This window comes from Nerophis lumbriciformis, linkage group LG07 (genome assembly GCF_033978685.3).
Source record: "Nerophis lumbriciformis linkage group LG07, RoL_Nlum_v2.1, whole genome shotgun sequence".
NCBI lineage: Eukaryota > Metazoa > Chordata > Actinopteri > Syngnathiformes > Syngnathidae > Nerophis > Nerophis lumbriciformis.
Genome location: NC_084554.2, coordinates 35,929,713 through 36,218,070, shown reverse-complemented (window position 1 = coordinate 36,218,070; position 288,358 = coordinate 35,929,713). Strand labels below are relative to the sequence as shown.

At 40.5% G+C, this 288,358-nt stretch overlaps 10 protein-coding genes across 29 annotated transcripts in view; 1 reads left to right on the top strand and 9 right to left on the bottom strand.

Annotated features, from left to right (window-relative positions):
* Positions 1-1,719, bottom strand: part of gli3 (GLI family zinc finger 3) — a 164,203-nt gene extending 162,484 nt beyond the window's left edge. Inside the window, exon 1 of the mRNA XM_061965256.1 lies at positions 1,395-1,719. The gene's annotated coding sequence lies outside the window, so the exon portion shown is untranslated. The remainder of the gene's footprint in view (positions 1-1,394) is intronic.
* A 20,870-nt stretch (positions 1,720-22,589) lies between these two features.
* On the bottom strand, positions 22,590-28,148 carry LOC133609579 (C-C chemokine receptor type 9-like). Of its 2 annotated transcripts, XM_061965301.2 has the most exons (3): positions 26,885-28,148; positions 26,706-26,767; positions 22,590-25,340 (listed from the first exon to the last, which is right to left on the bottom strand). In XM_061965301.2, the coding sequence occupies exons 2-3, from the start codon at positions 26,760-26,762 to the stop codon at positions 24,288-24,290; spliced, it is 1,110 nt and encodes a 369-aa protein (XP_061821285.1). In that variant the 5' UTR covers positions 26,763-26,767; positions 26,885-28,148; the 3' UTR covers positions 22,590-24,287. The 2 variants fall into 2 exon arrangements, with proteins under 2 accessions (XP_061821285.1, XP_061821284.1); XM_061965300.2 differs by having other exon boundaries at positions 26,706-28,145.
* An 8,549-nt stretch (positions 28,149-36,697) lies between these two features.
* lztfl1 (leucine zipper transcription factor-like 1) lies at positions 36,698-53,488 on the bottom strand. Of its 4 annotated transcripts, XM_061965303.1 has the most exons (11): positions 53,406-53,488; positions 53,191-53,270; positions 52,056-52,180; positions 51,362-51,556; positions 44,667-44,724; positions 42,590-42,661; positions 42,442-42,507; positions 41,344-41,421; positions 41,085-41,261; positions 40,904-41,007; positions 36,698-36,853 (listed from the first exon to the last, which is right to left on the bottom strand). In XM_061965303.1, exons 2-11 carry the CDS (start codon positions 53,224-53,226, stop codon positions 36,835-36,837), a joined length of 930 nt encoding a protein of 309 aa, XP_061821287.1. In that variant the 5' UTR covers positions 53,227-53,270; positions 53,406-53,488; the 3' UTR covers positions 36,698-36,834. The 4 variants fall into 4 exon arrangements, with proteins under 4 accessions (XP_061821287.1, XP_061821286.1, XP_061821288.1 ...); XM_061965302.2 differs by having other exon boundaries at positions 53,191-53,456; XM_061965304.1 differs by lacking the exons at positions 53,191-53,270; positions 53,406-53,488 and adding an exon at positions 52,326-52,485.
* A 1,229-nt stretch (positions 53,489-54,717) lies between these two features.
* tmem108 (transmembrane protein 108) lies at positions 54,718-81,423 on the bottom strand. The gene is made up of 6 exons (XM_061965257.2): positions 81,263-81,423; positions 80,708-81,185; positions 63,365-63,448; positions 58,459-59,424; positions 58,150-58,301; positions 54,718-56,088 (listed from the first exon to the last, which is right to left on the bottom strand). Exons 3-6 carry the CDS (start codon positions 63,402-63,404, stop codon positions 55,972-55,974), a joined length of 1,275 nt encoding a protein of 424 aa, XP_061821241.1. The 5' UTR covers positions 63,405-63,448; positions 80,708-81,185; positions 81,263-81,423; the 3' UTR covers positions 54,718-55,971.
* Positions 81,424-81,667: 244 nt separating this feature from the next.
* On the bottom strand, positions 81,668-96,297 carry topbp1 (DNA topoisomerase II binding protein 1). The gene is made up of 28 exons (XM_061965258.1): positions 95,972-96,297; positions 95,767-95,861; positions 95,562-95,696; positions 95,325-95,468; positions 93,795-93,976; positions 93,519-93,712; positions 93,263-93,442; positions 92,888-93,054; positions 92,643-92,806; positions 92,323-92,567; positions 88,202-88,536; positions 87,951-88,123; positions 87,667-87,878; positions 87,291-87,598; positions 87,034-87,219; positions 86,844-86,959; positions 86,643-86,766; positions 86,372-86,530; positions 85,814-85,868; positions 85,526-85,730; positions 85,222-85,451; positions 85,001-85,128; positions 84,833-84,929; positions 82,691-82,854; positions 82,488-82,616; positions 82,305-82,394; positions 82,062-82,223; positions 81,668-81,916 (listed from the first exon to the last, which is right to left on the bottom strand). Exons 2-28 carry the CDS (start codon positions 95,851-95,853, stop codon positions 81,788-81,790), a joined length of 4,500 nt encoding a protein of 1,499 aa, XP_061821242.1. The 5' UTR covers positions 95,854-95,861; positions 95,972-96,297; the 3' UTR covers positions 81,668-81,787.
* A 664-nt stretch (positions 96,298-96,961) lies between these two features.
* Positions 96,962-130,910, bottom strand: LOC133609565 (dnaJ homolog subfamily C member 13-like). 3 transcript variants are annotated; one of them, XM_061965261.1, is made up of 58 exons: positions 130,771-130,910; positions 128,924-129,004; positions 122,297-122,372; positions 122,057-122,206; positions 120,329-120,370; positions 118,994-119,194; positions 118,709-118,915; positions 118,538-118,633; positions 118,339-118,430; positions 116,652-116,818; positions 116,378-116,457; positions 116,133-116,302; positions 116,016-116,048; positions 115,416-115,515; positions 115,229-115,336; positions 114,986-115,141; positions 113,888-113,944; positions 113,693-113,814; positions 113,518-113,593; positions 113,334-113,429; positions 113,112-113,252; positions 112,138-112,155; positions 111,506-111,588; positions 111,037-111,190; positions 110,847-110,950; positions 110,612-110,771; positions 110,461-110,523; positions 110,277-110,378; positions 110,081-110,185; positions 108,267-108,469; positions 108,103-108,187; positions 107,878-108,032; positions 107,759-107,804; positions 107,524-107,678; positions 107,245-107,446; positions 107,059-107,174; positions 106,897-106,975; positions 106,684-106,819; positions 105,460-105,644; positions 105,279-105,353; positions 105,082-105,201; positions 104,621-105,016; positions 104,419-104,532; positions 104,237-104,353; positions 103,971-104,148; positions 102,397-102,488; positions 102,215-102,314; positions 102,059-102,133; positions 101,858-101,970; positions 99,864-100,033; positions 99,741-99,783; positions 99,493-99,666; positions 99,245-99,424; positions 99,025-99,165; positions 98,800-98,943; positions 98,423-98,522; positions 98,088-98,192; positions 96,962-97,904 (listed from the first exon to the last, which is right to left on the bottom strand). In XM_061965261.1, the coding sequence occupies exons 2-57, from the start codon at positions 128,989-128,991 to the stop codon at positions 98,137-98,139; spliced, it is 6,777 nt and encodes a 2,258-aa protein (XP_061821245.1). In that variant the 5' UTR covers positions 128,992-129,004; positions 130,771-130,910; the 3' UTR covers positions 96,962-97,904; positions 98,088-98,136. The 3 variants fall into 3 exon arrangements, with proteins under 3 accessions (XP_061821245.1, XP_061821243.1, XP_061821244.1); XM_061965259.1 differs by lacking the exon at positions 98,088-98,192; XM_061965260.1 differs by lacking the exons at positions 98,088-98,192; positions 116,016-116,048.
* Positions 130,911-142,976: 12,066 nt separating this feature from the next.
* cdv3 (carnitine deficiency-associated gene expressed in ventricle 3) lies at positions 142,977-151,227 on the top strand. Of its 2 annotated transcripts, none has more exons than XM_061965264.2 (5): positions 142,977-143,425; positions 143,754-143,827; positions 143,905-144,038; positions 149,788-149,950; positions 150,030-151,227. In XM_061965264.2, the coding sequence occupies exons 1-5, from the start codon at positions 143,243-143,245 to the stop codon at positions 150,157-150,159; spliced, it is 684 nt and encodes a 227-aa protein (XP_061821248.1). In that variant the 5' UTR covers positions 142,977-143,242; the 3' UTR covers positions 150,160-151,227. The 2 variants fall into 2 exon arrangements, with proteins under 2 accessions (XP_061821248.1, XP_061821247.1); XM_061965263.2 differs by having other exon boundaries at positions 143,751-143,827; positions 150,030-151,223.
* A 3,000-nt stretch (positions 151,228-154,227) lies between these two features.
* On the bottom strand, positions 154,228-233,096 carry scrib (scribble planar cell polarity protein). 5 transcript variants are annotated; one of them, XM_061965269.1, is made up of 45 exons: positions 232,127-233,096; positions 196,912-197,029; positions 192,492-192,570; positions 191,946-192,035; positions 191,544-191,600; positions 190,050-190,113; positions 189,438-189,512; positions 189,204-189,348; positions 188,830-188,948; positions 188,552-188,751; positions 188,274-188,440; positions 188,034-188,161; positions 187,830-187,955; positions 187,564-187,752; positions 187,112-187,477; positions 185,675-185,737; positions 184,515-184,604; positions 184,353-184,430; positions 182,659-182,979; positions 181,839-181,919; positions 180,642-180,878; positions 180,016-180,126; positions 179,773-179,949; positions 179,579-179,695; positions 179,320-179,508; positions 179,118-179,237; positions 178,660-178,716; positions 178,239-178,295; positions 176,437-176,517; positions 173,443-173,835; positions 172,738-172,809; positions 171,062-171,115; positions 170,861-170,983; positions 170,236-170,346; positions 169,832-169,882; positions 169,533-169,700; positions 169,168-169,327; positions 167,220-167,418; positions 167,062-167,151; positions 166,788-166,970; positions 165,850-165,989; positions 165,734-165,771; positions 163,503-163,577; positions 158,531-158,585; positions 154,228-155,291 (listed from the first exon to the last, which is right to left on the bottom strand). In XM_061965269.1, exons 1-45 carry the CDS (start codon positions 232,283-232,285, stop codon positions 155,155-155,157), a joined length of 5,910 nt encoding a protein of 1,969 aa, XP_061821253.1. In that variant the 5' UTR covers positions 232,286-233,096; the 3' UTR covers positions 154,228-155,154. The 5 variants fall into 5 exon arrangements, with proteins under 5 accessions (XP_061821253.1, XP_061821250.1, XP_061821249.1 ...); XM_061965266.1 differs by lacking the exons at positions 169,533-169,700; positions 173,443-173,835; XM_061965265.1 differs by lacking the exons at positions 170,236-170,346; positions 173,443-173,835.
* Positions 233,097-240,967: 7,871 nt separating this feature from the next.
* LOC133609568 (poly(U)-binding-splicing factor PUF60) lies at positions 240,968-257,584 on the bottom strand. 8 transcript variants are annotated; one of them, XM_061965270.2, is made up of 12 exons: positions 257,498-257,567; positions 256,897-256,990; positions 252,056-252,151; positions 250,029-250,118; positions 249,471-249,521; positions 248,532-248,693; positions 248,369-248,461; positions 245,627-245,840; positions 245,311-245,543; positions 244,749-244,863; positions 241,614-241,861; positions 240,968-241,546 (listed from the first exon to the last, which is right to left on the bottom strand). In XM_061965270.2, the coding sequence occupies exons 3-12, from the start codon at positions 252,137-252,139 to the stop codon at positions 241,247-241,249; spliced, it is 1,590 nt and encodes a 529-aa protein (XP_061821254.1). In that variant the 5' UTR covers positions 252,140-252,151; positions 256,897-256,990; positions 257,498-257,567; the 3' UTR covers positions 240,968-241,246. The 8 variants fall into 8 exon arrangements, with proteins under 8 accessions (XP_061821254.1, XP_061821259.1, XP_061821257.1 ...); XM_061965275.2 differs by having other exon boundaries at positions 245,353-245,543; XM_061965273.2 differs by having other exon boundaries at positions 256,901-256,990; positions 257,498-257,556.
* Positions 257,585-258,895: 1,311 nt separating this feature from the next.
* Positions 258,896-288,358, bottom strand: part of LOC133609571 (nuclear receptor-binding protein 2) — a 45,618-nt gene continuing 16,155 nt past the window's right edge. The window contains exons 2-18 of one of the 2 annotated variants that reach the window (XM_072913511.1): positions 271,630-271,752; positions 271,405-271,506; positions 271,226-271,315; positions 270,953-270,993; positions 270,790-270,884; positions 270,675-270,698; positions 270,498-270,584; positions 268,422-268,477; positions 268,260-268,355; positions 268,040-268,172; positions 267,861-267,963; positions 267,716-267,766; positions 267,510-267,645; positions 261,351-261,425; positions 261,169-261,232; positions 261,041-261,096; positions 258,896-260,961 (exon numbers count right to left, since the gene is read on the bottom strand). In XM_072913511.1, the coding sequence (XP_072769612.1) occupies positions 260,875-260,961; positions 261,041-261,096; positions 261,169-261,232; positions 261,351-261,425; positions 267,510-267,645; positions 267,716-267,766; positions 267,861-267,963; positions 268,040-268,172; positions 268,260-268,355; positions 268,422-268,477; positions 270,498-270,584; positions 270,675-270,698; positions 270,790-270,884; positions 270,953-270,993; positions 271,226-271,315; positions 271,405-271,506; positions 271,630-271,752 (1,419 nt within the window). In that variant the 3' untranslated portion in view covers positions 258,896-260,874. The remainder of the gene's footprint in view (positions 260,962-261,040; positions 261,097-261,168; positions 261,233-261,350; positions 261,426-267,509; positions 267,646-267,715; positions 267,767-267,860; positions 267,964-268,039; positions 268,173-268,259; positions 268,356-268,421; positions 268,478-270,497; positions 270,585-270,674; positions 270,699-270,789; positions 270,885-270,952; positions 270,994-271,225; positions 271,316-271,404; positions 271,507-271,629; positions 271,753-288,358) is intronic. The other variant, XM_061965279.1, reaches the window with a different exon arrangement.

The window sequence follows — 288,358 nt, the reverse complement described above, 5'->3', positions numbered from 1 at the left end:
TAAAAGAAAAGGGGTAGGATTAAATAAGCTCTGCTTCTTCCTACTCCTTTTCGAACATGTTGAAAAGAGAAACTGGACATTGTGATGTATCATGTTGTATGCATGCATGTTCGAAATAAACTCAAACTCAACTCAAATAAGTGGGCTAAATTAATGCAATACTTAATAATTAATTTAATTAAGTAAATTAAACTTACTCCAGGGGGAAATATTATTTTATGAATATATATATATATATATATATATATATATATATATATATATATATATATATATATATATATATATTATAATATAATAATTGTGTACATTACACTTTCATTTATTAAACATTTATTATTGGGGTTTATTTTTATGTATATGAGGCCTTACTATAATTACATAATATTCTCATGTTGTCACTGGTTTAAAAACAGAAGATTTTCACAGCACAAAATTGTATACATTTAATAATAACTAACTCTATAGCCAGGATAATTACGACTAAAACACCATCAAAAATATAGATTTTTTTAAATATTTTTTTGTGGCGGCTTCACCTCAGCCGTGCCTAATTTTGTGAGCGTGAAAAAGAGAAGGACTGGAACCCTGGCATGATGAAACCCGAGAGCGGCCGAGCAGATCAAATGTGGAACAGCTGGCGAGCACTTTCAAACAAATATCTCCACATGTGGAAGTCGCTTTTTTTTTTTTTTTCATGTGGCCCGACCAGCAAAAATCAACACAAACTTCCACCCCCCCATCAAGAATGAAAACATGACGTCTAAATGTTGGCATCCTTAAATAATTGTACTTCTCCTTTTGTGTTTGTTGTCCAATAAAGTCATATAAAAAGTTATCATTTTTTAAATAATTACCTCTGATCATTGACGCGGCACATGAACTTAAAAAATAAAGGCAGTGATGCAAGTAATAATTACACCTGAATGCTTGAGGTCAAAGGTCAAGCCACGTGCTTAAGAGTGCACAGACAATTTTGAGAGTGTGTGTGTGTGTGTGTGTGTGTGTGTGTGTGTGTGTGTGTGTGTGTGTGTGTGTGTGTGTATGTGTGTGTATATTCTTGTTAACGGTTTCAACAAGTCAGAAACAACACACACACACACTCACACAAAAACACACACACAGAGTGAAATATGATCACACGTGTGCCCCCCACAACTTTACACACACACACACCACGATTCCCACTCAGTGTGCGTCCAAAAAGTTGTATTCTATCCTACGCTTATTACACGACTACGTGTTCTAAAACATGGTTACACAACATTAATTACGCGTGTTTTTTTCACTCCAACTCAACTTTTCCATGAAATTGCTTGACCGAGGACTTCGCACTGTTCCAAAACTTACTCCCAAAAAAGTGTGTAAATGCACAAGGAATAGGCGTGACTCACTTTTGGGGGGGTCTTTCTTCCAGTTGCGCCTCTGGAGATGTCCTGGAAGACTTTTCCTTCTTCTTTCTCCACGCTGCAACTCCCAAACGGCGCGGTCAGAGTTTGTCCTCCTCTCCTTCTTTTTCTTCTTCTTCTTCTTCTTCTTTCTCGCACTTTGCTGCCTTCAAGGGCCGTCGGACAAGCAAGTATCAAGTCCGCCACACAAGTGACGACGACCGCGCGATACTAAAAAAAAAAAAAAAGAAAAAGAAAGAAAGAGTGCACGTCACACCGTTGTGGCGTTTTTTTGTATTTTTTTTTTAGTGCGCGTTTTTCCCCCCGCAAGGAGAAGAGAGGGTGAAGTGTGGGACTCCAGCTGCTCCTTCCCCCGCTTGACTCCTCCCTCCTTAACTCCATGCAACCCTCCTTCTTTAAAAAAAAAAATGTACCCCTCTTTTTCCTTTTCTTCTTCCAATCACTTGAAAAAACTTTTTTTTGTCACATGACTGTGCATGGACAACTTAACACTGCACACCTAATAGAATATTCCTATAATAAATTACATAAATAAATGCATTTATATTTTACTGGTATTAATACATTAATATGCATGTGTTCTAATCACAACAAATTAAAAATATGGTTTGACAAAAACAGACTATCTTTGAATCTCAGTAAGACTAAAATAATGCTATTGTGTAACAGTAGAAGAGAAAGTCAAACACAAATACAGATAGACGGAGTAAATATTGAAAGGGTAAAATAAAACACATTTTTGGGTGTAATAATAGATGATAAAATGAATTGGAAATCTCATGTAAAAAAATATACAACATAAAGTAGCAAGAAACACATCAATAATGAATAAAGCAAAACATGTTCTAGAGCAAAAATCCCTTCATATTGTTACCACATCTGAGTTATTGTGCAGAAATATGGGGAAACAACTACAAATTCACTAACGGTGTTACAAAAAAGATCAATTAGAATAACACATAATGTTGGATATAGAGAACCCTTTATTCATTAAATCACAATTATTGAAAATCAACGATTTGGTGCATTTGCAAAGAGCTAAAATTATGTATCAAGCAAACTATAACCTGCTGGCCAAGAATGTACGACAATTCTTCTCAACAAAGGAGGAGAAATATAACCTTAGAGGAAAATCAAATTTAAAACATTTGTATGCTGGTTCAACACTTAAACCTTTAGTATATCAGTATGTGGAATTAAATTATGGAACGGATTAACCAAAGAAATCAAACAAAGCACCAATATGATTCAGTTTAAGAGACGGTTCAAACTACAAGTGTTCACAAAGTACACAGAACAAGAATTATGATGAACATCTTGAACTCTTTTTTTTCCCTTTTTTTTAATTGAAACAAAGATTATTTATGTATCTGTATATCTGTTTGCTTACTATGGTATATTATTTATTTCTTATTTATTGGTTCACTCTTATGTTACAGAGACAAAGGAAATTGGATACAATTGCTATGGTATGAAAAGGGGTAGGATTAAATAAGCTCTGCTTCTTCCTACTCCTTTTTGGACGTGCTGTAATGAAACAACTGGAATTGTGTGATGCATTGCATTGTATCGTATGCACGTTCAAAATGAACTGAAACCGAACAACGATTTATGAAAAGTGTTAGTACAAAAACTAAAAAAAACTACAACCACAATAAATAAACATCATTTTATAACACACTTACTGTAAATACTGTATATTGTAATATATTTTTCAGGCGTAATTTTCTTATGTTAATTGTATTGCTTGTTATGTTTACTTGTACTGGTCCGTTGGTGTGTACCTTATCAATGTAGTAGGAGTACAATAGTACTGTACGGCCCAAAGTGCTTCGCATAGCAGGAACCTCTAAAAATAAGTGCCAGGATGTTGAACCTATAATTGAAAATATATTTTTTTTAAAACACACAACAATAAGTAAAATATTGAATAAAATCGACATAAAACAAGATCGTGTTAAAAATGATGAATAAAAGTTAATATAATAGAGATGATGACAAAAAGCAAGGAAAACAAATGAATAATGTCTCTAAAAGCTTTAACTACAATTATACTAGTATGCCCTATGTAAAATATTACTAATAATAGGTAGTGTATATGAGCTAAACACATTTTTAATACTTTACCATGCTTTATATCTCCTTGTACCCTTATTGGTAGTATACAATGTACAACTTAAAACCAACATTGTACTTTTGAGAGAACATTCTTTTTTTTTTTAAATGTATCTATAGGTCAGTGCTTCTCAAATATTTTCTGTTACGCCCCACCGAAAACGAAGAAAAATGTTTTCCCCACCCCTACTCTCCGCCGCGTATTTGTCTGTAAGTACACCTCTGCATAACATCCTTAGTAACATTAAAGAAAAGAAAATATCAAAAGATATAGATCAACTTTAAAAAAATAATAACTTTATTAACAGTGTTCTTAGTCTGTAACATTTAAAGTGCATTAAATTGCCTGAAATTGAAAAAAAAAATCCTTATTTAAACTACAAAACATTTGTTGATCAATCGTTTGATACTGAAAATTTTAATTTAATACACTGAATAAATATTAATGAATTCAAATTGATCTGCAACATCAACTCAGGAGCACAACATGTAAAACATTTTAACCTCCAAACAATTTGTGCTGATTCCTTTTTTTTTTTTTAAAGTCAGGATTATTGGCTGCAATGAGTATGTGTTGTAGTGCACAGTTTATCAAAGCAGGTTTGGAAGCATGATACTGATAAAGCAATTTGTGCAAAATTGATGGGAAAAGATTTCAGAGGGATGTCGTAACACACACACTTACTGGACACACTTACTGGACTTAAAATACACCTGCAGTGGACAGTTGTGCTTGTCATACCGAAGGTATTTCTTTCTGAAATGTGTAACTTCAACAAATTAAGCAGCTATAAAGCAAAATGTCCACTGTAGAGGACGCAGGCTCTGCATGAGGAGGTTTGATATAGGCCCTAATCAATATACATAATCAATGTACAGGGAAATGAAGTGGTAAGAGAGCTCTTTAGGGGGCCGCCCTGATCAATGACGAGTGAAAAACGGCCACTTAATCGTTTAAGTGGGATTTGAACGTGTGCGTGTGGCCGCCAAGTCCCCCCGCCCCAAAAAACAGACTTCCTGACACTTGCAGATATGTGACGGGAATATTGAGTTGTGCGTGCTGATTGCTGCCATAATCAATCACAAGCTGCTGTCACAACTGTCATCAATAAATGTGCTCATCACTGTCAGCACGCTTGACAACGTAATGATTTGTGGAATTAATCGCTTAATTGCTTAATTAAGGTTTCATATATGTGTGTTTGTGTGTGTGTCTATGGGTCGCCATGACGACAGGAAGCTGGGCCCAGACAGTGGAAAGGTGCCGCGTCAGCGTAATTCTGCTGTCAGCGTGTCAGGCGGTGCTCATCTGGGCCGGACTCGGATCACATGGAGTCCTTGTTAGGACGAGTCTCAAAGAGATATCGGCGAGCGCGGATGGATGGAGGTGGTGGGGCCCGGGGGATGTGTGTGTGTGTGTGTGCGTGTTGGGGGTGGCAAGAGCAGGGTTAGCGGCTCCCGAAAGTATTCCATCAAAGAGGGCCAGGATCCCTGGGATTGAGATTGTGCCTGGAGGCAAGTAACTGCCGCTCTCCCAAGAACATATTCCAAAGTCGGACTCGCCAAGCCAAAGCACACATCAAAAGCAACTCTGGAGCCAAAGTGATTCTGGGGGAGAAAGAAAGGGGTTTTTCGGGAGTCCCGTCACCGACCCCCCTTTGAGCTCCACATCACACCCCAATTAAGAAGCAACTTGAACTGTTGGGTCCAAACCTTATGCCCCCCCCACACACACACACACACATAGCCTACATACACATATACATATATATATATATATATATATATATATATATATATATACATATATATATATATATATACATATATATATATATATATATATATATATGTATATATATATATAGTATATACATACATACATACATACATACATACATATATATATATATATATATATATATATATATATATATATATATATATATATGTATGTACATATTTACATATAAGGGCAGCACGGTGGTAGAGGGGTTAGTGCATCTGCCTCACAATACGAAGGTCCTGAGTAGTCTTGGGTTCAATCCCGGGCTCGGGATCTTTCTGTGTGGAGTTTGCATGTTCTCCCCGTGACTGCGTGGGTTCCCTCCGGGTACTCCGGCCTCCTCCCACCTCCAAAGACATGCACCTGGGGATAAGTTGATTGGCAACACTAAATTGGCCCTAGTGTGTGAATGTGAGTGTGAATGTTGTCTGTCTATTTGTGTTGGCCCTGCGATGAGGTGGCGACTTGTCCAGGGTATAACCCGCCTTCCACCCGATTGTAGCTGAGATAGACTCCAGCGTCCCCCGCGACCCCAAAGGGAATAAGCGGTAGAAAATGGATGGATGGATGGATATTTACATATATGCATATGCATATACATATATATACATATATACATATATATATACACATATATACATATACATATATACATTTACATATATATATACATATATATATATACATATATACACATATATACATACATATATATATACATATATACACATATATACATATACATATACATATATATATATATATACACATACACACACATACACACTTATACATATACATATACACATATACATATACAAACATACATATACACATATATATATACATATATATGTATATATATACATATATACACTATATATGCAGTATATATACAGTATATATATACATATACATATACACATACATATATACATATACACATGCATATATATGTATATATATACATATACACATGCATATATGTATATATATACATATATACACTATATATATGCAGTATATATATACATATACAGTATTCATATACATATACAGTATATATACACACACATACAGTATATATACACACACACATATATATATATATATATATATATATATATATATATATATATATATATATATATATATATATATATATATATATATATATATACATACACATACATACAGTCCATACACACACACACACACACACACACACACACTCACCCTCAGTGCGGCTCTACAGCAATGCCAGTGCAGCCTCTGGATGACCACACGGCCTAAAAAAAACCATAAGGCTTATTTTGCAGTCAATACTTGCATTTCAGTCTTTGACACAATGGGTGAAATAAAAACAATTCAAGGAAACGCTACATGGAAATTAGCATTCCCTATTGTGGATATAGTTGGAGTTAAACAGCATTAGCAGCTAACATGCATTGTTATTATTATGCAGTCAAAAGTATTGGGAAATGTGGCATTGACAGGAAATGGATATTACTCTTCTGGAAGGACTTTCGATAAAATTGGCTGGGAAATAACTGGCCGTTTGAGAGACAGAGGACCAGCTTGTTCTTCCACACCAAACTCTTCCAATAATGATGCACATGTTGAAACAGTGGAACAGGTCCTGTGGTTGTTGAACGTCTTAGATAACCTTGCATTTAGCACGCTCCAAATGCTGAGCGTGTGGCGATGGGCCCTAAACACTCCCAGCCATCGTGCGATTCACAATTAAAAAGGAGATCGCTGAGGGAACTCTTGTTCATTTATTGTGGGAATGTCAGAGAATAAAACTGTTACGGTTGAAAACAACAAAATAAACAATCACGTTCCTGAATATAAACATCCCAATGACACCGCAAACTTGTATTCTTGGTGATCTGCATCGATTTAGTAACGTGTCATCAAAGAGTAAAAATGCATTTCTTTCAATATGCATCATAACAAAAAGGGTAATACGAAAAAAATTGTTAGATGTTGATAGTCCAACTCAAACTGACTGGTATACACAAGCTATGGAGATGATATCAGTAGAAAAACTGCATTTAGTTTAGATAATAATGAGTCATATATTGGAATATGGGATCAATTATTTAAATTTGTTTTAAACACTAAATGAACCTAAAATATGACTACTTTTATCTTTGTGGAAGATATTGGACACAATGTGTTGTCAAGCTTATGAGACGCGATGCAAGTGTAAACCACTGTCACACTATTGTCCATTTTTTAAATGTTTTTATTTTGTATAAATGGCTGTGATGATAATGTCAATGAGGGATTTGTAATCACTGCTATGTTGGAATTCTTATCAATTCTGTTGTTGATATTATTATTTTTTGTTTGACTAGCGTACTTTTGGATTGTTTTGTGTCATGTTTGTGTGTCCTCTCAATTGCTCTGTTGATTGCTATTCTGAATGTTGCTGGGCCGGTGTGGTATTGGAATTGTATTATTATGGTATTATTTTGTTGGATTGATTAAAAAAAAAAAAAAAAGAGGAGATAGATATAGTCGTTTCTCAGCAAGTGCGCCATGACTGTAACGGATTAGGGACAGCACTGCACTGTCAAAACTTGTGTCCTCGGGAGCTAAGCACACAGTGTGCATAGTATACTTATAGTGCAGAAGTACTACATTTAAGACTTAAGATAATCAAAAAGACGATAAAAACATTAACGTGACTAAAGACAGGCAAGTACAAACAAAAATGTAGAAGAGCAAAAAAGTAATGCACTATAAGGTAATAAAGATTAGCAAGGAACTAGTCCAGGGGTGTCCATAGTGCAGCATTGGGGACTATTTTCATCCCACAGCTAGTTTTTTATTGACTCTCCACATGTTGTAAAAATAAATCAATTCATTAGGGCAGTCAAACTATTAAAATATTTAATTGCAATTAATCACAGTGTTCATAGTTAACTCAAAACTTATCGCAAATAATTGCAGATAGATATATATTTTCATCGTTAATAAGTGTACCCTTGACAGATCATTTTCAAGTTTTATTACCATGACGAGACAATTAGTTTGCTTTAATGAAATATTCTTTAAACATTATGCTTTTTTTAAACAGCTCAACCCAAATAGGACAAAAACATTCTTGTAGGCCCCATTTACACTGCACACCACATCGGATTTTTTTAGCCCTCAAGTAACACAGATCAGATTTTTGTTTGACCAGTCTAGACGCTCCAAAGTGCTTCAAATCTGATCTTTTCGTATCAGATTCAGGCCACATCAGAAGGTAGTCCACGTCCGATTGGAATCTGATATTTTCGGCAGTTTAAATGAAATGCGACATGAATACGACCTGTATGTGACATTTTTTGCCAGGTTTAGGCGAGCCACGTCATTTGTGTGCGCAGGGAAAGATGCAGCCTGCCAGCAGAAGTGGATACTTCGTCACAACATCCAGTTTCGGTGAGCAAAGTTTATTTTCGACAGCCAAATTTTCAGTGCATCGCTAGTTAATAGTGCGCAAATAATATACTATATGTATATACAGTACAGGCCAAAAGTTTGGACACACCTTCTCATTCAATGTGTTTTCTTTATTTCCATGACTATTTACATTGTAGATTGTCACTGAAGGCATCAAAACTATGAATGAACACATGTGGAGTTATGTACTTAACAAAAAAAGGTGAAATAACTGAAAACATGTTTTATATTCTAGTTTCTTCAAAATAGCCACCCTTTGCTCTGATTACTGTTTTGCACACTCTTGGCATTCTCTCGATGAGCTTCAAGAGGTAGTCACCTGAAAGGGTTTTCACTTCACAGGTGTCATAGTTTTGATGCTTTCAGTGACAATCTACAATGTAAATAGTCATGAAAATAAAGAAAACGCATTGAAATGAGAAGGTGTGTCCAAACTTTTGGCCTGTACTATATGTACTTCACAGCCATAAAAAGATTAGGACCCTCCCAAATATTGTACACTATATATATATATATATATATATATATATATATATATATATATATATATATATATATATATATATATATATGTATATATATATATATATATATATATATATATATATATATATATATATATATATATATATATATATATATATATATATATATATATATCCATACATACTAGGGTTGTACGGTGGCTTTACATCTAACATCCACTGTAATGATACCAAGTACAGGAGCGTATCTAGTCAATACTACTATGATTACGTCGATATTTTTTGGCATCACAACATCTCCTTTTGTTTTTTTTAAATGTATAATATGTTTATAAACTCAGGAAATATGTCCCTGGACTCATGAGGACTTTGAATATGACCAATGTATGATCCTGTAACGACTTGGTATTGGATTGATACCCAAACTTGTGGTATCATACAAAACTAATGTAAAGGATCAAACAACCGAAGAATAAGTGATTATTACATTTTAACTGAAGTGTAGATAGAACATGTTAAAAGAGAAAGTAAGGCGATATTAACAGTAAATGAACAAGTAGATTAATAATTCATTTTCTACCGCTTGTCCTTAATAATTTTGACAAAATAATAGAATGGAACATGACACAATATGTTACTGCATATGTCAGCAGCTAAATTAGGAGCCTTTGTTTGCTTACTTACTACTAAAAGACAAATTGTCTTGTATGTTCACTATTTTATTTAAGGACAAAATTCCAATAAGAAACATATATTTAATGTACCCTGAGATTTTTTGTTAAAATAAAGCCAATAATGCAATTTTTTGTGGTCCCCTTTATTTAGAAAAGTACCGAAATAATTTTGGTACCAGTACCAAAATATTGGTATCGGGACAACACTAATTCATACATTGTATTACTTTAATTCATTTTCTCGTAAAAAAACCCCACTTATTTTTAAGGTGTGGCGACCATATCTATGGCGGCGACTTTTATTTTGTAGTAGTAGTAGCAACTTCCTTGTTCATTTACGGAATCCGGTCAACTTTCTTTGTTTTCACTTTATCGAACTGCGCATGCAAATGACGTCGAGACCACAGAGTCTGGTAAAGATCACATTTGACTTGGAGCGGTATGGCTCGGTTGGTAGAGCGGCCGTGCCAGCCACTTGAGGGTTCCAGGTTCGATCCCCGCTTCTGCCATCCTAATTACTGCCGTTGTGTCCTTGGGCAAGATACTTTACCCACTTGCTCCCAGTGCCACCCACACTGGTTTAAATGTAACTTAGATATTGGGTTTTACTATGTAAAAGTGCTTTGAGTCACTAGAGAAAAGCGCTATATAAATATAATTCACACTAATTCACAGTCACAATAAACTGTCACCCGGAAAAATGTGTTCTTTCAAATGGATTTTTGAAAATTCCAATTTAGAATCGGGTACATTTGGAGAGCTTTTGGATAGCCCTGACTTAAGACCAGTGCAGGCACTAAAATAAACATATGGTTAAATGAGCAGAAAACGTGAAGTGGATATCATTAGCGTGTTTTCTTTCATGCCCTGCTGGAGGTAGTTTGAGTGAACCATGATAGCATAAACGACTGATAAGGATGTTTGTCGCTTATTTTCAATCCCTCAGAAATAATAAAGGCAAAAAAACTGTAACCACTTGAGCAATTTAAGCAATTTCCCGTATGATAATGTCCCGTGGGGGTTTCATGTGGACTCCAAATGACGACATAATAACCCCCGCCCCTTATCAGGGTGGATTAAAAGGGAATAATCAAACAAGGGTTTGGAGCCTTGTGTGGTATGAATATGATTATCTAATGGCTGCCAATGGAAAGGCATGTTAATTCCAGCGTAACGCCAGACCTTTCCCAGACTATCTGCTGCCCCCGGCTCCTCTGAAGAGAGTAGTACTCCCTCGCTCGCCTTCAACTTGTGCTTTCACACCACAGAAGTCATTACAGCCGCCGTCTATCGCCGCTGCAAAGCACGGGAGAACGATAAATCCTCCCTCGGCTTCTCCGATTGGAGCGTGTTGCTCTGCTAAATTCCACACAAAAGCACTCAAGGCAGTTATCAATATTATGATTTTTTTTTTTTTGTCTCGCTGTGACCTACAAAATGTGGGTCACTTTCATGCAAACTCAAATGAAACTTTGTCAAATCATATTACATGGTGATGGAAAACTGGGACACAAAACTTTACAATAGCTTTAAACACTGTTTTTGCATTAATATTTCAACCACTACCAAGAAAACAAGACAGTAGGACCTTTGACACCATCCGATATTCAGGATCAATATCATGCAAATCAACAGAATTATCAGTCTGACACTGGCAAATATTACATAAAACCTAAAGTATAGATTGTAAACACTGCATACTGAAATAAATGTGGAAAAAAATAAAATAAATAGAAATAAAAATGACCAAAAAAACAAACAATAATAAATTAAATTAAATTAAATGTGAATAAAATAAAATAAATCTAAACTAAAATGATATATTTAATTTAGTTAAAATAAATTGTAATTTCATTTTAAAACAATAATACAATTAAATTCATAATTAAAAAACGACTGTCTACTGATGTGACCTTTGACCTCAGCTATGTCAACCATCTTGGGTGAGATATCATTAAAAATCAAGTGTCAAATGTCAGACTTAAAAATATGCCATCAAGTTGCAAAATCTGCACAAAATTGTCACTGGAGTAGAGACAAAAAGGATTAAGTGGAAATTGGTGTTTTGCATAGTAGGACTATGTGGAATGGACCAATGTGTGAATGGGGAGTGAATGAATGATGGGTTCTCACTTCTCTGTGAGCACTTGGAGTGTCTATAAGTGCTATATAAAGCTAAACCATTGTTATTATTTTATTTATTTATTTATTTTCAAAAATGTGTAACGCTCACAAAGGAAATCGGCCAAAGACAAATGTCCAATGCAGAGGACATATGACCAATCTTGCCATATCATTGAAAATAACATGAGTCTGAATCTGAAACCTAAAGATGTGCCTAAAAAGTTGCAAAATTGGTACGACAATGTAACCACGGTACTAAGTCTATGTCCTCTGCAGTGGACATTTGTGTTTTGTAATAATAGTGCTATTTTTATTCAGAAATGTGTCAGTCTAACAAAGGAAATAAACCAAATGCAGAGGACAAATTACCATCCTCGTCATGTCATCGAAAGCAAAAGGAATCTAAATCTGAAACTTTAAAAATATGCCTTAAAAGTTCCAAAATTGATACAAAATTGTGACCCCTGACGAAAAATCTGACAAAAGAAAGCGAGCAAAAACAAACAGAGGACGCTCTTTACAGTACTTTCTAAATCAACAGGAATCTTAAATCAAACACGAAAATAAATACAAGTTCTCAAATTGGTACAAAATTGACAAAAAAGGGCTTTGCTGCAGATATCGTTCAAAATCATCTTGAGAAATATGCTTGTGCAAGTTCCAAATTTGCAACCAGAAACATTCTTAAAATCTATGTAATTCTTGTTTTTACTTGGAAGAAAACTCACTATATAATAAAACTATGATTGAAAAACAATGATAAGCAGGGCAGGGAAAAGAAATAGGTGAACTAATGTGATCATCTTGATTCTGATAACATCCAAAAGTAAAAAGTTTCCTGCTCTGACAGAAAAAAATGATCCCGAAAAGTTGCGATACCAAAGTCTGCGATGTCAAAACACCAAAATGTGACCAAGCCTCCTGCCTGCGATGTGTTTGAGCGTAACAACATTGTTTGACTCCATCAACACATAAATATCAAAGCCTCAGCTGTCAAGACAGTCTTGATTAGCGGCGCTTGATTAAACACCTCAGGTCCACACAGGTGGACGTCAGCGCGCCCATTAGGCCCAATAACACTCCCTCAAACAAACAGTCACGTCCATCCTCATCCAACTCAGCATCCATACATCCTGAGAGCACGCGGGTCTCCCACAGGACTCCGTTAACCAAGAAAAAAGACAAAAGAAAGAAAGTAATCATCAATATTTTATCAAACTACGTTCTGGTCCACATCAAAGCCGGCACAGTCCTCCAGGTAAGAGATGGCTCTTTTGTTTTGGAGGGCTCAGGTAGAGCGTTCATTCGTCTCACGTCTCGTCTCTTCAGAACTTAGAAACGCTCCTGAGTCGTTCACGCTTTTCCTGCCGGGCCCGCACCGTATCCTCACTTATACTGAACTAAGCGTGATCGCTTTATTATTGACTATTAATTATTCATCTCTCTCTTCTTGGCTGCTTCTTTTATCAGCAACCTGCCTCGGTCGTTTATGCAATTAATGTCATGATGGACGGTGCTACTGTAACGTCTGTTTCAAGCCGTTACAAAAGGTACTTAATTACATTTTAGTTATATAAATACAATTGGAAAAACACACTTACATCAACTTGTCAACTTGTTCATCCATCCATCCATATTCTACCGCTTGTCCCTCTTGGGATGGAGCCGATCTCAGCTGCATTCGGGCGGAAGCATCGCAGAGCACCTTGTTCATACAAAGCAATAATAATAAGGTGATCATTTTTAAATATATAATTAGGATTATATTATGCATTCAATAAAATTAAGTCAAGTGAAATACGAATGGGTGCATCTCAGTAAATTATAATATTTCAGATTTCAGGAGTTCAATTCCGACAATTCTTATTTGCTTTTTATGAGCTATATTATCAAAATGGTTAATGAATCAAGAAACGCATTCATATTAACTTAAAAACACACCTGTTCAGCATTGTTTTTACCTCATGACTTTTTAAAACATTCACATTTAATAATACATCACATTGTAATATTTTAATCTTGCTTTCTGTATTTTTAATCTGCATTTGTTCTGTTTCCACACTTGTTCTTTTTAAAAGCATCATTGAGTTTCTGAAAAGCGCTCCATAAATAAAAATGTAATATTATAATATATAAGAATTTTAATTGAACTACTGTTGTCCCTTGCCACATGTGTACGGCTTTACTTTATCGCCATTTTTTTTAAGTATGTTTGGGCTAAATTAACAACTAATTTGAAGCATGAAAATGTCTGAATAAACTAAAAAATAATATTAGTACAGTAGTACTGGCCACTAGATGAGACCAAACCAATCAGAGCACACTGTTCAGTATCGTGGCCACTGATTGGCTCAGCCTCAGGAAGCATTAGAATTGGATTAAACAAGTGTAAAGGTACTATATGGGTGTTATTTCATGAATGGAGGCCTCTCATAATGTAAAAAAAATTTACCGTATTTGGAATGTCCCAAACAGGCTTTTTATGCTGTAGCTATAAAGAAAAAAATTACATTTAGGATGAATAATTTGTCACGAGCGTGTATGCAGCTTTACCGGCGTGACCCCAAGATGCAGCAGGCAGGAGGTAGATAGTGAGTAAAATTAATGTTTTTAATATAGACAAGAGAAAACACATATAAGAGTGGAGAGAAACAAAGGAAGGGGAGTGCAAACATAGTTGCACAAGTGACGGGAATTATTTTGTTAAGGGAACAACACGTGCAAGTCTGATTGGCAACAGATTGGCAACCGGGTGCAGGTGTGTCCCGGTTGCCAATCAGGCAGCAGGTGTGGACGCTTGTGCACTGCACGAGGAAGTGAATATACAAAATAAGGGCACAGGACAGGAACTAAAATACCACACACAGAGAAAAAGCAAACATAAGTCCAACAATTTCAATAATTCCGGTTAGGCCCGGAACCAATTAACAGTGATAAATGAGGGATTATTCAACTGAAATAAATGTATTGAGTTACGTATAATTCTTTACATAATATGAAATCTTATATTATTCTATAATAGTTGTATAGCACCAAGTTAAGACCCATGTAATGACTAAAGGTTTAAAATTGTCTATAACCTTTTTGTGCAGCGTTTCTCTCCTATCATATATGTCAGGGGTCCCCAAGCCTTTTTGCACTGGGAACCGGTTTAATGTAGGCATTATTTTCACGGACCGGCCTTCCACGTGTGGCAGAAAGATATAGCAAATAAGTGCATGAAAAATGAATACATGAAAAAACTCACCGTAACATTAAATTAGTTGGAGCCCCTGGCCTTTTCCCTTTGCAAAAAAGCTCTCCATAGACTTTTGTTTTTTGCTCATTTTTGCTAGTAGTGGGCTTTGTTTTGGCTATAGTATCTGATGGGTTATAGGTGACACATCACATTCAAGGACTAGAGCATCGATATATAAGAAAGCTAGAAATACTTTACATTAGTCCCAATAGATTTCTGTGGGTTACTATTTCCATTCTAAAAGTTATGTATTCATATTTTGTGCAATATTTCATACATAGATACACTAATTTTAGATTTCTGATCCAATTTTCCATGCGTAAATACATCCGTTATTGCTAGCTACTTATGTAATAGGACGATGTGCAATAATACCAGCATTTTAACTTATTAGGCCAAAGGAGATGTGTATTTTTTTCCTTCAGCACAATTATTATATGCAACAATTTAGGACTTCTCCATCTGCCTTATGCTAGGCTGACCATATTCTGAAATCCCAAAAAGAGGACACATATATGCGTGCCAAGGCGGGAAGCACGCCAAGGCCGGGACTAGGTGAAAATTTGCCAATGATACTCGAACTTGCTTTATAAATAATATATTTATTTAAATAAAGCATTTTTTCTCCTCTGTTGACAGCAGTGTTGGCGCTAGGAATTTTCCAAATGGGGTCCCACAGTAAATTTTTGGGGTCCGACTTTTTTGTAAGTGTTTTGAAAACAAATGATAAACGTATGCATTGTCCTGTTATATCTCACATTCTATACTGTGTTTTGGAAAAAGGATGTCATAAACGTTACTTAATTCATTACAAGAAATAATAAAAAAAGAAGACAAATGTGTATGCATGTGTAAATGTATTCAGTTATAAACATTCTTTCACTTTCTTCTTTCCTTCATGGATCTAAACTTTACTGCTGCTGGTAGTTTTTTCTATGTTTTTATTTAATAAGTTGTAGGTGTATTTATTTCAGTATAAAAGTGTAAAGGGAGGTAGCGGGGGGTGTATATTGTAGCGTCCCGGAAGAGTTAGTGCTGCACAGGGTTCTGGGTATTTGTTCTGTTTTGTTTATGTTGTGTTACGGTGCGGATGTTCTCCCGAAATGTGTTTGTCATTCTTGTTTGGTGTGGGTTCACAGTGTGGCGCATATTTGTAACAGTGTTAAAGTTGTTTATACGGCCACGCTCACTGTGACCTGTATGGCTGTTGATCAAGTATGCCTTGCATTCACTTGTGTGTGTGAAAGGCCGTAGATATTATGTGACTGGGACGGCACGCATAGGCAGTGCTTTTAAGGCATGCTCCCAATATTGTTGTATGGGTGGAAATCGGGAGAATGGGTGCCCCGGTAGATTTTCGGGAGGGGAACTGAAATTCGGGAGTCTCCCGAGAAAATCGGGAGGGTTGGCAAGTATGTCAATCAATCCGCTCTCTCTCTGTCTCTCTCTGTCTCTGCCCCTCCCTCACGAATGATGCTGCGTGCGCACACCTTCACAATTTGTTTTGTTTTTAACCCCTTCTTAACCCTGGACGTACTTTGAAAATACACGCAACCCTGACTCAAAATGCCAGACATTTGAGGCATTTAAAGAAACCCCGCCCGGACAGCCCCGCAAAAGAGGACATGTCCGGGGAAAAGAGGACGTATGGTCAGTCTACCTTATGCACATTAACTCCTATGGTCACTTTGTACCTGATCTACCCTGATCTTCGGTCATCAACCTAGCTAGATGGAACCTAGCTTTTGGCTACGATTTGGCACCTTTACATTTGATATGTTTATTAATGTGCATTGTCCCATGTGACAAAGATGTAACAAATATAGCAAATGGCGACTTCCTATTAGGAGATTTATAATACATATATGAACAAGCTTGTTAGTGTGTCTGGTGGGACTGGCCAAAGCATACTTGCCAACCTTGAGACCTCCGATTTCGGGAGGTGGGGGTGGGGGCGTGGTGGGGCGTGGTTGGGGGCGTGGTTAAGAGGGGAGGAGTATATTGACAGCTAGAATTCACCAAGTCAAGTATTTCATACATATTTTATATATATATATATATATATATATATATATATATATATATATATATATGTATATATATATATATATATATATATATATATATATATATATATATATATATACCGGTATATCTACATCCTGACAATATGCAAACAAAACTGTGTTTAGATAATTGATACTTCAAACTTGCATAAATAAATATTAAGGAATATAACATAACTTGGCTTCTGAGAGTTTCAAAATGTAATGAATAAAATGCTAAAGTTGTTGATAAACAAGCAATTATTTTAATAATTAAATATGGTCATTTTAAATGAATTATTATGATAATTTGAAATCAATTATTTCAAATATGTTTATTTTAATGTATAATTCTATGGCTGGATGTAATAAGGAGTCACGAAAAAATAAAAATAAAAATACGATTCATTTTGATGTTTTTAGCAAAATATAGTAAAAATGTATTACTTTTTTTTTTTTTTATTAATAAATATATTTATTTTTAGGTAAAATAAACATAATAATACAATTTAACTCTAGTCTGGATGATTTAGTTCTTGTCCCCCTGTTGTCCTCCCGTCAAGAAAAAAGGCGTCCTCAATCAGGTCCGCATGGAGCTGGAGGGGGCGTGGCTTCCAGCTCCGGCTGAAAATCGGGAGATTTTCAGGAGAATTTTTGTCCCGGGAGGTTTTCGGGAGAGGCGCTGAATTTCGGGAGTCTCCCGGAAAATTCGGGAGGGTTGGCGAGTATGGGCCAAAGTTAAAGTAGGAGGAAATGCGGTTGGTTATTAATTATTTAATGTCTCTGTGCAGCCCGGTAGCAAATGCGTCACGGACCGGTGGTTGGGGACCACTGGTATCCATCCATCCATCCATTTTCTACCGCTTATTCCCTTCGGGGTCGCGGGGGGCGCTGGAGCCTATCTCAGGTACAATCGGGCGGAAGGCGTAGAACACCCTGGACAAGTCGCCACCTCATCGCAGGGCCGACACAGATAGACAGACAACATTCACACACTAGGGCCAATTTAGTGTTGCCAATCAACCTATCCCCAGGTGCATGTTTTCGGAGGTGGGAGGAAGCCGGAGTACCCGGAGGGAACCCACGCAGTCACGGGGAGGACATGCAAACTCCACACAGAAAGATCCCGAGGCCGGGATTGAACTCACGACTACTCAGGACCTTCGTATTGTGAGGCAGACGCACTAACCCCTCTTCCACCGTGCTGCCCGACCACTGGTATATGTCACATAAAACAGGAAACAAGATGGCTTATTTTTCCCTACAACGAATAGCGCTCTGGCTCCATTAGGTTGTATTCGACTTATTTTTGTACTAGATTTGTGGCCCGTACATTTTGGACGTTCGACGACACCAATCGCCACGGCCCCTCATAGATCTGCTGCTGTCACCGGCAGACGTGGACAGTGACTAACGACACACACACACGCTCCGTCACACACTTATCTGCCAACGGCTGACATCAAATGGAAACGTCTCTCATCCTCTGTGCCTGGGAGCCCAGTTGAAATACTAGCATGGTGGGGGGAGAAAGATGGTGGCTGATAGGACTGCAGCCATGTTTGGGAAAATCATTTCTGCAAATTGCAAATGTATTTCATTGTATGCTTGCATGATACTAGTCTATATTGTTGGTAAAGGTTGTTTTGTGGCAGTGGGCCCGTTCCAAGTCCAAGAGGTCACAAGAGCCTCCCTATTAGTCATGTAGGCTCCACTACGCTCACATGCAGTACACAATTCCCTCTACCGTCGTGGAAAGATGGATGGCATGTTCCTAAACTACAGGTGCTGCTCTACTTGGGAGTATTTCCCATTTCTGCCCACACTCCTCTCCCTGGTGGTGATTAAACAAAGAGTAGGTACAGCTGTGTATTAGTGCATTCCTTTAAAGGCGTGCAATCCATCAGACTAATTGAGGACTTTCGAGGAGGTGAAGCTCGCCATGCAGTTCCCACAGTAATCGCTAGAGGGCGCACCTCTCGCTCTTTCTATCCGGACGGTAATGTGTGCTTTTATGCGCAAGCTACGCCACCTTGCGGTAATGGCGCAGTACACCACCAGCTAAGTTGATCAATTAAGAATGTGCACGTGAGGCGGTTACGTTAACCCAGGGGTCAGCAACCCAAAATGTTGAAAGAGCCATATTGGACCAAAAATAAAAAATAAAAATCTGTCTGGAGCCGCAAAAAATGTAAAGTCTTATATAAGTATTATAATGAAGAAAACACATGATGTAAGTGTCCATATTAGTTATATTAGCCTACTATCAAAACGACTTTAATAATGTTATATAAGTGTTATAATGAAGACAACACATGATGTAAGTGTCTATATTAGCTATAATAGCCTACTATCAAAATCACTTTAAAAGTCTTATATAAGTGTTATAATGAAGACAACACATGATGTGCCTATATTAGCTATATTAGCCTACTATCAAAATTACTTTAAGTCTTATTATACAAGTGTTATAATGAAGACAACACATGATGTAAGTGTCTATATTAGCTATAATAGCCGACTATCAAAATGTTTTAAAAGTCTTATATAAGTGTTATAATGAAGACAACACATGATGTAAGTGTTTATATTAGCTATATTAGCCTCCTATCAAAATGACTTTAAAAGTCTTATATACGGTAAGTGTTATAATGAAGACAACACATGATGTAAGTGTCTATATTAGCTATATTAGCCTACTATCAAAATGACTTTAAAAGTCTTATATAAGTGTTATAATGAAGACAACACATGATGTGTATATATTAGCTATATTAGCCTACTATCAAAATGACTTTAAAAATATTATATAAGTGTTATAATGAAGACAACACATGATGTAAGTGTCTATACTAGCTATAATAGTCTACTATCAAAATGACTATGTGTTGCAGGCGGACGCAAATCTTCGTTGACAGAAATGTTGAAATGCAATATTTATTATACATATTGGAAAACATTACTAAAATGGAGGCTTTTCAGATGGTGAGATAACTCCTGGAAATTACTGGCTTAGAATGGCCAAAGGTATAGGTGTGTGTGTCCAAGTTGAAGGAAACGGAAACTGCAAATAAAATGACCTCAACTATAACTAAGATACGAGGCATAATGATGCATTGTGTCCATACAGCTAGCCTAAATAGCACGTTAGCATCGATTAGCTTGCAGTCATGCACTGACCAAATATGTCTGATTAGCACTCCACACAAGTCAATAACATAAGCTCACCTTTGTGCACTCACACACAGTATAAAACATTTGGTGGACAAAATGAGACAAAGGCGGAGTGGCATAAAACACGTGTTTCTGTGGCAGCATCAAGGAAAGTTGCACATGTAAACAAAACTACAGTGCGTTTAGAGACTTCCGAAATTAGTAGGACAAAATGGCGCTCGCCAAATCTTCCCATCAGTGAAGCATGTTTAACGCAAACACTGATTTCTAACAATTAAGAAGGTTTGTATCATGTTTGTCCTCCTACAGAAACCATATTAAAACAAAAAACTTTTTTTTTCCCTCATCGGCGTGGCGCAGTGGAAGAATGGCCGTGCGCGACCTGAGGGTCCCTGGTTCAATCCCCACCTAGTACCAACCTCGTCATGTCCGTTGTGTCCTGAACAAGACACTTCACCCTTGCTCCTGATGGGTGCTGGTTAGCGCCTTGCATGGCAGCTCCCTCCATCAGTGTGTGAATGGGTAAATGTGGAAGTAGTGTCAAAGCGCTTTGAGTACCTTGAAGGTAGAAAAGCGCTATACAAGTACAACCCATTTATCATTTATTTATCTTTTTCCATTTTCATACATTCTTGAAAAAGCTCCAGGGAGCCACTAGGGCTGCGATAAATGGGCCGCTTGTAGCTCGAGAGCCGCGCGTTGCAGACCCCCGCCTTAACCATTTTGAAAAGTGCAAAAAAACTCAAATGGGGATGCAGTGCAATTTTACAACAAGCACAATATTCAACACCATTTAAAGAGCACAAATCACATTGTTTGGCCAGCATATATTTGATCACGTTATGCGATTTATATTTAATCAACAATTTTTACCACAAGACGCCATCTTATTTTTGCACAGATTTGTGTTTATCTTTTTGCAACAGGCCTAATAAAAAAGGTTGTATCAAAAATTCTGCCTTTCATATTTAAGTGAATAATGATAAATTATGTCAGTATTTAAATCATGTTCCGACCTCTTATATTGAATTAGTTAAATAACAAATCTAACAACATAATAAAATAAAACATCACATTATTTAGTTGGGTTTGAGAATAAGATAAATAGTAAAGATAATAAGGCTCACTTTTAAATGAGGCTTAGCATGTATAAGGGGGTCCAAACCTTTCCCTGTGAAAAATCTAAGAATGCAGGGAGCCATATAATAATAAAATACACATTTAGTGTTATGATTATCTTTTTCTCTTTGTATTGTGTCAGTTTTCCCAATTTTGCAGATATTTTTTGACATGTATTTTGTTTCTAAAATCATTAAGTTCAGTCTTTTTTTTTTACTTGGGGCCAGTTTTCTCAATGTTTCCAATGTGGTCCAATTCCAATGTGCCACAGACTAATAAAAAACACGTCACACAAATGGCCGTACTTTGGACACCACTGTACTGTAAGTCTATTATTGTGGATGTGGTATTGGTCATGTAACAGTGTATGTCAAACATTTTAGTCATGAGACAAAAATCTAAACATTTTGCAACAGGATATGACCATTTTCTTTTTACTGTTTCTCCTTTTTTGAAGAGAGACGTGACAGGCAGTTCCTAGTTCACGAGGGATACGACTCATAGTGGCAGTATGTTACTCTTGCATGACTATAATTACATCAGTGCCAGAAAAGAGCATAAAGTGCTGGACACTTACAAATGAGACTGTCAGGGTCTTCGGGGGTTGTTTTGTCAACTTCCTGTCGTGAGAAGTAACGGCAGCACACAGTGTAAGTTCTCACGGTCTCTCACCTGTATGCCACAGGTAGCTGCACCAGTCTGCGGCCTACCACAGGAGCACATGAGGTTCTTTCAAGGTCTCGTGCTGCAAACTTTTCTTCATCATGGTACACACTTGCACGCTTTTCTTGCACCGCACACACGACACTGGCAAACAAACCCACCAGGCCCATGTGACACTGATTTTTGGGAGGGTTGACAGGTATGCACCAGAGTCCCACCACCAGCCAAACGCCACCAACACTCTTACCTGGTAATTACGCACCTTATGCGAGACTCTGCCTTGATGAGAGACAGCAGAAAGTTGGTTAAAATATTTCTTTTAATGCTGTTGGTGTCTAAAAATATCAAATTAAAGTATTTTACTGTGGTTGGAAAATGACGTCAAAAAGGCATGATACAGTATTTACACTCATTTACATTATATACAAGCTTTGCAACTTCAGGTTGTCATTTGCAGTTCCCCTGAAAGTGCATGCATCTTAACGGCAAAGTACTGGTATCAGCTCTTGAGAACCAACATCCTCTGCAGTGGACATTTGTTTTTGAATATGGTTACACATATCTGGAAAAAAACATTTTATAAAAGGTGAAACTCAAAAAATAGAATAGAATATTGTGCAGAAGTCCATTCATGTCAGCAATTCGACTTCAAATGTGAAACTCATATGTGATATAAACTTTTTACATGTAGAGTAAGATATGTCAAGGCTTTATTTCTTATAATTTTGATGATCATAGCTTAGTTTTTGAAAACACCACATTTTCTAAGATTTTCAATTTGAGGTTTTCATAAGATATAAGCCATAATCATCAAAATGATATCAAAAGAAGGCTTAAAGTATCTTAAGTTGCATGTTATGAGCCTATGTCATATATTAGTTTCACCTTGCCTATCTAAATCAGGGGTTCTTAACCTGGATTCGATCGAACCCTAGGGGTTCGGTGAGTCGGGCTCAGGGGTTCGGCGGAGGTCAAGACACACCCGACTCATCGTGTAAATAAAAACTTCTCCCTATCTGCGTATTACGGATACGGCAATTTGTTACTTAGAATATGTTCCCCTAGTGTCCAAAAAACTCTAAAGTAAGTCTTTGTTACTTAGAATATGTTCCCCATAATAAAGTGTTACCAAAAACATATAACTTTGTCTTGAATTTGAAAAAAAACTACATTTTATTTTTCACTAAAGAAGGGTTCGGTGAATGCGCATATGAAACTGGTGGGGTTCGGTACCTCCAACAAGGTTAAGAACCACTGATCTAAATGCTAGCATAAACTAACCTTTGCACGGTATTACATTTTTTTTAGTTTGACCTGTGTAACACAAATCTCCAATGAAGATGTCTCTGGGGAGGTGTGGATCGTTCACTCTAGTCTACATCAGGGGTGTCAAACGTACGGCCCGCGGGATGAGTTTGCTAAGTATAAAAATGAGCCGGAATTTTTGAATGAAAGAAACTGCTGTTCTAAATGTGTCCACTAGATGTTGCAATAGCAATTATTTGTATCTTTGTAGATTATGCTACACATGTAAAAAAAAAAAAAAAAAAAAAAAAAAAAAAAAAGCACATGATGTTGGTGCATCAGCTGAGGAAAATGAGCAAACTACATAAATAACATCCTGTAATTTGATTTTGATATTATTTTTTTATCTTGATAGATTAAAAATTAACACCAATGAGTTGACTGATGAACATTATCATATAATTTATTCAGAAAGTATAAATAACGACAAATAAAGATAGAATACTATTAACCGCAACATGTAAGAATAAAAAAAACTTCAACAACATTATGATTTGTACATATTCAGAATGTGCTTGTTCTATTTTTAAACAAAGAAAAAAATCTGAAGTTGTCTTTATTTTTAAGTTATCGTGCCGTAATTTTACCAGTCCGACCCAATTGGGAGTAGATTTTTCTCCATGTGGCCCCGATCTAAAATTAGTTTGACACCCCTGCTCTTTATGATCGATACCAACCTTTTGACAACAGGGACCTATAAGGAAAGCGCAGGTGTGGTATCAGTGTCAGTCATGACCGACGGGCGTTTAGGAACCGCTTGGACTTTGCCGAGTCCCCGTTTCCTCAGTCCACCAGCGCACATCTTGACCATCCTCATGAGATCCTGCCTGAAGCGCACACCGACAAAGACGTACAAGAAAGGGTTCAAGCAGGCGTGGGTGTACGCCAGGCTCTTTGCGATCTGACCGGCCACGTCGAAGCGCTTCACGACGCTGCACTCCGTGATGGTGGTGTTGGCGGCCTGCGAGGCCTCCATCATCAGCAGGCTGTTGTGCGGCAGTTGGGAGACGACAAACACAAAGACCACGATGAAGATGACGCGCAGGGCTTTGTGCTTTTCAAAGTTCCTGGCCTGCAGGAGCGTGCGAATGATGACGGAGTAGCAGAAGATCATGACAAGGAGAGGGACGAAGAAGCCCATGCAGATCTGCAGGGACAGCACTAAGATCTTTGTGCGGTTGTTTATGTTGTTCCAGTAAAGCAGAACACAGAAGGACGACCCGCTTAAGTCCGTCTTTACCTGGGCGAAGAGAAACTCAGGCAAGGCAAAGAGAGTGGAGACCAACCACACGACCACGCAGGCCAGTTTACTGTAGAAGAGACGCTTTTTCTTCCAGTTCTGAGCCTTTGTGACCTGCACGATGGCGATGTAGCGGTCCACGCTGATGCACATGAGCAGGAACATGCTGCTGAAGAAGTTGATCCTGTAGACGGCGGACACCACTTTGCAGAGACTGACGCCAAAGTCCCATCCTTTGGTGGCATCCGTCGCCCAGAAGGGCAGCGTGCACAGGAAGAGGAGGTCAGCCACGGCGAGGTTGAGCAGATAGACGTCGGTCATGGTTTTGAGGCGGTTGCGCACCGTGGTGTAGATCCAGACCACCATGAGGTTTCCCAGGGCACCCAGCACAAAGATAGTCCAGAAAAGGGGGGGTTCATACCACCCGCGAAACTGTCGGACCCAACTTCTGTCACACATGCCGGTGATCTCAGTAGGGTCTGTGTCATAGTAGTCAGGGTAATAATCCTGCAAAACAAACAAAAGAGGCATTTAGACGGGCAATGAGTTGTCACTCGCCAGAGCCGAGGTTCCCAGTGGTTGGGAAACAATGCACTATAGGGTTGTGCTTTTGGAACAGTTTGCACCTCCTTTGGACACAGAAAGGTAGTTATCAAATCATCAAAACTGGAGGACGCCCGGTGGGATACGTTGTGGTTGTCTCCAACTCTCTGTTACCTTTCTGTATATAGGACCTGTATGTCTATTTCTCACATATTTTCATTTCCTGTCTGGCATGTTCTTATTGTTTTTCCGTCCTTGCAAGCCATCTGCTGCTACAGTTTGAAAAGACACAGGCTCCTTGCAGAGCTACGGTTAACGCGACATCAAACACTCACGCACACACACGTTAACCATAGCGACTTGAGTGACTGCGTCTTGTCAGGCAGGTGTTGTGTTTATCTGGAGAAACCACACGGCTGCATGCACAACTTCCTGCTGCTATCCAAGGTGTGGGCGGACGGGCGCTAAACGATCCACAGGGTGGGTGGGGATGGTCGTGGTCTCTGGTTAGGGGCCCGTACGTTTAGATGGGGCCAGAGATAGAGAGTATAGTAGAAAGAAACTGTTTGTTGTTTACTATTGCCACAGCCTGAGTAAACCAAACACGTAAGGAAAAAAAGGTACCTTGTTCTAACTTTCGGGTACAATTAAGGAGTGTCACCTTTCAGTTACTTCAGAGACCAGTAACTATAACCTTGTCGGGTACAAATTGGGTATTTTGCTGTATATGTCTATTCATAGAACTGTAAATAGTAATATGTTTTGTGTTTTTTACATTGCAGTTCAACCAATCAGATCAATGATTCCGCCCGCCGGCTCTTTGTGAGTGTGACAGATTAATTTAGCTTTTGCAGAAATACCATAAAATTAAATAAAAAACATATTACTGTGTATATGACAAGGTTATTTATATCAGTTTTGAAATAAAAATCAGGGATTAAATAATTACATTTAATAGTTTTATTTATATCATATTTTATAATATTACAATAATAAATTAATGGACAAGTGTATACACATTGTTTAATATAGTTTCCTGAAATATCTATTTGATTTTATATTTACAGAATTTATGATTTCACATCATTTTGGCACATAAACAATCATATAAAGTTGTAATGACCTTCTTTCACAGTAAACAGTTGTAATGACATTAAATAGGGCCACCATCAGCTGTGTGAAGTCCCATTTAAGTACATTTGTGAATCTATTAAGATTGATCTTTTTCTATTATCTTTGTTGTATTAAGAATATAGTAGCTGTTTTTCTGTTTTTGCATGATTTCCTCCAACAAATGTGAACTTATATTCTTAAAAAAATAATACTCACAGTGACAAAGTCATCAGTTGTTTCAGTCATGGTTGTTGAATGAATGAGATGCTCCATGTTGCCTACAAGGAGAGAAAAAAGTTGCTGTTACAAGAAAATAAACCTTAATGCATGATTTTTTTTTAAATAAATAATGTGCCATTGTCGTATTGTTGTGCTAAGAGAGATAAGAGACTTACCCTGTGGGGGGAGGTACAAGCTCTGATGTGATGCACTGCTCTTCTTCCTTTGTGCGAATGAGCGCGACTCATCCTCTCAGCTCTTTTGGTTCCTCGCCCAACCACGAAATCACGTGCTGATCATTCCAACTCTGTGTCAACCGACAGCGAGATCAAGACACGACCCCTCATGCTGCATCTTGCCCAAATTCTCAACAAAACATGATCCGTGGACCCTGTCATGCCACTGAATCACATGGCTATCAAGACTGGTCCCAAAACAATCCCCCAAACAGATGCTTAAGTTTCATTTAAAAAAAAAAGAAACCTTTGTGTACACAGGTGGAGCACTCATCGACTGACACGTGAAACCCAAAACCTTCAGGTGTGATTAAAGCTACTTCTTAACAGCTGTTTAAAATGTCTTTGAATGTGACATGGATGTGTAATTTAACGCCTCCTTCACTGTCAGTCGTATGATCAATGATGGACGGCTGGGATACACCTGCGCTGGCGCTTTCATTGTCATCAAACTGTATTTCACGGGTTAAGCTCTTAGGCCATGTCCACACGAACACAGATACTTAATAAACGCATACTTATCTCTGCGTTTAGGCCTCTTGTCCACACGCAGACGCATACTTTTTGTCTTTAAAAACGCAGACTTTTATTTTACAGTGTGGTGGACGGTATATCAGGCAGTTACTTCGAGCGGTCGATGTGTTTAATGGGTAACATACACTGACCGAACCCAATACACACACCTGCTCAGTATGATGGGATCCAATTCGTCATAATAACACACTTTTGACTGGAATTGTTAGAGAGACATTGATTTAAGAATATTGTGTGGTTTTATTAGCTGCTGCTTATGTTCTCATCCTTACGTCCAAATAGGTTAAGCAGTATGGTGCAGTGCCGTTTCTAACCAGAATTTGTCAACTTCAGACACATAGACATGCATAGTATATATATCAGGGGTTCTTAACGTTTTTGACTTGGGGGCTCAACTTTTCCACCCACTCAAATATCACCAATTAGTAATGTTACTGTTGATTTTAATCACATTCAAAAAGTATGCCTAACCTACTTATACTGTAGTTTAACAGGATAAATCTTGTTAAATGACATAAAACCATGTGTTAATCACAAAGGTTATAATCAAAGCTTAGGTCAGGCTGATTTAAAAACTACTAAATACTAATTAAATATACTTCAAAAGTAGGGACTCATAAAAACTGATGACATTTTTTTTTTTTTTTTTTTTACATACAATTACCATTACAGTGCTAAAATAAATATATTCAAACCAAATTAATAATAATTATATGTATGATTATTAAATAAACTGTCAATAAAATCAAAGTGCAAATGAAAATACAGTTTCACCACTTCAGTCATAATTTTTGCACTTAAACATATTTATGATCTTAGTTACAGACTTCTTTGAAATGGTTTGAAATTGTCATTACTGCCACAAGTGATGGAATAGTGTATTGCACTTGTGTACCACTACAGTCCATACCTCGTTGACAAACACATGTTTGTCAACGAATGTGTTGTGCCAGCTGAACGGCAAGAGAACTTTCGAATGTCTAGGTCAGCTGTGATTCTACTTAGTGAAAAACTTTGTCCATTTGTCGAAGGGGAGACGACGACTATGCGGGCTCCCGTGGACGAGGGAAGACTACGAAAAACAGCGAATACATTTGGTCTGACAAAGCAGACTACCGGTATTACTAGTTATTGTCCGCGATGTATGTCGAGCGATTACTCAACGTCTAGTTTTGTACTCCATAACTATTGTGAAGGGGGGGTCTTAAACGATGGCATTGTGTGTGTGTGTGTGTGTGTGTGTGTGTGTGTGTGTGTGTGTGTGTGTGTGTGTGTGTGTGTGTGTGGACAAGGATACGGTTGGGTGGGATTTACCCTGGATAACCTTAGTGTAGTATAGAAGGGGCCTAAGAAAGACTCGTAAAGATCACAGGTGTCAAACTCAAGGCCCAAGGGCCAGATCTGGCCCGCCACATAAACCTGCAAAAGTTTGTAAATAATGTGCGTCAACAAAGTATTTCATCCTTCCTGCTAAATGTATTTGTTCTTTTGATTTTGACAGAAAATGTGTGTGTACGAAAGGCATATATTTCAAACTGGAATATTATCTGATCCTGCAACAAACATTATATAAACCTATATTTTTAAAAATGTTTTTTGTTAAAATAAAAATTCCATCCTTAAATATCTGCTTGTCACCCTGACTTATGATTCTAAAGTAAGTTTCTACATAATTTTTTTTATAAATATCAAACACGTCGGCAATTGTGTAATACTATTGAGGCGTGAGGCGGTTATACAATAATATTACGACTGTTAAAGTTGACGCACCAACTCATGCAATTAATCACAAAACATTATCGCATTAATCGCAAGACCTCCAGCGACTGTCCTGGAATAGATATGGAAACAATAAAACAAGTTATTGAAGACATTTCAGAACCTCTAATATATATCAGCAATCTATCATGGCAAATTCCCAGATAAAATGAAAAAAGCAAAAGTCTGTATAAGACTGGAGACAAACACCAATTTACAAATTACAGACCTGTTTTTTTACTGCTACAATTATCTAAAATCATTGAAAAATGATTCAACAACAGACCAATTCATGAATAGAAATTAAACACTCACAGAGAATGAATATGGATTCAAAGCTAACATTTCAACATCGATGGCATTAATGAAGATAACGGAAGAAATTAACAATACAAAAGATGATAAACAGTGTGCAGCAGAAATATTTATGGATTTAACAAAAGCATTTAACCCAATTCATCATAATATTTTAATCCACAAACTAGAAAACTATGGCATCAGAGGATTGGTCTTGAACTGGATAAAGAGCTACTTAACCAACAGAAAGCAATTTGTAAACTTAGATGAACATGCATCAACAGAGCTAAATATATCTTGTGACGTTCCCCAGGGATCAATACTGGGACCAAAAATGTTTAATCTGTATATAAACGATATTTGTAAAGTGAAAAGACTGAAAGTTAGTAATATTTGCAGACGACACATCTGCGTTCTGTTCAGGAGAAAACACACGGAAGCTAATACAAAAAATAACAGAAGAAATGAACAAATTAAAAAGATAGTTTGACAAAAAGAGACTATCTTTGATGCTCAGCAAAACAAAAATATTGTTATTCAGGAACAGCAGAAGAGAAAATCAAACACAAATACAAATAGACAGAGAAAACATTAAATAAATCAAATTTTTGAGAGTAATAAAATATGATAAAAATTAACTGTAAATCTCATCTAAAAAAATATACAACATAAGGTAGAAAGTACAAAGCTGGACAATATATTGGACAAAAAAATTACTCCATATTTTTTACTGCTCGCTAGTAATGCCATATTTGAGTTATTACGCAGAAATATGGGGAAATAATTACAAAAGTACACTTAATTCACTAACGGTGTTACAAAAAAGGTCAGTTAGAATAATACATAACGTTGGATACAGAGATCATACAAAATATATTGAATAATAAAATAAAATATTGAAATTCTAGGACTTGCTTGGTGTATTTGCAAACAGCTAAAATTATGCACAAAGCAAACTATGACCTGCTACCCAAGAATGTACAACAATTATTCTCAACAAAAGAGGAGACATATAACCTTAGAGGAAAATCTAACTTAAAACACCTGTATGCACGTACAACACTTAAAACCTTTAGTATATCAGTATGTGGAATTAAATTCTGAAATGGATTAAGCAAAAAGGTCACATAGTGTACTGATATAATCCAGTTTAATAAGATATTCAAACTACAAGTGTTTACAAAGTACAAGGAAAAATACATTTGATGGACATATTGGTCTTTATTTAAATTAGTTATTAATCTCATTCTTATGTGAATTGTGGTATCTAGAATGCATTGATTTGAACAGTTACAATTTGAAAATAAGGAATGAATACAGAAATTGTTATGAAGTTGAAAGGGGTAGGATTAAATAAGCTTTGCTTCTCCTTACTCCTTTTCCGACATGTTGTAATGAGAAATGGAAATGTGTAATATGTAATGTAACATACGGACATTCTATACATCCATCCATTCTCTACCGCTTAAACAGAAACAGAATCATGTAAAAATGCAGACTAATCCTGCAATTTATTTTTGAACACTTGCTCCTTTATCTTAACTCTTACTGTGTTTTTTTACACTACATTACTGTAAACTGTTTTTTTTACTGTAAAATCCCCCAGGGCCTTGAGTTTGAAACTTGTGGTGCAGAAGCTGGACTTCTTCCATCCTATTTATTTTATTGTGTGAACAATGTCAATGTAAGGCGCTGTAATATTCTAAAACTCTTTTAACTCTAAACTAAACACAAACAAGCTCAGTCGACGGCAAGTCAAATATCTTCTATATTTTTGTGGAAGTCAACAAAACTCCATCCATTGTCTCCATGTAAAAGATCTGTTAGCTGAATTCAGATCTTTGGTTAAAGTGGCCAAAGCCTCTTATTTTGCAAATTTTATTACCGCCAAAAAAATAAATCCAAGGGTCATTTTTGACACCATAAACTACATTGCAGGTGCACAACATGTGTCTTCGCACAAGGACTGCAGTGATTTGTTTGTTTTTTGTCAACATACCATTATACCATTGTCCATCTTTTCCCAACTCACTCCACCGCTAGGATAAGTTCTAACCTCTTTCCTTAAAAGACTTAGCAGATATTGTGTATTTAATAAAGATCTCTTCGACTCCATTAGACATCCTGTCCACAACTTTGTTCAAAAAATGCTACAGAACTAATGGACCATCCCTGCTTTTCATATTCAATCGTTCACTGGTTTGTGGTTGTGTTCCATCCCATTTCAAGCAGACAGCTGTCCAACTTTTTCTTAAAAAGCCAAACCTTGACCCGTCTGTTCTTAGTAACTATTGGCCCATCTCCAATCGTTCCTTCCCGTCCAAAATTGCTCTACTCAGGGTTTCCAATGACATCATGATGGCCTCTGATGCTGTTAAAAGTACAATTCTGGTTCTGCTTGACCTCAGAGCAGCCTTTGACACTGTCGACCATCAAATCCTTGTAGACCAGCTGAGGCACTGGGTGGACTTTTCAGAAACAGCGCTTAATGGTTTAAATCATATTTGGCAGACAGATCTTTCTCTGTGGCTGTTGGCCCTTATAAGTCAGAGTCCGTTCCTCTCTTGTACAGGGTGCCCTAGGGTTCAGTTTTGGGGCCTATCCTCTTTACCCTATATATGCTTTCACTCAGGGAAGTCATCAGCAATTTTGAAGGTATCTCATACCATTTGTACGCTGATGACCTTCAGTTATATTTCTCATTTAACCCTAATAGGACACAATAATTTGATTTGCTAAATAATTGTCTGGCTGAGGTTAAATACTGGATGGCTAGTAATACTTTTTAGCTGAACTCTGCCAAAACAGAAGTGTTAATTATTGCCTCTGACACTGTAATTTCTAAAGTAGCCAACTTGGATCCCTTAGTATTAATGTGCGTCGCAGTCTGAGAAATTTTGGGGTCACATTTAACCACACCGTGCTTTTGAGGAGCACATCAAAAGTATTACCAGCTATAGCTTTTTTCACCTCAGAAAAATCTCTAAACTCCGATCCATATTATCTCATTCTGAACTAGAAATTATCAATCCGTTGTGGTGAAGAAGGAGCTGAGCCGGAAGGCAAAGCTCTCAATTTACCGGTCGATCTACGTTCCCATCCTCACCTATGGTCATGAGCTTTGGGTTATCACCGAAAGGACAAGATCACGGGTACAAGTGGCCGAAATGAGTTTCCTCCGGCGGGTGGCGGGGCTCTCCCTTAGAGATAGGGTGAGAAGCTCTGTCATCCGGGGGGAGCTCAAAGTAAAGCCACTGCTCCTCCACATCAAGAGGAGCCAGATGAGGTGGTTCGGGCATCTGGTCAGGATGCCACCTGAACGCCTCCCTAGGGAGGTGTTTAGGGCACGTCAAACCGGTAGGAGGCCACGGGGAAGACCTAGGACACGTTGGGAAGACTATGTCTCCCGGCTGGCCTGGGAACGCCTCGGGATCCCCGGGAAGAGCTGGACGATGTGGCTGGGGAGAGGAAAGTCTGGGCTTCCCTGCTTAGGCTGCTGCCCCCGCGACCCAACCTCGGATAAGCGGAAGAAGATGGATGGATGGATGGGCTTTTGTTTCCTCACATCTTGACTATTGCAACTCACTCTTCACCTGTATCAACAAAATATCCACAGCTTGCCTGCAAATTTGTACAGAACGCTGCCGTTAGGCTCTTGTCAAGATGTCATTAATTCAGTCATATTACCCCTGTCTTAGCATCCTTGCACTGTTCATTTCAGGATTCAGTACAAAATCATATCCATTACCTCTAGGGTACTCAAGTGTCAAGCACCAGCTTACATGATAGTTCTGTTGTCTCTTCACTGTCCTGCTAGGTCACTGAGGTCTGCTGACCACCTTCTGCTTTTTGTACCTCACACAAAATTAAAAAGTAAAGGCGATTGAGCCTTTGAGTCAGTTGCCCCTAAATGGTGGAATGCACTCCCATATGAGCTAAGAACTGTACCTTTTAAAAACTAGCTAAAAACACATTTGTTCAAGTGTGCATTGCTGTAATATTTAATTTCCCTTTTTATATTATTGTTATATCATATTTATTATTTAATTTTGCAATGTTTCTGTTGTATGTCTGTTGTGATTACTATTTGTATTTAACTAGGTGAAGCACTTTGTGGGATCTCTCTGTGAGAAATGCTGTATAAATACATTTTACTTATGTACTATATGACAGCAGCGCTCTGCTGTTTTTACAGAATCTGCTGTAAAAACCATTGTCTTCTAAAATCAACATGAAGAACATCCAGTTCTTTTGGCCTGCTATAGGATGATGTTGCTAAAAAAACAATCATGTGACACAACATTTAAAAAAGACAATGAAAAAAGAGGAGCGTGCCAGGGTTGTAAAGGGAAATAAATCAAATGACAGAAGTCACATTGTCAACCACAGTGGCACAACAACACATGGTGCGTCAACAAAGCTGATGAAACACGAGGTGTAGTATACTCTATTCAGGACAAGTGTTGATTGACAAGAGAGGATTGGAATCGGGGGTCGTCCTGTTTGTTTCGGCTGTTTCACATGTTTGCATGCTTCACCCCCCCCCCCTTTTTCCCTTCCTATATGATTGTTTCAGTTTGCACCACAATGAGGCCCATGGAAGCAGCTGTGACTGACGCCACCAGAGAAGTGTTTCCTTTCATCAATGTTGTCCACTCAAGTGTGTGTTCACCACAGTACTCAAAACCACCAAGTTTAAGAGCCTGATTGACAAGAGGTGACGACACACACCAAATATCACAATATTTAATAGTGTATTTACAGCATCAAAAGTCATCTTCTCCAAGGAGGAAAAAATAAACGGTTAATTTGGTTGGTGTATGACAGCACTCCATCATATTATGTTTTTGTATCATTCTTTCAGTCTATTTTTATGTGCAGCTGCTATCATCATTGTATTGTATTACGTACAATGAACAAAGTGCATTATATTTAACACAATGTTATAACTGATTGACAATATACAACACCCAAAACCAGAGAAGTTGGCACGTTGTGTAAATCGTAAATAAAAACAGAATACAATGATTTGGAAATCCTTTTTAATCTATATTCAATTGAATACACTGCAAAGACAAGATACTTAACGTTCGAACTGGTAAACTTTGTTATTTTTTGCAAATAAAAGCTCAATTGGAATTTGATGCCTACAAGACGTTTCAAAAAAGCTGGCACAAGTAGCAAAAAAGACGGAGAAAGTAGAGGAATGCTCATCAAACACTTATTTGGAATATCCCACAGGTGAACAGGCTAATTGGGAACAGGTGGGTGCCATGATTTGGTATAAAAGCAGCTTCCATGAAATGCTCAGTCATTCACAAACAAAGATGGTGCGAGGGTCACCACTTTGTGAACAAATGTGTGAGCAAATTGTCGAACAGTGTAAGAACAACATTTCTCAACGAGCTATTGCAAGGAATTTAGGGATTTCACCATCTACTGTCCGTAATATCACCAAAAGGTGCAGAGAATCTGGAGAAATCACTGCACGTAAGCGGCAAGGCCAAAAACCAACATTGAATGCCCGTGACCTTCGATCCCTCAGGCGGTACTGCATTAAAAAACGACATCAGTGTGTAAAGGATATCACCACATGGGCTCAGGAACACTTCAGAAAACCACAGTCAGTAACTACAGTTCGTCGCTACATCTGTAAGTGCAAGTTAAAACTCTCCTATGCAGGGCGAAAACCGTTTATCAACAACACCCAGAAACGCCGCCGGCTTCGCTGGGCCCGAGCTCATTTAAGATGGACTGATGCAAAGTGTAAAATTGTTCTGTGGTCTGACGAGTCCACATTTCAAATTGATTTTGGAAACTGTGGACGTCGTGTCCTCCGGACCAAAGAGGAAAAGAACCATCCAGACTGTTACAGGCGCAAAGTTCAAAAGCCAGCATCTGTGATGGTATGGGGGTGTATTAGTGCCCAAGGCATGGGTAACTTACACATCTGTGTAGGCACCATTAATGCTGAAAGGTACATACAGGTTTTGGAGCAACATATGTTGCCATCCAAGCAACGTCTTTTTCATGGACGCCCCTGCTTATTTCAGCAAGACAATGCCAAGCCACATACTGCACGTGTTACAACAGCGTGGCTTCTTAGTAAAAGAATGCGGGTACTAGACTGGCCTGCCTGTAGTCCAGACCTGTCTTCCATTGAAAATATTGTTTGCGCATTATGAAACGTAAAATACAACAACAGAGACCCCAGACTGTTGAACAACTTAAGCTGTACATCAAGGAAGAATGGGAAAGAATTTCACCTGAAAAGCTTCAAAAATTAGTCTCCTCAGTTCCCAAATGTTTACTGAGTGTTGTTAAAAGGAAAGGCGATGTAACACAGTGGTCAAAATGCCCCAGTGCCAACTTTTTTGCAATGTGTTTCTGCCATTAAATTGTAAGTTAATGATTATTTTCCCCCAAAAAAATTGTTTCTCAGTTCGAACATTAAATATGTTGTCTTTGCAGAGTATTCAATTGAATATAAGTTGAAAAGGATTTGCAAATCATTGTACTCTGTTTTTATTTACGATTTACACAATGTGCCAACTTCACTGGTTTTGGGTTTTGTATGTAAAGTATTAGGCCCTCATTATTACCTATTACCTAACCAAGTGTTCAGGGACTTGACAACCATAACCATTTGCGGTATGGCGCCCCCTGTTGAGTCAAGCAGTTGAGCTAGTTGCCGCTTTTATTTGCACACAGCTTTTATGCACAGACCACAAAATGCATGTGTGAAGGGAATACAGCATGTGTGTACAATTACAATGTTGTATATCATTTTACATTGGGGTTTTTTTCCCCTCTCTTTACTCGCATTCCAGTCTAAAGTCCAAATTAATATGAAAGATATGTGATATTGTTTGCAACATAGGTTATCCTCTTTGTATAATATAAGCAAGCAAGGAAATCATTCTAGCAAAGCCAAGCGTATAAACAGCATACTTTGTTATAGGATCGGACATTCACAGAAAGTCTGATTTTAGAAAATGCTCCTCCTCAATGTGTAGGGGCTTTAAGGGATTTTTTTTTTTCATTCTGGGAGTCCAGTTCAGTGGAAAAAAACAAGGTGTCAATGGTGGTAGGTGTATATAACTCTAATTAGCCACCTAGAAGCAGCTAGCAAATTTGCAGAATAAAACATGATTAAACAAATGCTCACGAAAGCGCTGCTTTATTGTGCTTCAGTCAGCAGCAGTGGGGTCGAATGTTGCTCTTCCCAAACCTAGGGGTACATTCTGGTTCCATCATTCTACCTGGATTTTCATTCGAGGTGCATCAGCAGAAACAAGAACTCATTCGTTGGGCTCGTATCTGGTAAGAGACAAAACTGAAATTAGCCAAAAATGCTAATGTATTTTTTTGTTTTTTACACTCAGACAACAAATAGTGTGTGTGATTATCATGATAAAATGATACGGAGCACTAAAACCAGCCATGATGTTGATAAAATTATTGTACTCTTCTACTACAAGCACACTAAACCAGAGGTCTTCTATGACCCCCAGAGCTTCCACAGATGTACTGCAGGGTGTCATGAAATTTTTGGTTGATTAGATTATATTTAAAATATTTTTTTTTATTTCCCAGGCATTTTTTCCTCAACTTTAAATGTTTCGAAATGCACATTAACAATTGCTACAACAGACTGTAGTGTTGTTTAAAAAAAGCAGTGGCATGTACAGCGCACTCAGTGGACCCTGCAAGTTTAAAATAATAAAATCCAGCCATCCATTTTTTACTGCTTGTCCCTCTTGGGGTCGCGGGGGGATGGAGCCTATCCCAGCTGCACTCGGGCAGAAGGCAGTGTACACTCTGGACAAGTCATTAATAAATAATTATATGACTGCGTGGGTTCCTTCCGGGTACTTCGGCTTCCTCCCACCTCCCAAAAACATGCACCTGTGGATAGGTTGATTGGCAACACTAAATGGTCCCTAGTATGTGAATGTGAGTGTGAATGTTGTCTGTCTATCTGTGTTGGCCCTGTGATGAGGTGGCGACTTATCCAGGGTGTACCCCGCCTACCGCCCGATTGCAGCTGAGATAGGCTCTAGCACCCCCCGCAACCCGAAAGGGACAAGCGGTAGAAAATGGATGGATGGATGTATCCATGTTAGCATTTAATAAAGCTCGCGATTAGCGCTCTAGTTACATGCTAGCAATTACCACATCAGTTGCCAGCTATCATTAGCTATCATAAGGTAGTTGTCGGCTCGGAATAAATGCACCAGTTATCAACTAGCGATTAGCGCATCAGTTGTCAACTAATAATTAGCGTAACAGTTGTCAGCTAGTGATTAGCATGGTAGTTGTCGGCTCGGAATAAATGCACCAGTTATCAACTAGCGATTAGCGCATCAGTTGTCAATTAATAATTAGTGTACCCGTTGTCAGCTAGGGATTAACATGCTAATTGAAAGCTAGCTATTTACGACATTATGCTATATTATTTGAATATCTTATTATTGCACAATAACAAGGTACCTTTAGGTACCTTTAATTTAAAAAAAAAAAAACAATTTTATATGGGATTTACAAATAGGGTGGTCTCCGTGCCATCTCTCATCTCCATCCATTTGGGCATGGGTGTCAATCTCTGGCCATGTAATTTCACTTGGCCCTTGAGACGATATCAAATTAACACTAGAGCTGGCCCGCCGATTATATTCAGCGGCGGTGCCGCGGTACCACCGCTAATTCTCATTAATGTTGTGGGGGGGGGGGGGGGGGGGGGGGGTGGCTGAGCGAACGATTCGTTCACCGCGGATTAATGACATGAATCACTCAGTGAACGACAACGCTCTCGCTCTCTGCTCTGCTTGCCCCAATGCCGCGAGTGATTCTCCTCCCGTCGCGGGGATGTTTCATGCCATTTGCATCCGTTCTCCATTCATTCTCCAAGCTAACGGCTAATGTTGACTCAAGCCACATGAAAACAAACACACACACGCGCCCCGTCCCCATTATCTCAACACATAAAGTTATGAGAGTAGAGGAGACAGAAAGAAAGTCAGTGCAGGGCAAGGCTGAGCAGCAGCGACGCGAGGGGGAGGGGCGGGGGTAAAGTGTAGGGCAGGCTGTTTGAAAAGATTTAAAATAAAAATAATAACTAATGTATGTACATATACATAGGCTATTATTTATCTTGATTTTTATATTATTTAAGCTATTTATTTTCTTTTTTATTGCATATTTAAGTTGATATTTCCATTTTTATATTTTTAAATGTAAGCTACAGAAATTTTAGTTTTAATGTTGGATTTTCTGGCACTTGGTTTAATATTTGTTTTGTTTTATTTAAGGTAGCCTATTTATTTTCTTTTTGTTTGCACATTTAAGTTAATATTTTCTTTGTTATATTTTTAAATGTAGGCTACAGAACATTTAGTTTTTATGTTGGCATTTCTGGCTCTTAATTTATTTGTTTTATTTTGAAGGTATTTATTTTCTTTTTGTTTGCATATTTAAGTTTACATTTTCTTTGCTACAGAACATTTAGTTTTTATGTTGGCATTTGTTAAGGGTTTCTTAATTTAATATTTGTTTTTGCACTAAACAAACGAGGCCTATTTATTTAACTGTTGATTGCAAGCATTTTAGTAGGCTATAACTATTTTTTTTATTTCCCACTTTTATTTATTTCTTATTTTCATTTCAGTGCAATAAAACATATTTAACAACAGGACTCGCGAACCTACTGACACAGAGAACTGACTGTGTCGCGGAGGAGGACGTCACATTGAGGCTCTCGTTCAGTCACTGTGCACGTCGTTCATTGGGTGCTGAGGGCTTGTGTCGTTCGCGAACTGACACACACTGAGATCTGCCGCTGGGGAAGCTGTTACTGACTGACTCATGATTCGCCGACCTGCCCACAGAACTGCTGCTCCAGAAGTGATTCGGTGATTCGGTGAACGCATTTTTTGAACGAATCATTTTAAGGAACTGATTCTAGTGATTCAGTACAGTCAAAAGAACTGCCGATCCCATCACTAATTCTCATACTTGCCATCCCTCCTGGGAGACTCTTAAATTTCAGTGCCCCTCCCAAAAATCATCACGTCCGCTTTTCACCCAGTCCAACGAACACTGGCCCAGTCACATAATATGTGCAACTTCAGCACGCACACACACGTGAATGCAAGCATACTTGGCCAACAGCGATACAGGTTACACTGACGGTGCCTGTATAAATAACTTTAACAGTGTTAGAAATATGCGAAAAAGAATGACAAACACATTTCGGGAGAACATCCGCACAGTAACACAACATAAACACAACAAAACAAATACCCAGAATCCCATGCAGCCCTAACTCTTCCGGGCTGCAATATGCACCCCCGCTACCACCAAACCCCGCCCCCTCCAACCCCGCCCACCTCAACCGACGCACGGAGGGGGGGGTTTGGTGGTAGCGGGGGTGCATATTGCAGCCCGGAAGAGTTAGGGCTGCATGGGATTCTGGGTATTTGTTCTGTTGTGTTTATGTTGTGTTACGGTGCGGATGTGCTCCCGAAATGTGTTTGTCATTCTTGTTTGGTGTGGATTCACAGTGTGACGCATATTTCTAACAGTGTTAAAGTTATTTATACGGGCACCGTCAGTGTAATCTGTATCGCTGTTGGCCAAGTATGCATTGCATTTACCTGTGTGTGCGTGCTAAAGCCGCACATATTTTGTGATCGGGCCGGCACGTTGTTGGAATGGTTGAAAAGCAGACGTGACGACAGCTCGTGGAGGACGATAAACGCATGTTCCCCTTTAAAGCACGCCCCCAAGACTGTGGTCTGGGTGGACTACGAGGTATAATGACTGATGAACAACTTCGTTCAATAATGAAAGATGCCTCAGCTCAAAGCCTGAGCCCCGACATTAATGTACTAGCATCCAATAAAAGATGGCAGGTATCTGGCTTGGGCACATCAGATTAGATCAGTGTGTTGCAAACTGAGCAGTCCTGAATGGTTGGTTTATTCATTGTTATTTTATTTTCTAATTTATTAGCCTGTGGAAAAAGTTATTGTTGATATTTACCTCAGAAGGCTGCAAATAGAAAAGAGGCATTCAATTTGTATTTAAATTGTATTCGATATGCCATTGATATTTTTTTATTATTATTATCAGTATTTGAAACTCAATTTTGCATGTCACTATAAAGTTATACAAGCCTTGCTTGTTCAATATTCAATGCAAAACTTGTTTGGGTCCCTATTAAAAGGTTAATTTGTTCAACCTTGGCCCGCGGCTTTGTTCAGTTTTAAATTTTGGCCCACTCTGTATTTGAGTTTGACACCCCTGCGTTTGGGGGTCCATGGCCTTGATAATGTTGAAGACCACTGTGTCTAAACCATGTTGACTCACCTTTGCAATTGTTTTCGAATGTCCTTAATTTGCTCATTCTTCTTTGTCAGGATCTCCTTCATGTTGCGATAAGCAGCCGTTTGCTGGAACTTCTTATCCAGCTCCTGGACACCAACAGACACATAATGAAGACACATTTAAAACATCACGCTCTGGCATAAAATTACTTGTGGCAGTGGACCTTTTCCGCTAAGGCCAGCTGCTCTTGTACTCGCAGGAGTTCGTGTTTGGCAGAGACCAGGTTCTCCTGCAGGTTATTCTGAGAGGCGGCGCTGACGGTCAACGAGCGCTCGTAGTCGTCCTTGAGGGTCGCCACGGTGTTCTGCAGACAGCTGATCTCATTGGCGTGAGCGCTTAGCTTGTATTAGAAATGAGAGTGACAGCTTCAAAAAAGTGCTTTAACAAGCCCGTCACAAAGGAGGTCAGATATTGAACGCTACCTGCTGGTCACCTTGCACATTCCGGAGGTCTTTAAGGGCTCTCTCTGCCTTGGTCTTGTCGTCCAACACACTCATTGCCTGGGGAAATAAGAACATTGATTTTGAAGCATCCACAAATTGGCTTTTGCAAAAACACACTAGCCGTGATAGCGTTAACAATTTTCCAACATGATCCAAACGGACCAATTTTTCATAGAAACGACTCCTTTGGGTCCACCTTTTTTGCCAACAAAAGCGGTCAACCATGTATGTCGATGTTGACGTAAGTGGGCACTTTTTCAGTAATATTAAGAATGAGGGGTGTCCCGATACAAAATCTTCACTTCCGATACAACAGCGATATTGAAGCCTGAGTATTGGCAGATACAGAAACCAATATTAATCCAATACAATTATTATAAATCATTGTGCACGCTTATTATTTTGTAGTGTGGAATGTAAGAAATGACTTGATCAAATGAAAATACTGAGGTATGAAAAATACTACCCTATTTATCATTAACCGTCTGGAATGGACTTAGGCTGTCTTTCTGTAGAGTGGTATTTTTTTTTTTTGGTGACATCCAGTGGTCACAATAAAAAAATAAGCTAAGCTCATGACGCAGTAAATGGAATGATGCGGATACGTTTGCTACTAGATACTTTCTAATATGCTTCTGCCTTAGATACTCTGTATGTGTAAGTAATATGTAACTATAATTACTATATTTGATACTTATTTACATTGACAAACATGATGTTTTAGACTGCATTATATTTTAATTAAGGACTTATTACGTTTGTGTAGCTTGTGTGCCTTGTGTGCAGTTGTGTGCTTAGTTGCTGTGTAGCTGCTAGCTCTTAGTAGCCTATAGCCTACCATGTTTACCTTTTGTAAAACTTCACCCAAATACTGGAAATGTAAATGTTAACTGGCTGTCCATCTTTGCTCAAGTAAACCTTCTGTATGAGTGCTTGTATCAGAGCTTGGATCAGGACACCCCTAATAAAAACACGTTGGACCAGTACTTGATAAGTTGGTCGAATTACACTGGTTGTCGACGTAAGCAGTATCAACTTAAGCTGCAGTGAATGGTGTATGAAAGTATGTTTTTATACCTGGGATTCTAAAGTGCGCAGCTTGGCTTTCAGTTTATTATTTTCCTCCTGTAGTCTTGCAATCTCCTAAAATGTATGAAAATAAATCCAAGGTGAATGAATTCAAAAGAGTTTTCGGTGGTGTTCTCCACACGGTCGAGCTTCAGACCTTGTTTAGAAGCTCAGACACGCCACCTTCATTCAGCGGTGCCAACTTGGGTTTGCTGCTCTCCTGGTTCATCTGGGCAAATAAAACAATCCACTGTGCTACTAATCAAATGGCACATATTGATGGCTTTCAAAATACAAGGTGTGACGGAAAAGATATATTTAAAATCCAAACTACAATTTTTTATTTTTGAAGTCCTCCTTTGCCACGGCTTTTTCGATTATTGAAGGATTGCTTTTGGATCCTCCGCAGCTCTGTGGTCACGGCCATCTTGACAAGCAGTGTTAACGGTACAGCAACCTTAGAGTTCAGAATGCACCTGTGTATTTAGGCCATGATTCAGGTAATTTTCAAAAAACAGTATCTTAACTTACAGGCTTAAATTGGTTGCGTGAGGGTGCTTTTAACTTGAAACACTTGTATCTCAAGTCAACGTCGCCAATTGAAATCCTGAAATCTATTTAATTGGTGCCTGGTCCTCCCAAAACAGCACCATTTTAACATGTAACATTCCTTTAAAAAAGAAAACAACACTTTTAAATAAGAAATATTGTATAAAAAACCTACAGTAGAATGTACTACAAACACCTACAATAGTTTTATGTAGTTATGTAATAATAATGTACAGTATTAACCTTGTACAGTGGAATTCTACGGTATCTCCCGACAGCTTCTCCATATATTTATGCATAGATGTCTGCTGTTCAGATATAATTTTAACATATTTGACTGGGGTTATTTACTGCTGTAATACTGTCTGTTTCAGTATTAGAGGTGGGAATCTTTGGGCACCTCATGATTGAATCCGATTCCGATTATTGTGGTGACGATTAAAAATAAGAATCGATTCTTGATTCAACACGATTCTTGATTCAAACCGATTCTCGCGATGCATTATATAGTATAATAATTAAACATTTTCAGTTTTAGTTGCTAACGTAAACGTGCAGCGAGTAAGCATGGAGATGGGCTAAAAACTTATTTTTAAAGATTTATTCTTATAAAAGATGTTAAAAAAATTAAACTAAAATAAAAAATTGCAAAGAAACATTTATTTTTTTAAATTATCATCCATCCATCCATTTTCTACCGCTTGTCCCTTTCGCGGTCGCAGGGGGTGCTGGAGCCTATCTCTCGATTTGAAATTGGAATAAATAAGAATCCTGATACTGATGAGAATCTTTTTTTTAGCACCCCTATTCACTATGTTGCAGACCAGCAGTGCTACACTCCAACTGCTTAGCCAAGTTAGCTATCTACAAAGGCTCTCATGTTTTTTCTCATGATTTCTTTCTTTAATTTAATGAAGATCATTGCCTTCTTCTCAACACTGTCCTTCACACTTACTTCCTTTATTCCCATGGTTGGAAAACAACGTTTATGTCCATCTCTAGCTATAAGCTAATGCTAGCAATAAAACCATTTGTTCCGGTCGGATCTTATGGGGTTCACTGTGGCATTTGTTATGCCAACTACTGGCGGGATTCTTGTAACTCAGATTTTTGCTTGCAACTTAAAGCATAACAATTACCCGAGAGACAGCTCTTATCTCAAATGCTCCCCGGGCCTGTGGAAGTTCATCTCCACACTCAATGTAATTGGCCATCGTTCACTGTGAGTTCTTGCCACAAAGCCGAACAATCAACCATTAGATCTACGGAAAGATCCTGGTTCAGTGCAGGCAAAGAGGTGAGAGTTGTGGCAGGACAACTTGTGGCTGCTTTACCATGACTGACGCACAATGGAGGAACAACCTACTTACTCACCAGACCTGACATGGCGCTGTCTGTTTTTTTATCCTCTTTCTCAAGTTCAAGTGGATCGTTAAAAGGCAGACACCAGTAAGGCCATGCATAGGATTCCAAAAGAATATTTCCAGGAGTGCATATACAGTAGACGTGGCAGAGAAAGCTGGGAAAGTGCGGTAGAGTCAACAGGGATTACTTGGAAGGGGGAAACTTGTAAATTGGATGTGAAAGATATCTTTTGTGACACTAATCCTGTGATTTTTTAAGACACACATTATACTTTATGAACTGTATAATATATATATACAGTACTTCACAGTGTGGCGCACCTTATCAGTGGCTTTAAAGTCAGTCTTCTCAAATTCCGCTACTTGCTCTAACAGCTCCCTGTGTGTAAAGAAAACAGCAACAGTTCAAAATGCATTTATATCATTTTCAGATATCACTGATATATAATCATTTGTATCACATGTTATGACATTTATTCACATCCTTGTTTACACAAAAACACCTGTGGCCAAAGAAAGAGCTCAGATGTGGTTTAAAAAGCAGCTAAACGCACGTAGGCAGCTCCCCATGACGGGGCGTATGCGTCCTTTTAGACACTATCAGTCACGTAGCATTGAAAAAAAATGTTTTTTTGCTTCAGAGTTGCATCCACCCATCATGTGCATGTGAACAACTCTCACATTAAAGGTTAGTGAGGTGAAAAGTGACATGAAGTTCACCAAAACATAGTAATGTGCAGGGAGTGGCATCATGGAATGTCAATTTTACCTGGGTTGCAATGCGTGAAATAGCCACATCTAAGCAAGGAAGTGGCATTTGATGCATTTGTTTAGCTGACACGAGTATGACCTCAGCCTGCTGCAGCTTTTTTGATTGCTAATTAGCAAACCACAATGTGTCTCTTGCATGGTTGTTAGGGGTGTAACGGTACACAAAAATTTTGTTTCGGTACGTACCTCGGTTTAGAGGTCACGGTTCGGTTCATTTTCGGTACAGTAAAAACAAATATATATATATATACATTTTTTGGTTATTTATTTACCAAATTTGTAAACAATGGCTTTATCCTTTTAACATTGGGAACACTATAATAATTCTGCCCAAAAATAGAAATAGCTCTGTGTGTGATGGATGTGAGCCACCACTAGGCTGATCAGTGCAACAGCAGGCAGTCATGAACGCTAAGCATAACAATAACATACATTTACAGACAGGGTCGATTGTCAGGGTTAATGTGGTCAACATATATAAAATAAAAACTAAATAAGAAAAGGCTCAGAATGGTTTCTTAACAAAACCTTTCAACATATAAAGTGCTTTTTTTTATTGATTGATTGATTGAGACTTTTATTAGTAGATTGCACAGTACGTACATATTCCGTACAATTGACCACTAAATGGTAACACCCGAATAAGTTGTTCAACTTGTTTAAGTCGGGGTCCACGTTAATCAACATTAAACTGCCTCAAGTTGTTGCTCAGATTAAATAAAATGACAAAACTTTTCTTCTGCACACAAAAAGTGCAACATTAAACAGTTTCAAGTCAACTCAGCCTCAGATTAACTTTTCTTTCCCCCCTCAGCCTTTAACCCTGGTGACTTTCACTCAATCTTCATGTTTTTTGCCAGACAAATCAGTTTATCCACATTGTCTACAGAAAGAGAAATCCTGCTTGCAGTTACAATGTCTCCAGCTGTGGAAAATACCCTTTCACTGGGCATGGAAGCAGGTATGGCGAGGTACTGCCTGGCTAACTTGGCAGTAAGAGGATGTATAGGCTCATTGTTCTTCCACCATAGAAGTGGGTCAAAATCTAGTTTTTAATGCAATATGGTCTTAAATCTGCTGATATAAAAACACCAACGGCATTTGTTATTGCTTTAGCCCTGCCTGACTCGCCGAGGAGAGGCTGCTTGAATGCGGTGTTTGCACTATGCCCGTCTTTCTCTTCGTTGAAGCGATGTTTACTTGGGGGTTGTGCTGCTTCAAATGGGTTAGCATGTTTGACATGTTGGCAGAAGCATACCCTACTGCTGCTGAACAATGTCGGCAAACCGCTTTCGTTTTGTCCGCCTCTCGTCCTCCATTGTTGTATCGCACCGCGAAGCCGAAGTGTTCCCAAACGGGAGATCTTAACGAGGCAAGAGGGTCTTCCAGCTCTGCCTTTTACATGATGTCGTAGCCTAGGCTGACCATATTCTGAAATCCCAAAAAGAGGACACATATACGCGTGCCAAGGTCGGGACTAGGTGAAAATTTGCCAATGATACTCGAACTTGCTTTATAAATAATATATTTATTTAAATAAAGCATTTTTTGTCCTCTGTTGACAGCAGTGTTGGCGCTAGGAATTTTACAAAATGGGGTCCCACAGTAAATTTTTGGGTTCTCACTTTTTTGAAAGTCTTTTGAAAAAAAATTATAAACGTATGCATTATCCTGTTATATCTCACATTCTATATTGTGTTTTGGAAAAAGGCTGTCATAAATGTTACTTCATTCATTAAAAAAACTAATAAAAAAAGAAAACAAATTTGTATACCGGTACATATGTAAATGGATTCAGTTATAAACATTCATTCACTTTCTTCTTTCCTTCATGGATCTAAACTTTACCGCTGCTGGGAGTTTTTTCTATGTTTTTATTTAATAAGTTGTAGGTGTATTTATTTCAGTATAAAAGTGTAAAAAGTGTTATGCTTTGGTCATGAAATGATGATAATGGTGTGCCAGGGCATACATACATTTTATATTTAACGCTTAAATCTCTGGAGTCTACATCAACTTCAGATCTATTGCTCATTTCAAAATGTTTTAGTTTTTTTTATGTTGTTTTTTGTTTGTTTGTTTTTCGCCCTTTTTTGTCAAACAAAACTATGTTTTTAATGGCAAACACACAAAATATGCAAAATCTTCCACTAAAAATATTTTTCTAAGCGGAATATTTGATGTGAAGTAATCGGAACCTTGGATAGGTCAATAATTCATAATAACATTGATTTTGATTCAAAAAAAAAAAAAAAAAAAGAAAACAAATTTGTATACATATGTAAATGTCTTCAGTTATAAACATTCATTCACTTTCTTCTTTCCTTCATGGATCTAAACTTTACCGCTGATGGTAGTTTTTTCTATATTTTTATTTAATAAGTTGTAGGTGTATTTATTTCAGTATAAAAGTGTAAAAAGTGTTTTGCTTTGGTCATGAAATGATGATAATGGTATGCCAGGGCATACATACATTTTATATTTAACGCTTAAATCTCTGGAGTCTACATCAACTTCAGATCTATTCCTCATTTCAAAATGTTTTAGTTTTTTTATGTTGTTTTTTTGTTTGTTTGTTTTCCGCCCTTTTTTGTCAAACAAAACTATGTTTTTAATGGCAAACACACAAAATATGCAAAATCTTCCACTAAAAATATTTTTCTAAGCGGAATATTTGATGTGAAGTAATCGGAACCTTGGATAGGTCAATAATTCATAACATTGATTTTGATTCAATATTATGTTTTGAGCAATGACAGTTTGAAAGAAAGAAAAAAACAGCTTTGTTTTATTAGTCAACATTGCAACTTTTTCTAAATTACATTTCACCTTTAAGCTTTTTTATTTCATTTTTGTTATGTTTTTGTTTATTTTAATAGTATTTTTAGAATGTGCCGTGGGCCTTTAAAACATTAGCTGTGGGCCGCAAATGGTCTCCGGGGCACACTTTTGACACCCCTGCTATAGATAATAAAAAATTCAATCTGATAAAACTATCGATAAAAAGCAGAGCCTGGCGACGCATGCGCGTTTATCATAACTCTCTCGCTCTCTCTGTGCCCCCCCTCCCTCAGGAATGCTGCTGCTCCCACAATTTGTTTTGTTTTTAACCCCTTCTCAACCCTGAACCTACATAGAAAATACACGCAACCCTAACTCAAAATGCCGGACATTTGAGGCATTTAAGAAACTCCGCCCGGACAGCCCCGCGAAAGAGGACATGTCCGGTGAAAAGAGGACGTATGGTCAGTCTATCGTAGCCCGGTCTCTGCTAGCAACGTGCGGCACGCTACTTAATATGTCCATGTGGAAACTCGTTCGGTACACCTCCGAACCGAACCAAAACCCCCGTACCGAAACGGTTCAATACAAATACACGTACCATTACACCCCTTACATTGGGGGTCACCAACCTTTTTGAAACCAAGAGCTACTTCTTGGGTACTGATTAGTGCGAAGGGCTACCAGTTTGATACACACATAAATAAATTGCCAGAAATAGCCAATTTGCTCAATTTACCGTTAACTCTATGTTATTATTAATAATTAATGATATTTATCTTTGTGGAAACACTGATCATCTTAATGATTTCTCACACTAAATATATATATAGAAACAGATAAATATCAATATGCAACACTTTATTTTTATATTTTCTATAAGTGCGCATTTTTCAAATTGAACATTTTCAAATGATCGCTTCTAAGACAGTCTTATGAAATCACAATATCCCATTTTAACTAGCTAGCCACTAACGTTTTTTAACAAATCATGAATTACTTTGCACCATGTTTGTACAAATAATAACTCATATAAAATACAAAAGTCAACTCTCAAGTTTTTAAATAAATCATGTCACACTTTGAACTGGACACCAAATCTGTTATCTGTTTCTTTGTCAGTTAGTGGGAAGCCTGGCATTGCATGCTGTTAACTAGTGTGTTGTACTCTGGTGTGTAACTTGACACTGCAACTCTGAGTGAGTCTTACAGATGTGCATCAGTGAGGTGTGTTCTGTGTTTGTTCTTGATGAAGTTCATGTCAGAAAAGGCTGATTCACAAAGATAAGTTGAACCAAACAGGCGTGCAACCTTCATAGCTGCTGCGCATACACCACTGTACTTTTCTGTGTCAACAAGGCACCAAAAGTTTGGTGCAGCCTAGTGGGCTTTGAGGTGGATGTCATTTTGCAGTGTTACAATTTCAATCTCCACCTGTTCAGCATCCAGGCTGAATGTTGCACTTAACTGCTCAGCAATGCATGATATGTCCACGTTCATGAAAGGATTAGAAATGAACGACACACATGGCTCAAGCTGATCCAGGTCACAGAACCTGTTCTCAAACTCTTGCCCAACTCTGTTTATGACCCGAGAGTACTTTTCTGCAACTTTGTCAAAAGCCATTCTACAGATTTTCTAGATTTGTCAGAATATTTTTTTTTTTAATTTTAATCATAATAAGTTTGAAGAAATATTTCACAAATATTCTTTGTCGAAAAAACAGAAGCTAAAATGAAGAATTAAATTAAAATGTATTTATTATTCTTTACAATAAAATAAAAAAATTACTTGAACATTGATTTAAATTGTCAGGAAAGAAGAGGAAGGAATTTAAAAGGTAAAAAGGTATATGTGTTTAAAAATCCTAAAATAATTTTTAAGGTTGTATTTTTTCTCTAAAATTGTCTTTCTGAAAGTTATAAGAAGCAAAGTAAAAAAAATAAATGAATTTATTTAAACAAGTGAAGACCAAGTCTTTAAAATATTTTCTTGGATTTTCAAATTCTATTTGAGTTTTGTCTCTTTTAGAATTAAAAATGTCGAGCAAAGCGAGACCAGCTTGCTAGTAAATAAATAAAATTTAAAAAATAGAGGCAGCTCACTGGTAAGTGCTACTATTTGAGCTATTTTTAGAACAGGCCAGCTGGCGACTCATCTGGTCCTTACGGGCTACCTGGTGCCCGCGGGCACCGCGTTGGTGACCCCTGCCTTACAGTATATTGATACTAATAAAGTACTGGGGTACTACAAAAGTACTGTGGTAATAATGAATTAAAAAATGTACTATACAGCTTTTGAAAAACACCGGTCCTTTTTTTTTTTCATTGACATGATGGCGCGCCATGTTGACATTGCTGGTAATATTAGCCGAGGTCCATGTGAGTCAACACACACACACAGCGCACTTACAAGCGGAAACACAATGGAGATAGAAGAGGGAGTATGGGCATATTTTGGCTTTGAAACTAGAGATTAAGATGAAGCTATAAACACTGAAGCAGCTAACGTCCCTCCACAGAATATGAGCTACTTCTGCATCACTAATACTCGCCTCAATGGCGACAAATAAACTACGCTTCTTACAAGTATCATCCCTGCAGGGCGAGGAATAGCTAAACATGCTTCACTACACACCGTAGCAGGATACAATTGCTAACAGCTAACAGCAATTTAGTGCTCCCGATTAAAAAAATGGGTGGATCTACACAAATATCAACTGTTAACGATACCAAGTACAAGGCCCGTATATCGTCAATACTACAATGATTACATCAATATTTTTTACTATCACAAAATCTATTTTCATTGTTTTATTATTTATAAACTCAGGAAAAATGTCCCTGCACACAATATAACTTTTATCAGGACCAATGCGTGATTCTGTAACCACTTGGTATTGATCAATACCCAAATTTGTAGTATCACCCAAAACTTTTGTAAAGTATTCAAAACAACGGAAAAATTGGAGCGTAGATAGAGCAAGTTAAAACAAAGTAAACAGATATTAACTGTAAATGAACAAGTATATTAATGATCCATCCATCCATTTTCTGCTTGTCCCTCATAATGTTGGTAAAATAATACAATGGAAATGACACAATGTTACTGCATATGTCAGCAGCTAAGTTAGGAGCCTTTGTAACCCTTTTGCTTACTTAACACTAAGCGAGAAGTTGTCTAGTAGGTTCACTAATATATGTTATTTAATGTGTTCTTAGATTGCAATAAGAAATGTGTATATATGTATTATAAGATTTTATGTTCAAATAAAGCCAATAATGATTTTTTGTGGTCTCCTTTATTGTGAAAAGTATCAATAAGTATCGAAATACATTTTGATACCAACACCGATACCAAAATATACATCTCTTGTCAAACATAAACAACAAGGTTATAATCCCAGAGGCTTTTTAGAAAAAACGCACAACAGCATAGTATCTGTATATGACCTCAACGCTCACCTGTTCTCCAGCTCTGAGATGTCTGTTTGCAGCCGGAGGAAAAATTTTTCGGCCTGGTAGTGGATCTGCCTGAGGAGCAGGACGTTGGTGTGTGCAGTGTTGATGAGCTCCATCTCCATCTCGCCGCGTACCACCGCGTGCAGCCCATCCAGCATATCCCTCACCTCGTCCACGGTGAAGGTTTCCTCCACCAGCCTGTGGACACAAATACAGACACATTAATACAACTGTAAATTGACAAGATCTGTATTATAAATGTGCCTTTTTTGTGCACAACAAGAGTGAACACATGTTATTCCTTATCTTTGCATGTAATATCCTATTGTCAAATTATTATTTTTGCTGACTCAATTAAGGATGTGTATCTCTGACATTTGCATGAGCGCTGTACTGTTCCCCCAAGTCAACAGCAAACCAAACTCCATCCAAAATGAATATGGAAGTCATTCTTAATTGGATTAGTTGCCAATGCCTTCTGACAAAGGCAAGGAACACAATACAGAATGTGAGATATAACAGGATAATGTATACATTGGCAAATAATGCACACACGGGCCTTGACTTTGACACCAGTGGCCTAGGGGAAGAAACTATTCTTTTAACAGGTTGTCGTGGCATACAGTGATTTGTAACGCCTGCCGGAGGGAAACTAAAGAAAATATAATAATAAATAAAGGGCAGAACAAGCACCCACCTGCTGTCTTTGAGTTCCTCGAAGCAGGAGTCCACAGTCTTGAGTCTCAAAATCCGCTTTGAACGTGCAAATCGCATGTAGCTGATCACCTCGTTCTGATGATGCTCATTACACCCAAATTCAGCCTTTGTAAAGGAAATTGGAGCAAAATTAAAAAGCAAATTAATGAAGAAATGGACGCCCTGTCATCGGTATCGGAATAATACTCTCGTTCTTTGTTGTGTTGTTGAAATATTATGTTACATTTACAGTTGTTTACAAACTACTCACACTATTGACCTCATTTTGCTCAAAAATCATCCATCAATTTTTTCTACCGCTTGTCCTTTCAGGGATTGCGGGGGGGGGCGCGCCTGGAGCCTATCTCAGCTACACCCTGGACAAGTCGTCACCTCATCGCAGGGCCAACACAGACAGACAGACAACATTCACACTCACATTCACACACAAGGCCCAATTTAGTGTTGCCAATCAACCTATCCCCAGGTGCGTGTCTTTGGAGGTGGGAGTTTTTTTGATTGATTGAAACTTTTATTAGTAAATTGCACAGTACAGTACATATTCCGTACAATTAACCACTAAATGGTAACACCCGAATAAGTTTTTCAACTTGTTTAAGTCGAGGTCCACGTTAATCAATTCATGGGAGGAAGCCGGAGTACCTGGAGGGAACCAACGCAGTCACGGGGGGAACATGCAAACTCCGCAGAGAAAGACCCCGAGCCCGGGATCGAACTGAGGACCTTCGTATTGTGAGGCACATGCACTATATAACCCCTGTGCTTCATACGAAATAAAATTAAATAAGTGTAATTTTTTGTAGATATTTTTTGTAGTGTCTTACGTTGTTGTATCTATTGTTCACAAATAGGTTTGTTGTTGCTTTTTGTTTGTAAAAAGTGAAAAATAACAGTATCCGCGATACTGACGGGTCCCTGTATTTACATGGTATCGGATCGATACCAACATTTGCTACAGTGATAGCCAGGGTAATTAGCCGCTGAGCTATCTTTAGCCCCGTACCTACAATACACCACAGGTACTCTTAGACAACGTAGCAAAGTATGTTCAGGTTGACACATTCTAAGAAATACTTCTAACTACAAAGGATGAATTACAACAAAAAGATTCTTACCATGGTGGCTGTTGCGCTAACGTTAGCGTCACACATTTAGCTAGCTTGTGGCTCAAACTGACAGGAAAAGTACGTGTGGCCTGTAATTTAAAAAAATACTCCAGTTAGCTATAGTGTAGATTGGCTGTTAAGCTAATTATGTTTAACCAAATAATGAAAGTAAATATGAAGAGAGGTTATACACTATTTTTTAGAAAATAATCTGTCAGACTGACCAGCCAGCAGTGTATTGTAGCTAGTGTTTGCCAGCGAATGCCGAGGTAACGAGCAAAAGCGTCATTGCCTTGGTTACTATCGTTGCGTTCAGGGACCCACGTAAAACATGACACTATGCATCCAAGACGTCAATATTTCGTTACAGCATTAAATGAAATATATAGCCATTCAGACATAGCTATAATAATCATTAAAAAAATGATAGTATGTATAACCAATTAGGTTTTATTTTATTTAACCATATTTCTGCTTAGTTGTTTTCAAATCCCAGACTAAATCTACCAATTTCCTAATGAAGCTCTTAAATACGACATTATGTAGTGTGATACCATAGACATCTATCTAGTCGACTATAAACATCGCTACCCAAACAGTACAGAAAGCCTTGATAGGTCCACGCATGCGCAAACTCTACGTCACTTCCGTTCCAGCAATGTATTACGGCGTCGCATCTGCGACTTCACGTGCTGTAATATTTGAATACTTTTTTTGTATGAAAACAATAGCTTAGTCGTAGTAAAAGAAAACTGTAGATCATTTGGTAAAATGACTGTTTTGTTGTTGTAATTTTCGAACACACCACCAGGGTGTGCACATCAGGGAATCAGTTATTACCACTCTCTCATGCAGTGCGTATGTAAAATTGCTGTCCTCCTGAAGTCTTTATTAAAGCCAAGTTATTCATGCAGCTCGACATGGTTCTTCGTACTGGTAACCACAAACAACAACAAAACAATATTATAAAAATTGATACAGGGTAGATAATTAAAAAAAATCAGGGAGTATTATCACACACAATTTCAACGACTTTCACTCTGCTGTCATTGCAATAAATGACGCACGGGAGCGCCCCTGACTCCCTACCAGAATATTTTATAATGCATTAAAAAATATATATTGAATACATGCTTAATCTGTAGAAAATATGCAACTACAATAAGTGATTGCTTATTATAGTTCAGAACACTTCTCCTGACCACATCCATCCATCCATCCATTTCCTACCGCTTATTCCCTTTTTGGGTCGCGGGGGTCGCTGGAGCCTATCTCAGCTACAATCGGGCGGAAGGCGGGGTACACCCTGGACAAGTCGCCACCTCATCGCAGGGCCCCTGACCACATCACTTTCATATTTTCTACAGAGTAAGCATGTATTCAATATATATTTTTAAATGCATTATAAAATATTCTGGTAGGGAGTCAGGGGCGCTCCCGTTCAAAGGCTTTTATGATTTTAGCCAACATAAGTCGATTTATGTTGGATAAAATCAACAGAATTGATTCAGTTTAAAACCTATGAATGAAAAGGGATTGTTTTCATTGTTTTATTGTTCAGCAGTAAAAAGTACAGTGTATATACTACAGTACAAAAAATACATCATGTTGAACACTTTGCTCCACTGTGCAAAACAACAAGCTGGGCTGCGAGTAGCCAATGCAAAAAATAAAAATGTCAACATCCATGTTGTTAAGAATCACCTTTTCATTCCATGATTGAACACATTTAGGATCATTGTGAAGCGACAATTGGCAGCATTAAATACTAAGTGGAAGTTGCAGCAACGCAATATAAAACAAAAGAAAGGTTTTATCTTTTAAAAAAATGCACTCAAAATGTCCAAATTGAGATGCATTTTTCCAAAATAAACCACCCCTTAATGGATGTTTGGGCACAGGTTGTAGCAAGTAAAGTGTGATTCATCACTCAGCATTTGGATCATGGTAATAAAGTAGGTGGTTGAAGTGCTAAAGCGCTGGAGCAAATCTCAAACTGGGCACGACACACACAAGTGACAAGACACACACACAAACACAGAGGCACAGCCTGCAACATGAGCATGGAGAACAAGGTGGGGGAAGACTACAGCAGACACACGTACATATGACATACATAGGCAATAACTGAGGAATTATTAAGTCAACAGCGTGGTCCTTCCTCTGAGAAGCTGGTGACAAGAGAAGCAGCTACTTCTCTTCGATTGACACTGAAATAAAGGACTATAACCCAAGATTTAAAACTGTTCATGAACACCCCTATTATCTCTTTACAATATTAAAGAGACTATACTATAGGTGGTGCAGACATATCATAATTGGTCATAATGGAAAAAAATACAGTTGGTTGTGTATTTTTGAATTATCTTTTTAATTCCAGCACTTCTGAATTATGCAAAATAACATACCGCTGAGTATAATGTTGATTTGAAGCCATTGAATGACTGATCATGTGATCATTGCCTGGAAACGTGCATCAACCCCCCAACAAAATAAAACAGGCATTATATTCAGGTTGAACAGCCTATAAGTCATTTTAGCTTGATTCTTTATCTAAATAATAAAACAACTACACTTTCTCGTAGCATGTTTCTTCTCTGTGAGGCCACAGTCAATAAACAAATTCATTTGTTTATAAAGACATAAAAACTTTTTTTTAATCACAATTAATAATTTTGTAAAAAAATGTACATCAGAAAAATATGTAGGTGCATCCTCATAGTAAAGACTGTATACATCACTGCGCTCTCTGCCATATGCAGCGTTTTACAAAATAAGACGGCATTGTCTCTAGATGGCAGACCCTTTGTCTCTGTTGATGAAGAGGGTCTCCTGGCAGAAGGGGTTCACCAGCACCACACTGCTACTGCTGTAGTCCCCGTTTGGCGGCAGGCAAGTGTCGTACTCCTGCAAAAATACACCAGTTAGCATAACACTGTGAGTCACTATTCGCCAATAAAAATGAATAAAAGTCAGCGCTTATAAGGTGGGGGTGACTCAGGAGGAGATGATGATGGAAAATGGTAGATAATGGTGAGTCAGGAGAGGCACCATAGCTAACATAACAAAAACTAATGATCTTAATTTGAAATCCAATTAGATTTAGACTAAGTTGCATTATCCTACCAAACAAACACAACATATGGGTGTCACCAGGGGCATCCTACACATGATTCAGCCTCAGCCCCCCTCTCCTGACGAGGAAAAATTGGAGGAATGAAAGAAAAAATAGACATCAGGTGAAATGGATGGTCAATGGAAATAGACATATGTGCCACAAATTGCATCAGAAATGACATAAAATGGCAAAGTTGGCTAGGAGATCCTTTTTACGCTGCTACAGCATCTATAGCCACTAGATGGCAATGTAACCAACAATAAAAAAGACATTCCAGGGCACCTGTTCTTTGTAATTTTGACATGCATGTTGGCATGTCAGGTTTTAGAGACTGTGACATGTAGTCAAGGCAATATTTGGATTAATAAGACAAAGTCAATTGCAGAGGCGTATTAATTCTTGTCACAACTGTTCGACATTAGCAGTGACAGCAGCATCAGACTTGGGCTGTGTCTCAATTTGCGCACTTCCATACTTAACACTATACATACTTACGAGGGATTTCATATCACAGTTACCATGACCCAAATAATCATGGTTATCATTTTTATTGCAGTATTGTTGAATGTGCTCAAAAGTACTTATACACACACTAAAATCTTTGACCAATTTCTTTTTAAACAATTAATAACTAAAATAAATAGACACACTGCCACTATTTTACATGTTTTGTGTTTCTTATGCTTCATTGATAGTGTTTTAGTCTTAGTAATTCATCTGTTTTAATGGCTAAGCTTTTAGTGTGTTAAATATTGGTTTGCACTGAAGCACACTAAGATTTATTTAAATGAAAAGAGCATAACAATAAAATCTTTTATTAATAGGGACGACGTGGCGAAGTTGGTAGAGTGGCTGTGCCAGCAATCTGAGGGTTGCTGGTTACTGGGGTTCAATCCCCACCTTCTACCATCCTAGTCACGTCCGTTGTGTCCTTGGGCAAGACACTTCACCCTTGCTCCTGATGGCTGCTGGTTAGCGCCTTGCATGGCAGCTCCCGCCATCAGTGTGTGAATGTGTGTGTGAATGGGTGAATGTGGAAATACTGTCAAAGCGCTTTGAGTACCTTGAAGGTAGAAAAGCGCTATACAAGTATAACCCATTTATCGTTTATTTATCATTTAATATTTATCAATTTTGGTGGGCATTTTAGCGTCCTACTCTGTTTCAAAGGTCCTTGAACGCACCGTACAAAAACCTCTGTCTGGTATTCCTGAGTATAAAACAGTCACTCTGTCCTAAGAGAGTACAGGTTCACTGTGCACAATTGGATATGTTAGTTGCTCAGACAACAATGTGTTTATATGAATTTATGTAGTTTTCTAATGGGGAAATACGTTAATGTCTCTTGTTTTTATGTTAGCATTTAAACTAGCGAGCTGGAACCAGTCAGTCTGCGAGTCCGTTATCAAAGTGCAGTTATCATTTAACGTTTTTAGATATTTTTTTATTTAAAATGATAATACCAACGGAAGTTTTGCCGCAGTTCATTGTTATATCCCTAATACTTACACTAGCATTTTAAGAGCAGAAGTGCAGTGCGTCATCAGTATAGATGTCGCATTCGATGTCATAATTTGTACATATATTGATGTGTTCTGACGGAAGTGATTCATTTGAGACACAGCCTGAGAGATATTCCAAAGCATCAATATAAGCAGAATAATTGTTAATTAGTGCCTATGGACCCTCCCCACCCCCAACAAACATCATCATGTAGTTTGTTCCAGGATTTCTTTGCCCGAGGCCTGCTGCTGACTGAATACATTGATTCTGGTGTTGTTTCCATTCTGCTGACTGATAGCGCAGCCTCAACTCAACACAGTCTCAACTGAGTGTGGGCGCTTTTGTACCTCGCTCTCCAGAGTGTGAATTTCCCTGGGCAGCTCCACAGCATGCCTGCTAAAGTAGTCCATGGTAATGGCATTGTTCCAGTAGCTCAGGTTGTTCTCCTGACCCGACGATTTCTTCCTCCTCCTCATGCAGCACACGGTCAGCAGCACGGCTACGACAGAAAAAAAAAAATCACTGGTCACTGATTTTAGTGGATATAGTGGATTTGTGTCTAATTCAATGCTAAGGCCATTTTAGCCAATCAGAAGCCTCAAGAACGTACTTTTCAAAAAAAGCACAATATTTAAAAAATTAACTGTTTGACTTACAGCAGGTCGACACAGGCACACTAATGGCCAGCACGATCCACACAATGTCCATCCGACTCAAGCAGATGGTGATGCGGGATGAGGGCGAGTCTACTGTGGGCCCTGAGCTGTTGTCGGCGGTCCAGGGGTCCTTTGTGGTGGCGGGGACTTGCCTGTTCAGGAAGCTACCGCTGTCTGTGGATGGACGCTCTGAGTGGCTGCTTTCCTGAGCGGGCGTATCATTGCGGGCACTGCTGCTGTTGGATGGCGCCCCCACGTGTGCTGTCCCTCGCCCGGGTCCAAGAGGGTCATTGTCTGTGGTGTTAGGGAGGGCGGGTGGGAGCGTGACCCTGGCGGTGTCATTGGTTGTCAGGTGGTTAGTTGGGCTCAGCGTAGGGTGGAATTCTGTGGAGAGAGCGGAGGTGGGCACAGAGGAGGTTTGATTCTCTGATGGATTATTTCCAGGAGTGATCGACTCTGCCTTAGGCGCCAACAGCAGCTCATCCGTTGGGGGCTCAGTCTTATCGGCATGCACCTCCCTCAGGGTGATGGCGTGGTGTCCCTGAGCATGCTCCCTGATGGACCGAAGACCTTCATCCTTATCCTCTGGACTCTTCACAGGAAGTGAGTTCTCCCTTCTCAAGTTGTGCCTGTGGGTAGTCAACGCGTTTGGGACAACAGTAACCAGGTCATGAGCGAGAGGTTCTACTAGGGCCCGTCTGGAGGGTTGAGTGGTGAGACGCCAGAATGAGAGGTGGCGGATGTTTGTTGGTCCAGGACCCCTTTTGAGCGACCACTCCCCGCTGCTGGATCCTTCCCTGTGCCAGTCCAGGTGGAGAGGCTCAGCGGCAGACAGGACGTGGTTGCTGCTGCTGCTGCTGCTGCTGGCAGTTGCCATGGTGACAGAGTCCTGGGACATATGGCCGAGGTACAGCTCCTGTGCTGATGACACCAGTACTGCTGGCAGTGCTAGAAAGGCGAGAACACCTGCAGAGACACAAAAAGGACCAATTCTTTATGTTCTTGCCTTTACGTGCCCATGCACAATTCCTTTCCGAGACCCCTCCTTCCGTCTTGCAATCCACAGGAGACGCGGTCTTGTTGTGCATTCATTACACACCTCCGCCTTTAATCTACTGTGTTCTTCAGTCCTCTCGTTTAATGAGATTGCTTCATTAACCGCACGGCGCACTGGACCGTGACATGTCGTCGGAGAGCAACGATGAGGCTGCCAAATCGTGAGCTCGCCAATCAGACCCCTTGCTTGCCTGTGGCATCATTATCACTGTGGTGCTGCTTCAAATACAAGTTGCAGTGGGAGCTGTTTCTAATATTTTGACCCCCAAAGATGACCAACCAGCAAACTACAGCCATGTCATTGTAATCGATGTTTAGACAAGAATAAAACAAATGTGTGACAGATTAGTCATTCATTTCCAATTTATTGGCACACAGTCTAGCATAGCTATTTAAGGTGAATCTCCCATTGGAGCCTTGCTGTGTATTTAAGCTGTCGGCATGGCGACCATGTGACATGACAGGATAAGAAAGGTATTATCATATATTATCAAATATTGGATTTCCTTCAGAATGTAAGGTCATTTAAATCCCATTGGAGAGGGAACTCTTTACATTCTGGTCAGTAATGCACACTAAGAGAAAAACGTAAAGACACCTAATTTTTGATTTCCACAGAGGACCAAAAACCCCAAAGCCAAGATGCAATTGCAGTGGTATCTCGGTTTTCATAGGCCCCACTTTTCGTATGATTCCATTTAGGGGTGCACAAAAAGAATCGATTACTCTCTGAGTCGCGATTCCTATTCATTCTGATTCTAAATTGAGTTATAATGTTCAAAAATAAATAAAAAAAATAAACATTCATTCTAAGAATTTTTTTTAGAATAATTAATTTCTAAAAATATGTTTTTAGGTCATCACCATGCAACCAGAAGGAGCTTTTCTAACCTGCTACCTGTTTTTAAAAAGTTTAATTATAATTATTATACTAAACAATACATTGCGAGAATCGATTTTGAATCGAATCGTCACCCCAGGAACTGGAATCGGATCGACTCCTTAGGTGCCCAAAGATTCATACCTCTAATTTCATTTCACGATTCCTCGGTTATCGTACAACAAAACATTGTGCATAACAATTCTGCTTGCCCATGCAACATTCAGCAGAATCGCGTGCCAAAAACAAAAAAATTCACTCATTGGTAACTCAGTCTATAAGCTTTTTTTTGTAAGTGAGTATGACAATAAAGTAAGCCACCATGGGGCAAAATAAATTTGCATTGACAAAAAAGGTGAGAAACACTAATTAATTTTAAAGACAACTTATAGCAAAGAACGAAGGTGTCGTCCATGTGGCTCTCTCCGCCCCACCTCTTTTTTTCATTTGTCATTTAGATGTAATTTGCATTGTTTTCTGCTTGTAAAACGATAATTATTCTCTGTAAAATGTATTGTTGGATCACAAATATATTGGATTTACATTATTCCATTAAGAAATATTTTTTGGGTTTTTGTATAATTAGATTTTTCTTGGACCTTTTGGAACGGATTACTAAAGAAAGCTGAGGTACTAGTGTAATTCTACCATCCTTCTTCATCCTGAGTGTGTGTCTGGAAGCTGTCTCCCATTAACCAAAACAGCCATGTCTGTAACCTACGGTGCCCCCTTCAAACTGTTTCTGAAGAGAGAGCACTGTTGATTTATGGCGTGTGTCATGAGGTGAAACGTGAAGCAAACAGACCTATTTCTCTGTTGTCTCACACACTAAATATGACTAATTCACGATAACATCGTGTTTTTCAGTAAATGATAAAGACAAGATAATGCGACGCAACATTTTCTTATGAATGGCTACCTAAAATCTATAATAAACCAAACCAGGCAAACAGGTTTAATTTGTCACCACGGCAACACCGTGGGCTGACAGAGAGATGGCGGGGTCCCTCCTGCCTGTGCACAGTCACAGGGAGCAAATCAGCACGATAAATGATTGGAAAACAGAATTGGATGGTTGAGAGCATCCATTACTGCATTAAAAAACAAGGTGGAATGCGTTAGAAAAAAAGAGGACAAAGTGAGATGTCACACACAATTACAAACGACAAACCACTGCCATTATACACCTGCTTGTTTGAATAATGGCACAAAGCTTCTTTCCATGAACTCCGTGGAAGAGAACGTGGAAGAGGAGTGGGTTACATGCTAAATTGGACCTCTTAAGAGGCTGGTGACATTCCTCCAAGTCCTCCATGCTTGAAGGCGTCAGTAAATCAAGCCGCAAAGCGCACTTCTTGCGGCCGATGAAGACTCAACGTCAGCAAACGTGATGAGATGGAAAGCAATCCAGTGTTTATTCCGGTTAATGGAACCCTGCAATATTCCCCCCGTGGATCGCCTGGAGGGGCTCCAAGTCAGCACGTGAGTTCGGTGTGAACAGTCAAGTGCCATCCATCATGCAGGAACACCTACTCATTGCTTATGTGGGATGGACATATTTATCTTTGTATACAGGGGTCACCTTATGCTCCATGTAGAGGAGAGCAGTTTGCTTACGATGCGAAGTTGCTTGTGCATTATGTGGGCGGCTGGCAACACTCGAGTGCAGGGAGAGGCCAAAAATAGGAGCTGCATATAATCCATCATCCATCAGTGATTTTTTGTTAAGTCTGTCATCTCCCCCTCCAGCACTAAATTACCTCTTTCACCTCCATCCTGACTATATTCACTTAATACGTACATTCTAGTGCTTCACCTCTTGGAAATAAGCTGCCCTCTAAGGGTGTGGCGGTCAAGTGTAAAACTAAATTAAGTCTGTTTTGCAGTGGTGAAAAAATCTCTGCTTCTGGGTGTGTTTCTGTACTTTTTTTGGACAGCTCGGGTCCATCCTGTGGACCATTGGGACACTCCTGTTTGGGGTGGAGTGGTCTCTACAGATGGGAACCCAAAGATAAAGATAACTACTTCCTGTTTGAACGTCGGCAGCTTTGAGGGGCGTACATGTTTATCGGCTTATCAGTTCCTGTGGTGTTGATTTAGAAATGGCCATTTGAAAGGGCAGCAGCGGCACAAACAGGAAGCAGAGACGTTAAACAGGACGTGCTTTGGATTCTGGATTTTAAGTCAAGTTTGCAGTGCACCCTTCATCTGATAAGCTCTAAACCTCGAACAAAATGGTGTTTGGGTAAGGTAAGAAGCTTCCTAACAGACATTGACAGCAAAAAAAAACCCTCTGCGGCAGGTATTTCTTTGAAACACTGCTAAATGCAGCATCTCTTCCCTTTGCCTGCAGCCTGAGGCACTTGTGCCTCCTCCTCCTCCTCCAGATGGCTGGTCCATAGAGGAAAATGAGGAACATCTTAAAACTTTGCAGGCATACGCATACAAAATACCATCTTAATCAAAGTGTAATATACCAACAGAGCTCTCCAGCCTTAGTAAGATTTGAAACTACTACACTGACCTCTTCCTTCACACTAGTACTTTGTCACTTTCAAGCAGGATTGAGACGGATTTGTCCGACAGGCCTGAAGCAAAACATAGCAGAGATCAGCAGCCCGCGAGCTGTTCCATATTCCATATTCATGTGACATTCAGCACTGGTAGCCCGCCAGTGAACCTGCTGCCGTACATGCACTCGCGGCGTCTTGAACCCATCCTCGGAATTTAAAGCAGCCATGCGCGCTGCAAGTAAAACACCCACTAAGGGAAAATGGCAGCATGTTGAGTTTGTAATGTACGATACTTACCTGAGGCCATTTCGCACCATAAAATATCTTAAATTTTTTATGAATGTATCACATTTTTTCTACATTTTATCAGTTATATTTTTCACGTTTCTTCTTATATAATTAATGGATTATTATAAGTAATGAATAAAAAATATGATTAAAAAATCCATTTACTCACTCAGCAGCTGGCAGCGCAGGACCTGCAGGCTTGTCTTCATGGTATCATGTGATCCGGGTCCTCCTCTACAGTGCTCATGGTTCTCTAAGAAAGGAGACACGGGGTCAAATGAAGCTCGGGTATCAACAAAAGGCTCAAGCTACATGATGCTTTGTGACTAACTGTCTGTACAAGATGTCAAAAAGCAAATCTAAGGATTCCAGGAAACAAACGGAAAATAGCAATAACATGATAGCAATATTTGACTAAAGACAAGAGGAGCCTGCCATCATGGTTGTGGTCAGCATCGATTGGGTGGCTTTAAATCAACACTGGCATTCAGTCATTCAGCAAAACCAATTACAGTGCATTAAACATTGACCAGAGTAAGCCATCTTCTGAGACATCCACTGAGTGTGTCGCGGCTGGCAGAGTAAGGAGCAGAAGGCAGCGTGCACCTTGGAGGAGTGTGTCCCAATCAAAACCCACCTCCTCTATTGAAGGGGACCTATTATGCAAAATTAACATGTCTTACCTGTTGGCACCCGTTTATGTGTATTTGGGATCTGCATAAGTCCCAAAAATTTGAAATCAAACCATGGAGGCATGGAGGAGACATTTATAAAACAATTTTCCTTCATACAACCTTCAAACGAGCCGTTTGGAATTTACCCTGCAACTTGTGACAATTTTCCGACATTTGACGTTAGCGGATATCTCCATATATAGAATATATTTACCCGAAGAGCTTTGCACGAGTCTATCATTGTAATCCGACGATGTAGTCAATAAGTTCCATCTTTTTCTATCCACTTGTTGTAGGGCAGACTGGCTTGTACATGCACACACATCCTGCACTGTTGTAATTTGTAAGACAAAGTAGCATATAGTTGTAACTTATATTTGTCAGTAGACTCCAATGAAAGCGCTAAAAATTAAAACATGCCTGGGGTGGACAAGATACAGTCGAAGTGGAGGCATGTAAAAAAAAACACCCACAAGAGACCTTGTTTACACTGCATGTCAATTCCGATGTTTTTGGCCATATGTGACCTGTATCAAATTCCAATTTTTCAAACCCGACCCAGGCCTCTTTTGTATTTGGAGATAAATCAGATGTGTAGTCGATGTGACTGCACTCTCAACAATCGGGTCATGTTCATCCAACCAACACGTCATCAAATAGCGATAAGCGTAAAAATCCTTTGCCAAAATAAACGGTTGCAAAATAAATAGTTGACAAATGAGAAGAAACCGGGCGAAAAATATGTTTTAGGAACACACGTCAATGTCCCGCCACTCCAGGCTTCAACTGCTCGCCCACACGTTGTTCGGAGCAGACGTGGAAGCAAACGTCCCACAAACTGCAAGAGCCAAAATGCTTGCCCTCTTCCTTCTTAATTCAGTTAAAACATTTTTAACTTTGACTGCACAAAATCCTTAAAATTGGGATTGAGGCCAACTAGAATTGGAGCCATGTGTACTTCCGTAAACACCGCAGCACATATGACATCAGTTTGCGCTCAGATTAGACATAGCATTTTTTTGTAATGTGAACGACTATGTACATAAAAAGACCAATTGGACATCCTACCCCTGCAGTGTGAACGTAGCCAAAGCGGTTTGAAAATAGTCTGTAAAATATAATCTATGAAAAATTGTGACCAAAGAACCACCATTACACGTTATGTAGGAAGGGTTTTACATGTGGAAAAATCATAATAGATAGATGGATAGATAGCACTTTATTGATTGTTTCAGGAGTGTTCTCTCGGGAAAATTAAAATTATAGCAGCAGTGTACAGAATTGAGATATAATTTAAAAAGTAAATAATAAATAATGGGGGTATAAGTTATTGTTTTGCATCCCCTGTCATCCTAGTACCCCCCTCCCCCCAGAGAGGAGTTGTACAATCTGATGGCGTGTGGGACAAAAGAGTTTTTGAGTCTATGACCCCTTTAAGTGACCTTTGCCTCTATAAATCACAACTTGGCTTAGTAACCTTTTCCTGCTCATTAAGCATTGCTTCCTGTCACTGAGCACCTAGCATCATAAGAAAGCAATTTTATTGGTGTTGCAAAACTGCATGGTAACTGACATGCATAGAAGCGCCAGCTGTCACTATGGCAACCACTCCAAACAGCACCCTCTTGTAAAGTCGATCAGGATGTGCCTTTTGTCATCTTCTCATTCTGGAAGTGAGTATTCTCTGTTCACCAATCAACAGACTGCACTGTGTTTAGCTCCGCCCTTTCGATACCCCACCACTGCAGCTGGTACCCAAAGACAGGGTGCCAAAAATGGATATAATGTAGAATAAATTATTAGATGACCATTAGAAATGGAATAGTAACACCTTCTAATTAAATGTTCCCGCGATAAAAGTGGCTTATTGTGAACGAAGCACGCTGATTAAAGCTCACTTTTAAACAAACTCGTTATGAAATCATTTTTAGTGAGTGGGAAGTGATGCTCAGTCTAAAATAGACACTGTGGCTTTAAGGGCCTAAATGTAATGTTCCAATTAGGGTGTGGACAAGAACTAAATGATTCGGGGTGTTTACTCGATGCAACATCCCAGTCTAAACTGACAAAATAAGGCTTTATAAGAAAAAATGGCGGCCATGTTGCTGAGTCACTGCGCCGCGTGGTGTGTGCGTGAGGGTTATCAATCAGCGGCGTCACAGCGGAGCAGCACAGCGCCCATTAAAAGAAGATTAGACTCTCATCGTGCCGAAGGAGACAGAGAACCAGTCAGCGCGAAACCTTCAACAGAAAAACTGTACGAGCCTCAAAACATTAGGCACACCTGCACAATGCAGTTCTGCACCACAATAAAGCAGGCAGCACAGAGGAGGGGAGGCAACATCACCCACGCTGCGGTGTTAACACAACTACTTCTGCAGTCTTGTAAGGCGGCGAGGCGAGTGCAGTGTTGTCACTTTATCTGCTTTCCACCCACCAGGGAAGGTGTCACACTCTCATTAAATGTAAGAGGAGGCCAGACTGACACATCGAGACTAGACTACCACTAGTACAAGAACTGCAGCAAGGATCTGCACTTTAGGTTTGACGAGAGAAAAGAGTTTACGGTGTCGACAGAAAAGTCAATTTAATGCAGACAAAAATGTTTGATACACAAGAGGGTTACAGCTCACTGTTGAAGGAATTCCCAAATGGGAGATATCTGGCCTGCTGGAGACTTGTCAAGCATTCCCACTCTCTCCTGGGAGTCAATGAGCCAGTCAGGCGGTAAAGGGCAAACATCAGGATGCAGCTCACTAGCGCTTACCGTCTGAGTCGTAAATAACCTGCGCCTCCTTGTCACTGTCTTTCCGTCCTTCTGCGACACCCCCATCCTTGCTATTGATAATTTTGCATGTTGCTACACTTGTCACCCAGAGCCAAAACAACAACAGATGCAGGGTGACACTGGTAAGTGGTTTTGCTTAGTCTGAGTTTATTCTAAGTTAAAATATAGGTCCATGCATCCCAGCGTATCATATTTCTGGCGGCCCACCAATAATAAGATTTGGCACTACCTGCTACGAATTTTCCATCTTTATGCAGGTTTTTGCGCAGACTCTTATTATGAAATATTTTACTTTGAAAGCGTAATTTCTACTGATTGCTATTGTGGCTGACCGGTGCATACAATTTGAGACTTTATGCAAGCTGCAATTGTTTATACTAATATTCACTTTACTGCATATACCAATAAAATGCATACATTTAGTTTATTTAATTAGATGACAGTATAACAACATCTTGTGCATGTGAATTTCAGATTCACCACAGATCGAGTTCTGTTCAGTTTTGACGCTCCAGCAATGCCAGGACATCATGCTTTTCTGTCTGATAAACTACATTAAAAAGTACATTATTTCAGGACTTTTGGAAGGAAAATAATAGCTAACCCCTTAAACACCCCACCTGACACATCTTCTTTTTGGTTGAGTTAAAAAAAAGTTGAAAAGAATGGCAAGGATACATGCTGTTTTGCATGTTTCATCATGCTTAACCCTCATCATAATAAGATAACTCGTTCATTGAACCCTAAATAACTTTTACACATTTACACAGAAATGATGAAGCTCTTGACTACACTAAGCAAAGATAGGATTATGGATTGGTCAGGTATGCTTTTTGGAAGAATAATGGTCTATTCCTGTTCCTCAATGTACAAGGTACACCACTCTACCTCATAAAGCAAATGACTGGCCTCCACGGTAACAAGTAAAAGCATATTCCCAAACTGTACACGTCAAGAGTCAAGGGTTCCACACTTAAATGTATAGTAACATTCTTTTATCTGAGACACAGGAGTAATTTTCATTTCCAGGTATTGACCTACAAGGTTAGGTAACCATGATGACAACGCCACAATTTGCCTAACCTCAACTTTGAATTGTTGATTTGTGACCCTGCACAGTAATGCAAATTCCCAGCAGGCACAAGACATTAAAACAAGATTGACAACTTGTTGAATTAGGTCCCGACGTTGAACAACTCAATCTTAACGTTGGAACAACATGCTTTTTGATGACGTTTAATCAATGTTGAGTTCTGATGTTGATTTGACCATTACATTTTGGTCATTTCCCAACCAATTATCTAAAACACAAATACAACGTTGAAACAACCTACTCAGTGGCCTAGTGGTTAGAGTGTCCGCCCTGAGATCGGTAGGTTGTGAGTTCAAACCCCGGCCGAGTCATACCAAAGACTATAAAAATGGGACCCATTACCTCCCTGCTTGGCACTCAGCATCAAGGGTTGGAATTGGGGGTTAAATCACCAAAATGATTCCCGGGCGCTGCCACCGCTGCTGCCCACTGCTCCCCTCACCTCCCAGGGGGTGATCAAGGGTGATGGGTCAAATGCAGAGAATAATCTCGCCACACCTAGTGTGTGTGTGACAATCATTGGTACTTTAACTTTAACTTTAACATGCTTTTTGACGACGTTTATTCAATGTCAGGTTGTGATGTTGATTTGACCATTAAAATTTGGTAATTTCCAAACCAACAATGTGGCTCCAACATTAGACATCAAAGTTGTCTCAATTTACAAATACAGCTATTTTGCAACGTTGTTTCGAAGTCAGTTTTAAAGGACATGTATGTATAATCAATGTTGTATCAATGTCTTGTGTCTGCAGGGAAATAACTCTGGTGATAAATAAATACAATACTTTACATTTATTCATTATTAATGTCCAAATTACCCTTCAGGACCACAAGTAGTCATACAACAGCAAAATAGGACCATCTTTGCTAGTCCAAACTGAGGTAAGTACTAATATCGCAGTGCCTTGAAGGAGACATTAAAATACCAAATGGTGCAAGATGACAAACAAAGCTAGCGCCCTCTATTTTTTCTCTCAGTTATATTATTTTCAAAATAAGATGGCCTCTATCCCAATAGTGGCCCTAAACAAGCTTAATCCCTTTGAACCAACAGAGCAGATGGGACAAAGGTCGGCTTTTCAGCATGATGGGTACAAAAACAGTTGCTTATGACAGTGGATCACTATTGTGCAGTTGTAACAACTAATGCAGCAGAATTAGGAACTCAAAGTATTAGAGTTGGCTATTAAAACGAGAAATAGACAATGACGAGCTTTAAAAAGTGGGAAATATTGTAAGAGGAAACCCTCCTCCAGAACAATAGTGCATAGCAAAACGTCATGGAACAAAGCGATGACGACAGGCTGTGGAATTTTTCTAGTATGCTTTTCCTGTAACAATAGTTTATTTGAAGGTGAGACGGCATGTCGTTGTAAGAACAGGAAGTGCTTGGAATGTCCATCGAGTACTGACACAATTGTGCAGAAGATTCGGATTGCAACATGAGCAATTGTTGTCAAGCACACGTTAGCAGTCAAGAACTACAACTCTGTCCAGGAAGTTCCTTACTTCAATGCACATACCCAATTTTAACCTTTTGACACAGCCTGCACTTGGCTGACAATGACAGGAACCAACAGCAGAGGGGAGGGTGTGTTTCTGGATGTGGGGGCTGCATTGTACCTGGTTTCCGTGCAAGTAGGATCGCCGAGAGATTGCCAAAAGCCAAAGCGAGAAGAGACATCGGGGGGATATGATGCGGCAGATCGAGGAAGAGGATTTGGTTGGCTGGAGGGTCTGTGGGGGGGTTTAGGAGATTTTGTATTGTTCTCTTCTCTTCTTCCACCCCCATCACCCCTCTTATGCTTCATCCCCCACTAGGAGAGCGACAGATTAAACTCCAAAAGCTGCTAGTCCTGAATGTGTGCTGGTTGCCTTCAAACACACACACACACAGAGCATCACTTTGGCCTATTATGCATGAGTCAGGCTGACATAAGAAGACCCATGCAAAACGGTCATGAATGTCTGAAATATCAATGTGGATCGTGCAAACATCGATGAGCAAAACAAACCAATTAGCCACTTTTGCACATTAGAAAACAAGCCAGTTGGAAGGTGGAACCCATGAGCTATAAGGAGCCATGGGGCTTCGTGTTGAGTAACTGAGTACTTAGCGGCTAATTGAGGTGAGCGGCGGTGCGGTTGTGGATCAGGACAGATCAGAGGCTATAAGCCCTACATTGAGGTCATTAGCAAATACGCATCAATGCAGATATAAACCACAGTTTCAAAGTTTCATATTTGCGGAGTAAACCCTCCACAGATCCCTCATAGATTAGTATCGGAACAAATAACAGAACAATTAAGCAGACCTCTAAACACACTAATTAATAAGAATTAATCAGATGTAAAATGGTGATTTAATGCCCAAGGCCATAACCAGGATTTGACAAATACAAAGGTCAAAAATTCTGCAACTTCTGCCTTCACCCTGTTCTCTTTCCGTTCCTCTATCCACCGTTTGTCGCCCTCTATCCACATTCTATCGCTCTCTTTCCTCCTGCCAATAGTATACAAGAGCATTAAGTAAAATGTAATGCAACTCCTTCATATCAATATAGACACATTTAAATAAGAATGTATTGAGTTGTTTACATTCTGCCAAACAGTACAAGCATAAAAGTAAAATTTAGGTCGTACAATTTTATTACTATTATTTTACTTTGGTATTTTTTTTATTTAGATGACATAAGTTCTATTATGATTGTCAAAGAAAACATCTGAGGTCATTCTTTAAACTTAATCATCTCAGCAGGGAACAGTTGTGTTTCTTTTACATAATCAGTGTGTATATTTTATGTGGTACTACAGTTCACCTGACTGACATGACAAGTGACAACCAGAGGTGGACTCGGTCAAAAATTTGGCCCCAGATTTTTTTGATCCAAACTCGCCCACTACAATCCACTCACAGATATTGGGCCAACTCACCCCATTACTGTATAAAACCCAAACCCTTAATATGACCACAATGCTGAACAATATCCTTTTACATTGTGGAGCCGTGAATTAACTAATGTGGGTTGCTGTCATGATCCGTGGTCCGGATCATGTTTTTGTTATGTTCTGTTAGTTTTGGACTCCATAGTTCCTGATTTTTGTGCACTCTTGTTTGTTTTGGTTGCGTATTAGTTTCACCTGCCTCTTGTGTTCGGGACGCTCACCTGGCTCTAATCATCAGACATTATTTAAGCCTGCCTTTGCGAGTCAGTCGGCCTGGCGTCATTGTTTGTGTCATGCAATGCCATAGTTTATGCTAAGTGTTTACCTCATGCCTTGCCAAGTAAGTCGTGTTTGTTTCATGCCACTGTTTCGTGTTTGTTCCACGCCATAGTTTATGCCGTTTGTTTCATGCCACAGTTTCGTGTTTGTTCCACGCCATAGTTTATGCTGTTTGTTTACTTCATGCCCTGCCAAGATTTCTTGAGAAGATTAAAATATGTTCCTACCTGCAAGTCCTGTCCGGAGTGATCCGTTTGCATCCCGGGGAAACAAACCTCGCAGCAAGCTGCGACCCCCCCGTCATGACAGTTGCTTAGTTGCTCTTAATAAGGTACTGGAGTAATTTATAAAAAAATTAGGACTGTTTATTTATCACTCACCCATGCAAAACGCATTGCAACAAACGTGTCGATCTGCAAAGTGGCGTTATTTGAAGTAAGTATATAATAGGGCTTAAATAGTTAAAAAAAAATGAATAATACAGTATTATTATTGTTTTCCAATGCTATAGATAACTATGTTTTGCTGTAACTCACCACACCATCATATTTGCCATTAATTTAATTTGAAGTTTAATAATTACGTGACCGTTTTGAACCATTCATGGATGTTTTATCCACAACCATGCCATGCTGGAAGACGGCAGACCTGCTTACCATAGTGTGGAGGGGGGCGTGGCCTGCGGGCCTGCCGCAGAGCGGGGTGTGTAAGGACTGGCCTCGAAGCAGCGGCAGGTGAGTAGATTGCCCGGCTGGGGCTTGTTATCTAATCACCTGTCGCCTTTATTAGCGGCAGCCGGGCAGAGACACTTTGTTGGAGTTGGAGCCAGAGAGAGACACACACCCAGAGACAAATCATATTGCTGGAAAGCAAGTCACCCCCGGGTTTTTATGAAAATAAAAGACTCAATTCAAACTGTCTACCGGGCTACCGAAGATTTGTCAGCCAGGAGAACTCACAACAAGAGGCAAACCTCACACATAGTATCACCTCTTTTGTTACGTCTTGGTCGCATAGTTATGCGCTGTTCGTTTCCCCAAGATGCAGATGGACGTTCAGAAGCAGCGTGCAGGTAGGAAGAATGATTTATTACCATAACCAGGCAAGAATACCAAAATAGGAACGTGCCGACGGCACGGGGAGCTAAAGAAAAGCTTAGCACAGAAACAAGAATCACCAATGTAACGTGTAGCAAACAAAACAGCAAGACAGAGTGTGGCGAGAGGCAGGAATAAATAGCTCTCTGATTCGTGACCGGGAGCAGGGGAGCATCCTGACCACTGAATCAGAGGTAGGTGACAATAATCAGCACCCATGGCAACAAAGAAACAAACCAGGGTGCTGAAATCTAAATCTAAATCAAGAACTAAGGAAATACTGAACTAAACAAAACATGATCCGCCAACGGATCATCACAGTACCCCCCCTCAAGGGACAGATTCCAGACGTCCCAAGATAGAAGAAAAAAACAAAAAAACAGAACAAGTCCATAGTCACGGGAGGGCGGAGGGAGTGGGCCATCAGGCCAGGTGTCCCCGAAGCTACCGGGAACAAGTCAGATGGTCGTTAAACACCGCCGCAACTGGCGAGGTGGTCGCCCACGGAACGGCCACATGTTTCCGGTTATGCGCAACACTTTACGTTGGTAATTCTTGTTTCTGTGCTAAGCTTTTCATTAGCGCCCCGTGCCGTCGGCACATTCCTATTTTGGTATTCTTGACTGGTAATGGTAATAAATCATTCTTCCTACTTGCATGCTGCTTCTGAACGTCCAGCTGCATCTTGGGGAAACGAACAGCGCATAACTATGCGACCAAGACGTAACAGAAAACAGTCAGCATACAGTTTTCCCGCAATGGATGAACTGGACAAGGAGACGTGACTGGTGCTGAGGGCAATGGAAGTGGAGACCCTTCGCTATTCTCCCGAGGAGAGCGAGAGTCTGATGTGGGGTCCTGAGGGTTTGCTGGTCCCCATCGACTCCGTTTGGCCTGAAGACATCGTCGCACCGCAGTCCCGGACGCGTCAGCGAAGGCGGAGGCTATCTGTGAAGGCTTCAACTCGCTGTCAGGACGCGCCGACCCCTCATGCTCCTCATCCGGATCCAAGCAAGCCGCAAACAGCCTTGTCTTCCTCGCCACTGATGTTTGGTAATCCCATTGATCATTTTGCCAAACACTTCACCGCACGGGCTGTTAGCCATGTCAATACACGCTCCGATGACGTCACGCTCCGATGATGTCTCGAAGCAAGGTTTTTCTTCTAATTCAGGTGCGCTCGCCCGGTGCGGCCTTCTCTGTCCGCTGCGCTACGCCCGGTGCGGCCTCCTCTGCCAGGTGCGCCACGCCCGGTGCGCCATACCCGGTGCGGCCTTCTCTGTCCGCTGCGCTACGCCTGGTGCGGCTTCTTCTGCCCACTGCACCATGCCCGGTGCGGCTTCCTCATTTTCAGACTTGGCGTCTTGTTCCTTGGCTGTGTTCAGGACCAACGGGCATGCGACAAGTTTGACCATACGTTGTCCAGCCATCCCTTTGGCAGCGAATGCTTTAAACAAACTGCTGTGGAGGTTTTTCCCCTTGCCTTCTCTTTTCTTTCGATTCTTCGCTCCATTAGTGATAGATATCATGGTCCATCTCGCAGTTTTGTCCCAACAGTGAGTGCGTGGCAGAGACACCTGCAGCCATTTTTTGTCCCGTCGAGGGCCAAATGCTTGACATTTAACCAGGATGGTCGTAAACAGGCCCCCGGTATGCAATTGACCTTCGTTTTTGCCAGGTTTTTTTTTCAGCCGGCCTAAGTGAACTCTGTATAGTGACAGTATGGACACAATACAACAATGCAGTGAAGATGTTGGGCTCTGGAGGCCTAGTTTATTTTTAACATGCTAACATTGTGTGTGCAGATGAAACAAAAGTAAGCAACACAGCTAGGACATCTAAATTAGTGTGTGATTAGAAAAATATACATAAAAATGAGGGCTGTCAAGATTAACGCGTTAACTCATGTGATTAATCACCAAAAATGATCGCATCAATCATGTACACACTTGGATTAATAATGCAATTTATTTTGACCGTATAAGCTCTTTTACCTTAGCCGCTATACCGTCAGTGATCGGATCAATGTATACGTCAGTACACAAAAATAAGTGAGGAGACTCCGATTGGTGTGCTCGTTGGCAGATTTTACTCCAAAATACAGCCTGAGAGAATCTTAGATAAAACTGTTTTGTGCCAATAAATGGCATGCATTCAAGTAAAATGTTTAAAAAACATTCTGACAATAAAATTGCAGCTAATGTTCTTTTCTTAAGCAAATTTTAATTATGCAAGCAAGTAGTCAACTGTAATTAATCATAATTAATCCAAATTCCAAAATTTGATTAATCTGATTCTTTAAAAAATCCATCATTTGACAGCCTTAATTAAGATATATACACAAAATCTGTATACATTCTGCTGTATTCTGGAAAGGCATTCAATTCTTCTGTATGCCAGTGTGCCTTGCTGGCATGGTTGATGAACGGAGATCAATTATTTGTAGTTGGGCTGTCTTTGAATAGTCAAAGATTCAAGATTCAATTCAGAGGATTCTGATTCAACTATCAACTTTGCAGTCAAAGCATCAGATATTACTTCCTTTATTTAGTCAAGTTTGATGTCTTCCCGGCGCTGCACCAGAGCCGTGGAACTCACTAAACTATCCAAAGGCTACCATGCTTTTTTGTTTATCAGAGTGGTTTGGCCTTTTCTTGAGATGGAAAAAGTCGCAAAATAGATCTGTTTTGTTCACTTCAACGAATGACTTTATAATGTATTTTTGAAGAGGCCCTATGATCATTTTTCTTTTTACTTATAAATAATGTTACAGTGTTGGTGTATCTTTAAACAATGCCAAAATGTTCATGCAAATGGGAACGAGCTAGCACACAGTTTTGAATGCCTCTGAACGCTGTGTTTTGAAGTCTTTTTTTTTTTTTAACAGTGGGACATTTTTGACGTCACGCATTGACGAACGTACATTTGTGGTATTCTCGGACAGGCTGTGTCGGTAAGCCTCCTCACTCCCTCTCGTGTGCCGTAGAGCATCCTCTCCTAGTAAACAATCCTTGGTCATTCGCAGCCAGCTGCAACTCCCTCTTCCAAAACCATAGGTTGACACAGAAATGAAAAAAAGATGACGATTGATTGGCTACGTCTGCCAAGCGTCTTTGGCGAAATGACCCAATGAGAGGCTCCAGAGGCGCAGAAGTCCTACCCACGCAGGTTGTAGCCCTTCCTCATCCAATCATTTTTAATGGTGATCAGTCCATGAGAGTGGGGCAGAAAGAAACAACACAAGAAAAACAAAAATATGAGAATTTAAGTTAAAACTAAAAGGTGGTACAGGGAAATTAAGAGATTAAAAAAATAAAAGCCTTAATGACAGATTGCTCAGAGCATAAAAATGGAGTAGATGTTATAGAGCAGCTACTTCAGTGTGTACTTCACAGCAGTAGCTGCTTTCTGCATTGCTCTGACGACAGACATCACATGATGAGATAGAGGAGCATAAAGTAATAAATGGTGACGAAAACTCAACTGCATATTAATAAAGATGTGATGATCATATTTTTTTTAGTTTAGTATTTCCTTAGTTCTTGATTAAAAGTTCGGTTTCAGCACCCTCGTTTGTTCCTTTGTTGCCATGAGTGCTGATTATTGTCACCTGCCTCTGATTTAGTGGTCGGGACACTCACCTGCTCCCGGTCACTAATCAGAGAGCTATTTATTCCTGCCTCTCGCCACACTCTGTCTGAATTGAATCCTTGAATCTTTGACTATTCAAAGACAGCCCAACTACAAATAATTTATCTCTGTTTAACTGTGCCAGCAACGCACAGTGGCATACAGAAAAATGTAATGCCTTTCCAGAATACAGCAGAATGTATACAGATTTTGTGTGTATATATTTATTAAGTCGGTCAAATTATTATTTTATTTTTTTAAAGAATCAGATTAATTAAATTTTGGAATTTGTATAATTATGATTAATTACAGTTGACTACTCGCCTGCATAATTAAAATTTGCTTAAGAAAAGACCAATATTTGTACAAAGCTGCAATTTTATTGTCAGAATGTCATCCAGGCACATTTTTTAACATTTTACTTGAATGCATGCCATTTATTGGCACAAAACAGTTTTATCTAAGATTCTTTCAGGCTGTATTTTGGAGTGAAATTTGCCAGCGAGCACACCAGTCGGAGTCTCCTCACTTATTTTTGTATACTGACGTATGCATTGATCTGATCACTGACGGTATAGCGGCTAAGGTAAAACAGCGTATACGGTCAAAATAAACTGCATTAATAATCCAAGTGTGAACATAATAATAATACATTTTATTTCTAGGCGCCTTTCTAGACACTCAAGGACACCGTACATTCATTAAAAGCAGTGCAACACAAACAATAATACAAAAGTGGGAAATAGACAAATACATGATTGATGCGATCATTTTTGGTGATTAATCACATGAGTTAACTCGTTAATTTTGACAGCCCTCATTTTTATGTATATTTTTCTAATCAAACACTGATTTATATGTCCTAGCGGTGTTGCTTACTTTTGTTTCATCTGCACACACAATATAATCATGTTAAAATAAACTAGGCCTCCAGAGACCAACATCTTCACTGCATTGTTGTATTGTGTCCATACTGTCACTATACAGCGTTCACCTAGGAGGCCCGCTAGAAAAAATAGCAGACAAAAACGAAGGTCAATTGCATACCGGGGGCCTGTTTACGACCATCCTCGTTAAATGTCAAGCATTTGGCCCTCGACGGGACAAAAAATAGCTGCAGGTGTCTCTGCCACGCCCTCACTGTTGGGACAAAACTGCGAGATGGACCATGGGATCTATCACTAATGGAGTGAAGAATCGATGGAGTGAAGAATCGAAAGAAAAGAGAAGGCAAGGGGGAAAAACCTTCACAGCAGTTTTTTTAAAGCTTCCGCTGCCCCAGGGATGGCTTGAGAACGTAATGACCATATGCACAATGTATGGTCAAACATGTCGCATGCCCGTCTGTCTTAAAATCTCTTCTCCTCAACAGCAAGCCAGACGTCTGTCTCGTATGTCCCACTTGGCTCGTGTGCTGGTGTCATGTTCACTGCTGAAGCTGCCCTCATCCACCTCCGACCATGCGCACCTTAGGATGACGCCGCTGTCACCATGGTGACGCAGCTGCCACATCAGCGCCGCAATCAAAAGTTCACACATACCGAGCTAAATCCCACTATGCAAATGATTATCCCTTTAATCAGGATTAATGCGGTCTGTGATTAAGACGCACCTTTCATGCCCCCGGAGACAAGAATCTCTTACGTAATTCACACCAAGTGCTCTCTGATTAGGGGTTTTTAAGTAGAATTCTGATAAAACATCTGAAACATTCCTTCTGTATTTCCTACTCCTACATGTGACTTCTTTAAAGACTTTTTTCCTGCATTTGAAGAGCATTAGTGACCCACTAGCCAAATGCAGCTGAGATAGGCTCCAGCACCCCCCGCGACCCTGTAAGGGACAAGCGGTAGAAAATGGATGGATGGATAGCCTATCAATCAGACTCTCCATTCAATACTGAATTTCGATTTATGACACATTCTATATTATATTAAAGATCCGTGCACAAATTGGTACTTGCAAAACATTTGGAAAACTTTAATAGACAGTGCAGCAAAGGACACAGGAGCTCCATCATCAACTCCTAATAGAGGTTGAGGAGGGGTGTGATCTTCAATCAACAAGCACTAGCCAGCACTTTATTCGTTTTGCAAGACAATGTTTTATTTTAGCTTCACATGTTCAAATGCTTTGGAAGAAGTTGCCAAGGCAACAAGAGAGATGATATTGCACTTTGCGTGATGAGAGGAGGCGGTCATTTGCTTCTGAGCAGGGGGTCGCAACCGCCCCCGCCCCATTAGAGGCTAATCCTCATAGGTGAGGCTGCCATTATTGTGCTGACGCTTGCTAGTGTTGTCTACACACACACTTCCATCACACAACACCATAGGCTCATCAGTAAGCCTGCCGGGGGTAAAATTCATCCCACCCCTACTGGACGACTTCTCCTCCAGCCAACAGGTCCTCTCACAATCCTATTAAAGGCGCTCATCTGTGACGCATTAAGAATGTGCCACTTGGTCCAAGAACACAAACCCTCTTGTGTCCCAGGACTGCCCACACAAAGGACTACTCCATCCTGCCATGTTTCTTTTTTCAGTCAACTAATAAACAGTAATGGCACCATCCCTCAATTGAATCAGTTAATTAATCACTCATGCTTTTCAATGCATTTTAGACTATTATAACATAAGTATCAAATGTTATGACAAAGCAAGGACACACATATGGAATTAAAAATTCCAACAAGCACCCTCCAAATCATAGGAAGTCTACCCGAAAGAGTGGAAGCTCATATAGCTGCAAAAGTGGGAAGAACTTTGTATCAGTATTTGTACTTCCTGTATGGAATGCTGAATGCGAAGAAAAAAAAGCTCAATCCTAATCTCAATGTGGACAAGCACTCTATTGAAAATGTTCTGTAGTTTTACCGCATTAAAATGCTTTTAAAGGTTCTCAAGAAAAATCGGCTTACATAAGTAGATTGGACCCCAACGGGTACTTTCATCCCGCCTCTCTCTTTAGGGTCCCTAGTGGCACCTCTGGGTGGAGGGGCAGTCTGGAGTGGCATGGATGAATCTGAGGAATGTGAGGAATTCACCTCGTAATCACGTCGCCCTCATGCTCGGGCGGTCACCTCACTCTTATCTCCCAATGATCCCCACACCCATGTAATCAGTAAACATAATAGCTAGCTATTCATTAGCCGGGCTTTTCCTCTTCTGCTCCTCCTTATTATCCTTTTTGCTGGCTGGAGCTGTTTAAAGAAAACCTTTCGATTAAATATCCAAAATGTTTCTTTAATAGCAGGACTTGGCGGAAACTACAACATGCAATACAAAGAATGTTTCCCTTTTTTCAGTCCACTTGCATCGGGGCAACGAGGTACAGTGACAAACTATAGCAAGCACAATGATTGGCAATTGATGTCTGCGCTGTCATGTAAGTTTCCGGAGTCATATCGGGAGCCGCCATGGATCTGAGTTTGTGTAGTTTATCAAACACAGGAAAAAGGAACACACGGACCAGCATTCCCCTCTTTACTCGAGTGACATCCTGTTTGGACCGCTTGCTACTTTGCCAGCCAGGAAAACAGTACAAAGTCCAACTAGAGCACAAGCACAAGGGCCTGCATTCCACATCCTGATGTACCACTCTCTACCAGTCATGGGGGGAACAAGTTGCTTAATAAAGCCTGTTGTCGCCACATTCCCTGATACTTTCCCAGCAGCTTTTGTCCTCCACATTTCCTGTGATAAGACTGTCCAGGAGAGATGAGAAAACTGACAGTTTCCGGGCGTTTTTCCCCCGTCAGCCTAGCGCTGATGAAGACTTTTCCGGACTGTACTGATAACAGAACTAAAGCGGTTACTTCTTCCAAATATGGACTTTAAATTTTCCAATCATGCATGACACACTATACAGAAGACAGTTTGGGACATTAGTTGAGAATTTTTCGAGCAAAAATCTAAACTGTCTATATGCGTAGAGGCTGCATCCACAATGCAGACAAGCGGAAGAAAATGTATGAAAGTCCGTTCTCCCCAGCAAAAGTGCCTTGATATAACCTGTATTGTGAATGCAGCTGGGATAGGCTCCATCACCCCTGCAACCTTGAAGGGACAAGTGGTAGGAAATGGATGGATGAATTGGTACTACACAAAGGAAACTGACCTGACTCTAGCACTATGCAAAATAAATACCATCATTAGCCTTACACAATGTGTTCATTTGCAGCCTAATACTCAAACCAGCATGCATGCTTGCCCTGAGGACGCTGTCCTCTCCAGATGTCAATACCCTCTGTGACCCTGATCCCTCCCCTTGCCACTGCACACATGGCACTGAGGGATTGTCCAATACAACAAAGGAGGATAGAAGGGGGGTGATGGGTCTGTGGAATAAGGGGGATAAGCAAACATTCCTGTCACAGTGGAGAGGTCTAGCTAGCAGGTTGAATCAGCTCACCCTTTAAAACGGAGCTCACTGCTCCCGAAAACATGGCTGGACCTCCCTGCACATGCAACACAATGGACTATTTAGCCTTTACAGAGTTTCTCCTATTATCTGCTTTGTTGCTGTCATGTCTCTCAGACTCCTTAAACACTCAAAGGCCAATTGAGGAAGAAGAGATCTTCCAAGGTTGTCAGGTTTACCGCTCTTGGAGAACTTGGATGGGGAAGTAAACAAATACACTAATATGTTCCCAAATGTTGAGAAACATGCTAGAGACTATGGTCGTATACTCCTACTATGTATTTTTATTAATACATGTTGCCATGTATAGGAGAGTCACTCTTTTATATTATGACTCCTCTTTTTATAATACCCTTGATATGTCACTGTCAACACAACTGGTCAAGGCAGATGGACGCCAATGCACAATGAGTCTGGTCCAAGCCAGTTAAATACATTGTTGTAAAGACTACTGAGCTGAATGCAGCAAAATATGTCATCCACTGGCAATGTGATCCACAGTGTATTCACGTGGTATATGACATGCCCACTATATTATGGATCCATGCAGAAATGTTAATGTTGCGAATAAGGCTATACTCACCTATATGGCAGCGCGGTGACGTCGGCGTATCCGAGACCAATAATACTTGAACGCCGGGGAGGGAGCCACACTTCACCGCGTCGAAGTGCACATGTTGCCGAGGGGGGAACCATCAGCATACGGAGGACGCCCGCAAGGGTCAGTGTGACGTCGCACCTGCTGAGGTATCCAACCGCTGGATGCGCTGCACTAGGCGGTGTCACCAACCGTGGTCGTTACGCTCTGAGGACCCCTGTCGAAACTCCTGCTCCCGCCTCTCGTCTGCGTCGGCTCTGACGTCTCTCTCCGCCCTCCAGGCAGTCAGCCGTCGGGGTTTTGGTCGCGACGGTGCCACCCACCGAGTGAGGGAGGACCGCGCGCTCGAGTACGGGGAGAGAATTTTAATGAGGCGCGCTGCTGCAGAGTGGAGCGTTGCAGCGGACCGGCGTCTGGTCACCTGACAGCCAGGACATCCCTGCTCAACCTGTTGCTTGTCGTCCTGAATGCAGAACATAAGTTTATCGGCAACTGTATTTAAACGCAATTAAAGAGCAAGATTAAGACAATATCGCTCACCTTTTCTGCTCTTTATCTTGCACAACTTTGCAATGAGCCATCTGTGCACATTGCTTTTGCACAATCGCCTTTTCTTCCACTATTCTTCAAGTGGCGCCCTGCGATTAAACAGTAAATCACCTCCGCACACAGTCAATGCGTTAACAAAATTGGCTGCTTACTGCACAAAAGACAGCCAGAAGACAAGAGGCGAGAAAGATGCGCACGTATCTGATTTAGGATCCAAATTAAACAGCAAAAAGCTACGCCAGCATTAAGATGTACTGCCCCCTGTTGACCAGCCCACGTCATTGCATCTAATAACAAAGCATGACTTGACATTTTGAGCAGGGCCTTGGCGTTATCATCAGTTGCAGTCTGCAGCGACTGCAGTCTTTCTCATTACAATGCGACAGAGAGACATGACAAGTGCTACACTTACTTTATTTCACTGGCGAATTAAAAAAACAAACATCTTATGTACAATATATTTTGAGACATAGTATGAGGGGTTAGATTGCGGGAATGTGTGTAGTAGTGCGGGTATTATTGGAAACGAGACTTTTTCAGTCTGGATTTGTCATCTGCTGCTTTGCGTTTACGTGATGGTGTGGTTGGCGCCTCTTCCGTGGGACATTCAGTGAGGAGGTAAAGCTCCATGGCAGGGATTGGCTCCTGCAGGGAAGCAGATCAAATAAATCCTGACATAAAACTGTCTAAAGACAAAGAAATTGCACCAAGCTGATTTAGCTGCTTACACTGGTTTGTTCCCGACGTGACGCATGATGATATGAGTGAGTGCATGGGGAACTTGTCTTACCTGCATGAGGTAGTCTGCGATGTACTCGGGCTTTAAGCATGTGACTCCTTGGGCAGAGGCATCTGAAACGTCGACCCTGAAGTCTCCCGGTCTAAGTCGACTGAAGTCGGCAAAAAGGTGAGTAGCCTCCTTGTACATGGAGGGGGATGGGCTTGGCAGGACCTGCAGGGGAAAGAAAAAAGAACAGGTAAAAGCTAAAAGGGACTGTAGCATTTAGGTGGATAATGAAGTGCAAACAGCAACCTTTGCCCCGCCCGACTGCAGCAACCGCCTAAAGCCAGCTTCTCGGTTCTGGTCGATGTTCAGCATAACACTCCATCCACTGAAAGCTCCCTAAAAAACACATTGCTATAAACAGATAGCTCTGAAGGTTTCGTCGTACATATTTCAGATGTATTTTAGCATTTTGTATAAGGTAACACATACTCCCTTTTCAGAGGGTCCCTGCAGGGTTTTTCTCCAGCGCATGGCAGCTAACGCCAGCCGCCTCTGCTGGGAGCTAATGGATGGCAACGCATCTAGGATGGAGCTACTGCCCCACTCATATGCCTCCTCCTAGAGCACACAACAAAAACGGAATGACAAATAATTCACATTTTAATATTGAAAGATGTTGTTGAATAGCCAACCTGTATGAAGTGTCCCACAGATCGGCATGCCTCCAAGTAGGAGCGATGTAGGATCCATTTGCCAGCAGCCATGGCCGCCAGGTACTTTTCGTTGCGCAGGGGTGTCCCGACTATGATGTGGGAGCAGCTGGGGTCAAACGACTGTTTGTCCAAGACAACGCCACCTACAGGCAGATCAGACACAGAGTCAAGTTCTTGATTCAAAACACTAAGAGCCTGATTTACTAAAGGTTTGGGTGTACTAAAACATGTGCAAACCTGATAGCACACGCAAAGCTGATCTACTAAATGTGTGCAAAGTGGATTGTGTCTGGTAAGTGAGCAGAATAAGGCGTGCAATACATTTTGCATCTCTGTCTTCATCAACATGCAAAATATATGTGGATCAATACTTGGAGAAGAAGATGCTAATATAATTATTTAGCACATGCAATGTAATTTATCAACACTAATCACCGTATTGCGAGCACTTTTTTACGCTGTATTTGGCATGTGTCAGAAGGACGTGCAAACTAATCAGTTCTAACATGGCTGCAGGATCAGTGCTCGCGCTGCGAAGAAAGCCGATGGACAGACGAGAATCCTCCGTCCTATGTGTGCGTTTCAACACATTTGGACGATCAGATGCAAAAAGATATTAGACATATCGTCTATTTGGCAACATTGTTTTATAATTTTATATCTGCAAGAGGATTGAATGACTTATTAAAACAAATTAAATGTATGCGTTTTGGTGTCATTTAGTAGAGTTTAATGACTTTTGTTTATTTCACATCAAATATATTTCTTATATAAAAAAACTTCTTTATGTATGCAATTTTTTGCGTCTTGAGCCGGAGTGAATGCAGCCTTTCTCCAATGAGTGCACCTCAGGTGCTAAAAAATTAAATGTGGTGTCATTACCTACTCAGTGGCCTAGTGGTTAGAGTGTCCGCCCTGAGATCGGTAGGTTGTGAGTTCAAACCCCGGCCGAGTCATACCAAAGACTATAAAAATGGGACCCATTACCTCCCTGCTTGGCACTCAGCATCAAGGGTTGGAATTGGGGGTTAAATCACCAAAAATGATGCCCGGGCGCAGCACCGCTGCTGCCCACTGCTCCCCTCACCTCCCAGGGGGTGAACAAGGGGATGGGTCAAATGCAGAGGACAAATTTCACCACACCTAGTGTGTGTGTGACAATCATTGGGACTTTAACTTTAACTTTAATTATAGATGCACCGCAGGACTGTGTCTAACATGCCTATAACAAGTGGTACATGTCTCCTGCATGTGTGAAAACAGGTGGGGGCATAATAACATGAATCCATCCATCCATCTTCAACCGCTTATCACGGGGACAACAGCTCCAGCAGAGACCCCCAGACTTCACTCTCCAGAGCAACATTAGCAACTTCCTCCTGGGGAATCCCGAAGCGTTCCCAGTGGGACGTGCAACGAAGACCTCCGTAGATCCCCAAGCCACCTAAGCTGGCTCCTTTCCAAGCGAAGGAGCAGCGGCTCCACACCGAGTCTCTCTTGGGTGACTGAACTTCTCACCCTATCTCTAAGGGAGATGCCAGCCACCCTTCTGAAGAAACTAATTTCGGCCGCTTGTATCCGCAATCTTTTTCTTTCGGTCATGACTTTCGGCCGCTTGTATCCGCAATCTTTTTCTTTCGGTCATGACTCACACTTCATGACCATAGGTGAGAGTAGGAATGTAGATAGCTCGGTAGACCGAGAGCTTTGCCTTCTGGCTCAGCTCTTGTTTCGTCACAACAGTGCGACAGAGAAACTGTAATACTGCCCCAGCTGCTCCGATTCTCCAGCTGATTTCCTTCTCCATCTTTCCCTCACTCGTGAACAATACCCCGAGATACTTAAAGTCCTCCACCTGGGACAGAATCTTGTTCTCTATCTGGACTGTACAATCCATAATAACACGAATCTGCAGTAAATTAATGTCTCAGTGGTGATGACCCATAAACTGTAATACACTCAAAAATCTCATATGTTAGTAAACCTCAGTTTTAGTAAATCGCACGCAACACACCCACTAATAGTACACGTTACTTTATAGATGCACATGCTGTTTACCGCGTTGTGCTTGGCTCTTAGTAAATCAGGCCCTAACTGTTCTACTCTTCATCAAGGACTTACCAAGCTCTTCTATGAGTTGACTGTAATCAATGCGTTCCTGAGGACTGAGGGAAGACAGCTGGAACCTCGGCGTGTCTCTCCCTTTCTCGCTCTCCTCCTGGGAGAAACAAGCTTTTAGCCTCCACATGCAATCAGTCGTTAAAAGCACACATCCAGGTGCAACCTCACCTCTGGTTCGGGAGCCACTTGAGGGTTAGCGAGGGGGAAGGCGATGCTGGGGGCTTCGGGAGTCAGGATGTTATTCTGTGGCATCGTGACTTTCTTGCCTATCTGCTGGTCGATGACATCACAAGCCGCTAAAAGGTGGGATAAACATGAAGATTGAATTTGGGACAGCCTGACTCAGTATAGCAGATTTTTTTTTTACCACGAGTTCCCAACACACATACCCATCTCTACAAGCTCAGAGTCGGTCATGGAGTCTTTGAAATGCGTCTCTTTTTGCATTGTGGGTTGCGGCGGTGGCGCCAGGGGCTCTGAGTGTTGCGAGGGACTACCGGGCCACTGGAGATTATCAGCGAGCTTGGCCCTCTCTTCCCTTGCTGTTGGATCATCCCAAAATATCTGCTCACTCTGGGAGGATTCTGTATTACAATCTATCGCTGCTTCCCGAGAGACCCTATGAAAGAATACATCACAAACTGTACGCCACTGCAGCCCGCCTCCATATTTCAGACACTTTTGGCTCTTTACCTTAATGCTTCCAGGGTGCGACTGCTGCCGCCGTTGCGTCCAGACCTGCTTCGCTCAGGAGTGTTGGTGCTCGAGTTGGCGCCTGCTGACCCCATACGACTTAGACGCATTGATGTACGTCTCCCTGTCGCCAGCTTTGTGGCCGACATGATCTCTTGAAGCTGTCTTTGCAGATTTTCTCTCATCTCTAGAGTCTGGGAAATATCTTCAGACAAAAAAAATCATACAAAGTTTACTCACACATGCACACGGGGTAGTGGGAATTAAACAAGAAATTAATTCACCCACCAGTCCTGTCTGCTTCTTGATCTCCACAGCGGGGGGTGGAAGGTTCTCCAACAGCCTTGCGACATATGTAAATGTTATCTAAAAAGATACTCAGATATCCAAGTTCACATCTAAAAGCATCACCAAGGGGGAGCTGTATCAACAATTCTGTTCATTATATGCAGATGTACATAAAAAAAGTACTGATGTCTGGACACTTTTGCACGACAATAGAGCTCCCCTATTTGCAAGGGTTACGTTCCTCTACAAACAACAACAACAACAAAATTAAAATCCCCAAAATTGCTTATTTGTTGATACTCTAAACCCGAGAATATGCCTCCCAGTTACTAAACACATTTTAAATTTCAAATAAATCTGTTTGATTCATAGCTATTACACCCTTTCCCCTAAAAATAGCGCCATCCAGCCACTTTCTCTTTAAGTTACCAATAAAAAACAAATTCTTCAGAATTTAAAGCAGGGAAAACACATGAACGAATATGCGGGGGAACAAATGCTAAACTGCTCTACTGTATAAGAAATAAGGCTGCATCATCATTTCATGTTTTAACCTACTTTATCATCTCGGGCTTCGGTGATGTCTTGGAGTTGTGTTCGTGTGAAAGGTGGAGACCTCTGGGAGCTGCTGGGAACCTGACTGAGGTTTAGACTCATCTTGGGGTTGTAGGTGAAAGGATACAGAGACTCTGAAACACGTTTCTGCTCCTCTGCACACTGCACAAGATGACAAAGGGTGGTTATTTGTTCAAAAGCCTTCCAGTTAAAGATAAAAAATGAACACCAGACTGGTATTGCTCGTGTGTCAGTTATGCTACAGAAAACGTACAGCTTGCAGCCAATACTGCGAGACCACATGCAGCTTCCTCTCCTTCACTGCTTTATATTCTCGACTGTTGTCTCCCACTCGGCCTTGGTAGAGGTAGTGAGTCACAGTGTCGTCACAGGCCCACCTTGACAGACACAATAATGTTTGTCAACATGCTTCTTTGCATTCAAAAGAAAGAAAGTTGGCAGAGGTTGTGACTACCTAAAGTCGGCTCCAAGCGAGGCGGCCACGGCGTTCAGTTCGCTCTGCATCTTACTCAACTTTTTCCCCACACAGATCACAAGGCCTGTCAGTGGGCCCGCCTCCTTTTCTGGCACCTTGAAATATTGAAGCGGTAGCAAAAATGAACATGAAGGATTTGGACTGTTGACCCACAGCCGATGTCGCTAACCTCCTTCCTGGTTGTGCTGAGCTGGGGGCTAGCAGAGGCTGCTTGCATGTCGGAGATATCGTTATTGCAGGTGCTGTTGGCCAGCGCCACTTTCAGGTTCCGGTTGATGACGTCTGTAAGTGGCGTCTCTGCCTTGCGGCCAGGTTTGGATGTTCCACCTGGAGTGTCGAGTGCTCCTAAGGCATCCTGCACAGAAGTAGTCAGAGGACAATCTAATATCAAAGCACAATTTGCAACTTCAAAATGAGTTAAGTGACCTTGATATTGAAGGTGGGCCTGAAGAGCTGATCTGTGCTGAGAAAACGAGAAGGCGTGTCCAGCTGCAGTGAGGGTTCCTTGCAGAGAGAGTTCTTTTTACTGCCCTCATGGTTTTGCCTAATATCTTCCTTGGATTTTGTCTCATTCAACACAGACCGGAATACTTTGCTCTGGAAGCGTCCTAAATCTAATGGAGTGACCGCCTTCCCGCTCTGTAGACCAAGTAGGGGGATCTCTGGAGAAGAGCGTGCCGGCGGAGCCATGATTGTCCTCTGGGAGGCACCGACAAAACTCCCATCTTCCACATCTGTAAAAAAATATATATATAATTCTAGAACACATGTGTGACGTTAGTCAGCGACAACTTTCTCTAACCTGGAGAAGCCGGCAGATCAACCAGGAATCGCTCCTCCGCCACCCGCTTTCCGGTTCTTGCCGATGTCATTATCCAATGCATGGTGACCGCTGGAAGGCACCACTTTTTTGCTGCCTGGTACTTCGTGCCATCTGGGCTCTCCAGCACCAAGTGAGTGCTTGCCAACATTCCTTTTTTCTGGTTGGGCAGGCGCACAAAATAGTCCTGGACACTGCAAAATGGGGGAAAAAAGCATAGCAAACTTGCTCATGGACATTAAATTGAGTGATGGCGGCTGGCATACTTGGCTCCCAGGTGTTTTGCCAGCTCCACCAAAGACTCCCGCTCTGCTCCTGTAAACTGGCTTACAGACAGGACACAATCCTTGAGAGGAAAACATCCATCCATCACAGCAACAGGAGCGAAGAGGGGATTGGAAGAGATCTCCAGAACACTCTCTCTCTCCACACACATGGCCTGTTAAGACAACCACACGAAAAAATAAAAATTCCAAATTCCAATCCAGCACAAAAGTGAGCAAAGCTATACACTCACCAGCCATGTGTCCGTGACAACCTCATCCACCGTGGCCTCAACAGTACAGCCTAAGAGAGGGACTACAGCGTAGTCGGCGACGGTGCGTGTATGGCTCACCAGCACCCGGCCTCCGTTCTCTGTCACCATCTGAGAGAGCTGGGCCTCGGCCTCGGAGCCAAAACCCTGCAGGAGGAAGCATTTCCCAGCAAAGAGGCCTGCCTCGCTGGGCTCTTGCATGGTCGAGTCAGATTCTGGTCTCACACTGTCGTTATAGGTCCAGGACTGCAGCCGAAGCTCACAAGATGCATCCATGGACCTCCTGCTGTTATGCACTGCTGGCGGCGGCATGTCAACTTGAAAGAAAACATACCAGCATACCTTTACTACCATGCCCGCACAAAAAAACCTTCTTTTTTTAACATTTGACCTTCCGTGTCTTAGTAATATATTTTAAGTGATAGTTACTTTGATTGAGCCCCGCCGGTCTTTGGCTTGCCCCGCCGGTCTTTGGCTTTCACATTTAGCTCTGACCACGCCCCGATGCAAGATGGCGCCAGTATGTGCTTTGGCCTGCCGTCTCTCGCTGTCAGCTCTGTTCGTTTTTGTGTTTTTTGCGTCTATTTTCGTCTCTGTCAGCTCACTGCTTGTGTATGACCGCCAAACACTGTTGGATCTTTGCCCCTCTCCCACTGATATGATCAACTTCGACGTTGGTTTTTCGACGTCCCAGTCAGCTTTTTCACCTGGCCGGATTCCTGCCTTCCTTTCTCGCCCCCTGGCTCCTCTCCCCCGACGGAAGCGTCTCCGGCGCCGCGGTAAACGTGGCGGCCAGCTGGTGAAAGTTAGGGCACTCCTGGCCCGGCTTCCTGTGGCTCCCCGATCGAGGAATGGTGCGGTATCCGGTCTCCTCCTGCACCCACGCTCGCTCGATCCTATCGGCTCCTGGCTGGTTCCTATCGTTGGTTTGGAGGAAGAAGCTTGCCGTCGTCGCTCCTGCTGTCCCCGCCCCCGGAGGCGCGGGGTGGATCACCGCCACCTGCGGGCTGTGTGTCGGGCCCCACCCGGATTAATTGCGGCCTTGGACGTGCTGGCCCCCGCCAGGTTCGGTCTTGTGAACGCAAGATCTTTGACAAACAAAACTTTTATCCTGAAGGATTTCTTCACTTCCCGCGGACTGGACTTCCTCTGTGTGACGGAGACATGGCTGAGAGCCGGTGAGTCCGCCCCTCTTAATGAACTTCTGCCTCCGGAGTGTTCCTACTTTAATTCCCCACGGCCGTCCGGTCGAAAAGGAGGAGGATTAGCAGTCGTTTTTAAAAATGACTTTAAATGCCGTCAGATCCGCCTACAATCCTCCTTTTCAAGCTTCGAACTGTGCATGTTTGAACTGGGTCTTTCTGATGTCGTCCTGTGTGCCGTCATCTATCGACCACCCAAGTACCACAAAGACTTTATAACTGACTTTTCTGAATTTCTGGCTGAAATCCTGCCCAAATATGATCGTGTCCTTATTGTGGGTGATTTTAATATTCACACCTGCTGTCCAGATGAGCCGCTTTCCAGGAGCTTCCTGAATATAATCGACTCATTTAACTTTGTACAGTCTGTGTGTGGTTCTACACATGAACGCGGGCATACACTCGATTTAGTGCTCTCGTATGGTTTGTGTGTTTTTAATTTGGACATTTGCGACGCTGTGTTCTCTGATCACATGCCGATCCTGTTTGATATTGCCACGCAGTGTCCAGTTAAATTGTGCGCACCGCCCCAACGCTCTCGCATGTTTAATTCTTCGTCTCCTGCTCGGTTCTCCTCTATTTTTTCGACTCTTTGTGATGATAATTCTGCAGCATCTGTGTGTCTGAATACTGAAGAGTTGGTTTCTGGGTTCAACTCTATCTGTTTACAAACACTGGACACGATCGCGCCTTTCAAATGCCGCCGCGCTAAAACCACGCCTCAGCCCTGGTTGAATGACGTCACTCGGGCTGCCAGGCGCGTATGTAGAAGAGCAGAGAGAAAATGGAAAAAAGACAGGCTGCATGTGTCCTTTGTCATTTTTAAAGAAAGCCTGTTTTCCTTTCAGATGACTGTAAAAGCAGAAATGAATATATATCTATCTCAGATTATATCTTCTAACTGTAACAACCCCAGAGTTCTGTTTAAAACTATTAACACTGTCATTGATGCTCCCAAATCTGCTGGTTTTGATGCTTCTTTTGAATTCTGTGAAAATTGTCTCCATTTTTTCACTGACAAAATTGTGTCAACTAGAGCCAGTCTATCTCAGCCTTCATATGACCCTTCTGTTCCCCTGCATTTCTCTTCTGTTTTCCATCAGTTTGAGCTGGTGTCCTTTTCTTTTTTAAGTGACACAGTTAGTCATATGAAGCCCTCTGGTTCTCCTGCAGATGCCCTCCCACCTCGCCTGTTTAAGGAGGTACTTGCTACTATTGGATCAAGTGTCCTTAACATTATCAATAGTAGCCTCTCTTCTGGAATAGTTCCAGTAGAGTTTAAACATGCAGTGGTACGACCTCTACTTAAAAAACCCAGCCTCGACCCCTCTCTCCTCTCTAACTTCAGACCTATCTCTAATCTTCCATACATTTCCAAAATATTAGAGAAGGTTGTCTACAGTCAGTTGTTGCCCTTCTTAGAGGATAATGGTATCACTGAGCTGTTCCAGTCCGGTTTTAAAGCCCTCCACAGCACAGAGTCAGCGCTTCTAAAAGTTTTTAACGATATCCTCCTGTCCACTGATTCTGGTAAATATGTTGTCCTGGTGCTTTTAGATCTGTCTGCTGCGTTCGACACCGTCGACCACGCCACCTTAATCACTCGTCTTGAGAACTGTGAGGGCATTAAGGGCGCCGCCCTCAACTGGTTCCGGTCGTACCTAACCGACAGGAGTTTTTGTGTAAAAGTAGACAGTTTTATGTCGTCCACAGCTCCTTTACCACATGGGGTCCCCCAGGGCTCAATCCTTGCCCCAATTTTATTTGCGCTTTACCTTCTCCCCCTTGGTTCTATTTTTAGGAAGTACAGTATTGCATTTAATTTTTATGCCGATGACTGCCAGATTTATTTTCCCATGGCACAAAATAACACGGTTCAACGTCTTATTGACTGCCTGCACGACATCAAAGTCTGGCTTTCAGCTAACTTCCTGAGCCTAAATGAAGATAAAACAGAAGTTATGTTGTTCGGTCCAAGTCGCTCTCCCTCCCCCAACGTTGACCTCGGCACTCTGACCCCGTATCTCAGCGACTCTGTCACAAACCTGGGGGTAAAGTTTGACTCAGATTTTAAATTCGAAAAACAAATCAGCAGCGTCGTTCAAAAAAGCTTTTATCAATTACGCCAAATAGCGAAAGTGAAACCGCTTTTATCAAGACATGATCTTGAGAAATTAATCCACGCTTTTATCTCGACTCGTCTTGATTATTGTAATGCCCTGTATGTTGGCATTAGCCAGGCCTCCCTCGCCAGCCTGCAGCTCGTGCAGAACTCTGCTGCTCGTCTGCTAACACAGACCCGCAGACGTGAGCACATCACCCCTATTTTAGCGTCCCTTCACTGGCTCCCTGTGCGTTACCGAATACATTTTAAACTCCTTTTATTTGTTTTTAAATGTCTAAACAACCTCGCGCCAACCTATCTCTCCGACCTCCTTCAGCCTTACTGCCCCACCCGATCCTTAAGATCAGGCGATCAGCTGCTGTTGACGGTCCCTGACACAAGGCTGAAGCTTAGAGGTGACAGAGCTTTCGCCGTTGCTGCTCCCAAGCTCTGGAACGACCTACCCCTGAGTGTTAGACAAGCCTCCTCTCTTCCTGTTTTTAAATCTCTCTTAAAAACAAACTTTTATTCCATGGCTTTTAACACTGAGTGATATCCATCCTGCAATTGCGCCCCATAATACACCTGCTGTGATCCTGTTTTTATGTTTTTATGTTTTTATTAATTCTATTTTAATTATTTATTTTTTATCGTGTTCTGTTTGTGTTGTGTTGTGTTTGCTCGGTACTCGTTTTATCTTTTAACCTGCTCATTGTACAGCACTTTGGCTACCCCTGTGGTAAATTTTAAATGTGCTCTATAAATAAAGTTGATTTGATTTGATTTGATTTACTCACCGACTGTCGGGTCATCGTCCATATACTGTGACAGCAGGTCCTCCTGTGCTTGCTTCTCCCTGGGAGTGCTAGGACTTGCTGCTGGGGTTCCTGCTGAGAGCCTAGTGGCAGGGGCACGACAAGCCGGTGCAGACACTACTGCTGGGGAAGGAGGTAGACAGTCAGGATGGAGGAAGCCTTCTTCTGGGAGGAGACGGCCTTTGGTGAAGCTATCCAGCAGCCACTGTACTGTGACCACGTGAGGTCTGAAAAAAGTGACATCAAAATTAAAAAACATTTTTCAAAGCAACAAGTGGACGTGTTGTAAAAGTGAGGCCGACCTGTGACTAGTTTTGGAGAGAAAATGATTGAGGTCCTGGTCTAGTTCTCCCATTATAACGTGTGTGAGATCATCACTGGGCTGGTTGAAGCGAAGACCCCCTGCCGCGTTAACCGCACGCCGCAGCTTTTCCAGCTTCTTCATGGGCAGGCCGCAAAGATACAGCTGCGATCAAAAAGTATGAAACTGGAAAGTTGACACTGGAACGCCCACACTTGTTTGTGATCAACCGTATTGACCACTTGCCTTACAGCCGTCCAGGATATCGTCTGCTGGACACACAGTCAGATCCAGACTCTCTGTGGGGTCCGGAGCTTCCACACGGCTGACGGTTCCATTCGTGAGGGCTGTGTCATTTATTGTCATGCTGGCGTTGACAGAGATGTGACTCAAACCCAACAGAGATGGACCCTCTGGAGTGAAAATTACAGCATCGGTTAGCTCACAGTTGTATAAAGTGCGGCCCAGAGATTGTTTTTCATTGCCCCTCAACATTAATTTACTAATGAAATACATAATTTTATAGTACACTACTGCTCGCAATGTGTGGCAATCTGTAGAAAAAGTTTGGACATTAGATAGTTTGTAGAAGAAAGATGTAGCGATGCCGTGTGGACTGACCTTCCTTCTTGCTACTGTCGGTGGTGGGCGTAGACGTGTGTGGCCGAGTGCTTTTGGATGCATTGCGCTCCACGGTGTAGCGGGATTCATCCTGACAGGAGCCCTTCTCTATGCTATCAAAGAGCCAGTGTAGAGACACGCAATACACATTCCATTTGCGTGCACACTCATACTTCTGACCTGTGGCAAAACAAGACTGATAACATTGATGTGTGTCTGTGTGTATAGTTTTGGAATAAAATCTTGTCTGACTTGCCTGATGGTTCGCTAACGATGAGGTGCGTGCACTCGTTCATTTTGAGCTGACCTGTGTATTTGCCGCCGTGCTGTTCACAGAGCCGCTGTACCTCTTTACGTTCCGTGCTAGACAGACCTGTCACACACACGGTACAACCTTGCAGCACGGGACAAAGATAGTCCTCCACAGCGAGCTCTGTGTATCTGAACAGACTGATGGAGGCAAACATCTTTTAACGTCTATTCATGGATGCATGGATTCACGAGTGATGAACTGCGTGTTGATGAAGAGTACCTGTCCTGAGATTTCTCCCAGCAGGCTCTGACCCAGGAGGGAAGCAGGATGGGTTTACCCAGGCTGGCAGCCACAAGGTATTTTTTACTGCCCACCTCGCCTGCAATCAGGTGAGTAACGGACACGTTGAGGTCAAGATAGCTTCGCCCGCCCATGAGTTGCACTAGATCCATCACCTCTGCCTGCAACCAGAGACACAAACATCGGGAACAATTATCACCAAGATTCCACACAACTTAAGGACGCAGAGGCTACCTGTAAAATTGACATCGGGTTAAATGGGCAACTAAAAAAAGCCTAAATACTTGCTGTCAAGAAAACTGGAAAAATTCTATAGATGACATTATGCATGAGACTTTAAACTGTTTTTAACTTTTTAACTGCTTTTAATCCAACAAATTGATTTTAGGGTAATTTGTATTTGCTTTTTCAATGTGTATTTTACTTCTGTTTTAAATGTTATTTTTTAGTCTGTCCTTTGCCTCTATTTCTTTGTGGTGTACAGCCCTTTGTTCTTCAACTGTGGTTGTTTTTAAAAAGCTGTATAAATAAAGTTGGTATGGTATGGTATGGTATTATAGAAGAATACAGCCTTGGAAAAATGAAATACAACACAAAGACTTGATGCAGTTCCAACCTTGACTGTAACCACTCTCCGATAATAATACACTATAGATTATGGGTTTTCAACATCCATCCATTTTCTACCGCTTGCCCCTTTTCGGGACCGCGGGGTAGGCTGGAGCCTATCCCAGCTGCACTCGGGCGGTAGGCAGGGTATACCCTGGACAAGTCGCCACCTCATCGCAGGGCCAACACAGATAGACAGACAACAATATCATTACCAATATGTTATTGCTTCATCGATATCCAGTATTTACTGCCTTTTGCATTTCTGTCAACATTTTAACTTAGTATTTAATTGTCTTTATGGAAGCTAACATGTTTATAATAACTGTAGTCCTTATTTTTCTCTTTTTAGCTTATCCTTAACACTGCACAAATTATATACCGCATTTTTCCCCTTGCTTTGCTAACTGGTATATTATTTTTTCAACACTTTTCTTTCATACATCACTGCTTAATCTATATCCAGAATGTATTTATGAATCCTGCGTTTTTGCCAAACTCTAACAGTACAGTTCATTAATATAAAGTATATTTATTAATTTATCCAAAACACATTTCATTACTTATCTCATTTTATATTTATCATTAATTATACTTCTCCTTTTTTATTTACTGACTACATTTTATTTGTATTTGGTTATTTGCATTGTATGTTTTCAGCACCTTTTCAGTTAACCTTGCAACACATTATTTATTCTTTTCTGTTTGGCAAAACAAATACTGTAAGTGTCAACATGTAAAATGTACGCTGTGAATTAATCATCAGTAATAGACACGGAGAAGGGATAGGATTAGGTCAACTGTTTCTTCCTACTCCTTTTCAGACCAGCTGAATTGTGCAAATCACATCCTTTCCCATAATAAACCATTTTTTTAAATTAGAGGGATTGATGAACTAACCCGAGTTGCTTTATCCAGGCTGGTACATGAGATGGTGACATCGGCCATGGCCATGTTGTGGACAGGTTTCTCTGCTTTGGGAACACAGCGCTGCTGCTGCAGGCAGAACAACACCACCAAAGGACTGACAACCCGGCAGCCAAGCTACAGGATGAACCATTAAGAAGGACGATAATACAGTACGTGTTAAATCCAAGAGTAAAGTCGGCAGAATATGAATATGAGACAATATCATACATTCTTGCAGTGCTGGAAGGCAGGAGTGTTGAAGTCACTAAAGACAAATAGAGACTTGTCCTTCTGGTCCATCTTCAATACAGTGTCCTCATCGATCCTCTTAAGATACTTTTCCGACTGCAGCTCTAAAATGGCCTGTAAATATCGAGAAAAAAACAGCTGTAAACTAAGACTTGTGTATGTTGTGTGTCAGTTGATGGCTCACCTCATAAGACTTCGCAGCATACTCTGTCTCCTGTCCTTTACTTGCTACAAACTTAACAATGAAGCCTTCCTTGTCTCCGATGGACATGATGATGCCTAGGAAACAGGAGGATGTAACCATTTAAACACAACGATACGTTTAACTTAGCAGCAAAACTGTTAGCTATAGCTCGGTTCGTATGATACTTTAAAGCAAGTCATCCTACCTCTTTCAGGTAGACCAAGGCAGTCCAAAATGTTATATATATGGAAGAAATAGTCCAAATATTTGTTTCTAATTTTTCATTTTTTAAAAACTGTGTAGAAAAGAACAGATTTACCATACAGCTTTAGCATTTGCCGGTTAGCTAACATTTGAAACCAACTTAACTTTAAAATTGGTATGTTGTGTTTATATCAACACAAATGGTGTCAGGGACGTACAGAATATAGTGAAAATCAGCTGACAATAGTTATTATCGTTAGTGTGTTGAAAAGAGCCTCAAAATCTCCTTGTTGGGATTCGCGCCATTACGTCACTACCGGTTTTACAAGCTCAATAGGCCGAATGAAGAATGCATCTAACGACCAAACGTTCCTAGGAAACAAACGTTTAACTATTACAAGTTTGCTGGATTGTAATACCCACAAGCTTTGATTTTTTTTTAAATACAAACATACATGTACATTTTTGGGAACGTTCTTTAAATATTATGTTGGTATATAATAATTAAAAAAAAAACAATCATAATTCAGTCACTTCCGGTGTTACATGCAAAATAAGCCGAATGGAGTGACTCTAAATAGACAAAACATTCCTAGGAATCAGACGTTTATCTACTAAAGGTTGATGCATTGTAATATCTAAAAGCTTCGATTTTTTTTAATACAAACACAAATAAAAATACATAGCTGCGAACTTTTTTTTTTTTAAGATATGTAGGTATATAATAATCAATCATTACCATGAATTGATTAACGCGGACCCCGACTTAAACAAGTTGAAAAACTTATTCGGGGGATTACCATTTAGTGGTCAATTGTACGGAATATGTACTGTACTGTGCAATCTACTAATAAAAGTCTCAATCAATCAATCAAATCATTTAACCACACTGTATGCCTACAACTTAATATCCCCTGTAAATTAAATTTCAGATTTTTCCACTAATTCATAACGGCTTTCAAATTCTAAACTTATGAAAACAAAGACAATGAACACTGTGGGTTCCCTTTTATTCTTAAAATTTTATGTACAAGTGCGACTGATTATTTTTAATGTACATTCAATAGAATAGAAAGTTTATATACGCAATATTACATCGAACATTTCACAGACTGCACTAGTCTTTCACACAGATTCAACATTATTCATCATGTGCACTTGGCCGAATGTCATTTCCGAGGGTTATCATTCACTTAATTCTTGTGCCTTACGCATATTGTGGGATAGAGAATAATTTTATAAAAAATTTGGAGGGGGACATCCTGAAGATCCTTGAGGTAAACCATGGGGACAAGTCTCTTCAGCAATTTTCATATTTTCTTCTTGTTCGGAGTAGGAATCCATGATGAAGGCCTGACAAAGACGTGATGACGTAAAAAGTTCACTGGCATTAAAACCGCTGAGGTTGAGAATTCAGTGGCTAGTGCTACCAATCAGGGTAATGGAAGAAGACGACAATAAAGGAAAAGTTATAATTGTCAAGTCTTACAAGTCTTTCTTGTGGAAAAAAAGAATAACTGGAGTAAAAAATATATTTATACAAAAAGTAAACTATTCTGTGTGTCATTGGAAGAAACAGAGAATCACAGAAACAAAACATCTGTTAAGACAATTTCAAAACATTTATGAGTGCCAGTTGGAGGGTAGGTGGAGGTTGGTGGCGATACAGGAGAAGGCGTCAAAGTAATTTTGGTGTGACCGTCAATGACATCCTTCTGTCCTCTCCGTTCCCGCATGTCGGGAAGTCTAATAGACCCGGTGAGCTTCGGCGGCCATGGGGCTTGCAGGGCGGTCTAGGTGCCTGAGCCTGACTGTACTGTGCAAGCGTGTCCGTCAGCCTTGGTCTCCGTGGTCGGTGTCCACTGGTGGTGGGACGCTGGGCATTACCGGTGTGCCGCTTCCTGCTGCTGTAAGGTAACCTGCTACTCCTGGCCCTGCAAGGGACAGGGAGATGGGTCAGAAAAGGTGCAACTCGACAGTCTAATTAGTTCAAAAATGGTTTTGATGTTAGTAAATAAGACTTGGCATGCAGAGGCCAATCAATGCACAGATGGAAAGGTGGGAATAGAATGGAGTGGTAAAGACACTATGGAGGCCAGTTGGAGGTCAAAGTCTACCTGCATTTGTGCAACAAAGAGGAGGGCTTTAAAGACCTGCCTCAGGAGTCTAGAGCCCACCTCGGAGTGGGCTGCTGGCGGCCAGGAGAGAGGGAGTGGAAACCCCTGAGGAGGAAATGTTGAGGACAGAAAGGACAGGAAAGGCACAGCCAGAAAATTCAGGGAATTGGAGAGTTTGAAACAAAGGTGCTGGATTTAAGCGCGTGTGAGGAATCAACCATAAAGTGTGTGTTTTTTGATTTTTAGAATAAAGAAAAGCATAGACAGATAACCACAACCTACCTTTATGACCGTATTGTGTTTACCAACAAAGTGAATCTATAAAAGTGATCTACCTGTTAGGTAGCCTGCAGTCTGAGACTCGGAAATGAAGAGATCATGTTTCTGGTCCTTGAAGGCACTCCATACTGCAGATTTTGCTAGTATTTCGTTGACCTGCAAACCATATAACAAAACATACATCACTCGGGCTGTTAGACAGGGACGTCCGAACATTTTTGACTAAGAGCTGCATACTAAAAAAAATCAAAAGATGCAGTAAAGCCAATTTTTTTGTTTTTGTTTTGTAAAAAGGACAACAAATTACACATTCAAAGACAAACCTTTGTGTTAGTATTAGGTATTAGTGTCAATATATTTTACCAATTAAAATTTAAACGGGCCCCTGGGTCGCACTTTGAACTCTTTTCGATTTGGTGGTCAAGCATCATACCTGCTCTCCATACTGCAGACTGCGAGTCATAGACTTGAGAGCCTTTACAATCTGGGCCTTGGTCGCAGAGGGGTTGTGTAGGGTCTCCAGACCGATTCCTTCCAGAAGCTTTAAAAGGTATGGAACCAGCTCCACCCTCAGAGCCTGAGCAGCAGAAAAAAGGTCGACTGAGGCAATACAGAACTCAAACAAGGTAATATTGACATAATATGGAAAAAGGGATACCTGAGCTACGAGTTCTGTCTGCTCCTTCTGGAACATGCGGTTTAGCGCCTCACAGGCCAGCCCAGCCATGTCTGCACGGACCTTCATTCCCGTCATGAGAGGGCCGATGGCCTCAAGGGCAGCCATTGAGCGCACGCAGAGCTATGTAAACACAATGTAACTGAATATAACCTTTTTAAAGACCTTTATTGTGGGAAAATGGAAAACCCGTTTTGATTACCTCGTTATCCGAGAGCACGTGGATGAGGCGGATGGAGCTCTTCGGTATGGCGTTGTTCTTGTGGTTAAGTGCTGCTAAGATGCGGGGCAAGTGACCCAGGGGTGGTACTTGATCAGCGAGCTGAGTCTGTGTGCTGAACAGACACACTGCTGCTGTGGTGACGGTCTCCAGCGCCTCCCCCTGAGACCACATTAGATATATTGGAGTATGTGTGGCGAAAAAGGACACTTTAAACATCATTAGCTCACATTGGGGTTGTTCTTCTCTAATAGCTCTGTCACGGTTTCCAAGAGAGACACCAGGAACTCCCGAGGCTTGCGTAGCACCCAGCCCGGCTGAGCAATAAAGATGCGCAAGAATACTCCGCCCACTTCCAGCTCTCCCTGTCCAGCTCCGTAGGCCACAGTGAAGTCCTCTGGCAGCTGAACAGCAAGAGAATTATTGTCACATTTTTCATGACTTTACATTCAACACTGACTTGTCTTTCTGAACTTACTCTCCAGTTGACATCGGGATTATCTTTCTGCTGTTTAAAGTGCCTGGGATGGAGACACGCCATTTAAAAGTTAATAAGTTCAAGACTGACATCTTCACTCTACAGTATTCTATGGTGACTTACTCAATCATCATCTCCCGCACAGTGGTAGAAACTGTCTCTCTGGAGCTATCATTCCAAATGAGTTCAGGATTCTCATGTGTTCCCTCAAATATGTGCACTGCCGCTTCAGCGTTGTCCCGCATAGCATCCATGAACACTCCCGGAAGGAAACGAATCAGAGTCAGCCGAACCTGGCGGGTAATGGAGCCAAAATGTCATTTGATGTGGACTGATTTAGACTGGTGATTCCCAACCACTGTGCCACAGCACACTAATTATCCAATTTCACTAAGTTGGTCCAATTTCCCCCCCCTTACAAATAAATATATTTGTTCATCTATCTATGCTAGAAACATATAGTGACAGAAAGAACAACTAATGTTCTTTCACTACATGGTAGAAAAAACAAAGTGGAGTACCTCAGTTTTCATACACTCTACTTTTGACAAAATATATTTCAGTTTTTTGGCAAAACATTACGTGCAACAAAGTAGTCAGTTTGCCCACGTATCATTACGAGGTACCACTGTCACCTTGCTGGCCTTGCTGGTATCAGACAAGGACAAGTCACAGGTGGAGAAAATCCTCAGTGCTGAACTCTGTAGAACTTGCACCTGGCTCGCTGACAACAAGCTATCCATACACTTGGGTAAAACGGAATCCATCCTATTTGGGTCCCACATCAACCTTAAGAAAGTCAATGACTTCACTATAAAAGTGGGTGACATTGTTATCACCAGGAAAGATGAGGTCACCTTCCATTCTAGAGGCTAATCTTTCCTGTGATAAAATGGCAACCAAGGTAATCAAAAAGGTCAACCAACGAACGAGATTTCTCTACAGAATCTCCTCTCTGGTCAGCAAAAGCACCATGAGGATTCTGGCGGGAACTCTCGTTCAACCCTTTTTCGATTACACATGCACCTCCTGGTACCCGAGCACCTCCAAAACCCTCAAATCTAAACTCCAAACATCCCAGAACAAGCTAATCAGATTACTTCTAGACCTCCACCCCAGATCCCACCTCACTCCTACCCACTTCTCCAAAGTGGGCTGGTTCAGGGTGGAGGACAGAGTAAAACAACTTGCACTGAGCCTAGTCTATAAAATCCGCTACACCTCCCTGATACCGAAGTACATGTCAAACTACTTCCTTAACGTAAATGACCGCCATAACCACAACACCAGGGGGAGCTCCACTAACCACGTTAAACCCAGATTCCGAACTAACAAAGGTCTTAACTCATTCTCTTTCTATGCCACATCAATGTGGAATGCACTCCCAACAGGTGTAAAAGAAAGTGCATCTCTATCCTCCTTCAAAACCGCAATAAAAGTTCACCTCCAGGCAGCTACAACCCTAAACTAACACCCTCCCCGGATTGTTAATAATCAAATGTAACCAATCAAATGCAGATACTTTTTCTTATGCCTTCTGATCTCTCTCTCTCTCTCTCTCTCTCTCTCTCTCTCTCTCTCTCTCTCTCTCTCTCTCTCTCTCTCTCTCTCTCTCTCTCTCTCTCTCTCTCTCTCTCTCTCTCTCTCTCTCTCTCTCTCTCTCTCTCTCTCTCTCTCTCTCTCTCTCTCTCTCTCTCTCTCTCTCTCTCAAAACCAAACCTCCCCACCCCACCCCCCTCCACACCCCGGATTGTAAATAATGTAAATAATTCAATGTGATTATCTTGTGTGATGACTGTATTATGATGATAGTATATATCTGATAGTATATATCTGTATCATGAATCAATTTAAGTGGACCCCGACTTAAACAAGTTGAAAAACTTATTCGGGTGTTATCTTTTAGTGGTCAATTGTACGGAATATGTACTTTACTGTGCAACCTACTAATAAAAGTCTCAATCAATCAATCAAAAACCTGTGGCCATTCACACAACACAATAAATTGTGGAATGCTTGGTGGCGTGCCGTGAGATTTTTCACATGTGTCTTGGCTCAATAATGGTTTGGAAACACAGATTCAGATGAGTAAGATGTAGATTGTTGGCAACACCCACCTTGGGCCCCACCAGCTTGTCTGAGGTCATTTTGGAGAAGAGCTCAGCTGTTTGCGTGCGAACCTGAGGGTGGGTGCAGTTGCAGAATAGATCTAGCAGGTAGATGAGAGCTCCTGTATGGACAAAAAACCCCGTGAGCATGACCAAGTTGTACATTTCACATGAATATGGCACACTCTTTAGAAGAAAAAGATCACAGACCTTTAGCCATGGCCTCTTTGACTATTTTAGTGTTGGAAGTCAGTGCATGGAGGGTTTCCAAAACCATTTGTCTGCCTAGAAGACAACATATTTAACATTCAAGAACACAATGGAATAAAAGAGAGTTTTGTTTTTGCAACCGGGTAAACATCTTACTCGATGGCAGAGAGTGCAGCAGTAAAAGTAGGTTAGACAGCACGAGCGACTCTGCAATGTTGCTCACACATTCTTGATTCGATGTTACTGTGTTCACCACCTGCAGGGAAGCACAGAAGACTTACTTACATGAAGGAGGAGGATTCCAGACCTTAGATATTTGTTTTTCAGACGTTAAGCACCTCCAACACTAGCTGCTGCACCCGGCCAGCTCCATGAACCCGCAACAGGGAGAAGAGCAGCTTAAAATGACCAATGCATTCCGTCTCGGAGCCTGAAATTACAAATAGGGGTATTGCTTGGATTTACATGATGTCGCGTCCGGCTCATTAAATATGTGTGGTGTTGAAGCCAGCGTCTGTTCTCAATGCCGTCATTTAGCCTTCTCAATGAAACATGCCCGCTGCTTGCTTGGTTTTCAGCTGTACGAATTGTTCAAATCGCAAAAAGGATAAACGCTCCTTCAGAGTTCCTCGAGAGGTAATCAAGAAGGGTGGAAGAGTGCAAGATTTTACAAAACGACAAGAAAAGTGGCATGCCCATTGGAGCACAGTCGAAGAATGCACAAGTTTAGTGATCATGTCGTTAAAGGTTTGTTTGATATACTTTTCATGTTCAGTATTTTCCATTTAAGTATTACTTTGATGTTATTTGTATTTTATCTTTTATCGGTGTTCTAAAAATGCATTTTTGCTTCAAGTGTTTTGTAAAGCACCAACTCGGCAAGTCTAAACTAAATATTGTAAATGTGAGCAAAACCTAAAAACCAATGCCAGCAATCATAAATGAAGCATTTAGCACATAGCACATACACAATGTTGAGCTCTATAGTTATAGTTTGATAAAGATGGGGGAAAAACATGCATATTCAAGACAAAGCGACGTGCAACAACAACAAAAAAGCAAGGCTGTGGACGCAAAGTTACATCATGAAATGCACCTTAGCTAAGCAAAAACGATGCATATTTATTTGGGACGGTCTTGATATCAATTTCCTTAATCCAGCCACACACAAAAAAGTTGTAGACCTCCATACTTTTGCAGGTTTTCATCTGTTTTGTCATGTAGAATGATGTCGGGAGCACAAGATAGTTCGATATGTCTGGGAACGGTTAATCCTTGATATCACTCAACAAATATCTTTTTGATAAAGTATATGGATCTATGCATAGGGGTGTCAAAAAATCTATTTTAGAATATTTGATTTGATGTCCAGCCACTTAGGCAAACCATATTGTTGATGTAGATGCCCATATCATCTGTACAAATTTACTTAAAAAAAACAAAACTATGGGATACTTTTTTGTACTTGACTTCATCAAATGTTTGGGAATAATTTTATTAAATAAAACCAGTTTTCTTTTAAGTAATATGGAAATGGATCAGAGCGGTTCATCTATTTTATGGAGGAATTTCATTAATCATAGAACTGGCACCCAATGTTATCAAAAAGTGTTGATTTTGAATCGAGAATTGATTCTGAATCGAATTGTTACCCCCAAGAATCTAATCTAATCGTGTGGTGCCCAAAGATTCAGAGCCCTATTGCATAGTTTAACTTTTTGCTCGTATCTGCTTTTTGAAGAAAGATCCAGGCCCCTTTCATACTCAGACTGCTCACGCTGATTGCTGCACAACAACCATATTGGCTTGGTTGACCACCGCTGTTTTTTACTTCCGGGAAGAAGTCACGTGTCGGGATACAAGCAATTGAAAAGGGCTTGTACAATTTAAGATTTGTAGAGCAGCTTCTCACCGGGGTTGTTCTTGATGACGTTGCGTAAAGCCTCTAAAGCCATCTCTGCAAAGCGGAGTCGCTCAGCATGCTGCTGGGACTCTACCTTGTTGCTCTGACTCATGGCCAGCAAAGTGTGGAGGTACTGAGCCTGAGAGCCCACATAATCCAGCAGACTGGCTGCAAATGCTTTGGGAAACTGGATATAAAGAAAGTGTCAGTATTGCAAAGTTAACATTCAAAGTGTGAGAGGGGAAATGTCAGTTAAATGCACTGGAAGAACTCACTTCAAGTGGGAAAGCTGGTTGTTCGTTGTAAACCCGTACGAAGATCTCCCCGACTATCAGCTCTTTGCTGTGCTCACTGAACACAAAATCTGCACCAAAGCTCTCATCGTTTTCTCCCTGTCATAAAGAAACACAGGTGAGAAAAAAAATGAGCAAATGAATGTAAAAAGTGCCACTCTTACCCTTCTGATGTTTCCCTCTTGTTGACTCTCCAGGAACTCCAGCAGCTCGGCTCGTGTTCCATTATTCCATATGAGGTAGGGATTCTCAGAGTTACTGTTCAGAAGTTTCAAGACCTCCAATAATCAACAGAGAAAACATGACACTCAGACAGTGTTCCCTGCAGGAGGCCAACAACATGAACTATCCACGAGCTTGACTAACCTCAGCTGAGGTTCCGACTCCCAGCTTCCTGGAGATGTACGGCGTCAACATGGAAGCAAGGCTTTTGCGTACGGTAGGGTTCTCAGGCGGCGTACCCTCCACGCCGTTGGTCTCCGACACTGGATTGTTATCGTCGGGGCTGTGCGGCGTCCTGAGGTAGCCTCCCAAGCGGCTGAGGGACATCAGGCTGAGTTTGGCCAGGTCGTTGGCCACCCGCTGCTGGTTGGTCTCCTGACTTGTTTGAACGCCGCTCTCCTCCAGAGTGTAATCGTAGTTGAAGAGGTTGACCAGCAGGTGCCAGAGCACACCGGCATGGTATAGATGGGTCTGGAGGAAGAAATCCACGGCGAAAGAGCTGACGCACTGAACAGCCAGGGATGCAGTTTTGGGAAGAACCTGAGAAGAGAATACAAGTCAAAAAAAGTATCTTCTTAATCAGTCAATGCAGCAAATATCCTCACCTTTCCAAAATACAAGATGTGACAGAGGTCTCTAATGATGTAGGGCAGCTCAATGATCTTTTCTCTGCATTCCTCAAACTGTGCCGCAACACTGTAGCACCGACAGATGTGCCCGCACACCTGAGACAGATCACAATTTTTAATTAATAAGAAAATCAGCTTTGGTATATTTGCCACTTCTATGACACGCAGTGTACCTGAACCACCATGTCGTCAGTCTTGCTGGATGCAGTCAACACGGAGACACAACGCGAAAGAGCTTCCAGCAAAACCTGAGTGTTGACAGAATGATAAAAGGTTACAGTGAGACACACAATCATGGCGACATATGTTGTTCGTGTAAAAAAGAAACAAACAAAAAGCAGAAAAATATCAAACCTCAATGCCATTCTCGCGGCGAAGCTCCTCAGCGTTGAGCGCTGAACAATTGACGGTGTGGAAGGCCAGTTCAGCAGCAGCCGGGAGAAGAGGGGAGGTCTTGGAGAAGAGTTGGTCATCTTGGGTCTCCATCGTGATTGTTTTGATGAGCATTGGGTACCCAGCATATTTGTAGGGCTCCAGTTCTGTTTGGAAAGTGAAAGAGACATGTCTTATTTTCTGACATCCATACCTTTAGAGCCCCTCTGCATTCGCCCCCTGTCGCATATTTGCAGATTTCTTGTCTCTGCTTTAAAGGGGCCTTACTATGCAAAATTTACTTTTTTTTCATATTCATACCTGCTGCTGTGTATTTGGGAACTGCACAAGCACCAAAAGTTTGAAATCAAACTGTGAACGCATTGCGAAGATATTTAGAAATACAATTTCAACAAAAATCAAGTTGCTTTCCTTCATACTTCGGGTAGAGATTTACCCAAAGTGCTTTGCGCGAGTCCTCCATTGTATTCTGACGATGTAATCAATAAGCGCCTTCTTTTTCGCTATATGGGGAAGACTGGCTCATACATGCACATGCATTCTTCGTTGTTGCCATTTCTAATACAAAATAACGTATAGGTCTAACTTATATCTGTAAGTACACTCCCAATGAAAGCATTAAAAACTACAACAAAGAGGGTGGGGAGAAGACGCTGTCCAAGTGGAGCCACAAAAATAAGACCGCCCACAAAACAGTGCATCCTGAAGAGACGGTCAGAAAGTGGCTTATAAATGGTCTGTAAAATATCATATGTGCACATTTTTGACCAAACAACCACCATTACTTGTTATGTAGACCACAAAGAAGTGTTTTAAATGTAGACATTTTTAGAATATGGCTTAGATTGGCCCCTTTAAATTGTAAATATTTTTAATGGCGGTATCTGCAGGGGAGAAGGAATGCTACAGCTATGAATCCAGCAGAAGGTACAGTCTCACAAGTCAATTCATTCAATGTTTTTCCTGCAGGAAAATGCTTTGAAAGATGTGATATTGTGTAGTTGCACTAAGTTCAATACTGTATACTACTATATGTAATATTCTAAAGGGTAAAACGTCATTTAAAATGTGTTTAATAACTGTGAGAGGCATATTAAAGTGTTAAAAATAAAAAAATGGGCATTTTTAGGAATTTTTTGCCAGTATTTCAACGTAAACATAACGCAGATCTACTTTACTACATACCTTGTTTGTGCCGATTGAAGAGGATGCTCTGAGTCTTGAGGATGAGAATGATGTTTTCTGGGTCAGGCCCATCTAGGATTCGGGCAGACTTTGTGCAGAGGAACTCATAGGCCTTGTTGACTTTCTCAAACATGTCCTGAAAGAGTTAATGGGCAGACATAAAAGAAAGCAAAGGAAAAGTGGTTATACTGTGTAAGAGGTGATGTTACACACTCTGCCATCAGGGTTCTTGTCAGGATGGTACTTCTGCGCCAGCCGGAAGTAAGCCTTCCTGATCTTGCTCTCTTCATGTCTTTGTATAAATGGGCATGAAAAATTTGTGATGTATAAGCAGCCATCCATAAAATTGAGGACAAAAATGAGACATTTACTCACAGTCCTTGTCCTTTGGGGAGGTTGAGGACTTCGTAAGCATCATCTACAGACATGGAGGGAGGCTTCTTCTCTACCTCCCTCTTCCAAGCTTCGAGCGTGTCTTTAAGCAGCTTTACCTTGGGGGTTAACAAAGTTGAAGTGAAAAAGGGCCTACAAGGAACTAACGACAAAGAAAATCAGACATACAGCATCTCGAATAGGCCAGTTGGGGAAGTGAGTGGCGTCACACAGGTGTCTGAGGTAGTAGATGTTGCAGAAGAGCTCGTTGTCCAGTTGAGGGAAACTGATCACGGGAATGGGGCAGTACTGGTAGAGGGCACGCGTGTTGCTCTGCAGCCTCGGGCTGAAGTCCGCAATGTGGCCGGCGATCTTTTCAATCATCAGGCGCCTGAAAGAGAAATTACTCAAATCTAAGCAAGGCAGCCTTTATTGACAGGCATTCAACTAATCAGATTCCTCTCTCGCCTCATCTCACTGCTCCAAATGGCTTCGGGAGTGTCGAATTCTCCGAGAAATATCTCAGAAAAGCGTTCTGCCTCATAGTTCTCCAAATAGCACACCATGGCTTCTGGAAGAACTGGTCCCAAAACACTCCGCTCCACAATATCCTGGCCTTTAGACTAGAGGTAAAGGAGCAACAAATAAGCATTATCTCCAGGTAAGGATTAAATTTGGTAGTTGACATATTTAACAATGTTACCTCCTCTGATTTAAAGGCTTGTTTCAGGTGTGTGTGCTTCAGGAACCTAAAACCAGATTAATGTGAGTTAGTTTATATTCTTTGTCTTCACTGAAGCTGGCAAAAAAACTCCTTGTTACCTGGCAACAGGAAGCACGTTGGAACCAGTGTACATCATGATGAAGAAGAAGACTCCACTCAAGTACAGCCGCTGCAGGTTGGGATTGTCCTGCATTACCAGGTAGAGGACGTTGGCCACTTTTTCCACCAGAATGGGATCAAATGTCAAGAGCAACTAAAGAGAAAAGATAATAATTGGAATTCTTATTCAGAAAAAGGAGTGATAATTTTTTATCCCATTGTACCTGAACAATGTGAGGAAGGCAAGCATTGTCACTTATCATCCTCTTGATCTTTGGTAATGGACGAATGATGGCATTATCTTGGTCCCTAGAGCCAAAAAACAAAACAATAGTCATGATAACTATGCCAGAATATTATGATGATGTATACAAAAAGCCCCAGAGACCTGCTGGGATAGTAGGAGCACATGGTGATGAGCATATTGAGGATCAGCGTCGCCAGGTCCGACTCGTTCATCACCGCCTGCCCCGTGGCCAGAAGGCACCACTTCAGTTGCGGGATTGCCTGCAGGGGGCGCCACCCATCCATTCCCTGAGCCCAACACCTTGTCTTGGCAGTCAAGGTGCCGTTGTTCCAAAACTCCTGCATCTGGTTATGGTTATGGATACAATTACATATGTGCATCACATATTTCCCGTTTCTCATTACAGCATGTCCAAAAAAGTAGGAGGAAGCAGTGCTTATTCAATCCTACCCCTTTCCGTTTCATAGCAATTTCTAACACATTTGCAATTTCAGAAAACACAAAAGCAAAAGACAAAACACTTAAAAGATCAAAAACACAGGAAATAATCACTTTACTATTTTAGAAAGCTTAAAATTAAAAGACAAAACACTTTATAATTTAAGAAAGCACAAAAACAAAAGACAACACTCAACAATTTCAGAAAACACAAAAACAAAATCCGAAAGAACAAACGGTAAAGGGAATGTTCTAAATCACAGACTGACATCTAAATCAAACAATCATTTTGTCCACATCCGTTCAGTCTTCCATTCCTCATTCGAGCTCTGCAGACATGAACAAAATGACTGCCCTAGCTGTCAATCTAGGATTTTGGGACATTTCCTTTCCGGTTTATGTACAAAACATCTTACACTTTCAGAAAACACAAAAACAGAAGTCGAACCAACTTACATTAAATAAGGTTTCTTAACTGTATCATATTAGTACTTTGTTAGACTTCTTTGCTTAATCAATTCCATAATTTAAATCCACACACAGATATACTAAAAAATGTTGAGTGCTGTAGGTGCAAGTAACATTTTTCCCTAAGGTTTAATTTCTCCTCTTTTGTTGAGAATAATTGTTGCACATTGTTATAGTTTCCTTTGTGCATAATTGTAGCTGTTTGCAAATGCACCATCTCGTTAAATTTCAGTATTTTTTATCAAAAAAGGGTTTGCGTGTTCTCCATATCCATTAGTATGTATTATTCTAACTAACCTTTTTGTAACACTGTTAGTGAATAAAAAAAAAAGGGTTTTTTTGTGTTATTTCCCCGTATTTCAATACAATAACTCAGATATGGGAACATTAACAAGTGATTTTTTGTTTAGAACATATTTAGCTTTATTCATTATTGACACCTTTCTTGCCACCTTATGTTGTATAGTTGTATATGACATTTCCAGTTAATTTTATCATCTACTTTTACACCCAAAAATTAGATTTTTTTTCACCCTGTCAATGTCAACGTCGTCCATTTGTATTTGTGTTTGACTTTCTCTTCCACTGTTACCAAATGGCGTTATTTACATTTTTACTGATATTCAAATATATTCTGTTTTTGTCAAACCATTTATATGATTTGTTCATGTCTTCTGTTATGATTTGTATTAGCTTCTATGAGGTCTCTTCTGAACAAAACGGAGTCTTGTTGTCAGCAAATAATACTAACTTTAAGTCCTTTGTACCTTTACAAATGTCGTTTTTATAGAGATTAATCAATTTTGGGACCAAAATTGATCCCTGCGGTATGCCGCAAGATATATTTAACACTAGACATACAGTGTGTTCACCTAGCTTCACGTATTGCTCCCTGTTGGTTAGGTTGCTTCTTACCCAGTTCAAGACCAACCCACTAACACCATACCACTCTCATTTGTAAATTAACATATTATGGTTAATTGTGTCAGTGCTTTCTCAAAAGGTTTTTCTGTAAAAGGTTTCAAAAGTATGGCAAAGAGAATGCACACCTCTTCAAAACTGAAAGGTCCTCTTCTTTCCTTGTCAGCATTTCCAAAGTACCACTCCTTCTCACTCTCTCTTTTCATGTCTGGTGCTGCTTCCAAGACGTTGCTCTGCATGTAACACACCAGTTGTGAAATCACACCTTGTGTTTTTAAAGTCAGAAATATAGGTGGACATATGAGGGCAAAGCTCCATGTTTACCTGAAGTGGCACAGTAGCTCTGCTGGTATGCAGATGGGCCAAGGTGAGTAAGTCCACTAGGATTCGCACCCCGTTAGAGTCCATTATATCTTTTACGTTTTTCTGCAGCACAAAAGTTTCTGATTAGAATAAATCCGTACAAATCCTTATCGCCGAGAAAGAAAGAAGCCTTTTTAGTACATACCTTTTTGAGAATTAGTTTGTTCAAGAAGTGGATGAGTCTGTCTCTTTCCAGTTTGTCAGTGCACTGCAAACGCACACAAACACATCTTCACATAACAAAATGGACGTCGAAACACAGCTAGTATCTTAAAATGTTAGCCGGCTGCACTCACGCGGTCCAGCATGCCCACGATATATTTGGTGTCTGCGAAGGGACCGATCTCTTCGAAGCACTTGCCATAGACTATTGTTAGCGCCTGTAAGCAAAGGCACTTCATCGTGACTTTGGGTGTTAGCAGAAAGCGGTGGTAGAGCTCGTTGAAGAACTCGTACCTATGTGTGGAAGAACGAGAAACCAAAGTCAAACATTTCCGATCGAGTACGGAGCAGAAATGTTAGTTATCTTACGATCTTTTGATGGCACTGGATTCCGCATTTTCATCCTCCTCCAGCAGGAGGCGCAAGTAATAGTCACCTATCTTGATTTCATCAGAAAGGCACTCATATTTAACCTGTAAACATATACAGGCAGACAAAATTATTAAAGAAAAATGATAGAAAGTCCAGTTAATAGTACGCCTTTGGGATCGGCATTAACCTCAAACTCCTGGTGGTTCCAGGAGATGACGGTGGCATTGCCAAGCTCACGGTCCACATTGAAGGCGCGCATCTCCCCTTCGAGAGCGTCCCGCAGCTCCTCCCTTGTTTTTAGATTCCAGATCAGGTTGGAACGTGCATGGTCCAGCTGGAATCTTGACAAGTACAACATTTGGAAAGTGGACATCACAAACTGGTACTATATTCTAACTTTCCACTATAACACATTTTTACAAAGAAAATAAAAGATGGAAGTGGATTTGTTTCGTACGTTAAAGATGCTAAAAACAATGCAATACATGTCAATAAATGCTAAGCTATCTGAATAAAAACATTGACGTTTTAGTTTTTCTTACAGGTGACAGAGCTAATCATTATTTGCGTAGTTTACAGTACATTAATCTAATAATGAATTAATTATATTTTCACAATATGCATCTTCAAAAAGTCAAAAAAGAGACTGTTCGTACCTGTAGTAAAAAAGCTCCCAGTTGGCTTCGATCTTGATCCGCTGTCGTCTTTTTCTCAGGATGACTGGCTTTTGATTGGGATTCTGCAACAACAACCAATACTTTGCTTCTGTCGCACTGCAAAATATCTCAAATGTGTCCAAAACAGCTGATAAAACGGAGAGGAGATGGACAACTTATAAAAAGAAGACAGACATTTTAAGATGGCGACACCAGAGTGCAATGCAAAATGACAAAAACAAAAAGCATATAAAGAGGGCAAGTAGTACCAAAACAATGTCACCAATGTGCACATATAAGAAAAAGTTAGGAAACACCAACTTCAAATGTCTCTGAGGCCCAAATACATCAACGCAATAAAGCTAGATTGAAAACCAATATCTGATATATACAGTATTTACTTGAGTCAATTTTAAATGCTCTACATTTATCGGCAACCTGTTACTTTTTTCTTTTTATCCTCCAGTTACTATACAGATTTTAAAGCATTGAGTCAGTATATTTTTAGAGAACTCTGAGTGTTAAAGATGCTTTTTAATGAGGATGGAAGAACGAACGCTTGGATGAAAAGAGTGCACGCATGAGAGGAAACATGACAAACAGCAAGGATTCCGTCGGTTAGGCCTACTCACCAGGTTATTTCTGTCCTGCTACAATGTTTGACAACAGACAAAACAGAAAAGACAGGACAAGGGGAAGGGCGAGGCGGGGCAGAGACAACACACACAGATTATTTTTCTTGTTGTTCCTTGCAGTAAACTTGGGGAGTGCACTTATAATTTGTGCATTGAAGATACCTACTGTAGATCAATACATGCTAAATTGTCTAAACAAAACATTCTAGATTTTGTAATAGGTGACAAACCAACTTAGTGTAATATCCTATAATACATCTAATTAGTATGAATTTAATTTATTTTTACAGTGTGAAAAGTCCAGTAAAAAATGAGTGCCACTGGGCTGCACTTTGGACAACCCTGCTACAACATATGCAAAAATATAATGGCCAATAAGGGCAAACACGAAGCAACATCTAAACGTTCTAAACACAGAAATGATCCAAAATGAAGCACATGAAACAGTTAAAAGATGAAAATCTAGAATGCTGCAATGACATAAACGCTGCAGCTTAAAAAATAAAATAAAAAAATGTTGCTGATGGCAAAAACACACACAACCCCCAAAAAACTGCATAAGAGAAATGCTGCAATTTTACAGAACAAAGCAGAAGTTTGCCATGCCACCAGGGAATTCTGAGGGATGTGTACAATATTATGTTTTTAAGATGAATATCCCTCAGGTCTGGCACCTGTAGTAGCCTGGCTAACCTCCGTTTTGTTCCATGAACCTACAGCATTTCTCTCAGGCAATTGGTTTTTCAGGGTTTTGGTATGTTTTGGGCATTTGCACCATTATTCTTTGCATTTGTTCTTATCCTGCAGCCAGTGTTTATTTGATTACAGCATTTTCCCAATGCATGTGTTTTATGGTGTTGGTATGTGTGTGTGAGTGTGGTTGTGGACTATTTCTGTGTTTCAAGTGTTTGGATATTGCCTCAACTGTTCAAGAGGCCTGAGTTGGCAATAATAACTCAAAACAGGCACACCTCCTTTTGTGCAATGCCCATCTTATCCCTCCAGTGCATGAGAACTATGTCTGCCTTCTCCTTGGCAAACTTCTCCACCTCTTTGGCTGCTTTGCCGGCTATCCGCTGCCAGTCAGGGACCCTGTTTCGGTTGAGCTGGTCCTACGAAGGTGGGAAAAATGCTATTAAACGAGGCAAGCAGAAGAGGCTTCTTGTGTCATATGTATGTGTTTGTTAAGTTACCGTAGCAAGTTTCACGTTATCCCTGACGTGCATTCGATCCACGTCTTTCTCCGGCACTGCATCAGGACTGTCCATGTAAGCTAGCAGGCCCGTTGGCTAAAAAGTGAGCATGGTGTGGTTTAGCTGTCTTAAAATACTGAGGTATAAGTATGACCCGATCATTTCAGACAAATGAAAGCCTTACCAATATTCTTTTGAGGAGGTTCATGGCGACAGTGTTTTCTGCGGTCCACAGACCAACAAGATGACGACTCAACTGTCTAATTGGTACAATAAATGAGCTGCTTTACTGAAACTGCTAACATCACACTCATGCATAAATTCTGGTAAATTGTATTATTGTAATGTTTCAATCAGACCTGTTGGTGAGCATCCTCTGGTCCATGCTGATGGTAAACAAGGAAGTGTGCAGATGCCGAGGAAGAGCCCCCTCACTTAAAGCTAGCTCTTGCATTTTGGTGGCGATTTCCTTGTCCCCTTCCTGAATGTAAACCAGTATTGGCAAGTGATGACACAAAAGAAGTGCACTAAAAACTAAAAAAATATCACTTTACCTCAATAATGGCTTTCATTACCAGCCCAGCGCCTTTCACAATCGCCATAGAGGGATGCTAAAGACATGGAAAGAGAATTAATTTTGGGCACTTGTATTATACATACAGTGGAATCTCGACCTACAAAGCCCTCTATTTGCAAACTATTCGATTTACAAACTGTTTGGATGCGCCAAATATGCCTCTATGTGTAAACCATGTGGTTTTTATTCATTCATTTTATTTATATTTATTAATTTATTTTGTTTCCCGCCTGCAGGCAAAAAGCAGAGCGCAACATTTTTGGGGAGGCAAAGCCCTCTGAGTCACTTCTCAGCGCTTCAGCCTGCCTTTTCTGTGTTTTTCGGCTTTTGATGAGTTTTGTCCATTTTGCTAACACAAATGAGTCCCCTTAAAAAAACAGACAAGCGTGGAAGAAATAAAATTGCTGTGGTTAAAAAAAAAAAAGACTATTGGCAAAGAATACATTAACGGTGCTCACAAGTATGGAAGAATCATCGAAGCAGGCTTCGTAACCATAGCAACTTTTAATTGTGATGAGACTGGATTTTTCTAAGAAAAAAATGATTAAGTATTAGATCGATTTCACAGCGGCGGAGAAGAGCGCCTCTTCACGTACCCTACCCTCCACTTCCTCTGTTTTCCCCATGTCTCCTTTCCCAATGTAAGTGTGTTTTACTTTTTAAAATGTTTTATTGTAGCAATATAGATAAAATTAAGGACTTTTGTGACTTCTGATCATTTTGAGGGCACCAAATGTTACTTGTGTGTTTGTGTGTGCACGTGTTGGCAGAGCAGCACATACAGAGGGCAACAGCTTGTTGTCGTCGTTTTGACTTGATAAAAAAAGAGAAACTTGCTCCATCACCCCCTTGTTTTTTTTTTTATATATACAGTACTGTATAGCACTAAAATATGGACTTTTGTCGAGGCTGACAACTATTATTCATATTTACATCGTTTTTTTAATGGAGAAATTTGCTTCAATTTACAAACTTTTTGATTTCCAAAACCTGTCGAAGAACCAATTAAGTCCGTAAATCTAGGTCCCACTGTATATATTTTTAAAATAACTATTTGGCAGAATACATCCCATACCTGGAAGAGTTTAAAGAGCGTGCGTCCGTTGGAGGCCACCATCTCAAGCAGCATGTCAAACTGTTGGCCCTCAGTGGTTTCACTGTAAGGGGCGCACAGGGCAAACGTTAAAAAATCCAATAGGGAGCTGATGACCAAAGCCCCTGTTCCATGGTCCTGGATAACAAAAAAAAGACAAAAATGTGTTTTTTTAAATTGAATAATCAACACAAAACATCTTGGCCACAGCAGAAAAAGACTTACAACATTGGTAATGAATTTTTCCAGAAGGTTTTCCAGGAACTTTTTAGAAGACAGTAGAGATGCTTTGTTGAGTTGCTCCTGTCTTAGGTCATAGTCGTCATGCATGGGCTTGATGGAGAAAGGAGGCGGTCTTCAGAGACTTGAGACTGATGTTTAAGTGTATAAATAATTATTTGGTTGTACTTACACACATCAGGGCGCAGAGCATGTCGATAGCAGCGTGTGTCACACCGTTGTTGTTCCTCTTTAAAGCTTTGACCGTCTTTACTCCTAACTTTTCCCTGAACCTGCAACACATCAATATGCAGTTAAGGTTAATATTGTCTTTGTAATGTTTTAGAACAGCAACCAGCACAATGTAGATAATCACTAGAGTAATAGTGAGTTACTAACAACAACAAAAAGTGTAATGCTACAATGCGCTTTTGTTTATGTTGCTCATTTTTTTGCCGCTCTTCAATCGATTTTTTTCAGGATTAAACAGTTCTGGCTTGTCTGCAGCTGTACATTTCAAAAATAAAAGAATAAGTCAATACACATCATGTCATACATCTCAGTGACCCAGAAAGACAGAGACAAAATTAAAAGAGAGGGAAAAAAAAGTTGCCAAATTGAGGTTGACAAATCGACCAGGACCTTCCTTCTGATGTGCATGCCTCAATTGCAGAAAAGTGATGCAAAAAAAAACTGTATTGAGTGAAAGCAAGCTATTAGGAGCTCAGGAGAAAAGAACAGGCAAAAGCAAAACGGATGCCGGGCAGACTGAGATGTATGGATTCATATTTACGTTCCGTCTGTGAGTCCAGACCCGTGACCAGACCTTGGAATGACAGAGCATGCCAGTTACCAGCAGCTCGACAAAGAGCGCACTCAACAAGGTGGGCCTGCCCGCCGCAACCCTTACTTAGGCAGCTGTGTGAAGGCCTGGAAGCCAGCTTTGGAAGCCACCAGGCGCCGGATGGCCTGGAAGTGACTCTCCAGCTCAGCATTGAGCGAGGGCAACTCTGCCTCCTGCGTCAGAAGAGCCAGGATGGCGTTGTTGATGAGCTTCTCTTTGTTCTCTGAGAAAAGACCCTGAACATAAAGAGAAAAATTAACATCAACCATTAACAAGCACGAACATCACATGGGCAGACATTACACACTCACATCTTGTGTTACTGCATGTAGCACTCCACTGTAGGATATGTTGGCGTTAAATCGGAATACCGCATCGGCAAAGTTTCCATCTGAAGAAAATAAGTAAGTAATTAGTCAGTCGGTCCGCTTAAATGCAATATTGTATTACAAAGTCTTTCTGAGCAGCTTCAATCGAAAGCCAACATCAAACTCGAGTCACCAGAGGCAGAAATCAGGTCACAACTCCACCTTCATTTATCATTGCATCATCCCTCGCACTCCTAATTAATCTGATGAGACTCACTGGGAGGTGCTGCCAGGAATTTGAGATGCAGGCTCTCCACCTCTTCGTCAACGGGCATGCTCAAGAGTCCCCAACGTTGGCCCCGCCGAGTAGGGGCCATCTTGACGCACACATCCCTGTTGCCCGACGCACGGACGCCATCGAGCAGGCTGGCCAGCAAAGAGTCCCTGCAGGAGTGCACATATAGAGAATGGAATACTTCAATAAGTATACTATGTAGACTGCATACTCAGTTGATGAGGACACAAATTCTCAATGGGCTGTCCTAAATAGATTATGGTTATTGCACACTTACCGAAAAAGACAATGATCATATTAATCTGCTTTCTTTTTTAAATGTAAATTGCAATTTACAATTAAATTGCATTGTAAATGTCACCAAAACGGCGATGACTGAAAGTAGCTAGTAGAGGTTGGGGAAAATAATAGATTTTTAGATGCATCGCAGGTCAGACATGGACAATTATAAAATCGATTAGTAAACGTCAGTAATCGATTTATTTATTGTAAATAAAGTAATGCAGACAGTTCTAAAATGTGGCTGAATGCAGCGAGACACCTTACAGAGATCCAACCAGCTTCTTTGTTTTTAGTCACTTTTGCACATATTTCCATTACGGTAATTCAATAAATGTGGGAATTCACCTAACTGTTTCTTATTCCAAGTGAATTGTTTTTTTAAGTTGCAAGTGATAATCGCTTATTTAGTGTAACAAAAAGAAATGTGAAACTACATCAATTTACATAAATTAAAGATGCATTAATAATCAGTTTTTAATCGAATCGTAGCTCCTGAATCGTAATCACAATCGAATCGTGAGGTTCCCATAGATTCCCACCTTTAGTAGTTAGCATCCATTGTGACACATTCACCATTTGGCGTTCGTGTTAAGAGCAACATCCGTGTACTGAAAGTGTAAAAATCAAGGGTGCCCAAACTTTTTCCACTGAGGGCCACAGACTGACAAATCAAAGAATGCGGGGGACATTTTAGTAGTTTTCACCTTCAAAAGCAGTACAATATGTAGATATTTTTCAAAGAATTGGACAATGCCAATTGGGGTAGACATTTTGTGTGAATGCTGAACATCCACAGCCAAATTGAAATGCTAGCATAGCACGCTTACAGTTAGAATTAGATAAATACCAAAATATATGACACAGAGGTGTATACCTGCTAAATTAACTAAAAAAGCTAGCATACTAATGGTAGCATGCATTAAATACCAAAATATATTACTCTGAGGTGTGTACATGAAAACATTTTTTTTTAAATGTTAGCATGCTAACATTAGCATGCACCTAGAACCAACATACGACTGAGGTATATACCTATAAACTTAGCTAAAAAAAAAGCTACCATATTAATGTTAACATGCTAACAGGTATCTTTCATCAAGTAACAAAATATTTGATGCTCAAGTGTATTCCGGCCAAATTATCAAAAAATCTAGCATGCTAATATTAGAATGCTAAGGATTGTGTCGTGGGCCGTTCAAAAATTAGCTATGGGCCATTTTGGCCCTAGACCATCACTTTGGACATCCCTAATACAAATGCACTCAAAATGCTAAGTGTAAGTGTGGCAAATTAAATACAGCAATAGTGACCGCTTGGGTTTGAGGTTTGAGTATGTATCTCCACTTATACTACACAATCAATAAAAATACATAAAAAGTGTGTTTACCGTTCTGTGGAGGAGAACTTTCTGATCTGGCCTCTGATGAATTCCACTGTAAACACCTGAGGGTTATCCGCATCGCAGATGAGCGCAAACACCTGCGAGGTATGAGGGAGGCAAGAGAATTGTGCGGATTGAAGCCCTTTTATTCAAGCGTTTAACATTCATGCATAATAAACTGACATTATGCAAACAAAAACCTCACCTCTTCAAATGGTTTGACGGTGACAATGTTGTAGGACGCTGGATCTCTCTCCACAAAACACGTCTCAGTCAAGGCCAAGATGCGCTTAACGGGCTCCTGAAAGATACCAAAGGCCCCACTTCAGACAATTTGAAGACATCCTGCCAACCGAGAAAGTGAGAACATCCTGACCGGGTGGCGTGGGGTTATTTTCTGCACCACAAACTCGGCCAGCGACGTGATGCTCTCGTCTGAGCTGTACTTCCCCAGCCTGTCCGTGAAGAAGCCCTCAAAGGTCAGGGACTCCTTCCTAAGCCGCAGTGTGATCCCGATGAAGTTCCCAGCATGCTCTATGGCACTGCGGATGATGTCATCTCGATGCTCGGAGGCAAACAGATGCTGCGAGTGAGGTAACGAGACATCTGCATGAATTTATTGTGCAAACAAATGAGCGTTCCGATGACTCCAAGCACACACCAGCCTGCTGAAGCCGCCGTAAAGAATGCAGAATCCTCCCTGGTAGTCGGAGGTTTCCACAAAGCCCTCCACATTGCGGTAGTCATAGGAACACAGCACCCGGTTGGTGTGAGGGTCGATTTGGTCAATCCCACCCGGCGTCACTTCCAAATTCACAGGCTTCCGCGTGTCACTCCAATGATGCTTGTAGCAGTTGTAACGCTGGGGAAGAGATAAGGCGTACGGCAAGAGTTTTGAGCATGGGCTAAGGAAAACACCAATACATTTTGTTGCAATTCCAAACTAAGGTGCGAACCAGTAGACACGCTAGAGGGGTAATTTTATGATTTGTTTCTACATGTAAAACACTTCCTTGTGGTTAACATAACATGTAATGGTGGTTATTTAGTAAAAATTGTGCATAGATTATGTTTAACAGATTCTGACCGTATTTTCAGGATGCACCGTTTAGTGGGCGGTCTTATTTACGTGCCTCCACTTTGACTGCGTCTTCTCCCCGTCAGCAATGTTGTAGTTTTAGCGCTTCGATAGCTATTCTACTGACAGATACAAGTTCGAAATATACCCTACTATGTATTAGAAACAGCAACAGCGGAGGATGCATGTGCATGTACGAGCCAGTCTGCCCTACAACAAGAGAAAAGAGAAAAAGAAGGAGCTCATTGACTACAGCGTCGGACTACAATGGCGGACTCACACAAAGCACTTTGGGTAAGTTCAACCCATATATGGAGATATCCGCTGACATCATAACTTGAAAAAACGCCACAAATTGGGCAAATTCCCAACGATTTGTTTTATAAGTATCTCTGCAATGCCTCCATGGTTTGATTTCAAATTTTCGGGACTTAGGCAGATCCCAAATACACAAAAACAGGTACCAATCTGTAAGAAAAGTTGGTTTCGCGTAATAGGTCCCCTTTAAGGATTGCCTGGCTTTACAGCTATTTTTATATTGGCCCTCAACATACTGTCAAAATACATTACTTCTATATTAATAACATATATTATTAGCTATTACACTAATCTTTTTTGTCATCTATAAAGATAAAGCCTGGATTAGGCTACAGCATTACAACACTATCGTACACCACGCCGGCTTGCTCCCACCCCTTCCACAGCCTCCTGCTTAATTAGCATGACGCGCACCCTAAAAAAGGCCATTTATAAAAGGGGGCAGCCAAACCATATAATGTGAAATAAACAAGGTAAATGAATAGGTATGCTTTTTCAAGAGTCATGTGTATTTTCTTAAAAAGTGCATGGCCCTGGTATGTTATTCAATTTGACTACCTGATTCGCCATAACTGTACAACAACATATCTTTGTACTTACCCTGCCAGTTATTTTTCCCTCTGAAAACTCTGTTCGAAATCTCTGCGAATGAAAGAAACCCTTAGAGAAGCTGGTGATCACAGACAAAGCTTACGTAAAGTGTTTATGGAAGTATTATTTTAGAACATTTTTTTGCAAATGCGTATCTCAATCTGTGCGTCTGTAATCCAATTCATGTGTCTGTGTACTAGTGTGTGTCTGTATCTTAATGTGTGTGCGTGTAATCAGAGCCGCGTGTGCGCCTTTTAGGTTGTCTGTCTTTATTTATGATTTGTCTGTGGTTAAAAAAATCTGTCTCTTCGTATTTTCTCGAATGGCTGTCTTTATACACGTGATTTTTTTGCTGTGTTTCTGCCATGAAAGAGTTGTGCGTGCGTAATCATATTAGTGTGTGCATAATCAGATGTGTGTAATCGTATTTGTAATGCAGTCTGTGTCTAAGAGTTGTATGCGCGTAAATTTTTTTAGCCTGGCTGTCTTTTTACATGTGACTTTTGCGACACTTCTGCCGTTTAAGAGTTGTCTGTCTGTGCGGCGACCCAAACTTTCAAAAAGAGTTGTCTGTCTGTAACTTCACCTTGCCTTTCCCTATACTCACCACTAGTTTATCGCCTTGCACCCACTCACGCTCGTGTTGAAGCAAAGAACAATGGACTTTCCAACACTTCATGTAAACAAAAGTTCCTGTTTTACCAGTAGTTGTCAGAAGTATTTTGTAGTCAAATAAGTTATAAGTAATTTTATGACATGTAGCAGCCAAAATTATCACATTTTCTCCCTCGGGGGCGGGGCTCACTTAGGGATATGGTGACTACATATGAGACCCACGGTCTTCCCCGTGGCTTCCTACTGATAGGACGTGCCCAAAACACCTCCCCAAGGGGGCACCCAGGGGTCCATATGCCCAAAACAAGTGGCTTCTCTCAATGCGGAGATGCAGCGGCTTTAACTCCTCCCGAATGACTGAGCATCTCACACATAGTCACCCTATCTCTAAAGGAGCCCCGCCCCCGACGGAGGAAATTTGATCGTTTCGGCCGCTATATGTCATGACATTACTGATAACTTATTTGCGTACCAAATACTTTTGACAACTAAGATACTGTTTAACATTAACTTTTATTGAATAAAGTGATGGAAAGCCCATTGTTCCTGGCTTCAACACCAACACGAGTGTGAGTTGGTGGGTGCAAGGCGCTGACAAGTGGTGAGTATAGGGAAAGGCAAGGTGAAGTTACGGACAGACAATTCTTACACGACAGAAGTGTCCCAAAAGTCACATGTAAAAAGACAGCCAATCAGGGTTCCTGCTTCACACAAATCTGATTACAGACACACACATCTCTTTACGCACATACAACTCTGAGACACAGATTGCATTAGAAATACACACATCTGAATACGCACACAGAAATATGATTGCGCACACAAAACTCTTTCACGGCAAAAACGTAGCAAAAAGTCACATTAAATCCAGGAAATATGGACACATTTTATTTTACCCACAGACAAACCAGAAAACGGATAGACAACTTAAAAAATGCACACGTGATTCTGATTATGCACGCATGCGCGTGAACGCCACACACACACACACACACATTGAGATACAGACACATACATTAGTACACAGACACGTAAATTGGGTTACAGACACACATTTGCAAATCATTTAGCTTCAATAATATTTCCTTTAGTGTTTAATTTGAAAGGCATTCATGTCCTCACCAGCGCTTCCGTGAGCAGCTCTGTCCGATGCTCTGTGGAGAACTTGAGCGTCTCCGACTTCTTGCCGGTGCCTTTTCGGAATGTGAGATTAAACTCTGTTCCCTGGCCTTTTCCAACCGGGCCGATTCCACAGATGTCTCCATAAGGCCACTAGCGATGCGGCACGTGACACAAAACAAAATCAAATTCATTAGCCAAAGGCAAGGCACGCTCCATGTTAACTGAATAACCATCATTTACCTGATTTGTTACTTCTAGCGTGGTAGGGTTGTATGTAGTGATGCAGTGGGTTCCCACAGAGAAGACACGCTTGTACCTAGAACACACAGAAAGATGTGCTGTCCTTTAAGTAACGCAACATTGGAAACATGCAATTGGGGAAAAAAATGTCAATCAGTTTGCAGTCAGTGAAGACTTTGGACAAAAAGACAGTGTCACTGTGGCGTTTGTGTATGTGGCATCAACACGGTTACAAGCATGTTTGAAGTGTGCACAGCTTGCTCTTTCACAAGCAACCTGCTAGCTCAAAATGCTGACTGGGCTTCTCTTTCTGTGTCTCTCGTGCACATCCTCATCAGGCCTGCACAACTTTGAAGAGGTCTGGTGAAGCATCCATTCAGGCAAGCTCTCGACTTAACGCCAACAGACAGGACACGCAGCGGCCCCGAGTAGAGCATGCAGACAAAGCACAATCCAGAGTCATGTCCCTCTCCCCTTCTCACAGTTAATGTCGCTCCATTTGAATGCCTCTTTAGAGTCTCTCCTTTTTGACCCTCTCCCTTGCTAAAACAATCCTATCCAACAACAATAATATGGGTGAGGTCATTTTTTAAAACTAAATGGATGTAAAGAGGGGTTAATATGCAAGCAGAGGGTATGTTTAAAAGCAGGTGCAGATGACAACGTGTTCGGAAACTTAAAGGCCTACTGAAACCCACTACTACCGACCACACAGTCTGATAGTTTATATATCAATGGTGAAATCTTAACATTGGAACACATGCCAATACGGCCGGGTTAGCTTCCTAAAGTGCAATTTTAAATTTTGCGTCGAAATATCCTGCTGAAAACGTTTCGGTATGATGACGCCTACGCGTGACGTCACGGATTGTAGAGGACATTTTGGGACAGCTTGGTGGCCAGCTATTAAGTCGTCTGTTTTCATAGCAAAATTCCACAATATTTTGGACATCTGTGTTAAAGAATCTTTTGCAATTTGTTCAATGAACAATGGAGACAGCAAAGAAGAAAGCTGTAGGTGAGAAGCGGTGTATTGAGGGCGGCTGCAGCAACACAAACACAGCCGGCGTTTCATTGTTTACATTCCCGAAAGATGACAGTCAAGCTTTACCATTGGCCTGTGGAGAACTGGGACAACAGAGACTCTTACCAGGAGGACTTTGAGTTGGATACGCAGACGCGGAACCGCGAGTACGTAGCTGCGGCTTCCAAACATTTGATCGCTTGCCCGTACGTGCGTGCCGCTATGTGCATGTCACGTACGTAACTTTGGGGACTTTGGGGAAATATATGTGCTGTATGAACTTTGGGGAGGTGAACGGTACTTTGGGCTGTGTGATTGAGTGTGTTGTGCAGGTGTTTGAGTTGTATTGGCGGGTTATATGGATGGGAGGGGGGATGTGTTTGTTAAGCGGGATTCATTTGTGGCATATTAAATATAAGCCTGGTTGTGTTGTGGCTAATAGAGTATATATATGTCTTGTGTTTATTTACTGTTTTAGTCATTCCCAGCTGAATATCAGGTCCCACCCGCCTCTCACAGCATCTTCCCTATCTGAATTGCTCCCACTGCCCTCTAGTCCTTCACTCTCACTTTCCTAATCCACAAATCTTTCATCCTCGCTCAAATTAATGGGGAAATTGTCGCTTTCTCGGTCCGAATCGCTCTCGCTGCTGGTGGCCATGATTGTAAACAATGTGCAGATGTGAGGAGCTCCACAACCGGTGACGTCACGCGCATATTGTCTGCTACTTCCGGTACAGGCAAGGCTTTTTTATCAGCGACCAAAAGTTGCGAACTTTATCGTCGATGTTCTCTACTAAATCCTTTCAGCAAAAATATGGCAATAGCGCGAAATGATCAAGTATGACACATTGAATGGACCTGCTATCCCCGTTTAAATAAGAAAATCGCATTTCAGTAGGCCTTTAAGCTAACCAGGTGAAATGGACTACAGCAGAGGTCTTTAACAGACCTCCAAGTGGGTCCACAGAGGTTCTGCAGCGGGGTCGTCAAATTTTTGGTTGATTTGACTTTTTTTTAAATATTACCCCTGCTATATTTCAACAGATTTTAATGTCTTTAAATATACGTTAACAATGATCCATTACATTGTAGTGTAGTTTAGAACTGACAGTGGCATGGCCGCCCAATTCACTGTAAAAACATGAACATTTATATTATTGGTATAGTATTCACGTTAGCATTTAAGATTAGTGCTCTAATTGCAACAAACAATTAGGACGTCAGTCATCAGCTAGCAATTAGCGCAGCGGTTGGCAACTCGCGACTAGTGCGCTAGTTGCCAGGTAGCAATTAGCATGCTAGTTATTATCTAGCAATTAGCGTGCCAGTTGCCAACTAATGATTAAGACGCCAGTTGCCAGCCAGGAATTAGCGGCTTTATACTGTATTATTTGAATATTTTAGTACATTATTGTGCAATAAAAATGTATCTTTAGGACCAGTTTAATTCAAAACACAATCACATTTTAGTTGGTTGTCCCTGTCCTTCTCTGGATCAGTTTAGGTAGGGGTGCCTTGCCTGGAAAATGTTAAAGACCAAAAATGATAATTACCTAAATCTGGTGCACCCATTGATTCTATGCGGATAATGCACAATGCCAACTGCCCATAAGGTAAATAAATGTACACGTAAAGATGCATTAAATGTTTCCCCAGCCTATAGTATTTCATAATAAAGGGCCTCACAGGGCCGAGGTATCCTGTTGTAAGACAAGAGAGTTGTGTGAGGGTCGATTTGGTCAAAACTTTCCCTTCCACTTCTGATGTTTCATAATACAACAAGTTGGGCAACTTCCTGTGCAGAAAAATACTTCTGCTCCTTCATTGAGTTTTAAACAAGGTGAAGCAAAACCTAAAGCTAAAAACAGCTCAAAATGGCCAAGCCATTCATTCTCTATTATGGTCACAGCATAAACATTCAGTAACTTTGAAATACAAAGACAATACTTTATCCGTCACCTTCTGGCATGCTCACAGCATCCCTGATACGGCGAACATCAGCCACCACAGGAGGGGTTAACAGGATGAATGAGAGTCTAACGACAGCTAAATGCTGTGCAGCCTTGCTTATGTTACAACTGTAATGGGACAAAGGCATTTAGAGAGCAAGTACTGGTAATATGATCTCACCGCCTCTCAGTCCGAGCAAGACCTCATCCGTTCTCTAAAAGGTGATGGTCGCCATAAAGCTTCACTGTGTCACATGTCATATTAAAGCAAAAAAAGAGAATCTGAACTGTATGATATAACTGTACACAGGAACGTAGCAGTCTTTTCTATACTTTCATTTGTTTGTGGTGGCCCACAAATAGATTTGACGCTATTGTTAGGTGGCAATTTGCATGGGAACCCCACTTCTGCACACAGGTCATACGCACCTAGTCTGCCAGAGAATAAGATAAGGTAGCAGAAGGGATTAGTTGTACCAATTTTGTCATTATATCAAGCAGGTACTCCGACCCCTTTAGTTATTAAAAGGGTAATATTGTAGTGAACAACTACACACTCGTTAAAAGTTAAAGACAGCAAGTGTGTCTTGCGTTATGCATTTACTCCGTAATCAAATACTGTACAGGCGGAAACAAAAAGCAGAGTATTTGCCATTGGAGAAAAGATTCAGACATGTCGGGAACCTCCACAAGCCTGGGAAGTGTGCATTACCACCACTGTGAAAGACAAGGTTTGGAGGTACAGAAGTTTGGAGAGCTACTCTACAAATGTGCAACCCAGCCTTAGACTGGCAAGAGTCAGGACTAGTGATAGTCCTAAGAAAACAGAGCCTGGACTCTTGACGGATGGTAACACTTTCAGCTTCCTGGTGAAATATGCAAACCAGTGCAGTGTTTCCCACGGATTGCCAAAATATTAGTAGTGGTGGGGGCGTGGCTAGGTGTGATGTTGATGTGGCCAGGGCTGCGTCAATATGACATCATAATTTGCATAATCAGCGATGATGCACATATTTTCTTTAAAGATGCTAAATTAATGTTATACTAAACTTTTCTTTTTGATCGGTGTTATTAGTCATTAGTATTAACATATATATTTTTTTATATTGTAGCTTTTTTTTCTCTATTTTTCAATTGTTGCTGCTACTTTTATTACTATTGTACAGGTGTAGCACAGGCTGCACTTTGTACACCTGGTTTATTTACATATTATTAGTCTGCCCTCCCTGAATATTGAAATTTAATTGCCAAATACGTAAACAGTCTTTTACATTAGAGATAAAAAATAATAACTTGATAAACATTGATAGTCTCCACAATGCAGTTACTGTAAAACTAAGCACAGAAAGGACAGAACATTAATATACTCTGCATATAACGTGCACATACAGGTCGGAGTCATACGGTTCAATACCGTTTGTTATAAACTGAAAAAAAGCAATACAATCATATAGAACGAAGGTTGACACTAATGCTGCTAACCCAGTGGTTCTTAACCTGGGTTCGATCGAACCCTAAGGGTTCGGTGAGTCGGCCTCAGGGGTTCGGCGGAGCCTCCGCCACGAAGATAAAAACACATCCGACTTATCGTGTAAATAAAAACTTCTCCCTATCGGCGTATTATGGATACCCCCAAACAATGTTCCCTCTAATTTTCCATCTGATTTGCAGTTTGGTTGATTGATCGATTGAAACTTTTACCAGCAGATTGCAAAGGAAGAGAATACAGTATATGAAACAGTACAGTTTACACAGTACAGTACATATTCCGTACAATTGACCACTAAATGGTAACACCCGAATAAGTTTTTCAACTTGTTTAAGTCGGGGTCCACGTTAATCAGTTCATGGTAATGTGTAATTTGTTGTGAGTTCATGCATGTGTTGGTTTTGTTCTTTGAACAAGGTGATGTTCATGCACAGTTCATTGTGTGCACCAGTAAAAAAACATGACTTTTTCTTGAATTAAAAAAAAAAAAAACTTTTTATTGTTCACTAAAGAAGGGTTCGGTGAATGCGCATATGAAACTGGTGGGGTTCGGTACCTCCAACAAGGTTAAGAACCACTGTGCTAACCTAATGGACAATGGACAGGCTAAAGGAAACTCGCAGAGCAAACTTGTACAACCAACGTTTATCGAACGGAACAAAATTGACATAAAATAGTATGTGTATTTCTACTTACAGGCATATATTCACCACACTCTGTAGAAACAAATACTGGCCGCTATCTTTGTACTACTCTTAACTTAACTCAATGAGTGTCCTGCAGCACAAACGCCACTATGTGTGCGTGCTGACTAACTATGGAAGCCTGTTGCTCAAACTTTTCATTTTAAAACAAAAATATTAATGTCCTTTGGAAAATATAACAAATATATAGTCGATGTTTTGTGGAACATGATTCTGGGAGATGGAAGCCGACCGGCACAAGTAGAGAATATATAGGAAACTTTAGTGGTGACCAAAGCTGTTGTTTTTTTATGGGTTTGTGGCACAAACAGTAAAAATGGCCAGATAGAGCAAAAAGGCATAAAATAACGAACAAATCTGGAATTCTAACAACACAAAGATATTTTTCAAGGGGTTCTATGATGATTTTAATGTACATAACACACTTCCTTGTGTTCTGTATCAGTGTTTCGTAACCATAAGGCTGGGGCCCATTGTTGGGTTGTAAGCACCCTTTAAAGGGCCGACCAAAAATATTTGTTTCTCAGTTGCAGTCCGTATGGTATGGTTCTCAGTTGTAATACACTTCCACACCACTTATGGCAGTAATGACAATATCAAACAAACAGAAGAAGTCTGAAGCTAAGTCTTGAGAAGTTTCTTAAGCTGTTAAAAATTATGACTTAAGTTGTGAAGCTTTATTTTAATTTTTTTTTTTTTTTAATTTGAACTTTAACATTTTATTGACAGTTTATTTAAGAAATATATATTATTATTATTTATTATACATTTTATTAGAATTCATTTATTTTAACATTACATAATTGTATGTAAATTTAGCTTTCATCAGTTTTTAGGAGTTCCTTCTTTTGCAGTATATTTGATTAGTATTTTTTTTTGCAATCAGCCTGACCTAAGCCTTTATATTAATCTTTGTGATTAACACATGGTTACATATCATTTGACAAAGTTGTAAACTGTACGTCGGGTAGATATAATTATTAATCAAGAGTAAGATTACTAATTTAGTGTTAATATTTGAGTGGACCCCAGACCCTTCTATAGTGGAAAAGTTTGGTCCTGAGGTTAAAAAGGTTAAAAAATAAATAAAAATAAATAAATTTAAAAAAAAGCCCTCCAACAACTTGCAAACCATCACCACAAACAGATTAGAGACAAACTACCTCTCAGATAAGCACACGCAGATTCATACAAAGCTTCATGGTGAAGGTAAATAACAACCGTGTACTGCAATAATAAAGGAGTATGTGAATGTTCTATGAGGTTCCTTTTATAACAGAGCACTTCCACAAAAATGAAGTCCATATAATGGAGGAACTGAGTCAGTTTTTTCTGAAGCGGGATGACAGAGACTAGTCGCTGTTGTTATCCGACAAAAAAGATGAGACAGCAGAGACGGAGCCTCACAAACCCTAAAATCCATACGGTATGAAGGCGAAAAAAAGCAGTCGGTCTTACTTTCCCCTCCAAGAGTGCTTGGTGGTGTAGAAGCAGGCCAGGTCTTGATTGTCTTTCAGGATGTTCATCTTTTCACAAGACCTGAGCAGCACAGAAGTTGGAAAGTTGAAATTAGACAAGAAATATTCCATTTTTTGTTTTATAACATCAACAGAACCGAGAAGGAAAGTCTAAAGTCTTCCACAATGGTTACACGGTTGGCAGCCCGCCGCCGCACACACTTCGCAGAGTCGTTCAACATACTACAGCACAATGGCAAAGACTCCCCTTAGCCAACAGAACTAATATCCAACATTATTCTCTTGTCTGATCATATAAGTAGTTTGTTTATAGACATGGTTCTAAATCAGTCGAGACAATCAGAATGGATGTTCACAGTCAGGGTTCATCTCTTCCTTGTAGATGGCATCTGCAAAGCTGAAATTTGTGGTGCAGTTTAAAGCCACATTTTGAGCTGCTACGGACTGGAAAAGACAAAAGAATGAGCTGATAATGATGTCATGGAAAAAAATCATTAAAGGACTGTAAAGGCGCTGTAAGGGGGTAATAACTGCATTTCTTTCCTGACTGCGAGACGGCTGCACTGGGATAGGAGTGAGGGTGGGGGGTAACAGTTTGTGTCAGCACTCTGGAAAAACTCTGACTCTGGCTTTCTTTCCTCTGCAATTCGAAAAAAAGGCCAAATCATGGAATGCCTGAAAACACACAGTCAATGTCAAGTACATAAGCACCAGTTAAAGCAAATTATTAAGGTTGCAACACAATACATGTGCTAAGAGCCTTAGAGCCTAGTCTTGCATTGTCTTTAACAATCACAGATGGCACTTTTAATCCAATGCAAGGAAGTGATGCAATGCATGATAAAATACATCCTTTTGAACATTGGCACTGTTCTATTCTGACGTGTAAAAGGAAGAGGCCATGGCAGATTCCAGGATTGAGTCATGTGACAAACCCCTGCGCTTCCTGTCTGGATGCAGATCAATAACGAGATAGTAATAGACTATCCTTGACAGGGATTAGAAGAAGAAGCAATGCCCAGACAAAAAGTACACAATATTTAAAAATGACTCAACGATCCCGACAGGACGAACAACTTCCCAAGTTATTTTATTAATTGTTGAAGTCATGGAAATATTCTCCTTCGTGTTTCATAACATGGTACTAACACAAACACCACAATGTGAACAGGCCATTTCAAATCCAAATGTTGGTCCATTGTGTATATGTTCTCCATTATATTCAATGAATGGCTCGCCCGTGGAAATAGCATTAACATAAGGCAGGGTGCAAGGTTCAAACTGTCATGTGACATGAAGAGGAGCGTATGATTGTCTTCATTCAACAACAACAACAAACATAATTAATGGAAATAGAGTTCACAGGAAGCTATTACGAACTCTGGTAATGTATGAAACGTTTGTCAATTTAACGAAGGTCTGGAGAAAGTGCCAGGCAGTTTGTTGGAGTGGAATTGCACAATCCCCAGATTGCGTTGAATAAAAATAATGTATGACAAGCGTTACCTGGCTTATCAGCACTTTTTAACAAGACTCCACTGAGGGGCCTGCACGGTTGATTACCAGGCTAATGACAATTAAAGGCTCCACATCGCCATCACTGCAGTTTTATTGAAACAAGACAACTTGAATGGATGGTTATTATTTCATATATTACGACGAGAAGACTGGAGCTGGAGCTAGCGTGTTACGCTAGCCAGAAGATTAGCGGCTAACGTAGCGCATCAATGTGGTTCTGCATAGCAGATAGCTAGCCGCGTTAGCAGCAGCCTTCAATCAGGCAAACATGCGAGAAGATGGCTTTCAAAGGCAAAAAAGACGGGTTACCTGCAGAAATCACGAGCGGATATAAATTACAGCCTTCCCTCGGCCCCCCGCCCTCCTCGGTGCCCTGTCGTTGCTTGGCGTAGCCGCTCCAGAGCCGACGGTGCTCAGTTACGCCGTATCCCCCCCACAACTGCGCTCAGGACGCTGCCATATTCCAAATAGCACAAGTGGGCAATTGCGCATGCGCGAGGTCTGCCCTGTCATGCGGCGGTCAGCTGATTGGTCTGTCAGAACTCGGAGGGTAGCGATAACCGGTCCTAGATAAGCGCCAAGTACGTTTCGGGCTCTTTTTGAATTGTCATATACAGTCAAAACAGATCACAGAACAGTTTAAGTTTAATGAAGTCAAAGCTACCCTTTTCAGTTTCTTGCATACTCAGAACATACTCAGAACATATTAACTCTCTATTGAGTCATTCATTTCATTGACAATTTTCGATGTTTTACATAAAAAAAGCAGAAAAAAGATACCTTAAACTCATGAAGGACTTGTGTGCCCTCTAGCGACACACAATAAAAGTCATTCTAAAGTATCAAAGATTAAAACAGGAAGACAGACGTTCACACAAGCTGCAAAAAGTCAGTGTGTAATAGGCTGACCATATTCTGAAATCCCAAAAAGAGGACACATGTATGCGTGCCAAGGAGGGCAGCACGCCAAGGCCGGGACTAGGTGAAAATTTGCCAATGATACTCGAACTTGCTTTATAAATAATATACTTATTTAAATAAAGCATTCTTTCTCCTCTGTTGACAGCAGTGTTGGCGCTAGGAATTTTCAAAATGGGGTCCCACAGTAAATTTTTGGGGTCCCACTTTTTTGTAAGCGTTTTGAAAAAAAATTATAAACATATGCATTGTCCTGTTATATCTCACATTCTATATTGTGTTTTGGAAAAAGGTTGTCATAAACGTTACTTAATTCATTAAAAAATAAAAAAAATAAAAATAAAACAAATGTGTATACATATGTAAATGTATTCAGTTATAAACATTCATTCACTTTCTTCTTTCCTTCATGGATCTGAACTTTACCACTGCTGGTAGTTTTTTCTATGTTTTTATTTAATAAGTTGTAGGTGTATTTATTTCAGTATAAAAGTGTAAAAAGTGTTTTGCTACGGTCATGAAATGATGATAATGGTGTGCCAGGGCATAGGCCTACATACATTTTATATTTAACGCTTAAATCTCTGGAGTCTACATCAACTTCAAATCTATTCCTCATTTCAAAATGTTGTAGTTTTTTTATGTTGTTTTTTTGTTTGTTTGTTTTCCGCCCTTTTTTATTACACAAAACTATGTTTTTAATGGCAAACACACAAAATATGCAAAATCTTCCACCAAAAATATTTTTCAAAGTGGAATATTTGATGTGAAGTAATCGAAACCTTGGACAGGTCAATAATTCATAATAACATTGATTTTGATTCAATATTATGTTTTGAGCAATGACAGTTTGTAAGAAAAAAACAGCTTTGTTTTATTAGTCAACATTGCAACTATTTCTAAATTACATTTCACCTTTAAGCTTTTTTATTTCACTTTTGTTATATTTTTGTTTATTTTACTAGTATTTTTAGAATGTGCCGTGGGCCTTTGAAACACTTGGGCACACTTTTGACACCCCTGCTATAGATAATAAAAAATGTAATCTGATAAATCTATTGATAAAAAGCAGAGCCTGGCAACGCATGCGCGTTTATCATAACTTTCTCGCTCTCTCTGTCTCTGCCCCTCCCTCACGAATGCTGCTGCGTGCGCACACCTTCACAATTTGTTTTGTTTTTAACCCCTTCTCAACCCTGAACGTACATTGAAAATACACGCAACCCTAACTCAAAATTTGAGGCATTTAAGAAACTCCGCCCGGACAGCCCCGCAAAAGAGGACATGTGGTCAGTCTAGTGTGTAACTACAACTATCCATCCATCCATTTTCTACCGCTTGTCCCTTTCGGGGTCGCGGGGGAGCGCTGGAGCCTATCTCAGCTGCATTCGGGCGGAAGGAGGGGTACACGCTGGACAAGTCGCCACCTAACAGCCTTGAATATACATCAGTGATAACAAATACCATATCATGTTGCTTTGTACAGCCATATTATGGGCATCTGGCATATCCATACTGTACTTTGTTCTCTCAAGACAAGAGTGTGTTAACTATAAATCATCAATTAAATACCAGCCACCTGCCTGCAAAGAGAAGGTTGAGGTGCAGCATGATGACAAAGCCATTCAACACATTGGTTCTCTACACCTAAAGATGAGATGACTAACCTTGATTGGAGGTGAAGGGAAAACATCTTGGCCTCTGTGCTGGACTGATGTTGCACACTCAACTCCAGCGGCACAGAGTGGTCACGTTATTAAGCATCTGATTTGGTGAGCAACCATGCGCTGCCCGTTAGTCTAATTCAATAAAGCTTTAGAAGGGAGATGTTCCTTCTTGTCCTAAGATCACACTATTATCATAGGAGTGACAAAGGACCTGTGTCCAAAAGCCTCAGGATGTGAATGAATGTCATTCATATATTCGCTTGCATGAGAATGGGCTTATGGAAACATTGGCTTATTGTATGTTTAATTGGACAAACTCTCTTTTTATGTTACATTTCTCAGAGCTTTTAATGCACAGCGTACATTGACGCAACGCTGGTATGTAATGTTTAATATTTAGATTTATCTAAAATAAAAACACCAAGTTGTCCACTTCATGAATTTTACACTTTAATCTTTGACCCTTGACTCCTAAAGCCCATGTATCGTCTTTCCAGACGTTACAACGGTGATGTCCAAACAGAGGCCGAGGGCCATTTGTCGCCGCAGTTTAGCTTTAAGCTATAGTCATCAAAACTCTCAATAAATCACAAAATACATTCTTTGAATATTTTTTTCTGTAGATAGATAGATAGATTTAGATTTAGATTAGATAGATAATTTAAAAAGTAAAAAGTAAATAATGGGGGTATAAATGGAAACAAAATAGAAAATATTACAATAAGAATAAAAATAAAAAGCAACTATAAGAATACAAATATAACAGTAAAATAAGAATATAACAAGAGAAACTAGGCAGTAGTGACCATGTTATGAAAAAGTATTGCACTATTATTGTTTTGCATCCCCTGTCATCCTAGTACCCCCTCCCCCCAGAGAAGAGTTGTACAGTCTAATGGCGTGTGGGACAAAGGAGTTTTTGAGTCTATTAGTCCTGCACTTGGGATGAAGCAGTCCAGCACTGAAGAGGCTCCTCTGGCTACTGATAACGGTATGCAAAGGGTGACTGGCATCATCCAGGATGTTTACTATTATTTCCTGTATGTAGCAAAGCTATTCAATTCAAGACTTTCTGTTTTTTCATCAAACATCCATCCATCCATCCATTTTGTCCCTTTCGGGGTTGCTGGAGCCTATCTCAGCTGCATTCAAGCGGAAGGCGGGGTACACCCTGGACAAGTCGCCACTTCATCACAGGGCCAACACAGATAGACAGACAACATTCACACTCACATTCACACACTAGGGCCAATTTAGTGTTGCCAATCAACCTATCCCCAGGTGCATGTTTTTGGAGGTGGGAGGAAGCCGGAGTACCCGGAGGGAATCCAGAGGGAACCCACACAGTCACGGGGAGAACATGCAAACGCCACACAGAAAGATCCCGAGCCCACAAGCACTAACCCCTGTGCCACCGTGCTGCCCTTCATCAAACCTCTGAAATAAATTAACTTTTCAAAAAAAATTAAAATATAGATTAATGGATGAATATAACAATGTCACATACTGTATATATTATAACATTGAAATACAAATATATAAATTGATATTAACATACAGGTGAAACTAAAACATTTTTGATATCGTTCAAAAAATCATTCATGTCAGCAATTCAACTTCAAATATAAAACTAATATGTGATATAAACTCATTACTGCACATGCAAAGTGAGACATGTCAGGCCTTTATTTGTTAACATTTTGATAATCATTGCTTACGGTTTCTGAAAAGCCCACATTTTCTGAGACTTTCAATGCAAGCTTTTCATAATGACAGTACTCATCAAAATGATATCAAAAGAAGGCTTGAAATATTTTAAGTTGCATGTCACACTATGAGCCTATGTCATACTGTATATTAGTTTTTGTTTCAACTGTATATGTAAAATATTTAGAAACATGTATTGTAAACAAACGTGTTGTTAGATAAAGCTATAAGCCAGGGGTGTCAACTGACGGCACGCGGGTCAAAACAGGCCAGCGAACAGGTTTTGTCCGGCCTGCGGAATGAGTTTGCTAAGTATAAAAATGAGCCGAAAGTTTTGAATGAAAGAAACTGCTGTTGTAAATGTGTCCACTAGATGTCACAATAGCAATTCTTTGTATCTTTGTAGATGATGCTACATATGTGCAAAATAAACCACATGCTGTTAGTGCACCAGTCAAGGAAAATGACCAAACTACATGAATAACATCCTGTAATTTGATTTTGATATTATTTTTTTATCTTGATAGATTGAAAATGAACACCAATGTGTTGACTGATACTGATACTATTAACCGCAACATGTAATTGTATAAAAAAATAATAATAATAATAATAATTTTTTTTTACATTTTCAGAATGTGCTTGTTCTATTTTTTAAAAAAGAAAACAATTTGAAGTTGTCTTTATTTTTAAGTTATCGTGCCGTGATGTCACCAGTCTGGTCCACTTGGGAGTAGATTTTTCTCCAAGTGGCCCCAATCTAAAATGAGTTTGACACCCCTGCTATAAGCTAAGATAATGTTTCACGTATTGTCCAACATATGAAATAAATGTTGTGTTTGAAAATATATATTGAAATGCAGTATTTATAAGGAATCAAAATGATTGCCAAAGTATTATTTAATACCTTTGTTTTCAAGATGAGATTATTAGTTTTTTTCTTGAACATATGCAAATGAATCACTATTTAATAAAATAGCAATGATTAAAGTGTAGTAAAATTAGTTTTTGGTGGAAATGATAAAGAAATTACCGATTCATTACCGATGCAAAATATTACAAACACAATAACAAATGGTCAAAGAGAACACCTCAAAAGCACGTTTTCACTTTTGACAATATAAAAGCTATTAACAGTTCAGGAATTGTAACGAAAATATTTAATCTTCCTCTTTTATATAATATCCCTAACTTTATTTTTGTCTGGTATTTTTATAGTGTTTTGAATCATTATTATTCATTGTATGGTTGTATTTTGAATTGTACATGTTGTTATCATGTTATTGAGTAGTTATAGTCATTAAATGAAAAAAAATAAAAACATAGCGTCAGCGTTTTTGACGTAATACAGTTTTCAAGATGAGATGATTTGTTTTTTTCTTGAATGTATACAAATGAATCACTTTTTAATAAAATGGCAATGATTAAAACATAGAAAAAAATAAGTTTTTTGGGGAAATTATAAAGAAATTACAGATTCATTACTGATGCAAAATATTACAACCATAAATACAAATCGTCAAAGAGAACACATCAAAAGCATGTTTTCACTTTTGACAATATAAAAGCTATTAACGTTTCAGGAATTGTAAAGAAAATATTTAATCTTCCTCTTTTTTATAGTATCCCTAACTTTATTTTTGTCTGGTATTTTTATAGTGTTTGAATAATTGTTATTCATTGTATGGTTCTATTTTTAATTCTACATGTTGTTATCATGTTATTGACTAGTTATTAATGTATTTATTTATTTATTTTTTATAAACCTTTATTTATAATATGCAACATTTACATACAAGCAAAGAAATAATAATAATCAAAACATGTACAGAAACAGTACAAAACAGCGCCGGGGGGTTGTGAACTCAATAAAACAACTAAAAAAAGAATGCAAAATATATATATGTTTGATTGATTGATTGATTGATTGAAACTTTTAGTAGTAGATTGCACAGTAGAGTACATATTCCGTACAATTGAGCACTATATGGTAATGCCCGAATAAGTTTTTCAACTTGTTTAAGTCAGGGCCACATTAATCAATTCATGGTACAAATATATACTATCAGCATAATACAGTCATCACACAAGTTAATCATCAGAGTATATACATTGAATTATTTACATTATTTACAATCCGGGGGGTGGGATGTGGAGGGGGGGGGGGGGGGGGGTAGGTTGGGTTGCTATCAACACTTCAGTCATCAACAGTGTTGGGACTAATGCGTTACAAAGTAACGCGTTACTGTAACGCTGTTACTTTCGGCGGTAAATAGTAATCTAACGTGTTATTTTTTATATTCAATAACTCAGTTACCGTTACTACATGATGCGTTACTGCATTATTTTACGTTATTTTTTATGTAGTATCGTCTAGAAACTGAAAAGATCTGAGTGTGTTTTATTGGAGCGCTGCAGAAGAGGCGCGGGAGAAGAGGCGCGCTCTGTGTGTGTGTATGTGTGTGTGTGGGAGGGGGCGTGTCTGTGTTTACTAACAAGACATCATGGCGAAGCCAGAAGCAGAGTTTCTTAACATGGAGATATTCTCACTACTTTTCTTTTGCCGACCACAAAGAAAATAACATTTTAGTTAAATGTAAGTTGTGTCTAGGATCAAAGATGCTATCTACTGCCCAAAACAGCAATTCAAATCCGCTGAAACAGCTACAAAAGCAACATGCTTCGACGAAGCTAGTAAAGAGGGACACACTTCACCTCCTAAGCAACAGCGGCTGGATTTTAACGAGGCACTGCTAGCCAGGACAACATTGATAGAGTCTTTGCAGCGTGTGTGCTAGAAGACATGCAGACTATTTCTACAGTGGAGTCACCCGCTTTCAGGCAGCTAATTAGCATGATACCGGGCGTCAAATGGCACCTGGACAGTGAGTACATAAAAACGGAAAGCGAGCTAAAGAAGAATCTGCCTCTGCTCATCATTCAGCACTGAAGGTACACATACTCTGTCAATTCTCTTATATACTGTTGCTCTTTCATTCTAGACTTTTAGAGTGTTTGATTATCACATCACTCTAAATGTATAGACTATAAAGTTCACAAACATAAAGAGGGAGGCTAGAGGGCCAGGCCAATCTTTCCTTATCTCTAAACTAAAACTGGGGAAATGTGTAGAGCGTTCTGGGCTTCAGACATGATTTTATTTCACAATTCCTTGAGAGAAAAAACGCCTGGTTAGGCTTTGTGTATGTAGTGTGTGCCTTCCTTGGTTTACAGCTATGTTGTTGTTATTATGCTGTTTGTTACTTATGTATGTTATGTTGCAGCTATTTAAAATAGTTTTGTCAATTTGTTCTGGCCTGAAACAAATTGGCCCTTTGAAACATATCTCTGTCTTTGTGTGTTGTGTGTAGACCACATTACTTAGCAGAGTTCAGTGATGCAAATGCATGTCAAGTTGATCAACAGATTGTATTATTCTCCAGTGCAATAACAGTACTGAAATGAAGGCTAAAAGGGCATTAAAGGGGGCCTTAAAAAAAAAATATATATATATATATAAGTAAATAAATAGTTACTTTTCACAGTAATGCATTACTTTTTGGTGTAAGTAATTGAGTTAGTAACTGAGTTACTTTTGAAATAAAGTAACTAGTAACTGTAACTAGTTACTGGTTTTCAGTAACCAACCCAACACTGGTCATCAACAATTATATCATCTGTAACAAAGTAATGTAACAAAGTGTAAAGCCATAGGCTCACACAAGTAGCGTAAATAATCCAAATTTGGAGCACAGCATCATACTTTTCACATCTTTTTGGTTGTTAGAGGTAGAAAGAGTTTAAAAGTAAAGTTCAAATTACTTTTTAAAAGCACAAAAAACAGAAACTTACCTTTATGAATATAAAACTCAGCAAATAGTAAAATGAGGTTGCAAAGATAAAATTCCTTTTCAATGTTTTTTTTCATACTGCGTAAATCCAAATAATTATTGACTACCCCAAAAGGGACAAACGGTAGAAAATTGATGAATGGATTGTTATTAGGGCTGTGAATCTTTGGGTGTCCCACGGCTAGATTCAATATCGATTCTAGGGGGTCACGATTCGATTCAAAATCGATTTTTTTTTTCAATTCAACACGATTCTCGATTCAAAAACGATTTTTCCCCGATATCAAAACAATTCTCTATTCATTCAATACATAGGATTTCAGCAGGATCTACTCCAGTCTGCTGACATGCAAGCAGAGTAGTAGATTTTTGTAAAAAGCTTTTATAATTGTAAAGGACAATGTTTTATCAACTGATTGCAATAATGTAAATTTGTTTTAACTATTAAATGAACCAAAAATATTACTTATTTTATCTTTGTGAAAATATTGGACACAGTGTGTTGTCAAGCTTATGAGATGCGATGCAAGTGTAAGCCACTGTGACACTATTGTTTATTTTTTTATTTTTTTATAAATGTCTAATGATAATGTCAATGAGGGATTTTTAATCACTGCTATGTTGAAATTGGAACTAATATTGACACTGTGGTTGATAATCTTCATTTTTGTTTCACTACTTTTGGTTTGTTCTTTGTCGTGTTTGTGTCTCCTCTCAATTGCTCTGTTTATTGCAGTTCTGAGTGTTGCTGGGTCGGGTTTGGTTTTGGAATTGGATTGCATTGTTATGGTATTGCCAGAGGTGTGGACTCGAGTCACATGACTTGGACTCGAGTCAGACTCGAGTCATGAATTTGATGACTTTAGACTCGACTTGACAAAATGTAAAAAGACTTGCAACTCGACTTAGACTTTAACATCAATGACTTGTGACTTCACTTGGACTTGAGCCTTTTGAATTGACATGACTTGACATGACTTGCTACTTTCCCCAAAACCCAAAGATGAAAAAGTTATTCGGGAGCGCTCCGTATTTTTCATTGTGTACTTGTCTATCAGCGTGTGTCAGCTGGTGTGGTCTCAGTACAACAGCCAATCAAATTAGATCTACTTTGTTTTCATCACACAGCATTCATCCAATCAAATTGCAGGACAACCAACGAAGAAGACATGTCCAAACCACACGCCAGTGAACAAAAAATGATACCTAAAATAATTTTGTTTGGGTATAAAAATTACGAGGTGGTCAACACAAAACGGTTTGCAGTATGCAACACATGCGGTTCGAAAATTACTGATGGAGAGGCAACAACTTCCAACTTCGTCCGGCATTTGAAGTTGCACAAAGAACGGTAAGTTTTGAATGTAAGATAACGTTTATTGGCTAAGTAACGTGACTTTTATTTGCTGTGTAGTTAAATCAGTGAGGCTGTAAACTCACTGCTAACGTTATTGCAAACACGGGAATCTGTTGCAGTTCACTACCTTATTCATACTTTTTGTTCAGTGATTTTTTTTAAGCAGGGTTACGTTAGTCAATAAATCACACGTAACGTTAGACGGTGGTCAGCAGCACCGCGTATTTTAGCCACCTAAAAAAAGACAAAAATAGTAAAATAAAGGTCAGTTAAAATGTATACTATATTATGAATATGTGTACCGTTTTAGCTAGCTTTCTGACATACTGTTGGTTGTTTACCTCAGTGGTCCCCAACCACTGGGCCGCGGCCCGGTACTGGTCCGTGGATCGATTGGTATCGGGCCGCACAAGAAATATATTTTTTTATTTTTTTATTAAATCAACATAAAAAACACAAGATACACTTACAAGTAGTGCACCAACCCAAAACAACTCTCTCCCCCCTTTTGTTCTGGGCATTGAACATGAAGACTCTTCCTTCACTGTTCCGAGTGGCCATGAGAGTCTTGGCAGTGCCTGCCTCCAGTGCTCCAGTGGAGCGAGTTTTCAGCCATGGTGGCATCATACTACGCCCCCATCGTGCACAAATGACTGACAGACTCTTGGCTAATTTGGTCTTTTGCAGATGTAATGCAGCATAGGGCCCTGACATATAAAAAGTACAACTTTTTTGTTATGTTCACGTATATGCAGTGTTGGGACTAACGCGTTACAAAGTAACGCGTTACTGTAACACCGTTAGTTTCGGCGGTAACTAGTAATCTAACGCGTTATTTTTTTTTATTCAGTAATTTAGTTACCGTTACTACATGATGCGTTACTGCGTTATTTTACGTTACTTTTGATGTAGTATCGGCTAGAAACAGAAGCGCTGCGGTGTCTTTCTTCTGAATCTTCCTCTGTCACAAGCCGGAGAGAAGAAAAGAGGCGCGGTCTATGTGTGTGTGGGGGGGTGGGGGGGTGGGGTGGGGGGGGGGTGGGGGGGTTTGATCCGCGGTTTGATATATGAAACAAAAAAAAAAAGTTGTTGGCACGTTCAGTCCACACACATCGTGGTCATGGCGAGCGCAATAACGGAGGAGCTTGAACGCCCAGCGCCATTGAATCGGTGTGTTTATAAGTGCAGATTCGGTTGTGCAAAACGAGGGTTTTAAACACATGCTGAACGTGCTTGAACCACGTTACGACATCCCGTCGCGCACCCACTTCAGCAATAAGATTGTGCCAGATCTTTATGAGCAGGAGAAGAAAAAAGTTGTGGATGAAATATCCCGAGCATCATCTGTTGCGCTCATGACAGACGGGTGGACGTCCAGCGGAACTATAAGCGCTCACTTCATCACAGCAGACTGGGAGATGAGAAGACACGCCCCCTCTACGAGAGTCACCTTGCGCAGGTACTGACACAAGCAGTGGAGGAATGGAAGATAAAGATATCCCAGTCACACGTGATAATGCCAAAAATCAAATAATTACAGAGAATGAGGCAGGACTGGGACCACAGATAGGTGCTTTGCACATGTAGTGAATTTGGCATCACAGAAGGGAATCTCAGTCAATAGGATGGAGCGCCTCTTTGGGAGGATCAGGAAGGTTTCTTACTTCCACCCAAGCACAACAGCTGCTCATGTGCTTAAGACAAAGCAAGAAATGCTAAAGCTGCCTGCTCATACATGATGTCCCAACGAGGTGGAACTCCACTTATGATATGTTGGAGCAGCAGGCAGCTATATACTCTGCAATGACCCACAACACCCTGAAGACAAATGTCACCCTGTCTGATGATGATGTGAGAGTGGCAGATGAGGTCCTCTGGGTGCTTAAACCCCTCAAAAGTGTTACATCTCTACTGAGCACTGAAACTTCACCATCTGTGTCAATGATCCTGCCACTGAAAACAAGGATTCTACAATCCATGGCTCCAAGTGTGGAAGATAGCAGCATCACTCCAGATGTCAGGCTTTATTTCACTACCTATGTTTCAAGGAAGATGATGTTTCTTCTTATGTTGCACTTAAACTTGTTTTTTATTAATGGTCATTGGTCCAAGTTTAAAGAAAGGAGGAATGCCTTTTTATGTTGCACTGTTTTTCATTAATTATGTTAAAAGGAAAATAAAAATGCATGTCAAGTTGATCAACAGATTGTATTATTCTCCAGTGCAATAACAGTACTGAAATGAAGGCAAAAAGGGCATTAATGGGAGCTTTAAAAAAAAAAGAAGAAAAAAAGAAGTAACTAAATAGTTACTTTTCACAGTAACGCATTACTTTTTGGTGTAAGTAACTGAGTTAGTAACTGAGTTACTTTTGAAATAAAGTAACTAGTAACTGTAACTAGTTACTGGTTTTCAGTAACTAACCCAACACTGCGTATATGTCATGTTTTGAAAAGCATACACAATCTGTGTTAATATATTAGTCTGTGGTTAAAAGGACTTGAAAGGACTCGAAACTCAAAATGCAGGACTTAGGACTTGACTTGAGACTTTCCAGTCTTGACTTTGGACTTGACTCGGGGCTTGCCTGTCTTGACTCGGGACTTGACTCGGACTTGAGGGCAAAGACTTGAGACTTACTTGTGACTTGCAAAACAATGACTTGGTTCCACCTCTGGGTATTGCTGTGTATTGTTTTGTTGGATTGATTAATTAAAAAAATAAAAATAATAATCATAATCCATCCATCCAATTTCTACCGCTTATTCCCTTCCGGGTCGCGGGGGCGCTGGAGCCTATCTCAGCCACAATCGGGCGGAAGGCGGTGTACACCCTGGACAAGTCATAATAATAATTAAAAAATAAAAATCGATTTTTTTTTTTTTTTTTTAAATTATGAATCTCACAACGTGAGAATCGCGATTCGAATTCGAATCGATTTTTTCCCCACACCCCTAATAGTTATTAAAAAAAAACATAGCGTCAGCGTTCTTGACGTCATACGGTTAGCACTTCCGGTTCGAGGTCGCCTGTTCCGGGTGACGGTGCTGATTTGTCAAGTAGCCGAGAGTGCATGGCATGGTAGACAAGGTAGTTGGCGGTTTAGACACCAAACTCAGCCGGACGTTTTTACCAACCCTAAACGGACCCAAAACTAGACAAATTAGAGCTTATTGTGTGTCCTCTACCCCTTTGCGGCCGCCTTCCTTCCACCGGGACCCACTTTTGGCCGTTTGTCATTCGCTCCTGCGTGGTAGCTACGTTAGCTTCGCTCTTTGAAAATGGCGGATGTGTCAAGTGAGAAAAGCCTGGACGACTTCTTTGCCAAGCGGGACAAAAAGAAGAAGAAAGAGAAAGGAAAGGGCAAGGAGGCCTCCGCGCCGTCGACGGGGGTGATGAAAAAGATGAAAAAAGAGTCCGAAAAGTCCTCCAAAAGCGACAATCCAGACGCAAATAACGAAAAGGTGACGCATTTTTAATCCTACGCCTAACAGCGATTCGTCTACATTCGCTGACTAAACATTTCCATAACTTCAAATGACATTGAATAAAGTACAAAAAGTCAATGAGAGTATTTGGACGAAAAGGCTAGCTCGCATGCTAACATATGCTCCTTGCGGCTCACGTGACTAATGATCGAACACATGTTCACTTCCTCCTAAAGCCAAACTAAAAAGAGTCAATTCAAGCTAGTTTGTCACGTCTCAACACTCCTGATCAGGCCCGCGCACGCTATTGTTCGTGACTGTGCTGTTGCTGCTTCAGTGACGTGTGCTGCCTTGTGCCCAGGAGGATGAGGAGTGGAAAGTGTTCGAGCAAAAAGAAGTGGATTACAGCGGACTGCGGCTGCAGGCCTTGCAAATCAGGTGAGGGAGGATAGTAGAAGTCATCTTTCATAGCTGATGCATGACGGGGGTCCCTTGGGTGTCATGTGGGCTTGCAGCGATGAGAAGGAAGAAGATGATTACGAGGAGGAGGAGCTTGATGAGGATGGAGAGGTCATCGGCGGCGGCGGTGAAAAAATGTCTGGACCGTGGAACAAGCCTGGGGCCGCTCCTGCCCCTGCGCCACCTGTTGGTCAGTAACTCGTACCACCTAAAAGTTTCGGGTACTTTAAGCTTCACTTTTACGTTTCACCACATTTATCTGTCCTGGATTGACTTCTTTTTCTAACTGGCAATCTACTCAAGCCAAAATGTTTCCAAAAATCTGACTTATAACAACTCCCCTTTTTTTGTATAGGTCTGTCTGTACCGCCAGGGATAATTCACGTAAAATCAAACGGTGCCATTAGAGATGTCCGATAATATTGGACTGCCGATAAGTGCTTTAAAATGTGATATCGAAAAGTATCGGTTTCAAAAAGTAAAATGTATGACTTTTTAAAACGCTGCTGTACGGAGTGGTACACGGACGTAGGGAGAAGTACAGAGCGCCAATAAACCTTAAAGGCACTGCCTTTGTGTGCCGGCCCAATCACATAATACCTATGGCTTTTCACACACACAAGTGAATGCAAATCATACTTGGTCAACAGCCATACAGGTCACACTGAGGGTGGCCGTACAAACAACTTTAACACTGTTACAAATATGCGCCACACTGTGAACCCACACCAAACAAGAACGACAAACACAGTTCGGGAGAACATCCGCACCGTAACACAACTTAAACACAACAGAACAAATACCCAGAACCCCTTGCAGCACTAACTCTTCCAAGACGCTACAATATACACCCCACCTCAACCTCATCATGCTCTGCTGTTTTGAGGCATGTTTTAAAAAATAATGCACTTTGTGACTTCAATAATAAATATGGCATTGTCATGTTGGCATTTTTTTCCATAACTTGAGTTGATTAATTTTGGAAAACCTTGTTACATTGTTTAATGCATCCAGCGGGGCATCACAACAAAATTAGGCATAATAATGTGTTAATTCCACGACTGTATATATCGGTATCGGTTGATATCTGAATCGGTAATTACGAGTTGGACAATATCGGGATATCGGCAAAAACGCCATTATCGGCCATCTCTAATGCTTAGGCTCCACTCTTCAATCAATAAATCAAAGTTTATTTATATAGCCCTTAATCACAAATGTCTCAAAGGGCTGCACAAGCCACAACAACATCCTCGGCTCAGATCCCACATCAGGGCAAGAAAAAACTCAACCCCATGGGATACAATGACACTCTTCTAAAATGCACTAGGTTTATTAAGTTAAAAAGTTAAAGTACCAATAATTTTCACACACACTAGGTGTGGCGAAATGATTCTCTGCATATCACCCTTGATCACCCCCTGGGAGGTGAGGGAGGCAGTGAGCAGCAGCGGTGGCCACGCCCGGGAATAATTTTTGGTGATTTAACCCCCCAATTCCAACCCTTGATGCTGAGTGTCAAGCCGGGAGGGAATGGGTCCCATTTTTGTAGTCTTTGGTATGACTCGGCCGGGGATTGAACTCACGACCTACCGATCTCAGGGCAGACATTATATTGGATCTGCCATGCTACTATTAGCATTAGCAATTTTACATGGTGATTTCACCATCTCTAAATTTGTTTGGTCATGAATATTACAACTAAGATGAATGTTTCAATCAAACAGCTGGTGTGTAATAGGCACAATACTTACAGTATAAACACTATGTAGGGCACAACATAACACATTCAGCTTCATGGAGAAAGCTGCCTCTTAGTTAGAAAGCCAACATCATTGCAAATGAGTCAACGAAAACTAAATAACAGCACATTTATTGTTAGCGGCTCATTTTTAAATGTTATATCAAAATATAAAATAGTTTTAGCAAACAATTACCTTCATTAATACACACAAGTACTGGTATCGATTCTCAGGTACTGTATCCGTTCAAATGTGAACCGTGCCCATGGATAGGAAGTAAGGATGTTGCAAGGTACGTGTCCCTGCTGCATTCAAATATGAAAGGACGCAGTAAAGTCGCTCTCCAAGCGTCCCAAGGATGACCTTGTGTGTTTGTTTTTCTACGTCTCTTGTTTTCAAACCGTAAAAGAGGGTTCACTCTGTGCATCGCTCTCAGCACCAGAAAAACATGAGCAAAGTGAATCCTCTTGCCAGTCATCCACAATACTTTCTCGGTGGGCAGAGGCGGGGACCGCTAGCTTGCTACACGATGCACGGACAGAGCCTGGCTGGTTGCGACTCGCTAGTCCAAAGCACCACAAAGTAACACAAAACAGGAGTAAAAAAAAAAAAAGATGATCACAGTGTAGGAATATGTCTGCTTCAAGCGAGTGAGCAAGATGAGCCTAGCAACTTTGATAAATGAGCAAGTATGCCAAATTTGTTGGAAATTGATGGCAACAAACTAACCACCCTACCCATGTTCATTCAATATTCATTGAAGTGTGAATTTTCCTAACAAAGTCATTTTTATGGTTTACTTATTGAAGAAAATTTATATTCCAAATTCAATGGTAAAAAAAAATCGAAGTTCATTGTTTTTTAAATTAGTACTTGCATTAGTGTATATGTAAGTACATTGGTGCTTCAAACTTGTTTATTGGCAAGAATTTGTGGGACAACATACCGTATTTTTCGGACTATAAGTCGGTTTTTTTCATAGTTTGGCCGGGATTGCGACTTATACTCAGGAGCGACTTATGTGTGAAATTATTAACACATTACCGTAAAATATCAAATATTATTTCGCTCATTCACGTAAGAGACTAGACGTATAAGATTTCATGGGATTTAGCGATTAGGAGTGACAGATTGTTTGGTAAACGTATAGCATGTTCTATATGTTATAGTTATTTGAATGACTCTTACCATAATATGTTCGTTAACATACCAGGCACGTTCTCAGTTGGTTATTTATGCCTCATATAACGTACACTTATTCAGCCTGTTGTTCACTATTTTTTATTTATTTTAAATTGCCTTTCAAATGTCTAATTTTGGCGTTGGGTTTTATCAAATAAATTTCCCCCAAAAATGCGACTTATACTCCAGTGCGACGTTTGTTTTTTTCCTTCTTTATTACCGTATTTTCCGCACTATAAGGCGCACCGGATTATTAGCCGCACCTTCTATGAATTACATATTTCATAATTTTGTCCACCAATAAGCCGCCCCGGACTAAAAGCCGCGCCTACGCTGCGCTAAAGTGAATGTCAAAAAAACGCTGCGCTAAAGTGAATGTCAAAAAAACAGTCAGATAGTTCAGTCAAACTTTAATAATATATTGAAAACCAGCGTTCTAACAACTCTGTCCCAAAATGTACGCAAATGTGCAATCACAAACATAGTAAAATTCAAAATGGTGTAGAGCAATAAATAGCAACATAATGTTGCTCGAACGTTAATGTCACAACACACAAAATAAACATAGCGCTCACCTTCTGAAGTTATTCTTCATTCGTAAATCCTTCGAATTCTTCGTCTTCGGTGTCCGAATTGAAAAGTTGCGCAAGCGTGGGATCCAAAAATGGCCGGCTCCGCCTCGTCGAAGTCATCGGATTCAGTGTCGCTGTTGTTGTGCAGCAGTTCTGTGAATCCTGCCTTCCGGAAAGCTCGGACCACAGTTGTGACCGAAACTATCTGCCCAGGCATTTACGATCCACTGGCAGATGTTGGCGTATGTCGACCGGCGCTATCTGCCCGTCTTAGTGAAGGTGTGTTCGCCTTCGGAGCTGTGTGAAAAAAGCCACCCGGCCTCTTCGCGTAAACTTCCCTTAACCACTCGCTCATCTTTTCTTCATCCATCCATCCCTTCGAGTTAGCTTTTATGATGACGCCGGCTGGAAAGGTCTCTTTTGGCAAGGTCTTCCTTTTGAATATCACCCTGGGTGGAAGTTAGCATGGCAAGCTAGAACCACAGTGAAGGATGACTTCTCATTCTCTGTGGTGCGAATATTCACCGTACGTGCTCCCGTTCCACAGTGCAGTTCACAGGAATATCAGTTGCTGTGAAATACGGTAGTAATCCGTGTGCGGATGGAGAGATTGCGTCTTTTTATGAACCGGATCCTTGTCCTTTGTAGGAGCCATTTTGTGGTCTTTACAGATGTAAACAGGAAATGAAACGTACGGTGATATCCGCGCGTTTTTTCTTCTTCTTCCGGGGGCGGGTGAAGCGCTTCCTGTTCTATGGGGGCGGGTGAAGCGCTTCCTGTTCTATGGGGGCGGGGCGGGTGCTTTCCTTGGCGGTTGCTTGCGTAGAAGAAGAAGCGCTTCCTGTTCTACCGGGAAAAAAGATGGCGGCTGTTTACCGAAGTTGCGAGACCGAAACTTTATGAAAATGAATCGTAATAAAGCGCACCGGGTTATTAGGCGCACTGTCAGCTTTTGAGAAAAATTGTGGTTTTTAGGTGCGCCTTATAGTGCGGAAAATACGGTATGCATTTTCGGCCGGAGCGAATTATACCCCGAAAAATACGGTAGTTCAAAGTCAGTTACTAGAAACAACAAATGTGCACCATTTAAAAAAAGTGTGTATAAATAAACATTGTCCACCTGAAAAAAGCTGAATGCAACACAAACGAAGTGTAGAAAACCATGATGTGCATCTTTGGTATACCGTCTCCCTCTTCTTCTGCAACCAACATGAAGGTGTTGCCTGTTTACTTTCGCATATACAGTACAATGAACAAAGGATTTTTGTAGTACAATCTGTTTCCTTAGACGACTATGGGCAAAAGTGTTGTCTGCTAGCAAGAGCTCAGCTTAAGGGGATCCCCACAAACGAACAAATCTCATTTGTAAGCTGTTCCACGTCAAAAAGGCTAAAACACGACAGTTTAGTGAGGTCTTTGGATTGGCTCAAGTCGAGCACCAAGAAGACGATCAAACTAGACTTTCCAGAGGAAGTTAACTTGGTAAGGTTTCTGTAGCTGTAACCTGAAGAAATCTGAATAGAACATAAATCAAGTATATTTGCTTATTTTCTGTCTGATAAGATAATTCTTCTCACTAAGCATATTTTATGTTAGTGTTTTACTTGTTTTAAGGGTTTTGGTCCTAAATGATCTCAGTAAGTTATTACAGCTTGTTGCTGAGATTTGATGACCTATATTGAGTAAAACATGCTTGAAACTAGGATATCAACTGCAAAGCTGTGTCATCAACACTCACAAATATAAAACTACTTTTTTAAAGTAATCATTTCTTATTTCAATCATAAAAAAAAACATTTAACATGTGACATTTCAAACAATTTTGAACAGAAATAGTTCATGCACATTCAGATAAATTCTTCAAAATTGTGGTTGTAATTGGAAAATGCATTTTTAGACAATATGATTTGCCTGAGCGGCTAGTAGACCCCGAGAGTAACAAGCGGTTGCCTTGTGGCCTTTCCATTAAGAACAATAAATTAGGTTTTAGCATAAGTTTGCTGGTTTCAAGAAATGTAATGCCGAGCGCATATCATTGTGTCAAGATAATGGCACTTGCATTTACTTAATTTAAGAATATTTTTCAACATATTGAGCAAAAAGGTCTCATTTTTTTCTACCAAGAAAAGTGCACTTATTAGTGAGAATATACTTATTTTAAGGTATTTTTGGGTTCATTAAGGTTAGCTAATTTTACTTGTTTTGGAAAGTCTTGACAAGCCAAATTTTCTTGTTCTATTGGTAGATAATTTTGCTTAGTTCAAGTAAAATACCCCTCATTTTTGTATTTTTTTTCTTTGTTTTTGAACACTGGCTTTTTGCAGTGTAACCTGAAGAAATCTGAATAGAACATAAATCACTTTCCACAACAAATGATGCTGTGCTAGCAGATGTGACCTAATTCATCTGCTGAATGAAGTGTTCCTGATTCTCCACCTCACAGAGGAAGTAGAGGTGCCAGAGTCTAAACCTGCGGGCGTTTACCGACCTCCAGGAGCTCGACTCACCTCTTCAAAACGTGGCCAGAACCAGGGACCCCCTGAGATTTTCAATGATGCTCAGTTCCCTTCCCTGATGGCCACCGGCAAGCACGTGGAGACTCGCAAGTAAGTCCTGACACGTCATACCGTCTGCATAGAAGCGGCGTCGTCCTGAAGTGTTCTTTTCCACGCATGCGCCCTCCAGGGACCGAGAGATGGAGAAGACGTTTGAGGTAGTAAAGCACAGGACCCGTGGACGTGACGACAACGGCGGCACTCCCGTGCAGCAGCAGCTTCAGCTGGACAACCAGTACGCAGTGCTGGGTGACAAATAGAGCACCACCACACCACCATTTTGGACCGCTGGAAGGAGGCAGCTGAACTCCAGCTGTGTGAACTGCAGTCGCTGCCACCACACACACACACACACACACACACACGTATACACTCACACGACTGAACATACCCTTGGCTGGCAAAAGAGAAGGTGTCTGCACATGAAGGCGTGACTAATCGACTCTATAGTATGCTGTGGCGGCGGCAACAAGAAGTGGTGATGAGTACTTTGTGGATCACGTACAAAGCAGTGCCTGCGTGGTGCAGATCTTCTCTGGACTTCAACATGCTTTGTGAAGGCCCAACATCACCTCAATCGAGATGATTTTACAAACTTGTGTGAAAAAAGAAATCTAGTTTTCTGCAGCACCATCTCTCGCACACACACACACACACGATTCTTGGAGCGTTTGGGCCTTTAAGAGGAGGGGACACTACCTGGACCTGGTGGGGATCACATGAAGTCTGCTTTTTTTTCTTTTTCAAGTATACCAGCTGTCAGGAAGTTTAAGTCACAAACTTTTAAGAGTTTATTCCATAATCAAAGCATTGCCTCACATAGAATTCCTTTAATAAAGTGGCCTTATGGATACAAACGGCTTGGTAATCGGAGGAAAAATATGCTTGTGTCTGCTGAAAGCGCTACTGGATCTTACTCTGTGTGGAAAAAAGGAATGTTGTGCTTAACGATTTCAGCTGTGAACTGTTTTGCATATCCACGGTTTGATTCTGATGCCCTTCGTTTATTAGCAGGTTTGGCTCTTTTAAAACTTATAATCCTCCTCATAGCATTTAAAACAAACCAGAACATTTTATGTTAAATGGTAACTGTTCCAGGCAGATTCAAACCCACAAATTTCTACTTTAATAAAGTGTGGCAGTGAATTAAAAACAAGTTTTTCCAATTGATTTAGCGATGTGAAGAATTATTGTGCATGAGATGTGTTGTCTCAATTCCATACAAAGTACTGGAACTGCTGGAATATGTGTGGTGGAAGTAGATGTTTGTGTCATGACAGCAAATTAAAAGTGCTTACGCAAGATAATATGGTCTGTCATGTTTTAACTCCCAGTATGGCGATAACTGATAATTTTAGTATGCAAACTGATCATTACTAAACTCAAAGAAGACAATCTGTCATGAAAATTAAAACTGGCTGCTGCTTCGTGTATTTTACATCAAATAGGTTGGATAGAAATTAAACATCCACAGCAAGAATTGCACACACACACCTAATGTGGAGCGTTATCATCTACTGGTCCAATTCCGCGCTACATCTATTAAACGAGCTTTGATCGAGTTGATCGGACAAACAAAACACAGCCATGAATAAAAGACATTACGAAGTCAGCAATTTCAATAAATGCATACTTTGTTGTCCAGTCGCTGTTAAAAGTCCATCCATCCATCCATTTTCTACCGCTTATTCCCCTTTGGGGTCGCTGGAGCCTATCTCAGCTACAATCGGGCGGAAGGCGCGGTACACCCTGGACAAGTCGCCACCTCATCGCAGGGCCAACACAGATAGACAGACAACATTCACACTCACATTCACACACTAGGGCCAATTTAGTGTTGCCAATCAACTTATCCCCAGGTGCATGTCTTTGGAAGTGGGAGGAAGCCGGAGTACCCGTAGGGAACCCACGCAGTCACGGGGAGAACATGCAAACTCCACACAGAAAGATCCCGAGCCCGGGATTGAACCCAAGACTACTCAGGACCTTCGTATTGTGAGGCAGATGCACTAACCCCTCTGCCACCGTGAAGCCCCTGTTAAAAGTCCGATTTTCCCAATTTATTTAGATTTTTTCAGGGTCGATAGTCATCTTCTTCTACTCACCCCACTGCTGCTTCATTGTGACACCTGACATAGGCTTTACTATTGCTCCCTGCGGGATGGCGGGAGTACTGCAACCCTATATTGAATGATTTCCTCAAGCCTACGAGTGATGTTCGGCGGGACAAAATAAAAGCTTTGGTGGGCCGGATTGGGCACACGGCCCGCTCTAAAGTGGTAAAAGCTGAATGAAAGATTGCTACTATGTTTGATGTTTCAATCCAAAATTGGTGATGGGTTGTTTTGTTCCCTGCCAGTAGATTCCGATAATGCAAAAAAAGACTGTAGGTGTTGTTTCAGTCTTTGCCACAGGGTGGCGACAACGTACTTCAAAATGTTCTAATTTAAGCCAAAATAAGTCTAAATTGTTCCGTTCCCTATGTAAATAAAACCAAGCAGTCAGCTGCTATGTGTTGGCCACCATGAATTGATTAACGTGGACCCCAACTTAAACAAGTTGAAAAACTTATTCGGGTGTTACCATTTAGTGGTCAATTGTACGGAATATGTACTGTACTGTGTAATCTACTAATAAAAGTTTCAATCAATCAATCAAAAGTCCAGTTTGCCACTAGGTGGCGACAACGTAAACTTAAGCTGGTTTCAAAATGCAATAAGAACACGAAAGAAGACTGTGTTGTACCGCTCCATGCCGCAAGATGGCAGTATTTCAAATTGAAGGTAGTAGCCTACTGCTAAAATTAAGCCCAGAGAAGAAGACTATTCGCGCTGTTCCAATCTCTGCTCGCGTAATTAGAAAGCAGCTGATAAACCAGCCATCCACTTTACTACAGCGGGGTCTTTGAGACCAACTTGCCGCGGATCAATCTCGAAAAAATTCAGTCTCAAACACGTTGACAAGCGACAGGGTTTTTCATGACTTTAAAACATTTATTTATAAAAATTAAACCGTTGATTTGTGTGTCTTTACAGAGGAATAGCAGAGCACTTGGCTTGGTTTTAGCCCCATGCAATGGAACCTATCAGCTGGGTCTGGACAGAGACGATCGACTCCCAGTATCCTCCCAGTTACACAAATGGAAACAATTAGCTACATCAACGAAACAGACTAATACACCATGTTTTTACTTCTGAATTATCATTTTGTTTAATCAGCACTTGGCCATGTCCGACTATGGAAGCTGAACGGTAGAGGTGGGCGGATCCATTCAAGATAGATATCGTTGATACTAGCGTAATAATACCAATATTTATAGGTTTTTTGTTGTGCTGTTCAAATATATTATATAAACAAATATAGATAGCCTAATTATTTTTAATGTAGTTTTAGCTTTATTTTCCACTTTTTATTTTATTTTCTCAAACAATTCAATGTGATAAGACGGACAATTTGTACAATTGTATTGATATTGTTACATTACATTTCTTTATATTCCTTACAAATAAGTGTTGAGATATTGTCAGGGCTGTATCTGCTGTATTTTGTGTTTTATTGTGATTATAAATACCGTATTTTCGGACTATAAGTCGCAGTTTTTTTCAGGTGGTGCATTTTATTCTCAGGAGCGACTTATGTGTGAAATTATTACCACATTACCGTAAAATAACAAATAATATTATTTAGCTCATTCATGTAAGAGACTAGACGTATAAGATTTCATGGGATTTAGCGATTAGGAGTGACAGATTGTTTGGTAAACGTATAGCATGTTCTATATGTTATAGCTATTTGAATGACTCTTACCATAATATGTTACGTTAACATACCAGGCACCTTCTCAGTTGGTTATTTATGCCTCATATAACGTACACTTATTCAGCCTGTTGTTCACTATTCTTTATTTATTTTTAATTGCCTTTCAAATGTCTATTCTTGGTGTTGGGTTTTATCAAATGAATTTCCCCCAAAAATGCGACTTATACTCCAGTGCGACTTATATATGTTTTTTTCCTTCTTTATTGTGCATTTTCGGCCGGTGCGACTTATACACCAGAGCGACTTATAGTCCGAAAAATACGGTAGTTACAAAAAAATCATTCTTAAAAAATATTGATGTCGGCCATACGGTATTTACTTGGTATCACATCGATACCAACATTTGTAGTATGGCCCACCTCTATCATTCAGCACGTGGTCCTGTCCGACTATGGAACTGAATGAAGCCAAAGTGCCCAACAGCAATGCCAGTCGTCAACTCCGTCCGAAAAAAACACAACTAAAAACAAACATTTGAAACAAAACATTCATTAAAAGCAAGTATGGTAAAAAAAAAAAACAACAACAACAACTAGTAGCTAGATTCAGTCTGTGAGCGACTTGCACAGCTAAAATTAGAACAGCATTTATGTTGTGGCTATGCAAGGATGTCAGATATGTTTTTAGTATTATTATTATTAAGTGAGCCATTGAAAGAAACATGCCCAGGTCGATGCATCAGCAGTCCAAACACTTGCTTGGTCAACATTGGCTCAGTTTTACCACAAAACATTTTCTTTTCTCTCATTATTTGTACACTATTCACACCATAAGAAATGATTTCTCAGTGTTGTCAGATTATTAAATTAGCCCATAGACAGAAAAATAAAGCATCCGCTACCTTCACGTCTCACTTCATTAACCACATTGATTGAAAATAGGAAGCCAGTGGGGGCTGAGGGGTAAGTACCATTCTTGTAAAAATGATATTGATATGATATTATTAGAGGGGAATGTTACACTCTTCTCTTTGTGCTCAACAGTAAAATACATTGGATTAAAAATAATAAATTACTCTAAAAGATGTATGGCAGTGCTATGATGATATGATTTTTTAAAGCTCTCCACAGTGCGAGTGTGAAGGTAGCAGGATGTCATCTTACTATTATTTACACTCCCAAAAAACACCTTTTACAATTTAGTCACGGAAAAATAGCATTTCACACATTAGTTAGTTACAACTACCACCCATTTCTTCTTCTTCTTTTTCTTCTCCATTTTTCGGGGAGATTTAAAAAAATAAAAAGCTAAAAAAATCATCAGTCTCTAACAGGCAACAAAGCAAAAGGGATGTGGTCTTGTCTCCACGGCGACTGAAGGCAAGGCTGGCACGCGGGATGCGAGGGTGGCTGTGAAAGAGTGTAGTGTATATACTGATGCTGCACACCCCCGCCCTTCCTCGCTGGATGTGTGCATGAGTGTGTGTCTGAGTGGTGTTACGTGGGCACGGCCGTCTCCAGACTGCGGCGCCCTTGTCGCAGTTTGCGCTTGTTGCTGTAGAGGGCCATCTCCTCCAGGGCCGAGGTGGCGGGCAAGGGGGTGGAGACCTCGGCCTCCAGACCGGCAGCAGAGACTACACAGGACACACACACACACACACTGTTAGTCTCACAAATACGTATGGTCAGACAGTAGCGTCCAGCTGAGGTAGACAGATTCCAAAAAGATTACCAGCACTCCAAAAAAAACCAAGAAGGAACAAAAGTGCATCCAGTGACTAGAAAACAACATTGAAAATGTTATTGATCTAATTATTGATCAGAATAAAGCTGCATGCAGGACGTGTTAGCTCCTTCTTGAATCGATTGCTTGAAGATATGATTCCAGTAGAATAAATTGCACACAATCGTCATGTTAACACGACTATTAAAACCAAGTTCACTTTCTTTTTACTTGCCTGATAAGAACGGTAAACAAAAACTATATAAATTGAAATTATTTGTATTATCTTTAATCTTCGTTGTATTAACAATCAACAGTGTTTAACTATGAATGAAATAAATAATGAATAAATATGAACACATTATGTAAAAGAATGATTTCCAACAATTTGTCAAGTCAACCATCCCGTGATTCGATTGGTTGAACTGTAATGCAAACCACAGCCACAACGTATATAATTATCAGTTACTATGTTATCACTTTAATACCTGGTAAGATTTGATTTGGCACTTTATTCAAATAATAAACAATTTAATTGCGTTGTTTCACATTTTAAACAATGTAATATTTTAATTAATTTCATTGGCTGCTGTGGTTTTTCTACGCTTGTTAATAAACATTGCTTGTACATGATGGCGACACTAGAAACTGACTATTTCAATTTACACTACACCATTGAAATTAACAGATTTTGTTGGATTGTCTGCACTCTTTTAAATAGTTAAATTAGAAAATGCTACTGCTGACGAGCTGAAACATCTGCTGGCTAAATGACAATTGCCTAATTTGCATACGTGGCCATGATGCATTTGCATGTAATTGTAATGGAAGCTATGAGAGAGGAATTATGTTAGAGTGACAAAAAAATGAGTAAAAAACATCAAATTTGCTTAGAACTACAAATGAATGCTTTATTTTGTGGTTTAATATCTTAAACCAGTGAGTGAGTGCTTTGAGCACCCGCTGCTCGTTGAGAAGAGCAGTATGTGCTTTTGTGTCAAAGTCTCCAAAACTCCCGAATAACACCACAAAGTTAAATTTGTCACTAGTTGCATTTTTGCAAAAAAATATCTAAAAGGTGTCTTTTGACTTTTTTATGCAATCGAACTCGTAAATAAAAGTTAGCAAAAGTCAGCTAACAATAAAGCTGATGGGAGTCAGCGCTCAAAAAACATCCAAACACCTCCATCGATGTTTTAAATACACACTGTAAATATATATGTAATGTAGTAACAGACACATTCATAATAACATGTAATATTTACGTATTTTGCTCGTTTTAAGCAAACGGGGACGTATTAATTTCACAGACGCATCACAATGTTCGCAATTTCCTTCAACAATAACAACACTACTATTCATGGCAGATTTCATGAGAGCTATCAAAGTCTACTTTGGGAAAAAAATATGATCCAGGTACTTATATTTTGAGCCTGAATATGAGCTACCTGTTTTAAAAGATGCTAAATAGATGCAACACTAAGCATCATGTAGCAGTATTGCCAAGTGCTAAAAAAATACAAACTAGTATGAACGTAACAAATCAATCACTTACTGTACAATGTCTGTTCTCACGGTGATGACGATTGATGTGATGTGAATATCTTCCCGTTTAGATCAAGAATTAATCATGATCCCCCAAAAAAGTGGTTGCAAACTACCGTTTTTTTTGTGTATCTTTCTCGCCATCTCTGGGTCTAAGTTGAATGTCAAAGTTGACCAACTTCTTAGTTAATGGCCACAACCTTCTCGTATGCAGGTTAGAGGAATGATTTATAATCAAGAATTAACTTTCACCAACTCAGAGGCGATGCAGCAGCTCACCGGCTCATATGTCAACACTGTAGCAGCGCAAGCTAGTTAGCTCTCTGTGATCACAGCACATTAGTGCTTATAATAACAATATTGCTAATAATTGGTTAAAATCTAGGTCATAAAATATAAATTGATTATTGTTGGCCGTTTTTAAAGAGAGCTTTATGGATGCAATAGAGCAGTGGTACCCAACCACCGGGCCACGGCCCGGTACCGGTCCGTGGATCGATTGGTACCGGGCCGCACAAGAAATTTAAAAAAAAAAATATATATATTTTTTAATATTTATTAAATCAACATAAAAACACAAGATACACTACAATTAGTGCACCAACCCCAAAAACCTCCCTCCCCCATTTACACTCATTCGCACAAAAGGGTTGTTTCTTTCTGTTATTAATATTTCTGGTTCTTACATTATAAATCAATATAATGATCATTATGATGATCATGGAAATGTATAAGAAACAAAAGAACAATGACAGTGTCAACTGTATATGGCTTGTATATATGCATTTTCACGAAAGGAATAAAAAGAAAATGAATGAATGAATGAATATAGATCAATACAGTCTGCAGGGATACAGTCCGTAAGCACACATGATTGTATTTTTTTATGACAAAAAATAAATCAATAAATAAAAAATACCCCCCCCCCCCCGTCCGTGGGACAAATTCTTAAGCGTTGACCGGTCCGCAGATACAAAAAGGTTGGGGACCACTGCAATAGAGTACCCTCATTAGCTGCATTGTTAGCCACCCTGTACTTGCCGTAAATAACAACTTAGAAGGCATAAAAAAGAAAAACACATGTGTGGTGTTCTTGTCTTACATAGATTTTGTAAATGATAGGCAAAATTCCCCCAAAAGTGCAGTTCCCCTTTAATAATCGCTAAATATGATCAACAAACTCGCTAAGTTGGCAGTGCCGATCCCTTCTGCTACACCTTCTTATTCTCTGGCAGACATGGTGTACATTTGAGGTGTGTTAAGAAGCGGGTAGCACCAAGGTATTTGTGGCAGGCTGCTCTAAATAAACGCTCATTATGACAAACACTTGCCTGTGTGTGGACTAGCAGGACAATTCAAGCACCATCACACTCTTGGTTAGAGTTCAGTCAGCTGGTTGGCCATTAAACTATCAGTTAAAGACGCAGGAGAGCACACACAGAGAACACACTCCCAAACCAAACGCGTGCACACAGGATCCTACCAATAGGAGCTGCTTATCCCATGTAGACACCTACATCAAATAAGGGGAAAGGAAACAAGTGTCTCTATTCTCATCCTCTTCTACCGTGATCACAAACGAGGGTAAATGAGGCGAGCACTCACCTGGATGCTGGGAGGCGTCATCAATGAACTGCAGGTCGTCCAACGCGTCAGGAGACTGAGAAGAAAGAAGACATAGTGAGTTAATCACGGCAAGCCGAAAGGGTTCGCTGAGGACGACGCCTGATTGACTCTACTGGACCCCCAAAGAGAGATTGGCGTGTTAGGACAGGATTAGGTTAGAAGGTCAGCTCCGGCGTTTGTCATTCCAATGACGGCTCAGAGCATCTCCAACACGATGACAGATAGCTAAAAAAACGTTATGCTTCCTGGAAAAAAGGCTTACTTTTTTCCACCAAACAGTACGGTTCAGTTTGGTACTTGTTTATATCATCACATTTTTAAACATGTTCTTTGTGATTATACACTATAGTTGGCTGTGTGGGGCGGAGCTAAACATACAACTGTCTGCTGATTGGTCGACAGAATGGTTACAAAAAAGGACATATGTGTAGTTTTCTTAAGGATAATGCAGGGATTAGCATAATAATCGATAAATTGAACAATTCTGTGTGTAATTAATCAATAAGAAATCCGCACAGACGCTGTTGGTTTAATCCTAGTGAATATTACTCTATTAAGTGAAGTGTGAAGTGAATTATACTTATATAGCGCTTTTCTCTAGTGACTCAAAGCGCTTTACATAGTGAAAACCCAATATCTAAGTTACATTTAAACCAGTGTGGGTGGCACTGGGAGCAGGTGGGTAAAGTGTCTTGCCCAAGGACACAACGGCAGTGACTAGGATGGCGGAAGCGGGGATCGAACCTGCAACCCTCAGGTTGATGGCACGGCCACTCTACCAACCAAGCTATACCGCCCCGGTTAAATAAGACACAAGCAGGGAAACAGGAGTTCAGAACATTCAAGGGCGAGACTCCCTGTCTCGTTAAGAATAATATCTGATGATATGATCCAAACTGAACTGCAGTGTTAATTTTGTAGACAAAAAATGTTTGTCTTAGTTATCGTCAACGACCTATTTTCTCCTGACTATAACAGGTCTTGTTGTGAATTTCATTTTTTGAGATGCCCTGCAACAACCTTAATAAAAGTGGTTTCAAGACAACTTCAAAAATGTTTTATCCAAGGATGTTAAAACTACGGCCCGCCGGCGTCTTTATTTGGCCTGTGAGATGTCATAAGTTTAAGTATTCAAATTAATTTTAAATACCCATCACTGAATGCTATAGATTTGAAGGCATCTTGTGGACATTTTAGGTGAATCAGATCCCCTGTAATGTATTTAGTAATTATAACACAGCATTTACTTATGACACAATCCACACAACCTTCCCTAGTCATGGTGTAAAAAAATGCAACTAAAATAAAGGTCAACACACATGGTCACACGCAACACAACCTGCTCACTAAACTTTGTGGATAAAAAAACGTCCAAACAACATTAAAACATTCTAAATTGCACCCATTAAAATCCATGGGAGTGCACAAGGGGGAAAATGTAAAACACTCCACACTTATCCATGTTTGGCGCATTGTAGCTGCTTGATATTTCTGATTGATTACAACATTGTAAATGAGGTCATCACGGAAGTTAAAGTAAGAGTCAAACTTTCACATACTCTTAATATCCAATTATATCAATATATTATGAGCACGCAAATGCACACGCACACGCACGCACAGTTACTTTACCCCAGGCCAAATTATTTTAGCCCAATATGGCTCCCATGTCAAAAAGTTTGGACATCCCTGTATTATCCCTTATACGTTTTATTTTAGTCAACGAAATTTGCTGTAATCTTAGTCGACTAAAATGTTGAGGAATTTAGTCGACTAGAAAAAAAACTAGACTAAAACTAAATCCAATTAATTGACAAAAACTTGACCAAAGTTAAACGACGTATTAATCAAAAGACTGACAAGGGCTAAAACTAAATTAAACACTGTTGACCTAACTAAGACAAACATTTTTCGTCAACAATATTAAAACACTGCTGAAATGTACTATTTGGTCAAAAATGCGGCTTTTATGTGTAAATATACAGACGTCTTAAATGCAATACAACCACATTCAAGCAACACCAGATATTACAAATATTATTTTAAAGCAACACACAACCAACAACCGCTCCTTCCTCCAGCACCACACAAGTCCCCCACCACACACACACACACACACACATTCACACACACCTTGCTTTCTGTCCTGTTCTCTAGTTTAAAAAAAGATCTGTCCCACTGCAAACTAGAGGCAAGATTAGGGATGTAACGACATGAACATTTCATATCATTGCTATTGTGACCAAAAGGATCACATTATTATCGCGGTATTGTTGAATGTGCTCAAAAAGTATTTATACACACACTAAAATCTTTTAACCAAGTTGTATTTACAAAAATAACTAATATATATAGACACTAGAGATGCGCGGTTTGCGGACACAACCGCGGAGTCCGCGGATTATCCGCGGATCGGGCGGATGAAATTAAAAAAAATAAGATTTTATCCGCTCGCGGGTCGGGTCGGGCGGATTAATTAGATTTTTTTTTTGTTTTTGTTTTTTGTTTTTTTGTTTTTTTGCGGGTGGCAGTTAAACCAATTCGGAAATATATATACATAGTTAAATGTTGTTACCCACATACGAAAAACGAGCAGGCACCTGCAGCATATGCCACAACAGAAGAAAAAAAAAGAAAAGAGATGGACACTTTTACGGAGCGGAGAAGGGACGCCTCGCCGGGGTCCGGGACCGAGGCCCCTTCCCCCGAGAGGGCCCCACCGGGAGCCGTAGCTGAGGCGATCCGCGAGAAGGGCCCGACGCACGTCCAGGGTCACTACCGCGCCCACCGCACCGACACCCCGCCTCGTCCGCTTTCGCCGCGGCCGGCGTCACGCGCAGCAGGTAAGCAGCTTACCTGCCCGCCACCCCCGTGGCCGGGAGCTCGTAACATGGGTCACTCCGCGCGCTCCGCCCGCGCAGCTTACCTGCTTGCCACCCCTGTTGCCGGGGGCGCGTAACAGGGGTCACTCCGCGCACAGTGCGCTCACGAAAGGGGTGGGGCTCACCCTGGTTGATATAGAGAGCAGGACGGTGGCCATGGAATTTCATTTAAGGTTTGTGATAAACCATCAAACTCATTCGTTAAAAGGACTCTATAGTAATATAAAGCGAAATTTTCTGGACATTATCATGCAAGAAAAGTTTATTTTTGGGATCGCGATCACCGCGTAATGATTTTTAAAGGTTGCATTACATTATTAACTGTCCCATGTGATCAGCCAGTGCGATTGGAAGTCCATGCTCAATTATTGCCTCCATAAATAAAACTTCGGCATTTATCACATCCAAAGAATCTGTTTGGGCGACGAAAAACGTTGAAAGTTTTCCACTTGTATCGCTAGCAACGGCATTAGACTTGTGTTTTTTTGTCCCAACGTGGTCTTTTACATCGCTAATTCCTCCGTGTCCGATCGAAAAATTTTGTCTGCACAAGGTGCAATTCGCGTAGTTTTCACCCTTTTTTTTTTTTTTTTATTAATATTAGATATATAACAACGGGCGGATGGCGGGCGGATGCAGTTTTGATCAAACGTTACATCGGGTGGATGGCGGATGGATGACGACTTTCTGACGCGGTTGCGGATGAGATAAATTGCCTATCCGCGCATCTCTAATAGACACACAATATACTTTCCTGGCTAAATAAAAATTATAACACTATTGTGGCTTTTAAAAAGTCATATTTGTATTTGAATATGTTTATTGTCTTCCATTTTATTTGGTAAAAGTTAAAAATGTGTTTATTGATAAAGATTAATAATATTGTATCAATAAAAAAAAAATTGGAGCTTTCACTTGGTTTCATTTCCAGTTTATATGACGTTACGCGAGTTCACTTCCTGTTGTAGACACCAAACCACCTCCGTCTGTGTCGTATTCATTTGAGTACAGTTAGAGGAATATATTCCCACCTTTGGACAATGTCAACTGTACATCATGTTCAGGGATATAACATGAATGCCTTCTGGGCTTCCTATCCTTGTAAATACACACATTGTATCTCATTTAGGTTCCGGAAGGTGAGGTAATAGGAACCAAATGGAGGGAGAGTAATGTGTGTGCGCTCGGAACATACGCCAGCTTTTACTTTCGATACCCTTTAATGCGAGGCAACCCCGCAAAAACATGCAAGAAGGGCGACCATTTTAGAGATTGCGCCGACTTTTGGCTAGCTCGGTTCAATCTCCTAGTGCTGGTATAACTTACTCTTTTTGTAGAACAAATTGTTAAACTTCAATTCTAGTCACCTCTCATCATTTTAGACGGCCTTAGAATACAAGGATCTGGGTGGACTTTCCTCTCCTAAAAGGGGGTTTAGGGTGCCAATAATATAGCTTGATCCCTTTTTGCTAAGACAACACAGTCTGTTCATTCAATGTACACAATTGAATAGCTTAGTTACTCAATCTATTTATATACATTTATATTGGGGCATGTCGTTTTCTTCATGGGGAAAGACATTGTCTCTTGTATTCATGTTAGCATTTAAGCTAGCTAACGTGCTAGCGCTAGTCAGTCCATGAGTTTTACAAATTGTTTTTGATAATTTTTATTTAAAACAGTAATACTAACTGTTGGGAGTTTTACCACGGTTATCATTAATACCGTTTATCGTTACATCCCTAAGCAAGATTTGTTACGAAGCATTGGGATTCCTACCCTCAGAACCAAGCCAGGTTAGTGGGATCACAAACATTCCTGCCTGTGGTTGATTGCTTAGGAGAATGGATGCACATGAAGATGTTTTCACATGTGAGTGGAAGCTTTATTTAGTGCCAGCCCCATAAACAGCAAAGCAGGAAATATTGATCAGTATCAAGACCATTATTTCCCCTCCTAGATTCTCATAACAACACAGAGCGAGGGGAGAGGCAGCAAGGAAGGGTGGGGTGGGGCGGTGTAAGGCAAGGCTGGACCCCCCCATGGGGAGCTCAGCATGCAGCCGATACCTGGATGTCGTATACTGGTTTGGAAGAAGGAATGGCGGCAAACTGTCGGTAGTCAAACGTCTTTGACGACAGGGACTAGAAGGATAGCAGACGGGGATGAGGGGAGTTTGGGAGGGGAAAGGGAGGTGAAGAGGGACGAGGCAGGATGAGGCTGAGACGTGGAGTGTAGGTGATTCAAACAGGCCGTAGTGGCTTGTGATGGGAAGACAAGTGTGTGTGCTCAGCTATGATGGCAGCAGGATGGTAGATTCATGCTTATGAGGACAATGTATTGACCGTTAGTCATCATTTACAGCACAAAACACCAGACTGTTTTCTTATATACTCATAGCTCAATCTTATACAAATTGGGTCAATTCATTTTTTATATTCTGGGCTGCAGCACTCACAGTGAATGAATAAATAAACATACAGTGGAACCCGCTTAGGTTGACCAACTCATTAAGTCCCGATCCAACGTGTTTTCATTACTAAAAAGTGCCCCCTTAATGGAGGACAGGACTTTTGGGGGGAATTTTGCCTATCATTTACAATCCCTATGCAAGACAAGATATGTTTCTTTGTTTTTTTATGCATTCTAACTTGCAATGCAGCGAATGGGAGTCATCTATTTCGCCCATAAAGCCCTCTAAAATCCTCCAACACCGGCAACAATACTCCATTTACATGTCGTGAACTAAATATTATCCAAGTATTAGCGACGTTACAAGCGTTAACGCAGAGGAACTACTTTTAGCGACGTCGTCATTACAGAGAGTTAACTAGCTTATGCAACTACTCTATTGACATACTGAGCTGCTGCATCGCCTGAGTTGATAATAGTTAATTCTCAATCATAAAACATGCCTGTCACCTGTATAGTAAAAGAATGTGGCTATAAACCGAGAATTTGGTCAACTTGACATTCAACTTAAAGCCGGAGATGGCGAGAAAGACACGAAAAGATGCTTGTAAGTTTTTTTATTTTACCTGTGTGAGGATTATTTTTAATTCTTCATCTAAACGGGAAGATATAAACTGTCGTTGTGGCTTGTGCAGCCCTTTGAGACACTTGTGATTTAGGGCTATATAAATAAACATTGATTGATTGATTGAAACATCCCATCAGTTGACATCTCAGTGGGAGCAGACATTGTACAGTAAGGGATTGTTTTATTATGTTTGTAGTTTGTATATCTTGTTTAGCACTTAGCAATACTGCTACCAGCTAGATCTGCTTATCGCAACATTTCTAAAACTTGTAGATCATTCTCCGTATATTCAGGCTCAAAAATATATTGTTCTGGATCGTCATTTGTTCCAAAGTAATCATTGTTGGCTCTCATGAAGTTTACTATGATCAGTTGTTGTTTAAGGAAATAGTGAATAAATTAAGATTTAGAATGCATAACAAAACAAAAAACATACGTCTTCCTGTCATACATAAGGATTGTGAATGATAGGCAAAATTCCAAATAAAAGTGCAGTTCCCCTTGAAGTCGACATTAATGGTCGAACGCTTTTGTAGACATAAAATTTAATAGCCAAATGGGTTATTTCAATGAAAAATACGGCCAGTTTATGTCAACATGTGTTCTAGTATTGAAACCTCATACCTACTGTGTAGTTAAGTTACATACAGCATTAAAAACATGCAGTAAGTATTATCCTGGATTCTACCACAGCAATTGAGAAAATTCATATATTAGATGCGTTACGTTTTTAGATTGTTAGCTACTAGAAGAAAGACTTGCACACACACACACACACACACACACACACACACACACATATACACACACACACACACACACACATACACGTGTATATATATATATATATATATATATATATATATATATATACACATGTGTATATATATATATATATATATATATATATATATATATATATATATATATATATACACACACGCACACATCCCAGCTGCTATGTTGGATTAGAGTATAAAATATTACCTAAATAAATAAAAATGGAAAAAAGTAAAAACGATGTCAACAAAACTGCCCTAGGTTGAAAAATTATTTTGTCATTGCCTATTTTATTTACCGGTATGTCTCTGCCCAAAGTTACAAGTAAATGTGCAAGCAATGGCTACTTTCAGTTTAAGTCCCATGGTCCGTCAAATAATATAAACGAGTTCCACAGTATATTATTTAATGTATAGTTGAATACTGTAAGTCAGACAGGGATTTCTGTTCATCCTAAAGAATGAATGAGTTGCAGCTTACCAGTCTGCCCGGAGAAGTTAGTCCTCGAGGACTCAGCTCTGTGAGACAAGCAAGTCAAAAGAGTGATATGTAAAATACAGTATCAAGTAAAAACAATTCGAAGAATTCCTCCATACCGTCAATTGGGGTGGGAGAGGGTGTGGGCGCCGGTGAGGGCGACTCCGTCAGTTGGTCCAGCGTTCCGCGTTTCTTCCCGTCCCGAGATTTGGCGATGACCATCTGGGCTTTGAGCGCATCCTGCTCCAGCGATTTCATCCTGCAAAGATTAGAGACCACCAATCAGCTTGAGAGAAAAGAGGAGGAAGAGACAATTACACACACACACACGGACAAACTGCTCTGGATGGAAGTGGTGTCAATGACTAATTATGGGTGCTCCTTGTCCTGGTTTGCTGGGACAAGCAGTTTAACAAGTTAGGCATTCCAGGAAAAGGACTACCTACTCTGCTTCATTGCATTAGTACAAGTTAACGAATGGAACGGCAAGGCACAAAAAGACGTGGATGAGGTGCTGCAAAGAGGACGGCAGGACAAGAAGAAAGAGAAGCCACACATGTAAGCGGCAAAGACGTGCAGCAGCAAGGCGGCCCGTGGAAAGGCAGCAGAAGCACTCTTGAGTGTTGCTGCGATTGCTTTGCTTGGACCTTTCAAAATCAAAGCATCCCAGCACAACCCCCACCATGCCGTGCGTCTGGCCCTGGTGGCTGGGGCCGCGAAGCAGACCTGAGCTGGGAGGCAGCAGAGGAGGGAGTATCGGAGGCAGGGGCCGTGCCCTGAGAAGCCCTCACTCGGGCTTGGTAGAGCCTCTTAGCCAGGTCCTGCTCATACTGCCTAACATCGTCCTCCAAGCCTAAGGGACTGTGTCCCGGGCAGAGGTGGAACGCGTTTGAGGAGGAGGAGGAGGAAGTGGGATGAAGAAAAGTACACCGCAGGAAGGCACACAGAAAGAGAGAGAACCACAGAATGGAAAGTAAAAGATACGATTACGAGAAACGGGAGTAAAAGATATGCAGAACGGAATCCCAACACAAACACGAGACAAGACTGTATTTACCGTGCTGCTCTCCACATGGCTCTCTTCTCCGCCTCCAGGGCTCGCTTCTCGGCCGGGGAGAGGTCCTTTTCTAGGGCTGTGGCCAGTTCCGGACTCTGCATGCGGAGTCTTTCTTGGTGTCTGCGCTCCGCTTTGGCGGTGCGGATGGGAGCTGCAGACTCGCTGCCATAGACTGGGTGCAGCCTAAGAGGACACGTCACACACAAAAAAGTTTTTTGACAAAAACGCACAAATAGATGTCACATGGAGAGTTAATAAAGCAGGAGGTTTGTACCCAGCCATGGAGTTGGGTCGCTGTTCCAGTCTGAAGCTGTCCTCCAGTGAATTCCTCGGGGTGTCTCCTCTACCATCTACTGACGAGGGCCTACACAAAGAAGATGTCAGCCACAGGAGTGTGTGGAGGTAAATATGAGAGGTAGTAACACAATGTACCCTGAACTTCCACAGTAGCTGGGAGGCGTAGAGCACAAGTGCGATGGCGTGGACACCGGCTCCACGTTGTACTCCACTCCATCCAGCAACACCTTGCCTGTGACCTTCATCTGCGCCACATGCTTGGACAGGTCCTCGTCCTCATCCTCGTCTTCTTCGTCCAGTAGGTACTCCCGCGCACGCTGCTCAAACTTACGCTCTGCGTCAACACAACCACAAGTATGACAGCAGACAAATTTACAGCGCGTTTCGGTACAGTGAAACCCGTTTATGTCCAAGCCCGTCGGACTGGCTGTCTGATGTCGACGTAGGCGGTTGTCGACAAAACTGAAATCTAAACCGTAACATTTTACTTGTGACTTTGGCCACAGACATAAGGATCATTTTCATGGACACTGTGTTCCTCCATTTGTGCATATATGTTTTGCGATATGGCAGAAAAAATAATAAAAATCACAATGAATTTTTTCATATAATCCGTTCCTAATAGCCAATTTTTTTTAAATTTTATTTATGGCGAATTATCCCATGCAGGATTATACCGAGTACCGTTGCATTGCTGTTTACAACAGCACAATCTTGGAACATATATTTCTGCCATGTTTGATGCTAACAACTGTCATTTTGTTCATATCTATGATTGTGTTTGCAGAGGTGCAACGGTACAGGTAACCCACGCTACGGTCCATACCTCGGTTTTAGGGCCACGGTTCTTTTTCGGTACATTTTGTGGGGTTAAAGAGAACACCTTTTTTCCCTCTCTAAGTTCTTCTGTTATTTTGCTTGTCATCCCAAACTTCATTCTGCATTAAACAAGTGGTGTACTAAATACTATAAGTTAACATTTACTAAACAACACTTTCAAATAGTAAATCAATATTTGTTTTCTTTGATTACTTGTATACATCAGTGCTTCTCACCAGTGCTTTGGCAAACAGCAAGCGATGACCCAGATTGTGGAGTTTTTTAAAACTCAAATACTGTAGTTTATATTTATTAAAAGTACATTAAAGTGCAGTTTGAATTTGAGGTACTGTAAAATAATGTGTACCAACACAAAACAAGTCAACGGTTACTTCAGGAACAAAATGTTTTTATCCACAAACTCAGAAATGAATTAAACAAAAAGTGTCTGCAATTTTCTTTTAGTACATGTAATATCTGAGGAGTTGAATCAGAGCAAACATAAAGTCGGACTAAAAAATATTTAGATACAAATACAAATAAAAAAAATATGAATACATATGTGAGTGTTTATTCCCCAATACAAAAGTTCAGTCACAAAGACATTCTGAAAAAAATATCAAAATGGCCCCCGCATACTTGACTTTTCAGTATGAGGCCCTTGGTGGAAAAAGTTTAGACACCACCGATCTAAAGTATTAGAAGCTCTCGAAATAAAAATATGAACAAAGTTTAGTTAGTTGGTCAGTTAATTAATATAATAAAAAAAAAAAAAAACAAGTTATGAAGTAACTTGAAAAATTACAACAACAACAACAACAGTATTATTTTCATAACATTTTTGACACACGAGGTAATGCAGTTTCACAATCGTATTATTAATATTATTCTATCTTACAGGGAAAAAAACAACAGTGAAAATATAAGAAAAAAGACCCAAAAAAATCTAAATATAATGAAAAAAAAAGCTGAAATATTTTAACTAATAATTATTAGTAATATACTTAGTCACTGACACAAAGTTTTGTCTTTAAATAAATACAATTATTTTTAGCTTTTTTTTAAATTAGAAGAAATAGCAAAATGGCCCCCACATACCAGTACTTTCACTTTTCAGTATGTTGCCCTCAGTGGAAAAAGTTTTGACACCCCTGTATAGACTTTAGTTGTTTGACATAGATAGGTTGGCGAAAAAAGCTGGGCCGACTTAATAGGGTTTCACTGCATATGTTAAAAAAAATTAATTTAAAAAAAGGATACCAACCTTCCTCCTCTCTCATTTTCTTCAGGTCATCCTCCCCAACGAGCGAGACACGAGGTTTGGGCTTGTCAGGTGTCTGCTGCTTCACGTCGATCTCAAAGTATTTCTGTCTGTCCCTGAAGGAGCGCTGCTCTGGGCTGTCCTTGCCACTGGGCGACGGACTCTGTTGGGTTGAAACATGAATCAGCATCAGAGTGTCATATGAAAGAAAATTGCAAAATGTCATCAAAAGCAGGCCAAGAAGCAGGAACAACAATTACAGCCCTGCACCACTGTACAAATAGAAGACAACTGATTGGCCCACCACCGGCCAGGTCAAGCACACCGCGGCCCAAATGAAGGAGCAGGCTGCTGGATGCGGTGGCTACCTGCATGTCCAGGGACGGCCTGGAATGGCGAGGCACAGCTGCCAGGCTCATGTACTCCAAACGGTCAGGGGAGAGGGAGGACCGGGCGCCGATCTGGCTGGTCCCACAATTATTGGCTCCCTCTTGACCGTAAATGCAGTTGTCGAACACTTCATTGTTCAATTCAGGCTGAAAAGTCGGGTAACGCTCAAAGCTCAAATACATCTCTCAAGACACAGTCTACAGTTAGATGGGGGTTTGACTGTCTTTTCTCCCGAGCTTCAAAAATTAGAAAGACCTTCTTCCTCATGTCCACTCACCTCCGGAGAAGGTTGCTTTGGATGGAAATTGTTCCTTACAGCATATAGGTCCTAGTGGGCAGAAACAAACAGCGTAAGAACAAAAAAGGAGAAAAAATGAGGACAAAGACGGATATGGAGCAGGCAGACAAAGTAGCCGGTATATAAAGAGAATGGATTTAAATACACGTGCAACTCATGGATGAACGCATTAATCAGCATGATGACACAGCAGTACGAAACCGATGAAGGCATTCCACAAGCCACACAAAACATCACAGGCCACTCCTGACGCGGTACACGCTCTGTTTTTTGCTATAGGCCGCGCCGGTCAGGAGGCGGCGGGGAGCGAGGGGCAACCAATCAGCACAGCATGCGTTGTTGTCGTCGTGACCTGTTTTCGAGCCCTGAGCGACTCAGCCTACCTGCGGCGGCTCCAGCACTGCCAGCGAGCGAGGCACGGCGGCAAACGCCTTGTACGCCTGCTTGGCATTCATGGGAAACTCGTCGGGCGAGGTGGGGGAAGGGGCCCGAGGCTGCAGGGGTAGTGGGTATGGGCGGGGATCACGAAGGATAGGGGAGGTTGGTATGGTGAAGGAGCCGACAAACAGAAGGGGAAGAGGAGGAGGTGGGCATGACAGACAAACGAGAGGGTAGACGATGAAAAAGCCATCAAAGTTGACAGTGGAGAACGGGTGAACAGTATGGCGGCTGGTTTGTGTGAGGGAGGGGGGGAAGTATGCCAGAGAAAAGACAAGACAGTAGGGCTTGCAAAGCAACTAGGAAGACTAAGAACAATTTTCATAATTTACACATTCAGCAGCAAAGTTGCTTTTCAAAGAAGAAATAATAATGGGTGCTTTTAGAAGCTTCCATATTGTGCAATCAAGTCTTCCTTTTTTTGGTGTGTTTAAAAGTGCAGATATTTCCTGTGCCGTTATGACTTGCACCTCCGCTGTGCTCATTTTACGTGTCTGGGAAGGTGTAGGTGGCACGGAGCATAGATTGACGAGTGAGAGAGCAGCCCTACGTGGAGGTGAGGGGCCTTACAGAGGTCTGGGAGTTGAAGGGGGAAGGGCCATGCTGGAAGGGGCTGGGATTGTTGCCGTCCGGAGTGGCCAGCGAGGCGCTTGGCCGCACGCGCCCAACCGGCAGGATGGCACCCGGCCGTGTCTGCGGAGAGACCATAGACAGAAACGTGTAAGAAGTGTTGAAAAACTATTAGCGGTACCGAGCCACAGGGAAACTCACAGATGATGGAAGGTGGTCCTTGCTGTTGGGGGTGGAAGTGAAATGAATGCTTGCCTGCATAAAAACAATGATTGGTTAAAATAAGGAACTGTGAGGCTTTTAACTACATAGAGATGCTACCTTTGGCGATGACAGGCCAAGCTCACCAAACTGCAAAGAGCCCATTTGGTAACAACATTACCTCTACTACTAGTTTCTAATGTATAAATCTACACCAGGGTTGTCCAACATTTTTCCACTGAAGGCCGCGTACAGAAAAATTCAAGGATGTTGGGGGCCGCGTTGATTTATTTTCTACATTAACCTCACATTTTGCTATAATTAGACATACCCAAAATAACCAATATTTATAAGGTCTACAAGGAATAATCTTGGTATCAAAATAAAGGGAATACTTTATCTTTGCTAATTGGTAAGTGTAAGTGCTGATTGCTCAGTGAGTTTTAGTGGTAGAGGAATTATACTGTTAGAACGGCTATGTGGTGTTTTATTTTACAAAATTCTTCATGACAAGCTGCTTTGTGAAGGGCCACTTGTTTTGTGACATTTTAAGGGTCGTGTACGTTTAGCTGCCAGTTGACGTTCTTCTAGTTATGTGGACTTGATTTGATTAATATTGAGCAATTACCTTGGCAACACAGACAAAACCCAGCAGCTCACAGTACTGCGGCCCGGCCAATGTAGGTCAATATTCTGGTGAAACGCAAAAAATTTGAATATTATGCAAAAGTTAATTAATGTCAGAAATTTAACTTCAAATGTGAAACTAATATGTGATATAAACTAATTCCATGCAAAGTGAGATATGTCAAGTCTTTGTTATAATTTTGATGATCATTGTTTACGATTGTAGCTGAGATAGGCTCCAGCACCCCCCGCAACCCCAAAGGGAATAAGCGGTAGAAAATGGATGGATGGATGGATGTTTACAGGTTTTGAAAACCCCAAATTTTATGAGATTTTCAAATTCGAGGTTTAAATAAGCTGTAAGCCATTAATCATCAACATTATATTAAAAAAATGCTTGAAATATATTGAGTTGCATGTAATGAGCTCATGTCATTTATCAGTTTCACACTGTTAATCTAATTGCTGGAATAAACAAACCTTTGCAGAATATTCTAATGTTTTGAGGTTCACTTGTATGTTAATTGAACAAAACACCAACATCTCAGCTTTGTGTTAGAGGTGACAGAGCACATCTGTGTAATATGTAATAGAATGTCTTAATAATGAATTATTTTATAATTACAATATGCAGAAGGCCAATTGAAAAAAACAAGCTGTGGGCCCAAAATGGCCTTTGAGCCGCACTTTGGACATCCCTGATCTAGAGTAGAAGCATCCAGTCTAAGCTTTGCAAAGCATTAGGTTATTATAGCCACATTTAAAGCAGCTCCATGCTTCTCAGACTGGTAGCTGAACAGGTTTTTAATAAATAACCAAACAAGTCATCCAGGTCAGAGCAAGGAGGGCTTTCAAGCACCACTTACGAAGCGGGTCTCCCTGCCAGAACACAGGGAGCTGTTGGAAGAGTGGTGACTGGGCTAAGTGGGGTAGGAGCAAAAGTTTCCTATGTACCGTAGTCAAAGTAACTTATGGAAAGGAGGAAATTAAGCTGCCATGTGATGTGCAAGCAAATGGTGACTTAATGCAGTGCTGATGATGATGCTCACCGGTTGGATGGTGGGAGAGTAAGATGCATCTCTGACTGGACTGTCTGTCCTGGTGTACTCAGAAGAAGGTGTCTGCAAGATAAACACACATTAGTAGCGCATGGAATGAAAGTATAAGTGCACATGGGTCAATTTTAAAACACAGTATTTGAGAACTTTGATCGAAGTCAACCAGATATATGGCAGCTTGCAAATCATTAAATAGCAGTCAGTTATGCAAACCCAACATATCTATTGGCATTATAAGTTATTACCAACCCATGAGCTCAGTCCAATCCTTAGAGATAACACAATAGTATCAGTACATTAATAGACAGTGATTTAAGATGAGTCTGCATCATGCACTTTTTTGTGTCTCACAAAACAATCCTTCCTGATTTGTGACCTCTACCGCAGCTGTTGGTACAGACATTCCAGCCTACCCTGACTGTGCACACAAATACCTCAATCGTGAACAAAGTGAACTACTGCAAAGCATGCACCGGTTCAAATGCTAGTAACATACAGCTCAAAAAATGCCATCAAGTATGTACCACCTAACGTTGTGCCATACAGTGTAAAAAATAAAAAGGCTATGGAAACTAACATTTAGTCCAGATGCAAAGCCCATAATCCCGCTCCTAGGAAATCCAGTGATAAAAACAACAAGCGGTGTGCGGTCACACAACATGCCGGCTCCAAACCACACTCAAGCAAATGCCTTGCCTTGCTGAACAACCAAGGCTGCAGCTGGCCCTGCTTCCCGTAGCCCACTGGCGGACCCGATAGGATCCGCTCGCCAGGCGGTAGGCCCTTGCCTTTGCGGTTTGCCACCAAAAAAGGGTTTTCCTTGAAGCAGATGGACTGAGAATCCACCAGGCATTCCTCTTCCTCGGATAATACTGACAAAGTGACTGAACTGACACTGTCCGTGTTGGAGAGTCCATTGGGAGAGAACTGGGATCCGTGTTCTATGATCGGACTGGGGGAAGAGGACACCAGATCCATGTGGTGGTTCGAGGGGTGGCTTAAGCCGAAACCCAGGCCCTCTAACGGGGCTCCGTACTGGGCCTGCAGGGTGGCCTCCATGGGGGTGGTCAGACTTACAGAGGAAGAGAACTGAACAGGAAGACATTAAAATGAGAAAGTGATGCAATAGATCAAAAAAGGAGGATTATAGGATGTCCTGAAAATAATTCAGTGTTCTAGAGGTTGTGTGATTTGGGAAAAGAGCAGAAACAAAAAAATCCAACATTGTGTTCCTATAAATACACACTTGACATGCAAGCTTTTTAACTGTTGAAGTGATTTACTCATGTCACTAAATAATTCCTAAAGCTTACGAGGGACGTTTCCCACTACTTGTCATTCAAGACTTTCTGAAAACAAGACTAACGATCACATAACTGCAGCCGAGGCCCCCTTAAGACAACCGCCCTAAATAACCAAATTATCAGGGCAGCGAGACATTACGGCACCTCTAGTGAGTGAAGGCAGAACTGATGCTGTAAGTTTAGCTTTACATGTCTGTGTTTTAAAATAAGTATATCTAAAATATACCGTACTATATCTTCCTGAGAATCAGCGTCTTCTGCTGTGAACATTTATTTTTGGTCCATTTCTTTTTAGAAAAAAATATCTCTGTTATGCACAAAAGACCACTGCAGTAGATGTTATTTTAGAAGGTTATACATATACTACATGGACAAAAGTAACGTTCTATAGCAATAGTTCTCAACATTTTTTCAGTAAAGTACACCCCATATTTGTTTTTGTACTTCCTAAGTAGCGAAATATATTTTTGGTTGACAAAAACAAAGATATAAAACGCAACATGACAGCATCACTATACAATTTATTACAGTTCAAAAACAGTGCTCATCTCCTTTTCTTTGAATGATTTGTGAATAAAATACATTTAAAATGACTTTTAAACAAATAATGAACTTAATTATAAATAACTATTTGAGCAAATAGTCAAAGTGACCTCTTATAGAAATACTGTATAATGAAGATGTGTTTTTACATTCTAATTAATTTATAAACTTAATATTGTTCTTTTTACATTATGTCCCTTTCTGTTACAAATACCATAAAAATTATGTCTTGTTTATATATTTGGATTGGGTCAAACTTAATAAATCATAAAGTGATCAAATACTTACCCCGCTGTATATCACCAAAATGATTCCCGGGCTCCCCTCACCTCCCAGGGGGTGAACAAGGGGATGGGTCAAATGCAGAGGACAAATTTCACCACACCTAGTGTGTGTGTGACAATCATAGGTACTTTAACTTAACTTAACTTAAAATATATCTTTTTTTTTAATCCCATTAGTCCTTGAAGTGCTTTCAAGTACCTCAAGAGGTATTATTATTGAGAACCAGTGTCCTTGAGGAAATGACTACAACCTCCTGAGAACCAGCGTCCTCTGCAGTGGACATTGATTTTGTTTTATTCCTTTTGTCGGATCTGAATGACACTTTTGGAAAAAAAAATAGCCTTACTTTGCGAACCACAAATCGCCACTAAAGAGGACGCTAGTTCTCAGGAGGGTATAGGAAAACCCTGGTTGATAAAATGCAAATATGTTAACAGACTTTTGTCCATATAGTGCTCTGTATATTAATAGTCTATGTAAAATAGCCACGCTCTGAAGCATCGCCTTGATGACCAAGTAAGAATAGAGGATTCGGGTCAGTGGGACAGAATGTGAATGACTGCCCTTTTGACACCTGGCACAAACTGGGTGAGGGGCGGGTGACAGCTGGCTTTAAGGTGCGTGATGGAATAGCGAGTATACGAACGTACAGAGTTAACACATACAAACAAATGTGGGACACAGAAAACGAACAGAAAGTTAAAATTTTATACGAGCGGCAAATGGAGACCGTAAGATATTTAACAGTCGCATTGAGAGCATTAAAATTTTTTCTCATTCACTCAGCCCTCAGATACAGCCCTGCTTGTATCCTATTCGATATTGTTGGAAAATAAATGGTATTGTATTACTTAAAAACCCATGCTTAACTACAATAATATTATTATATTATAAAGTAGAATATAATCAAATAAATATAAAATCAAATAAAAAAAGAAATAGTATTTAGAAATCTTTCCTGTCCAGCATCTTTATACTTACTGTTGGATGTCTGCCTGGATCGTCCTGTATAGTCAGAGCAAGTCCTCTAAGAACTGAGACAACACCCTTCCCAACAGTCTGGCACTCCACTCCACCCACCCACGGGGGCCTCAGTCCACTTCAGAGGTTTAAAATATCCCAGAGGCTGCGTGATAGTGGGCAGCTGTCCCCTTCCCCCAAACATGACAGCTCCTTTTCACGGAAGCCATGCGTCTTCTCCTTTAAACCTTCTTCTGATGCATACATTTTATCTCCTTAAGTTGAGCTCCACGTGGTTGTTAAACCTTGCAATCAGTCACTGGTTATCCAAAGGAAATGTGGCTGTGGAATCGGTATGCATCCAAAGTTGGACACCAGCCGTGTTACACGCAAAGACCCAAGAGTTAAAAGTCCTGCTCACCGAGGAGCAAATGGTTGACTCAAGATGACAGAGCATATAGATGGAGGCCATTTCAAATCTAGCTCTAACAAAAAAGGTATCCCATCCAAGGATAAGGGGTCAATAGTTTCAGACACACACAAGCTTTTCTCACTTCCATACACAGGACCATAGAGAAAAGACCGTAGGGAGCCTTACCCTATTGATCCTCTGCAAGCTGGTTGTGGGTAGTGCTGCCAGGGTTTTATAGTCCAGCTTTAAAGGTCCAGTGCCAATGTTCTAAAGAAAAACACATTACAAAGTAAAGCACTGCTGATTCAACAAATAATTGTAACACAATTTTAATAACATGCTCGCATGTAAATGGCCTACAGTATGTTCCATTACATAAAGGGTGTCCAAAGTGTGGCCCGGGTTATTTCTTTACTGTAAACTAGAAGAAAAGGGCACTAAGGGCAAAATATAAGGGGAAAATGTTAATCCTAATAACACGAATTGTCGCCTATAACACACATTAAAACACGCAGTCAGGGTGTTCCTTCTTGGTGTAACAGTGGTCATCCCACAAAATCCCAATTGATTGAGAGTTAAATCGAGCAGCGCGAGCAAATGACCTAAAAGCCCTGGCCTGTCATGTCATAGTCCATCGCAGCTCTTAAAGGGGAACTGCACTTTAAAAAGAAATGTTGCCCATCATTCACAATCCTTTTTTATGAGACAAGCACACTTGTCATTTAAAAAAAAAATGCATTCTAATTTGTAATATACAGAAAGTATAAGGTGGCTAACAATGGAAGTAATGGGATTTGCTCTGTTGTGCCAATAAAGCACTCTAAAAACCTAAAAAAACAACAACCTCCATTCAGGTTTTATATACTTGCTGTAAGTATATATTGTATGTAATTTAGTAACAGGTACATTCATAACAACATGTAATATTTAGGTATTTGCTAATTTAAAGCAATAATTTCACAAATGCATCACAACTTTCACTATTTCCTTCAACAACAACTACTGCCACTAAACATGGCAGACTTCATGAAAGCCATCAAAGACTACTTTGGGACAAATGAAGATCCCAAACCTTGTATTTTTGAGCCTGAGTATAGGGAGGATGAGCTACAAGCTTTAGAAAATAAGTGATAAGCAGATCCAGCTTTAGTGAAATTAATCATAATTCTGACGCAGTTAAAAAAAAAAACTTTTTTTTTTTTTTTTTTTTTAAAAGGTGGGTGCAAAGGACCGTCTTTTCATGTCTTACTTGCAATCTTCGGGTCTAAGTTGAATGTCAAAGTTGACAGTGAGTGGCATGATTTATAACTAGCAAACTTTTACTAACTCAGAGGCAATGCAACAGCAGCTCAGTATATAAATAGCTCTGTGATCACAGCGCCAGTAAAAGTATTTCCTCTGCATTAGCGCTTGCAAAAATAATATTGCTAATGCTTGGTTAATATGCAGGTTACGAGATGTTAATGGAGTATTGTTGGTGGTTTTTGGAAGTTTTTTCCAAGGGCTTTATTGGTGCATTAAAAGACCCCTATTAGTTGCAATGTTGGATATCTTGTATTAGCACCGCAACACCGCTGACTCCTTTGTTTCATTCATTATTCTGCAGGACGATGCCTAAATCAGTCATCATTACATTTTAGAGTTTACAAATTACAATGAATAAAAAAAAATGTGTTCTTGTCTTACGAAGTATTGTGAATGACAGGCAAAATTCCCAAAAAAGTGCAGTTTCAGGCTTGTTACATAGCATACCTACATGGGTTAGCTTTAGCATGTTTACAAAAGTAAAGATATTTAAATGGCCACCAAATCCTTTGACTTTTCAGTGTGCTGCCTTCGATACAAAACAGTTTGGACCCCCCTGTATTACGTCTTTGTCTAAGTGGGAGCTACTATTTTTCCACAGTGAACTCCAGTGGGGTCAGGGGAGGGGGGCCTGTTTGTGATGGACCGGAGTTTGGCGGAACCAGCATGGAGGAGTGTCTCACCTCAGTCTCCTCTTCAAGTAGGCGAGTTGCCTCCTCTCGCTCCAAACGCATACGCTCCTTCACGGGAAAGGAAGGAGTAGAGTGCAGAGGGAAAAGGCACACACACACGTAGATGCAATGGAGGGGGTTGAAAGAACAGCAGACACATGAAAAAGCGTCGGAGATGGAGTGATTGCACCATACACATCAAAAGGATAGAGAGCGGGAGTTGAGAAAAAACGAGAGGGGAAAGAAAAGTATAGAATCATTCGTTCACTTTTCATTCACTATGGGAGCCGAATACGCATGCAAGGTGGATCATTACAGGAATAGCTGTCAAACAACACCCAGTAGGGTGCAGAAGTAGGGACTACAGTCACCTTGTGTGGACTAAGACTAATATTTGGTAGTAACTATCTGCTCTTTTAAATTTGTAACTTACCACTTTCTCCATCTCTTCTTTCTCCCACTGTGAAGTCTCTCGCACCATCTCAGACTCCTGGAGAAGAGCAACATTCAGCATCCTTACTGCTGCTTTAAGTAAGCCGGGGAAACAATGGCAGCTCCATTAAATCTAGAGGCCGCCACTTTGGGGGTTTGTGTGGGCAGACCGGACAAAATAAACGGCCACACTGGCGCTTTCGAGTGCTCTGATGCATGAGTGGAGGCAGTAAAACTCCCGCTAATAGGGAATTGCTGTGGTGCGACAAAACCGCTGAACAAAACATTTGATTCACGCGTCAACTTGGCTGATGCGATTACAAACACGGCAAAGTGTTTCCTGGTATGTTGACGACTAGCGAATACTGTTGCATTGCATGCTAATGACTTCCTTTTATGCAAACTAGATATTTCCCGAAACACATTTGGCAAAATCGTGTGTGTGATTTGCGATTGTACCTTTTGTATGATGTCCATCTCCTCTGGGCTCAGGTCTCGGTCTATAGAAGAGATACTCTCCATACTGTTCTTACGGACGATGCCTGTTGCAAAAGGGTTTGCGATGATGCCAGGAGATGGCTGGAGATAAAACACAAGATGTTTAGCAACTTAGCATTGAACAAAATTCATTACAGACATAATGCTCGTCACTTAGACCCACTTCAACAATAGTCACGTTGCGCGGGTCGAAGCCGTCACACACCAGCATCACCAAGGAGTCGCCAATGGCTCGGAGTACCCGCACAGCCTCTGTGTGCGTCATGCCCAGCAGGCTATGGTTGTTCACCTCCAGGATGCGCATGCCCACTTGTAATCGGCCGTCTCGTGCAGCAGCGCCACTTGAGCTCACCTGTTTGAACGTGAATTTAGGAAGTCTAGCTAATAAACTCGACCAAAATATACGTCAACACGGATGCTACCTTAGATATGAAGATGCCCTCATCTGTTGGGTCAAAAGGGTTTCCGGCGTGACCTTTGGCTCCACCGCGTATACTGATGCCAAGCTTCTCCCCAGGCTGCTTATGGATTACAACTTCCTGTAACACCGCAAACCGCTGCATCAGCATCTCAAGAGTTTTCTTTGCACTTTGACATATTCTGTGGACAAACTAACCTGCATGCCAGGCGGCGAAGGGTCCCTGCGTACCAGCATTTGGATCTCCTGCTTGTTGGCCAGCAGCGCACGCACAGCCTCTTGGTGCGTGGCGTGACGCAGGTCGATAGCGTTCACCTCTAGTATCCTGTCGCCCACACGCAACCCACTCTGACACGCCAGGCCGTGAGGAATCACCTGTGGAGGAGGGGCATGCATCGTCTACAGGAGGCAACACAGGAAATTAATTATTTGTTGGGATACCTTTGAGATGAACACTCCAGGTTCGTTGATGCCAAAAGGGTGGCTCGCGTGGTCACTGCCTCCCACGATGCTCAGGCCGAGAGGACCGCCCGACTTGACCAAAGTCACTTCCTGTTAAGTGAATTATTATTTTTTTATGGTGTTTAAAAGGTACAAATTTACTAAAGTGGTGTTTCCCAAACTTTATTGAGCCAGGGCTAGGCATGTATACCGAGTACAAGAGGTGGGAATCTTGGGGCACATTACAATTCGATTCCAATTCTTGGAGTGACTATTCGATTCAGAATCGATTCTTGATTTTACATGATTTTCGCAAGATATTATTTGGTATATAAAATAGAATAAAAGGTATTTATAAAATTGCATTTATAAAATTTTGTATAAAATGTTAGTCAAACTAAACGTACATTGATCACTTGTTACTGCACATTTGTTTCCGCTAAAAAGTGAAAAAAGTACAATATTGGGGTTGCTGTAAACTCCATTGTTCAATAAATCACCACACCATGCATTCTCTCTGGAAATGGACAGCAGCAATTATAGTACAAGAGCCAAACAGGAAGACGTGGTGTAACTCAATAAGAATCAAGAGTAAACGTGCAATTTCAGGTGGTTTGGTCTCTTACCTCGATGGGATACTCATCCACCTGGCCTAGTTGGTTTCCGGTAAGGCCCTCTTCTTCCTGGTCCGGAGAGTCCGAGGGTTCTGGGGGCGGAGGAGAGTGGGCTCGCTGCCGGGACAGACCCGGCGAACGTGGTGCGTTGGGGTCTCGCTCCACCAGGAGGGCGATAGTGGGTGAGGTGCCAGTAAGGAGCGCTACTGCCTGGTCATGTCTGGCCTCTGTCATGTCTACACCATTGATCTGGATTTACAATAACAACAACCGGTTCTATCATTGGCACGGTGTGCCAAAGTGAGTGCAATAGAGAGCTCTAACTGCTCTCGGGATTAGAGGGCCAGAAGAAAAGAGGGTAGCGGGGTGCCAGGTGATTGGAAAGGCAACAGGAAAGCAGGAGCCTTGCCTTCATCATTGTTAGAGATAAATACTGTATATCTTATTGTTTGCATCTTGCCTTTATGTATGTAAAAACCAGTATGAGCATGAAACTCCCCAAACAATCTGATCTCAAATACACAAAGGCAAGCAGCAGAAAGCAACAAGTTTTTTTGGTAACAGTGGTAAGCTTTCAGGCATGCAGTCTTTAAAAAAAAATGGTCCCATGTGACAAGCAGAGGTCAGCGCTGGCCTGACAGTATCATCCCTTACCACCGCTACCACTGGTCCGCTGCTATGGTAACACATGTGTCTACCATGTCAGCAGCAGTGACAGGCTCAGGCCACCCCCACCACCACCACCCCCCGACACCGTACCAACACCCAACGAGGTAAAGCGGTAATGCAATAGTAAGCATGCAGCAGGAGGTGGAAAGAAAGAATCGTGAAAATGAGAAACAGCAAGAGGAAGAAAGAGTCAATGCAAATAAGCCAGGAAATGTTATCCCAAAGGCATGACATTATAGCGAATTCTTTATATACATTATTTTAATTGAGATGAGTGTTTAGAAACACACCATTCTTACAAACGACGGCCCAGTACAATGTTAAGAGGTATTCCTGTGAAGCCTTTAACTCTTTGTATTTTGCATTAGTTTGAAAACTAAATAAATTAAAAACACATTATCAGTCAGCCTCATGACTAAAAGTTGCAGCATCTAATGCCAGGATATATAAATACAGTAAGTCGCTTGTCAAAATATGTTAAAATTGTAATGTGAGGCCTGATTAGTTCAACTCTGGTAACTTGGAGAGAAAATTACTCACAGAGATGACCCTGTCACCAACGCGTAGCGTGCTGTCCCTGTGGGCTGCTCCCCCCTCTGCAATGCGAGAGATGTAAATTCCCTGAAAACAAAGTAAATGGAAGTTGTCTTTATTATTCCCACCACAGTTCACTTCCAAATAAGTTGTGAATTGATGAGAAGATCTTAAGAGTGTCCCTCTTTATGCATCAAAGTTGAACTGACCGATTTCACAATATGTTTTTCACCAGGTCAAATACGAAACTCAAGCAAAAACTCACTGCTCTGTTCCACGGAAAACAGAAAGTGTCAACAGATGCATGAGCAAAGTGCACAGCAACGCTTCCATGGAGCAACCGCAACATTAAGTCACCGCATGCTTTCCCAAAAACATTTTGACTTACAGCCAGACCCGCCTAAATCAAAACGCGCTCTCCTCTGTGTGGTGTGAGCTGAGACCAGTTTCAAGGGGAGTGATGCACACTGGCCCAAATATACGCTTCACTGCCCGTCCGCTTTACAGTGAACCTATCATGTGTCCGAGGCACGCTATTCATATCTCCGTTCACCACGGCGATGACGCAGAAACGCTGTGGCCAGAATAGGCACAGCTGAAAGACTGAAAGAGTTATGGCAAACACTTTATGACCGGGCTTTCCGACCACAACTGACACAAATAGAACTTTTAGAAATTGTGTGGGTTGTGGCCAATATTGATTAAGCAAATAGGCTAACAAAACAGCATTCCTTTAACCAGCGTTAAGGGGGTCATACATATGACATTTTAAAAATGATTTGAACAGATGTTATTTGGACCCAAAATAACTTAAAATGTGTCTCACTGTGTCCCCTGTGCGGTAGGGAGTGGAGCCCTTGCCCCCAGCGATGCTGAATCCCAGCCCTTTGTCATTTCGAATAAGACAGGTGGAAAGCCGCTGTAGAGGCCCACTCTTGTGACCATCCTCCACATTGAAGGCTAGCCCGCTGCTGCGTCTCTCCCGTGGGAAGTAGTCATCTTCCGGCCTCAGCGGTGTGGTGGTGATGGCGTTCTCCGGCTCCACCATGCGCTCGCGCAACACCGTCATGGAGACGGCCGTACCAGAGCTGCGGAGCGCTTCCACGGCAGTGTGATGCTCAGCCTCGTGAAGGTCTACAGCGTTCACCTGGGCCAGAAAGTTGACATAAATTAACATCTTATTTAGAGCGCGACCATTATGTTTGTTACTGGGCCGATACGAATTATTAGTTGTAAAGGAGGCCGATAACCAATATTTGTAGCATGTATTTATTTGCAGTAAAAGTGTATTAAACATGACTAGCATATGTTAGTAAACAGCTGGACAACTTTTTCTAAGAAACGTTGGACCGGTAGCAACATAATCATTTATGCGGCGCTAATTTTGGGGTTAATATAGCACCAAAAAACATCAGAAAATTTCACTAACACCTTTCTTACGTGTCGAAAAGAAGCATCGATATTTGCATTTCAAAATATGGGAAATCTTCTGGGAAAATAGGTGAAAATATGGGATTTCTCTACATCACAAAAACTAATCTACTCAATTTTATAGCAGTTCATAGATTTAATACACTATAAGGTTTCCTTGTGAAGAAGCCTGAAATACTGCGAACATTTAAATAAAAACAATTTTGGGTTCCTTTATGTAGCTTATACTTGAGACATTTTTAAAGCTGGCTGACATAATCTATTCCTGGATGTTACAGAAAGTATGAGAATGTGTGAGCTGCTGTCTGCTCTTCTGTACTTATACAATAAGTCTCCTATTTGTCATCCATATCTGTTGCGTCGTTTGATAGAGTCACAGAACATGAAACTCACAGCGCCGCTTTAACGAGCACACACTCCGAGTGTTGCGCACGGAGGTTTGTCGAGCGACTTGATCTCTGTAGTAGCGAAAACAAACAAAACGAGAATGGGAAGACGCCAGGAAAGAAAGCCAAAATGGGATATCCCGGCAAAAAAATGTAGAGGTTTTGACGGGTACAGGTAAGCAGAGGACACATACTGTAGGACACCACCACTGCAGGAGGGAGCGAAAGGGGGGGGGGGGGGGGCGTGGCCGCGTGAGCGCCACAGTGAAAGCAGACCGGAGAAGAATTATCACAAGAACTCAATAAAATGCCCCGTCAGATATCAAAACATATTTAGGCAGGATTGGACAAACGGTAGAACATTAATGGATGGATACTGACAATGAGAGTTTTTTTTATTCATTAATGAATCAAAAAACTAATAATTGGGCTTCAGTAAAAAGGTAACTTTTTTCATGTAGGGCAAACGGGCTAGTGCCTGAGCAGTTGTTATTACTATCTACTTTTTTTTTAATACTAAATACTGCGATCATATGTCTATATAATGTATCTTCTGTAGTTCTTTTGTAGTTGTAAAAAAAATAACAAAAAAAGTCTGATTCCGATAAAAAAAATGCTGACACGATATACGTTAAAATGCCAAATATTGGCGCCAACAATTTTACTGTGAAATGTGGCCCATTTGAGTGCATTGGATGTGTACCTCCAGTAGTTTGTCTCCCACTTTGACTCCTGCTTTAGCTGCAGGACCATCCTCTGAAACTCTTGAGATGAAAATCCCCTGCAGCAACAATCCAATAAAAAATGTATTATTAGTACTCTCAGATCTGTTGGATTATTGCCACCATCTCGGAAGTGGTCTGACCTCATCATCCCCCTTGTATGGCGTTGATCCTTTCCCGCCGGCGATGCTGATGCCGAGGCCGCCTGTTTGGCGCAGGATGGTTAAGGTGTGCTGCAAGGTGAGGAGGAGGAGTCAACACAGTCAATATAAAGAGCTGAATGGAACTGAGCAGCATGGACAGAGGATGTAGATGGCCTCCATCCACCTGCCAGGAGATGATCATAACTTATGCATGGAGAGATAGTCTGGAGTCTAAACCCAGTTTAAGCGCATTTTTTAGATCTTACTGTCAATGTGAATGGACTAGATTTTAATTTTAACAACTGTGTGATGAGTACAGCTAGTTTGCCAATAATCACTTAGCTGCCTTTAGACTACAGACAAAATATAAATGCACACTTTTGGAAGCTCTCGTCAGTTGCATTCAAGTATGTTTGTACAGAGAGGCTTTAAAATGTGGGCTAAACAAGGAATAGACTACTAATAAACTGTATACAAGCCATGCAAAATGGGAGGGAGTCGAGTAGAAAAACAGAAAGTCGTGTACTACATCCACGACGGAAAGAAGACTAAAGGACCATGCTGTGGCATTCCAACTCTATTTTCACAATATCACACTGTATTGAGATATTTCAAATACAAACAATTTAGTCTGGTAAATACATTCATAGGAGAAACAAATGTCTTCTGGAACCCCTGCTAAATTACTGTTTCAGTGTGTTTCAAAATATCCAAAACAAAATGAAGGAGGCCGATGTCCCAACGAGACCGTCCAAGGCAGGGCAACACAGCACGGGCAAGCAAGAGAAAAAAAAGGGCAAAGCAGCAGGAGAAAAAAAGGGCAAAGCAGCAAAAGCAAAAAGATGGCAGGAGATGTGGCAGAACATGAAGCAGGACTGGGACTCTCAAACCATACAGCTATGTCAAGAATATCACATCAAAAAGGTTATATTGCTAAGCAAACAATTTGTAATTTTTATATAATTATATTCTTCACAACTGTATAAAATGTAATGTTATTCTGTCGTTGCCCAGCATTTCACGAAAACAAAGCGGCATTCAGGTTCTGCAACACTCACTGAATGGTTATGGGGTTCCTAAAGTGATTGGCTTGGATTACGTCATGGATTTAGGATGAGTAGGAAGAACAAAAGAGTGCACAGGAAAGTGAAGGTACAGACCTCTTCCTCCTCTATTCGAGCAGGTTCAATCAGCAGATTATTGACTTGATCAAATGACACCCCCTGTTAGGACAGTAACCAGCGACAAGCATGCGGATTAGTTAGGCCAAAAAAAAAATGCTCACACTCGCTCAAAAATAAAATAAAACACACACTCATTCAAACATTCCAGAGACGCACACTCTCCGTGACATCCCATCTTCCATTTTTAAAGCAAAAGCAGTACAACGCTCGCACCACCCCAGCTACCGGAAGCAAATACAGGCAGAGATGGAAAGACAAGACCAAAGAGCCATAGCGCAAAAACAGTTCTCGGCAAGAGCGGACAGCAGAAGTATTCAAGGAATCTCAGCACCACAGGGGACATTTAAATCCATGCAGCTTTATATACAACTGAGAGTATAGACTTATTCATAGGGAAGCACAATCAATTGAAGTTCATTAAATCTATTCTAAATATTAGACAAAATTAGTCGCGGGGAGGTCATTTCTATGCAAAATTATAAACTAGATAACCGTGCAAAAAACTAATTGGACGTCACATTCCAGCTCTGCCAATACATCTTCTGGTCATCCATGCACACGCTAACACACATCATAAATGATCACGGTTAAGAAACTTCCTCAATTCAAGTGAATAATTAGTGAATCAGCTGCAATCTTTCAAACAATCAATTCAGTGGTTCATTATATTGTAATAACCAGTCAGTGTAGACTCCACCCACTCAACTCCTACAAATACACCCACACACACACACACACACTCACACACACACACACACACACACACACACACACACACACACACACAAAGCATGTGGCATTACACAATTAATCGTTTAAGCAATGGCCAGCTAACATGTATCGTGAGGTTTTTAGTACTGATCAGCGCCAGAGATGTGAAAGAATAGGCGAGCGAAAATATGGCCTGCAGCTGCCTGAGGGGTAAAAGGACATCTTCTTTTCTTTTTTTTTACGCAAATTTAAAATGTACAATATCATTTACAGCACAAATTTTTTCCCCAAAAATTTCTGAGATGTGCAGGGGGTCACTTTGATGTAGTTTGTACATTGAAAGAGGATAAACCAATCCATGTAGGTCAATATATGCTAAACTAGCTACACAAAATCTAAACATCTTTGCTTTGTGTCACAGATGACACAGCAAATGGCATAATATCTAACACACCTCATTAATATTGAATTATTTTTTATTTTTACAGGATGTTGAGCTGATGTGTATCAAGCTCTTGTGTCGATGAGTTGGTGCATTTTTGGCAGAGAGCCAAACTAAAACAAAACACAAAAATGATGGCCTACGGCATATGGCTTTATCAAGTGTCCTGTTTTCCAAACTTGGAATACAAGGCAGATAATACACCTTCTAACATGTAAGCAAAGTGAAGCAATTGAGGAGCTCCACCGTCTCTCCTTTACCTTGACCTGGCTGGAATTAACGTGGTACCGGCTGTCCTCCAGCTCCGATGCCTCCATTCTGTGACAGAGCAGAGGGGTGCTAATGGTGTCCTCTTCCTCCTCGTCCTGCTCATCCTCAGCGGCCTGGGTCGGAGAGCTGAGGCCGTCGGGGCTGAAGCCCTGCAGCAGTGCTGCCACCGTCTCAGGCTTGGGCAACTTGGTGATCTTGAAGTGCTTCTTGTAGTGCGGGGTGTCCTTCCTGATGAGGCGTTGCTTCTCGGCAGGCAAGGGCGGCCTTTCGTCGTCCTCGTCGCTCCCCTCGCCTTCTTCACCGTCTTCCTCATCGTCGACGCGGATGATGGGCTCCTCTGCAAAGTGCACAGTGGGCTGGCAAAAAAAGAGCAGCGACGTTTGAAACTTTGAGAGTTGAGTGGAGTTTAGCTGAAGAGCAGCAGGGTTTGAATTCTGATCACCTCAATGTACTCCACCTCCATTTCATCCAGGTCCTCCTCCTGATGAGAGTGACCGTCCACAAGGTCCTCTCTATGTCTCTGGGAGGGGACAACAGCTTCCCGCCTCTCTTCGTGAGAGGTGGCTGACACTGTACTGTCGGACAACTGGGAATCATGGCTCTGATTGGAAAGGTCACTGAGACGTTTTTCCTAAAAACAAAAAGTACCCGTTTAAGAAACAAAGAAAGCTTTCAAACAAATTGGACTATTAGCATGTGACTGTGTACCTGCACATCAGACAACTGATCATCTCCCTCGGGTCTAGACGTGAAGCCTTCATTCCGCCTCTCCTCGATTACTTTCTTCATCACCTTCAGCTCGCTAGGATGGGGTGTGGCTCGGCGCTGGAGGCCCTGAATAACAAATGTCAACTTAGCAATAAATCATCAACCTGACTAAAAAGTACTACATAACCACTGTCAATCCCTTACTCTACGCTCTGCAGCGGCCTCATCATCCTCGTCCTCGGCCTTGGTCTCCTCCTGGAACTGGATGACCGACACTCTGTTCAGGTTGCTGTCTGTCCAGCTGTCATCAACGCTGTTCTGTAGCAGGTTCTCTGTGGAGAATAAATGGAGGAGAGCACATAATTACACAGAATGTCAAGACAGAGCAAAGAAGATCATATAACAAAGCACACGAAACAAAGAAGAAGACAGGGTGCATCTTACCGAGGCTAGGCGAAGGCTGCTGAGGCAGCAGATAGCAGGTTAACACCTTCTCCCCTGTGCGTTCGTCATCCTCGGTCTGGAACTTGAGCATGGGCTGCGACTGGTTCTCTGCCAGCCAGATGGCTTTCAAGTTGAGGTTGGTCAAAGCAAAAGGCAGGTTTTGTAATCTTGAGATCCAAAAACAGAAAGGATGACAAATTAGTAAGAATGACATGAATCATTTATTGCACCTTACACATTATTGGATGGTGGTTGGAAGAGTTCTGAGTGCTGGAGACCTGTTCCCGGCCACATCCAGAACGTGCAGCTCCGTAGCATCTGCAAGCTCGGCGGGCAGTTTTCCCAAGCGGTTGTCTCTCAGCGATAGCACATTGAGGCTGGTGCAACCCCCAAGGTCTTTGGGCACAGCTTCCAGGCGGTTGCGGTCTACATTCAAGTTGGTCAGCTTCTTCAGCTTGCCCAGCGAGCGAGGAAGTGTCTGTCCGGTGCACAGAGAACATGGGATCAGATCAATCGCCCATGATAAAGTTTTATTTTTGTTCTTCTGCAGCCTTACTTGGAGAAGGTTCTCGGTCAATACGAGTTCTGTTAAATTTTCACACTCTCCTATGGAGTCAGTCAGGTGAGTCAGTCTGTTCTGGTCCACCTTCAGAATGGAAAGTTGCTTCAGACAGCCTGAAAAAAACATGCAATTTAACCATCTGCTTAATTTCTATTGGCCAACAGCATTTTGAATTAAACAAATCAAAGTGGCTCTCCTGCATCCCTCAACTTTTCTATATGCGGCCCTCGCTGGAAAACGTTTGGACGCCAGTATACAGATCAAGTGTAAGCTTCATGCTTCACTAGTGTCAATGGCATTATTTTTCCAGCAGAGGGCAGTACATCCTACTTCTCTAATTGAGACTATGTCTTTCTTCTCCATCTCACCTATGCTGTCTGGAACGACCTCCAGCTGGTTCTGTGTGAGCAGCAGGTCGGTGAGAGCCAGGAGACCGTTGAGCTCAGACGGGAGCTCCTCCAGACGATTCTCAGACACGTCCAGACACACCAGTCTCCGGAGGTTCCCCAACTCCTACAGACAAAAAGACAAAAACATAAAAAGAGAAAAATTTATTTGGCTATCTCTTGCATAAAAAAAAACCCTTACCCAAGTTGACTTACTGGTGGTAACGCGGACAGCTGGTTCCGGTCCAGCCAAAGCTCCCTCAGGTTGGGCAAAGCACCTAGGGTGTCCGGCTAACAAATGAGAAGAAATGGAAGGAAATTGGAAACAAGTAAATAAGAATAAGAGAGTTTTTAAATGTAGTTTTGGTTGGTGGTACCATGCCAGGAAGTTAAAAGTCGCAGTGGAAACCGCTGCTGCTGCAGCAAACATCATGTGCTCTACTTTGGCAAAATGACATGGTCAAAGTTAAAATCTATAGTGGCCAACCCAAGTAAAGGAGAATGTCGCTGGGTTATGGCAGACAGCCCGTAGGCTAGGTTTCAACATGATGTCACCTATTTGTTCAGCCTCCGCTCTCGTCAGGCCATGCATGGGCTTTTGTTTACGCTCTCGTATTGAGACTTGCATGCGCTCCCAGGCTAAGGCTTGTGCTCGGGGCACATGGCAGAACCTTGCGTCTGACACGGAGGAACTAAGAAAAATATGCCGTTGTCATGACATACTCATGGTGGTGGGAATTTTGGGTAGTAAGGTATGTGGGAAGCCAATATTGGACATGGGTCTGAAAACCTTGACACCTGCTATATATTATTGGGCGAGGCACTTACCAACACTTCCAGTTCATTGCTCCCCAGGTCCAGCTGTTCCAGTTTCACCAGGAAAGACAGTGACCTGGGAACAAATGCAACAAGTTTTGAATAAGCTGCTCAAACGTGCCCTGAAGGAACAACTATAGCGTACAGTCAAACCTCAATTTACGAACCCTTCTATTTGCTAACTTTTTGGTTTACGGGCTTTAAGATCGCGCCAAAATATGCCTCTGTGTACGAACCATGCCTTGGTGTATAAACGCTTCATTCATTCATTCATTCATCTTGTGTGCCGCTGGCCTAAGGGCGCTGCCATTTGGATGACATTAAATCCTGTGCAGTACAGTCCACACAGGGCACGGCCATATTGGAGAGGCGGTGCCGCATACGTCATATCCTGTTTACGCAGTCCATGACTCAGTCGCCAGTTTTCAGTCCTTTCGCATGTGGTTCTTTTCTCGCCATTCACCAAGATTTGTCTGCTGTACAGCTTCCTCAATGTGGGTACAAAAAAGCCAACAAACCGGCCTGGAAAGAAGGAAGGATTCGCTTTGGACTCAAACTTAGAGGAGAGGGAACCCACACAAACTTCCACTCCTCCTCGCGCCCTACTCTCTCTACCTGCAGTTTGTTCTCCACCTATTGTGCCGTCAAGTCATCTGCTGTGTGCGGACAGCAAAGTAAAGATTATATTACTTAACTTTTTTAAATTATTGTAGCAACATGGTTGTTAACGTTTTAAGAGTACCAAAAGGACTCTCGTGTGTGTGCGCTTGTGCGCTGACAGTTTAGCTTGCTGTTGTGTTATTTTGTTAATGTTATTTACACACAAACATTAGAGCAGTGGTTCTCAAACTTTTTCAACAAGTACCACCACATAAAAGACTTGGCTATCCAAGTACTATCATATTGACTAACGTTAAAATACAGTAGCGTAGCAGGCCTAAATATTTATTAAAACAAGGCAGATGTTTTATTTAACAAGTATATTTAATATTTTTGGCCACTTTAACATTACACACAGTTTGAACAGTAACACTGAATATTTAAACAAGTGATTCTTTGGCGTACCACAGTTTGAGAATCCCTGCAATAGAGTGTTTTCAAAGTGTGCATTCTTTTTCTAAAATAGGGACTTTTGTCGCGGCTAGAACCAATTATTCATGTTTACGTTGTTTCTTGTGGGGAACTATGCTTAACTATATGAAAATTTCGGTTTACAAACCATGTTCAAGAACCGGTTGAGTTCATAAATCTAGGATCCACTGTATCTAAGTACGACGACAGCATACCATTCATTCCCAATGTGCCAACAATGTACATGGAAAGTTTTTGTTTTTTAATTTATGACATAAGAGGTAAGTTGTCGATGCCTTCCACACACTTGCACAAAATGAGTAGCTCACAACATTAAATAAACACTGGCTGTTTGTCAGTGGCATCCTGATCCTGGTGGATATAGCAACAGATAATGCATTTCTCTAATGTATGCTGGAAAAAGTTGACACTTACGTGGGTAGGGACTTAAGCAGGTTCTCCCTCAGCTCCAGCGTCACCAGGTTGGCCAGACTGCAAGAAGAGGTGTGGCCGTGGGGTGAATGATGGCAGCAGAAGAGATAAATGAAGAGAGGTGAGAGGAGAGGAAGGTTGGTTAGTCAGATGGCAGGTCTGTTCATCTGGGCTGCCTGGCATGGTGAGGGGGCTCCTCCATCTGTCTTAGGGCAGCAGGGGCCCCCATAGCCCGGCTGCCTCAGAGCCCCTCAGTCACTTAATGATTTACTGAGCTAATTGAGTGCACGCCAAATGTATTCGTTAGCCATTTGGTGAAGTACTGTATATGCATTAAAGATGGAAGAGACTTGCAAGGACATCACTGTATTTAGTGAGAATGAAAGAATAAACAATCAAACATACTTTCCAATGTCGCTGGGCAAAGCTTGCAATGACACCTCGTTGAGCGCCAAGTGAGCCAGTATTCGCAGTTGAGTAAAACCATCCGGCAATCTGCAGCAGAAAGAAAGGATGGAATAAAAGGAGAGAGTCTCTTTAGGGATCACATGACTGGTATTCCCATCTGTAGGTTTGCAACAAAGCTGCAGTCATTCCGCTGGTTTTCATTAAGAATACAACAAAAGATTGAAACACAATACTAGTGACTTTACATCGTAATCATATACCCTTACCAATTGATATTAGTCATGGACATGTGCATTGTTGCACTAATGCATCACTTCCTGTAGGTTCAATTATTGTGTACAGAAAGTCCTGAGTGGTAGAACACTTAAAAGCAAATCCAGCAGATATACTATCAAGTGCACTCGCGCATGCAGAGACACACATGTGACATTGCAGGATTCTGTATTAATATTCCAGCAATTATATCTTGGTGCGCATAGTAGATTTGCATGTGGACAAGCACTATATTTTATTACTGGAGTGATGGGTTATCACGACCCTTACCTAGAGAGGGGGTTTCCACTGAAGTCTGCGATCTCCAAGGCCCGGCAAAATTTAATGCTCTCAGGGATCTCCGGAATGTCTGCAGGAGATCAGAGGAGGAGGCAGGACTGAGCACCACAGATGTAAGGGACTTGTTAGCAAAAGAGCAAAATCATTTTAAAGTTTCTTTTAACCACAACCAGATGCTGGAGAAAAAGGAAAGTTCAAAATTAAACACTGTACTTAGAGCTGTTGTGTGTGTGTTTTTTATAATGCCGTCAGTTTTCTCAGGAATCTAAAAAACCTGTTTTTGGTTACAATGATTTGTTTTCACAAAAAACAAAACAACAAAAGGTGTTTGTAGACACACATTATTGGTCAGAGGTGACTGGGGAAGGAATACCAGACAAAAAAAGGCAATGACTACTGGACTATGACTTCCTTTTCAGATTGTGAGCTCCGCCAAGCAGAATGACCACCAGACTCTTCCACCATGCATGTATTCTGCAAGTGCACATTAAGAGAGATTCTCCTGAGCGAGAGCAGTCGCAGACACTTGTCTGGCTCGCGTTGTCCTTTAGCAGACAATGTGGGGGACTGGCAACTGCACATTGTGCTATACTGCAGATGTTTCATAGCAAACATACAGTATTTGCCTTTGCTGCCACGGCACACCAGATTTCATTTTTTTCTTTCTTTTCCTCATGTGGTAACACAAGGTGGTTGTAAAAATGTGTTGGTCGATGTTTTTCTCTGAATCGCTCTGCACAACAGACAAAACACCTCTAAAGCGGTTTACAATGGAGCTTAAAAGGGAACTGCACGTTTTTAAAATGTAGCCTATCATTCACAATCCCCATGTACACACGTTTTTTTTAATGCGTTTTAAGTCGTTATATACGACAATTACAAGGCAAACAATGCAGCTAATAGGAGTACACTATGTTGCCCAAAAAACCCTCTAAAAAAATCTAAATTGTGTATGCTTCACTTTTTCCTAATTTTGTGATGCTACAGCCTTATTCCAAAATGGAATACACCCCATTATGACAATCTGATTTTATTTGTAATTTTGCTAATTCAAATACAAAAAAAACATGTACATAATAAGTATTCACAACCTTTGCTCAATACTTTGTTGATGCACCTTTGGCAGAAATTACAGCCTCAAGTATTTTTGAATACAATGCCACAAGCTTGGCACGCCTATCTTTGGGCAATTTTACCCATTCCTCTTTGCAGCATCTCTCAAGCTCCATCGGGTTAGATGGGAAGCGTTGGTTTTCATCCAGGATATCTTTGGACATTGCTGCATTCATCTCAGTCTAGTCAGGGAGGTGATCAAAAACTCAATAGTCACTGTCAGACTACAGCATTCCTCTGTGAAGAGAGGAGAACCTTCCAGAGGGACAACCATCTTTGCAGTAAACCACCAATCAGGCCAGTATTGTATAGTGGCCAGACTGAAGCCATTTCTTTGTGAAAAGTTTGCCAAAATGCACCTAAAAGATTTTCAGACAAAGAAAAACCACATCTCTGTTCTAATCAGACAAAGATTAAACTTTTTGGTGTGAATGCCAGGCGTCTTGTTTGGAGGAAACCAGGCACTCCTAATCACCAGGCCAATACCATCTCTTGCATGCTGAACATGGTTTTGGCAGCATCATGATGTGGGGATGTCAGTGACAGGAACTAGTCAGGATAGAGGGAAAGATGAATACAGCAATGTACAGAGACATCCAGGATGAAAACCAACGCTTCTCATCCAATCTGAGTGTAACCCAGTAGTAAAATGTGATCGGAGTTGTGAAGGTTTAAACTACTACAATTGGAGACCATAATTTCCTGAAGTTAATAAATATTTGTTAAAAAGTACATAAATACAAGTTTATTAATATGCTATTGCTGAAAATCGTTTAAAAACATGTAATACAATTATCCGGAACTGAATTTATTAATCGGGAAGTGATTCTGTGTGACCCACTAAACAGCCTTTCCTGTAGTTTTTTAGGCTCAGTGTTGACCGATAGGATTAAGTGCCCTCCCCGTCTGGGCATGGCTAGTGCTTGCTGTTAGAAGACTAGAGACGGTCGGTGCAAAAGACACAAAAGAAAGACGCTGCGTGTTCGAAGATTTACCGTGGTGATAGCAAAAATGCATAAAAAATACCCTGAAATTGATAAGCTAAAACCAATTCCAACGAGTCAAACGCTGTAAAATGCATATTTGGTGACAATTCGTTGTTAATTTTAAAGATATCGAGAGCCGAGGCCGTGTACCACTCGAGCTGGGAAAATAGCTGCTAGCTTTGTTTATGAAACTGCATTTTTTGAAGATTTTAAAATAAGCATTGATTCTATTTCAAGTAATGATTAATGTGATTTGAAGGCAACTAAATTGCCTCACCTACTATCAAAAAGGTCAGAAGTCAGCACTATAAGTGTTACACGATGGCACTCAAAGAGTAATTGCAGCCAAAGGTGCATCAACGAAGTATTGAGTTGAGTTGAGTTGAGTTTATTTCAAATATGCATGCATACAACATGATGCATCACAATTTCCAGTTTCTCTATTCAACATGTTCGAAAAGGAGTAGGAAGAAGCAGAGCTTATTTAATCCTACCACTTTTCCTTTATAAAGCAGTTGCTAAAACTTGTGTCCACTTCCTGTTCTCAATTTATTCACAATATACTCCATAAGTAATAACAAAACAAATAAATAAATAATAATTGGTGAAGTAAGTTAGGTTCCATATGGTGAGATGAGTAAGATTATCTTGAAAATGAATGGATGGATGAGATAAATTCAGAATGTTTATCATGGTTCTTCTTCTTTGTACTTTGTAAACACCTTAATTTTGAAGAGTTTCTTGAAGTGGATCATATTGGTAAATTGTTTGATTTTTTTGCTTAAACCATTCCATAATTTAATTCCACATACTGATATACTGAAGGTCTTAAGTGTTGTACGTGCGTACAACACTTAAATTACATTTTTCTCTAAGATTTTATTTCTCCTCTTTTGTTGAAAATAATTGTTGTATATTATTGGGTAGCAAATTATAGTTTGCTTTGTGTATAATTTTAGCTGTTTGCAAATTCACTATGTCGGGGAATTTCTGTATTTTTGATTCAGTAAATATAGGGTTTGTATGTTCTCTATATCCAACTTTATGTATTATTCTAACTGATCTTTTTTGTAACACCGTTAATGAATGACGTGTACTTTTGTAATTATTTCCCCATATTTATACACAATAACTCAGATATAGTATCACTAGCGAGCAGTAGAGAATATGGAGTGATTTTTGGTCTAGAACATGTTTTGCTTTATTCATTATTGACGTGTTTCTTGCTATTTTATGTTGTATATTTTTTACATGAGATTTCCAGTTCAATTTATCATCAGTCATTATACCGAGAAATTTTGTTTAATTTACTCTTTCAATTTCTATTCCGTCTATTTGAGCATTGAGCAAATGCTGTGAATACTTATGTACACGTGATTTTAATGTTTTTATTTTTTTAATGCATTTGAAAAAAATATAGATATCACATTATTATAATGGGGTATTGTTTGTAGAATTACGAGGACAAAACATAAGTTATTCTATTTTGGAATAAGGCTTTAACATAACAAAATGTGGAAAAAGTGAGGCTTTGTAAAGACAAAAGACAAAACCCAAAACCAGTGAAGATGGCACGTTGCGTAAATCGTAAATAAAAACAGAACACAATGATTTGCAAATCCTTTTCAACTTATATTCAATTGAATACACTGCAAATACAAGATATTTAATGTTCGAATTGATAAACTCCTTTTTTTTGCAAATAATCTTTAACTTAGAATTCAATGGCAACAACACATTGCAAAAAAGTTGGCACAGGGGCATTTTTACCACTGTGTTACATGGCCTTTCCTACAACACTCAGTAAACGTTTGGGAACTGAGGAGACCAATTTTTGAAGCTTCTCAGGTGGAATTATTTCCCATTCTTGCTTGATGTACAGTAGTCGCATTTCATGAAGTCTGCCATGATTAGTAATATTTGTTATTGTTGAAGGAAAAAGCGAACATTGTTATCCGTCTGTGAAATTAATACGCCGCCGTATGCTTAAAATGAGCAAAATATGTGAATATTACATATTATAAAAATGCCTGTTACTACATTACATATATAATTACACTATGTATATAAAATGATGGAGGTGTTTGGATGGTTTCTAATGTGCTTTATAGGCAGAATAGAGCGACTCACATTGGCTCCATTGCTGACTTTTACCAGTGTTTCTTTACTAGTTTGAGTGCATAAAAAAAAAAAATCTGTGCCTGTCTTCTATAAGGATTGTGAATGATAGGTATTGTTCCAAAAACAGTGCAGTTCTCCTTTAAAGGGAAAGTGTCGGCACAAAAATATCATACATTTGTGTGGTCATTTACCGTTTCTGGATATGTCCAGCTCCACCAGCTGCATGAAGTTGGCCACCTCGGAAGGCAGTCTCTGGATTTGATTGTCACTCAGGCCAAGCTTCCGTAGGTTCAGTAGTCTGAAGAAAGGCTGCAGAGTAGAGGTGGGGGAAATAATACATTTTTTGATGCATTGCAATTCGGACATGGACAATTATAGAACCGATTAGTGAACGTCAATCGATAATCGATTTATTTATTGTAAATAAAGTAATGCAGACAGTTCTAACATTTGGCTGACTGCAGCGAGCCACCTCACCGAGAGATCCGACGAGCTCCTTTACTATCGGGCACTTATCGTCTAGTTTTGCACACATTTTCATTAATTTAATAAATGTGATAATTAAAGTAACTGTTTCTTATTCCAAATGAATAGTTTTTTTAGTTGCAAGTGATAAACGTTCAGTGAAACGAAAAGAAATGTGAAACTGCATCAATATACATAAATTAAAGATGCATCAATAATCGATTTTTAATCGAATCGTAGCTCCTGAATCGTAATTGAAATCGAATCATGAGGTGCCCAAAGATTCCCACCTCTACTTCAGAGAGTTTGTGCTTATAAGACACAAAAACAAGTACACTTTTTTTGTTCAGGATGTAAAAGTGCTTGTCTGTACTTGTAATAAAAATTTTAAAAAAAACTTATTGCTGAAGCAAACACTTTGCTGTCATTATCAACTCCTGGCATCAAAAGAACCACAATTGTAACAGTCAGCACACATATGACAAACTGGATATTAAGATGGTTGTCTCAGGAAACACATTTTGTGTTAATATTCACAAAGAAAACTGGTTCATCACCATGGTGATGCTTGACAAACAATAGGGCTTTCGATGGGAGTGGTGAGACACAGCAGCCGTGGCCATGCCAAATGATTTCACATGGTTGCGGTTGACAGACATGTTAGCTGGCTGCCCTGAGCACGTCTCTGTTGGGACGGACAAACAAGCAGGAACTGTGCTGTTATGAAGCTCTGTATCAGTCCCAGTAGAGTGCCATGGACAGAGAGTCCACTGTTTGTCCTGTCAAACGACCGGCTTCTCAGACTCGGCAACAAAGGACAACTCTTGGCGAACTTGCAGACTTGAACTCGGGGTAGGAATTTGTATAAATTCATTAATCCTTGTAGATTTCGGTTTGTGTGCTTAGACGTCTCCCAGCTTTAACTCAATCCTAATTCAAATTCGAGAAATGGTTGTCAGCATCGACAACCATGAAGAATTTGGGTAAAATTAAAAAAACGTTTTAATTGGGTTCAGAAATGTAATAAACAGGAAAACTCCAGAATTCTAAGATCAATCTCTATTGGAATAAAACGTCTCAAGGTGGTTACATTAGATAAGACATAAGCTGCTTTCATAAGTATTGTTTGTGTACAAGATGACAGGAGGAAGCTCAACAATTAGGGTATGCTGCAAGCGAGACTCCACATCTTCATGACAGATATTTCCTGCCCTGAAATGATGGGGCGCAAGGCTACAGCAACAGGCTTTTTCCCAGAAGCTATTTGGTTTTTTTTAGTCAGGCAAGACAGAACCAACTTGTAGTTTCCAAATCATCAAGCATGGAGAGTAGCGGCTTCCTGACTTGATGGGATAACAGGGTGGAGATAAAAACACCTGAACCAGAGAGGGAAAGGGGTGTTGGTTTGTTATGAAGCACTGTTCCTGCCACCTGACAAGTATCAGGTGGCAGGAACAGGAAACAGGCGCTTAGAGGGGCCATAGCCACTTGATCATCTTGCAAAAGGCTTACACGATTAAAAACAATATTTAATTCCCAATTTCACAGTACGCTGGTTCATCTCAAGTTCAGTTCCCCCTGTGAGGCAAATCTGGAATACAGGCTAACCCAATCAACCAATCGTCTAATAAGAAAGCTTTGCATCACTGCATTCCTCTCATGACATATCGTCTAGAGCTCAATCAGTCATTAGGTGCAGTAATTATATTACAAACTGCCACACAAAGATGGCAATTCATTGTGAATTAAACAGATTCACTTTTGCTGGGGGGATTTGAGAAGTAAAAATTTACTTTGGCACGACGATTCTAAGGGGAAAAAAGGAAAGATGTTAATGACCCTTTGGCTTATAATTGAGACTGCTATTCTCTGGAACAATTTTCTTGCGCATTTGCACCCATGTGCTTACATTTTAAGGAGTCACACCATATTTTTAACACTGTTATTATTATTAATTATTACACTTTTTGTTGTGTAGTTCTGCTTTAAAGAAACTTCCAATGGTCCTTTTGTCATTCTTCATGTGAGGTCAATGAAGGTTGACAGTACTTTTTATTAAAAATAGAAATTAAAAGGACTGAAAATACTCAAAAGTACATTCACACACACAAGCACAAGTTAGATTGTAGGCCTACTAGGGATGCAACGATAAAAGTTATTAATGATAACTTCTGACAGTTAGTAGGGGTGTGAATCGAAACGATTCGATCTGATTCCTGGGGTGACTATTTGATTCAGAATCTAAAAAAACAGGTTTGAAAAGGTTCTTCTGGTTGCATGGAGATGGCCTACAAAAAATGTTTTAAAGCAGCACCAACTAACTTTTCAACCTTCAAAAAATATTTTCATAAATTTTGGCATAATATATTGACTTACAACTAGTTGAATGACACCTCTGTCATGGCCTGAGGGGTCTGTATCGTTTTCACTGGCATTTACCAACTTTACCACTTACCCGCATCTTCGCTAACTCCGCCATTAGCGCGCAGCTGAAAGATGGAACCATCCCCTCATGTCCCAAACAACTGCTGTCAGATGAAGATCCGCTCCGTTTTTCTTTGGGGTGACCCAGCTTATCCCCTGACGCCATATCTCACAAAAGAATACCCCAACGGCGGAGTCAACCCACAACAACAATACTTTGGGTATTCTCTGTCTAGATTAATTGTTGTAATATGTTCTTTATCACATTGTTTACGTGTCCAATAAAGATTTGATTAATTTATGATGTCTCAGGTGTGATTCACTACAATAGACACACTGGATTCTAGTTAGTTGAAATACCACAACATTGGATATTGTTCAAAGAGATACATTTTAATTTATAACATTTTCACACAAAACACAGCGAACAAATGTAAAATGCACAGCAAACTATTTACAATACAGCTCTTTTAAAAAACTTCACAGTGAAGTAAGTAGTCCACTGGAGAGCAGATGGACGTCTTTTTTTTCCGCGCATGCGCAGTAGGTCGCGTTGCGCCGGTGGACGGAAGGGGGCGGGGGTCTTAAACGATGGCATTGTTGTGTGTGGACACGGATAAGGTTAGGTGTGATTCACCCTGGATAACCTTAGCCGTAAACGGGGCCTTAGAAGAGGGTGGCAGGAACCCTGCCACACAAAAAACTGCAAATGTGCTGACTTGCTTCACGAAACAGGTCACTACCCCCTTCTCCCATTTGTTAAAAAAACGGAAGTTGTTACGAACGCTTACGTGCTGCCAGAAAACTGAAAGAAGAAGAATGCCTACGTGCAATTACTACTATCATGGCAAAAGTAAAGCAAAAATCATGGTAAAGTTCAAACTTGAATGACAATAAAAAGAATTCTAAGTCTCTAAGTCTAAAAGCTACAAAACAAACAAATAAAAAGTTTTGTCTGATGAGACGAAAAAAAGGAAAAAGGGATGTTACACTCGGTTAAAAGGACAATCAAGAATCAACACTGCCAGGCTTTCACTGGTTGCTGTGAGTTTAAAGACGAGGAGGGATTTTCGGCCAATGTAGCCTTGGCTCGGTTCCTGCTAAACTATTAAGTGATTTTCGATGCTCAAATCAAAATGATATTGCTAATGTTAGCTATCGGAAATTTGCGTGGTAGTAATGAATAGCCACCAGCTTGATAGTTCGCAGTTCTACACTGGTACGAACAGCCACGCAACAAACTCAAAAGTATTGTATAAATAAAAAACAATGCGATGACTGCAAACCGCAAATATAATGTTTGAGTGAAATATGTACAAAGATCAGTAAAACTGAATCATTGTGGTATTATCGTGTCAGTTTGATGCTATATGCGCTAGTCCTCATGGGAAATGTGGTCTTTTTTCTGGCAAAACACCACTGCTTTGGTCCACTGGCGCTGCCAAAATCAACCAAAACTTAAATTACGTACCATCCATCCATCCATCCATACGCACATATATACACATATATATAGAATTTTCTAAAATCTTTCTTGATAATTATGAACAACTTAGAATCGGGATGAAAAAGAATCGCAATTTCGGATGTGGATCTATTTTTTGTGCACCCCTAACGGTTAGTATTATTGATATCAAAATCAACAAAAACCTGTGAGTCATAACCGCACTTTGATAAACTCGTGGACCGACTAGTGCAGGGGTCGGCAACCCGCGGCTCCGGAGCCGCATGTGGCTCTTTGATCACTCTGATGCGGCTCAGCTGCATACTTACCGCCCCTCCTGATTTTCCTGGGAGACTTCCGGATTTCAGTGCCTCTCCCAGAAATCTCCCGGGGCAAATATTCTCAGATTTTCACCCTAACAATTATAATAAGGGTGTGTCGTGATGGTACAGCATTTAACGCCCTAAAAAACCTGCACTAACAGCGTGCCAGCCCAGCCACATGTTGTATGCAACTGCTGCTTGCACAGGCATACTTGGTCAACAGCCACACAGGTTACACTGACGGTGGCCGTATAAAACAACTTTAACACTCTTACTAATATGCGCCACACTGTGAACCAAAACCAAACAAGAATGAGAAACACATTTCGGGAGAACATCCGCACCTTAACACAACATAAACACAACAGAACAAATACCCAGAATCCCATGGGGGGGGTATAATGTAGCCCGGAAGAGTTAGGGCTGCAAAGGATTCTGGGTATTTGTTCTGTTGTGTTTATGTTGTGTTAAGGTGCGGATGTTCTCCCTAAATGTGTTTGTCATTCTTGTTTGGTTTTGGTTCACAGTGTGGCGCATATTAGTAAGAGTGTTAAAGTTGTTTTATACGGCCACCGTCAGTGTAACCTGTGTGGCTGTTGGTGTGGTGTGGGTTCACAGTGTGGCGCATTATTAGTAAGAGTGTTAAAGTTGTTTTATACGGCCACCGTCAGTGTGACCTGTGTGGCTGTTAACCAAGTATGCCTTGCTGTCACTTGTGTGAGTTAACAGAAGCCTCATACATCCTGTGGCTGGGCCGGCACGCTGTTTGTACAGGTTGTAGAGGGCGTTAAATGCCGTGCCATCACGGCACGCTCGAGAGAATAGTTGCCCTGAAATTATTCGTAGTCTCCCGGAAAAATCGGGAGGGTTGGCAAGTATGACGCTGTCAAGCACCATTCATATAAAACTCGCGGGCCGCAGTAACATTACATTTTCATATTAAGGTGCGGGCCGCGTGTCTGAGACCCCTGGTTTATACATAATAAATAAATAAATGATAAATGGGTTGTACTTGTATAGCGCTTTTCTACCTTCAAGGTACTCAAAGCGCTTTGACACTACTTCCACATTTACCCATTCACACACACATTCACACACTGATGGAGGGAGCTGCCATGCAAGGCGCTAACCAGCACCCATCAGGAGCAAGGGTGAAGTGTCTTGCTCAGGACACAACGGACATGACGAGGTTGGTACTAGGTGGGGATTGAACCAGGGACCCTTGGGTTGTGCACGGCCACTCTCCCACTGCGCCACGCCGTCCCCACATAGCACAAAGCACAGAAAAAACTTTGTATGTAGTGTTATTTCATTTTAAATTTCAACAGAGTTTTGTGGCTCCCATTGTCTTCTTTAATTTGTGAAACTGGTCAAAATGTCTCTTTGAGTGGTAAAGTTTGCCAACCCCTGGACTAGTGCTAGCTGGCTGGCTAGCTTAATGCTAACATGAATACAAGACACAAACGTCTTTCCCCATTAAGAAACAACGTACCACAAGCTAAACTTGTATGAACACATTGCTGTCTGAGCAACTAAGATATTCAATTGTGCACATTAAACCTACAAGCTGTGCTCTTTTAGTAAAGAGTGACTGATGTATACTCAGAGGAATATGAGACAGAGGTGGGGGATTTTTCAACTTAACAAAGACAAAGCTGAACTTGTACAACAGAACTTGAACTCGCGTGACATCACATAAACTGGACATAAAGGAAATTAAAAAAATAAAAAATAAACATTTAACACTCAAATAAAAATATGGCTCTTAAAAATCCAGAACATTATTTAATAATTTGTCTGCCAAAAAAAGTATATTTTGTGTCAATTTATTATAATTCTTATTTTATAATAATTGGTTAAAATATTTCAGTGTGTGTATTAATACGTTATGAGCATGTTCAACAATACCGCAATAATGATAATCGTGATCAATTTGGTAACCATCCATCCATTCATTCATTTTCTACCGCTTGTCCCTTTTAGGGTCACGGGGGGTGCTGGAGCCTATCTCAGCTGCATTCGGGCGGAAGGCGGGGTACACCCTGGACAAGTCGCCATCGCATCACAGGGCCAACACAGATAGACAGACAACATTCACACTCACATTCACACACGAGGGCCAATTTAGTGTTGCCAATCAAGCTATCCCCAGGTGCATGTTTATGGCGATGGGAGGAAGCCGGAGTACCCGGAGGGAACCCACGCAGTCACGGGGAGAACATGCAAACTCCACACAGAAAGATCCCGAAACTGGGATTGAACCCAGGACTACTCAGGACCTTCGTATTGTGAGGCACATGCACTAACCCCTGTGCCACCATGCTGCCCCAATTTGGTAACTGTCATATCACATTTTCATATCATTACATCCCTAAAACATACAAACGTGTCATGGCAATTTTAAACAAAAATGTGAAATCGATCACCCCCTCAGCAGTATTTCAGTTGGAATAATGGTGAGTGGTGGGATTTAGTGTACCGCCAACAACTCCTTGTGGTACTAACAAACCACAGGCAGTCCTTTGAGTCCCCACACAACAGAAAGTCTTTACAACACTGCATGTTTGTGTGTGGCACCATTTGTCGAGTGAGGCAGCACGTCGGTGTGAGTGCTACATTGCCTTTACAGCTTTGGAGGTTTTATAAGGCCGCTTGTTTGATTAGGGAAGACGTGAGGGTGTGAACTTTTTATATAATGAATTTTAGAAGAACAACCTGGGGGAGGTTGATGTGACAGCAGAGGGCAGCATGAGGTCTCTTTCAGTTGCCATTAGAATGCTAATAGCAGACTTTCTCATGGATAAAACACAAAATCAGAGAAAAGGCCACTTATAAGTCAATGAAACATCTATTTAGTAGTAAAGTAGGTTGCCTGTTTACACTTCTGCGTTGACAGTTATGTTTTGCAAACAAGGGAGAAGTCCTGTGCTGTAGGTCTTGAAATCAACACTCAGCAGCAGTGTTTACAAATTCTTACGTTTCTTTTTTTTTGGATGACGCTGCCAAGAACTAGGATTCAAGGAGCTTTATTGTCATACTAGCACAAAGACACGCGAGATGGCACGAAATGTGTGTGTGTGTGTGTAGTCATGTGTTAGCGCAGTGCTTCTCAAATATTTTGTTATGCCCCCCATAGGAAAAATAAATTATTCGCGTGCCCCCGCCCCCACAGCATTGTTTATAAAATTGTTATAACTATACCTCTCCATAACATTGTAAGCTTATTAACATTAAATGAAACAAAACATCGGTCTTTCCTCGTAGTTACAGTGAAGCCAAGTGCTATATACACTTCATCATATTCTGGTACGGCAAAAACAAAGCATGTTCCCCGAGGTCACACGCACCCCTCCTCCCCCGGCATGGCACCGCGTCCCCCCAAGGAGGCCCGCCCCACTATTTGAAAAGGACTGTGTTAGCGGAATGTTTGCAAGCACTGAAATAAACTGTAAATTCATACCATGGAATGTTTTTCAAATCATTCCAAAAGGCACCAGTTTGAAAAAGTGACGTCAGCTATCCAGGATGGAAAATGTTGTACAGTATGCTTTTCAAGTGTGTGAGTGAGGTTCCACTGTAGGTCAAGTGAGTGCTGCAGTGTTCTAGTCATGTTTAACTGTGAAAGTTGTAATTTCAGATAGCTTACCAAGTACTGGGTTATCAACTGGTAAAAAGTATCTCTTATTTATGCTGACACACATCATTTCCTATGGAAGTGGAATTCTGATTCACACATTCTTGAGTCGCTAAATCCTGGTGTGTATTCTCACCCCTCCCACTCTCCACTCCTAAGCACTCAATGACAGTGCAGCCTAGCGACACACAACAATGGACGAGGCGGGGCGTGTGCATGCTTTTTAAACCGACCAGTACACTTGCACCGTCCCATAAATATAAATGCTCACAGGGACATGGCTGACTGGGTAACTTGGTCAGCCATTGGAGTGGTGAGCCTCATTAACGCACACCGTGTTGCTACAGTCATTGTTGTGATATACATGAATGATCCCAGACACAAACGTTAACAAAAACACTGACCAAAATATTTTCACTGTAGCTGTAAGCTGCAGGAAGTGAAGTAGAAATACCGACGACAAGAACACCCTACTCCCAATTAGCACTGCCTGTGCCCACGGTTCTACACATGAATGCCAGCTGAGCCCCTCCTTCTCCCTTTGCTCCTCCTCTCCGGTTTCCCTCCATTTTCTGTGGCGGCTGGACAAAAGCCAAGCAAGACTAGCAGTCACAGGTCAGAGCTTCCCGACAAGCTCCATCCCCCCTTGTGACCTGTCCAGAGGATTCTTCCATTGTCTAAAAAGGCCTGGTGGAGAAGAGAAAGGAGGGCTAAAAATGGAGACTTGAAAGCAGCAAATGGAGATAGTTTGACAAAAGGCAAGCATGGCAGATGAATGTGGGGAGTTGTGAGAATAAGACTAGAGGTGGATCATTATTAGAGCATCTCTCAGTAACTCACTCAGTTGTTTCCCTTGGTTTTTGACAGACTAAGCCCTCTTTAAAAAAATACCACAAATATAGCGGAGGCCGCTTAGGTTATATCAACAAACCATCTATGTAAACTAACTCATCAAACTAAAATTTTATAACTAAAACATACCCTCTAGTTGACATCAATGTACTTGATCAACCATTTTTTGAAAACAAATTTGAGAGCCAAAGGGGTAATTTCTACAAAAGAATCGGTTAATTTTGGTCGACATGTTGTAGTACTGTCAACATTACAATGCCCACACACTGACATGTTTTCATTGCAAAATAAGCTGCAAAATAAAAGCATGGAAGTATTGAACTGGATTCCACCACAGCAACTAACAAAATGCACCTTTTTATTTATTTATTTTTGTATTCTTAGCCACCCGAAAACTTTGTCAGGGTGATCAAGATGAGGGATGGGTACCAAAACTTGGTTCCTTAATGGCATGATGCCACCTTGCACAGTGGAAACCAGACCGAAACAAGAAGTAGCTATCAGTGCATCATTTCGGTGCCAAATGAATGCATTGACACATTAGAGCGGCAATCCAGACAGAGACACAAAAGTATGAGAGTCCGAAGGTCTTTTTAAATGTTGTCGTTTAACACACCAACAGCATCAGATCCTCACATTGCATCACAACACAAAACTTCCTCATACTACACTGATCATGGTTAAGGCTAGCAATTTGATTCATAAACCTTGATGTTCTAAACCTCAACAATACAACACAAGTTGGATTGGGGGTTTTGTAACAAGCCGCTGACGTCCATGTGCAGGTTGTATGTGAAGAAAAGACAGCAAGCAGAAACTCTAAAGTTACTTTTTATCTGAGCACAGCCTTGTCTCTCTTCAAAACACAAGAGCCCTAAAGACCAACAGCCTTCACAATAAAAGCGCAATGCACCAAATCCTGTCTTACAAGCATGATTTGTGCACATTCTTTGTGTTCTGTAATTATTTTGGTTTTGCTGTGATACTTATGATAATTTGTTGGGTGTTATATTTTATATTGTTGAATTTATTACTTAATATTTTACTTACCGGTACATCACTGATGTATTTAATTCAACTTGCATGTATCAAAATCCTTAAAAATAAAAATGCATTATTTTAAAACAGTGTTTGTAGGTTTTAGATTGTTTTTTGTATCGGTTCAGGCATTAGGTCTTTTTCCACCAAAAGTTCAGGAAGTTTAAGTTAGCAATAGCACTCGGTTCACTTGGTTTGAGACTAATAACACAAATGGCATACCATTGACTACTTTTACAGCATTTAACAAACTAAATAGTCAGTAATTGGTATGATTTACCATTTTTGTTCCACTCGTCCTTCATTTCACATTCCTCTTCAAACTCAGATTGTGAAGTTCCAGTAAACCGCGCGCCTCGTCACTTCCGTGTCCGGCTGAATACTTTATATTCCTCGGTAAAAATGTTTTAAAAAGAGTGTCCACTTCTCGTAGCTTTGCGTATTAAAATGAAGTTGTAAAGAATATTATTTATAAAATTATTTTAGATGATTAAATATATCCAAGTTGTCTCGCATACTTTGTCATGGCGGGGGAAACTTCGAATACAGCGTTTTAGGAACGTCCCAACTGTGTTCAACCAATCAATGGTCAACAGCCCAGTCTGCCCCCTCTAAAGTTCCAGAAACTATTTGAAAGTCCCAACTCACTACTAGGAACGAAGAACTAAATCTACCTGGGCAGTTTTTGGTGAAAACACGGGGACATTTTATTCACTAGGGTAAATGGGAAAATTCTTAAAATAGTTCCTACGGTGGAAACGGGCCTCTTGTTTCAGAAGTACTGATTTGACACTAGAACCTGTAAAAATGTAAACAATACTCGTCCCATTTTTTGAATAGTCTATTGTACTAATCGACGATTATGGAGATGTTCCGAGATGGCGGACACGGGTCCAGTCGGGACACAGAAACTCACTGCGCTACCGCATGCCTCGATCGGGCTAAAACCCGGCGTCTACCCCAGTGGGGCTCGCTAGAGATTGTACACGACTACAAAAATCCTTAGCAATTGCTCATTTCTCTTTTGATTTCAGTTATGTCGACAACCACTTTTGGCAACGTCAGTCAGCCAATCAGAAGGGAGCGAGTTCCACTATATGTAAGACATTCATTACAAGGTTTTAGTCTCACGTATGGTCTGCATGCTTTTCCTCTGTTGTACACGCATATATGAATATTTGCTAGGATAGAGTAGAATGAAGCACAGTCTAGTGTCTTTGGGTGGCCATATGGAAAACATGTTGCACTGCATATGAGCGCTTGTATTTCAGCTTTTAAGTGGCACTCTCAACCACAACTGTCTTTATTCTACTCCCATCACCCGGACAGGCCACACACACAGGGAGAAAAAAGGGTGTGGTGAAGCTGGCCTGGCAGTCAAACTGTCAACACAAACACACACACACACACACACACCACACACACGCAGACACACTTGTCTCTGATCTTTGCAAAGAGTAAACAAAGACTAAAGCTGAGCCAAGTATTGTCCAATCCTACGCCGCCATCTTATCTAAGGAAGAGATGGGAAGAGTACAAATCTAAAATATTCGATTTGATGTCTAATCGTTTGGACCTCATTTAGATTACTGGAGCAGAACTGAACTGGAAAATAAAGAACACCTTCAAGGCCAACAATGAAGACCCGAGGCTCAAAACACTTAGGAGACAAAAGTCGCATTATGTTTCCATTACTCTCGCAGCAGGTGTCAAATACTTTACAAGTACGGTTAATGAGCAACCGCAGTGACAACAGGACCGTTCCGCCTCCTTTTTTAGCCTCTTGGGAATTCTATTCAGCTATGCAGACGCAACATAAGATGATGTTTTACAGGATGCTGTAAGCCATGGGCCAAAATAAATCTGGAACTTGCGGCGTTTGAGATTTCCATCAGCCTGACAACTGTAGACTTGTGATCAGCACATAAAAAAGACAACTGAATGTAAAGCCGTTGAACACGTCTGTGCAAGATTGAGAGTGAACAGGTGGCAGCGGCATTGTGGGCTTAAGAGGCTGCTTTACTTAATACACATGGTTAAATAAAGAGTAACTGTATACAATACTGAATGTAAGCACACAATACCTTGTTGCTTCGTTATGATTTCTGTGATTAAAAACAGCCATTAATTGATACACCAAATGAATTTTTCAGCCAGTGTTTTATAAATAGCCAAATAATCCTGCAGGCGTTGCCGTATTGGGGAGATAATCGCTGCTTTAGCTACTAAAAGGGTCACGATGGTGTGGAGGAGCTGGCATCATCAGTCTTTGGACTAGGGTTGGAGGATTGTATCGATCTTGCGCTATATATCGATATTTTATTTCTCAAAAAAGCATTGATTTTCAGCCTCTAGTGTCAATACAATAACTCACAGTGAGTGCTCTTCTCAATGCTTAGCGCTGTGAAGCACTGAGCGCTCATATGAATGACAGAAACAAGCAGCCTATGAGTACATCATCCGTTTATGAGGTTACAGCCAATCCGAAGCAGAGAATGGCAGGTCAAAACTCACTAGCAAACCAGCAAATCACACAGACTGATCAAAAGTGAGAATGTGTTGTAAAAAAAGTCTTAGCAATAATGAAAAGTGGGGCAGCATGGTGGAACAGGGGTTAGTGCGTGTGCCTCTCAATACGAAGGTCCTGGGTTCGATGTTTGCATGTTCTCCCCGTGACTACGTGGGTTCCCTCCAGGTACTCCGGCTTCCTCCCACCTCCAAAGACATGCACCTGGGGATAGGTTGATTGGCAACACTAAATTGGCCCTAGTGTGTGAATGTGAGTGTGAATGTTGTCGTTCTATCTGTGTTGTCGACTTGTCCAGGGTGTACCCCGTCTTCCACCCAAATGCAGCTGAGATAGGCTCCAGCACCCCCGCGACCCCGAACGGGATAAGCGGAAGAGATCATTTAAACAGGAATGGACAGGAAAAAAATTTTGAATTTTACTCCCATCGGTACAAAGCTAATGTGTTTGATTTATACTGAGATGTTTCACTAATTAGAGTGCCAATGTAAGACGCCATTATGTGACAAAGCATGACAATTGCATGGTAAAAACAGTATTATTCACACAACTGTTGATGAAAACAAAACTTCAACAATTAAAAGTGATCCTTTAAACAAATAGTTGGCCAGCTCATTGACACAACAAGAAAAAACATAATGAAGCTGTACTCCACTTTATTTGACTCATTCTAATTTTCCATAGTAAACATTTCTTTAAATAAAGTTCCCTGTTTATATTGTTATTATGGTAACTTTTTAACATGGAAAAAAGTATTTAGGGAAAATCTCTAAAAGGTCAGACTGGCTACATATGTTTAGTGTCAAGCAAACCAAATGTCAAAGAATGTGTTCACAACAGGCCACCCGATACACTTTTTGCTACACTGTTCATTATACTGCACTTTGTTTATTTTTCAAAGGCTTGTAAGCTACAATTATAAATATAAATGAAGCTAATTGTCTCATCACTTCTTCTATTCATTTTATCCAGTCATATATTGTGTAACTGATGCTTTCACTTCTCAATTAAATTCATTCAAACCAAGTCAATGACACACTCACAATATGCCAACAAAATCACACTGTCCCTTTACTATATTTTCAGAAAATGATGTAAGTTAGAGGTGTAACAATTAATCGATATTTTGATTTATATTCCTTAGATTCAATTACATTGATCTGTTCTTGGCAAGTTTGCCTTCCGGACGATAGGTATCGATCCAAGATCATTTTAAAAGGGAATCGATCAATATGATTTATACTAGAAAAAGGAAAATGTTGGATTTAAAAAAACGGCAGACTTTGTATGAAGCTTAGCACTTTTAATAACAAGGACGTTAAACATTAAACCTGCGTGCTCGTTTATGGTGTCATCAAAACAAAAATGGCGGATATATATGGTAGTCGAGAAAGGTCACAACAAATGCAAACGCCATAAGACAATATCATTCATTACAACACAAAAACTTTCAGCAACAGCACAATTGCAAAAGGCACAACAAAAACGTAACAACATAATACAATAATATAAAGCCACAACTCAACTTTAAGTCACAAAGGACGCGACCCACACAACGGAAGTGACAGCGGAGCAAGTTACGGGGACATACCGACTTCTGGAACACTACATCATTAAGCGACAACGGAAGCCAAGGAAAAGTCATTTCCTTGGCTTAGTTTTCAACTAACTTTTAGTTAGTTGAAAATTATGAGGAAAAACACCATGAAGAACACAATGAACTTAGACTTTGTCTCAGTGTTTTTACAAAGCCATTAAACTTTAAACACTTATCATTTACTTATCATTCTCATGTTGCCAGTTCACCATTACAGACGTGTTTGGAAAAGCAACCAAGTGTTTCCTCAAACCGCCGCATTGGTGACATCCACAACTGCCACAACACATTCATTTATCATCTTTCAAATATTACAATTATAATATAAACAAAACAATTGTCAAAATGATACCATAATAATCAAGTTAAAGGTAACAAAACTACAAACTTGACCAATAAGAACATGCTGTATTGAAGCATAAAATAAAATACAACAAACAAAAAATGTAGAAACACATTTTTACAATGGAGTTCAGGGTGACTTCTGGAACACAACATCACGAAGCGACAACGGAAGCCAAGGAAAATAAATTTAATCAAAAAACAAATAAATAGAAGAGATGGATCAAGAAGGCTATGGAAATTAGGAAGCGAGGGCCCAAAATCATCAACGGGGATGAGGGGGCATACGTGCTTCCGCACACCTGGGACTGTCCTTCATCAGCGTTGTCAGAGCAGAGGACAGATGACTGAGTCTGGGAACTTTATTTAGCAGGTAAAACTATTGTTAAAATGTTGGTTACTTAATTTACCGTATTTTCCGCACTATAAGGCGCACCTAAAAACCACAAATTTTCTCAAAAGCTGACAGTGCGCCTTATAACCCGGTGCACTTTATATATGGATAAATATTAAGATTCATTTTCATAAAGTTTCGGTCTCGCAACTTCGGTAAACAGCCGCCATCTTTTTTCCCGGTAGAACAGGAAGCGCTTCTTCTTCTACGCAAGCAACCGCCAAGGTAAGCACCCGCCCCCATAGAACAGGAAGCGCTTCTTCTTCTACTGTAAGCAACCACCCGCCCGCGTAGAAGAAGAAAAAGCGCGCGGATATCACCGTACGTTTCATTTCCTTTGTGTGTTTACATCTGTAAAGACCACAAAATGGCTCCTACTAAGCGACCGGGATCCGGTTCATGAAAAGACGCAATCTCTCCATCCGCACACGGATTACTATTTCACAGCAACTGATATTCCTGTGAACCGCACTGTGGATACAACGGGAGCACGTACGGTGAATATTCGCACCACAGGGAATGAGAAGTCATCCTTCACTGTGGTTCTAGCTTGCCATGCTAATGGCCAGAAACTTCCACCCATGGTGATATTCAAAAGGAAGACCTTGCCAAAAGAGACCTTTCCAGCCGGCGTCATCATAAAAGCTAACTCGAAGGGATGGATGAAGAAAAGATGAGCGAGTGGTTAAGGTAAGTTTAAGTTTACGCGAAGAGGCCGGGTGGCTTTTTTCACGCAGCTCTGTCCATGTTGATATACGTATGTTTGTGATTGCACATTTGCGTACATTTTGGGAGTGAACAGAGTTGTTAGAACGCTGGTTTTTAATATATTATTAAAGTTTGACTGACCTATCTGACTGTTTTTTTGACATTCCTTTAGCGCAGTTAGATGCGGCTTACAACATGGGGCGGCTTATTGGTGGACAAAGTTTTGAAATATGTCGTTCATTGAAGGCGCGGCTTATAACCCAGGGCGCCTTATGGTGCGGAAAATACGCTAATTGAAAATTGCTTTAACATTGTGAGCATAAAATGTTTCCTCTTGTTAATTCAACCTAAAGTGTTGGTTGCACTTCATTCAAATAAGGTGTGAATAAATGCATTGGCCAATAATTGTTGTTTACTTACTTGTTTGGATCCATAATTCACTTATGTCTAATTCCTTTACAAAAAATAACAGGAGTATTGGTAACTTCAACTGCAGTGTCCAGTATCCAGTATTTATTTCACAGTCACATTGGGTGATTTTTTTCACTAAAAAGTTACTGAATCGTTTTGGATCACATCGTTCTAAAACAGGGGTGTCAAACTCATTTTAGCTCAGGCACCACAAGCAGGAACATCTATTCCAATGCGGGCTGAATTGATAAAATCATAGCATAATAATTTAAAAATAAAGACAACTTTGAACTTGTTTTCTTTGTCTTACTTTGGCCAAAAATAGAACAAGCACATTCTGAAAATGTACATATTACAAATAATCCTCTTGGCAAAGCACTTTAAGTTGGTTGAAAATTCTGAGGAAAAAAATGGTGCCGTTTCAAAAACACCATGAAGAACATAATGAACTTAGACTTTGTCTCAGTGTTTTTACAAAGCCATTAAACTTTAAAGGCCTACTGAAACCCACTACTACCGACCACGCAGTCTGATAGTTTATATATCAATGATGAAATCTTAACATTGCAACACATGCCAATACGGCCGGGTTAGCTTACTAAAGTGCAATTTTAAATTTTGCGCGAAATATCCTGCTGAAAACGTCTCAGTATGATGACGCCTGCGCGTGACGTCACGGATTGTAGAGGACATTTTGGGACAGCATGGTGGCCACCTATTAAGTCGTCTGTTTTCGTCGCAAAATTCCACAGTATTCTGGACATCTGTGTTGGTGAATCTTTTGCAATTTGTTCAATGAACAATGGAGACAGCAAAGAAGAAAGCTGTAGGTGGGAAGCGGTGTATTGCGGCAGGTATTGTGCCGGATAACGCACCTCCGCCGTAGAATGCACCCCTTGACTGTTGTGCCGGATAACACAGCCGGTGTTTCATTGTTTACATTCCCGGAAGTCAAGCTTTACCATTGGCCTGTGGAGAACTGGGACAACAGAGACTCTTACCAGGAGGACTTTGAGTTGGATGCGCAGACGCGGTACCGTGAGTACGCATGCAGCTGCGGCTTCCAAACATTTGATCGCTTGCCCGTACGTGCGTGCCGCTATGTGCATGTCACGTACGTAACTTTAGGGACTTTGGGGAAATATACAGTATGTGCTGTATGAACTTTGGGGAGGTGAACGGTACTTTGGGCTGTGGGATTGAGTGTGTTGTGCAGGTGTTTGAGTTGTGTTGGCGGGTTATATGGACGGGAGGGGGGAGGTGTTTGTTATGCGGGATTAATTTGTGGCATATTAAATATAAGCCTGGTTGTGTTGTGGCTAATAGAGTATATATATGTCTTGTGTTTATTTACTGTTTTAGTCATTCCCAGCTGAATATCAGGTCCCACCCGCCTCTCACAGCATCTTCCTTATCTGAATCGCTCCCAGTGCCCTCTAGTCCTTCACTCTCACTTTCCTCATCCACGAATCTTTCATCCTCGCTCAAATTAATGGGGAAATCGTCGCTTTCTCAGTCCGAATCGCTCTCGCTGCTGGTGGCCATGATTGTAAACAATGTGTAGATGTGAGGAGCTCCACAACCTGTGACGTCACGCTACTCGTCTGCTACTTCCGGTACAGGCAAGGCTTTTTTATCAGCGACCAAAAGTTGCGAACTTTATCGTCGATGTTCTCTACTAAACCCTTTCAGCAAAAATATGGCAATATCGCGAAATGATCAAGTATGACACATAGAATGGACCTGCTATCCCCGTTTAAATAAGAAAATCGCATTTCAGTAGGCCTTTAAGCACTTACTGTTTAGCATTCTCATGTTGCCAGTTCACCATTACAGACGTGTTTGGAAAAGAAACCGAGTGTTTCCTCAAACCGCCACATTGGTGACATCCACAACTGCCACAACACATTCATTTATCATCATTCAAATGTTACAATTATAATATAAACAAAACAATTGTCAAAATGATACCATAATAGCCGAATTAAATGTAACATAACTACAAACTTAACCAATGTGCACATGCTGTATTTAAGAATAAAATAAAATAGAACAAACAACAAATGTAGAAACATTTTTACAATGGAGTTCAGGGTGCACATTGCGCAGTCAACCAATTGCAAGCTCTGCACGAAACTCTAACTACTTCAAAGATGATGGTCATGTTGACTTAAGTCTTCGCATCTTACGGTTTCAGTATTTTATCCTTTGAGTGGATAATTTACAATTAACGAAGGTATTGCGTGTCGATACAGCATTAGTTTGCCACCAGCCACAACAGGAGCAGCTGCTTGCGTGCTTTCTGATTGGAGTAGCGGCAGCCAATCCAGAGGGTGCTTAAAGTCAGCTGACACGTCTTTAAACAATGCATCTTTAAACTGTGTGATGTGTAACTTGGGTTACACATGAACTGTTATTGCAACATACAGTGGACACACTTAGAACAGCAGTTTCTTTCATTTAAAAATTGCAGCTAATTTTTATACTTAGCAAACTCATCTTGTGGGCCGCAGGCCGGATTAAACCTGTGTGCAGGCCTGATACGGCCAGCGGGCTGTACGTTTGACACCGCTGTTCTAAAAAATATCTGCTTTGAAACGTATCGATAACCACAAATTCTGAATCCATCCATCCATCCATTTTCTACCGCTTATTCCCTTCGGGGTCGCGGGGTGTGCTGGAGCCTATCTTAGCTGCATTCGGGTGGAAGGCGGGGTATCGAATCAAAGTTAAAACCAATCGTTATATTCTTAATGTAAGAATACAGTAACCTAAGCTAAATATCGCGTATTGTATCCTATTGTGAGATTGGTGTATCGCTACAGCCTACTTTAGACATTATGTCCAAAAGCTCCGTCCACACAAAACAGTCAGGGGCAGTCTGCATATTTGCAATCCAAACAAGAGGCAAAGCAGGCCTTGAACCTTGTCTCGTCAGCACTCTTTCTGCTGCCTGCAGCATGCTGACCATTCACCTCACATTATGCGTCTTTCACCTGGACACTTATGAAACACAATCAATAGTGTATTACTGACATCCGATTTACAGTGGACAAAAGAAAAAAAATACACAACTCTCCGTGTACTGCAGAGTTGGAGACCACGAGAAAGGCTAGTTCCCAACACTGTCTGGGAATGAATAAAATGAGAAACTGATAAACACAGCAGATCCGAAACTGGATCCCATTCTGGATGTAAATCCACAACCACAAAACCAGAGCTAGTGATTCAAGTTCACAGAGGGTACTTGGTTTTGTCCTGGGTGGCTCAGTTCTGGTATGTGTAGTCCCACAGCATGACATGGTGGCTGCATAGAACTGGCATTATTGTAAATTATACAAGTTCTTCGGACTGTGTGTGTGTGTGTGTGTGTGTGTGTGTGTGTGTGTGTGTGTGTGTGTGTGTGTGTGTGCACAAGCAGCTTTGCCACAATGGATCCATTGTTCAAGCTGTGGTGCACATCACTGAATCATCGTTTCCAGTAACTGCTTAGGTGCTGAATGGTCTATTCTGCATGTGTCACCTTAACATATCTGAGGATATTTCCATTGTTTTGAAGCGACGTTTCCCTTACATTGTAAAGGTCCAAGGGCCAAAGTCTCTTATCGAACATAGTTGTGTGCCTACTTCTAACACTACATACCACCAGTGGTGGGTTAGTTACTGAAAACCAGTAACTATTTACAGTTATTAGTTACCTTATTTCAAAAGTAACTCAGTTACTAATATAGTTACTTACACCAAAAAGTAATGCGTTACTGTGAAAAGTAACTATTTAGTTACTTATTTTTTTTCTTATTTTTTTAAGGCTCCTATTAATGCCCTTTTAGCCTTCATTTCAGTACTGTTATTGCACTGGAGAATAATACAATCTGTTGATCAACTTGAAATGCATTTGCATCACTGAACTCTGCTAAGCAATGTGGTCTACATACAACACACAAAGACAAAGATATGTTACAAAGGGCCAATTTATTTCAGGCCAGAACAAATTGACAAAACTATTTTAAATAGCTGCAACATAGCATACATAAGTAATAAACCGCATAATAACAACATAGCTGTAAAGCTGGCTTCACCCAAAGAAGGCACACATGACATACACAAAGCCTAACCAGGCATTTTTTTCTCTCAAGGAATTGTGAAATAAAATCATGTCTTCAGTAGATCAACACTGTACTGAAGCCGAGCACACGCTACGCATTTCCCCAGGAAAGATTGGCCTGTCCCACTAAGATCCCTCTTTATGTTTGTGAACTTTATAGTCTATACATTTAGAGTGATGTGATAATCAAACACTCTACAAGTCTAGAATGAAAGAGCAACAGTATATAAGATAATTGACAGAGTGTGTGTACCTTCAGTGCTGAATGATGAGCAGAGGCAGATTTTGGAGTGTTTTCTTTCGCTCGCTTTCCATTTTTATGTACTCACTGTCCAGGTGCCATTTGCTGTTTGCATGCTAATTAGCTGCCTGAAAGCGGTTGACTCCACAGTAGAAATAGCCTGCATGTCTTCTAGCACATACGCTGCAATGGCTCTATCAATGTTGTCCTGGCTAGCAGTCACCCCGTCCAGCAGTCCAGCCGCTGTTGCTTAGGTGGAGGCGGGGGTGAAGTGTGTCTCTCTTTACTAGCTTTGTCAAAGTATGTTGCTTTTGTAGCTGCTTCAGCAGATTTGAATTGCTATTTTGGGCAGTAGGTATGATCTTTGATCCAAGACACAACTTACATTTAACTAAAATGTTCTTTTCTTTCTGCTCGACAAAAGAAAAGTAGTGAGAATATCGCCATGTTAAGAAACTAGACTTCGGCTCCGCCATAATGTCTTGTCAGTAAACACAGACACGACCCCCCAGCCCCCATCCCCACACGGCTCTTCTCTTCTCCCCCTTGTGACACAGGAAGATTCAGAAGGACGACACTGCAGCTCTCCAATAAAACACTCAGATCTTCTCTGTTTCTAGCCGATACTACATAAAAAATAATGTAAAATAACGCTTCATGTAGTAACGGTAATTGAGTTACTGAATATAAAAAATAACGCGTTAGACTACAGTAATGCGTTACTTTGTAACATGTTAGTCCCAACACTGTTAATAAGTCAAATTAATGACTTACTGTAAGTAAAAGTTTGCAATAAGCGTTTGAAAAAAAGAGTTAAAAGTGGGGCCACATGCTGACATATGCTCAACTCACCATGCTTAATTTATTACAGCATTTGGGAAGCCTGTAGTTGATTTTTATTATGTAAATGTTATATTTTTATAAACATGTGATAGCAGGGACCCTGCCATTCAAAACTAGGCTGTTACATTACTGATGATTAATGTAACTATAGCTGAAAAAATAGTACAATAGCAATAGGAGAGACTATTCATCCCTGAACACCATGGAGTTCATGTAGGCTTTATGATGCAGTTACATTATTATATCAACTATCAGAGACAGAAACTCTTCATTTAACATAATGACCTTTTTTGCTGCTTCAACACAGCTCAATCAACACAGAAAAAGGTAAAGTAAAATAACTTAGTTGTTAACTGTAGGCCAACAATGCTTGTCTTTCTCTCAGACAGACAGGTCTTTACTGTCCGTAGCACACACACACACACACACACACACTCACGCACACACACACACAAGCTTGTTACATGCGCTCTGAATACGCACTGCTGATTGGCTGTTACCGCTCTGCGTGTAACCAATCAGATGGTTCTGTGGGTGGGACAATGCTGGGTACTGCAGAGACGTACTGACAAGAGGCAGAGGCAGAACTAAACGGAGTAAAACATACTCAGATCTTCTCTGTTTCTAGCCGATACTACATAAAAAAAATAACGTAAAATAACGCAGTAACATATCATGTAGTAACGGTAACTGAGTTACTGAATATAAAAAAGAACGCGTTAGACTACTAGTTACCGCCGAAAATAACGGCGTTACAGTAATGCGTTACTTTGTAACGCGTTAGTCCCAACACTACATACCACTGACGTTGACACCCAAATGAAGAATGCTGAAAAGTGGCACAGTGCTTATTTTGCTACCTTCTGACAGAGGAAAAATAAAATTGCTCACTGTACTGAAATTAATCAAACCTTACTGCTGAAACTGTGGAAACAAGACAAGAAAACACAGCATGTCAGCATTGATAAGGAGGCAAAGGCCCACGCTGTGCCAATCCGTCACACAGGGTAAATACTGCAGGGCTTCAGGTCCATGGCGCTAGGAGAGCCATCACCTTGGTGACTGGTGTTTGCTCATCGAAAAAGCCACAGGGTGAGGCAGCAAAAGCCTCCTTGGTGATGCTGGGTCACAGTCACAGAAACTCCGTGAAGGTGCAGGGGTGAATATTTACCACCTACACACATCCTTACTTTATTAACAAGATTTGTACAAGATTACTTTTATACTATAGGGCAGGGATATATAACTGGCGGCCGGAGGGCTGCCGGGGGCTAAATACGGCCTGGTAAAGGACACTGGACTGGCCCCTAAGTTCAGTTCAAAACTTTACCATTTTTGCAGCAAATTAAATATCAAAAGAAAGTGAGAAACTTACTAGCATGACATTATCACCTGATTTTCCGCAGACCATGAAGATATGTAGTAATAGATGCCATGGCAACTTTTGTTAGAATAAAGTTTACAATACCGGCTTCAAGCAGCTCTGGTTCAAAGTATACCACAATCGGTTTATTTATTTACTGAAACTGTTATTTCTATTGATTATATTTGCCACTGAAAGTGTTGTAAGATCACCAGTACACTGAATGTTTAAATCTTCATCTCCCTGCACGCAACACGGTCGTCAAGTACGCCAGAAAAAACAAACATATTGACTATTATATAGCACTTGAAAAATTGCTAATAGTAGAAAAGGCATGCTGCAATTTAAGTAGACTTTCACTTGAAATTCCAATCTCATTTCAAAATTGCCCTTTTGAGGGTTTTAAGAAAGTTTAAACTGTCTTAAGTTGTCTATCGTAAAGAGAAAAAATAAAGTACAGTTATATTTTGTAACAGATTTGAGACAATTTCAATATTTAAGTGTAGTTCCAATAGAATCAAGATTAATCGATTTAGAACCTTTCAATTAATGAAGCTAATTTTGTCTCCACATCTTTGATCGATTTAAAACATTACGAATCAAATCCGGAAAAAAATGATTTAGGAACTCTGCCATGAGACTCAGCTCTAATTTTATCCTCATACAAGATCAGTTTTCCGCTGCAGTTTACACTTGTATTTTACATGACAGGGCCATTTTATTCTGGGTGATATATTATATTATATAATATTTGTGCTGTAGGGCGTTACGTGCACTAGTGATGCAACGTCCTGAGCAGCCCATTTTTACATCTGTTAAAACATGGACAAATTAATTTAAGGGAAATTGTCTCATATTCCAATCTTGTTTAGAAATTAACCAAAAACAAATGTCCACTACAGAGACTGCTGGTTCTCGAAATAAAAATAATAGTGAAGCAAAAAGTACGGCCCCCTGGCCCTTAGCTCTCTGGAAACGTGACCCCTAGAACAATTTACTTGAATAACGCTGCTATTGAGAAAGGGTGAATGTACAGTCAAGAGACTTCCACTTCCACGTGTCCTTAACTGACACGGTCTTGGGACTCAATACAACTGTTGACGGCAAAGCTGCACCAAAAGTCACTGCTTAAAAAAGCTGCTTAACTGCCAGAATATACACAGAGTGCTATCAGCAAATTTCCCGTTTGCACTGCAAGTCCCCACAGAACAATGTCTAACTTATTTAAAAATAGGACAGACATGTGTTTAAGGGAGACGGAAATTAAGTCGGACTATCATGAGAGTTGAGCAGGAGAAGGATGTGTATGCGCTTCCATGTGTTTAGTGCACGTATGTGTGTGTATGTGTGGAGGAGTTGGCAACGGGAATGTGCAATGAGTAAGTTCAAGTGTGTAAGAGGTGGAGCGGGCGGACCAAGCTCCTGGAGATTCCAGACATGCCTCTGTTGAGTGCTACAGTGCAAACACAACCACGCTGGGCTAATTACACAGTGAGCTAACATAAACCAAAGGCGATTCTCCCAAGCTTGTTTAACATAGACCTCAGCATGCCACAAAGGGAGGTCTAAATATGATACATCATTTTTAGAGTGCAGGAGTCAGTATTGTTGTTCAACATTTGGCTGACCCTCCCACAAACATTACTTGAGAGCTGCCTTATTGTGACTAACTGTACTTTTTCCAGCGTTTCAGTAGCTGTCCCTTGCACAAAGAACCTTGCATTCAGAAGTCAGTCATCACATTTAAGACACATCAACACCACAAATAGCCAAAGAAAGTGCTGCTGAAGGGATGTGTGGGTGGCAAGGATGGTGGTGATTATGAACTATGGGTTTTTTTGTAGCCTGTAACTGCTTTGTTGTGCATCATTAAAATGAGTGTGATGCACACGTGCACCAATGTCGCTTTGTTGCCCTCTAAAAGAGCCGCGCTGTGCTTTGTGTTGACATTTTACTGCCATTCTCTTACTCACACACAATAAATATCCACTCATCAGCACCTCTATTAGAAGCTCAAAACTGGTTATGTGGTAAACACACTCACACAAACTAACACACACTTAGCCTGTTTTATAGTGTTTGCTCAGTGAGCCAGTGAACAAACCGAGACTGTCTCACGTTGTTAAGCTTACAACGTTAGTGAATGCTACACAAACGAGAGAAAGAGGATGCCAATATGTTAAAATTTGACAACTTTCCCACACTACGCCCCTTGACACGAGTCCACAACCTATTATTGAATTGATATATAATGTAGACGCCCTTTTGTATAAGCTGTTAGCATTCAAATTGCCTTCAACCCCTTTTAATGACGAATCCAGGGTTTTACGCTGACCCTTTTTGTGTCACTAGGTGTGTTCTTAGTCATTTTTGAAAGCTTAAGATTGTTGAGATTTTAATGATAGACACCATTAAAGAATATAGTTCTAACTGCAGGCTCCTTAAAATCAGAAATGTTAAGCAAGTGTCAAACAAACATTAATCAGATTTTCTCCAAAGGTTTCATATGCCGTCTCGGTTATTGTAGGGCCAAACATTGCGTGTGACAAACAAGTCGATTCCTATCGGTTGTTTTTAAATACAATCAAGCCAGCCAGAGTGTAAACTTAACAAGCTTAAGAACTGTTGTTTTTATTGTAGCTATAATGTTGTCTCATTTAGTGGTAACTACTAATGGATGGTCTGATCAATAGCGGGATCATTTAGGATGGGAATCACTTGCACACTCGAAGTTGGATAACAGATCATTCCATCAATGATTCCTTAAGTAGTAGCAGGCTCAAGTCCACAATTCAACAAAACAATTGTGTGTGTTTGGTGCTGCGCTGTAGCTGACTCAGCAATTAGATGGTGAGTGGAATTCAGAAGCACTCAAGCGATGCAGAAACACTTTGCGTACGCATTACTTTGCTCGGTTATCATCACTCTCGAGCCTTGGGGCTTTTAAGTCTTTCACTGTTCTGTGCCACATCTTGTAGGACTACAAACAAACAAGGTGCTTTGTGGGTCTTATCATAAGCACCACCATGAGCTTCTGTGTGCACATGAGGGCATGGGGATAAAGAGAAATAAAAATAAATGTTCTCAAGCCTACTGCTTTTGTTCAATATATAGCAGTCTATTGCTTCACAAACAAAAACAGGGCATTCCGTGACTCACTTGATTATTCCCGCTTCCTGCTAGCGGAGACGCTCCCGACACAAAGGAATCAACACAAGAAACACGCACGTCAACAAATCAGCATCGGCCAAACCCAGACGCTGACAGCTCTATTTGACCCACGGAGCAACAGACTTTGTGTAGCAGCAGCCTTGCCGCAAAGTCTCAGCACCAGAGCAGCAGGCCAGAAGGTGAATGGAGTGAGGGTCCCCTCGGCTGGTAAACTAAGCACATTAAAAACACAAGCATCTCCTCATACTCAATGTTAGTTTCACATGCTCATTCCTCATTTGTATGTTTCAGCAGCCTTACAGCAAATCTTTTGCTCTTCAGAGACATCAGCACCCTGACAGATTAACCTCACAAGTCAAATAAAGCCTGGGTTTTGCTCCTGCATGGAGGTGCCAGCGTATGTTCCAATGTTCTTCCAAACTGTCCTGCATAACTTGTTGTAACAAATATCTAACCTTGTGTTTGTGTGAGTGTATTTGATGGCTGCAGCCAAAGCAATTTCCATCCTACAAACTCTCCCCTATTGTAAACAGCTGCCACCACCACAACCATTAATTATTTACTGGAGCCTTGCCTCCGTGTTTACCTTTGTCACTGGCTACCGGCTCAAGTGCTAGGGGAGATACGGATGTGCTCACAAAGTCGAGGACCACGCCCGTCTGCACGCTACCTGCGTTTGTGTCAACTGTGAACATCCTTCTTCCAAGAACTAGGACTGCACAATCCTGCAAAAATTGTGAATCAAGATTGTCTTGCTAAGAATTTAAATTGTGACAAACACAACATGTTCAGTGTCATGTGCTTTTGTTTACAAGAAAGTCAACTTTTATTAATTATTATTAGACTCCTCATTGTCTTGTTCTGTTTCGTGGGATGTCCAGGAAAGACAGTTATCAATAGGGGTGTAACGGTACACAAAAATTTCGGTTCGGTACGTACCTCAGTTTAGAGGTCACGGTTCGGTTAATTTTCGGTACAGTAAGAAAACAACAAAATATACATTTTTTGCTTATTTATTTACCAAATTCTAAACAATGGCTTTATCCTTTTAACATTGGGAACACTATAATAATTCTGCCCACGTTAATCAACATTAAACTGCCTCAAGTTGTTGCTCAGATTAAATAAAATGACAAAACTTTTTTTCTACATATAAAAAGTGCAACATTAAACAGTTTCAAGTCAACTCATCGTGCTTAATTTATTACAGCATTTGGGAAGCCTGTAGTTGATTTTTAATATGTAAATGTTATATTTTTATCAACATGTGATAGCAGGGACCCTGCCATTCAAAACTAGGCTGCTGCATTTCTAATGATTAATGTAACTATAGCTGAAAAAATGGTACAATAGCAATAGGAGAGACAATTCATCCCTGAACACCATGGAGTTCATGTAGGCTTAATGATGCAGTTACATTATTATATCAACTATCAGAGACAGAAACTCTTCATTTAACATAATGTCCTTTTTTGCTGCTTCAACACAGCTCAATCAACACAGAAAAAGGTAAAGTGAAATAACAGACAGACAGGGCTTTGCTGTCCGTAAGACGCACACACACACACCGCAAAATGAGCTAACGTTACGCTAAAAGCGAATTAGCCTTCACCTCAAGCTAGGACTGCGGGCGAGCTGAACTGCCTTTTATATTTCTAGAAGGTCAACGGGCTCATAGTGATGTTACTAGTAGTTGACTGGGAGGTGTTTATTATAATTTGGGGAGAGTCCGCTGCCTGATGCTTACCTGCTAAACGCTAAGCACTGACTGCATGCGCTCTGAATACGCACTGCTGATTGGCTGTTACCGCTCTGTATGTAACCAATCAGATGGTTGTGTGGGTGGGACAATGCTGGGTGCTGTGTAGAGGACTGACAGAGACAGAGGCAGAAGGAAGCAGAGGCGGCTCCTTAATATGTTCGTGTGGAAACTCGTTCGGTACACCTCCGAACCGAACCGAAACCCCTGTACCGAAACGGTTCAATACAAATACACGTACCGTTACACCCCTAGTTATCAAGAAACTTGTTTCAAATAGAGATGAAAATGAAGACAAATTAACCGATCAAGTCATAAAACATGGCTTGCTCGATCACACTTCATCATTTTCATATACATAATAATACTAACAATAACAATAATGGTTAAAAACCAAAGTCAAATAATTAAGGCAAATTGCTTCTCCTACAAACAGCCATGGAGTGGGGTCAACTCACACCGGTCGGCAATGTGATCTGAGGGACAGTGACAGGGCGGAAGTGTCGGCCGTCATGCTAAAAGAGAGACCTTATCCTAAAGTCTGTGTGTTTTTAATATTCCTTTTTTTTATTGGAATTGAGGTTTAATTTTGTTTTTGTTTTTTAATGTTGTGCAGCCTTGTGCAAATGTCAATCCAATGCCAAAGCATGGTCTTCATGTCAGATCCCCAGTTGACTAAAGGATCAGTGGAGCTCAGTTCCTAGATCACTTCCTTAAGTGAGGTCCCTTCCCCACGCCTTCTGCTCATATTAATCCTTTTTAGGAATAAATTACACACCACTACCACTAGCAACAGCACTAGTGCCACATATTCTCACTCACACACATAACGGTACATACACCAGATTGGGGCAGGGGGGTGCAGGATGTGGGACCAGCTGGTCATCAGCTCAGACAAAAGAACTTGCTGAATGTGCTCAGATCTTCACATGGTCTGGGTCTCTGACTACCGTTCTGTACTAGTGGCATAATATTTACCAACAGTATGTACTTTTGTACATTCCTCAACGTAAACATAAGATGTATCAACCGGTACCCACTTGGTCTCCTGTATCCAATTGCAACAATGATAGAGTTTGGAGTTATTGAACATATGAGTTCCTGGCTGTGTGTACTCCATGTGGCTGAAAGGCTTTATTGGGTAATAATACTGGGAGGAACATGCATAAAACCTGTTTAGCAAAGTCTATTAGGGACACACCCGCCAGGAATTTGCTTCCCCATCGCAAAAACTTTGAACACGCGCTATATATGTTATAGTTTGTAGACGCGGGACATATCTTATATTTGCTTCCAAGCGGATTACAACCAACTCCAAAAGACTGTCCTTCAATTTAAAACAATTTGGAGCCAACAGGAAATGCAAAGCCATTATATTTGATATGACAAAGTGGGGGGCAACCGGATTGGTGGTGAATGGAGTCCTTTGTAACCTGTCATGGGACTAGAAAATGGCTGAGGAAAAAAAGATAAATCCCACTTCCTCACCAGGGGTCTGTGAGCGAGCAAGGCAGTGCTCATCATGAGGATCACGACGGTTTAGTTTACATTAGTTTGGAGCAGAACCATCAGAATTATGTATTCAACTATTTCATTTGATCTCTGCATTGAAGCCATCACAGTCAATAGCGGCTGAGTGTGAACTAAAAATGGCGTTTGTAGTGGTGGCGACCAGCCATCATTACAAGGCGTGACGTGATAATCTAGGATTGGTGGGCGGGTTCACCGCAAATGTCTGGAAACTTAAGAAACTCTCAGGAAGTCTAAATCTCCATCTGTTCTCTTTGCTGCAGCGCAAACACATGCTTCTTCACAGCATGACTGTTTCATTGCTCATTTATTATTAAAAACAGCCTTCGCCTGGTTCCTGAGTTAGAAGTACCCACATAGCCGCATATCGATTATATCACAATGGATTTAACCGCCGCATAAAAGTAGACACGGAGAGGTGGCTAAAGAGGCGCTGGTGTAGTGTCTTAGACAGACAAATCACATAAACAAAGCAAATGCATTCAGACCCCAGACACGTTTGCGGGATCATTATGGAAATGTCATACAATGGGAGGACAGAATACCTGACCATGGAAATTCAGCTTTAAAAGGATGCACCTGTCTATGACTTGGAACCATCAGGAGTACTGTAGGGGTGTGGCACCGGTATGAAATCAAACCTGAATGGCGCCTAATGGAGAGCAGAACTCCCCCGGGGACAATAGATTTCACTTATAGCAAAGAATGGCGGCCAACAGGGACAAACGACAAACTGATCGAAACACAGAAACAATCCAAAACAAAAAAAACGCATGAGAGTAAATCTTGTTTAATATAAACAGTGGGATTTCTAACAATTAGGAAGGTTTATGTCATGTTTGTCCTAGAGAAACCATTTTAAAACAAAAAACATATTTTCCCCCCCTTTTTTTCCATTTTTGAAAAAGCTCCAGGGATAGCCGCGTTGCCGACCCCCTGGTGCTCTATAAATAAAGTTTGAGTTGATTTGTTTGATTAGGTAATAATTGAGAAGGATAAGCAAAAACAAGTGCAGTTCCTCTTTAAGTTAACATGCTTTCAAGTTAAAAAAAAAAAAAAAAAGAACACACAAGGATGATTCAGTTATTACTTTAACACTGGTTCGATTCAATTCTTGGGGTAACGATTCAATTCAGAATCAATCCTCGATAAAGAATCGATTCCCATAAATAACATTGGGTGCCAGTTCTATGATTAACAAAATACCTTCATAAAAAAAAATAAACAGCTCTGATATATTTCTATTTTATCTAAAAGAAAACTGGTTTTGTTTAATAAAATTCTACCCAAATATTCAATAAAGTCAAATACAAATAAGGCAACAAGATAAGTATCCCAAACTTCTCTTTTCTAGTAAATCTGTACAGCATATATGAGCTTCTACATCAACAATATGATTTTCCTGAGTGGCTGGACAGGACACAAAAAAAAAAAAAGTTACATCAATTTTAGATGTTTTTTTAATGGATTAATAAAAGTAAAAAATAAGAATCGTGATTCTTTAATTAATTTTTTTTTTGACACCCCTAGTATTTGAAGCTATGAAGTTATAATTAACTTACCAATGAATATGTTTATGCTGCTACAATTCCTGGCATTGGGGGTCACGTCCACAACAACTGCCAACTGGCTAGCATTAACACCAGCACAATGCTTTTGGACAACTTAAAGTTGTCATCAAATTTGCACCTGACACGTAGAAGTCATTTGGGAACTGCTCGGCTCTGTATTTTGGAGTAAGACGAGTTTTGATGTGGCCGCTTCGAGTGCCCCGAAGGCAGGCAAGAACATACTTGCCAACCCTCCCGATTTTCCCGGGAGACTCCCGAATTTCAGTGCCCCTCCCAAAAATCTCCCAGGGCAACCATTCTCCCGATTTCCACCCGGACAACAATATTGGGGGCGTGCCTTTAGCGTCCTCTCTCACCTGAAAAGGAGACTATTATATAGGGACGGCGTGGCGCAGTGGGAGAATGGCCGTGCGCGGCCCGAGGGTCCCTGGTTCAATCCCCACCTAGTACCAACCTCGTTATGTCCGTTGTGTCCTGAGCAAGACACTTCACCCTTGCTCCTGATGGGTGCTGGTTAGCGCCTTGCATGGCAGCTCCCTCCATCAGTGTGTGAATGTGTGTGTGAATGGGTAAATGTGGAAGTAGTGTCAAAGCGCTTTGAGTACCTTGAAGGTAGAAAAGCGCTATACAAGTACAACCCATTTATCATTTATATGTCTCCGTTATCCATAGGTTTATCTATAAACTATAAAGTAGGCAGGCACGGAGCTATTTCTCAGCGTGTGTTTATTCCAGCCGGCACGTTAACACACTGACACACAACATCCGGATTCCCATCATGCATTGCTTCAAAACTACGGCAAGTAGTAATGTCCAAAAACATAACAGAGACAAAGCAGAAGAACGAAGAAGAGACAGAGCGATGACGAGTAAAAAGAAGAAGTACGCTTGCAAGTTCCAAAATGATTGGAAAAAATAATTTCAGTTCATCCAGGACAGTTTGAAGGGGAAGGGGTATGCTGCCTGCAAATTTTGTAGATCAGTTTTCTCCATTGAACACGGTGGCCGAACGGATATACTCATTCATGAATGGATTATATATATATATATATATATATATATATATATATATATATATATATATATATATATATATATATTAGGGCTGCAACAACTAATCGATTAAATCGATTATCAAAATAGTTGGCGATTAATTTAGTCATCGATTCGTTGGAACTATGCTATGCCATGCGGGGAGGCTTTTTTTTTATTTTTTATAAACCTTTATTTATAAACTGCAACATTTACAAACAGCTGAGAAACAATAATCAAAATAAGTACAAAAACAGTACAAAACAGGGCCAGGGCGGCGCTGAGGCTACATCTCATGAGGTGGAGGTAAACTAGCCAATCATGTGTCATGTACAGCTCACGTGACGACGCCGTCTCCTTTGCGGAAACATTCGAAAAATGGCGCAGGAAAACAGTACGGATAGTTCAGCGGAAAAACATCTTGAGGTTATTGCTTCAATGGAGAAAAGTGTACGACCTAAGTCGTGAAAATTGTGGGAACACTTTACTTTAAATACTTCAAAGAAGACAGTTTCCTGCAAAATGGCACGGAAGTACAACATTGCTTCAGGAGCACCTGAAGAGGAAACATGTTGGAGCCATGGATGAAAGGAAGAACTCACAGTACGTAACTTTTTAAGTCCATAGTGGCAACAGGCATTCATGAGTTCAGCTTTTTTGTGAGTAACGTTAACGTTATGCCTTTGTTGCAACTCTGCAACGCGGGCCTGATAATGTGTCTCCGGCACATTTGACTCCGTTTTGAGAGAGAAAACGCACGGTTACCAATTTGGAAATAAACGTAACGGACAGAAATATCTCAGGTTGGTTTCATAATGGATCAATGTAGCCGGGCCCGATAAAGCTATATAAATCTATTTAGATTTGAGTGACGCTTTAGTATAACTAAACGTTATGAAGGTGCTGGAATATTTCATGCTATTATTCAGAGGAAGCCTAAAATGAATCCTTTATTATTCACAACAGAAACGTGTACAATATCTGATTCAGTTCTGATCTGATGAGTTATATTTCTGTGTTATTATTGGTGTATGCTGCACCCCCAATGTCCAGAACATGGTGCCAGTATGCTGTTTTTTTCAATAAAATACTGGAAAGGATAGAAATTTAATTAGTCTCTTTTATCCGATTATTAATCGATTAATCAAAGTAATAATCGACAGATTAATCGATTATCAAATTAATCGTTAGTTGCAGCCCTAATATATATATATATATATACATATATATATATATATATATACACAGTATATATATACATATATATATACACATATATATATATATATATATATATATATACATATGCATATATATATATATATATATATATATATATGTATATATATATATATATATATATATATATATATATATATATATATATATATATATATATATATATATATATATATATATATATATACACAGTATATATAACCCCCCCCCCAACCCTGCCCACATCTCCCGAATTCGGAGGTCTCAAGGTTGGCAAGTATGGGCAAGGAGCTGGCCTGCTCGCTCGATTGCGGCAAGTGAAAAGTGTAGTTTAGGAGTGGACAGATGTGTGTTTGTTAAGGTGCACGGGTCCTTGCCAATCAGTCGATATAAGTGGTTGCAGGTTCGAGCCCACAGTGTGCATGGCTGGACAGTGCCTGATGACCACGGTTAGACGAGGAAACCTAGGTCTTAGGGATGTCTTTACACGGACATTAGCTACCCAAATCGGCACCCCTATAATATTGTAAAATAGTACGACAAAGTGTTTAACAAAGACATACAGATTTTGTATTATTATTCTTTCACAGACATCTTTATAAAGATGGGCATTTGTCAGGTATGGTTGCCATGGTAGCCTGGCAAAAATTGGTTTTGTTTCATCAACGTACAGCATCTTTCTGATGCAGTTGTTTGTGTTTGGCATTTGCATTTTGCATTTGTTCTTGATTCTGCAGCGTTTGTGAATGATCTTTTTAAATCCTTGATTATATGATTATAAAAAAAAAGTAACAGCTTCATCGGGAAGATTGAGATGTGGCATCAAGTTTATGCTTGCTTTGGTCAGATGTTAATTGCAGAGTGTAATATAATTTTCTATTACGGTTCCATTTGAAAATGTGGGACAGATGCAGCAAACAAGTGTTTTGTTACAGACCTCTGTAGACGAAAAACCCAATCACTGGCCCCGACATTCTTGCTAAGTAAATTTTAATCATGCCATTTTTCGCAATGTAATATGAATAAAGTGATTATTTTAAAAGGGGTTAATGATGCTGATGAGAGTACACGACCACAAGTGTCAACCTGAGCTGAGAGGGAAGCTCCAGAGCAGATCACTGTCATCTGGGCTTATTCAACTCAAAAAAAAAAAAGTACAATGATGCATGCACTCGGGAATATTTGGAAGTTTAGAGCAGTGTTTTTCAACCTTTTCTGAGCCAAGGCACATTTTTTCATTGAAAAAAATCCCGAGGCACACCACCAGCAGAAAACATTTAAAAAATTAACTCAGCAGCCGATATTGACAGTAAAACGTTGTTCTCACAATTGTTGGATATGAATTCAAACCATAACCAACCATGCATCACTATAGCTTTTGTCTCAAAGTAGGTGTACTGTCATGACCTGTCACATCACGCCGAGACTTATTTTGAGTTTTTTGGTGTTTTCCTGTGTGTACTGTTTTAGTTCTTGTCTTGCGCTCCTATTTTGGTGTCGATTGTCATGGCATGTACGGATGTACTTTGTGGACGCCGTCTGCTCCACACGCTGTAAGTCTTTGCTGTCGTCCAGCATTCCGTTTTTGTTTACTTTGCAGCCAAATCAGTTTTAGTTTCGTTTTGCACAGCCACCTCTAAGCTTCAATGCCTTTTCTTAGTGGCAATCGCCTTTTGTTTATTTTTGGTTTAAGCGTTAAATACCTTTTGACTTGCAAACCATCGTGGTCGTTCCCGACATCGACAAAGCAATTAGCTACCTGCTGCCACCTACTGATATGGAAGAAAATAAAATGGACAGCATATGGCACTCCAACCTGCCCAATTCACTCAAGCTAGACCTCCTCATGTCTACCATCGAACCCAACCTCATCTACGGCTCCGAGACCTGGACCCTGAATGAGCGCCTTCACAAACGCCTTGACGGTTGCTATACCAACCTGCTTCAAAAGGTTCAGAGCTTGTCGTGGCAGTCCCATCCCACCTTGGACCAAATATACGGCAACCGACATCGAGCAAGCACCCGTCTGAGCCAACAGTTTGATGGTCACTGCTTCCATGACAAGAGGGAGCTGATATCACAGTTCCTCTTTTGGAAACAACCTACCCCGAAGTAATTGCACGGGACACTGGGATCCTTGTTTCAAAACTGGGCTTTGCCATGAGTGACCCCGACTGCTGGCGGCCGCACATTGATGATGATGATATGGAAGAGGATTACACGGTTACTCTGCCGAGCTCTAGACAGCACAGACGCTCAACAACGGCATATAATTACTGGTTTGCAAAACATATTTTTAGCCCAATTAGGTGAAATTACATAATCTCCCACAGCATACCAAACAATATATCACGGTACACTAGTGTGCCGCGGCACAGTGGTTGAAAAGCACTGGTTTAGAGGAGCACACATACCTTAGGAAGCTCCTTGAGTTGGTTGGCATCCAACAGAAGCTCTTCCAAGCTGCGGCTGTAGCGGAACACCTCATCTGGGACCGCCTGCAGGTTGCAATGCCGCTTCTCCACCGACTCGACGTGGCGGTTGCAGCGCCACAGCGGGATACACTTCAGCATGTCCGGCCGCCGCGGGAGGGTTGGTAGCCGGTGTCACTGGAATCTCCGCATCGGAGGTGGCTGGGATGTTCGGGTGGCGGGGAGGGGGTCGTCGGAAAAGAGTTTTAGGTTCAACTGTGCGTCCACGACAATCCAGAACAGGAGGCCGAAATCCAATTAGGGACAAAAAATAATCCCCCCAGAGCGGTTAGCGATATTGCCAGTGTCAGTATGACGCCGAGCGAGGATTGCCGTTCTTACCTCCGAGGTTTACATGAACACATTATAAACATTCATCTCACTTGGCCGGACTGTTCGCCTCACTTTGTGCAATTAGCGTGTTTTGTCGGTAGAGCCACCATCCTTGTGTCACAGCAAGGCTAGCGAGAGAGCGTGCGGCAGACGCCGAGCTAGGCAGGAACATCGGTCGGGGAAAGCCAGAAAAAAACATATGACAGGCGATGTCGACGGACCGAGACGGTGACGGCGCCCGTGTGAAACGGAGCGAGTCGGCCGAGGTTCAACAGGGTGTCATGGATGTGCTTACTCGTCCTCACCGGCTGTGTTGTTAGCGAGCTAGTTGCTGTTAGCATACATCGGCTAGCTGCCTGGCTGAGCGTCTTTGTGCCGTTAGCTTGCACAAGTGTCGAAAAAGAAGTGGAAAACAGCTTCCGGTTGCGTGTAAACACAAAGTAGTGGCAAGTGTCATTGGTAAAGTCCTATAGCGGAGACGCAGCTTTGGATAAATGCCCACAGCGAGGACAGGCGCTTCTCATCAGGCGCGCTTCCCTCCCCGTTCAGGCAGGCCGGTTAGGCGTGTGGGGGCTGGGCTACGTTTGCGGCCATAGGACCGCTGCCTTCAGTCTCCCCCCCAACTTGACTATCCTCCATGCCTTTCTTTGGCGCCATCTAGCGAGCAAAACCATACTTCGCGATACAGCAGAAATCTAAAATAGGGCATGTGTTTGATTTCTCATATAAAACAGCGACTCCTTTCAGGCCTTGTTTGCAGATGTTCTAAACATTTCCCCTAGTTTTTTTGGGAAAAAATGTCACATTTTGTGGACAAATAACATTTAATTGTAGAAAAAAGTTTTTACATGGTGCAGCAACTGTGACAAAGAGTAACTTAATCTTCCAGCAGACTGGATTATAAAATGTACAACTTGTATCAAGGAAAAGTTTTTACAGGTCAATAATTTTAGAAGCAACCAAATAATTATTGAATCACCTGTATTATAAAATGTACAACTTGTATCAAGGAAAAGTTTTTACAGGTCAATAATTTTAGATGCAACCAAAGAGTTATTGAATCACCAATAAAGAACTATGTAAAAAAAAAAAACTAATTACAAAGATACATTGTAGTTGCCGTGACGGCTGAAAGTAGTTGGATGGGCAACAGTAATACAAGGTGATCATTTTACACACAGCTATTGAAGAGTTGTGCACTTTGGTACGCACGACTTTGCGAGATGTCGCAAAGGCTTCAATAACTTTATGTCCGACGCCATGAAATACGCTAAGATCTTGGCAATGTCGACATCCTCCTCTTCTCCTTGATTCTCTTGGTTGATGACGAGTCTGTTGACGGTGCCAAACTTGCCAAACTCTTGTCGCTTGTTAACCTCAAGGTCACCGTCAATGTCCTCTGGTCCAACCTTATTTCAAGTAAGTGTCACTGTGGGCAGGAAATTAATGCAGTTTATTAAACCAGCAGTTACATGTAAAATCCCATTTACTCACAAATTTTACCTTTGTTTGTCGAAGCAGTTTCAGCATGACCCTGTATCTGCACTGCAATCCGAAATATGTTTTTGATCGCTCAACATCACCTCTCCGGTACCATACTGGATCATCTCCTCTTTCACCTCTTTCTTTACTTGGAGGTTAGTGACCCCGGCTTGACTGGACAGGACTGGAGACGACACAAGTACGGGGTCTACCAGGCCTGACTGGGGAGGCACTGGTATCGGGGACAGTAGCAGAATCACACCTTAAAAAGGGAGTTAAGGTTTGAGAGGGTGACCATCAAAATACATTAAGTCATAGCTGGGTGGTTATGGTACCTTGCTGCGGAGCCATCATGGTCCTTAGCAGTTCGAAACGGTCCTTTATGGTGTTTGTGATGACTGCGATGTTGGCGTTCACCAGCTGCATGCTCTCAGTGTAGTGCCTTTCTGACTCCTCCATGATCTCCAACATCCTCCTCTTGATTGGCAGATCCTCCTCTACTGCAGTGTCCACTGTAACCTTGCGCTTTATTCTGCCCCCTTTGTGGCTGTCAAGTTTTATCTATGTGAACCAAGTCAGCCATTTTTAGAATGCAACATCAACTCATGACAAAAACTATGTTAGGCAAAAGAAAAATGAATAACGCCAACACAAAGAACTTGCATCATTGTAACTGAACAGCACATAGAACTGTGCTAGCTATATCTGATGTAGTGTACCATATAGATCAGGGGTGTCAAACTCATTATAGCTCAGGGGCCACATGGAGGAACATCTATTCACAAGCAGGCCGGACTGGTAAAATCATGGCATGATAACTTAGAAATAAAGATAACTTCAGATTTTTTGTGTGTTTAATATTAGACCAATCACATTTTGAAAATGTACAAATCATAATGTTTTTTTACACTTTCATGTTGCAGTTAATTGTATTCTATCTTCATTAGTTGTTATTTTTCCTTTCTGAATAAATGATGTGATAATGTTCATTAATCAAATAGGTGGAATAGAGTCTGTAAAAGTTTTAAAGTGCGCCCATTGGTGTTAATTTGTAATCTGTCAGAAGATGAAATTTATGTAATTTATTAATTTTCCTCAACTGATATACTAACATCCATACATCCATCCATTTTCTACCGCTTATTCCCTTTGGGGTCGCGGGGGGCGCTGGAGCCTATCTCAGCTACAATCAGGCGGAAGGCGGGGTACACCCTGGACAAGTCGCCACCTCATCGCAGGGCCAACACAGATAGACAGACAACATTCACACTCACATCCACACACTAGGGCCAATTTAGTGTTGCCAATCAACTTATCCCCAGGTGCATGTCTTTGGAGGTGGGAGGAAGCCGGAGTACCCGGAGGGAACCCACGCAGTCACGGGGAGAACATGCAAACTCCACACAGAAAGATCCCGAGCCCGGGATTGAACCCAAGACTACTCAGGACCTTCGTATTGTGAGGCAGATGCACTAACCCCTCTGCCACCGTGAAGATATACTAACATCATATGGTTTATTCTGTACATATATACCATGGTTTACAACAAAACTTGTAAATATGGACTCATTTCATTTATCACACATGAAGTAAGAAGGGGATACATATTATTTCAGAATATACATGTGCGCCCATAAAATGTGGGTCCTTCCATCCTTTGGCAGATTGGGATGGGTTAGATGGAGTATACTCAACAGTGCAGTTAGGGCAACCATGGAAATGCCAAAACTCACTGTCCAGTTGGCAATGTTATCGGAAAGTGATGTTGGGTCATAATCTTTTTCAGAATCCGAACCTGATGTCCCATCCCTATCACACCCATCCCAATACACGTCATCAAAATCTGCCTCCAATTCCATGTCCTCCTCTGTAAAAACGTGCACCTCTGGCATTACATGTGCAGCTGAAGAGGATTGGGCAGTGTTCTCAGAAAGAACTCTGTCATCTGTCCCTATTCCTGTCATGTCTGTCTGAATCTGATGAAGCCTTTTTTGAACGTCTACACGTGTCCTTCGTCTTAAGGTTGATAAAGAGACAGGCACAGTCTTTCTATTCATGTTTGCGCTAAAAGACAAGAAAATACAATAAAGTTTATCATTGATCATTGTTTCTAATGTTATATTTAAATAAATACATTGTTAAATGGTGGTGTTGTCTGTTTCATTGCTACAAACTAGACAAGATATAGGGCAACGTAAAATTGTGGGTGCACTTCTTGATTCGGCCCCATGAATAGGCCAAAAGCTGCTTGAAAAATGTGTAAGCAACATTACAATTTAACAAACCAGAAAGTATCTTACTTGATTAAGCCAACGCAGCAGGAGCAATTGTAGGCAAAAATCCAGGCAATCCAGGCAATAGATGATGCTGCAAAACACACAAAATAGAAGATGGGACCAAGTTCCATACAGTAGCATAAGAAATTATGAACAGGCGCAAAATACATTAGTTGTCTGAACCGACGTAAACAGTGATTAAAATAATGAATTTCTAATTCATTAATTTTAATTATAAAGATTGCAGATAGACACTTAACATTATACATTATATATGTAACAGTCACTGTTCTGTGTTGTGTCTTTTATAGTGATGCACACACAGGAGTTGAGTCATGGAGGATTTATTCACCTTTTCTTTTTTTTGAATGGAAACAAAAACAGGGCGTCACACAGTCCACAGTAAACAAGATGTCTCTCCACAGCTCCAAGTCAGTGCTCACTCAACTCCATTATTTATGCTTACATGTGGAAATAATAATAATAATAAATAAAATAATAATAATAATAAAAAAGGTAAATAAAGCATAAAATAGTCTCTAATAAATTAATTAAATAAAAAACAGTATATAAAATATATACATCAGCAAATAACAAAAATATATATTAAGAAAAAGGATCCTTAATAAGTGCAGCAATATACCTAATTTTTCCCACTCACATCAACTCATTTTATATTTTTTTCTACAATTAACTATGCCAAAAAACTCATAACAGACATACCTTTTTTTTATGGAAGCAAAAACAACAGGGCGTCACACACAGTCCACAGTAAACAGGATCTCTCTCCACTAAAGAATAAAGAAAGAAATAATACAAACTCATATTAATACCACAGCTGCACACAAGATGTCCACACAGACACGGAGCGGAGTTTTTGGCCCGTGCGCAAACTCAGGAAACACCGTCATAACTGCCGCTAGCATTAAGTTAATTAAACTAATCCACGTGGATTAGTTCATATTTGCCAACCCTCCCGGATTTTCCGGGAGACTCCCGAAATTCAGCGCCTCTCCCGAAAACCTCCCGGGACAAATTTTCTCCCGAAAATCTCCCGAAATTCAGCGGACTCAGGTCCATACGGACCTGAGTCCGCTAACCCACAATATAGACAGCATACCTGCCCAATCACTTTATAACTGTAGAATGATGGAGGGCGAGTTCTTGGTTTCTTATGTGGGTTTATTGTTAGGCAGTTTCATTAACGTCCTCCCAGCGCGGCAACAACACACAACAACAGCAGTCACGTTTTTGTATACCGTAAAGCAGTTCGTCTGCCGTAAACAGCAATGTTGTGACACTCTTAAACAGGACAATACTGCCATCTAGTGCATTTGATGAAAGAACTTTTGTGCGTGCCACACATCAATGCATCATCAGAGAGGGTGTTCAGCATGGTTCGAAAAATAGTGACAGAGAATAGAAAAAGGATGGTCAATTCAACCCTTAACTCAACAATGAGTAGATGAGTGTTATGTGTGTGTATATGTGTAAATAAATGAACACTGAAATTCAAGTATTTATTTTATATATATTTATTTTATATATATATATATATATATATATATGTATAATAAAATAAATAAATATATATATACATATATATATATATATATGCCCTTTGTCACCGATTCTGTTCATAACCTTTATGGACAGAATTTCTAGGCGTAGTCAGGGCGTTGAGGGTATCTGGTTTGGTGGCTGCAGGATTAGGTCTCTGCTTTTTGCAGATGATGTGGTCCTGATGGCTTCATCTGGCCAAGATCTTCAGCTCTCACTGGATCGGTTCGCAGCCGAGTGTGAAGCGACTGGGATGGGAATCAGCACCTCCAAATCCGAGTCCATGGTTCTCGCCCGGAAAAGGGTGGAGTGCCATCTCCGGGTTGGGGAGGAGATCTTGCCCCAAGTGAGGAGTTCAAGTACCTCGGAGTCTTGTTCACGAGTGAGGGAAGAGTGGATCGTGAGATCGACAGGCGGATCGGTGCGGCGTCTTCAGTAATGCGGACGCTGTATCGAACCGTTGTGGTGAAGAAGGAGCTGAGCCAGAAGGCAAAGCTCTCGATTTACCGGTCGATCTACGTTCCCATCCTCACCTATGGTCATGAGCTTTGGGTCATGACCGAAAGGACAAGATCACGGGTACAAGCGGCCGAAATGAGTTTCCTCCGCCGGGTGGCGGGGCTCTCCCTTAGAGATAGGGTGAGAAGCTCTGTCATCCGGGGGGAACTCAAAGTAAAGCCGCTGCTCCTCCACATCGAGAGGAGCCAGATGAGGTGGTTCGGGCATCTGGTCAGGATGCCACCCGAACGCCTCCCTCGGGAGGTGTTTCGGGCACGTCCGACCGGTAGGAGGCCACGGGGAAGACCCAGGACACGTTGGGAAGACTATGTCTCCCGGCTGGCCTGGGAACGCCTCGGGATCCCCCGGGAGGAGCTGGACGAAGTGGCTGGGGAGAGGGAAGTCTGGGCTTCCCTGCTTAGGCTGCTGCCCCCGCGACCCGACCTCGGATAAGCGGAAGAAGATGGATGGATATATATAAATATATATATATATATATATATAAAATACATATATATATATATATATATATATATATACGTATATATATAAATATATATATATATATATATATATATATATATATATATATATATATATATATATATGTATATATATATATATATATATATATATATATATATATGAAATACTTGACTTGGTGAATTGGGCTGCACGGTGGAAGAGGGGTTAGTGCATCTGCCTCACAATACGAAGGTCCTGAGTAGTCTTGGGTTCAATCCCGGGCTCGGGATCTTTCTGTGTGGAGTTTGCATGTTCTCCCCGTGACTGCGTGGGTTCCCTCCGGGTACTCCGGCTTCCTCCCACCTCCAAAGACATGCACCTGGGGATAGGTTGATTGGCAACACTAAATTGGCCCTAGTGTGTGAATGTGAGTGTGAATGTTGTCTGTCTATCTGTGTTGGCTTGTGTTGACTTGTCCAGGGTGTACCCCGCCTTCCGCCCGATTGTAGCTGAGATAGGCTCCAGCGCCCCCCGCGACCCCAAAAGGGAATAAGCGGTAGAAAATGGATGGATGGATGGACTTGGTGAATTCTAGCTGTAAATATACTCCTCCCCCTTTAGCCACGCCCCCAACCACGCCCCCGTCCCACCCCGACCACGCCCACCCCCCTCCAGAAATCGGAGGTCTCAAGGTTGGCAAGTATGGATTAGTTTAATGCTAGCAGCAGCATTTAGCATATACAAATCCGGTTTTTACAACAATTTAACAACCATAATCCGGGAATTTAACCCGCATGCTTATCAACAAGTCACAAGACAGTGTGCATTCTTATAGAATACTTTAAGAGCTACAACCAAAAAGTTTATTAAAAAAATATAAGGAGACATAAAAAACGTGATTTACCAGCTCCGAGCGTCGCATCAAGAAAAATACACAGCAAAGAAACTTTACTTAACTACCATTACATATTCTGCCGAAATTGCTATTCCATTTTAAATAAAATAGCTTTTTTTTTTTACAGAATATAAAGTTTTACTGCTAGTCCTAATTTTGAACAACGTCATTACAATCATACATAAATGATGATGGAAACACAAAGGCCGATCTTTACTGTGAATGTAGCAATAAATCAATACATCTATACTACTTACGTTCGTGTTCCAGCAAAGAAAGTCCAGAAATGATCGATCTTGGCTCATGCGCGTACTTGAACTACAGGCGCGTCCACGTCCGCGGATCAGACATTGGTCCGCTCAGGATCCGCGTAATGAAATAGTTCTGTAAGTTTCAGTTTCGTCTGCAATGCATTCCATGCCATAGGACAAGCAATGCCACAAGCTCTTTTGCCAAATTCCGTCCGTACACGAGGAACAGTTAAAACATACAAACTGTTAGAACGTAATGCGTAAGAGCTGCTTTTTCTTTGTAACAGAGTACACAAGAATGGAGGTATTAAACCTAAAAGAGCCTTATAAATGATAGTCAGCCAATGTGTGTATCTGCGTGCACTCAATGAAGATACATCTGACTTCTCCCAGGTCTCACCCAGAATCTTCTTCTGGTGGCGGTAGGTTTAGTTATTTATGCGTTTCCGCTGCACACTTGATAAGAGGGCGACGAGGTTTTTTTGCAGGAGCGCTAATAGCAACTGCAGCACGTACACAGTTCTGTTGACCACCATTGTTGTTCTTGTGACCGGTTGTTGCGTGCGGTCACGTGATAGGAATGAGCCAATTACGTCATCCTTAGAAAACTTTTTTGACCAATTTATACTGAAAAACTTAATTTGAATTCAAACAAAAAATAACTAATTGATCAACTCAGCAACGAAATACATAAACACTTTAACCTACAAAACTCAAACTGAGAAAAATAAAATTGATAAGCAGCAGAAATACATAAAACACTTTAACCTACAAATTGTAGATACAAAAAATAATAAAAAAACAAACAAAATTTGGTCACATTTAATGGCTACAATGAGCATTTTGTAGTACACAGCTTTTCGAAGCATGATACTAATAAAGCATGTTCCCCAGGATCACCCACCCACAGGGCGGTCCGCCCCACTATTTGAGAACTGTGAGAAGCATTTTCCATCCATTTTCTACCGCGTGTCCCGAGAAAATATTTTGTTTCCCAGTTTAGGGGGGTAAATGTCACCTCAAATTTTGTGGACAAATAACCTTTAATTGTAGAAAGAACAATGTTAACATGATGAGCAATGCATGACAAAAAAGTAAATGAAGAAAACTGTTTTAACCAGACCGTGTTACAAAAATGTGGTACTTGCAACGAGGAGAATTCTTCACAGGTCACAAAGCAAATATTGAAAAAACTAATAATTACAAAGATGCCATCAGGATCTGCAGTGAGTGGCTGATAGTAGTTAGATGGGCAACAGGAATGAAGATGGGCACTGTGCTGGTGAACCATTTCACACACACTTCATGCAGAGTAATCACTGCCGTTGAACCGGTCTTGGTCATACACCTCAGCCACCACTTTGCGACCGCCAAACCAGCGGTCGTTAAGGGCTTGAATAGCTTTGTTCATTTCTGATGCCATGGAAAACTCTACAAATATCTTGACAATGATGTCAGCATCCTCCTCTTCTCCTTGCTTTTCCTGATAGATGATGACTTTGTTGACGGAGCCAAACTTGCCACACTCTTCTGTCACCTCACCTTCCAAGTCATCGTCAATATCTTCTGGTCCAACCATATTTCGAAGAACCATCACTGTGGACTGGAAAGGTCAAAAGAAAGACATTAATGTAGTTTATTAAAACAGAATAAAACGTCCTCAAATTTACCTCTGATTTTCTAAGCAGCTTCTGCATGACCATGTGTCTGGCACTGCTACCCGAGATGCTCATGTGCTCTTGATCACTCAACATCTCCTGTCCTGTGGCATCCTGTAGCGTCTCCTCTTTCTCCTCCTTCTTTGCTTGTAAGATGGCAGCCCCGGCTTGACTAGACAGAACTGGAGGCGATGCAAGCACAGGGTTCACCAGGCCCACCTGGGGAAGTACTGGTATTGGGGGACGCACCGGAGTCACACCTTAAAAAAAGCCGAAATTAAGTGTGAGAGTGATCATGAAAATACAGTAGATCACACAACAGACTGGTCCGTTCAATTTATAATGGTTCATTTTAAACCTAACTGTCAGTAGTTATAATACTCTGGCAATTTAATCAGTCGCAACTAGACGGTTCAGATTACCTAATAAATTGTTTTGCCTCTCATCCGAGCAGGCTTCAACAGTTCAAGCTCAGATTCAAATTAGAGAAAATAACACAATATCCAAAGTATTAATGCTATTAAAGGTGGGAACATGCCCAAAGGAAGATGTTTTGCTCTATTGTGTTAAAAAACAACAGTTGTTAAAGCTGGGGTACCAAAGTTATATTCTTTAACAAAAAAACAAAAAAAAACATCAACACCATACAGTATATCGTAACAGTAATCATTTCTGAAGAAAATGTGCGTCTGCTGGCTGTCCATGCAGTATAATTCAGTATTTTAGTAAAAATATCCCCAGAGGACAAAATCATTTGTTCAACGCCTCCAGATCCAATCACAGGGTTTAGAGAAAAAAGGGGTGAGCAAACCCCACAAAGGCTGATGCGATATATAGTGAAGCACGTGCACGGTGCAAACTTGTTTAGTAAAGCTTGGCTGCCGAACAGCCACATGCAAAAAATCGCAATACCTGCGCTTGCCTTTACAGCATATATTACTAAAGAAAAAACCCCAAAAGACGAAATCAGAGGAAGAAAAGAAAATTGCGTACATCTGAAAAAACAATGAAGAGCCAAAACTTGAATAAATATCGGTCTGGCGTAGTCAAAATGAACGGCATTGTGGGCCAGTCTTGGACTAACTTTGGACGGCCAAATGGCTGCTTTCCTTCTTGACAGGGACTAATGTTCCATTTTCCTATATTTTCTGTAACCTTTTGTATGCCGACGTGTTATCGATAATCTGCAACAAAATACGAAGTAGGGGATCCTTTAGACTGTCAACAACCTACGCGTGTGCATGTACAGCCCTTGTGTCCGATTTTGTGCACATCCAAGGAGGAATAGACTGGGAAGGACTATCAGTGAGGAGCGCAGAGTGGGGGGCTGGATTTACTTTTTGAATTCTTCCTGGCAACACGGCATTCAAGTACCCCGGCTTTAGGATGCAATGGAGTGAGACCACCAAGTCGTGAGGATAGAGTCAACCCTCGTTAGCATTCCATTCAGTTGTATTAATAGTCAGGGGTGCTTTTTAATAGAAAAGTCTGTGTCCAGTTTAATCGTTAGAGGCTTAATTACTGAATATTTTAGGAATTAATGGATGTTAAAACATGGTTTCACATTCAGTATTAAATCATGTTGTGCCTCTCAGCAAGCACATTTGCAAGCAACAACCTGAAACAGCTTTGTGTACCGTATTTTCCGCACTATAAGGCGCACCTAAAAACCACAAATTTTCTCAAAAGCTGACAGTGCGCCTTATAACCCGGTGCGCTTTATATATGGATAAATATTAAGATTCATTTTCATAAAGTTTAGGTCTCGCAACTACGGTAAACAGCCGCCATCTTTTTTCCCCGTAGAAGAAGCGCGCGGTGCATGCTGGGATATGTGACGTTTCATTTCCATTTGTGTGTTTATGTAAAGACCCCAAAATGGCTCCTATTAAGTGTGTTGTCTGTCTAATTATAAATAATGCAGACGAGGCGTGTTAACTGAGTTCTCAACGTTTACTCACAGCGTGCTCATAACCACATTTTAACTGCCAGCATACAACGCTTCTCAGGGCTACCGCGCATGCTCGTAACTATCGTTGCATGCTGGGTAGTGTAGTTGTTATATTTGCTAGCTCATAACAGCACATTAAGAGACACGCTTACGCGCTTAATTCAATACTCGCCGTCATTCCGGGTGGATTGACAAAAGACCTCCAGCCGCTAGATATTGGTGTCAACAGGGCATTCGAAGCTAGACTGCTAACTGCGTGGGAACAGTGGATGACGAAGAAGCGCGCGGTGCATGCTGGGATATGTGACGTTTCATTTCCATTTGTGTGTTTATGTAAAGACCCCAAAATGGCTCCTATTAAGTGTGTTGTCTGTCTAATTATAAATAATGCAGACGAGGCGTGTTAACTGAGTTCTCAACGTTTACTCACAGCGTGCTCATAACCACATTCTAACTGCCAGCATACAACGCTTCTCAGGGCTACCGCGCATGCTCGTAACTATCGTTGCATGCTGGGTAGTGTAGTTGTTATATTTGCTAGCTCATAACAGCACATTGAGAGACACGCTTACGCGCTTAATTCAATACTCGCCGTCATTCCGGGTGGATTGACAAAAGACCTCCAGCCGCTAGATATTGGTGTCAACAGGGCATTCGAAGCTAGACTGCTAACTGCGTGGGAACAATGGATGACAGAAGGCGAACACACCTTCACTAAGACGAGGAGGCAGCGCCAGACGACGCCAACATCTGCCAGTGGATCGTAAATTTGCCCAACTTTTCACTTCGGACACCGAAGACGAAGGATTTACGAATGAAGAATAACTTCAGAAAGTGAGCGCTATGTTTATTTTGTGTGTTGTGACATTAACGTTCGAGCAACATTATGTTGCTATTGCTCTGCACTATTTTGAATTTTACTATGTTTGTGATTGCACATTTGCGTACATTTTGGGAGTGAACAGAGTTGTTAGAACGCTGGTTTGTAATATATTATTAAAGTTTGACTGACCTATCTGACTGTTTTTTTGACATTCCCTTTAGCGCAGCGTAGGCGCGGCTTATAGTCCGGGGCGGCTTATTGGTGGACAAAGTTATGAAATATGCCATTCATTGAAGGTGCGGCTAATAATCCGGTGCGCCTTATAGTGCGGAAAATACGGTATTTTGCATTGTACTTGGCCGATTGTACCCACCTGTGATAACCCCGGGCGCCTGCGCAGCCATAACAGCCTGCGGTATTCCCATTTGCTGACTAAGAAGCTGGGGCGCCGCTAACGCCCCCAGGACTGATGCGCCAGCTACAGCCTCCTTAAGAGAGGGGGTGCCGAAGACATTAGGTAAGGGAAACACACAGAACACAACACAAAGGCAACACAGTCAACCACCAAGCAGTTATAAGACAATATGAGCTCAACCGCTCTTCAGAACCACTGAGGTGACTAACATGTAACAGCAGGTAATCAATATTCACATGGAAAAGAATGTAATTTGTGCTTACTAAGAGAAGACTCTTAGCATACACACCCAATCGGTGAATGGGAGGAGCTTCGCTTCCATATGCTACACAATGGGGAGCAATAAAAATTCAAGTTTTTAAGATTACGTGAAGATTCTACTGTTTTGAATATATTAATGTGGAAATTACAACAAAATTAAATGACACTGTCACACCTGTGAGTGTCTAGTAAACTGGTCTTCTCCCAGTCACCTGAATAAAATTTGAATGGCCATCAGTTCTGTTTTTATCATATTTACCTGGAAGGCCATTAAATCCCTTTGGAAGGGATTCATACTTGCCTGGGCCGTTATCTTGGCAGTGGCTGCCGCGGCGGCCACAGCCGCTGCAGGAGGCAGACCACCAGGGGTTGTGGGAGTTAGGAGGGGCATAGGAGGGGTCACTGCTTTGCCCACCCGTAGGTATTGACCCCCCAGGTCAAAGAGGTTCATAGAAGACACAGCATCAACGGCCGACTGTGGCTTTTCATACTCTGCAAGTTAATAAAATTATCGTTAAGAGCAACGTGACCGATGAAACGAGCGTGAGCGAAAGGCCGCCCCCCCGCCAGCTCACCAATGAAGCCAAAGCCCCTGTGTCGTCCTGAAGTGGGGTCCCTGGCTAATGTACAAGATTTGATCCTCCCAAAAGCCTCAAACACACTTTTGATGTCATCATCTGACAGGTCAGGATGCACTGAGGCCACGTAGATGCGGTTAAAAGCGCGCGCTTCCTCTGCCAGCTGGTCAATGATGGGTTGCGCCTGACCGATGTTACTTGGCCGCCCAACCTATAGCACAGATCATACCAGCAGGGCTATTTAAACACGGTGTTTCCATAGGAACCGAGAACGCACGCCGAATGCCTTACCTAACCTAACCTACACTGCAGCTGTTTAGTCTAGTCAAACTCCATTTACAAACCCCGTTTCCATATGAGTTGGGAAATTGTGTTAGATGTAAATATAAACAGAATAAAACGATTTGCAAATCATTTTCAACCCATATCCAATTGAATGCACTACAAAAACAACATATTTGATGTTCAAACTCATAAACTTTTTTTTTTTGCAAATAATAATTAACTTAGAGTTTCATGACTGCAACACATGCCAAAGCAGTTGGGAAAGGGCATGTTCACCACTGTGTTACAAGGCCTTTCCTTTTAACAACACTCAGTAAACGTTTGGGAACTGAGGAGACACAGCTTAAGTTGTTCAACAGTCCGGGGGTCTCCGTTGTGGTATTTTAGGCTTCATAAGGCGCCACACATTTTCAATGGGAGACAAGTCTGGACTACAGGCAGGCCAGTCTAGTACCCCCACTTTTTTACTATGAAGCCACGTTGATGTAACACGTGGCTTGGCATTGTCTTGCTGAAATAAGCAGGGGCGTCCATGGTAACGTTGCTTGGATGGCAACATATGTTGCTCCAAAACCTGTATATACCTTTCAGCATTAATGGCGCCTTCACAAATGTGTAAGTTACCCATGTCTTGGGCACTAATACACCCCCATACCATCACAGATGCTGGCTTTTCAACTTTGCGCCTATAACAATCCGGATGGTTCTTTTCGTCTTTGGTCCAGATGACACGACATCCACAGTTTCCAAAAACAATTTGAAATGTGGACTCGTCAGACCACAGAACACTTTTCCACTTTGTATCAGTCCATCTTAGATGAGCTCAGGCCCAGCGAAGCCGACAGCGTTTCTGGGTGTTGTTGAGAAACGGTTTTCGCCTTGCATAGGAGAGTTTTAACTTGCACTTACAGATGTAGCGACCAACTGTAGTTACTGACAGTGGGTTTCTGAAGTGTTCCTGAGCCCATGTGGTGATATCCTTTACACACTGATGTCGCTTGTTGATGCAGTACAGCCTGAGGTATCAAAGGTCACGGGCTTAGCTGCTTATGTGCAGTGATTTCTCCAGATTCTCTGAACCTTTTGATGATATTACGGACCGTAGATGGTGAAATCTCTAAATTCCTTGCAATAGCTGGTTGAGAAAGGTTTTTCTTAAACTGTTCAACAATTTGCTCACGCATTTGTTGACAAAGTGGTGACCCTCGCCCCATCCTTGTTTGAGAATGACTGAATTTCATGGAATCTACTTTTATACCCAATCATGGCACCCACCTGTTCCCAATTTGCCTGTTCACCTGTGGGATGTTCCAAATAAGTGTTTGATGAGCATTCCTCAACTTTATCAGTATTTATTGCCACCTTTCCCAACTTCTTTGTCACATGTTGCTGGCATCAAATTCTAAAGTTAATGATTATTTGCAAAAAAAAAAAGGTTTATCAGTTTGAACATCAAGTATGTTGTCTTTGTAGCATATTCAACTGAATATGGGTTGAAAAATTATTTGCAAATCATTGTATTCCGTTTATATTTACATTTAACACAATTTCCCAACTCATATGGAAACGGGGTTTGTAGAAAAAATGTTTTACATTATTACTAGCTCTCAAGGAGTCAATTTCTCATTTGAAAATATTTTTCTGTCACAGTCAATCAATTTTAGAAAAATGGTAGCCAATTGTGACATTATCAGTGGCTAATTGAATGGTTGACAAGTCTTAACAACTATCTCTCTTTCTGTTTCACTTGTAAAATACACTGGACTATCGACGGGACTGGGATCTGTACTACAGATGGGGCGGCCAAGCAACACCAACCAGGCGCAGCCCATCATCGGCACAACATAGCAACAGAGTGATGCAGCGCGCCGCTGGGAATCGCACTGGAAGTGGTCACTACAACCGCCTTGATACATTGTGGAAGCAACATGCAGCACATACAATTCAGACACACACACGCACCTGGAAAGCAACACAGACAAACAAGGCAAAAGAAAAAACAATTAGTGTACATTAGACATTAAAAGCTACCTAAATATTGTTTTGTTTGTTATACAGTAGATCGCCTATTCGTGGTTTTGCATTTGCTCACCAGCATTTTCACAAATGTCTATTACCTGCTTTAAACTGTTTAGTTTTATGGTAACAAATTGAAAGTTGTTTGATGCAGGGAAAAGTTCTGCAGTAATCAATCCAGCAGAAAGTACTGTCTCACAAGTCAATTCACTCAATTTTCCAGCAAAAAATATGTTTTGACAAAATGTCTGTACTCTGTATACTGTAATTGTTAATGGGCAAAACTGAATCTAAAATGTGATAAGTTTTTGAGTAGTTTTTTAGGTGCTTGTGTCACGTTTTTTTGCGAACGGCTGCGATCTACTGTATCCAGAAAAGTAATTCACTAAGTAACTTACCATTAGCAATAACAATTGCAAGCGGTTCCAGACAACTCACCTTAATGTTTCGCCCACCCAACATGACGGAGTTCATCTGCTCGAGAGCCAGCTGAGCAGCTTCTGGTACGTCGTACTCCACAAAGGCGAAGCCCTGTGTAGTCCACAAGACGCAAAATGAACACAAAGACTTAAGCAGCCTACGCTGCACTCTATTAGCTAACCTTGTGCTTCATTGTTACAGAATCCCAAGACATGTCAATGCTCTTGATCGGGCCGAAGGGTGCAAAGGCCTGTCTGATGGTGTCCTCGCCAAGCTCATAGTAAATGGAGCCCACATACACCCGACACATGATGGCTAGAGCACGTTGCCGCTGAGCTGCCACCTGCCAATCAAGGGAAAAAAACAACACTTTAGAATTAGAGAAACTAAACAGAATAAGGAAGAATATGCACGCACACACAAACGTTTAATAAATGTGTATTTTCTACTGTGCTTGGTTTCCCAAAAGTAGCCTAAGGCTAATTAAAAGTTAGGGGGCGGTCTGAAGATAATGAGATAAAGTAATCAAAAGGACAGACCATTGTGGAAGACTTATTATGTACATGTATAAGAGTTAAAGATGACATGGAAGCATAAAAACACTGAAGTGATTGACATGCACAGCCCTCATTAATATTTTGCTTCAGAAACTAACCTGTAGTCCAGGGATGCAAGTAAAAAAAAAAAAATAAAAAAAAAGGAGGTAGGAAAGTATTGAACGGAGGTCTTAATCTATTTTAGAAGTGCTTCTGTATCACCAAGGAAACAAGAGCTTGATTCCCGAAAATATCAAAGTTATGAGTTCCAGAAGTGCTAACCATCCTTTAATCCATGCCATGACGGTTTTAAAAAACACTTAGACATGAGTTTAGAGTAAAAAAAAACTAAAAAAAACATTGACTTAAGAAAACTAAACTTTACTACCCATTAAAACTGTCTTTCAAAGTTTCATTGTCGATCATTATGGCAGATACACTAGCTTAGAAAGCCACTACTCTTAGTAAATATTCATTCTTTGATTAAAGACAGGGATTGGTGCCAAATCAACCGATGCAAGAAGGGACAAACAATCTTTTTTCATTGGGAATGCGCACAGAAAAAAATTTAATAATCTATTGACCGATTGTAAAGGTGAGAGAGGATCTCCAAAGCCCATAGTCACTGCTGCCATCTGAAAGACAGTAAAGACGAAAAAGGTGCTGAAAAGTAGGTTAGATATCCCTTAGCTTTGCTTTTTTTTTTTTTTTTTTTTTTACTTTCAAAATTATTTTTACACTCAGACAGACAAAAGTGCTTATGCCTATTCTATAAGCAGACTCTTCCGCTAAACAACACAGTTTGGCGAGTTGCCTCCTCTGATTTTAAGACAAATTACCACAATTAACAAACAAGCTTCCTTAAGAAGAACAGATTTAACATTATAACCAATTCCTTCATGAGGACTTCGGCAACCTGAAAAAGAGCATAGGCAAAAAGCAGGGACACGGTCTAGACATGCTCTTTTTTTCTCACAGCATGGGGGAGAAGAAGAAAAAAAGTATCCAATAGCTTTTGAAACACGACCTCTGAAACAAGAGATAGCGGTATAAAGAAATATTATGTCTTAAGGTTCACAAATTGCGCCGCCAATACAAACTTTGGTATCGCAAAGCATCACAAGACTAAAAGTCTATCTCACCTGCAGATTGGTGAGCTGCTGTTGTTGATGGGCAATGGTCTGCTTCACCAATACACTCTTAATGCTCTGTTCCATGGCATACTTCTTTGCCTGAAAAAAGAAACAAGGGGATTATATTATCACAGCTCTGCAATAAATACAGGTGGTGCTCACTTTATGACATAGTCTCATGAATTAATGTGGTACAAAAATAACTAATTGCATGTATGCTGCGAACAAATACGTATTCACGGGTAGGGACTTTTTAAGATTAATCGCCATTGAATCGACATTGAAGTTTTAATTAGTGCGATTTTGTAACCGCAAGAGGTTGAGGGTAATTTCCCCTCCGCCGTCACCTGCATTTGAGTGACAGACATGTTTGCCAATAAGAATTGTTGTGCCTCGCGTTGATTCGTCTCTCGCTTTAAAGAGGGAGAAAGACGCCTCACCCTGTGCATCGCTCCAAGCATTTGAGCTCGTTTATTTAACAGTCAAATAAACTGAACGCAGTGAGCCGTCTTTACAATCATTCACAATTTTTTTTCCCCCTTGGTGGACGGGGAGCGACTTAGCAAGACCGCACAAGCAGGGAGCACAAAAAGAGAGCCTCGTGACTTGTCAGCGAGAAATTCCGCAAAGTAACAAAAATTAGGATGGAAAAAATATGATTAAAAAGATAACTGTCATGGCGTGGGAATATTTCAGCTTCAAAATGTGAGCCCATCAACCTGTACAAACGAGCGAGAATGCCGTGATTACGTGATGCAACAAACAAAAAGGCAACATCCGACCTAGGTTTTCCAAATGGAAAAAAATACGCATTAAAGTACCAGCAGAATGAAAAATTAAATTGACTTTATACGCTTAATTGTGTTTAATTTTGTCAATTAAACCAGTGTTTCTTAACTACAATCCTCAACTGGTGCATTTATTTAGTTTCAAATATCACAGATTACTTTACAAAACATCTTTGACAAAGCATGATTGTAATAAAATAAATATTTTGATAGGTAGTTAAACTAGAAGTAAAGCATAGCACTTTTATTTTGAAGCCGCAAAACTGTGATTGGCTTGAGAAGGTGTCTTGACATGTTTTGCAGACCTGACTTTTAAATTAAAAAGTCCCCTTTCAAATTCCTGCTTTAAGTATTTCATTTCTGTTGAGCTGTTATGCCATGTTACTAAAGCAGTCACAGTAACAAGCTACATTTGTTGTTATCAATGCACCTGAACCGTAATCCAAACACAGGAGTAAAGCTCCTCCTCTCTGAAGCTGCAATGCGCGTCAGCAGGCGTTCGCTCCAATTATGTCATCTCACTTTGTTCAAAGATAAAATTGTCTTTTCCTGATTCGCCATGGCCTTGGATCTGATATTTCCATAATGTCCCCCTTCTCTTTGTGCATTTCTACTCACTATTTTCGAGCTTGAGCTCAACAGCAACTAACCCTATTACATTTCCCCACGCTACAGAATGGCCCGATAGTCAAAAAGGAGTCAGGACGCATGCGCGTTAATAAATTATTGCCGTTAAAGGAAGTTATATAGACAACATGTTATCGCATTAACTTTGACAGCCCTAGAAATTACACATCCTAAAATGCTCAGAAAAAGGAGAAATGCTGAGTTACATTGTACACATGCTTGGTCTGAACCATTTAAGACCATCTCGGCCATCACAGAGAATTAAGATTGATTTAATCAATGTCCAATCCATCCATGTCAAATAATCTGCTCCTATTAAATAGAGATAACTAAGCGGCACAGTGGTCTCATTGAGATTTACTTCTCCCAATAAGTTCCCGTGTATGCAGATTTTTCTGCAAATATTGCCAAAGTTACAATAGTAAGATGAGACAGCATATGGTTAAGGCACGTTTAGAAGCACAATGTGAATTAAAATTAAGAGGAGGTTTGGCCTTGTCGCACAGCTGTAAGACCAATTTGGCGTGTATTTTGTTTGTTGGTTGAATGCATAATGTTAATTTAAACTGAACAAGAGGATATGTGAAAAATATCACAGCGTATGTTGGGTTTCTTTCTTACCTTCTGCAGCGCCTCTTGCTGTTCCGGGGTGAGAGGCGGCAGGCCAAGCTTGGTGCCTGCCCCCTGTCCATTCTCCATCGTCATAACTTCACCTCACTGTAATTCAAAACCAGCATTAATAAGACCTTACCAGTAAAGCACAATCTTGTGTGTACATATCAATTTCAAGGTGAGGCCCACAACAACATATACAGTAGCAAGAAAAAGTATGTAATCCCTTACTATTAATACTTATCACATAGGCCTCTTGGCTCTTGTGTAGAGCAAATTCCAAGAGTTTGAGGGTCTACGTATTCACACCATTGGGCTGGGCAATAAAACGATATCAATATATATAGCGATAGACACAATCAATTAAAAACGTGTTCCATAAAACGTTCGATAAACACATATGTTTTCTTCGTCGAAAGAAACAGGAAATTGCAAAGGAAGGTTGGCTGCATAAACAAAGGCAATCGCTAACCAAAAAACTCAAGAGGTGATCACTGGGAGTGACATGCTAACAGCCAAACAGGTAAAAGTAACAACTATCAAGTTTGGTTGCGCCACTTTGTTGTCTTGCGGTTGATTTTTTGAGTGGAGTGAGAAGAAACTAAAAATTAATGTTGAAAAGAAATGTTGATAAAACAGGAAAAGTAACCTCGACAGTATGGCAGTTTATTTATCCATCCATCCATCCTCTACCGCTTAATCCCTTCGGGGTCGCGGGGGGCGCTGGAGCCTATCTCAGCTCCAATCGGGCGGAAGGCGGGGTACACCCTGGACAAGTCGCCCCCTCATCACAGGGCCAACACAGATAGACAGACAACATTCACACTCACATTCACACACTAGGGCCAATTTAGTGTTGCCAATCAACCTATCCCCAGGTGCATGTTTTTGGAGGTGGGAGGAAACCGGAGTACCCGGAGGGAACCCACGCAGTCACGGGGAGAACATGCAAACTCCACACAGAAAGATCAGGCGCCCGGGATTGAACCCAGGACTGCTCAGGAGCTTTGTATTGTGAGGCAGACACACTAACCCCTCTTCCACTGTGCTGCCCGCAGTTAATTTAAAAAAACAAAAACTTAACTGTGGTCAGACCAAGGTGCTTGTATTCAATAATACCAAACCACTTTAGCCGCACTCACCCATGAGCACACACACACACACACACACACACACACACACACACACACACACACACACACACACACACACACACGCACACACACACACACACACACACACCAGCACTAAACCTGCAGAAAATAGTTTTTAGGTTTCTCTACATTTACATTTTCACACTTTGCACTATTTTGTTACACTTTATTAAGCGTTTATATGTTCCTTATTTTTTAACCTTAATTTTAAAGAGGTAATTGTCAAGTGTTCAATGTTATTTTAGAATTTGTTTACATTGAGTTTTTTTCCATGGTTTTGTTGACATTTCCTTTCCTGTTTGCCTTAATTGCCGAAGGGGTTATAATCAGGGGAAGGTTACATGTTAAAAATGTTTACATTTAATATATTTGTCTCCTGGTCATAGGTCAGAAAATAATAATTATTGATAAAGACTGATAAAAAACAGATCCGTTTTTAGCCATCGCCAAGCCCCATCATACCTTCAAACTCAAAATCTTAGCATGAGCTAAATCATTACTTCAAATAGCTTTTTTGAGGTCATTAACTCAAAAGGTTTACATTTTTTTCCCCACAAGCACTATTAATCTTTTTTTGGTGGGGGTACTTTTGGACTACCGTATTTTCCGCACTATTAGCCGCACCTAAAAACCACAAATTTTCTCAAAAGCTGACAGTGCGGCTTATAACCCGGTGCGCCTTATATATGGATTAATATTAAGATTTATTTTCATAAAGTTTAGGTCTCGCAACTACGGTAAACAGCCGCCATCTTTTTTCCCTGTAGAAGAGGAAGCGCTTCTTCTTCTACGGTAAGCAACCGCCAAGGTAAGCACCCGCCCCCATAGAAGAGGAAGCGCTTCTTCTTCTACTGTAAGCAACCACCATGGTAAGCACCCGCCCCCGTAGAAGAAGCGCGCGGATATTACGTTTCATTTCATTTGTGTGTTTACATCTGTAAAGAACACAAAATGGCTCCTATTAAGAGACACGCGTACAACGCAGAATTCAAACTCAAGGCAATAAGTCACGCAGTAGAACACGGAAATAGAGCAGCAGCGAGAGAATTGAACATAAATGAATCAATGGTGCGTAGGTAGAGGAAGCAACAAGATGACCTGCGCCACTAAGACAGGGAGACAGCGCCGGACGACATACGCCAACATCTGCCAGTGGATTGTAAATGCCTGGGCGGATATATCGGTCTCAACTGTGGTCCGAGCTTTCCGGAAGGCAGGATTCACGGAATTGCTGAACAACAACAGCAACATTGACTCTGATGACTTCGACGAGACGGAGCCGGCCATTTTGGATGCCGTATTCGCCCAACTTTTTAATTCAGACACTGAAGAAGAATTCGAGGGATTTATGGATGAGGAATAATTTCAGAAAGTGAGCTTTAAATGTTTATTTTGTGTGTTGTTTGACATTAACGTTCGAGCAACGTTGAGTTATTGATGTTGCTATTGCTCTGCAATAATTTGAGTGTTACCATTTTTGTGATTGCACATTTGCACATTACATTTTGGGGGTGAACAGAGTTGTTAGAACGCTGGTTTGTAATATATTATTAAAGTTTGACTGACCTATCTGACTGTTTTTTTGACATTCCCTTTAGCGCAGCGTAGGCACGGCTTATAACCCGGGGCGGCTTATAGGTGAACAAAGTTTTGAAATATGCCATTCATTGAAGGTGCGGCTAATAACCCGGGGCGGCTTATAGTGCGGAAAATACGGTAATTGAAGAGCATAGAGGTTGATTACATAGTTCACATTTCCCGGAAGTGCCTCGAATTCCGAAAGTCACAGGTCTGATTTCTCAAAGTGCAAAAAATTAACAATCACAATTGTTCATATCAAGCAAGTCAAGATCATACAAAACTATACCTGCAAATAAGTTTGCATCTCCTTACTTGTAGCTTAACATGGATTTAGTGCTAGCTAAAAATGTCTATCCAGGGCAGCGGTCATGAATATCCAAGAAAATTGCGTAACATTTCATCCAGAAAAACTCGACTATAGCCAGATAGCATCATACTGCTATGCAAATATTCACTCTGAATGGCTTTTTAAGTTTTTGAACCATTCACAGTTTGTATTCAAAACGGTATGTCTATACCGTAAGTATGCTCTTGCCGCTCATTAATTAAATAAAATAATAATATTTTTTATTTATTAAGGGATGTTCCTTGGTTACATAATTCTTATGCTTTTATGAAAAATAAGGGAGCTATGATGATTTGATGGTAATTTCCCAAAATATAGGTCACACATTTCTCTATTCTCTTAATGGAAAATTTAAAACAAAAAAGTGGCTGATTCGTTCCCTTCAGAAATGTGTAGCACCCGTATTAGTTGGCCTATCACAATGGTTCAAGTATCATTGGAAGTTTTTTTTCTAAGGTCTTTAAAATGGTATCAATTGCTTTGAAATGCGTGCATTTTAAATTCACGTGCCTAGATATTTGCAAAGCAAAACATGTTCTAGATCAAAAATCACTTCATATTCTCTACTGCTCACTAGTGTTACTATATCTGAGTTATTGTGTAGAAATATGGGGAAACAACTACAAATGTGCGCTTCATTCACGAACTGCGTTACAAAAAAGATCAATTAGAATAATACATAATGTTGGATATAGAGAACATACCAACACTTTATTTATTAAATCACAATTATTGAAATTCAACGATTTGGTGCATTTGCAAACAGCTAAAATTATGTACAATGCAAACTATAACCGGCTACCCAAGAATGTACAACAATTCTTCTCAACAAAAGAGGAGAAATATAATCTTAGATGAAAATCTAATTTAAAACATTTGTATGCTCGTACAACACTTAAAACCTTTAGTATATCAGTATGTGGAATTAAATTATGGTACGGATTAGGGCTGCAACTAACGATTAATTTGATAATCGATTAATCTGTTGATTATTACTTTGATTAATCGATTAATAATCGGATAAAAGAGAAAAGCTACATTTCTATCCTTTCCAGTATTTTATTGAGAAAAAAAAAACAGCATACTGGCACCATATTTATTTTGATTATTGTTTCTCAGCTGTTTGTACATGTTGCAGTTTATAAATAAAGGTTTCTAAAAAAAAAATATTTAAAAAAAAAAAAAAAATGCCTCTGCGCATGCGCATAGATCCAACGAATCGATGACTAAATTTATCGCCAACTATTTTTATAATCGATTTAATCGATTAGTTGTTGCAGCCCTAGTACGGATTGACAAAGTGTACACAAAACAATTATTATGATGAACATCTTGAACCCCTTTTTTAATTGAGATTATTTATGTATTTAATATTTGTATGCTAACTATGGTATAGTATTTATTTGTTCACTGTTCTGTTACAGAGAACAAGGAATACGATAAAATTGCTAAGGTATGAAAAGGGGTAGGATTAAATAAGCTCTGCTTCTTCCTACTCTTTTTCGGACGTGCATCAAACAACTGGAATTGTGTGATGCATTACATTGTATCGTATGTATGTTCGAAATAAACTGAAACAGGAACAAACGTTAAGACAAATGTATTCAGATCAATATTAAATTCTAAAAGGTTTACATACTTTTACATGCAAATGTATTTACAGCGAACCCTCATGTCACCCCACACAAAATGGGATATTTAAAAAAAACAGCCATGTACAAGGCGTACATCTTGATGTGTTTCCAGGTAGGACGAGTCGTAATCCTTACCTACCAAACCTTCTAATCGTTGGCTCCACCACACTTGAGGAAGGAAAGCCCCCAAGGGGAGGATGATGGGGAAGCTTTAACAATTCAATAAATTCTACGGAAGATGAAAAATGTATTTAGCTCAGTGTTGTTAAAAACAGGCACCTCGTAGAGTTACAAAGAAAACACAAGACGTCGAATTTTTGGTTAAAGTTTAGCGCAGGGGACACGATGCTTTTCATTCGAAGTGTGCAGCCGTTGGTTGAAAAAGTCTAAAACAAAACTATAAATAGATTTGCAGCCCAACAATTGTTGGTCTAAGATATATATGAATGTTAAACAATACTCACGAGACGGATAAATGACGTAGGAATAACACGAGGTCAGGGGATTAGCTAGGCCCATTTTCTGAAAGACGCTAGCTTGTTCGCCTTCGTGCTAGCAATACTAGCCATTCATTACAAAGGCGCGTAAAGAAGATTGTATTTCCCCACCGTTAGCCATTTCCCTTCGGTGTACAAATACGCTAATACGACAGAAAAATACTTAACAAAGCTGTTATACAATGCCCATTTCACCCAAAATCGTGCAAATATGTTCATTTCTCGACGATTTTATTTACCGCAGTCTCCGTCACCGCCATAAAGCACAACTCCTCCTTGGAGAGGCCCTCGCGCTGGAAGGCTCGCGAGATCTGGAGGAGGAAGGCTTCCCCACAAAGTCTCGCGATAGGACAAATATCGACATTTGTGTGTTACAACTTCCTGTTATTGTACAAAATACCTGATTATGTTTATTTTAGATGTTAAATGTATGTATGATACTGTTATTAAAACAACGTTTTGGAAAAAAATAGGCAATTTTTAAATAGGTTGTTATCAGTCACGTGACTTTTGAACGGCGGTGAGCCAGCAAACCAATAATAGCTACTGTGCAAAACACAGTGCGAACTATCTAAGTACGCAAGGGGTCTAGATCTATTCATTAAAAGCAAATACGAGCAAAAATAAAATTATGCAATTGAATATATATTTGTTGTCAACAAATGATCCCATGGAGGTCTACAACTTATTTGTGTGTGACTGGTTCCATGCAATTGGTATAAAACTATCCCGGATAATTACGTATCGTTTTTGCTCAGGTAAGGTTGCATTTCACGATTTAACTTCGTGTCAAGAGCCATGTTTGTTAATTGCTTTTTTGTTGCGCGCGCCGTTTTTTACGCGTGTTTTTTTGCCCATCCATCCATTTCTACCGCTTGTCCCTTTCGGGGTCGCGGGGGTGCTGGAGGAGCCTATCTCATTCGGGCGGAAGGCGGGGTACACCCTGGACAAGTCGCCACCTTTTTTGCCGTCTTTATCAAAATATAACTATGGATCTCAACATAGCTTCATTTATGATTGCTGCCTTTGGTAAAATCTTAATTCTTTTAGGTGTTTCTCACATTTGCTTTCTTTTATTTAGACTCGCCGAGTGGTACTATACGACATCCTCGTAGAAAATGCGTTCACACAACTCAGAAACAAGACAAAATACAATAAGAACATAATTAAATGGGAAATACTAAACGTTAATCAAAAGTATAGCAAACAAACCTTTAACGGGGTGATCACTGCGAATTCGTACGTCCTTCGACTCGATCTGCGTGCCACTTTTCTCGTCTTTTTCGTAAAATCTTGCACTTGCACCTTCAAGATTACCTCTTGAGGAACTCTGAATAAACTTTTTGCGTTTTGAACGGTTCCAACAGCCCAAAACAACGCAAGCATAGGGCATTTTTTCTTTGAGAAAGGCAACATGCTCTGACAGTGGCAGGTGAATACAACCTATACGGATTGTGACGTGTGTGCGTTTATTCAAAACGAATGTAAAGATAATCGATTGTGCACAATTCAACAGTAGTTCGAAGTTTTAAAAAACGTGCTTTTATTTTGTGAAGATGACGGAATATGCACAGTCTAACAGTCAAAAAACTAGTCTATTCTTTCGCAAAAATAATTCCACAAAATGTAGTATATCACATAGTTTATTGTCATTTATTTCATTGCCATTGTTACAATATATACTGTGTATACTTTACAAATGCAGTAGTAGAACACATTCAAAAGCGAGTATCATTCAACAGAATCACAGTTAAAATTCAATTTGCCAATATTAATATTTCTTTTCTACTATGTCTGAAAAATTCAAACGTCAATTTTCTTGATCAGATCCCCTTCCATCCATCCATCCATTTTCTACCGCTTATTCCCTTTTGGGGTCGCGGGGGGCGCTGGAGCCTATCTCAGCTACAATCGGGCGGAAGGCGGGGTACCCCTTCTCCAACCAAATTTTTACAAAGGCAAAAATGCTAAATTTTTACAAAGGCAAAAATGCTTAAATTTTTAAAAGTTTCAGGTTTTTAAGACATGCGTTTAATGAGATCATTAAAGAGCACAAGTGGCACTGTTTCACATTGGAATTGGATCCAAAGTAAACCTCTAAAAGCCACCAAAAAATATGTACTGCACAGCCTATATACAGTAGAAGGTGAATCGCTGGAAAGTTGTCTAAATAGATACACTTGCAAGCAAAGTAAAACTTTAAACAATTACTTTACAGCAGTCTGTTATAAAATTGTGACTTCTTGGAGTAAACAAAGCATTATTGGTAAGACAAAACTTAAAAACTACAGAATAGACAATATACAAACATTTAATGTCTAATTTATTTTTGGAAAATGTTGTGCTCTTTGTATCGAGTCTTATCGGAGTGGATGATTGCTAGAATTTACCTTTATTGATACTCTTATATCAGATATTATGGTTGAATTTTTCTACTGTATACAGAAATATATCGTAAACACAAATTCTGCATAATAGCAGTAGTAACACTACATATATTAAAATAATGTTTGTGTACTTAATAACACCTCTAGACGGAGTTAAGACAGAATGTTGGAAGGTTTAACAAGCAGACACAGAAAAATATGAAATAGTAGTAACATTTTTTACAAAATTAATGAAACTGCACACTCCTTTCCATGTATGATTTGTGTCTCAAAATGTTTTCCCTATGAACTATAACTGTCCAATAATGGCTGCAGTCAACGATCTACTGATATTTTCATCCTGTGTACATAATCTGCTTCTCTCAGTGAGCTTGGAGTCAAGTTAAGGTTCATTTGCACATTCAGTTACTCATTTGATTTTGCATACTTGCACATGTTGGACATCTGTTTTTTAAACGATACATTCCGAATTAGCCACTTAGCTTTTATGCCAATGATTTTGAATTAGTTTCTGTCTGCCATACTAGGCACTTTGCAAGTCTTTGGCATTCAGAACACTTTTATAGAGGAAAACCCCCCTTAAGAGCACTACAGGCTAAAAGACAGGCTAATTGCTCTTGTTTAGCTGCGGGAGAAGTAACTTTTGACCCAAGGAGGAATGCAGTGAGGTATGTTACTTTGCAAGCCATAAATATTATAGCGCACATAAATCAAGAAAGACGCCTTGTACAATGCTTCACAGTACAATACAAATAAATAAGCGCATGGAATAACTGTAGGATGGATGGGGTATCAAAAACTGTAATTAAGTGCAGAATGTAAAGGAAAAATTGGGCTGTCATGAGTGCAATTGATGCGTACTAAAACATTCCTTTGCAAAGACGGCTGCTGCATTTGTAAGTAAAATGAATGACACTGGAAACAGAGGCATTAGGGAAAAGTTGCCAACATAAGTTAAGGCAGATGAGCCCTTTTAAGGAAAAGGCTTTGTCAATCATTCACTGTTGTGTTGACGCATCTGGTCCTCCGACAAGCTTCTGTTCCCTTGCCGCCATTGCTCTCAGACCCTCAAAGTTGAGCATCCTTCAGTGTTCTGGCTCTGTTCCTTCTACTTGCGGCTGTAGGGTGCCACATACCCCCTTTTCGTTTCTCTATCAGTGTTCTCAACGGCTCCCTGGGGCTCCCCGTACATCCATCTGGCTCTATCTGCTGCCATGACTCCTCCTCCTTCACTGGGTGCTCCCAGATGCCAGTGCTCGTACTCTGTGCCGACTGATGGCGTCTTCGAGGAACACCGCCACCTTCTCAATGTCCTCCTTCATGACAAAAACAAAACACACAGTACATCAACACCTGCTTTGTTTTGTCTATAGCAGGTGTTCAAAATACACGTACCTCATTGATGAAAGCGTAGTGTACGAGCTCACTTGCAAGGTCTTTGGATGTATCAGCTGAATGGAGCACAAGATTAAAATGACTCGTGTGAAATATTTCCTTTTAGGACACAGTAGTGGTGAACCTACTTGGAAGGATGTCACAGCTAAGCTGCCGATGAAGTTTATCATCCATCTTTAGGAATAAAGACAACTGGGGAAAAGGTTTAAAAGTCAGAAGTTAATGAGGCTCACCTTAATTCATTACCTCTTAAGATCAAATGAAGATATAATCATGTATATTTAACATTGAGTCCGATACTGAGATGTACCTGATATACTATGCGACTCACATGAGTTTTGGTCCCTTCATCATTGGACTCCAAGTTACAATGCATCTGAACCACCTAGAGAACAGGACACACATCTTTCAAAATGTTTTAAATAATAGGTACAAGTAATGTTGGAACATTACAAAACAGCAGTAGAACTGAAAATGTCAACTTTTTTATTATTAAATATGACAGTGGATCCTCGATTTATTTGCGACCTTTCTTCAGTTTACAAACCTTTAGATCGTGCCAAATATGCTCTTGTCTGCGAACCATGTCGAGGTGTACGAACGCTTCATTGATTAAAAGAGGGAATTTTCTGTGGACTTAAACTTAGAGAGGAAAGGGATCCCACGCACACTTCTCTTCCTCTCTCTGCCTGCCCTCCCTTCTCCACGAGACGTCATGTCATCTGACATTTGCGGACAGCAAGGAAAAACTTTAAAACTTTTTAAAAATATTATTGTAGTAACATGGCTGTTAACGCTTTTGAGAGCACCAAAGGGACTCTTGTGTGTGTGTGTGCGCGTTGACAGTTTAGTTTGCCGTTTGTTTGTGTGATTTTGATTATAAAAAGATTGTTTCTCCATTACCGCCTTGTTTGAAATATATATATATATATATATATATATATATATATATATATATATATATATTGATTGGCAACACTAAATTGGCCCTAATGTGTGAATATGAGTGTGAATGTTGTCTGTCTATCTGTGTTGGCCCTGCGATGAGGTGGCGACTTGTCCAGGGTGTATCCCACCTTCCGCTTGAATGCAGCTGAGATAGGCTCCAGCACCCCCGCGACCCCAAAAGGGACAAGCGGTAGAAAATGGATGGATGGATATATATATATATATATATATATATATATACAGTATATATATATATATATGTATATATATATATGTCTTAATAAGGTTATCCAAAAAATAGTGCTTGATACCGTAGTAGAGCGAAATATATGTATGTGTGGGAAAAAAAATCACAAGACTATTTCATCTCTACAGGCCTGTTTCATGAGGGGGGTTCCCTCAATCATCAGGAGATTTTAATGGGAGCATTCACATACCATGGTTTATATAGGGCACAGAGTGGGTGGGTGCAGGCTGGCGTAGGGGCGTGGTGATTGGCTCATGTGTTACCTAGGAGGTGTTTCCGTCTGTGGCGGCATGCTGTTACAATTTCGCTGCGCTTGTTGAGGGATGACAGGTCTGGACGGTAAATAATAAACAGTTTCTCTTTCAAGCATAGGTTGCATCTTTTATTACCACTATTGTAAGGTGTGCTGGATGCAAGAATTTGCCATGTTATTGAATATTCAACATTATTGTCTTTGAGGTCCCAAATGTGTTTGCTGAGTTCTGTGGTATTCCGCAGGTTTTGGTTCCTGAAAGAAGCCTTGTGATTGTTCCATCTGGTTTTGAACTCTCCCTAGGTTAATCCTACATATGTGTCGGATGTGTTAATGTCCTTGCGTGTTACCTTAGATTGGTAGACAACTGATGTTTGTAAGCACCCCCCGTTGAGAGGGCAATCAGGTTTCTTTCGACAGTTGCAGCCTTTGTTGGTTTTGGAGTCGCTCTGTCCGGGGGCCGACGGCTCATTTGCAATTGTTTTGTTGTGGTTTGAGATAATTTGTCGTATATTGTTCATACAGCTGTAGCTCAATTTAATGTTGTTCTTGTTGAATACTTTTCTTAGGGTGTTGTCTTTGGGAAAGTGTTTGTCAATCAGATTGAGGAATTTGTGTCCAATGTTAGTTGAGACGTTTTTGCTGTATGGGGGGTTGTACCAGATGATGTCGTTTCGTTTTCTGTTCTTTTTTGGTTGGTTTCCTGGCGTGGGTTCATAGGTGAGGGTGAAATTGTATCCGCTTTCATCAAGGGCTTTTTGGTACGGGGGGGTTGCTTGGTCAAATTCAGCTTTGCTAGATGACAGCATCGATAGCCTTTTATTAATTCCGGTAGGTATTCTTTTCGTGGTGGTGGGTGGGTGGTTGCTGTCATGGTGCACGTATTGGAGTGTTGTGTTGGGTTTCGTGAATGGTTGGTAGCTGTTATTTCTCAGGTTGAAAGTGACGTCAAGGAAGTTGACGGTTTGCTTGTTGGCTTCAATCGTGATCCGTAGGCCGTTCTCTTTGAAAATTTGGCATATGCGCTTCTTGGTATTCTCGCTGCTCCTTGGCGAGGCGCGACACACTGCCAGTCCGTCATCACGGTAAATACCAAGGTTCAGATTGAGGCTAGCGAGCTGGGAGAGGAGGAAACTCCCAACGAGTTCACACGTTTCTGCTCCGTCAAAACTTCCCATAGTGACGTCAAATGTTGCATTGTTCTTTTTTTGCCATGGTGTACTGTTGTGGATGAGAATGGAGTTTTTTGCGTGGATGATGATGTTTCTTTCGTTGCCTGTGATTGAGTCGTAGTCTGAGGCGAAGTCTAGTGCTTGAGTCAGTAGGTCTTGCGTGATGGAAGGGTAAAATTCTTCGATATCAAAGGAGATAAAGTTGTGCTGTTGTTTGTCTTGGATGTTGTTGAACCATTTGATTACTGCTGCTGTATTTCTCCATTGGTTGAGTGGTGTTTTGTCCTTGATTTTTGTGTTGACTCTGTCCAGGATTATTTTGCTGATTTTTCCTATTTCAGATTTAGTTGGGTTTATTAGTCGGCATGTTGGGTTATTTGCGAAGTTGGGTTTGTGGTCCTTCAATGTGATGAAGGCTTCCTTGTTGGCTGTGGCGTCCACCCTGTCCTCAATGTCCAGTTCAGCCGCGATCCTTTTATTTTCCAGGTGGATGTTCTGTAAGGTGTTGGGTTGTGCTTTTTTGTATGATTTGGTGATGCTTCTGTCCAGTAAGGTGTGATGTTCTGGTATGTCCATTCTGTAGAAGTTTGTGGTTTTATCGGCAGCTATGATGAGGTTGTTTACTTTCTTGATGCGCTCCTTGTCATTTTTCAGCTTGGTGAGGAGTGGGTTGCGGATTGGCTTGAATTTGACTGATTGTATCATTTTGAGCATGTCGTTCTCAAAATCCTTTAGTTCCTCAACTGTGGGTGGGTTCTTGGTAGATTTGAATCCGTAAGTTTTCTTTTGCGTTCCTTTTGTTTCAGGGTGGAGGAAAAAAATGTGCTTTCCACCGCATCCTTCTTAGGAAGTGTTCCGTCTTTTCTATGAGCCTTAGCTTGTAGTCATTCTGCGCGGGTATGGGAATGTTCTTCGTGGAGTAGTCGATGTTGAATTTTTCCATTTCTGATCGTCGTACAGTGCTCAACAAATGTCAATTTGGAGCGGAGTATATGTCTTAATAAGGTTATCCAAAAAATAGTGCTCGATACCGTATATATATATATATACACACAGGTAAAAGCCAGTAAATTAGAATATTTTGAAAAACTTGATTTATTTCAGTAATTGCATTCAAAAGGTGTAACTTGTACATTATATTTATTCATTGCACACAGACTGATGCATTCAAATGTTTATTTCATTTAATTTTGATTATTTGAAGTGGCAACAAATGAAAATCCAAAATTCCGTGCCACAAAATTAGAATATTACTTAAGGCTAATACAAAAAAGGGATTTTTAGAAATGTTGGCCAACTGAAAAGTATGAAAATGAAAAATATGAGCATGTACAATACTCAATACTTGGTTGGAGCTCCTTTTGCCTCAATTACTGCGTTAATGCGGCGTGGCATGGAGTCGATGAGTTTCTGGCACTGCTCAGGTGTTATGAGAGCCCAGGTTGCTCTGATAGTGGCCTTCAACTCTTCTGCGTTTTTGGGTCTGGCATTCTGCATCTTCCTTTTCACAATACCCCACAGATTTTCTATGGGGCTAAGGTCAGGGGAGTTGGCGGGCCAATTTAGAACAGAAATACCATGGTCCGTAAACCAGGCACGGGTAGATTTTGCGCTGTGTGCAGGCGCCAAGTCCTGTTGGAACTTGAAATCTCCATCTCCATAGAGCAGGTCAGCAGCAGGAAGCATGAAGTGCTCTAAAACTTGCTGGTAGACGGCTGCGTTGACCCTGGATCTCAGGAAACAGAGTGGACCGACACCAGCAGATGACATGGCACCCCAAACCATCACTGATGGTGGAAACTTTACACTAGACTTCAGGCAACGTGGATCCTGTGCCTCTCCTGTCTTCCTCCAGACTCTGGGACCTCGATTTCCAAAGGAAATGCAAAATTTGCATGGTTGGGTGATGGTTTGGGGTGCCATGTCATCTGCTGGTGTCGGTCCACTCTGTTTCCTGAGATCCAGGGTCAACGCAGCCGTCTACCAGCAAGTTTTAGAGCACTTCATGCTTCCTGCTGCTGACCTGCTCTATGGAGATGGAGATTTCAAGTTCCAACAGGACTTGGCGCCTGCACACAGCGCAAAATCTACCCGTGCCTGGTTTACGGACCATGGTATTTCTGTTCTAAATTGGCCCGCCAACTCCCCTGACCTTAGCCCCATAGAAAATCTGTGGGGTATTGTGAAAAGGAAGATGCAGAATGCCAGACCCAAAAACGCAGAAGAGTTGAAGGCCACTATCAGAGCAACCTGGGCTCTCATAACACCTGAGCAGTGCCAGAAAGTCATCGACTCCATGCCACGCCGCATTAACGCAGTAATTGAGGCAAAAGGAGCTCCAACCAAGTATTGAGTATTGTACATGCTCATATTTTTCATTTTCATACTTTTCAGTTGGCCAACATTTCTAAAAATCCCTTTTTTGTATTAGCCTTAAGTAATATTCTAATTTTGTGACACACGGAATTTTGGATTTTCATTTGTTGCCACTTCAAATCATCAAAATTAAATGAAATAAACATTTGAATGCATCAGTCTGTGTGCAATGAATAAATATAATGTACAAGTTACACCTTTTGAATGCAATTACTGAAATAAATCAAGTTTTTCAAAATATTCTAATTTACTGGCTTTTACCTGTATATATATATATATATATATATATATATTTATATTTTATTTAAAAGAGGTTTTGTTTAATATAATTCTACCCAAAATGTGGTATTCTTATGTCCTCGTGTATTTGTTTTCTGTCCCGCACCTGTTCTCACTCTCTCTCTCTCCCACAGAGTGACGTGCGGCAGGCTCGAGACCACAGGGCACACCTGCACCCAATTAGTAGTCCCACTAATTAACTGCCGGTGCAGCATGTTGGTGCTGGAGCTTTGATTTTCCAATGACAATTCCACGCTCGCAGAATCTTCTGTGTACCAGCAACTCTCCGGTAATCCAGGTCTGCCCAGTTACTCTGAGCTTTGCCTAGCGCCTTAGTCTGTGTTTTTCTATATTCATGGTGTGCTTGTTTACGCCACCATCGCATTTTTTTGTCTGATGTTTGAGTGCCCTAGCAATAAAGAGGAAAATGTATTGCTTGCAAAAAACTTTCCGTCTATGCGTTTTTTTGGGATGCACTCCACCCGAACGCAACAAAAACATTTAATGAGGTCAAATATAAAGAAGGCAACGAGAGAAATATCCCACACTTCTCTTTTCTAAAGTACCGGTAAATCTGTACAGCAGATATGGGCATCTACATCAACAATATGATTTGCCTGAGTGCCTGGACGGGACAGATTTTTTTTAAATAATCGATTTTTATCAATCGATTCCGAATAGTTACAAATAAGAATCGCGATTAATTCGAAAATCTATTTTTTGCCTGATCAACAACCAGTGATCAGGCATATACATATATACATACACATATACACACATATACACATCTACATATATACACATCTACACATATATATATATAAATATATATGCATCTACATATACATTCATATACATATATTTATGTGTGTGTGTATATATATATATATATATATATATATATATATATACACACCGGTATATATATATATATATATATATATATATATATATATATATATATATATATATATATATATATATATACACACATATTTATATGTATAAATAAATAAGAACGTTTGTCGAGGCTCATGTTTACATTTTTTTTTGGTGAACTCTGCTTCGCGATACGAACCTTTCTATATACTGTACGAACCATGTTCAGGAACCAATTGAGTTTGTAAATCGAGGCTTCACTGTACGTATAAGAAGTCACTAATATGACTGTGTGCTGATATGTGAAAGACCAACCTTCCTGGTCTCTGTCTCCTGGGGTTCAGGGGTGGGCGTTTTGACCGTCTCCACCTGCTCCTGAGACAAGGAGAGTGCGCGGGGTACGGGGTGTGGCCGAGATGACGCAAAGTTCATCAGGGGGTAAATCCCATTCCTGAAAAGGACAAAACACAGATTGTACCCACCATGTTTACAACTTCTAAATTACAAGTTGTAATTCTCACTTTACATCCTCCAGAAACTTGTCCAGTTCCAAAGGGGACACGTGGGAGTACCTGTAGGATAATAAATTGGGAAATGTTAACACCGGTCTCCACGTGATATGTGATATTCATACGTTTCCAAAAATACCAGGGTGCTTGATTTTACTTTAGCTGAATTCCCAGCCTGTCTTCATGCTTGATCTCTGCCATGACAGCGTTGGGGTCAAATGACTTGGTCCTCTCCTCCACGCAGTTCTCAGGAAGCAAGTCTGCGGACACAAATGGTCAAACCTTAAATGCGAGAAGTGCTCACACAGGGATAGACGCCATGAACCAGAGACTCACACTGGTTGTTGATCAGGCAGTGGGCAGCCAGCAGTTTGAGGGAGTGGACCTCAAACAGGACCCGGTGGAAGAGAAGGTCATGAGCAGTGGGACGGAGCTTGGCGTCCTGGCCTAAACAAGACTGTGTGAACTCCTGCAGGGGAAAAACAACCAGCATCACTGTATATTTGATTCTTATTAAAAAATAAACTAAGGCGATATATGTAAACTTAAAACTTACTCTCATGAGAGGGTCTTCCAGGGATTGTCCTGCATTTACAATGGCCTCCTTGGAGACAGCAGCATCTCCATTGGCCTGGATCTCCAACACTGCCATCTAGAGGCACAAATCATCTGTTAAAACACACACATCGCCAGCAAGATGAGCCAGCGCTTTTCTCACCTCCAAAGCACATATGCCAAAGGAGAAAATGTCGATGGCATAATCATCTTCACCCGCTGGAAGCACAAAAACGGAGTGAGGTGAGTGGGTGGAGACATACGAGAAACTTAAAGGAAAAGTTTGTCCCGCATGAAAATATAGTTAATGTTTAACCGCCGGGTAGTACAGGAAGACCTGCATCATGTAATCTACAGCGGCTTGAAAAAGTGTTTGTCCTATTACGACCACTTACGTAAATATATTTTATTGTGATGTTATGTGATAGATCAACACAAAGCGTCACACAGTTGTAAAGTTAAAGGAAAATGATTCATGTTTTTCATTTTCTTTTTTTAACAAATAACAAACAAGGCGTGCGAAAATATTCAGCCCCCTTTACTCTGAGTGCAAACAATTGCCTTCAGTAGTTGTCTAATGATTGCTTCTCAAATAGTGAGCTGTCAGGGGTGCCATGAGTAAATTGAACTTGGAAATTGTTTTAAATTGTTGCAGATGTTATTTCAGCCCCTGTTATTACTCTATTTGAACAATCAGGTGATTGCATATAGAATGCTAATGCCTGAAACACACACACACAAAAAAATGTTCCGGTTCTAAATAGTATTTCAATTCTTTGTGTGTTACAGAAAATAATAGAGAACCATTTCTTTTTTAGATGACTTTTCAGTTTTAATTTGAAAAATAAAAAATCACGTACAGTGTGCCGATTTGTGTTGGTCTTTAACATAAAATCCCAATAAAATATATCAATAATCGTGGTTGTCAAAATGTGGAAAAGTTTATGAGGTATTAATTAGGGATGTTCCGATAAAGGTTTTATGCTGCTGATTCCAATCAGCCATGTGTGAGATTAGCCGACACCAATGACACCAATACCGATACTGATCACATGTATCAACTGTACATTTCGCAATGTATTCATGGTGAGTGCTATTGACAGTTTAACAATATCAACACGATATTTAAAGTAGTTCCATATTCTCTTGTATTATATACATTTGTTTGAGCAAAACAATGTCAAATGTACACAATTATTAAACAAAAGCAAAAACGATACTACTCTTTTAAATCCTTAGATTGTTGCCCTCGTGTGTCCAGGGACTTATTCCCTGAGTTTGTAAAAAATAACAAAAACAACAATAGCATTTGTTGTTTCAAGTTAGCCTTGCAGATAGCTTAGCTATGAGCATGCTTTCCCCTGTCTTGCTCTTGATCTGTAACATGTTTAGCCTCGTCCTTCAGTGATAATGGTACTTAAGATATTGAGAAATGCAGTTTATTTGCCGCAATGGGGGTGGTTATTATAATTTAGGGGAGCGGCTCCACACTGTGCATGGAGATACACAATTAGCTGCTATCTTGTCAGTCTGGGGACTAAACATAAATACAGTGTCAGCCTGAGACGATCGGTACTGAAAGTTATTCATCGACAATGACAATCACATACTGTACTTTTTCATGAAAAAAGGCAAATACTGATCAGTGGCCAGTTGATCGGCACGTTCCTACAATGAATATGAATTTCTTTCATGAAAAGTGGATCCAGTTCTAGAAGGAGAAGCGAAGAAAGCCATCTTCATCAAGGTTGAAAAACCATCCCTGAACAGAGGAGGAAGTTTGCAAGTGCGACACCAAGTATGTCCTACATACAACACTTTTCGAAGCATAAATATAACAAGAACACAATTGGCTAGCTTGTGTTACCATTAGTGGTTTAACAGAACACATTTGTGTTAAAACGGTAGATATTTTCCCAATTACTAAGTTTGTGTAGTAAAATGTTTTACCGGCCCGAATAAAATGATTGTTTTTTACGGCGGTCACTCACTCTGTCTCGCCAACACATACACGCGCAGAGAGCGCGTGCACACATACAAAAGCAGTCCAAAAGAAGCAACGAACAATTTGTAATCCTGTTGTCATGATAGAATATACATTTAATGACAGCTAACCCTAGCAATCCAAATCACTATTATTAGCTAAGAACACCCAAATCTAATGCGCATGCACGGTCACGTACGTACGTAGTTACATTATTACCTCTTCGAGGCAGAAAGAGGCGGGATGTATACATACTTCCATATTCTGGTGCAAAAAAATGAAGATTCCTCTGCTCGTCACGATGTTGCCTCCCCTTGCTCTGGACGTTTGCATCTGGGAATACTGAAAAAGAGGAGGAAAAACAGTATACAAATCACTGAGGCACAATACATTTACAAATGTGGATACAAACAAGCAGCAAATGCTTCTTACCATTTACAAACAGCCGATGCCACACTGTGGAAAGAGAAGTATGCATGAATAAAATAGTTCAGTAGGACTGGATTATCTTGTTGTAATGGCATGCAAAACCCTGCAGGGGTCAGACCTGAGCCAATCTTGATGAGTCCATTATGCTGGATGAAGATGGTGTCACACGTCAGGTTGCCATGGATTATTGGTGGATCACAAGAGTGCAAATAACTAAAATACATAAAATAATTGCTGCTCAGTACTGCAATAAAATGACACAATCAGGAATAATCCAGTACCTGAGGGCAGAGAGGATCTGGGTGCACCATCTTTTCCAGGCCTAAATACAACACACAAAATGCAGCACAATACTACTACAATAAAACAACAGGAAGGTAGATGTTGGATGAATAAGTGGAAGGTTTCAAAGCATTGTGTGGACTCGAGTACCAGCTCTGTGGGCCATCAGGCTGCTATGTTACATAACCTCTAATCCTGTTTTAATAAAATGGTTTTGAGTAGTGACTGGACAGCAGAAAAAAAACAACATTGTGATGAGAGCCGAGACCGACCTTCACATTCATGGTCTTGTGGTTCTTCTTGGTTTTCTTCAGAAACTGCTTGAGGCTGCCCGATGACATGTATTCAGTGATGAAGATGACCTGTGGAGTATGTACAGCGTGTGAGGCGCATCTCGATAAAGATAAAAAAAAGTAAAGAAAAAAAAAAATAAAGAAAAAAAAAGGTCTACCCGAGCTTGACTCTCCTTCATGTCCAGCCAGTACTTGTGGAACTTGACAATGTTAGGGTGTTCCACCTGCATCAGGTTCTCAAACATCTCCTTGATCTTTTCCTACATCAGATATTATAGATATTATCTAAAATTGTCACATACATGATGGACCACCACGATGTATTTTACAATACACTGGATTGGATAAAAGCCCAAAATTATACAAAGGAAATATTGTTACACCTCTTGTGCTTTGAAGACCTTCTTGTCCGAGAAAAGCACTTCATTCCACACCACCTCCACACCCTCCTCAGTGTCCATGGCCAGGGAGGCGCTTTCCACACCTGGAACATTACCTTGACTCACCTGCAAAGGGAAGAGTACATTACTTATTGACAGCATTCCAATTGCAAAACATTGACCATAACCATGTGTATCATGCATTGCTCATTTGTGTTTCACGTCATATACTGCCCCCCAATGGTTTAGAGCAGGGGCGTCAAACTCATTTTAGATCGGGGGCCACATGGAGAAAAATCTGCTCCCAAGTGGGCCAGACTGGTAAAATCACGGCACGATAACATAAAAATAAAGACAACGTCAGATTATTTTCTTTGTTTAAAAAAAGAACAAGCACATCCTGAAATTGTACAAATCATATTGTTGGGATTTTTTTACATTTACATAGTATTCTATCTTTATTGGTCATTTATATTTTCTGAATAAATTATGTGATAATGTTAATCAGTCAACTCATTGGTGTTAATTTTCTATCTATCAAGATAAAAAAAATGATATCAAAATCAAATTACAGTATAACCTATGTAGTTTGATAATATTCCTCGATTGATGTACTAACATCATGTGGTTTATTTTGTACATATGTAGCATCATCTAAAAAGATATAAAGAATTGCTATTGCGACATCCAGTGGACACATTTAGGACAGCTGTTTCTTTCATTGAAATATTTCAGGTTAATTTCTATACTTAGCAAACTCATCCCACGGGCCGGATAAAACCTGTCCGCGGGCCTGATCTGGCCCTCGGGCCGTACGTTTGATACCCCTGGTTTAGAGTATTTGAAAGTTCAACTCCTACCTTGTTTACTTCCGTGACAACGCCCTTAAAGTTTTGTAATCAATCAGAAATATCAAGCAGCTAAAATGCAACAAACATGGAGCGAGTGTTTTGCATTTTCCCATCTTACATTGAAAATATTTTAAATGGGTGTAATTATGAAAAAAATATGGTGCATGGAAGTTTTTTGTAATATCCACAAAGTTCAGTGAGCAGGTTGTGTTATGTGTGACCATGTGTGTTGATTTTTTGTGATGGTTGCAGTCTTTTAGCGCCATGAGTGGGAAAGGTTGTTTGGATTGGGTCATATAAATGCATATGCTGCGCTGTGTACACACAAAAATCAATTCATGGTCATTGACCTGATTTAATCATGATGCCCACTAGATGGTAGATGGTGGCAAAGTTGTAGCATTTAGACTGGCAGACATTTAACATCAAGGTGAAGGCACCTTGTGGGCCTTACTCCTTAATATCTTGTGAAGACACCGGAGGGCCTCACTTGGCCCCAATTCGTAGTTTGGATAACCCTACTTTAGAGCGTTGAAGACATTATTATGTAGACTATAATGTACAGTGGTACCTTGGTTTTCGTACGCACCATTTTAATTTAATTGTTTTCTGCATGTAAAACTACAATTATTCTCTCTAAAATGTATTTTAAGGTATTGTTTCTTGGTATCTGGAACAAATTATTTGGATTTAAATTATTATGGGAAAAACCTCAGTTTTTGTCTGATCTATTGAAAGGGATTACTAACGAAACCTAGGTACCACTGTAGTACATGTATAATACCATCTGTTATGCACTAATCACCAAAAATGTGATGTGATGATTTTGGCATATTCTTTTTGAATCAACCTGTGCTTGTCACTGTCGAATTTGCAGGACACATCTAGTAAATGTCATCAGCTTGCATTATCACGATATTACGATAGTATTAAAAGCTCTATCGTCAGCCAAATTGATATCATTTATATTGTATATTGTCAATATCGCGCAAACCCATGAAGGGATCTGATTACATTTTCCAATCCTGTGCTGAGAAAACTGTTATAATGTGCACCATAAAAATACAAATAGTTAACAGGGGGATAATAATGTGGGCCCACCCTTCCAATCTATACACCCAGAGCTACGGACTGCAACCTTAATGCAAACCACACATTTCCAGTCACTGCCTTTAGGCTGAAAGTTCAAGGCAGCTAAAGCATGATATCTTCAAAATACTCAACGAAAAGCATATCTGAGAAGATTATACACATGCGCACACATCCCTCCCAGTGGGACTTTAACATCTGCCAAAATCTCTGTACAACCCATTCATGGAGATTAATGAAAAATAATCACAACCTGAATCAATGCATAGCTGGAAGGCAACATGCCACTGCCTGTGGCAGTGTCGAGTGAAACCCTAAAGGCTGCTGATAGCAACATATTAGTGCATCATATCAGAAGGGCAGACCTCCTGCTGCCTCCTGGTACTTGCAGTTGTGGCATTCCGGCCAGTCTTGGCTTAGTTTTTTCAACAAGCCTCCATAGCGATGCAAATAATTCCTGGTAATCCCACGTCTCGAAAATTTAAGGGATAAGGATTTTTTCTTATTTCCACAAAAAGACCAATTTGAATCACCCAAATGGGAAGCTACTTAACCTCAGAGAGTAAACAATGGCGAACCACAGGGATCCCTCATAAGTACCCCTTGGTTATATAACTCAAACAAAAGGATGGCTCATTGATGAACATTTATGTGCTTATGTGTCAGGCCTAGGGGTGTAACGGTACGTGCATTTGTATTGAACCGTTTCGGTACGGGGGTTTCGGTTCGGTTCGGAGGTGTACCGAACGAGTTTCCACACAAACATATTAAGTAGCCGCCTAAGCTAAAGTCTTAACAAGCTGCTCCGCTTCTTCTGCTTCTGTCAGTACTCTACACAGCACCCAGCATTGTCCCACCCACACAACCATCTGATTGGTTACACACAGAGCGGTAACAGCCAATCAGCAGTGCGTATTCAGAGCGGTAACAGCCAATCAGCAGTGCGTATTCAGAGCGGTAACAGCCAATCAGCAGTGCGTATTCAGAGCGCATGGAGTCAGTGCTTCTGCAGTGGGGTTAGCAGATAGGTGTTTAGCAGGTAAGCATCAGGCAGCGGACTCTCCCCAAATGATAATAAACACCTCCCAGTCAACTACAATTAACATCACTATGAGCCTGTTGACGTTCTAGAAACAAACGGCAGCTTAGTTCGCTCGCAGTCCTGGCTTGAGGTGAAGGCTAATTAGCTTTTAATGTAACGTTAGCTCATTTTGCGGTGTGTGTGTGTGCGTGTTACGGACAGCAAAGCCTTGTCTGTCTGTTATTTCACTTTACCTTTTTCTGTGTTGATTGAGCTGTGTTGAAGCAGCAAAAAAGGACATTATGTTAAATGAAGAGTTCCTGTCTGATAGTTGATACAATAATGTAACTGCATCATAAAGCCTACATGAACTCCATGGTGTTCAGGGATGAATAGTCTCTCCTAATGCTATTGTACTATTTTTTCAGCTATAGTTACATTCATCATTAGTAATGTAGCAGCCTAGTTTTGAATGGCAGGGTCCCTGCTATCACATGTTGATAAAAATATAACATTTACATAATAAAAATCAACTACAGGCTTCCCAAATGCTGTAATAAATTAAGCATGATGAGTTGACTTGAAACTGTTTAATGTTGCACTTTTTATATGTAGAAGAATAGTTTTGTCATTTTATTTAATCTGAGCAACAACTTGAGGCAGTTTAATGTTGATTAACGTGGGCAGAATTATTATAGTGTTCCCAATGTTAAAAGGATGAAGCCATTGTTTACAAATTTGGTAAATAAATAACCAAAAAATTTATATTTTGTTGTTTTCTTACTGTACCGAAAATGCACCGAACCGTGACCTCTAAACCGAGGTACGTACCGAACCGAAATGTTTGTGTACCGTTACACCCCTAGTCAGGCCTAATGTCTGATTGAAGCATATTTTAAAAATGTTTGATATTCAGAAAGTAAGCCTGACAATCCTCTATCATTACAGTGCCATCATCTTTGTGACATTAGAATGACAGCCCAGTGCTTATTTTGAGCACTTGGATAACAGGGTGGTTTCAGATTATTCAGACGTCTCTCTATGTCCACTATTAGCACTAAATGCTAGTCATTGATAGGCGCCACAGATCTCACCCTCGATGATGTCACCGTGCTCGCCTCGCCGACGGACGGAGATGAAACCACTTTTAGTTTCCAGTCTAACAGTAGTGTGTTTGTTTGGTGGCGCCTCAGCCAGCAGACCACATCAACCACTAAAATCTGCTATTAATTCTGTCATTACGTCCCCTAAGGTGTAAATTAGCAGGGTGCCGCAATATAAAAACTGGTGATTTCAATGAAACTTTGCATAAAGTTTCTCCCCAGGCTCAGAAAGGGTGCAGACAGGACACATGACTACAATTCACTGGGAGACGAAAATCTGATCTGAAACTGCACTAACAAGCAACAGCGAAGGCGGGGATTCGTTCCCTTGTAGTTGTGTCACTTGCCTTCAGACGTAAGGGTTTGGCTGTTTACTTTCTCTAGATGTTGAAAAATACTTATTACACAACCTGCCTGGTCGCATGGTTAGTGGGTGCTGGTGTTCTGTTGCATGATCATGCTCGCGTCAGACTGGTACACACGTCTCGCAATCTGATTGGCTGGCATTAGGGAGGGATTTCAAGTTGCTGTATTCATGTCACAACACTAACTTCTGTTCTGACAAGTTCTAGATCATCTGATCTTAGGAGGTGAAGCATTTAATTGTGAAAGCACCATTGCACTGATTTTCTTGCAGAGCTTTTGCTGACTAAATACATTTCATCAGTTCAAACAAGAACGCTTAACTTTTCGAGCCAAAACCAGAGAGCTGCTGTACTTGAAATGATTCAAAAATCCAAAGCGAGTTTGCCATGTTAGCACGCTCTTTAAATTCTGTTTTTTATTCCTCTATTTGGCAGTAGTTAACACAAACTATAACATGTTGAAAATAAGGAAAGGGCTTTAACTATTTATGGTACATAGGGAAAAATAAACAGTTCCAAAAGCTGTCCGAGGGAAAAAATGAAGAAATTGGGGTAAAAATAACAAGAGAGAAACCTCAAGAAGGTCACTCAGGGGATAAATTCTTTGGGGAATTATCGCAAGGTGGTGGTTTAGGTGTTTATTGAATATCAACATTGTGTTTTTTTCCTAATATTAACAACATACCGTGAAAACTGATCACATTGACTGCAGAATAAAACGCTCTATTTGGAGTTAATATGTCGTATGACAAAAGTTCTGTCTAACACTTAGACTTTTGTAGTACATACAATCCACACTCAGAGATGTCTCACACATCCTCTGCAGACAGGTAAAGCGTGTGGAGGCCACTGCGGTTGTCACGGCGATAATGAAAGGAGATCTTTGTCTGAGAGTCTGAGTGGGTATACAGTGCGTCTCAATAGTGACAGCCGGCAGTGTGGCCCACTGGTTTGCATACATCATTGCCTACTGGCCTCGTCCTACAATCCAACCGCCGCCACGAGCCCATACGCCGCACGTCATAAATATTTCATATCTATGCCAGACAACAGGCTTAAACTCATGAGAGCAACGCTGACATCTCCTCGGGCGTTGTAAATGAGGCTGTATTGCTTTGTCTTTCTTCAGAAGCTGCATAAGAAATGTGAAGAAAGTGATGTTACCATGTGCAAGTGCATTGTTTTTATATTAATGCATGTACAGTTCATTTGAAATATTAAACTACCCAACCTGTTTTCATATAAGTGGAAAAGTGTGACCCACAGAAGCTAGGGAACATTACATATGTATGTTTATGTTGATGTATTAGCAATAAATGACTATAAAAAGACTGAAAGAGTTCTCATTGCTCGCCTCCCGCCTCTTCGCCATGTGCCGCGAGCACCCAGAGCCACTGACCGTCTGCTGACCTTCACCCACCAGTCGCCTGAGCCGCTTCCATCACACCCTCCCTTTAACCGTCTATAGCCCCGCGATATCACATGTGCGGCTTGCAAGCAAACTCCAAAAAGTGTGTGTCCAGCGTGATGACACAACGAGATGTCGGATGAGGGACATAAAATAATAAAAGCTCCCTTTCAAATCTAAATGTGATGAATTGTACATTCCCAATGTTTTGCCGTGGCTCTACGATATTTTTTTACTTGTAGCAATGAAGACATTCATGATTTTATTCATTGGCAGCACCCTTCAAAGGGTGTGGAAGTTATACAGGCTCCACTAGTCTGCTCCTTAAACAAGCTCAAACAAAGTACACGTTTATACCTTGCAGTGATTCTCAACCACTGTGCTACAGCACATTCGTGTGTTGTCAGAGATCTTGGGGCCTCATGTGGATTTTCAGAAAACAGTCTCAGATGTATTAAAGTGTGCTCAGGCATTACTCCAAGCACATTTCTTTTTTACATCCCAATCAACGTGGAATTTAGCGCACATGTTGGAGTATAGCTGGTCACTCCCTGATCACGCCCCCATTTAAATACGCAAATCATATCTAAATTAGCCATGCGCCTGAGATTCCACACTCTGCACAATCAAAAAATACAAAGATAATGAGCAAGACAGCGAAAATGAAGGAATTTGTCGACAAGTAGTAGGAGGTGCTTCTTGCTGAAGTAAAGGCCTGCCAAAACATACTTTTTGGCACGCAGTCCTCTGGAGTTTCCAGTGAATGAAAGAGGGTTAGGTTAGATATAATGTGTGAGGCTGTCAATTGTGTGCAATCAGAAAACTGCACATGGGAACAAATAAGAAATAGGTGGTACTACATTAGGAAGAAGGCGAAGAAGAAGATGGATGTGGCCAAAACAGGCGAGGGAACCAGAGATATGTGCTCACCCCGTATGAAAACACAGTCAGTACAATGATGCGCAAAACTTTAGAAGAGGTGGAAATTAGTCGGTGACTCATACTACCCCTAAGATATAGTATAATCTGTTTAATTTACAAAAAATATGTTCATACAGTAGCCTGCTCATAGCCAGATTAGAGTATTATGTGAAAAGTATGTAACATTTGGTGTGAAATATTTTACATTTGAACATGCCATCATTTCACAAACTATAGGAAATACTAACTCTTGTTTGGTTACTCAATTTATTATTACAACACAGGAGAGCTTATTTGCGGTAGCAGCCACATGACACAAAATCGGGCCATTCCTCCATCGTCTCCGGTGCCACAAACAGCCCGACTTGCATAGCTATGCAGGAGTCACAAAAACACATTGAGACAGAAATAGGTGGCAAAATGATTGCCTAAATAAATTACTAAACGTCCTCACAAATATGAATATGAAGCATTGAATGGATTGGGAAAAAAAGGTTAATTTTGTGTCCTAGCCTCAATCTTTTTACATTGTTGAATTAAAATGTTCGCAAAGCCTGCACAACCACCTCTGTTGTCTCTTAAAGTGGAACTGCACTTTTTCAGAATTTTGCCTATCATTCACAATCATTATGAAAGACATGACACGGGATGTATTTTTTTAATGCATTCTAACTCGTAAATAAAAGTCGGCTTACAACAGACCAATGTGAGGTTCTCTATTCCACCCATAAACCCCAATAAATAACCATCCAAAAACCACCGAAGATATTTCATTTAAATTTTGTGACTTGTATATTAACCAAGTATTAGTGATATTGTTGTTATAAGCGCCTACACAGACAAACTATTTATAGCAGCGCCATGATCACAAGCTTGTGTATTGACATCATCAAGTGATAAGCTGCTTCCTCGCTTGTGGAAATGTATTCTAGATCATAAATCATTCCTTTTAACGGGATAGCAAAAGGATGAGGATGTATTCCGCAAGTTGGTACACTTTGACAGCCAATTTAGACCCGGTAATGGAAAGAACGACACAAAAAGTCGCTTGGTTCCACCCTCTTTTTCTTCGTGAGGATTATAAATCATTCTTCATCTAAACGGGACTAAAACAATATTCTATCAGTCGGCACCCTAGTGACAGGAGACATTGTACAGTAAGTGATGTTTTATTATGTTTGGTGGCTGTCATGAAGTCTGCAGTTAGAAATCAGTGATGATGGAAAAAAGCGAAAGTTGTGATGCGTTTTTGAAAGTAATGCATCGCGTATGCTTAAAATGAGCAGAATACCTAAATATTAAATTTTATTATAAATGTGCCCGTTACTACATTACATATATAATGTATATAAAACCTTAATGGATGTTTTTGGATGTTTTTAGGGGTTTTAAAGGCAAAATAGAGCGACTCCATTGGCTCCATTGTAAGTGGACTTTTTATCACATTTATTTTCTATTTAAAATGCATACAAAAAAAATAAAAACATTACATAAGGATTGTGAATGATAGGCAAAAAAAATAAATGCAGTTCCCCTTTAAGTATCCACAGGATGTAAAAATTAAGCATGAAATTGGCGTGAGGCACCACACATTTCCACGTTGACTCTTGATACATCTCCATTATGCCGTGACAAAGGGCGTACACCAGGTTTTTGTGAGTATGCACACTTAATACATGAGGCCCCAGGTGTGCTGCTGGAAATGATCCAATTTCACTTAATAGGTGGGTTGCAATCACGTGACCTAGAGGCACATCCGGGCACTTCTGGGTTTCAAGCGATGGCTTAGGGTCCTATTAGGCTACTGTTTATTTACCTCAGTCAGTGCAGATTTGGGGTTATTTTGAAAGGTTTAGATGCAAATATACAAGCGATCATTAAAAACATACTTCAAATGGGATGGAGAAAATGTATACACTCTTAAGAAAAATATATTTTTTAATGATTTGAACCATTTATCATCACCGAGACGTTACTGCTCGCCACAACTTCACTTCATTTCACACTCACTGTATTTAAAGAAAAGATTGGAGGCACATCATTCTTTTACATATGGAAGGTTCCACAAATTAAACATTAATCGGTGAAAAAGTTGGACTTCTTCGTGCATCGCTAAGTACCGTATTTGATTGACATAATGAGTGCCGTGCTGCTGTGATCGTGACGCTAATGAGAAAAAGGTTAAGATTTGTTGCTACAAATATAAGTCTCATCTATAATTCCTGTCTGCAGTTGTTTTTATATTTTGTCTCATTATTTACCTGTATATGTCCCTGTTGTTCAGCAATGTTTGCTAGCGATATCAAGGTTCAGTATATGCTGTTGAGCCTACAAGAGATTTATTCATCCAGTTTATTAATACTATTAAGAATATTTTCTTGATGCTAACGAATACCCCCAAAGACACTATAATGTGGTCATCCGTGTCGAATAAAGCACTTGGCTTTCCTGCACAACTACAAATGAGCTTTTAGTTTCTGTTATGAAAATCGACAACGAAAATACAGTGGATTGGACCAACAATCGCAATATTTATTACTAGGACCTAACATGACGTTAGTTTATTTGCACAAGCAGCTCTTTGTAGTTATATTTAGGCACAGCAACCACAAAAGAAAACTAACTAATGCGATCTCTTTCCTTTTCTTACGTTTAGTTATGCTCTCAAACACTACTAATATAGTAAAGAATAAACACGATTGCATCACAGAAAGTTTCTCAAACAAATCTAATGTTCAAACAAACATTTTACAAAGTGATCGCTGCAGACACAAGCATGGTGCGATTGTATTCCACAACATGATGAAAGTGATATTTTTAAGAGCCATTTCCTTCAACGCTCTTTGGTTTTTTCCTCACTTTATGACCTTTATGAACCACTTATTTCAGGACTCTAGAAAAGCTATTTCCTATCTCTCTATTTGAATGACTGGAACACCCAAGAACAGAACAGCAATACGGCATTTTCTGCTCAAACCCTACACTCTCACTTGTTTTGATGCTACGATCTAGCTGCTTGACCAATGTGTGAATTAAGCAGCGAAGAAAAAAAACGGATGTGACGTCATATGCAACCCACCTATTGGTCCGAAAAAATGAGTATTTGCTACAAATTATGTATTTTTATTGATTTATCTATGCCAGTGTAACGAAAGCCAGCCAGTGTGACTGTGCCAAGGTGTATGTCAAAAAACTAACTTAAAAAAAAAAGTCTACCACTTGCCATTTCACAATTAGAGAACCTATTGTGAATTTTGTCTTGGACATGCTTATTGGGACATTACGTTCAGCTCTGAGCGAGAGGGGGAGGAGCTTGAAGGCGCTAAAAGCAGTTTTTTTTTTAATGCAGGTCTAAATTGATAGGCGTCTGTGTACATAATGTTGTAACCGGAAGAATCTGTACAATGTTTATGAAGTTTCCGTGTCTGGAAAAAAATAGCCCTGATGACTTTAAGATGTATTTTTAAACAATGTACATTTTTAAAAGAAAAAATATAATACTTTTGAAGTAAGTGGGGCATGGTGTCATTCTCAATCTGGGAATGTCTTTAGAAACTAAAATCTTGCAGACAGACTTCAAAAATCGGTTATAAAATTGACTGTGGAGCCAAATTAATGCAGAATTTACATCAAAGCATATCTTAATACATATTAACTTGACCACAAGGAAGTGTTTTAAATGTAGATTAAAATAATCATAGGTTCCATTTAACTTTCTATGTGGGTAACACGAGTAAACACGGATTAAAAAAAAACCCATCTAACTTTAACTGTTATTTATAAAAAGGTATGCAGAGTATGCCAGCATAAACTTTCCTGGACACTACTATATAGTGAGATATCAGATGTACAGTGTCATGAATATTAGCTTTAAAATTAGCGTACACATTCATGGAGCCCAGGAAACAACCTGAATGTTTCTTGAAATTACCTGTGCGTGTTATATTACAAATTACATTTGTGCAAATTAAACCCAGCCCACTGCCACAGAAAGTGGCTAACAAGAATTAATGTACTTTTGTTACTTTGTAATCATGTTTAAGCTGTGAGCTTCAAGTAAACAAGGAGTAACTTGAGAGATGAGGGGACAGTATGTTACAATACAAGAAATAGATACAGTAGTAACCAAATGTGAAACGTTATATAGTAAAAGTCCTTTATAATTGATAAGATATGGCTATGAATGCTCATTGTGACTTCATCACATGATGTTGGCAGCGGGTGGTGTTTTCGCTCTTCGGACACAAAGCAAAGGTCAAGGGCGGTCATTGGACAGATATTATTAAATGAAATTTCCAGAGCTCAGTCCTCATCACATCTTCATTTTCCCGGTCAACTTTCAAGGGATGCAGCCGAGCGAGGCGGCGAAAGGCACGTGTGTAAATGAAACGAGTGCGCTGCATGGAGGGTCCTTCACGAGACAGTCTCTTTCAGCTTTCACATTTGCAGCTGAGATTACTGCAACTGTCTTCGATCCTATTGTCACCGGGACAAAGCCGCAGATTTACAAGGCCGGCAGGGGAGGGACGCATTTAAAGTGTGGCGAGCTGCACCGACCGCGACGTGACGAGCATAGCAAGTGTTGAGTGGCCTTGTTCTGTAAGAATTTCACCCTTTGCTATAGCACACTTATCTTCAGAAATTAGCATTTCCCCTGCCGTCTCCAGAACAGGCATGACAGACATGTATCCACCGTCAATGCACACTTTCAAGTCCTGAAAAGCCGGTTGAGCAGCAACTGAAACCTTTTTAATACCTATGCACCTTTTCAACTTGGGCCGCATATCATAGCGAAAAAGCAGAGACAAGAAACGTCTGTGCACATTTTAATTAGGTCTTAACTTTTCAGATTTGTTACAGTCACACCCTTCTACTTCCACCAATCATTCAAGCCTAGATCCACCAATGTTGTATATTTACTTAATAAACAATAGATAAGAGCCCTTTCCAAGCAAGACCAGTCTCTCTCTACAAGTTATCGCTGACTCAATAAATAAAGCGGCCGTAGCGCCGCCTTGTTGTGTACTTTTCTGCATTGTACAATCAAAGGTGTAGCACTTAAAGGTCCCAATGTTGCCCTACTTACTGCGTCTGCAATGGAGGCATTAGTTAGCAACAGTGCTGCTTCTGTGCTGCATTTGAAACGACTGGGAAATCAGAAATAACCCAGTTGGAACTTTTGTAGGTCTGAACTTCTAGTCATATGTAAACAAAAAAAACATGTCTAACAACCGTGCTTTATTTGTGAGGTGCATTTCAGCAGTACCAAGCTAGTTTCAATGCTTCATTCAGTCATTGGTTAAATAATTTAGTTCAAAGTTGATTACTAGTTAAAAAAACAAAACTATTTGTAGGCGTGTGCATCAAGGTTCTGCCAAGAGAACATGAAGTGCCGACAGTGTTCTAGATCAGTTAAAAAAACATGTTGCCTTAACAGATAAAACCTTTTCCAATTATGCTATCAAGTCACCATTCACTGTTCTGGCTCCACTTTGCATAATTGGATAAAGGGGATGCGTTTATCCCACCATACACTTTAAAAGAGTCATGATGATGACTTTCTGCCCTGTTAGCCATCTAGGAGTTGCCTCCCCCACGGTGAGGAGAGCGGAGGATCAGGCTGAGGGTTTAACACAGATTGGCCTTTTTTTAGCCAGCGGCCCAGTTCCAGGAAAACAAGCAGCACTTCTCGCAGTTCTCCAAAAAAAGGTGTTTTTGTTTTTCTTGCCTACCGTTACTTTACAAAATGCAATTGACTGTGGAGTACTTGGAGCAGCAGCAGTGTGCCTGCATTAAAACGCCTTCCTAATGACAAAGCAGGGAATGTGTGTGCGGCCTTACTGCAGTGCAGCGTTTGTAGCAAAGAAAAGGGGAAAAAAGAAGGTGACTCAGGTTAAAAGGGAAGTGCACTTTTTGGGGAATTTTGCATATCATTCACAATCCCTATGTAAGACAAGAACGCAAACGTTCTTTTTTATGCATTAAATATCGTAAATAAACATTGGCATAAGTCCGCTAACAATGGAGTCAATGGAAATCATCTATTGCGCCTATAAAGCCCTACAAAAAAACATCTAAAAACCGCCAACAATACCCCATTTACATGTTATGACTTGAATATTAACCGAATATTATTATTATATTATCCATCCATCCATCAGAACTAATGCAGAGGAACTACTTTTAGTGGCGCCATGATCACAGAGAGGTACCTGGTTTATGTAGCGATTGACATGGTGAGCTGCTGCATCAACTCTGAGTTGGTGAAAGTTAATTCTAAATAATAAATCATGCCTCTCCCTTGTATAGTAGAAGGTTGTGGCCATAAACTGAGAAGTTGGTCAACTCCGACAGCCAATTTAGACCAGGAGATCACAAGAAATACATTTTTTTGACCTGCCTGAGGATTATGATTATTCCTAATCCAAACAGGAAGATATGAACACCCAATCAGTCGGCATCTCCGTGGGAGCAGACACTGTACACTTCACTTAGTAATAGTGCTACTTGCTCGATCTACTTATCACTGATCAGCTTCTAAAACTTACATCTCATCCTCCTTATTTTCAGGCTCAAAAATATAAGGTTCTGGATCATCATTTGTCCCAAAGTAGATGTTGTTGGCTGTCATGAAGTCTGCCACGAGTAGTTAATGTTGAAAGAAATACCGAACGTTGTGATGTATCTGTGAAACTAATGCGCTGCCTGATGTTAATGAGAAAAATATGAAATATGACATGTTATCATGAATGTACCTGTCACTACAATATATAAATACTTAAAGCATGCAACATTGGAGGTTTTTAGAGCGCTTTTTTAAAACATTTAATAGGTAGAATTGAGCGAATCCCACCAGCTCCATTGTTAGCTGACTTTTGCTAGCGTTTATTTATGAGTTAGAATTAATTAATAAAAGAAAAAATGATTTGTTCTTTACTCACATAAGGATTGTGAATGATACAAAAAAAGGTGCCGTTCCCCTTTAAGACTTGACTCTGCACATGTGGTTGGGCTCATTACACAGGGAAAAGTACACAAACGGCACAGTGGCGCAGAGGACTAACCACTTTCTGTATTGTTTACACATCTAAATTAGCCAAGCTCACTAAGAAGGCCCCATGAGGTATGTATGGCAAGACAGGTATGATAAGAGACCCAAATTATATTAAAAAATTAGCTGTCTTGCAGAGTTTCTCTCCCAAAGCTGTTTGCAGCCTAAGAAGTTTATAGAGCTTATCCTCTCAAGTGACGAGACATAGCTGCTGGAGTCAATCCTCGCGACACAGACAACTTCTTGGACATATCTCAGCAGCGTCCTCCTATATAGCAATGATGCAAGCCTTTAAAAGTTATGCTGTCACTGAGAGAGAGATATTTGTAACCCATTTGTAACCCTAGAGCTGCACACAAGTATAAATATTAAAAACATTGTGCAAGTATTAAAGTCAGTGGGTGACTGTTCGGATAGGACAACAATTACTCCATATACCGTAATAATAATCATAACAATAATGTAATACTTCAGGCCTTGTTCTGATGGCTGCGTGAAGTAACACCACCAAACATTTAAATTCTGAAGGCATAGTCATTCTTCTATCCCACAGCAGATTTTTGGCAATTTCCGCTTGTGTGGCACAATTCGATTATTTCATCCAAGGCAACGGCTTTGAGGTAATTTATGCATGAGCTGCGTGTGTATGCGCTGGTATTATTGGCCTTCTGGAAAGCTGTTCCCTTATCTGATAGATAAACATCTCAGAGCGAATCACTTTGCTGTTTATTGCAGAGTGGATGTTACTCCTGCAGGCAAGTAGAATGGAAATAAGAGCTAATGTTTTGACAACCAACAAATCAATTGATCAAGTTGTCCATGTTCAAAATGAACACATCCCATTAAGTGGAATATTACAGGGGAGCCCAAATCTGGCCCACCAAGTCGTGTCATTTGGCCCGCCAACGGGTGAATTTCCAAATGAAATACTATTCATAATGACCTTTTTTAGCTCATAAAATCACTGATGGCATGTCTGCAAGGCTAACTAGTTACTATCTATTGAACGTGACGATCTCCACAACCTTATATATGGCTGTGTGGGGCTGTTGCTTTGTGTTTGACTGGTACTTTTCACTTTAGCCCTTGGATGAAAAAAGCTTGGGCACCCCTGGACTAGTAGCTAAATGGAATGCTAATTTAGCCGCTAGTTTATCTCTTTAATGCACAAGTCTATTAGCAAGCAGGAATGTTAATTTAACAAGTAAGTACTTTAGGAACTCGGTTTTCGTACACCCCACTTTTTGTATGATTTCGCTTTCGACGAAAATGTTTGCCAAAATTTTACCCCGGTTTTTCACTGTGTTGGTTATTTATTTTAATATGTACAGTCAAACAATTTGTGTTATCATTTGGTGGAATGGAGTGCCCAAACAAATAAAGTTAAATATTAATTTATGCATTTATTGTATTTTTTTATAGTTTTTTTGCATATCAAACTATAATTATCATCCATACAGAGGTCTACAACAAAGGGTCCGCCACCCCTGGGGGTCCGTAGAGGTATTGCAGGGAGGTCGTGAATACTCTGGCTGATTAGACTTTAAAAAAAAAAAAAATTCAATATCCCTGACGCAATTTTTCAAAAACACTGTAATGTAGTTTAGAAATGAAAGTGTAACGGCCACCCTACATACTGGACTGTAGAGGTTTAAAATAAAATAAATAACACAAATAATTATTCTATTCATGTTAGCATTTAAGTAAGGCTGCAGCTAACGATTATTTTTCTATCGATTAATCTATAGATTATTATTTTTTTCGATTAATCGGTTAATCTATAGATTATTTTTCGATTAATCTATAGATTATTTTTCCTTTTACCGATTATTTTTTTTATTTAAAATGAAGATGAAAAAATAAATGTAGGCCAGTTTTTTCAAAAGGCATGGCTTTTATTTACAAAAAAAAAAAGTATGGCCACTCAATCAACATTGACAACAACATGACAAAATATTCTGCAACAATGTAAACATTTAACAAAATTAAAAGTAGCTTATTTGCTTTTAATGTGCAAATATAAAAGTAAACATCCAGTGCAAATCTTAATATTCTGCAATAGTATAAGCATTTCAAAAGTAAAAGTATTGCTTATTTTGCTTTAAAATGTGCAAAAATAAAGATAAACATCCAATTAAAAAAAGTGCAAAACGGAAATATTCTGTAACAACAGTGTAAACATTTCAACAAAAGTAAAAGTATTGCTTATTTGCTAAAATGTGCAAAAATAAAGATAAACATCCAATACAAAAAAGTGCAAAACGAAATATTCTGTAACAACAGTGTAAACATTTCAACAAAAGTAAAACTTTTGCTTATTTTGCTTAATAACACAACAATGATAGTATGATTAAAGTGAAAGTTAATTGTTCGTTTGTACATAGTATACGTAATTGTTAATGTTGTAAAAGGTATTTGCACAATTAATTAACGTTAGCGTTAAAGAGGAGCGCGTCTTTGTAAACACTGAACAGGCACGCCAAATGCTCCTCTCAGAGCGAAACGGTGCTTTAGTTTATGAATTTACAACGCAGATACAAATGACACATTCATGTTTTTGTGTAATGATGACAACGTATACTCACGCGGACGATTGACTAGTTGATGGTGATGGCAAGAACGCTGCCGTTGTGCTGCTATGATAGGCCATTTCCGCTCGACACAGTGTGCATACAACAACATTATTAGCAGAGGTGGGTAGAGTAGCCAGAAATTGTACTCAAGTAAGAGTACTGTTACTTTAGAGATTTATTACTCAAGTAAAAGTAAGGAGTAGTCACCCAAATATTTACTTGAGTAAAAATAAAAAGTATGTTGTGAAAAAACTACTCAAGTACTGAGTAACATACACACACATATCATATATATATATAAATATACACACACACACACACACACACATATATATATATATATATATATA

What these genes read in the sequence shown, in the direction of transcription:
- LOC133609579 (XM_061965301.2), bottom strand. Translation starts at nt 26,762, where the DNA reads ATGGAGCATCTCATTCATTCAACAACCATGACTGAAACAACTGATGAC. An exon ending in CAACTGATGACTTTGTCACT is followed by an intron (nt 25,341 to 26,705) that starts GTGAGTATTATT and finishes TTTGTTTTGCAG; the next exon opens with GATTATTACCCTGACTACTA.
- lztfl1 (XM_061965303.1), bottom strand. Translation starts at nt 53,226, where the DNA reads ATGTGTGACGCTAACGTTAGCGCAACAGCCACCATG. An exon ending in TTAGCGCAACAGCCACCATG is followed by an intron (nt 52,181 to 53,190) that starts GTAAGAATCTTT and finishes TCCTTTACAAAG; the next exon opens with GCTGAATTTGGGTGTAATGA. An exon ending in ATCTCAGAGCTGGAGAACAG is followed by an intron (nt 44,725 to 51,361) that starts GTGAGCGTTGAG and finishes CTTTACACACAG; the next exon opens with GGAGCTGTTAGAGCAAGTAG.
- tmem108 (XM_061965257.2), bottom strand. Translation starts at nt 63,404, where the DNA reads ATGAAGACAAGCCTGCAGGTCCTGCGCTGCCAGCTGCTGA. An exon ending in CCTGCGCTGCCAGCTGCTGA is followed by an intron (nt 59,425 to 63,364) that starts GTGAGTAAATGG and finishes GTGTCTCTGCAG; the next exon opens with GTGTTCTCGCCTTTCTAGCA. An exon ending in TTCACACTCTGGAGAGCGAG is followed by an intron (nt 56,089 to 58,149) that starts GTACAAAAGCGC and finishes GTATTTTTGCAG; the next exon opens with GAGTACGACACTTGCCTGCC.
- topbp1 (XM_061965258.1), bottom strand. Translation starts at nt 95,853, where the DNA reads ATGTCCATCGGAGACAAGGAAGGCTTCATTGTTAAGTTTGTAGCAAGT. An exon ending in TCGCTTGGAGCCGACTTTAG is followed by an intron (nt 86,767 to 86,843) that starts GTAGTCACAACC and finishes GTGTCTGTCAAG; the next exon opens with GTGGGCCTGTGACGACACTG. An exon ending in AGGGACCCTCTGAAAAGGGA is followed by an intron (nt 82,395 to 82,487) that starts GTATGTGTTACC and finishes TGTGTTTTTTAG; the next exon opens with GGAGCTTTCAGTGGATGGAG.
- LOC133609565 (XM_061965259.1), bottom strand. Translation starts at nt 128,991, where the DNA reads ATGAACATCCTGAAAGACAATCAAGACCTGGCCTGCTTCTACACCACC. An exon ending in TCCAGTGCCATCAAAAGATC is followed by an intron (nt 110,772 to 110,846) that starts GTAAGATAACTA and finishes TTCCACACATAG; the next exon opens with GTACGAGTTCTTCAACGAGC. An exon ending in CTCCCCAAAGGACAAGGACT is followed by an intron (nt 106,976 to 107,058) that starts GTGAGTAAATGT and finishes ATTTATACAAAG; the next exon opens with ACATGAAGAGAGCAAGATCA.
- cdv3 (XM_061965263.2), top strand. Translation starts at nt 143,243, where the DNA reads ATGGCGGATGTGTCAAGTGAGAAAAGCCTGGACGACTTCTTTGCCAAG. An exon ending in CAGACGCAAATAACGAAAAG is followed by an intron (nt 143,426 to 143,750) that starts GTGACGCATTTT and finishes CCTTGTGCCCAG; the next exon opens with GAGGATGAGGAGTGGAAAGT. An exon ending in CTGCAGGCCTTGCAAATCAG is followed by an intron (nt 143,828 to 143,904) that starts GTGAGGGAGGAT and finishes GTGGGCTTGCAG; the next exon opens with CGATGAGAAGGAAGAAGATG.
- scrib (XM_061965269.1), bottom strand. Translation starts at nt 232,285, where the DNA reads ATGCTGAAGTGTATCCCGCTGTGGCGCTGCAACCGCCACGTCGAGTCG. An exon ending in GCAGCCTTCGCCTAGCCTCG is followed by an intron (nt 188,162 to 188,273) that starts GTAAGATGCACC and finishes TATTCTCCACAG; the next exon opens with AGAACCTGCTACAGAACAGC. An exon ending in CTCTCCCACCCCAATTGACG is followed by an intron (nt 165,772 to 165,849) that starts GTATGGAGGAAT and finishes CTTGTCTCACAG; the next exon opens with AGCTGAGTCCTCGAGGACTA.
- LOC133609568 (XM_061965271.2), bottom strand. Translation starts at nt 252,139, where the DNA reads ATGACGATGGAGAATGGACAGGGGGCAGGCACCAAGCTTGGCCTGCCG. An exon ending in AGCAGCTCACCAATCTGCAG is followed by an intron (nt 249,522 to 250,028) that starts GTGAGATAGACT and finishes ACTGTCTTTCAG; the next exon opens with ATGGCAGCAGTGACTATGGG. An exon ending in CTGTAACAATGAAGCACAAG is followed by an intron (nt 248,462 to 248,531) that starts GTTAGCTAATAG and finishes TGGACTACACAG; the next exon opens with GGCTTCGCCTTTGTGGAGTA.